Raw genomic sequence first — 288,358 nt, 5'->3', positions numbered from 1 at the left:
ACTCACCCTTTCTAACTGGCCTGACACGGGGACAAGTTTCGGAGGTCCGTCTTTATCATTCCTGTCCATTATCAAGTCTTCATGTGAATACGAGCGAGAACCGAAACCCTTTCCTCTGCCAACGATAGCCCTCCTCTTACTGGACGGGGTCCGACTTCCAAGCAGAAAATCCTGCGAGGTCTCGGGCAGCAGCCATCCTGAGTCTGGCGTGCCCTTATGAAACTTTGTGCTGACCTCGAGGTGTCCTCGGTCACGATGGGCGAGATGTTTGGGAATCAAGTTACTGACCTGACCCATCGCTCTCCTTGATGGAGGAGAGGTCGGGGAGCGGCGGTGGATACGAGCGTCCAGGCCTGGTGTCGGATGATCGACGGACACAGGGAGGGACTGGACCAGCGCCATGATTTTCAGATACTGATTTCACAAAACCTGCATATAGAGAAGACATTACATTACAAAAGGATCCACATACACATCGTTAACTCTTTATAGTGATGAACTCAACAGTGTTGCGATCTCTAGTGATGTTAATCCTTTAATACAGCAAAACAAATATCTCCGGTTTAACACTCGTGCGTACACAATCATTGTGAAGCCATTTTAAAGAAGTCAAGTTTCCCCTTCACAACGTTATTCATCATATTCATCATATGTTGTGCTTCCTCTTAGTGTTCATGAAGGTTAATAACACATCCAGACACTTCTCTTCTGGGTTTAATCCAGACAGATTACAGAAATTAATCCATGATAGCTCAAATGTAAACAATATAAAGAAGATTAACACACATTAGGTTTATAATCTCTCTCTCTCTGTGTCCTCTGCTGATTCTCCTCTAAGTCACTTCTTTAGCTGTTATTATAACATTAACCCTCATTACATTTCTTCATCTGTGATCATCATTCATAAGAAGACAAGAAATTAAAAAAAAACCTGTTCAGTATTTTTTAAGCATCAGTTTATTGATGTCAGTGAATCTCGGTGTAAATGTGAGCTCATACTCGGTGTGCTGCCCAGATCACTTCAGTCAGTCTTTGATCAGCTGCTGCTGATGATTTTACTTCTAGAAGATTCTGTGCCACAGATCCATGTAACTTCAGGGACACATACACATCACTAACAGACCAACATGGAAAATCTCTGAATGTATCAGACAGGGTTCAGAGACCTCCACAACACCACATTCAATTCTAGTACTGAGGTACAAAACTATGAGACAAACTCCTTTGATCTGTTTACTGTTAGTGTGTTTACTGTTCAGGGCATTACACACAAATCTCTATGATATACACAACATGCTAATATATATTATTCTCACTTACACACACACACAGTAGTGGTGTATATATAGACTAGTGTAAGTAGGCTACAGTATGCTGGGTGTTTCTCTCAGGTCCTGCAAATGGGTCACACTGGCCAGAGTTAAATTGGTTCTACAGGCAGAGAGAAGATGTGAGCGGTCCAAGTACAAGAAAGAAAACATCACCTCAAAACACACACATATATAAAAGTGTCTATTATAATGTGTGTGTCTGTTCTCCTGCAGTGAGATCTTCATATACCTGCTGCACGTAATATATAAATGAGTTTAATGTCATTGTTTCCACTAGAGGTCACTACAACAGCTGCAGCTTGATGATGTCATTAAAGAGCGTGATGGGAATGATGGGAGTTGTAGTCTTCACCTTCACTGTCAATAGGATTCAATCTGAGATGATTCACAATTCAGGTTTATGAATGTTGGTTTAAAATAATGGGCCAGATTTACTTCAAAGGGCAAATTACTGTGAAAGCGCAAACTCAAAAAAATGCAGATGGGAGTGAACGTTTCTGCGGGTGACGCACGTTAAAGAACACAGATGCAAAATTCTCATTTCCATAATGACAACACAACCTAGAGCTGCGTGAATGAGTGTTTGGTTTAAGACGTGTGTTTTTTAGGAGTTAAATAATGCAAATATCAGAGAACAGACGAGTGTAAACCTTAGTAAACATGCTGCGTGATTCATTTAAATACTCTCCTCACATTCATTTTGCATCTGAAAAGGAAACTCCTACAAATGCATATGCAGTAAAATCAGTCTCAAAAACAACCGACTCCATATCTCTTCAGTGCTAATATTTCACTGCGTGTCTTTAGTAAATCCTGACAGTTGTTTTTTACAGCAAAGAGGCGTTTGCACTGCTGTTAGTAAATCTGACCTAAAGTTTTATAACAGTAACAGTGTGGCTTAACAGACGCAACAATAAAACTATGTGCGCTACTTGTTGTGAAATAATAATACTGCGCAGACCAATCGGCCTATTACACTATCACAAACGCAATTAAAAGCAATACTCTTAATGATAGTTTGATGTCACTCCCAACATAAAGTCAAACACAAGCAAAAACTGAGGATAATCCAACATAACAACATTGACAACCAATCATAACTGCAAATGTTCTTGCTTCAAACACTGTTGAAAACATTTAAGACAATGCAAGTACACATGTGAACAAAATCTATAACACCGTGATAGTAGTGTTTGGATATTTCAACGCAAACATCTTACATATTGTGCCTTTAATGCTTTACCGATAAATGCTCTAAATGAAAACCAACATGTCATCCTTCATCTTCTTTAGGGAATTCTGGGATATGATGAGCTCAGATAGAGGATTTAGGAACCAACACAGGTAATCTTTCTCTTAAACATTAATGTCAGATTTATATTCACAAACTAACAGTTCATGTTGAGATTAAAGACGTTTATATACCATAACTATCTGAAACTGATGAGTAAGAAAGATGTTGTTTTCCTGTCTAACAAAGCTTTGAGGAGCGAGCAGATTCACTACAATAGGGTTCATAATGACAAACTATGATATCACAACCAAATCACCAATTAAACATAACTGAACATTACTTTAAAACATTCATTTGTCATTTCATCATGAGAAATCCATCATCATAATATATCATGAATAATTAATTATCTCTAATGATTAATGAAGGTCGGTGTGTTGGGTTCTTTTATAATCACCGGCCAGATTGTGTGCTTGTGTTTCTGTGTGCTGAGACACGACGAGCTGCAGGGACAGACATACGCTCAGTTCTGGGTTGATCCCGGTGCCTGGCAGTACTGAGCTTTCATTGGACACACAAGCAACAACAGACCAACAACACATAACCACAAAACAACACATCACATAGACCAACACTCTGTTATAGTTTCCTGATGTACTCTATAGAACATTATGTGTGTGTGTGTCTGTATGCATGCATGCATGTGTGTGTGTGTGTGTGTGTGTGTGTGTGTGTGTGTGTGTGTCTGTATGCATGCATGCATGCGTGTGTTTGTGTGTGTGTGTGTGGGTGTGGGTGTGTGGGTGTGTGTGTGTGTGTGTGTGTGTGTGTGTGTGTGTGTGTGTGAATGATTTCTGATTGAAAACACACACAAACAACACACAATTCTTCCCTGAGAAACCTTGAACAAGATACACTCCCTGTAGACCAATCACAAAAACATCAACAAGCAGCTGAACAGGAAGTGATGTCATCAAACACCAGACTGAGCATGAGCATAAACACATACACAGTTTTAAACATTTTGCTCAGCCTGTCATCATTAGTTAACAGTTATTTTTTACTCAAAACCCTCTCAATGGTTGTTGTGGTTAATATGCTGGTTAGTGATCTGTTGCTTGAATGTTCTTGGTTTGTTACCTCTGGTCTCTCTTTTATGCTCTAAAGGGAAAGTTTTTGCTTGTTAATATTTAAAACTGAAATGTGTGTCTATCACACCGCTACACAATATAATACTGATTGTGTTTCCTGTAAACAGAGAGAGAGAGAGAGAGAGAGACATTAAACTCCTCTTACTGACTGAGATGATGTTGATATGTGGAGTTGGTGATGATGATGTTGCAGCTTTAAGGGTCACAGGTTTGTGATTTTGTGATTCATATGAGTGCATTAAGGGTTTAGAGAAAGACTTAAAGCTTAACAATAATGAAATGTTTTCAGAGCGTTACTGTAAAGGGAAGTTTCTGTTCTTTAAATGATGAGAACTGTTTTCAGTACAAACACAAGATCAACCGATAGAGACTGAATTCTGCCAATTCATCACAGGAGAGAGATTTTACTGTCAAACAAACACCTTCATGACCAAAATATATAATAGTAAAATACACACAAATCTAACAACTAAAGCTGTCCGTCATCTAAACTCTCTGTTTCAGCGGCTCCTAAATAAAGAACAGAAGGTCGTGGGTGATATGATAAACAGATTGTTCAGATTAAGAGAGAGAGAGAGATTACATTGCATTTCTACACAAGTGTTTTAGGAAAGCCCCTGATATCATCTCAATCCAGCAGCAGTACAGTAAACAAACAGAGATCTTTACTCCCTACTATCAATGAAGTTAATGAAAAGAAGACATTTATAACCAGATGACTTAATCTAGGCAAAGTGAGTTTATTAAAGTCAAAGATTGAACTCTGAGAACAGAAGATCACTGCAGGGACTCGTGGGATTTCTGTCCTATTTTAATCTCTGTTTGTTATTAAAGAGACTGTGGAGATGAATCTGGACTTTAAGTCAAATGACAGATAGCTGAATGTTGTTTATCTAAATGATTCATCTTTGACTCTCTCTCTCTCTCTTCTGATGGTTTCTGTGTAGTGACTCAGGTGTGATGTGAGATCTGCAGGTGTACATCATCATCAACACATTCATCCACATACAGTAGATCCACTAACAGACACGCACGCGTAGGTTTGTCTTCATTCCTAACATGCATCATTTCTGACAACTAGAAAAGTGAGTTTGTGCCTCAGTTACAGTAACACTACCCGCTGCGACATCTAGTTATCTAATAATATACAGACAGTGTTTGTGTTTAAATAAAGCGAAAGAATGTGAGAAACATCAGAAACCCACAAAGTTTTCACAAGATACTGAATCTGACTCTGGACTCAATCTGACTGACAGATGATGTTATGTCACGTGACTCAGGTGATTTGTGAAAACCTGACAGCAGTGTGTGTGTGTTTATCTCAATTAGTAAAGCATTCACTGCATTCATTTAAAGCAGAACAACAGTAATCGATCTCAATCATAACTTTATTGATCAACACACAGCTGGTTTAGACTCGGACCACTACACGATTTCAATAATAAACCTGTAAAGTTTGTGATGTTTAAAGTAAACAAAGCCTCTCGTGATGTGACAAACAGATGACAAATCTACCCCAAAAGTGTCAACTTCATCAGAATAATAAATATTAAAAGACAGACGTTTACAATAGTTGTAAATCGACAATAATAACAATGATGATGACGCCATAGTATCACACACTTCTCTGATCTGATCCGCACTGAATATAATCCTGACATTTACTCACCATATTGATGTACACACACAGCACTTTCTTTCTTTATTACTCTCCGGGCTTTAGTTTCACTCTTCAGGTTTTTATTTTTACTCCTCGAGCTTCATCTCTTCAGTCCGACGACTTTCTGCGTGTCTGAACTTCCCCGTGCGCGTCCGCCGATCGCGTCCTCGACACTCAAGCCCCTCCCCCTTCAGCCACTAACGCTCTACTGTCCGACAAGCCACCAATCAGACTGTGATGACAGCTTGTCTCATGAATATTAATTACGTAATATGACTCTCGCAAGTGTGAGCAGACGTCGGTAGACGGGCCAGCCAATTATATTCTGACTTGCATGATTTATTAATATTAAGTAGATCACGTACCAGGCGCTCTCGGACGACTACCAAATGTTTCTAATTAATATGTATGAGCAAACCTCGACAAGTATTACTGTATTTAGACTAGGATGGATTCTTTTTATATATAAATCTGGTTTCAGTGTTTCATTCTGTCATAAAGCGATCACGTGTTTGTTTGTTAATGTTTGTCTTCGAGTTAATGATGCTGCAGGTTAGTTGGTTAGTCTCTGTCAGAGCCCTGCTGAAAAAAAAAACAATAAAACCGTTACAGAAAATTCTAATGGTTTCCATTAAAATATCAATAGGAACCATTAGCTTTTACCGATTAAAACCACTACACTATTGTGTGTTTTGGGCCATATTCCATTAGAACCAATACAATTGGCAAAAAAAACATTAGAATTTTCTGTAATGGTTTTATTGTTTTTTTCAGCAGGGAGGAGATCACTGAACATTTAAAATCAAACCAAATATAATGACATAGATGTGATTTACTTTAGTGACCACCACTCTTAATGTAGTACATATGTTTAATAACATTTCATAGAGACTCAAATGTCTGGACCTGATGATGGATTATATTCGTCTATAAACTCACTGATTCTTTATGAACGTGGGAGCACATTTGTGTTTAAGGCATTTATTAGATTCTCTAGACAAGAAGAGCTTTATTTTCTTATGTGAAACTGCGATGAACACTTAATCCTGGTATGATTAGTTGAAGTATTGTTGAATCATACCTGAAGAAAGAGAAAAGTACAGGTGCAGCCCAGCATTCAAAACCTTTATTCAAGATCTCCTTAATCAAACTGCTGTTGTGTTGTAACTGATCTCAGTCCAGTCCATCCCTGCGCACACACAGCCAATGAGTTTCGCTGTTATTTATGACCTAAGATCTTCATTTGCTTTAAACACTAGAAAAACTGGTCTGACAAGAACCTGAAACCTCACAAGAATCCGATGAGCTGGTCAGGAGCCTCCAGTCGTGCTTAACCTCATGAAAACACACTGTAAAGACTTCCTGAAGCTGAAAGATCTCACACACATTTACATACTCCAGTCGTGACAACACTGTCTGAAGATAAAGACAATAACATTCAAAGAAAACCTCTTTCTGAGGCAGACCAGCAAGATATTTAGCCTTTAAATGACGTCTGATAACCGTCCAAACACAGCCCAGACGTCCACCGACTAAAACAAGGAGAAATATGTGCTGAAACATCTCACCATAGTCCAAAATTAAATCGAATCAAATCAATCAATGAAAGCAGACATATAAATGTAATCACTGTTAACTTTGCTTACGTGATGAGATTTCATAAACGTCTCGCATGTTATTTTGACAAACACGGCATGTTTATTTTGTCTAGAAGTGTGTTACTCATAGCTGGACTGTATATAGTTAACCTAGACAGTGAGCTGATACACAGGATTCATTCGCTGTCTTAGAAAATATTAAACAATGCAGCTTACTAGGTTATAGACAGAAAATCAAACAGCAGGAACAGAAGTTAGTCTTTATATTGTCTGATTTAAACTCTTATAGTTGTGTCTTGTGCCTGTTGAGCAGTGGGAGGAAAGCGACAGTGAGGGAATGTTCTGGAATGTCCTGTCGTGGGTATTTAGCACTTTTGTTCATTGTTGTTTCTCGTGGTTCAACAGACATCAGGCACCAGAAGCGTCTGACTGAGACATATTAGAAAGATCCTGAAATGGCACAGTTTTCTTTTAAAACAACTTCTAGTACACAAGCATGTACACTAGATGACTTCATTTATAGGGAACAGCTAAACACCACAGAACACACATTCAGAAATTAAACCATATGATAGATGATTGTGACATATCATAAGAAACCAGCTTTAAGTTTAGTCTGTGTGATGTGTGTCATTCATTCAAATACTTCATTTACTCGATTCATACACATTTAGGGGCGGTTTATATGACAGGGCTTATTATAGTCCCAAACTAAAATGCATGTTTGTGCTGCCTTCATTTATAAACTTGTACTCACATATCTTACATATTTCAGTGCCATTGCTTTAAAGTTATATTTTTGCCTTTATTTTTAACAGTGAGTGAGAAAAGGACTGAAAGTACAGGGTTGAGAAAGGGGGTCGGCAAATGACCACGAGTTGAAAATCAAACTTGGGTCACAAAAAGTGCAAAAGTGCGCTACCCACTACACCATCGGCTCCGACCAGTGGTTTTATTTTATGCATACTGGTAAGGTATGTTTGTAAAAACTACTTAAGTGTCCTGATATAACTAAGGTTTAGTCCTAGATTAATCTTACTAAACAAAGGGCACTGATGTAACTTCAAATATGTCAGTACAAGTTTTTTTCAGTTTGGACAGCTCTTACATTTATTTTAGTCTAGGACTAGTCGAATCCCTTTTCGGGGGAAACCACCCCATAATGTAGTCTGACAGATAAATGCACATTTAAACCTGCAGCTAAACCTGCCACTGCCACTGTACTGTATGAAACGCTTTTATACCCAATAATCTATCAATTAAATTCTGTTGTTAAAGGCTTTGACTGAGACCTGACAAATACACCTATACAGACATTATACGTGTGAAAAACATCAAGATATGTGTGATGTCAGTTTGTCAAGGCAACATTGATGTGTTTTCTTACCTGTGTGCATGTTGCCCTCATGGTTAAAATAAATGTATTTGAATTGCTTTTCTAAACATCTCAAGTATCTTTAAAACTTTATTTAAGAAATAAGCATCATTTAAGCAGAAATAAGCTCATTTGATAGATTATGTCCCATTCTTTACATATAATCTTTCATTTAGATTTGATTTATTTTATAAATATGATCAAGTACTGGACTATATTTAGTCATTTTGATGTTATTATCCTGAGGTCTTTCCTAGAGCAAACATCTCAGAAATCTTCCCTCACATTCCTCACACATCAGATTTCACTTGATTGCAGTGATATTTACAGCACTGAATTGCCTCCAGATTTGACCACAAACCTCTTAGTCGTGAATTTCTGCTTGGAAACTATGAGCACAATGTCAGATTGTAGGAAATGACTCTTGATTGTTTGAGGCCTGAGCGGGGCGAGGGTCTCTTTCTCATTTTTAAGCAGGACCAGTTTGTGAAGACAGATGCAGTGCACGTGATGTCAGGCTACAGAGAGGTCTTCAATTTAAACAGAAAATGAACGTAAACTATAGGATTAAATGTTTATTAGGGAAGGGTGCGTCTAAATAAAAGAGGATGTTCTGTCCTAGGCTCAGGCTGGGAAGAATTCAGTACGGGTGAGGTAACGATGAATGAGTTTGGTCCAGGTAACGGGCGGAGTCTAGAGAAGAGGAACATAAAGTACTGTACTGTATAAAGAAGGTACAGTGGTGTGAAAAAGTGTTGGCCCCTTGCTGATTTATTTATGTTTTTGCATCTGTTCATGACCTCAAGCTGAAGATAACTTTGGTTCTTCAGCAGGACAATGATCCAAAACACAGCAGCAAGTCCACCTCTGAATGGCTGAAGAAAAACTAAATGAAGAGTTTGGAGTGGCCTAGTCAAATCCTCACCTCAGTCCTCTGGCATGACCTTAAACAGGCAAAAAAAAAACTCCAATGTGGCTGAATTACAACAATTCTGCAAAGATAAGCGACCACAATTCCTCCACAGCGCTGTAAGAGACTCATTCCAAGTTATCGCAAACACTTGATTGCAGTTTTTGCTGCTAAGAGGGCCTAACCAGTTAGGAGGCAAACACATTTGGGTTTGGATTTTGTTTTTCCTCCATAATAAAAACCTTTGTTTAAAAACTGCATGTTATGTTTAGTGTTGTTATCTTTGACTAATTTCTTAATTTCATTTTTTTAATATTGTTCCCCTTCTGAAGCACCCATAGTTATGTTAGTGAGTACCAGATGTGCCCTCGAGGGATATTTTTGTCTCTATCATAATATTTCAATTTGTTTGATGATCTAAAACATTAAAGTGTGACAAACATGCAAAAACAGAAGGAAGGCCAACACTTTTTCACATCACTGTATATAAACTTCAACACAAACACTTACAGGAGTCATGTCTCTACAGCAGATCAAGATGCTACATAACATAAATTAAGTCACAAATGACACAAGAACATCAATAAACTGACACTAAATCAGCAATAAATGAACTTATTTTTGGAGATATGTCGAGATACAATGTAAATGTTCAGTCATTTTTATGACAGTATTTATTTATTTCATATTTTTAAAGAACAAATTCAAAACAAATATACCAAGGGTCTACAATATACGTACTATATAATAATTAAAAATATAAAATAAATTAAAAGCACTAGTAAAGAAAACATCCTTAAATGTATGAAATAAAAGTCCAGCTTTGATTTATTTGTAGTTTTCTCCATAATATTCAATATAAGTTTTCACTTCCCTAAGTAGGCTACAGAAAAAAGAGGTCCCTGTTTATCCCCATATAGTGTTTATATGCTGTTTTATAAACTGTGCTGTCATCTAGTGGTCGTCATTAAAACTTCATCCGTTCATATTTATTAAACGTGTAGTTCTGTGAAGCTTTAGTGTTGTCATCGATGTGTTTGTGACAATATTGTATTTTTGTGCCAGTATATTTGTGATTATTATCGCTATGAACGCGCGGTGGAGAAATTACGTGGATTTGTAGAGTTGTGTCGTCACGCATGTGCGCGCATTATATTTGTGTACGCGCAGCGCAGTGATGGATGAGATTAGCGCCGTTGGAGTCGCTTATAATCAGGATTTAACACATAAGGTAAAGGATGATGTTGACCTGGTTTAACACGACTGTAATAACATCTGACTACTAGATAAGAGTATGAGTCTTAGAGGAGTTAGATTGTCCTGTAATGCTGCGAACTGTTTCTGTGATGATGATGATGATGACGATGATAAAGATGATGAATGCTCTTTGTTTTAATTCGTCTATCATATAAACAACAGTCGTTTTAATTTAAATCAATATGACGTATTTGACTAAGTTTGAATTAATATCTAATGTGATGGAAGTGTTTCTGTTATCTGATGGTTATAGTTTAATGATAGTGTGTGTTGTAATCTAATCGGTTGTTTGGACTGCACACACAATCGTTACATCAAGAGTGTGGTCTGTGGTTGTGGCGATTTGATTCACTTCATGTAAAACATTAAAACACACACAGACTCACTCATGTTTGCACATCTGACTGCAGATAAACAGATTTTTAAAATGAAATTGGTTGGTTAAGTTTCTGGTCATTGATGAATTCCAGAGCATCTGTGTTTTATCCGCCTAATGACTTCCTGTTGGAGGGAGCCGTGTCACAGACTGATGTTGTTATGGCAACAGGACCTCCATCAGCACCAGACTGAAGTGTGAAGTGTGTTAGAGAGAATCTGTCATTGATTTAATGTGATGATACCTCTGTGAACGTCTCTCGTCTTGGATGTTTGATGGCATCGTGATTATTTAGAGAAGTAACATTAAACATCTTACACTAATACTCTCTTTTCTCTTCTCCTCTTATAGACCATCCTGGTGGGAGACAGCGGTGTGGGGAAAACATCTCTGCTTGTTCAGTTTGATCAGGGGAAATTTATCCCTGGATCGTTTTCTGCCACAGTTGGGATCGGATTTACGGTATTTTCACTTGTTTATTCAGCTCTCATGAGATGCATACAGAGACAGTTGTGATGGACGGTTAATGCAGCTTTAGAAATATTGTTTTCAGGAGGTTATAATGAGACTGAAGGATTGTAAATGTTTCTGCTTCTCTCATCAGAATAAAGTTCTGACAGTAGATGAGCTGAAGGTGAGATTACAGGTAAGTTATAGTGACACACTTTATTTTGTTGTTAAATGTTTTAAGTAAAGCGGGTGAAAGTAAGGTTTAAAGAGCGAGTGATGTCTCTGTCTTAGATCTGGGACACCGCGGGGCAGGAGAGATTTCGCAGTGTCACACATGCATACTACAGAGATGCTCAAGGTGAAAAGATTTGACTGTACTGTACTGTATGTGTCTCTTTTAAGAGTGTTGAATCTGATTTCATGTAACATCACAGTTCAAATGATTCAGTCTGACTCAGATTAAAGTGTAAAAACAGCCTGTCAACATTTGGGTATGAAAATGTGGGAGACTTAAATCTGGATGGTTGTGTGTGTGGGTCAGGGGGTCATGTGAATGAATTAAAACAGTGCCATACAGGTTTATTATTTATTAATTAAATATAAATGAATACTTATTAAGAAAGCAAATCTACTAACACTAGTGCAAGGTTTATTTGGGGTGCTGTCGCTCTAAGACCTAATGCAACTAGTCATGTCAACTAGTAGCCTTATCAGTGTTCATGCTGACCCTGGGCTGTGGGTTGCCAGGATAAAGTCACAAATGAGTTGAAATATGTATGATGTGTTGACTGTGTGAGTTGGGTGCGTTTCCTTAAAGTAACTGGACAACATTGTAATAATAGATTGATATGAAGTTTGGTCATACAAATTATGTGAGTTTCTCTGGAGAAATAACCAAACAGAATGGGGGGGGGGGGAGTGGTTCTGTCCTTGAATCAACAACAGTTATCTTGATATGATGTAATTGATGATGATGTTGTTGTTTATTCTCACAGCGCTGCTCTTGCTGTACGACATCACCAGCAGATCTTCATTTGATAACACACGGGTACAAATTTACTTTTCTTCATCTTTCATCAGGTCTTTATTTCAGTCTGTGTGCTCTTTTTCTTTACACATACAACATATCAATGTCACAGATATGTTTGGCACTGACACATTTACTTCAGGTTCATTCAAACTCTACATTTGTTCTCATCTGTATGTGAGTTTCCTGGAGACCAATTAATGTTTAATATAATTTTCTGAGCTTATTTCTTATTGGTTGGTTTTGTTTTAAAGGCGTGGCTAACAGAGATTCACGAGTATGCTCAAGATGATGTGGTGATTATGTTGATTGGTAACAAGGTAAGATGATGTCAAACTAAAAGCATTTGATATAGATGAGCAAATCTGACTGCGACCATTTCTGCTGTTATCAGACGGACATGTCCAATACAAGAGTGATCAGACGGGAAGATGGAGAGAAACTGGCCAGAGTAAGTCTGATAATACTCATAAACATCAGATCAGACAGTCTGAGAGTCACAGAAAACTTGAAATAATTACATTGTGGGAAATTTGTGTGATATTGTGAAGTTTCTCGCTCACTCAGAAGCTCTTTTCACAGGAGTTTGGTGTGATTTTTCTGGAGACCAGCGCTAAGACCGGACTCAATGTGGATCAGGCTTTTATAACTGTAGCGAAGTGAGTTGAGTGCAATCATCATCACCATCATCTTCATCACTGTTATTAATATGAGATGCAGCATCAACACTGAATCAGTTTAGATTTTTCCGAGTTCAATTCAAGTCAATCTGCCAAAACTGTATCAAAACTGTCACGTCTCACAAATACTGTAAGCATCTGGTGTTTATAATTCATGAGGACAACCAGAACCCAGATCATTCCTTTAACTCCATTCAGAAGTCATTTCTACCCAGAGATCATCTGTGAAAGGATATATTTAAAGTGTAATGCTGTGTTTTTGTCATCTACAGGGAGTTGGTGAGACGATCTGTACAGATGCCCGTCCAGCCCAGATTTTACCTCCATGACCTGATGGAGCCGGAGAAAGAGACGTCAGGCTGCTGTGGGTTTAACTAGAACAAATGTGATGAGATGAAGGTATTTTAACAGCAGAAGTTCAACATTCAAAGTGATCTCACACTTACTAACACGAGATTTGTGTTTAAAATTATGCCAAATGCAAAGACAACCAGCAGATGGTGCTGTAGTGCACAGTAATGTTTACTGGAGACTTTATGCAGTATTATAAAACTCTGATTCATATTGAGTGACAGAAGAGCCAAACCTCTCTTTTATTCCTTACTTATATTGAAATCAAATGTCATGATGTCACAGGAACCACTAAAGAGTCAAACATACCCAAGCCAGAATAAAGCACCTGCTGTAAGTGGATCTGGTGGTTATAAAGGTGCACATTATGAGCATCAGATGGCAGTAAAGCTTTATTTCTCTATTGAAGCCTCATGTTTACAGCTGCATGTCTATAATGATCATATAATGATTCCTTTAGTGAACAAACGCTGACAGTGCGTGTAAATGTTAATTCTCCTTTAGTTTATTTTAGGGCTCAGTTAACTTAACTTAACTATAACTTCACCTCAGATGGATATCCACACATTTTCCTGCTGTAAACTCTTTATATTATGATGCAGAATAGCAGGTGTGTTAACAGATCAATGAATTTTTATGTGCTGCGTTTGAATCTCAGGATCTTTACTGGGAATATTTGAAGAGCTCAGATGCAAAACCCACTTAGTGCGTCTGTGATGATTTCTTGTTCATTGTTTAATCAGACTCTTAATAAATTCAGCCTAAACCCAGTATTTCTGAATGACCTGAGGCCTGGATTAAGTGGATTTGAAGGGAAAGTATTTATGTACCAAGAGTATTCATTGGCTTAATATCATCATCTCATTTGAGCTCTTCATTTATACACCAATAGAAGCTCTAAAATACTGCAAATATATAAAAGGAAATATGCATTTTTCTCCTTAGCTAGATTATTAAAATTGAATTATACAGATTTACTGTTTGCATTTGGATTAATAATATTAGCTGATGTTTTATGATAATGTATATTGAGAAAGGTTGTGATTATTCTGCCTGTGTGTTTTATTTCAACAGATATATTAAGATGATATCAGATTTTATTATCAAAGTATTTTGTGTTTGTTTCTCCCTCTAATCAAACTCCAGTATCTGTTTTCCTGAAATGAAAACACTTTGCACAATTTTGTGTGGATGTCCTCAGGTCTTTTCCTGTTTGACTTTGTAAAATGCTTAGAAAAAGTTATAAAAAAATAAGTTGTGTCAGTTTTGAGATGTGTGTTTATTCCTCATAGCTGAATCTAATATTCAATTCAATTTTATTTATATAGCGCTTTTCACAATTGTTAATCGTTTCAAAGCAGCTTTACATGAGTAGATGTAGAGGAGAACACAGAATAATCGATAGATAATATAAGAAGTAGAATACAGCGGCTAAGAATAAACCGTACAAGCGAGCGTAGTAATAATGTAACGTATACAGTAAAGTGCTAAGTTAAGCCAATGTTGGCTGAAAAAAAACCCTAAGAGAAAAACCCTGTGGGAAAACTCCTAGAAGGACAAAAAACCCTTGGGAGAGATTCATATATATAAACACGGTAGGGATATGAAGCGGATAAGCAGATTAAACTATCATTTCATTTTTAGATTTCATTTACTTTGTTGATCCAAACAGATTTGTTCATGTTAAACAAGGTACAGACTAACTAGATGCTTGACTAAGTGTTATGAGTATGATTTGAGTGAGATATAAAAAGTTATTTGAAGATATTTGACAGATCAGGTGTGCGGTTATAGAAAAATAATCAACACCTGTGGAACATTTCTCAACCAATCAGAATAAAGCATTTAACAGATCCTTTGTGTCATTGAAAATAATGCACACCTGCGGTGCAATGGCATTACCACGTTGGGTGTGCATTATTTTCAAATAATTCAACGGCCCGTCATCAGTTATTCCATATGTGATATATGAATGTGAGTGAGTTATATGAGTGTTATATGGGTGTGTTGAGTGTGTTAATAGTTGCAGAGACGCGTGCATTGTGTTGTGTTTTCCTGCTCATCTGAAGCTCTTCATCAGGAACAATAGTGTTTCCTGGCAGTTGTGGGTCATGATGTCTCACATCTGTAACGGATATGTGTGTGAAGGACAGGAACAGCAGTATTGTGTCTTTCTGCTGAATTTCATTTGTGAGGTCAATGATCAGACTGACACACACACACACACACACACACACACACACACACACACACACACACACACACACATAATAAACTGTGGTGGCACTATAGTAATGCTGCATGCATATAGTTATAGTGGGCAGTACTATACTTAATGATGATCATTTATTATAATTTTCCAGATGTGCTCCACGACACCCAAGAGAATTCCAGATTATATCTGCAAAAAACATGGTGATATCATGGTAAGAGATGGTATACCATTATAAATAACATTATTGTGATATGTTGTTCTTATATAAAATGCCAGTAACACATTATTTCCATTAACAAATTATTTCAAACAATCCCTTTATATTATGTGTTTTCTGATGTGTAACATGAACACACACACACAGAAAGTGCTGTCATAAGGAGCGCACTAACACAGTCACACTTCCTGTCTGACTTGAACTGTTTCCTCTGTCTGGTCATTAAACTCTCGCTGTCTTGCTCCGCCTTCTGAATAATTGACCAGTGACACTTCATCATCATTCATGAATCATGAATATTAATCAAATGTTCTGCCTTTCAGCCAATCGGGTGGGTGTAATGTAATGTTAGGTGATTAATATTCATGGCTGTAGTGTTGCTCATATAAGGTGTGTGGTGAGGAGAATGACAGGCGCTGGTGAGGTATGAAGTCTGTGATTACACAGCGTTTATTCTGAAGTTAACTGTGTTCTCTGTCAATCCTCTGATTAGATTACTCCACACGATCAATAGTTCACCTTTGAAACTCTGCAGACGTGAAAGAGTCGCTTATCGTGTTAGAAACCTTCCCATTTGTTTCGCTAAAATCATTGCACATCTCGACCTTCACACGTGACACTGAGTCTGAATTCAAGCTCTGTGTGTGTGTGTGTGTGTGTACACCACTAAACACACTCGTACACAAACACACCTTGTGTATTATAAAGTGTACCATATAAAATTACATTTTTCTAGATGTCTTGTGATAAGTTACTATTAATATCTGCAAGAATATAGAGGACTGTCAGATCTAGATAATGTAATATATACTGAATACTTTAAAGGTCTAATGTAATAATTTATTAATAAGTGAAAGGTTGTTTAGATGTTTCATTAGGTGATTGTTTTCGTTTCACTTTCCTGGCATTAATGACAGTACAAGAAGATAAATGTTTGTGAGACATCAGTAGCTCAGGTTTCCATCCAAACGTGAAGTGAATCTTTTCAAAATTCGCAAAAAAAGAAAACCAAACGAATGTGAATTAAGCTTGTTTCCATCAAGTTGTTTAAAGAAATGATGGATGGTATTGGTAATCTAGTAACCAACAGTAAACAAAACAAGGCACACTTAGAAAATGGAGACAGGACTGCATCAAGTTATTCATTTATTAGCAGTGCAGCTTTATATTGTCAAACTGTGCACAGAAGAAGGAATGCAGAGTTTTGATACAGAAAGGGCATTAAAGGGGACATTTCACTTGGTGTCCCCAGAGTACATGTGTGAAGTTTTATCTCAAAATACCCCACAGATCATTTATTATAAGATGTTCAAATTGACACTTTGTAGGTGTGAGCAAAGATGTGCCATTCTTGGGTGTGTTCTTTAACATGCAAATGAGCTGATCTCTACACTAAATGTCACTGCCGTGGTTGGATAGTGCAGATTAAGGGGTGGTGGTGGTATTATTATAACAAGACCCCCTTATGACATCACAAGGGGAGAGACATTTCAATGAGCTTTTTTTACATGCTTGCAGAGAATGGTTTATCAAAACTAAGTTACTGTGTTGTTGTTGTTCACACTCTCCAGCTTGATAAGAAGCACTGGGGACTCAATTATAGCACTTAAACATGGAGAAAAGTCAGATTTTCATGATATGTCACCTTTAAGATGAGGTTGAGCCCTGCGGAAACAGCTAGACGGCCAATCCTGTGGGTTTAATGTTCGCAACGTCAAAATGTATACAGCAAATACATTTCCATTTCCCATTATTCAAAAACCACTTAAAAACATTTTTGCATTCAAAGGAATAGTGCTCTCTAGCGCCTCGCTTTTCCAAATGCGTGTTGCAACTACAGTAGCCGTTATGAACTCACTGATCTCCTTGTCCGTTGCAGCTGGTTAACATGTTCTGAATGAAAAAGCGTTGCGGCAGGCTAGTGCTTTTTGTCCGTCTCTGCTATTATAGTTTATCAATACGGCGGAACGACATGGATGCCTCCTTGGACTTACCCGTTCAATGTAAATAAAGAGGAGAAAATCTAAGCTTACAAAGAAAAGTCAGATCACTGACAGAGATCATTTGACACCAACGAGGACATATTCATGAATAAAGACATTGATTTTGACTAATAAAATACCCACAAACCTACACATCATCCCTATAAAGTGATTTTTCAAAATATGCATAAAATCATGGTGATGGAAACATGGCTAGAACACACACAGACACACACACACACACACAGACACACACAGACACACACAGACAGAGAGAGTTTGTGTTAAGAGTGCAGTGGTGTAAGTTTCCTTCGCATGGCTGCTGTTTTGAAATGACCGAGTGTCTTGGCTGAGCGCTCAGGGTTCATTTAGAAAGCAGAAGTGAAACATCCCCTCTTTCCAAATCCCACACACTACACAAAAAGCACAACTTCACCAAGACCAACAGACAAATGTGTTGTCTTCTGATAGAGCGGTTTATATACACACACAGACATATGCAGCAAATGATAATGTGTTCTGCTCTAATGCATAGTCTCTCTCTCTCTCTCTCTGTGTAATCTGATCACATGTTAAAGCCCTAAACAAACGATGACTGACAGGAAGTGATAAACAGAGTTTCCTGTAGAACATTACCCATGATAACACATCTCATGGACGCCTGTATGAGTCAAGGTTCTTCAAATGAAAGAGGTTTTTTTTTCTTTGGCACAACAATAGTGTAGATCTGCTCCTGTGAGGTCAGAGGTCACACTGGAGACAATAACACACCCTTCACATTCCTAAAGTGCTGCAGAGGAACCGTTCTTCGTTCATTTACATGCTTTCTGCCTTAAAAACAATTAACACGCTTCAGCAGGTCATCAGTCCCATCAGACGTTACAGTCACACGAGTGATTCGGTGAAAAACTTAAGACGACGCGTGGTCTCGTAAGCTAATGAGTGAGACGTTGTAGTGATGGACTCGCAGGGTTTTTCCTTCTGTCATTACAACATGAGCGGTAAAACCTGATCTTGGTGTTATCATGCAGTTCACACCTCTAAAGTTTCTCCTGTGAACACACATTTGTTATCTTTTGTGCAACAAGCTGTTTGTGTGCTTAAATGACTTAAATATATGGCAGTACCGTGGTAAATTCATGGTATCATAAAGTCATCCTTTGGTACTGAATGGAGACCACGTTCATGTTCTCTACGCCAGTGGTTCTCAAACTTTTTCAGCGTGCGGCCCCCTTTGTGTACGATGCATTCCTTCACGGCACCCCCACAGAAAAACAGTTCTAAAACTTCACATTTTAATTAAACTAAACATTAAATTACACAAAGTAGTGTTGCCTTATTTTTTTAGGTTTAATTTCACAGAATTCATGATAAATAATGTATTTTTATAAAATGTCATAAAACTGGGGCCCCCCTGGCACCATCTCGCGGCCCCCGTGGGGTCCCCGAACCCCAGTTTGAGAACCACTGCTCTACGCTATATAGATTAGCCAAAAACAACGCTCAGGGTTGTTAGTTACACACTTTATATGCATAGTGCACACATCAGGACGAATGATTGACGGTTTCTGGAGTATTCTCATGTATTATTGGCTGTCTTTCTGGAGGTTTATATGAGCTTTAGTAACTAACACTTAAGTACTGATGTGTTTAGTTTTGCAGTAAAGTGATCTGTGTATAATTTTAGAGACATAATTCACGTGAGATGAGTTTGTTTTATGAGAGGAGCCTTCAGAAAAACTTCATCAAGTATCCTGTTCCTAACGTTTTCTCTTTTGCATTTATTGTTGTACTAAAAACACAAAGATTTCCACCTGACTTGACCTCTGATCTCCAGCGACTCGCCCGCCGTCCGTCAGTCTGTCGTCTTTAAGAGTCACAGTTCTGCTCGTTCATTGCATAAGAAACAGAAGAGAAATAACCTGAGGTCAGCAGACAGTGTCGGAGCAGACGGCTGATCTCAGTTAACTCAACATTACCCAGTCTGGAGTACTAGAGAGGATTCACTCTTAGTTCTGCATCATAACATTCAACTAAATTAATCAATCTACACATTTACAACAGAGTCTTAAGAGTCAGTACAAATACTAACACAAGTGTGAGGGTGTTTGTGTATGTTTGTAGTTATGATAATATAGAGATTGTGAAAGGAGAGTGTGATGATAGCAGTGAGATGGTGCTGTAATCATGCTGAACATTAGATCAGAAAATAACACACACAGACACACACAGACACACACCTTTTCCTCTTGTGCTGTCACTTTGTCCATCTCTTACACAAACACAGACATATAAAGTGTGACACTTGTTTTCTCAGCTCCTGAGATTAGGATCTCTTCTGAGCAGTCAGCGCTGTCCTTTACAAACATTTCATCTTCACACAGTCACAACATACTAAAAGAACACTCAGTATCTCTCTCTCTCTCTCTCAGCTGATGTCATGTTTCAGTAAAGTAAAGATCTGACTGCAGACTCAGTTCATTTCAATTTCAGATGGATGAAATCGTTTCACTCAGTGTTATGTGACAATACAGAAGTGATGTTGTTTCATTTTGACTTTGAAGCTTGAACTTACTGTTACAAAGTTTCAAACACTCCTTATCTTTGATTGGTCGGACAAACAAATAGTTCTGCCCCGAATTCAAGCCATCGGTTGAGCAACAATTCACTCGATCGCTCACAAAGAAATATTTGCTGCCTAGTTTACATTTGACTCTCTTATAGTTAAAGCGGCTTTCCTTTGATTGAGTTAAAGAGAGGTTTACTGTAGTGGAGATTTTGAATTCTCCATTGAGATGAATGTGGTGGCGAGCGGACGGACGGCCGGCGTTCCTCGGCCCTAATTTAAGAGCGTTTCCTCGCATTCTCATCTGTGTTTTCACAGTCTGCCGTGGGCCAAAGGGGAAGCAAAACAAATTAGGCGCCATTGTTCATAGCCCTGCGCTCTTCCAATAACAGTATTTGTGGAAACATACATGCAGGAATAACTTCCTGAGACATACAGATTAATTGTCTTTGGAGTTCAGAAATCAAGCTCTTACCAGCAGCAGCATTAGAAGGGCATTGAGATCCTGAGTCTCTGCTTCTGTCATCAGCGCTCTTCTGTCCTAATCTCATCTCTTCAGAGGAAAGAGAGAGAGAGTGGAGAATGATAAAAACAGGATATATGTGTGCTGTCTGTCAGTTTAGGAAAGAAACATGACTGACATTTCATCTGGATCTTACTGTCAACGGCCTTAATCTAATGCAGTATGTGATGGCTAATCAGACAGAAAAGATGACCGATCACTCTTACACCCGCTTTTGCATTCATTTCTCTTTATAGGGATTTGATGAATCAGAGCAACAAACTCTAAGATAAAAAGTCTTTATCTTTATAAAATAAAATTATGCAAATAAATCCTCATGCAAAGCATTTTGGGAAACAGAAATCCTCATGAACTTTTTTCTGTTTTGGTTCCCGTGTACATATATATTGAATTCTGACTGAAAACATTTCACATGTATGCTTGTTAATAATCTGTTTCTTTGTGTAGAAAATGAATGTTTAGTCCTGACATTCAGTGTGAGTGTTGACTGAGTTCATCATAACATTAAAGTGTCATAAAACTTCAGGTGATCAATAAAACATACTGTACACACAACAGAGATAACAGAGATTTCATTTCTTACTGGGATCCTGATTGAGACATTCCATCTGTGTGTGTGTGTGTGTGTGTGTGTGTGTGTGTGTGTGTGAGACTTACTGTTGACCTTGAATAGATGGACACTAATTATCTGTGTGATAAATGAATGAGAAGGTTTGTGTTTGCTATGTTTGCAAATTCATCCTCAAACTTTAGCTAAACACACACTCACCCACATGCACAGACACACACACACACACACACACACACACACACACACACACACACACAATTGATGATATATTATATAAATGTGCAATAAATATGAACATGATTGTTGTATTTCAGTTGGGTGCTGAGCTGTTGCTATGGTTACCACCTCCTCTCTTTGGCACTAGGTGATAAAACTAACTTAAAACTATTTAAGCAGTGTTAAAACCCCAACAGATTTAAATGTTCAAACTTTAGTTTGTTTTGGGAGTCTCAGAGTTTGACAGTAATCATTACATCTGAACTGACAGGCCAGTGTGTGTGTGATTAAAGAAAACCCCTGAACATTTCCCTGTAGTTAACACCCACTGTTGTGTCTGTAGATACTTAGATACCTAAAGATTATTATTAGGGTTAGCGAGAGGGACTAATTGCTTTGGAAAGGGCTAATCACTGGTCCATAATCTTTAATGGAAACCTTGTTATCACATCTGACTAACATCCTTTAGTTAGGAGACAAATAAATCAAGGCAGTGTCTCTCCCCCCCTCCGTTCATGAGCGCACATTAAAGCAGTGTGAAGGTTCTGCCGAGCACTTTCATCGCTTCACCAAAAAGGAACAAACAACCATTAAGTGCCCAGAAGTCTGTGCCATCATAGACAAGACTGATTGGAGATTTAAAGCATGAGGACGGACACACACACACACACACACGCTGGTTTTACTCATCTTAACTAATTGATGAGATGAAGTAAGATCTGTTGTCAATTAAACTATCAGCGAGTGATTTCAGCTTGAATGTTCTTTGGCTGATGTGTCAATATTTGAGCAGTTGTTGTCAAACCTTCAGTGACGAGCGGCACTTTTGGCCTTTAGTGAGCGTGTCTCTCTCTCTCTCTGTGTCTGGTGACATGACGGGTGAACCGCTCAGATTCCTCTGTTAACCCAGGAAAATATCACTCAGAGTTTATTGTTCACTCAAGTGTGTTATTTGCTTTTCAATTAGGCCTAATTCATGTGGAGATGGAGCCTTTATATCACCGTCAGGCACATTTTCTGCCTCACCGGCCGGGCCGTAAAATAATGACTTATCTAAACACAGGCAGACAGAATAAGATCATAAATAGTTTTTCTCCAGATGTCACAGTAGGGTTGTGTGAGGAAAAACCACTTTAGACCGCAGAACTGGTTTATATATATGACCAATATTCAGCTGACTGACTGACTGATGGGGATATATTACAGTGTTTGTGTGATAAAGTCACAGATGAGAGAGACATTTCTTCTGATATGATTTCAGTATAGCCGTACGGTATGAATTAAGTGTTGATCTCAGATCATTTGGTATGTTTAAGAGATTGTTGAGATCCACTGTAAGACTCTTGAAGAGATGTAAATGCAAACGGTCGAGACATTGAGATCTCAATCAGCACTTTTCTTTCTTTCGAGCAGGACTATCTTTGATCTTTCTCTGAATAAGAACAAGTCAACAGTTAGCAGTTATAAAGATTGATAGCTAGTGTACAAATAAAAGTTAGTGTTTATATGTACATTATGTGAAGCTGATAAAAGCTGAAGATTTGTCCCTTGTGAACTGCGTTCGTTCGCTGTGCTGTGCTTTCACATGATGTTTTTTTCCACTAAGGATTTGTGAAGCATTTCTCAATTCAGCTGAAATCGATACTCATGGTGTTGGTTTTGGAAACTCTCACGAGCTGTAAGGCTGTTGAACTCGCATATGAACAGAAGCCAGTCATTCATCTCCACCTTCCTCTCTGTTTTTACAATCATTAACTTCATGATGAGCTCAAACGTTCAGGCTGTTTGTCTTGTTTTAAGAGATAACCCATTTGAAGTTTAAACTACAGTCAGTGTAAGGGGAGAGTTAAAGTTTGTGCTGTGAATCTTTGTACAGATGATTGTTTCATTCGGGAAGTGATAGAGTTTCATTGATTTTAATGACTAACAGATAATCGGCTTTAAGATGATTGTCAAAAGAATTCTTTCACGTAAATGAAAGATAAAGAAGTATGAATCACTAAGAAATGATCATCACAGATAATCAGAATCTGTTGACACACGCTTGTCATCATGTTGATTATTTACTTGACATTTTCTGTATGAAATATTAAGTTTTGTATGCAAAATCCAGAAATGTGTATGCTCATCTGATATCCTCAAAATATTGTTTATTGAATAAAAATATTTACACAGCACGAAAAGACACTAAACACACTAGATATACATTTATCATCACAGTTTGACAGTGATAGTTTAAGGATAATCTTCTACATTTTCACACGTCCATTAATTTATTTTTTTGCTACAGTCTCGGCAAATGTACAATATACTACATTATTTACAGCGCTGGTGATGAATGTCATCGTTATGGGTTTATTGAGAAATCTGTGTCTTCTTCAATATCGAGCTCCTGATCCGAATCATCAGACACGTCTGAATCGATCTCACTGCGCTTGCGCGTGGCGTCTGGACTCGATCTGTCAGAGTTTCTCTCAGCTCCTCGGTCCTGTAGATCTCTCTTGACGCTCGCTGGATTCTCCTGTTTCAATACAAAACATTAAAGCTTTAGTTTCTTTTTTTACTGATCTCAACATCAACGCTTAACAACATCAGTCTTTTGTCTTGCGTTCATTACCCGAGCTCTTTTTAATGATTCATAGTTCAGCCTATTATATAAATATATATTACTTTTTCCCCAGAAAATAAAATAATTCGTTTAATTCGCAAAAGCCACGGCTATTTATAACTCTTGTTACAACAATAAAACTTTATTTCGTTTACATTGCAGATAATTTACTCTAAACATTCTGGGTTGTTTCATGTCATGGTTGAGTAAAGATCTGACGAACCTGACCGTTGGATTAAATTAATCTCGAAAATTTCCTTATCTGAGCCAACCATGGGTTAAAGCAACACAGCATTTTTAGCTCCCGTATTTTAAAAGATGCCTAAAATTCTTTATAATACTTGAACATTTCAGTTAGTTATATTTTAATTAAAGTTTAATTTATTTCTATAGCGCTTTTTACAATACTGCATTGTTGCAACGCAACTCTACAGAAATTACATTGTTTATTGTTTTTTTCCCCACTATGATTAGCTTTTATTAAGGTAGAACCCACAGAAAATGTCAGCAATTACAGTTATAGTAATAATATATTAATATGCAATAACAACAACAAATAATAATAAAATATTTTTTTTAATTATTTTTATATTATTACTATTATTATTAGGCTTTGGTTATTATTATTGTTGTTATTTTTATATTATTACTATTATTATTAGGCTATGGTTATTATTATTGTTATTATTTCATAAAATGTTAGTTTTTAACCATTAACCATTTTTACATTTCTTTTTAAATATATTTTATTGTTAGTTCGTGTTAGTGTAGTGAAGACTTCTCACCTGTTTTAGTCGCCTCCACTTCGCCCGGCGGTTCTGAAACCATGTTTTCACCTGCAGACCGTTTGAATACAAATGAATTAAGATTTAATAACAAAACTTTGACAAACAAATTTGACGAACTAATGATTTAGCTTTATGAATAAATATATCTAACATATTATTATTATTATGTATTATTGCTATTATGAATAAATGCATGCAGAATATTCTAGAAATGCGCACCTGTCTCTCGCTGAGTTGTAGGATTTTTGCGAGTCTTTTTCTCTCTGGAGGTGACAGATATTTCTGCGTCTCAAACTTCTTTTCCAGCTCAATGGTTTGATCATTAGAGAATCGAACCTGACCACCTTTACGCTTATGAAGGGGTCGCTGAATAAACGGCGTCCACATCAGAGGTTTACCTAAAAAACAAAAAACAATCATTACTGTACAATACAATATGCAGTTGAGAAAACATGGATTAATTCTCTATATTATTTAAAAAATGAAATAAATGACTCCTATGCATAGGGAATGTATAGTGATCTATAGAAAAGTCAATGTGTGTATAAATGAGGAATGGTTGACATTGAATCAGTGATCATTTAGTGTTGCGTGTTGGATATGCACTGTATCTCTTTCCAAGCGCGTCTGTCAGCATTCACATCCGCTGAAAGTTTGACTTTATGAGCAGAAGGACTATGGCAAAATTTCCGTCAATGTGTTTCCTGTTGGTTAATCTGGTGAATGGGTCGAACATCCGTCCAATCCACTCACTAAACACATAGGAAACTGCGATTTATCCTCTTTTAGAAAACAATCTTATTAAAAGCTTTCAGAGGTCAGTCTGTCAGCGCTCGAGCTGATCAAAGTTTATCTCCTGTACAAGAAAAAAATCATTTTGGATTGATCTAGTTGTGTTGTTTAATTATAATTGTATATAGATGTTATTTTTTCAACCAAAAACTTATAACCTAACACTAGTTTCTATGTTGTTCTTCTTTTCTAGAGATGTTCAGAGTTATTTCATTTGTAGGCTTAACTCGCTGCTAAATAAATAAATGTAAATGTGAATTTATTTGTTTTAAAAAATATCAAATTTAAAAAGTGTGTGCACTGTTAAAAGTTAGATCAACTTCAATACTAATTTACTTCAATTGGTAACACCCCCTAAAAATATTTTTTCAACTTAAAATTTCACTTTAGTTTCACTTAAGGTACGAAATGTCAGTTAAATAAACTTAAATATTGTAGGTGTTACCAATTGAAGTAACTTACTTTTTAAGTTGAACCAACCTGTGTGTGTGTGTGTGTGTGTGTGTGTGTGTGTGTGTGTGTGTGTGTGTGTGTGTGTAATGAGCTAAAAGCTGTGCAGAACATTTGTTTTGGTTATATAAAACCATAGCTGAATTATCAAATGGTTTTATTCAGTTTAGAAACATTTTCTTTTTTAGATGAAGGTGCACGAGGTGTTTCATATGTTATAGGGTTCAGCCCATTGAAGGGAAACGAACAATCTGTAAAAAACGGATCCCGGCTATCAGAAGTCGAGTGTTTCCTGAATATGTGTGTATTGAGGATGTGGATAAAATAATCAGCAGTGTGCACGAGTCCTGCTCCAGGAAAACATCTCACAGCTTCTGAAAGCACATTTACTCCTATCGAGAGCTCAAGATTTCCGGAATGAACGGAAAGGGTCAGGGCTTGCTGAACACAGGCAGTTTGAACCTCAGACCAACACTTCTGTTAACACAACACATATGAAACAGAGCTTTTAACCTCCAACTCACCAATATCTGTGTTTGTGTGTGTGTGTGTGTGTGTGTTAAAGACGTTTCCTGGAATGTTGTCTTCTCTCAATTAATTGTTGCTTTCTTCTCATTTTAATATGTAGTATCAGAGCCACAGTAATGCGCTTTGAACTGCAGTTTCGAAATATAGAAGAGCTTCCTCTTCAGGTCAGTCTGGTTGATATTATTAACCACATGAGCTGTTGGTAAACAGACCTCATATAGCTCTGCTTTTTTTGTCAAATCATTTCGACATCGTTTTACAAATCGTTTCACCACACACTGAGTGAACAAAATGTAAAAAATATGTCTGTTAAATAAACAACTATTTAAATCCTCATAAAGGGCTACACTGCAAAATAAATCTTAAAAACTTGTGTCCATTTTTACAGTTTTATTAATGGAAAGTCATTTCAATTTTCTATATTAAATCTTGATTAGTACTGAATTCCTAAAAAAGTGGGCCTTAATGCTTACATTTTGACCAGTTAAATTGATGTAAAACATGACGTGTTGATCAGATCATTTGGGTCATTTTTGTGCCTCACTCCAGTCATACCTGAACTTGTTCACCGGTCAAATCCACGGCGGCGATGACAGAATGTGTTAATGTTACAACAGTTTTTTAACAAGTTTACATGAGAAAAGTAAATAAAAGTCTCACCTAGTGGGTCGTGTCGGATCAGCGCGTGGGTAAAGTCGCCCACTGAGCGCTGGAACGGGTAGATGGACGCGTACGTAGCCGTCAGAGCGTGCGGCGACAACACCGGGTGGATCGGCGTGGGCTCGTAGATTGGAGTCCGATAAGAGGGTATCAGACTTGTGAAAGATGAGTTTGGAGATGGTAGTGTCGGTGTCGGCACGACCGGGCTGGACGCGGACCCGTTTCTGCCCAGAATGTCCTCGATGTAGAAAGGCGTCGGGTGGACCGACGGCGCGGGCGTCGGTGCGTAAAGAGGCGCGTTCGCGTGATGGAACTGCATGTCGGATGAATTTCAGCTCAATAAACTGATGTCAGTAGTGATAAAGTTTCTCTGCAGACCTCGCCGGTACTTCTGCTTCCATGTAGTTTGTCAGGTTGCGCGATGAGGTTGCTGGTGAGGGAGGTTGTGTCCTGTGAGGGAGGGAAATAACGGGTCAAACTTCCTGCAGGTACACGAGCTCTGATTGGTTCTCTGTGAAGAATGAGATGAAGATGATAACGAAACCTGGAGAAAGTCTGGATGCACCTGGACGTGAAGACGCGCGCGCTGTACATTGTTTCAGTGTCAGGATACGAAAGCGCATCATAATTCTTATGCTGTTATTTATTCATTTATTTTCATTTTATCACACAAAGGGTTGAAATGTTGTGGCCAAGATTAAATGGCTCGTTTTATCGAATTGTTAATAATTGACCGTTAAATTCTGTCGGGTTTTTAGTCTTTGCTGTTAGCACATTTAAAATGAAATAAATGTTAGCCTAATGTTAATTATTTCATTTAAAAAAAACACAATTCAGTCATGTGCAACCGGTGTCCACAAGTCTTTTTTACAGTATAGTCTACAGAACACTGAAGAGGCCTCCATCAATAGATGATTAAAATAATGTCTTATGTCGACAGAACAACAATGGTTGGCGTTATATCCGCACAATTGGTCTAATAATTTGTGCACATTGTGAAATGTTGTGACATTATGAGTTGTTGTTTTATATTGATGCCAAATCATTCATGTCAACATGTTCGTATTTATTTCATTGAATAACCTTTAATTGTGTTGGATTGTTGGTCTGGGTCACCATGAACTGATCTACTCATGTGACCGATTCAAGTGGGTCGTAGATCTTACACAGATAAGTCTAATATCACTTTGCATTTATCAGAGGGGGAGATGAAACCATTTTATACATGAAAGACTGATCTAGGATCGGCTAATATTTGAGCTTTGACAATCATTGCCGTTAATTGATCCGCTGTCACTGTTGGCGCCGCACATCCAGCGCGCGCACAGAAACAAACGATTCCTGACGAGAAAAAAATTCACATTTAACAACTATGAGAGAAAAAAAACCTCTCATTTAACAATAAGAGAAAAAAACTCACATTTAACAACAATGAGAGAAAAAAGCTCACATTTAACAACAATAAGAGAAAAAAACTCACATTTAACAACAATGAGAGAAAAAAATTCACATTTAACAACTATGAGAGAAAAACACTCTCATTTAACAATAAGAGAAAAAAAACGTACATTTAACAACAATAAGAGAAAAAACTCACATTTAACAACAATGAGAGAAAAAAGCTCACATTTAACAACAATAAGAGAAAAAAACTCACATTTAACAACAATGAGAGAAAAAAGCTCACATTTAACAACAATAAGAGAAAAAAACTCACATTTAACAACAATAAGAGAAAAAAACTCACATTTAACAACAATAAGAGAAAAAAGCTCACATTTAACAACAATAAGAGAAAAAAACTCACATTTAACAACAATAAGAGAAAAAAACTCACATTTAACAACAATGAGAGAGAAAAAATCACATTTAACAACAATAACAGAAAAAAAACCTCACATTTAACAACAATAAGAGAAAAAAGCTCACATTTAACAACAATAAGAGGAAAAAAACTCAAATTAAAGAGAAAAACCTCACATTTAACACCAGTGAGAGAGAAAAAGAAAAGAAAAGAGAGTAACACCCGCTTTATGACAAGAATCGATGTTTTAATCTTGCTGTAACAGAGACTCACTGAAGTTTTTTATCACGGAATTATTTGGCTATTTGATAAATGACATCAATAATCACGAACTTTACTCTTTACCAACAATGATATTCACCTTAAACGTATTTTCCTATTTAAAAATCAGTAGCAATTTAAATGTAAGATAGTGTTTTTGCATAATGTCGTCATTTGATACTCAGTCCTTTGATAAGAAAGTATAATCAATAAGTCAGAAAAAGACTGATAACTCTTATCAGAGTCGTTAGGCGCTATTGATCACAGGCAGGTTTCAATTAGCAGGTGATAAACATTCAAATACACAATTCATTTCCAACGAGGAAAGACTAACTTAATACTAACTAATCACTCAAACACGAATAGGAAACGTTAGGTGAACAGATATAATCTTCTTTCTCTAATGTGGTGACAGCTGATGTTTGACATGAATCGCTGTCTTTTCTCAATGACTGTTTCTAGCTACAGTTTCTTTGTTGTCAACTTCAATCATTCATTTCAAGTCGAATAAATACTTTGTCTTTAAAAAAACAGTTTAGACTTTATTTTTAAGAACATTAATGTATATAAAAAATAACGATATCACAATATTTTTCACAGCATTATTTTTACATTATGTAATGATTTTATTCAGAAAACAGGAAATCACAAAAAAATAAAAGCAATTAAGATGCAGGCAGGCATTACATTTATTCTTCTAGCAGACTCTTTTATTCAAAGTGAATTACAAATAAAGGACCATTTAACACTTTGTTTTAGGAGCCATTAATAATAAAATAATAATAATAATAATTTTATTGCAAGAATAATTTTTCATTGTTTTGACTTTACTATGCCTATTGTTGTTTTTCAAATACTGTGCTGTCTTACAGGCATCGTCACCATTTATAGACTAAATTTATTAGATCAGTATGTACCATAATATGTATTTGTTGTAGCTCTATTTAATTTATTTGCCACATATTTGGTCATGTTGGACCCCCAGGTGCCACCAATTGTTATAGTATTAAAAAAAAAAAGATAAACTGAAAGGTCAATACAGTATTTTTCAGGCCTGTAGTGGTAAATGTAAACACTTTCTGGCATTAGAGCCACAACGGATGCTGAGCTCAGTGTTCTGAATCTAGAATTTTTATGTATGATGTTGTCGTCATCTAGTGGTTATAGTTTGTAAAACATGATATTTGGTTTAAACAGCAGACAGGTCTTTGTTAGCACATAACCAACCCAAATCGTTGAATATGGAATTTACAGAAATAAGTGTTTTAAGTCTTTGTTAAGGCTCTAAATTACATGTGGCAGATTTACAACAGCTTTTAATACAATAATACATATAAGTAGATACAAACAAAAACAATATTATAACAGACCAATGAAACGACAACAGAGCCATTAAAGAGCGCAAACTCGTTTAATTTCTAAAGGTGTCACTGGTAATTGTGTCCCTGTAACAACAGACCCAGCCGGTGGCCTCGGGCTCTTCTCTCGCGTGTTGTGTTTCACTCATATGTGTCCGCCCCCTGATTCTCGGCTCTGGTTGGTGAACATCAGTTCCGCCCCCGGTCGCCATGTATCGCTCCTCACGAAACCTGCAGCGCTTCAGCGCGAGTCTGTCGAACTTCCGAGCCGTGCAGAGATCCATCACCGTCCGGAACATCAGCCCGGTGCCAGGCGTGCTGCTGAACCCACTCAGAATGGTATAAAATCTGACTGTTATTGTAGTGTTCAGTCAATGTAGCCTGGAGGCCGACGCATGACCTTCATGTTTACAGCTGTCAGATATTAAATATCTTCTACAGTATAATCATGCACGTGCTTCATAGCTGTTTAAACACACACGTGCATCGTCTGACGCTAATTCTGAGTCGTTAGGGTTAAATACTTAACGGTGTGATTGAGAAACATCACCGATAGTAGTTTTTATATTTTCTGGTGATTTGGCTTGAAATCTTTGCGATTATTTGTCGGATAAAAGTAAAGAAAAACTGTAATCATGTGTATCAGATAGTAATTGTGATGATTGTGTGTTTTTCAGGCGAGTTCACAGTCATACAGGATTGAGAGAGACACATTCGGAGAGCTCAAAGTTCCTTCTGATAAATATTATGGAGCTCAAACCGTCAGATCAACGATGAACTTCAAGATTGGAGGAGCAACAGAAAGAATGCCAGTGAGTTTTAGATCACATCATCACGTGCTGTTATGTCAGTGAGTTCTAGATCACATCATCACGCGCTGTAATGTCAGTGAGTTCTAGATCACATCATCACGTGCTGTAATGTCAGTGAGTTCTAGATCACATCATCACGTGATGTAATGTCAGTGAGTTCTAGATCACATCATCACGCGCTGTAATGTCAGTGAGTTCTAGATCACATCATCACGTGATGTAATGTCAGTGAGTTCTAGATCACATCATCACGTGTTGTAATGTCAGTGAGTTCTAGATCACATCATCACGCGCTGTAATGTCAGTGAGTTCTAGATCACATCATCACGTGTTGTAATGTCAGTGAGTTCTAGATCACATCATCACGTGATGTAATGTCAGTTAGTTCTAGATCACATCATCACGTGTTGTAATGTCAGTGAGTTCTAGATCACATCATCACGCGCTGTAATGTCAGTGAGTTCTAGATCACATCATCACGTGTTGTAATGTCAGTGAGTTCTAGATCACATCATCACGTGTTGTAATGTCAGTGAGTTCTAGATCACATCATCACGTGTTGTAATGTCAGTGAGTTCTAGATCACATCATCACGCGCTGTAATGTCAGTGAGATCTAGATCACATCATCACGTGTTGTAATGTCAGTGAGTTCTAGATCACATCATCACGCGCTGTAATGTCAGTGAGATCTAGATCACATCATCACGCGCTGTAATGTCAGTGAGTTCTAGATCACATCATCACGTGTTGTAATGTCAGTGAGTTCTAGATCACATCATCACGTGTTGTAATGTCAGTGAGTTCTAGATCACATCATCACGTGTTGTAATGTCAGTGAGTTCTAGATCACATCATCACGTGTTGTAATGTCAGTGAGTTCTAGATCACATCATCACGTGTTGTAATGTCAGTGAGTTCTAGATCACATCATCACGTGTTGTAATGTCAGTGAGTTCTAGATCACATCATCACGCGCTGTAATGTCAGTGAGATCTAGATCACATCATCACGTGTTGTAATGTCAGTGAGATCTAGATCACATCATCACGCGCTGTAATGTCAGTGAGATCTAGATCACATCATCACGTGTTGTAATGTCAGTGAGATCTAGATCACATCATCACGTGTTGTAATGTCAGTGAGTTCTAGATCACATCATCACGTGTTGTAATGTCAGTGAGTTCTAGATCACATCATCACGTGTTGTAATGTCAGTGAGTTCTAGATCACATCATCACGTGTTGTAATGTCAGTGAGTTCTAGATCACATCATCACGTGTTGTAATGTCAGTTAGTTCTAGATCACATCATCACGCGCTGTAATGTCAGTGAGATCTAGATCACATCATCACGCGCTGTAATGTCAGTGAGATCTAGATCACATCATCACGTGTTGTAATGTCAGTGAGTTCTAGATCACATCATCACGTGTTGTAATGTCAGTGAGTTCTAGATCACATCATCACGCGCTGTAATGTCAGTGAGATCTAGATCACATCATCACGTGATGTAATGTCAGTTAGTTCTAGATCACATCATCACGTGATGTAATGTCAGTGAGTTCTAGATCACTGAATAGATTGTATGAATTATTAATGATTTCTTCTCTCTGTAGGTTCAGGTGATCAAAGCATTTGGGATTTTAAAGAAAGCTGCAGCAGAAGTAAATAAAGATTATGGTTTGGACCCAAAGATTGCAGAAGCCATCATGACAGCTGCTGATGAGGTGATTTCTCAAATGTTTGACTTTTACTGCAGCTAGTTTGTCTGTTAGTTTATTATCCGTTGAATACATTAGAACAGAGCTGTTGTGTGTTGGTTGCAGTGTTTTCATGACAGTTAAAGGGATAGTTTACTTTGAGATGAAGGTTCTGCCGTCGTGTACTTGTCCTCGTGTTGGTCTGGGCCTGGGTGGGTTTCTTTTTTCTGATGAACACAAAATATATTTTGAGAAATGTAGCAGATAGTGACCATTGACTTTCATGGTAGGAATAAAAAAAAATGATGGAATTTAATGTGCACTGTTAACTGTGTGGTTACCATCATTTATCAAAATATTTTCTTCATCATTTATCACAATACTTCCAAAATATATTTTTTCCTACTATGGAAGCCAATGGTCACTATCTGCTGTGTGTTTACCATCATTTCTCAAAATATAATTTTTTGTGTTCATCAGAAAAAGAATTTCATACATGTTTAGAACAACATGAGGATGAGTAAATGATGACAGAATGTTCATTTTAAAGTGAACTATCCCTTTAAGGTAATTGTCATTACTGTGATGCTGACTACATTAAAGCCAGATTCAGTTCATGTGTAATGTGGGCTCCAGTGTTGCTCAAGTGTTCTGTTTGGGTTCCAGGTGGCTGCTGGGAAGCTGGATGATCATTTCCCACTGGTGGTCTGGCAAACAGGATCTGGAACTCAGACCAACATGAACGTTAATGAGGTGATCAGCAACAGAGCCATTGAGATACTTGGAGGAAAACTGGGTAGCAAAGACCCTGTTCATCCAAATGATCACGTCAACAAGAGCCAGGTCACTGCACGCACGCAACACTAACATTGAAGTCTATACTTGTGGACATACTTAGTCATATTGCCCTATCCTAAAATAACTCCTGTGGTTAAGTGTGTGTGTGATGTTGCTGATTGTTTTGTTTATTTCAGAGCTCTAATGATACGTTCCCCACTGCCATGCACATCGCTGCAGCTAAAGAAGTCCACGAGGTTCTTCTGCCGGGTCTTCAGGTTCTGCACGACGCGCTTGCTGCCAAAGCCCAGCAGTTTAATGACATCATTAAAATCGGCCGCACACACACGCAGGACGCTGTGCCGCTCACTCTCGGACAGGTAAAAGAGTTTCTTTACGGTTTCTTAATGCTGAGTGAGTCATTAGAGTCAATACTGAAACCGCATCATTGTTGCACTTACACTTTACTATTGAAAAAATGTTGTGCTTTTTATTTAATAAAGAAACCAAATCAACCATTTCTGTTATATTTGTGTGAGCAGGAGTTTGGAGGTTATGTCCAGCAGGTGAAGTACAGTATTGAACGAGTGAAAGCCTCTATGCCCCGTGTTTATGAGCTGGCAGCGGGAGGCACCGCCGTCGGCACCGGACTCAACACGCGCATCGGATTTGCGGAGAAAGTGGCAGATAAAGTGTCCGCACTGACAGGTCAGCATTAAATGATATGCCAGTTTGAGTGCAGAATACAAGACATTCAGTAGCCGCTCATCGCTGCCCTCATGTGGTCTTTTATAGGTCTGCCTTTTGTGACTGCGGCCAATAAATTCGAAGCTCTGGCAGCCCATGATGCTTTAGTGGAGCTGAGTGGCTCTCTCAACACCGTCGCCGTGAGCATGATGAAGATTGCCAATGACATTCGCTTTTTAGGCTCTGGACCTCGCTCGGGTCTCGGCGAGTTGATCCTGCCTGAGAATGAACCTGGATCCAGTATAATGCCAGGTGAGTGACATCACTGCCAGCCAATCAGACACTTAGGTTTGTTTTAGATTATACTAATGACAGGTTTGATGATGTCATGGTAAGTAGATCTGTGTGTCTGTGTATTTCTGTGGCCACTGATCTCCTTTGACCCCTAACACAGACACATAATATACATCTCTCACTCTCTTTCGTCATCTTACTGCACTCTTGTCTTTGTCAGGTATGGAAACTGATGGTTGTGTGTTGTACAGGTAAAGTGAACCCCACCCAGTGTGAGGCCATGACTATGGTAGCCGCTCAGGTGATGGGAAATCATGTGGCCGTTACTATCGGAGGAAGCAATGGACACTTTGAACTCAACGTTTTCAAACCAATGATAGTGAGTACAAAATGTTTGTGTTCGTTTAGCTATGAGATTCATGTTATGCACTGGTCACATGACTCTTTGGGCAGTGATGCAAACGATTCTTTGATGAGATGTTATCTGGATGTGAACATTGTTTATCTTTTTCTTCCTCTCTGGCAGATTAAAAATGTGCTGAACTCTGCCAGGCTGTTGGGCGACGCCTGTGTTTCATTCACTAATAACTGTGTCGTTGGAATCGAGGCCAATACTGAACGAATCAACAAACTCATGAATGAATCACTGATGCTGGTCACCGCTCTGAATCCTCATATAGGTAACAGACAGCAGAGGGCACTGTGTGCAAAAAATACACATCTTAAAATACATCTTTATCATTTAGTCTGCCTCATGGTTTTCTTCTATGAACAAGCGCAGAAATCCATCAGATAGATGTGACTGTATTGTTGTGTTTTGTATTGTTGGTGAATGTTTTGACTTTGTTTATGACACACACAGTGATGTTTCGTACAGTCACATGTTGTTTTTTACTGTATGTGGCTTCTCTTTTTGCAGGTTATGATAAAGCTGCCGCTATCGCAAAGACGGCACATAAAGACGGTTCAACACTGAAGGCTACAGCCATTAAATTGGGCTTCCTGACAGAAGAGCAGTTTGATCAGTGGGTTCGGCCCCAGGACATGCTGGGACCAAAATAAACTCTAACCACATGACGGCTCAATGTTACAGGAAATGTGTCTTTGTATAATAAAACCAAGTTTCTTTAAGATTCATCGCCTCATTGGGCACTGATGTATTTTAAGATATTTTAGTGTAAACTGTTTCAGTTTGGACAGCTCTTATATTTATTTTAGTCTAGGACTAGTCTAACCACCCCTTTGTGTAACCAGTGATCTTAACCCATCTGAGCTCATCTGCTGAATTGATCATCAAACACCTTTAATAAATCTGTCTAAAAGTCTTCAGATGAAAACAACTTGAACAGAATGAATCTGCTTTAATGTCATATCTAAGGTTTATGAAGCGATGGTGTCTGATAATAATACTCACAGGGTAAAGGTCACCAGCTGATGTTCCTCAAGTCAAACTCTGGCATTTCTCCCGCTCACTCGGATGTTGTTATTCAAAGCAGTGTGAGGAGATTTCCAGTGGCTCTGTGTAAGTTATAAAGATTGATCCTGGACCAGAGGGACTGATGGAGACCAGCGTGAGGTCAAAGTGCCATATGGTTCACAATAGGAGTAATGCTTCTTCATAAGACAGCTAAGGTGAGGTGTGATGGTTACCTAGAGACACACTTGTGTGACATGTGGCAGCTCTGCAGGGTCGAGCTTTGTGTTTGTGCATAATAATTATTGTCTTTATTAGAAATAAAAACCTCTGTGACCTTCATCATCAGATTCTCTAGAGCTGGAGAATGCATGGGGCTAGTTGTCACTGATTTTTAATCAATGATAAAACAAAAATATAAACAAGTGAAATTAAAAGATTTTGAGTAGACTATATCAAAAAAGTAACCCTCCAGATTGTTTTATCCATTGTGGTAGCTCTTGCTCACAAAAAAACTTCTTTTATTTTCAAAAGAGCCAAGTCTTCTCTCTCCATATATATATTTAATAATAACTATCATGAATCACTCATTGATCTGATGATAATGGATAATTGATGTTGTATCTTAATACTTAAACACCACAGACAGATATTGACTGACTTCAGTCTTTAGCTAATGAGATCCTAACATAAAATGATTGAATGTTATTGAGATGTGAGTCTGTATGATATGATACAGCAGATAAGTAAAGCTGAATGCTGACTATGTGTATCTACATATATATATATATATATATACTATATGTATGTATAATACTATGTATTTACAGCTCATGGAAATCCTATAAACTTTAAAAGCTTGTCATTATACTTGAGATTAATTAACACTTATACTGTATAGTTCATTTGTATCTCACTCAGGCAGTCAGGCCACTAGCTGACAGATGACATAGCTAATGTATGTAAAAAATGTATTTTATTTAGTATAAAAATATTTTTAAAAAATTAGAATAAATTTAATCTAATCTTTTAAACTGTGTGATTTTATTCAGATCAAATGACGCTTTTTATATTAGGGTTACATTAATTATTTATAAATACACTTTAAATGCAAGGTTTAAAGTGCAGAAAAATGAAGAAAAAAAACCGGTCATATTGTGACCCAATAGACTTTTTCTTGATGCTAGATTTTAAGTGAATTATTAAACATAGCCCACTGTGTGTATGGTGACAAAAACTGCGGCGGGTCTTGACAGCATGAGCGCGCCTGTGATTGGCCGCGGACCGCTGCGCGTTCACGCTCTAGTTGTGAGATGTGCGCGCAGCCGCTCACTGGAGGAAAGCACATCACTAGTTGTCATACCGAGGGGTAAATACTCATTCTTACCAATGAATAATCACCAATTTACCTCGACTCCCAGCTGACAAACTGCCCTGCGCGACTAAACGCGGAGAGAGGAGCGTCGCGCGCGACATTGTGTGAGGTAAATTACGCTTTTATTCGACGCCTGATACGGGATGAAATCGCTGAACACCTTCATTTCATCCTCATCAGTCCGAGAGGTTCACATCCAAAGATCTTCATCAGAAATCACCTCAGATTCATCACGAATATCGAGGTGTTTTGTGTCTTGTGAAGGACTCCGTGTCAGTATGTTGTATTGTAAGAGATTGAGTGTTGCAGTGATGTTTTAAAGGTATTTTTGTTCAAATGTTATTATCACTAATGTATGACAGCTTCTCATCTCTTTCTCTCTCAATGTCAATTTAAGTGTGCTTTATTTAGTATGAAATTAGTATTGTACAAATAAAAGTAAATAAAAAGTACAAATAAAACAAAGTATATATAGTGTAAAAGTTTTCTGGAAAAAAATCCATATTATTCCCTGTGTAGTGTAGGATAATATCATAAAAATTCTTAAGCACACATGCTAAACTGTTCGCTTTAAATGTTTATATCTTCTGTATGTGAATGTTGATTCATAACAAAATGCTTTTTTGCATAGTTGTGTTTGATACATGAAAACGTCTCGGGTTACGTATGTAACTGTTGTTCCCTGAGAAGGGAACGAGACGCTGCGTCTCCCTTCCCTGGAGGCGTCCCCAAAGTGTCTTCGCAGTGTTGCAGTGCAAGTTCCCTCAAAAGAGAACTGTAACAATGTATCTTAAAAGATAACACAATGTAACCTTGCTCTTACTTGAAATGTGTCCTCACATTTAGTCCTTGAAGTTGAGGGTATTGGACCTGGAAAGTCCTTAAAAGGTCCTTGAATTTAAAGTTAAATAATGTGTGGGAACCCTGAATAAATGTATAACCAATTATTGCCCTCGGACCAAATAAAATAATAACTTGTTTTTGCATACTACTGCGCACCCTGTTAATGCAGACATCATACGTCCTCCGCTCTGTAAACAGAGGGAGAATGGCAGGCAAAACGTTCCTGCTGAATTGACAAGTGGCACCTGTTGTTTCAAATAAAAATGTTTGAAACAACAGCGACAAAAAACGCCTGGATCAGCAAAGAGCAAAAACCTAAATTAACATCGGTAACTTTATTGCTTTTTCACGAGATGGGAAGCAATGGGTCTGAAAGGGTTGCAGTGTTTCTTTTGGAAAGGCAGCTAATGTTTCAGCTGTTTGACTCTATGACTCTCTATCAGAACATTGTGTTGCTTATGTAGTTTGTGTACCTTTACGAATTAGTGTAATGATATTTACGTTTTCAAAATTACAAGCAAACTACTACGTCGTGTACACAACAGATATGGAGGTTGGGATTGTGATTTCAGTGCTAGTAGGCTAAAGTTAGCATTTTTAAAAATTGCGCACACTACAGTACCTTTAAGTCAAGTCAGATTGGTTTTCTCTTATATTATGATATGTAGACACTGTAATGTATTGTGCTGTTATCTCTCTCTCTGTCTGTTTGTACTTTAGGAGTTTCCTGCCGGAGGTCTTGCTCTTCTGGTTTAGTGATGGCACAGCCGAGCACATGCGGTCCGAGCAGCAATGGTGTTACTGATGAGGCTCCTAACATGCTGGTCTACAGGAAAGTAAGTGCAGTGATTGTCATGTATTATTCTTGAGTACCTGTAAACAGCAGCAGGTCTGCCACTAATACACAGTCCTGCATAGATGATGGGCTTGAAATGGAAATCAGGCGCGAAATTGACTGCAGACTGATTTAATTTCTGCAGCTTTTATTTCCGCTGGCTGTCATTAGGGATTCGTGTGAGGTGTTTCTAGGCTGTTTTATGAGTGAGAGACTTCTCTTATCTTGTCACAGGAGATCAGGTCATCTAGTTACTTGTATTTATGGTCTTAGAATTTACATTCAGGAACATTTTAGTTCAATAATAAACTTATATGTGTCTTGTAGAGTTGATGATTTTTCAGATACCTGTAGGAGTCTCACAATGGGTTTTTTTAGTCTCTCTGACAGCTGATGTGTATTAAAGGCTGGAAAAAAAGATGTTTTTCAACAAAAATGAATGTTGGTGATTTATTATATGACCATTCAATGTGCATCAGGACAGGTTTAGGTCTTTTAAACTCCGAGCTTGAGCCGCGGCTCGTGTTCCCTCCTCGGACGGCAAGCCATTGTCGTTTTACTATTTGTTCATTTAAGATTGAATGGACAGGTGAACTTGTGAATTACAATGTGCAATATAACATGTGTTCATATTTCACGTTTTAAAAAACGCATTATTTTTCACACAATTTATCACAACTTATCTGTATAGCGCTGTTATCACTCTCCTCAAAACAGGCTGATGTCTTGCTTGTTCTATGAAGTCCCTCCTTCAGAAATACGTCACGAGTTCTGATTCTGTAGTTTGTTTACTGTGTTGTGATTCGACAACAGCTAAGCTTAGCAGAGCCGTTTGAGCTTAGCTGACGACTGACTTATTCCTGTGGGCGGAGTTTAGTCAAAAAACTGTTCTAGTGACGTCATTAAAGCAGGAAGTAGAGAGCTGTAGTCCAAACCGGCCGTTCTTGTAGGCTTTGAAAGGGGAAGGTTAAAGAAAATATATCGCCTGGCAGTGAACTTTGAGCTTTACAGGTATTATTTATGGTGTAACAGCAACAGTACACACTAACTGAATTTTGAAAAATGGGTTCAGGAAGAATGTTTTGAATTTCACAACAACTGCATCAGTTGGATCACTGGATATTTGAGGTCATTTTATGTTATAGACCTAAACAATGAGCTTCTTTACTGTGTCTTTTCAAATGCATGTGCACTTAAAGTTCAAATAGATTTGATTGGCAGTCAATGGTTTATCGTTCATCAGTTGGGAAAATAAATTGCCTAGAAAGTGATCGCAACGTTACCGTTCATTGTATCCTTACCGTTGTGGTGAAAACTCCGCTATTCTCTTTAAAATAAAACAATTTTTAAAACTATACTTTTTGTAGTTATAATGTGAACATTCCTTTATTCCCCCTCATCTTCTACCACCTGATGAGATAAACTCTGTGTTTGGTACACAGGGCAGAACTGTAGGTCACTAACCGGTTGAGTGATTTGACTCTAGTTGTGTTAAGTGTCTCCTACAGGATGATGTTTGTGCTCTAATGGCTCATCATCACTGATGCTGTGTGTGTAGGTGAGCGCCTTCATCCACTTTTGGACTATTGTGTCAGCATGTTTGTAGGTGGTTTTGTAAGTAAGTTGCTCTGTGTAGCTCTTTTGGGTTGACTGACTTCTTTCCCATGCAGAAAAGTTAAAGCATTTGTGGATTTGAACTCTTAACTCATCAGTGCAACACTCTCTACTTTTAGTTTAAGTCCTGCAACCTGTTGGCCGGTCACATTATTAGTAAGAAATATTGTTGATTGATAATTTGTGAGCAGAAAGTAACTTCTCATATTAAGACAGATCACTCTTGTATTATCTTCACAAGGATTGTAAATATGGCTACAAGAACAGAAATGAGCAAAAGCTCTGAATAATTGATGGGCTTCATGAGCAGTTAACCTGCTGTATGTTTCTGTCTGGAGGACATTAATAGTGTTAGATGAGTGACAGGTGGATTATTTATGTTATAAAGCTGATGTGTCTCATTTCTTTAAACACACTTTCTCTGGTGTCACACAAGATTTGTGTTTGCTCTTGTGATTTGTCTCTGTGGTTAATGATTGATAAAGCAGAACCAAAGCTCCTTTAATTCATGTTTCACCAGACAATTGTGAAAAGTCGTGTTTGAATAATTAGTAAAACAAGACCACTACCAGTACTATCAGAAGTATTTAATGTATGATATCAGGTAATATTTTTACCCTGAAATCTTTTAAAAGTTGTCCAATTTAAATGTGAGGATTTTGTGTTTTTGTATGGATATAATTGTGTACTTGTGTGCATATGTGTGTATTTATGTAAAAATTGTAGATTGGGTGTAGAATATGGGTGTTAAATGACAACCATGGACACCTTTTGCCTCCATCGGAATGAAATCATTTTGATTGATAAATCCTGTACTAGTGTTTACATGAACCTTAATAATGTATGTGATGAGATTGATGTGTGTGTTTTATATGGCACAAGTTTCAAATCAGATTTGAACATTTGACATGCGCACATTGCACAAATATAGTTTCACGCTGTTTCAAGATATGCATACAAGCCACCCTTTTAAAATCGCCTCATAAAATATTTTTCAGATCATAATTAGTAAACGACGAGCACACAAAGCTTTGTGCTGCACTCATTATCGAGCAGCAGCAAAAATACACATTCACGTGTGCCCAAAAAAGTGTGTTTGACTTCACGCTGGGCTGCAGAGACCGACCGCGAGAGTCCACAGTTTCCTTTGTACTGTATCGCTCCAGCAGTCCTGTGTGAAGTCCAACACACGTGTTTGTGTATCAGATTATAAATCATGGACTGGCTGGACAACGCTGTCTCATTTCACTTTACAGAGGATTAGAAGGAGATGAGGAAAATTTAAAAATGACAAGAAAGACAGTCACTTCATATGACTTCCTAACACAACACAAGCAAATTATGTCATTTATGCCATCACACAATGAAATGTCCTTAAAACCGATGGGCAAAAGAGAGAACAATGTCAAATTTACTCTGCCTTCCATAGACGCTGTATAAGAAAACACCCTCGCATTAGCATTAACTATAGTATTTTTTGTGTGAAGAAGCATCAGAAACATTGGCGTAAGGTGCGTGTCGAAATGAGGACACACGTGTTATGGTTCAGCTGTTTGACACAGAGATTTAAACACAGATCAACATTCATGATGAGAAATGTCTGAAGCAGAGATCAGGGAGCTCATCGCTATCAGAGATCATTCACCAGCGTGACAGAACAGAAAGAAGAGCAGTGGCCGGTTCGGTTTGTCTGGGAAGCTCAGCAGGACTTTATGGGAAACAGAATTGATTTTTTCCTCCCAATCGTTTTGAAAAAGATTGAATCATTAATACTCTCAGCTGGAGGAATCATACATCAAACACACTCCAGTACAAAGACAGTCATGCATATTCAATCAGAAAGCCAATTAAATACTGTATTATGTGGGACTAATCTGGTTTAATGAAGCAGGTACATGTTGTCTTAAGTGTTTACTCGTGTTGAGCTGCAGACAGACGTATTAAACTGAAGGAATGGGTCAGACTTGAGCGTTTATTTATCTCAATGACACAAGCAACATTCATTAACTATCATTAGTGATTATCTTCATCTGTGACAATCAAATTAACCTTGATATCTAATAAGTGTTGATATTAAAGTGCTGACTATATACTACACACTGATAAAGTGTGTCAGCCTGATTAAAATCTGTGCAATATTGAGTTCAAACCGAGGGGCAACCTTCTGATCTGTCTGATGAAGCCAATGCAGAAGTGATTTAAACTGCAATTCATCGACTGACCGCTTGAGGCTCCAAAAGGGAGTCAATTCCCATAGACCCCCATGTTAAAAATGGCCAACTTTACAGTAGAAAATATTATGTTTACAGCCTGGTACAAAAAGTGTTTTTGGTCTATATTGCTAAATTTGCCCATCATCTCAACTGTGAGGGGATGAATTGTTTTGTTACTCATCCGTTTAAATAATATTAAGCCTTAAAGTTCTGCATAATTAAGGGTGTGGCCACTTTAGTGACGGGTGAACTGCCACTGCTGTCACTACAGTCAAGCTAGGTGGGTGTGGTTTCAGCAACCAGCCATTTCAGCTTCACACACATTCCACCTCTTTACCCATTTTTGGTTATCCACGAGAGATGCGCGGTGAAGTCCCGCCAACTATTGGCTTCAAAAACCTCTTCATAAACCTAAGGGTGACGTCAAGGACATTAAGGACACGTCAAGAACATTTTTTTACAGTCTACGGTTCAATCAAACTCTTTGTCTTTTTGTGTGTTTGTGTACAGGTTGTGCTAAGTTTGGTATCTGTTAAAGCTTAAGATCAAGGTTATGGGAAGAAACACACACACACACACACACACACACACACAGTCAGTATTAAAATGTATTGTTATTTTTGTTAAAATTTGAATTATACTCTTAAAGTGACTCCGTACAATGTAAGACAAATCATATTTACAAAAACAATGCTTTACAATTATATTTGATAATAATTATGAGACAGAGACGAGTTATCACTCTATCACTCATAGTACATCGCCAACTTGTGATACAATAAAGCAATAAGCCCCTCGAAGCAGTGGGATACCAGTGCATTTTATAACAGCTAAGGGGCGTTGTTAGTCACGACACCACTGCTTCATGGGACTTATTGCTTTTATAAAACGGTTACCTCATATGCATAGCAGGATTTTTAAAAAAAGTTGCCACTCAGTTTTAGTTTAACGTTAATGCCTTCCAGAAAAATGTTCTTTAAATAAACATATATCAAATGAAAGAACAGACCCTCCGCTTTAAAATAAAAACTTTCATCCTACCTTCATTTGTTCTCTAAACACCTATCAAAATTTTAGCAAAATGCTGAGATAATTCAATTTTTGTGAAGAACTTTTGTTAGAGATCAGATTCAGAACTTTTAGAGTTTTTAGTGTTGAGTGAATGTGTCAGTGTTTAAGTTGTGTAAGATCAACACTAGTGGATAATAGCAGAAATATGAATTAGGGGGAAAAAATTCTCAGGGAAGCGTTTTCTCTTAATTGACGAGATAACTCAACAATGTTTATTGACATTTATCTGGATATCGCCAGTAATTGTGCAATTGATAAAAAATTAAAATATGATTAAAGCATGTGGTGTTTAATTTCATAAATCAGTACGCAGCAACAGTGGCGCAGTGATACTAATGTAATGTGGTCTGAACCGTGGGGTTACTGGGGTATTTTATCACAGCTTAGAACGTGTTTCAACCAATCAGAATGAAGAACCAGAACTGCCTGTTTTATAATGTAGATTTTAAACCCAGAATATGAAATGACCCAGTTTTCTCCATCTCTTAAAATGAACGGATGCTAACACTGTTTTCTGTCTATGATGTGCACCACAACCTCCTCTATTAACATCTAGTATTTCATGATCCTTTAACCGAGTTTTCTTTTTCACTTAGACAAGCCGACCTTTACTGTTTCATTACATTACAGAAGAAAATGCTTGGACTCTTTATGTTGTTTAACACTGCTGAGTTTGACTCATGTGGAAGAGAATACATCTACACTATCTCCAACAATCAGTGCATGACTGAATCATAGTGTCGTTCCAAAACTTCATGACCTTCAGTCCTCTGTGGATCACAAATGGAGAAGACTATTGTTCCCATATATCATATGAAACTGTCAAGCTCTTAAATACAAAAAAAGGCCACACAAAAGTCTCTGTGACTTTATTCCAGATCTACATTTAAGCCCTCATTCACAATAAATTAAGCTTTTATTATAAGGTGACAACACTAGAAAGAACAACTGTACCACAATAACAGTCTGTGAAGAAACAGAGAAATAGCCTTTACTATTATACCATTAACTACACTTAACACAAAGTGAACTGATTATGTGGACATTATAGAGAAACAGCAGGGACCTTTTCCATATAAAACCTTTCATTATCATATTACATTAACACTGCAGACCCATTAGAAGAAATACTCACACTCAGAACCCACAACGTACCGCCTAGCAATGTGACAAAAACATACATGATATACACGTTATATATAAAAATATCAAATTCTCTCGGTCTCTATTCTGTTTGGATGTTTGAATGAGATGAAATGTAAATAGCACTAACAGGCTCACAGCAGTAATGAAAGACACAATTGTGTATGTGTGTGTGTGTGTGTTTATTTCCCCATGTCTTGAGCTTTATGTTTAGTTTGTTTCAGGGTTCACATTGATATCTAGTTTTCTCTATATTGTGTTTTTTGGATTCTTGTAGCTCGGGGTGTACAGTCTCTGCACAGATGTTTGTCTGAAGTCAACCGCATCAGCAGTCATTATAGATATCCACAGAAAGCGAGGTCATACATTTTCTCTCATATGTGTCCTGTTGTGCTCTTCTTCAGTATTTATTTTCACATCAGCCTGGTTTTCAATGATTCAGCTGACATGAGAGTGAATTAGCACAAGCTGTCTCTATGGAGGAAGAGTCAATGTCATGTGGGAAGGGTTTTTAAATCTAGTCATCTCGAGGTTTGTTAAGTGATGATGAGGTTGAATGAGAACATCTGGTTCTGTCTGAGCTATTTGTCTGTTTGCTCTAGTTTTCTCTTTTCACACAATGACAGCGGTGTTACAGTAGATATTGGTGGATGTTTCTATGCTGGACGCTGTATCGTCATCGACAGTAGTTGCAAACAGATGCTTTTAGCGTTTGTAACTTGATAAAAGACCCATTTAATGTGTAATATAACACATGAGTTCCCACGTGGGATGGATAGTAATGGAGATGGACAGTAGTTGGTTGAACCTGAGATCATGAACAACCTTTCCTCCTTATATCTACAGTACTTCTCTTCTCTTGTAAGCTTCTGGGTTGGTTCGGTTCTGATGAAAAACTACATTATAATAAAAAACAACAAGAAGACTTTTAATAGAGGTTCACTTGCAACAAGAGAAGATAGATTTTGTGTTTGTTTCTGTGAATTATTATCTGGTTTGATGAATATTTTTTATAATGAAATGATGTTTGCCTAATTTTGTTGGTCTGGTTAGTTTAGTTTTGAGAGGTAAACAGATTTTGTGAATGACTGGGAGGTGTCAGAGCTTTTAGAAACTATGAATCCCATGTTTGCAGTTCAGTAAGACTTCATTCATGAAACAAGAATTGAAATGTCCCCAAAAACAAAAGAAATCAAAATACGGATGCCAATATAACAATTTGCTAAAATCTATTTTGAAATATGATTTCAAAAATGTATTTTTCACCAATATATATTTGGCCATTTTGTTTTATATTTTAAATTATATTTTAAAGCATTTATATTCACGTCGCATTGGAAAAAACTCTGTATGTTACAAACCTGTAAATATAACAGCTTTGAAAATATTAAAATTAAATATATTTTCAACTGCAAAAATATACTTAAAACTGTATATTTTATACATACTTTTACGATTTATGCTTTTATATTTTGTGTAAAATGTATTTTTTGCCGTATGGGTTGTAAAATAAGAAATGTATTTGTTACCACTGAAAAACATTTTGAAATATATGTTAATATATAAATGTTAAAACTAAATATATTTTCAAATGTAAAATATGTTTAATTAAGCTTTACTCTTTACAAAATGTATTTAGCATATATTTAAAACATATTTTTGGCCGTATGGGTTAAAAACTGTTTAAAGAGCAGTAGGAGTGTATGCTGGTAAACAGCAGGTTAATGCCTTGTTCAGACCGCCAGCGACTAGCAGTAGCAGAGCAACATGATCTCATTCATTTCAATGGAAGCTTGGGACTTCCTGCGTTATGAGCGAAAGTGATCGTTGGCGTCAGGAAGTGGGCATGTGCAGCAACGCCACAAAGTTACAAGTACCAATGAAAGCGAAGCAGTGGAGTTCACGTTATCCGTCTCTCGTCAGCTACTGTAGTGGACGCTACTCATTTATTTATGACAACCAGATTTAGAGAAAGTCGCTGGTGGTCTGAAAGGGGTGTAAGAGGGAGTTTAAGCTGTCAAGTGTGAGGAGTAAATGTGAGTATGACCGTATGTTTGATCACACAGAAATTAAGTTTTAATTACACAGAATAAGATGTTAATTATAAAGCATGTAATTATTCCAGACATGAAGCTGATCTCTTGTGTGTTTTTAAGATGGAAGACATCATCGCTCGCATGCAGGATGAGAAGAGCGGGATTCCCATCCGTACAGTCAAGAGTTTTCTGTCCAAGATTCCCAGCGTGTTTTCAGGTATGAGTGAAACTAAAAAATACTTATTTTATATGGTTTAAAGAAATTATGCCTCATATTTCAATTTAGAAAGAAATCAAAACTAATGTTTTAAATAAAGTATAGGATTTTTCATTGTGACATTTTCATGACAATTAAACCTGCTTAATTTCTTTACTACAAAGCCAATACAAATCCCATACTCATTACTGTAAAATCATCCTGTCTGGACATTTTTAATAAAAATAATGGAGGGTTAATACGCTAACCATTATGAAAACAATGTCACAACGCAACACATCATTTCCAGACATTTATGTAAAAGAGATTAAGACACAAGATTTTTCAATCATTTGTTATAAATAGTCTGACTTGTGTAATGAAATGAAATGAAGTGAAGTGTATTTCTTAAAAGGATGTTGTTTGATATGAATATTAATAATCAATATTTCTTGCACACAGAGTTTCCATCAAAAATATCTGTATTGTGATATTCACTCGAGCTGTATTATAAATGTACTCATATTGTGATGTGAGATACTGCCCACCTCTTGAGAAAGCCCATCAGAATCAGAAGCCTTTTAATAGTCCTGTTACTGATGATGGAGACACACGGTTAGACACTGATAACAGAGATGAGCTGAACGCTCCACAGAGAAAGAGTCCTGATGTGCACACTAATGAGGGAACCATCAGACAGAAAGCACACCAGTGAATGAAGACAAACAAAGATGAGATCGAGTCTTTGAAGAGAGGTCACCGCATTGAATAAACACACACTGATATCTCCTTTTGTAAATACAGCTTCTGGTGTTTCATATGAGCATTAAACTAACATCTACATTTCATTTCATTTTCTTTTTTTCATTCATTTTGGTCCATAGACAAAGTAACAGCATTTGGATCAACATGGGGGAGAAGAAATGATGACAGAGTTGTAATGTTTGTATGAATATGTTTATGATAAGACTAGTCGGTTCTCGGGTCACTTCACAAAGAGAAAATCAGCAAATTTAAAGATTCATAACATCTGAGTGGATAAGAAAGAGTTAAATCCTCTTCAGATGATCTCTGCCTGATGCTCTGGTTATATAATCAAGTATCTTACATAATCATCTTCATTAAAACACTGAGAAACTTTTACCACCGCACTACCAACATATGTCTATACAATACACAAATTCAATAGTGTGCATGTGTTGTGTATGTTTGTGTGTGTGTGTGAAGTGAGAGAGATCCATATGGACCTGCTGCTCTCAATGTGATAGTAATACTTTATTGCACAGATAGATAAACAAAAACAATGCATTAAACAAGAAACACAGACGAACCCATTAGGAGGATTGACAAAAATAAATAAATAATAAAACAAATTTATAATCATAATAATCTCAGTGTGATCATTAAAAGATAAAAAACACATTCCAGATACTGATGCAAATACTTGTCCAGTGCGTTGCAAGCACATTGTGTCATTGTGTTGTTGTGTTATGATCAGCTGACAGTTGTGTTGTCACTGTATTTGACATTTGTTCATCACATGTAAATTATATGTCATGTGAGTGTTTAGATGTGATAATCTTTGATCTGATTTGTGATGTTTTGATCTTTGAAGTCGTAGCTAATGTATTGGCTTGTATATTACATCTGTTTTATTTCCAGCTGTGTTTTGGCTATGTTGTGTTATGACTGTTTGGAATTTGCGAGAGTAGATAACATACAAATTCAATGCAAAGACGTGAATAGATGTGAACTTGCGTAGGGCGACGTGAATGATGCGAATTGGGCGGCATGATTGATGCGAAAACAAGCGCTATTCCCCTCAAATGTCTGTTCGCACAAGTTGAAAATATTCATGACACAAAGTTAAATCCCGCGAGTAATCTAGAGTCAGGGACTTTGCGTTTGTTGTGTAAACCCCATTAACATTCCTGCTGGAAAAACCAGCATGGACCAGCATAATTCCCATGCTGGTCTATCCTGGTCCATGCCTGTTTGGTGCTGGTTTAGCTGGTGGTACCCAGCACCAAAACACAGCAAATGCTGGTCTTGCTGGGCTGGTGCTAGTATGCTGGTTTTTCCAGCAGGGATGGTGTTACATTTATAAGTAATGTGTGTTGTTATCTTCCATCCTCATGTGCAACATATAAACACACACAGTGATCTGTTAACATCTCAAAAACCATGTTTGTGTTAAATGAGCCTTTAAATTATTTTTGTCACATTCTGTTATTGGTTTCAGAGCTTTCTCCAGCTGAGAGACACTAAAGCTGAGATGTGTTGTGTTATTGTTGAGATTGTCCTTCACTGGTCTTATCAGGACTCTGAGGTGTCTGATCTCTAAATTAAAACCAGCACGCTCTTATTTTGACTTCATCCCTGCAGACGCTCTGTGTGCGCAGATGCAGTCGTCTCTCGCAGCCTCTGGGGTTTTTCCTCTCACGTAACAATCTCAAACACCAGGTGTCCCAAAAACCCACTTTACAAGCAGTCATCCGGCTGTATTTGCTGTAGTAGTAATGAGGCATCATCATCCAGATGAGCTGTGTATGAATGCTGAGCTTTAGACACTAAACCTGTCATGCTTGATTTGAGCTCATACGGTCCAAAATCTTTTGTCTGCCCCTTATGCACTGAACAACATTTTTACACCTGCTCATCATAACTGTAAATGCAGAAGATTCAGGTGATAAACAGTGATCTGATTTGTGATTTGATCAACCATGAGCACTGTGATGTTAATGACAGCTGTAAACAATATGCTGAATATTCACTGTTGTGTGTGCAGACTTAAGTGTTTTGTGTATCATTTAGTAAGTTTGTGTCTTTTGTGTTTCTCAGGATCTGATATTGTACAGTGGATGCAGAAAAATCTGAACATTGAAGATCAAGGTAAATATCTCAATACTTGTTTGATAAATGATCATTTTCTCATCAGGGGTGTCAAACTCAATTTGATCCTGGACCACATTAGTATTACGTTTGCTCTCAAAGGGCCAGTTGTATTTGTAAGACTATATGAAGGTATCTCTTTTATAACATGGAATATTTACCTTTGCAATTGACTACATATGGTTTAGTAATAACTCAAATAATACTTAACCTGTGAAAGTGTATGCAATTGTGCAACAGATTATTTTAATAATAAAATAAATTATACATTAAAATCTGTGTATAATTTAATTATTATTTTTTTGATGGCCACAAAAATGAAATGCATAAAACCCTGCAAAAATAATACTTATGATAACAAGAAAATAATATGTAAGCTGTTGTGGGCCACATAAAATAAAGGGGTGGGTCGGATTTGGCCCGCGGGCCTTGAGTTTTAAGGAACTCCCAACTTTCATGCAGTAAAGACATCATTAAAAAAGTCTGTGACTACATGGATTCAACCTTTATTTCATGAAAATGTCAGTCTCTTATGCGTATTCTCAAAAGCAGCACATGTATGCGGTAAACATTGGCGTCGTGTGTCAGCCATAGGTTTATACTGTATATACATGGAGTCCTTATTCGACCAATCCAAAGACATGAGCCGTTAATGGGGCATCAGTGTGTGGCTGTCATTTAAAACAGATGTATGTGCGGCTTTCATGAATAGTAGGGGTGTAAATTATATAAGCGACACAGACTTATATACCTGTCCAATATCGATTCTGAATTGCAATGCCGTATTATGCACAGCTCTTTTATGAAACATGGCTCTTTGATCAGCAGAAAGTCCTTATAATCACTGTAAGTTTGAGTTGTTTATAACATGCATTTGAAAAAGCAACACTCAACAAATCTCATCAACTAAAGCAGTCTTACCTGAGTAGTCTAGAGTTTGTGTGCATGTGTGCATGTTTGTGTGAGCACGCGTGTGTGTGTGTGTTTGTGTGTGTGTTTGTGTGTGTGTGTGTGTGTGTGTGTGTGTGCACATGCGTAGGATGAAGAACATGCAGAAGTATTTTGTGTTTGTGTGTGTTACAGTGGAGGCTCTTCATCTAGGGACTCTGATGGCAGCACACGGTTATTTCTTCCCAATATCAGATCACGTTCTTACACTCAAGGATGATGGAACCTTCTACCGTTTTCAGGTCAGCAGTGGCGGATGCAGAACGTGACATATGGGTGGGCATGGATTAAGTCCGGGTGGGCCTGAATCTATGGGTGTCACTTTTGAATAAGAAACTATAACAAGTCTATAAAATTCGTCAAAACTTCAGAACACTAATTTAAACAGCATACACACACACACCCGAACTGCACGTCACATTTTTGACATTATTGATACTTTAAATTGTAATGCAACGTGACATTTATTAAGCCTTTTTGGTAAAAAAAAATTGGGCTCTCATAGCCTACAAAAAAGAACAGGCACACAGTGACAGGAAATATAAATGAACCCCAAAAAACCTTATACTTTTTTAAATAACCTGTTAAAGTGTTTAAATAAATACGGCTACTAAATGCTTAAAATGAAGCTTCTAACATCATATTCTCTTCATGCAAATCACTAAAAATATATTTTCGTTCTCACATATTTAAGTTAACTTACTAAATAAAGAAAGAAAAAGGGAATTGCTAGAATAATGTTAGACTCTGGGGTTAAACGAAATGACAAATAAATAAACATTTAATATATATGAGAAATAGCAGAGCGTGCTACACTGGTCTTCTTTGTAACAAACACTGGTGCTCTTTGGACGTTAAGAGGCAATAATATACTAAATATACACAAATCCAAGGCACTCGAGTGAGAAAAATATTAAAAAGCCTTTAATACACTGGGCTACATACAAAATTAAAAGGTAGATCTACGCGTTTCGGCTTACGCCGTGTATCCTGATGAAGGCGTAAGCCGAAACGCGTAGATCTACCTTTTAATTTTGTATGTAGCCCAGTGTATTAAAGGCTTTTTAATATTTTTCTCACTCGAGTGCCTTGGATTTGAGTATATTTAAAACATTTAATATACTTTTTGATGAGCACAAGAGCAAGCCTACTCGTGAAGAGCGGAGCCGAGGAGCGCGCATATCAGACGTGAACGAAAGGAATAATGGATTTAATGCTTTCACTTCATTTTCTGACAGTTTCACTTGTTAGTGATGATAGTAATGGCTAACAAGATGACGCCGAATTACATACAACATAATTACCTAACTAAATCTGAGAGAATGCAAACACATTACAATATTTTTTCCTCCGCCCGACGGCCAAGGCGCATCATTTTTTTTAGCCCGACAGGAATTCGCCATAGCCCGTAATGGACGTCGGGCAAGCGATTTTGCGAGGTTTGTTTTGTAGAAAGACTTTCTTTAAAGTGAATTTCGTTTTGTATAAATTGTATCTTAATATTAATCAATGTTTGATCAAACAATTGCCTCGATTTAATAAATAAGAAGCAAACCAAGAACGTTTGTGGTGTGGATTGAAGTGAACCCACTATATTTCCGCAGCCTACGTCTTTCTGCTTTAATGCATTTCTTAAATTAATGTCTCAATTACACAGTAGGCTTATAGGTTGTTATGATAGGCTATTTGTTGTTTTAAAAGCAATAGGCTATATTGTATAAAGTGTAGCAATAAACGTGGCGTGACTTATAGTGCTGCTATATCGCTATATCAAACAACATCACTATGATCAGATGTTTTCTTTCTATTTTTTACCCGGCTGTCATATGTGTTGTGTGTTTATGTTATTGAGAGGAAAGCGCGCAGCACATATTTATAACGTGTTGTTATTCAAAATACTATTCAACTGCTTTAATAGTTTTTAAATAGTTATCAGGCTTACTTATAATTTTACTGTTTTTAACATAACATGCAATAGATAAATTACACCACATAAAGTAGTATACATGTCTAACTATACAGAGTAGTATTTTTTACATTTCTGATTGGGCGGGCCAGCTGTCAATCTGGGCGGGCCCAGGCCCGCCCAGGCCCGCCCATAGCTCCGCGCCTGCAGGTCAGGCTGAACTTTAGAACTTAAAAAATGTGTTTTGTTTCATCTGTTTAAATGATTTAATTATAATATCTGATATTACATCTCTCATCACCAAATCACTGTGAGGTGGCACAAGTAACATTCACCTGAACCTTAAAACACAGATTTACCCATCATTCACTGTTCCTCTTCTCTGTTTGTGTCAGACTCCATACTTCTGGCCATCAAACTGCTGGGAACCAGAGAACACAGATTATGGTAAACATCAAACTCATAGACACACAGACACGCACGCACACACACACACACACACACACACACACACGCACACGCACACACAGTCAGGCATACATGGTTTACAGGGACATTTCCATGTACGCAATGCATTTTCTACTGTACAAACTGTTATATTCTATTCCCCTAACCTACCCCAATCCCTAACCCCCAATGTCACAAGAGTCTTTAATCTATGAAAAACTACCATTTAATATGTTTTTTTTAGCATTTCAGTTTATGGGGACACTTCCTGTGTCCTTGTAAACCATGGTTATAGCATAGTTAACATTGTCATTATACACTATTCATGTCTCCATAAACCACATTTACACCCCCCCCACACACACACATGTAGTTTATGCACACAGAGTCAATATTTGCAGTGTTGGCCCTTCTTCTTTTTCAAGACCTCTGCAGTTCGCCCTGGCATGCAGTCAATCAACTTCTTACTTATGTCAGCCCATTCTTGCATAATCAATGCTTGGACTGGAGGATTCACCACAAGTTCTCAATGGGATTAAGGTCTGAGGAGTTTCCTGCCATGCACTTTAAATTTTGAGTTCTCTGAGCCGCTAAGTTATCACTTACTATAGTTTTCACTTATGACAAGGTGCTCCATCATACTGGAAAATGCATTGTTCGTCATCAAACTGTTCTTGGATGTTTGGGAGAAGTTAATCTTTGAGGATGCTTTTGTATTTGGAGTAAATCCATGCAAAGGGTGCCTGATCACCACCCCTTTTACCCATGGATGACCAAAGTGCCCTTTTTATACTTTTGAGCACCTGCCCCTCCAATGATCTCTGCACGGTCCTGCTTCTTAACTTTGAGAGACTCTCTCCGCACTGCTCTCGAAACTAAAAATCATGGATTTGATCAACTGGTCTCTCAACGCAATTGACACCATCTTCTTGACGAGAAGCTTGGGTTCAGGGGAACCTGTCTGCCCTGCCGGAACATTCGCAGCTGGCTACACGATGGACGCATGGGAGAGGTGGTGGGTCGTGTGTCTGGCGGCTCTTTCCGTGGAGGACATTGAAGATATCTACCTATTCGGAACCATGATAACATGGGGCTTGCTGACTGGATTAGGCTTTGACCTGGTTTATCGAGAAATTAAGACGACAGTGACAGCTGCCCAAAGCCCAAAAAAGCGGCCCGTTACGATTGAAGCAGTGGGCAAAGCGGTCAGCACTCAGGCTGGGACTATTAACCGCATTTTGGATAACAACTTGGAAATGACCCGCAATATGGATAACATCAAGGAGATGCTCACGGATTTGAAAAAGCTGATGGACCAGAATGGACTTAGAGAGTAGTTGTGTAAAGGAATGCGGCTACTTGCCCCAAGACCAAATAATTTCAATCTAATTTGCTTTTGGCCCACCTTATCAAGGCCGCTGCTGGAACAACAACTCCCCCGGAAGAGCACTGCAGTGAGACGCTCTTGCATTCCCTTACCCCTCTCTCACATACACCTGATGATTGTTGACTCTGTTTGGACCTGATCAAGGTTGTCTCCATGGCAATTTGCTATGTGTACGCTTTAACATCCTGCGGACTGAGGCACCGAGATTTGGATGCTGGGCGAAGCGACTCTCTCAAGGCCTACACACACACACAAACTATATATATATATATATATATATATGCACTCACCACCCAGTACCCGAATCCTTTGCCTTCGCCACTTTGTACCCCCCAGCCTGACAGACGGGTCTGTGACCAGCGCCGAATATGGCTGCAGGACCGGATGGCTCCTTGCCTTGCTGGGCTATCTCCAACCCCCATTCCCCCCCTAACATGTTGCAAGTTTGTGTGTTGTTCATGTTGTAAGGTGTACTATGTGCTTATGTTGCTGAGGTGTTTTTTCCCTGTTCCCAGACTGTACTCCCTTTGGAGCATAGTCTGGGGGTTTGTTTTTTTTCTCCTCCCCTCCCTCATGTAATGCTGTATTTCTTCCTAATGCCCTGTCGACCTGTTCTGTCTACCCCCTTGTAAGTTTATGTATTGTATGTATGGACAGGTTGATGGATAATTTCACTGGTACTTGTACCATGTGACAATAAAGTGATTGATTGATTGATTGATTCTTATGGCGCTTTTCCATTGCATAGTACCCCACAGTTTGGGTCGGGTAAGCTTACTTTTGGGAGCTGTTCCACTAAGTGCAGTACCTAGTACCCAATCTTTTATTTAGTACCACTTTGGTCGGGGTTCCAAGTGACCCGAGCTGAAACATGATGTGAAAACACTGTAGATCACAGATTGGTCTGAGAGAATGGTCACTACAGCGTCATTGCTATTAGCTTTACCTTTAGTGCTAGCTTACTGTCTCGGGTAAACATGTTGTCATCTGTGCTTTGCTGTAAGTTCCCAAACTCCCTTTTAGCGATGAAAAACATTCACAGGTTGAGAATCAGGAACACCATGACAGTTTTTTCATGACTTGCAGTTTGTGGCAGCACATTCACGATGCGCAAGTTCGCAAATATGCTTAAATGCAACTTAAATGAGGCTCAGTGGAGCTCGTCGACTGACACCAATGGTGTTTGAACAAAAACTGTCATGTGAGACAAACGTAGTGATAAGCGCGATGTGCAAACATCTATTTGTGGTGGTCAATTTTAATTTTGTGGCAAACTGAGAAATATATGAATGTATGGGGATATACAACAATGCTCTCACTTGTATGATGTCACAGCAGTAGGCAGCGCAAATATAAGGACACGATGAGCTGACCCGACCTGACCCAAACCAAACCATGGGGTAATATGCAATGGAGAAACGCTATTACTGTGAAGAGACTGTGCCACTGTGCCATCCTATTTATCAGATGAATATGAAAACATTATACTTGCATCATAATGCATTAAGAATGCCCTCATAATAAATATGTCAGTTCAAACTGTGTGTGTCTTATATTTGTCTTGCTGACACACATCTCTCTCTTTCTTTCTCTCTCTCTCTCCAGCTGTGTATCTGTGTAAACGAACAATGCAAAATAAGGCTCGTCTGGAATTGGCTGATTATGAAGCGGTAAGCGTCTCTTTTCTGAGATGAATAAGATCTCATTGTCAGTGTTTGAATAAACAGAATGTATGAACTAAAGTCACATGTAGGGCTAAATGTGTTGCAGGAGAGTTTGGCACGATTACAGAGAGCTTTTGCACGAAAATGGGAGTTTATATTTATGCAAGCAGAAGCACAAGCAAAGTAAGAAAACACATCTCAGATCAGCTGATGTCATATTGGCTGGCACACACTGTACACACTATAAAGTTTTAGAGGTGACAAACATTTAAATGGAGGAGTGAATCCTCTAAATGACTCACTCCTGAAACTCTGATGATTGACACGCAGAGGTTACTATAGCAACGTTCGCTCGTCACACATGGTTAGCATTCATTTGCCGTGTCTGAAATAGCGCCTTATACCCTCATTCACTATTCCCTACATTAGTCTACTAATATAATGCACTCGAATGAGTGAATGAAAACGAGTGAGGGAATTCAGACACCGGAAGCGCTGCAGTTCAGACGTCATCATCTGCCAAGACGTGAGAATTCAACCTCGGTGGACGAGTAGCAGCTAGTTGTGAGTGTACATCACTTGTACCCTCATTGTTGTGCATTGTGGAGTTGAATGAGTGCACTCAGTAATGTCCACTATGATTTTGGACACCACTAAAAATGGATTTTGCCTCAAATAGTGCACTATTATAGGGAGCTATTTCAGACACAGCCACAATTTTAACCTAAGTAATATTACAACATTTCCCTGATTCAACATCAACAACTAGTTGTTCAGTTCTATACACACAACGCAGAGTTGACTGAACTGTGCGAGAAATTGTTGAACCGATATAAAGAGACACAAATGTAAACCTAACCCTAACCTCTCTCTCTCTCTCTCTCTCTCTCTCTCTCTCTCCTGTAGAGTGGACAAGAAACGAGACAAAATCGAGCGGAAGATTCTGGACAGTCAAGAAAGAGCGTTCTGGGATGTTCACAGACCCGTGGTGAGTTTGAATAACATGATCAGGATTGGGCAGTATTGAAGATAAATGTATTTAAATGCAAATTTTAACTTCTGGAGAAAGGTTTAATCTAACCCGTATAAAAATTCCTTTGTGCCTAGCGCTGTAAAATTTTAAATAGAGAGTTTAACTGAGATTTTGTAGTTCATTTTTGAGAAAGTGTTGTATTTATTAATTGGATGTGGTATCATGTTGAGTGATGTCCAAAACTAATTTCCCAGTAATGGAAGAATAAAGTATATTCTATATACCTGCATATATCTGTGCAGATGACAGGATGGGAAGACCGGGACGTGCTTGATTCATATTAAAGTGCAGTATACTGTAAAAGAGAACTCAAATTAAGTACCCGCATACTAACAAGCAGATTTCTGTGCTCGTGCTCTCAGATGAAGTTGAAAAGTTCAGACAAATTTCAGTCTAATGGTGATATTTCACTGAATGGCTCAGTTTCAATCCCTGATCAAGTGTCGAGGTGTCCTTGATTCAGACATCTAACTCCAGCTGCTCCCGACGAGCTGGATGATGCCTTGCATGGATGACACCGCCGTCTGTGTGTGAATGTGCGAGTGAATGTGCGAGTGAATGTGCGAGTGAATGTGTGAGTGAATGTGCGAGAGAATGTGCGAGTGAATGGGTGAATCTGAGGCAACCTTTTAAAGCGCTTTAGATGGCCACTGGTCTATGAAAGCGCTATATAAATGCAGTCCATTTACCATTTCACATGTATTTAGAAAATAAAATACTGTATTTGTGTTGAAATAAAATATTTAAACTCAGCATTAGGTATTATATTATGATGTATTTTTGTTTTAATTACATTAATTTGAATGTAATCTTTGATCATTGTGTCATTCTGAGCATCTACAGCTCTCTGACTTCATCTGATGTAAAAGGTTTTCTTCTGCACATGAAGATATTAATGGACAAATGCATGAAACTGTACAGAACAACAACATACAGGAGCCATTATATCTATCTCTCTCTCTCTTTCTTTCTTTCTTTCTTTCTTTCTTTCTTTCTTTCTTTCTGTGTGTGTGTGTCTGTGTGTGTATGTGTGCATTTTAGCCTGGTTGTGTAAATACAACAGAAGCAGACATAAAGAAATCTTCCCGCATGAAACAACCTCACAAAACACGGAAGGTAGACATGCACAAAAAACAAACTAAAAAAACCAAATATTAAACAAATAGGGAGAATTTCAGGATTGAGAGGTCTGATCATGTGAATTCTCTCTCTCTGCAGTCAGTATATGGTCTTCAGAATGACATTCGCAGTCACAGCCCAACTCACACTGCAGCACCTGAAATTAAAGAACCCACAGAAGAAGAACTGCGCAACCAGGTACACACACACACACACACACACACACACACACACACACACACACACACACTTATGATAAGATATGACACAGAGAAGAGCTGCTTACTTATTTATGAGAACACATTTTTTAGTTAACACTTTACTATCATATGAAATCTTGATGAGTGTTTTAATGGGCTGATAAACACTACACAGATTAACACTACTACACAATCACAGCTTTATTCTCAGATTTTATTTAGATCTGATCTCGCGCTCGCTCTTTCTCTTTCAGATACAGTATTGGCAGGTGCAGTTAGACAGACATCGGTTAAAAATGTCCAAAGTTGCAGAAAGGTGAGTAAAATACACAGTTAACTTTCTCCATATTTTTACACCTAAATATTTAAAGACCCCCCCCTCACTCTCTCTCTCTCTTTCTCTCTGTCTGTCTGTTTGTCTGTGTGTAGTTTGTTAAGTTTTTCAGAACAGTATATTGAATATGACCCGATTTTCACATCACCAGAACCTTCAAACCCCTGGATCTCTGATGACACCACATTGTGGGAACTTGAGGCTAGGTGTGTGTGTGTGTGTGTGTGTGTGTGTGTGTGTGTGTGTGTGTGTGTGTGTGTGTGTGTATATATGGGGTTTACCGGGATTAATAGTGTAGTGTATAATGACATGTTTATTATGATATAAACACAGAAAGTGTAACTGTGAACTGAACGGCTTAATAAACAAACTAAATAGGTGTTTCATAGATTAAATACAATTGTGAAAGATACAATATATTGTGTCTATGGAGTTGTCCCTGTAAACCACATATGCCAACATTTCTGTGTGTGTTTGGAAACATTGTGTATCAGTTTCCATTAGTTTCATTTACATTTAGTCATTTAGCAGATGCTTTTTCATGCTTTTATCCAAAGTGACTTGCAAATGAGGTAAGAATAGAAGCAATTAAAGCAACGCATAAGTGCACTAGAACTAATCTCATCAAGTCTAACACAGTATACATAGACAAGGGTTAGTTAGTCATTTTTTTTGCAGTGTCAATTTGTGCAATATAACGGGTAATGGAAATGCAGCTTGTGTTTCTGTTTTTAATCTCTGAATGAGAATCAATCGATGTCAGTAGAGTAAATGATGTGACAGTGCTGTTATAGTTGACATTGAATTAATTAAACATCATCAAACATGACAGGACACTTTATACATCATCATCATCCTCCTCAGAAACTGATGATTGTCTTCTGTGTGTTTCAGTAAAGAACCCGGACAGCAGAGGGTAAAGCGCTGGGCTTTTGGGTTTGATGAAGTATTGAACGATCCGCTCGGGAGGGAACAGTTCTTGAAGTTTCTTGAATCTGAGTTCAGTTCAGAGAATCTGAGGTAATCTCATCACATGTGTTTGTTTGTCATGTGTGAGATAATGTAAGATGTTTTATAGACTCGACAGCTCCCTCTGTTGACTGTTATATAGATCAACATTACAGACGTACGGTACATCTTCACCTTCATTTTATCTCTCCTTTAGTGTTGTGTACTCTTTTCTGTTCTGGGGTTTGTGTGTCTGTATTACTGGATGTATTTTTGTATTTTCTCTACAGGTTTTGGTTGGCTGTTCAGGAACTAAAGAAGCGGGCGAATCGTGAGGTGCCCACGAGGGTGCAGGAGATTTGGGATGAGTTTCTTGCGACCGGAGCTCCGAGCGCGATCAACGTGGACTCCAAGAGTTATGAAAAAACCACACAGAATGTTAAAGATCCTGGTCGCTACGCTTTTGAAGACGCTCAGGTCTGCTTGTACAGTACAACAGTTTATATTTGATTGATGGTTTCATGCTGTCTGAGGAGTTTCTACGCTTTGATTCTTCATCAGGAGCACATCTATAAACTCATGAAGAGTGATTCATACAGTCGATTCATCAGATCTAATGTTTATCAAGAACTTCTGCAAGCTAAGAAAAAGGTAAAAACTCTTAAACGCCTGGAAACTCACATCTAACCTGCAGCACAACACAACACACAATCACATCATGTCATCTTACAGTTTTCTCATTCTTCACGCTGTTATTTTGTTTTATATCATGTGTCTGTGTTTGTGTGTGTGTGTGTGTGTGTGTGTGTGTGTGTGTGTGTGTGTGTGTGTGTGTGTGTGTGTGTGTATACAGACAGTGAACTATATATCATGTTGGTTTTTGTATTCATCTCTTCTGTCCTGCACTTGTTGCTCTGTGTTTTTTTTATTCTTTGCTGTCAATTTTGTTTTGAAGTTGTGTAACAGGAATCACTGAAGCTGATTTACTGTGGTAAGTTTTGTTTTACTGTGAATAAGTTGTGTTGTATTGTCGGGTCAGTTGCAAGTGATTGGCCTTCATCCAGACAAAGATTTCATTCTGTATCCATTCAAGTGGAGCGACACATTTTACTCCGTCTCTTATAGACTTTGACAGACGTGCTCAATATGAGTTTAGTTTTTTACATGACAGTGTTTCATATGAATAAACTAATACAGCATCATTCTTTGTATGTATTCTTTGCGTGTATGTGTGTATTGTAGTTTAAGTAATCCTTTAATCTTTTTATACTGTAGTTGTGTTTTTGTACTGAACATCTTTCTCTTTGTTTTTTACAGAAAAGCAAGAATCTTTTCTAGAGTCTGAATGTCAGGTGAGATTTTCCTCTTGTTTAATTCTTATCGGGAAATGAATGAAAATCCAGGAACAGTTTTATTCTGGAGATATCTTGAGTTTCTTTCTGTATTTCTTTTGTTTTATGGTTTTAACTACACATCATTCTCATAGGAAATATTTCTTCACATATATACAGTATAATGTATTTATAGTTTTATTAAGTGACTTTAATATTTCTTATTTTCTTTTATATTTACTGCTATATCTAAATCAATGATTGTTATTTATGTCCTTGGGCTCTGAAATGATAAATGACCAAATAACAGCAGAAACAGAGCTTTGTGTTTTCCTAGTAATATAATATAATGTGATGTGTTATTGATTTGTGTTTGTTTCTCTCTCAGATGCTGTTAGGATTCGTCATTAATGGAGGTGATTCATATCATCATATTTACATTACTTTACACTTTTACTTGAGTCTATTCATTAATCTGCTGTCTGTTGTTGTTATTAACATCAGAATATGTCATTGCATATCACACAACATTTTTTTTTAATTTACATACATTTAAAGGACAAGTTCTGTATTTTGCACTTGATGCCCTGTTTTCAGATTGTTTGTGATGAGGTGGAACGGTTTTGACTGGAGTTTTGACATGTGGTGCTGGCCTGAGAGTTTTCGGGTGTTTGTTCTGTGGCCTCCCACCTCTGGAATGTGTGTGTGGGTGCACGGGAGCGGTCCTTCCTGAAATGCATTAAACTTTCATTTACAAAGACGTGAAACTCAGCGAGTGGTCAGGAGTGTTCACTGGTGTGCTCACACGGAAATCGCTGCAAAAGATGCTTTCCAACAGGTTTTATCGTAGTTTTTGCCAACTCCATTGACATGTATTAGTTGTGTTGTGAGGTACGGTATTACTTCGCGCCAGGAACCTTGTTTGTATTCTTGCAATTGGCAAAGGTGGATTAGCGCCACCAACTGGGCTGGAGTGTCTATTATTCAAGCTCTCAATAGAAGAATGTACGGGTGTGAGGCGTTTGGAAAAATAGGTCCACAAGTTAACAACGAATGGTAAAACAGCTGTTGGAGGTCATCTTTTGCTGTGATTTTTGTGTGGGCGTATCAGTGGGCGCCCCTGGCCACTCGCTGGGTTTCACGTCTTTGTGGACGAGGGTTTGATGCATTTTGGGAGGGATTGTTTTAGTGCACCTGTGGACCCATTATAGAGGTGTTAGGTGATGGAACAAACACCCGAAAATTCTCTGGCCAGCGTCGTGTGTACAGATTTCGGTCGGGACCGTTTCGTTTCATCGTGAGCAGTCTGAAAACAGGGCTTTAAGTGTAAAATACAGAACTTGTCCTTTAATGTAGATTTGTTTTGTGCATCATTGCATTGTGTAATGCTGATGTTGTCTGGAGGTTCTTTACAGATTTGAGATCTTTGCACACTAAGTCAGAAATTCTCATCAAAGGTTTTCACACCTCGCGTTGTGTTAATTATGTTTACACGCTGCCTCTGAAATGTTTGTCTGTCATGAAATAATTTCTTTAATGTTCTGCATTTTTTTGCATCCGTAGCAAGCATTTTCAGTGATTTTGACATTGGACATTTAAGTGGATAAGACACATGCCTTTGGTGTGAGAGACCCGGGTTCGAATCCACTGCAAGAAACTTAACCCCTAGTTGCTCCAGAGACGTGCGACCTCTGACATATATAGCATTTGTATATTGTACATTGCAACCTGCCAGCCATGAGACTCAAACCGGCGACCTTTAGGTACCAAAGATTTTAGAGTTTTATGCTAAACAAAAATAAACCAGTAAGTTAGTTAAACAATAGCTTGTTGCCAGTGTCATTCATCCATTCGTACTGAATAGTGTTAATGTTATCAAGACTCCATGTAGTGTTGTGTTTATGGATTAATTATTACACATCAACAAGGTTTTTATGCGTAATAAATTTGTTGGATGAAGAATAAAATAACACATACAAATATTTTAGACTAGAGTGTGCAAAGATCAATTTTTATCAGATTTTTTCCATGCTGAGTTTCACTTGAAAATAACAGCAAATATTTGAATAGTTTCCTAAATCATTTTTTTTAAACACATACCGTTTAATTGTATAAAATAAATCTAAACATGTGATAGTTGATTTGCTCTTTTGCACTACAGATATACAGTAATAGAGTCAAATGAGTGCTTGATGCAGAAGTTGTTTCTCACCTCTTATATTTATTTTTTTACTATATTTAAGAATGTTAGTTTTTCTGTATATGTTTTTTTTATATATATACATTTGTGCATAAATTCCTGGAAAATCTGCATGTTGGACATGAAAATAGCATTTGATATACAATAAGAAATGAATCTATCACAATGTTTCTTCTCCTCGTCTATATGAAAACACAATGTTAGGATCTATAGACAGTCACTGCTGACAGTAGTATGATGAATAACTTCATATATGGATTAGTACTGTATGCTGTACATGTATGATTACTAATGATAATGGATGGTCATGTATACAGTGTCTGGTAATGTATGGACTTCTTTACAGATGGTTAAATATGGACAGTCATGTATTTTGGTAAGATTTATATGATAATGATGATAATTGTTGACATTGTGTGGATGTTAATGGAGAGTCTGTAAAGGAATGAATGAGAAATATTTGTCAGTATGGATGATAATACTGTATATAAAACCTTTACTGATGATGATGTTTAACTATCAGTGAGAATGTTATTGAATGATAGTAATGATGATGATGAGGATGATGATGATGATGATGTATGAATGGTTATGTTTGATGATCATGTAATGTCATTGAATGTCAACTTTGGCTGTAACTTCACAAACTAAGAGATTTGTTCTGTAATGAGATCAAAAGATGAACTGAGGTGAGACAATTGTCTGTCTGTCTGTCTGATCATTAACATTATAGATTTAATGATTGTGTAAATATCAAAATCAAATGAAGGGACTGAAGAGAATATAAACAGGTTTACTCGTGGTTAAACGGCTGCTGAACTCTTTAATAACAAACATCTTTCACTAGATAATATTTAAACTTTTAGGATGAATTATTTGTTTCTTTATTATGTCTGTATTGTTTAGAGACTGAAGAGTTGGGTGGGTAAAGTTTAGCATGACCAACAGAGGGCAGAAGACTCAAACTGATAAACACAAAACCCTTTTAGTGCCTACGTCACGATTACGTCACAGCACTAGATGAGGGCGCGACGACAATTTCAAATCGGCATAAAGTCGACTTCACAAAGTAATGTCAATTTCATCTTATTTAGTAAGTACAAGCTCCAGTTTGGATTGTATCTCATACCTGCTCTCACTGCCATGCAAATAACCCGACGATAGCTGTGTTTAAACGACCAGACCAGACAGAAACGATCATTAAAAATCCTCGCGTTTGCAGCACACACTTCATATGCACGTGCCCGTTCAACTCATACTGCAGACATCTAATGGTTTATACTAAGTTACCTTCATTTCTTTTTACTATACACGCTCGATTACTTTATCTATGATATAGTGTAAGTTAGATGTCAGACCACTAAACTGGAGATAATCCTGTCACGTCATCCATTGAGTGAGCGTCAGTCTGAGATCAAATCAGATTTTTTCCTGTAACTTAATTGTTTGAAAACGGTAACACTTCACAATAAGGTTGTATTTGTTAACATTAGTTAACGCTTTTGTAGTTAGCATAGACTAATACTTCTACACTACAGCATGTATTAATCTTAGTTCATTTTCATTTACATTATTAAAATCAAAAGTAAAACATTAATTACGAAGTAATCATAAACTAACATGAATAACTGCACTGACATTAACAAAGATTAATAAATGATGAAAACTGTTGCTTGTTGTTACTTAATAATATAGCTAATGCATTTACTAAAGTTAATAAATACAATCTTATTGTGAAGCGTTACCTAACAATCTAACACAATTTATTTAGTAAGTTACTAGTAAAACGGTCTTTCTGCCTCCATTTAAACTCCGCCCACAAAAACACGTCACAATGTTAAGACTGCGAGCCTCGTAATGAATTACTGCGCATGCACAGATGGTGGTAGCCCAAACCAATACTTTTAGGGCGGTTTCCCGGACAGGGATTAGACTAGTCCTAAACTAAAACATATTTAAGAGCTGTCCAAACTGAAAACAACTTGCACTTACATATCTGTTTTAGTAAGGCATGTTTGTTAAAACTAGTTATATTTCCTATTTAAACTAAGGCCTAGTCCTGGATTAAGCTGATTCCTGTCCAGGAAACCGCCCCATAAAGCAAGAAACATACAATAACAACAAACAATAAGGTGATTTGAATTCACTCGTGAACTACATTAATGAAGTAATGTAAGTAGTGGTGTATGAGGGAATTGACTCATACAGATCCACTAGTATAGCTTTAGCTGCTATAGCTGTAGTATAGGTGCTATAGCTTTTACAACACTTGCATTTAAACACTTTGGGGCAGTTTCACGGACAGGATTTAGATTAATCCAGGACTACGCTTTGGGACACAATACACGTGTGCATCTTAAGACAAAACAATACCACTGGTATATGTTAAGATATGTCAGGGCAAGATGATTTTAATTAAGGCGACTCAAACATGCTTTTTAGTCTGGAACTAAGATAAGCCCTGTCTGTGGAAACTGCCCTTAAAGATTAAACAGAGTTTTTGTCATTTCAAGAGATGTCCAGCGAGCGGCGCTATAACTCACACATAAGATTACAGACAGAGCTAAAATCACTCAGTTTATGATGATTATTACATATGCTCAGAGACTTATCTGATAAAATAAAACATATTTCTCTATTAGATATATCTGAAACCATTTATTAATATTAAGTTCTGCAAAAATATGTGTTATAAATGTTATAAAAGTTTGATCTAACTGATTTAACTTGCCCACAGAGACTGTAAAGTGATAGCAAAACCTGTCAATCCAAAGTTAAAGCTTGTGCTCGTGTTTTTAAATCTACAGTGTGGACAATAAATATATATATATATTAAATAGGTGTCCAAACATCTAAACAGCAAGTATGTAAGAGAGTTCAAAATTGAAAGTGTGTAGAGGAGGAGTGTCTGGAGAGAGAGAGAGAGAGAGAGAGAGAGAGAGACAGAGAGAGAGAGAGAGAGAGAGAGAGAGAGAGAGAGAGAGAGAGAGAGAGAGAGAGAGAGAGAGAGAGAGAGAGAGAGAGAGAGAGAGAGAGAGAGAGAGAGAGATGAGTTGGCATGAGTTGTTTGGTGATCAGAGCCAATAGAAATCTTGCAGGGTGATAAGATCCACATGCGAGTGGAGGAGAGGAGCCAGAAACGAGAGTTCAAACAAACAGAGAGAGAGAGAGAGAGAGATATTTATAAAGTCACCTAAAGAAATCTGCATCAAAGTCTTTGTGGATCAGTCCCAGAATCCCTCAAACGTCTCTTAGACCAGAAACTAAGATTTGAACACAAACTCATGATAGAGAAGCAGTGAAGTTCAGCAGACGACTCTTGAGGGACCTCCGCTGATGGGCATCATCAGATCTTTCTGTCCACATCTCCTCCATCTCTGACTACAGCTGGAATACAAACTAACAGTGAGGTGAGTGATGAGCGCAACATCTCTGTGTCACGTTCAGACTCTGAAGATGAGTTAACATCAAGAGTTTTCCTTCTCTGTGATATTACTGCTCATATTTAACACAGATCAGCTTTTCTTTACTTAGACATGAATGACAGTTTAACATCACGCCAGCATCAAATATCAAACGATGATCTTGTACAGTGTGTTACTGTATGATTGTGTGAGACATCTGCTCTGTGGTTGTGTTGTGTGTTTATTTTGTCAAGTCTGTGCTTGTGTTTTGTGAGAGTGTGTGATCGGATTATTGGTGTGGTTTGGTGATTTCTCGCCCTTGTACTGTTGTGTAAAGAGGATTTGTGTGAGCGCTCTATAATCAGCAGTTTTCATTTAGTTTTTTCATCAAATGTTAGTCACATCATCACACGCACACAGTTTTACAAAGCATTGTTACACTGTAAAACATGCAGCTTTTTTCTCAAATCAACATATTTAAATGCAAAGTGATATAAATTAATTTTTAAATGATGTCAACAGGTCAAAACTTAGTAGATTAAATTGACTTGCAAAACCAAGTTGTTTCAACTTCATGCTGCATTTATTTTACAGTGATAGGATTCAGTTAAATGTTTTATGTTAAACAGTTCAGTTTAAAGCTTCAGGGAAACGATAGCTTGATCATTTTGGTCTGTAAACGCAGAGCGATGAAACTGAAACTGACCAAGTTCTTAATAAAAGTTTTGGTTGGGTCTCGCATGAAAACAGTGATAGTTCATTACAGTCATATTTTAGTTTGATTGACCGACATGTAAACGTTGGAGAGATATTCATCCAAATGATCATCATTATTAATTCACTGCTCTCTGTCTTTCCATGAACTATATCAACATACAGGATTATCATCTGGAATAATTCAATCTTCTTAAAAACATTTATAATGCTAATAAAACATCTTATATCTAACAGAACAGACAAAGAAATCAATGTCATTCATTAAGGTGAAAGTAAACTCAACGCAGCATTCAATCCATGTGTGTCAGATCCTCACAAAAACTAACTGAATGTCAATGTTTGTTTGTTTGTTTGAGTCACTGATGTGAGATCAGGTGGATCTGTGAAGATAAAAACAATCTCACAATCTCATCTCGGAGTAAATGAAATATTGACTGTCAGATACACGTCTCATATTGAGCATGAGGGGTTTGTATTTGTAAATCTTTATATATTTTAAAGTGGGTTTGTGAGGTTTCTGAGAGCGTTGAGATGTTGTGTATCTTTGTGTTGATGTTAAATCTGAATCTCTCTGAACTTCATCCTTCTCTCTCTCGGAGGAGAAACGCTTTTCATTTTAACACCAATAACACGTATCATGCACCTCATCTTTCTTTGCTATTATATTAAAATGAAGAAATGTAATAAACTATGAAATAACCCAAGAAGATATGTGGCAATTATTTAACAAATGATATGTTTGCACTTTATAGCCATAGCTGTCTCTCGCTCCCTTAAAAAGATTCATTATTCACTACTTGCATTTGTCTACAAAATTAAAATGAAGTTAAAACCGAAACATAAATTCAGTCAGTTGTGTCCAAACTTCTGACTGCTGGTGACCCTTAAAATAAATGAGAGTAGTAAAGAGATGTTTAATGTCTGTGGATTGATGAAATGAGACGGCAGAAGATGAAAGTTTAGCTTTAGTTTTGCACAGAAAGAGCTGAAGATGTTTCTTGACTCTCACAAACAGAACTTTGATAAAAAATGTCGTATTTAAAACAGTGCTGTAAGAAATCCTAATACTGTATCTTTTGTGTCGTTTAATCTGCTTTCATTCAGGTTTGACTGTCTTATATCCTATCAGCTCTTCAGTTGGACATCATAACCTTTTATTAAATGAGAGTTGATTTAATGTGTGAATGAATCATCTGAGTGAATACAGTGAGAAAATGATTCATATAAAATATCCAGATTGAAGTGATTTCTTCCTGAACTCAACACAAACACACAACTATAATGTAACTGATTAACACAAATCATACAGTATAGTTGATGAAATGACCCTGAGTGTGTTGTGTTGTGATGTTTGAAGGTCATCATGGGTTTGAGTTTGGATGTACACACGTATACTCTTCACCAGGGGTGGGTAACATCGGTCCTGATGTGTCGATGTCCTGCAGAGTTTAACTTCGGCTCTAATCAAACACACCTGAACAACTAATCAAGATCTAAAGAGTCACCTGACAACTACAGCTCAGCTTTATCAGGGTTGGAGTTCAAATGTGCAGGACATCGAGACTCCAGGACCGACACCTGCTCTATACTACACTGATCAGATGTGTGCACTATAAACATGAGATGATGTTAACATCAATGTTGTGTGTGTGCTTTGAGTTGAAACCGTTACAAATGTAAAAGATTTAAAAGCAGCAGATGATGATGACGATGATGAAGATTGACTGTTTGATAACATGCTGTTCATTTTCTCTCTATGCTTTGTGTCGTGTGCTTCAGTAAGACTGACATGTTGGCTTTCAAAAGCATATTATTATATCTGAATGGAAATATTTAAGTCTCTTTTAATAGCTCATCATTAACAACACACAACCAGAAAAATGAATAACGTCTTATATTTTTCAGCTCGTTTTGGGATTCTTTTCTGAGACTCGTTGTTTCCTGCACAACATGATGCGTCATATTCTCAAGAGTTTGCTGTAGTTATGCAGCTGTTTACCAGTAACTCACTGTAAATGTATGTTATTTACTGGTAACAGTTTCTTCAAAGTTAAATGAACATTAAACATTAAGAAGTCTTTATCTTTACAGAATAAAACTATAAAATGACAGCCTCATGCAAAGCATTCTGGGAACCAAGAATCCTCATCAACCTTTTTCATTTTTTTTCTTCAGATTTTGTTTCCCAGAATGCTTTGCATAAGGCTGTCATTTTAAAGTTTTATTCTGTAAAGATAAAGACTTCTTAATGTTTAATGTAACTTTGAACAAACTGTAAATACATTCATTATATCTACAGTAAGTTACTGGTGAACAGCCGTCAGTAATGCTGTCATTTCTACAGACATGTTTAACCGTGTAGAGATGAGATGAAAAGCTTATGAAGTCTTAAACAGAAACAAACTCTTCAATTCTGATCTTACAAACAGATTTCCTGAGATCCTGTCTGTGAAAAGCATGCAGACTAAAGTCTCAAAGTCAATTTCTCAGATAATGAGCGTCAAAGATTGATTTTCAGACTGGAGATCAGGTGTAAAGTATTTCAGTATTTTTACTTGAGTAAAAGTAATTAAGCAGTTTATTTTTTATGCAACTAATTAAGAATTCAACTATATTTAATGTGAATTAAAAGTATGATATTATTCTTTAAAATATATTGAAGTTAAAGAAAAACACCCTGATAAAGTACAGATACTCATCCTTTAATAAAGTATTCAGTTCTTAACACCTCTGAATGATTTTAGATGTCATGTTTTCACAGAATGATCTTTATATTATTGGATGATTTTATGCAGAAATCAGTAAACCTAAAAACAAAAAGAAAACTTCCCAAAATAAAGTCCAGGAGACAGTCAGGGACGAATCTTCAAACTTTCCCTGATCCCGTGTGTCTTGTTTAACATAAAGCAGAGAAATATGAAGGAGTGTCAGATGAAGTTCAGAAGAGTTTGAGGGAGATTTATGAGCACCATATCAAACTCCAGCGACTCCTGAACCCAAAACAATTCACATTTATCATCTTTGTGAAAACCGCTGCACTTGGCCTGATGGTGAACAACACGACTCACATGGGATTCATAAAAGACTGCCATTACTGGAGATTTGAATCAATAAGAGTCAAACTAAAGTTAAACCTTTGGGATTTCATGGAGAAGCGTCGTTTCATGATAAAAGAGGCACTTTGTAAATATTTCATAAGAATGAATCGATCTCATTTGTTTTGAGTATGTGAAGCATCTGCTGTAAAGATGTGTGGATGATTGACAGGTGATCTCTTGCGTGGATGATGCTGTAATTTGTGTGTGACTTGTGTCTTTATATGAACACACACTTCAGGATTAAAGGATCAGAGATCGGCTGTTTGACAGAAATCCGCTACAGATGCTTGTAAAAGTGAGAAACTAAAGCTGAACTATCATCACAATACAGCTGGAGTCAATATTCACGATGTTTCAGTCATTTTGTTTCTAATATAACATAACAACATTGAATAAAAACTGTTACGATGATGAGTTTTTATCTTAGGCAGTTAAGTTCCCTAAAGCATTAGCTGTAATTTTGATGTGTTAACCTTTTAGCAGAATGTGAATGTTTATAAATGTTTTTCCACAAGAGTTTAACTCATTTCCAGCACATGAATGTGGCGTTTAAACAGACTGAAATGTGAAATAGCTCAGTTATTTTTATATCTGCGTCATGAACACAAACACACACAACAGGAGGAGCTTCACACAGAAGATTCGTGATCATTTTGTGGAAATAAAGATGAAACACTGATCCATTTATTTTTCCATTGTAACAAAACTCAAATGAAAATATAAACTTTTCCTAAAATGTTAAATAAGCACCTTGATCCTTTCAAATCCTTTTAGTTTAAAGACATCATGTGTTCCTATAGGTATAACTTATGCTCCGATCAATTACATTTCTTTGGAATTTGTTTTATTCATGAACAAAGATTCTCTAACTTGCAGCCAACTTTCCACATTTCCCCTAACTTTAACTTTTCCACATTGATGCATTTCTCAAATCTCTAGGTTAGTAAAAAACAAGAACAGATTTTTTGAGAGGATGTTTTTTGGTGCATAAAGTTCCTCTGTATGCATTTATCATTGTATTTATTTATTTGTCTTTGCTCTTCCACGTCATTTTATTCCTGAAGATGTTTTATCTGTTTTGTCAGCTTTAGACAGAAGACGATCAGAATGTTATTTTAACGGTAGCTTTCATTGCCTTTTGCTTGTTTTTGAAAATCAAATAATCACGTTCTGGGACATTGTCAGCTGGGAATTGTAGTGACTTTTTAAATATAATCATTTATATTAGACTAAAAATCAATTAGATGAGGGCATCTGTCTGGATACGATGTCTCTGGCTCTTAGCAGAGGCTTTAATGTTGACTCCCATGTTAACGTTCCCCTAATGATAGTTTTCAGTTTCCAGAATGTTATTTTCCAAGGTTTGATTTTGGTTAGCCAGGAAAGTTTGCTTTAGGGAAAAGAACTTAGTTTTAGGTCAGTTTAACGTTAACCTAACTTTCCTGGCTAACGTTACTAAAAATAGCCTTCTATAGTCGTAAAGAAAACTTTCCTGGCTAACCAAAAACAATCCTTGGAAACTAACGTTACAGGACTGGAAGCTGTGAGGGCTTGAATCTCAAGGCTCTCGTGTGTTTTTCTGTTTAGGCTTTAACAGCCTAAAGAATTTTAACTCCACCTGAAGGCCTGACCTGTTTAATTATTGGTGTCATTAAAACATGGAAAAAGTCAGATTTTCATCATATGTCCCCTTTAATGTTATAATTGGGTCCCCAGTGCTCTATGAACCTAAAAATGTAGATCAACCCAGTAACTTAGTTTTGGTAAACCATTCTCTGCAAACATGTGAAAAAAAAATCGCTCATTGAAATTTGGCTCCCCTTGTGATGTCAGAAGGGGATCTTATAATAATCTGCACTATCCAATCACGGCACTGACATTTGTGCAGAGATCAGCTCATTTGCATTTAAAAGGACACAGCCATAAACAGCAAATATTTGCTCACACCTACAAAGTGGAAATGAAATGTCCTCTTTAAATCTCTTTCAGACTGATTGTTTGTTTTCTTAAATGTTAATTCTGATGATTTTCTGTCTCTTTTAGGATGAGCCGCAAGGTCGCGCTGTGGCTGCTGTTCACCGCCGCTCTGTGTGGCGTCTCCACCGCTCGCAAGAATCGACCGCCGAGCTCCATCCCGTCACCTTTCAAAAACACCGGCAACACCTCGGACCGTCGCGGCCGTAAGCAGGAGGTCCTCGCCTCGAGCCAGGAAGCTCTGGTGGTGACGGAGAGAAAGTACCTGAAGAGCGACTGGTGTAAAACTCAACCCCTGCGGCAGACGGTCAGTCAGGAGGGCTGCAAGAGCCGAACGGTCATCAACCGCTTCTGTTACGGTCAATGTAACTCCTTCTACATCCCGCGACACGTGAAGAAAGAGCAGGAGTCGTTTCAGTCGTGCGCGTTCTGCAGACCGCATCGCTTCACAACACTGACGGTCGAGCTGGACTGTCCGGACCTACAGCCGCCGCTCCGTTACCGCAGGATTCAACGCGTTAAACAGTGTCGATGTATGTCGGTGAGCGTGACGGAGTCTGGGAAACAATGAGCGAGTTACTGTATAAACACTATAGGCTGCTATCTGAGGCTGTAGGACTGCACGCGTTCAGCACAGCGAATCAAGAGGAACCGAATCACCGGCATCCATTAGATGAATCACTCGTACAGTTCATTTACCCGCTTTCATTAGAAGCGAACAGAAGTTCAATAAAGGCCCACGTGGTTGCGCTCGAGTCTTACGGACCGAACTGAGAAAGAATCTGACAGAGACTGGAACCCGCCGGTGCCGCTGAGGTTACTTTAGAGTTAACATCATGATGACGTTTAGACTATAGAGCGACTATACAGAGATTCTATAGATCAGTAAATCTCTATTTATCTAAAGAAAACTGAAGTTTATATTAAAACTATTTGAAATAGCCATCTGCTTTTTTCTTTTGTTTAGACATCAAGTTAAAGCTGGAGAAAACTTTCATCAGCCCAAACTTAAATGTACAAAATAAAAGCTGTTAGTAGTTTGATTACACACTTTACATTCACGTGTAGTATTAGTAAAAGTTAAACTTGATGGATTTGAATGTTAAAGATGAAAGTGGAATCAGTGAATGTTTGCGTGATGTTGATCATCACAGATAGACATGTAAAGTAAACACTGAGTGCATACGTGAGGAATAATTGGAGACGGGCTGTTGAATTATTCAAAAATTATGCACACCCAACGTGGTAATGTGGCTCAATGCAAAGCGGAGTTACACCACGAGTGTGCATTATTTTCAGTATATCACGGGTCTGTTGAATGCTTTTTTCTGATTGGTTGAGAAATGTTCAACAGCACACCTGACCTGTCAAATGTCCTAGAGTGGCCACCAGATCAATGTCTGTGGTAACCGTGTATAAGAGGAATAATTGATTACAGTCCTTTAAATGATTTGAAAGTGTATCTCTGCTTCGCATTGTGTGTGCATTATTTTGTAATAATTCAACATCATCAATTATTATTATCCTTACATAATTAAAAAAAGGACTGGAGTCAATTATTCCTCTTATATCACAGACATTGCTCTGGTGGTTGTTTGGGGATATTTGACAGATCAGGTGTGCAGTTATAGAAAAATAATCAACACCTGTGGAACATTTCTCAACCAATCAGAATAAAGGATTCAACAGAGCCGTGGTATAATCTCAATAATACACATGTATTCACTATACGGTTTCATGAAATCAAACCTGTATCATATCTTTTCTCAAACTGTGTCATTTTGTAACGATCGAATGAATGGATGCTGCCGACCCTGAAAATGGCCAAATATCAGATGACCAGATCTGCATCCATCTGACGATTAAAAACAGAAACTGTGATTCAAAAGTTGTGTATCTTGAGTGTAAATCTCAAATCACATGAAACGGAAATGTTTGAATTTAATAATCCCTTTATTTTACATAAATTACAGTGTTCTCAAAACCATCAAACATACAAACAGTTATTGCACATAGAGAGCAGACATCAGTCCTTCATCCAGACGTCCAACACAGACATGCTAAAAACAAACAAGAATGCTACATAAAGATGTTAATATCATTTACATGAATTAAAATTAAATTTAAATACATTTTGAGAAAGTGTGTGTCAATGCAGCGAGATAAGAAAAACACTTGATGATGAATGAAATGAGCGAGAGACTCCAGAGCTCAGAGACACGATCACCAGACGTTTGTTCTTCCTCATATTCAACATGCTGAAGTGTCTCTTTCAGGTCCTGTAGTGTGCTTTAAAGATGCTGAGGTCAAGGCTACAGGACTCAATTCAATGCTTGTGTATCATTCAGTGAAAAGCATCTGCTGATGTTTAAAAACTCATCGTGAAGCAGACGGATGAACTTTATATCGCACGCAGAGTTTCTCTTCTTCCTTTTATCCTCATCTATTAAAAAATAAAGTTGAAACTTTTTTTGATGATATTGCTTCAAGACCTCCAGTACGTCCAGTGAACTTTAATGTCAATGTTGTGTGAGGTCGTCACACAGGATATGACATCACAGTCAGAGGGGTAAACCGTAGATGACTAAAGCAACACTGAAGTGATTTCTGCTGTGTTTGTGTTTGTGTGAGTCTTTAAAAGTCAGCGAGGGTTTTTGAGATCATCCACAAGTCTTATATCTTCATACCCAACTTTGCTTTCTGAGAGAGAAACACAAATAAAACTAAATCTCTAGAGTCATCTGATCAATGTTATTAATGCAGAGAGAAATAAATGAGGAGTCTTACGATTCCAGATGCGTGTTTGGGTTTGATGCTGTATGTCGCTTTCTCCTTCACCTGTCTGAAACTTTCTTCTGCGGCTTTTAGTCTGAGAACACACAAACGCACTCACAAAGTTATTCTTCAAAAAAATCACAATCAAAGTAAAATTAATCTGTAGCTGCTTTTTCTTTGCTTATATATTCAATTTGCAATTTAAAGTGTAATGGAAACGCGTCAATTTTGCCAAAACTGGGGGTGATTTTTCAGGCAATTCAAAAAAAGGTGTATTTTGTAAAACTGCAATGGAAACACTTCATGCACATTTCAGGTCACCTGATGCAAGTAAGTTCCATAATTGTTATTTAAAGATGAAGCGATACATACAAAACCTCCCAGAAACACCTCAATACATGTCTGCTCATATAAAAGGCTTTCCTTGGCATTCATGTTTGGATAAAACTCCTACATCTCTTTTGATTTAAAATAATGCCCAGTGCAGAGGATGTGATATTCGTAAACTTACCAACATCAGTCGATGTGATGTTTAAAATTACTTTTCACAAGAGAAAAAACTACATTTCAGTCACATTTCATCGATTAAAGGAAAGGACGTCATTTCATAATAGTTTTTTGTCAACAAACTAGTCAACTAATTGAGATCTGTTATGCGCAAGCAAAAACAAAACATCTGGACACACACACACACACGAGTCAAATATAAAAAGTACTTGAATATTAACTGTTTGGTTTATAACACTGAATTATCAGACACAAACCGGCTAAAAATGTAATGCGACTGCAGATTACCATGTTGTAAACCCATTTAAATGTTTGTTTACATGCACATAATGTATAATCTGCACAAACACAAACAACTAATGATAGAAATCCTCTCAGCTTTGATGAACTTCAACAGAAATACTTTACAATTAACCTGATTCTGATCACAATGATCTTTCTACATGTATCTAGACATGAAGCACGTGCAGCGTTATAAAGTTAAAGTAAGGTTGGAGAAAGTTGTGCTTGAGGTGTTTTCAGATGTGCAATGAAAACTGACATTTTTTTTAAATGGCACAAAAATGATTTTATTACATAAAGACGACATGAACCCTTCAGAATGTACCGCCGGTGTTAACCTTCCATGCATGTGTTTGTGATGAGTATGGACGGTGTGATGCATATAAGAGTATTTTTGTGATTCACACGTTACATGCTTGCTTGTCTCTTTCGATGGGATGAATTGAGGTGTTTACATGAAGACTTTTCAGTCTGACGGAGACATCCATCTGATTATAAACCCATTATTTAGTTGCATGTAGCTACTGATGTTAAAGATCCCAGAAACTCTTTAGTCTGGTGATGTGACCGGTGGAAGAGCAGCAGCCCGCTAACACATAAACATGTTAACTTTAACTAGTCCTGACAGATGTGTGGAGGACAGCAGGTTAATCTCGACACGTTCACATCCTCTGTGTTCAAACAGCATAAAGAGAGACAGACCATTAAGAAGAGTTTACCCACAATCCTCTGGCTCTTCAATGAGGGTTTGTGTGTAAAGTGGATGAACGCCAGACGCTTCTGATCAGTCAATGAAACCAAAGCACCATAATTGGCCATGTTTTGAGTCACAGGAGAGACGTTCACATCCTGATACTTTCATCTGAGAACTCTTTACTGAATTAATAAATACCAAATCCTGAAAGATATCAAACCAAAACTAATTCCTAACCATAAAACAGAACAATTGTTGACTAAATACTTGATTCGTGCTCAGCTAATATAAAGATTATGATTTAAAACATCATTATGATTTACATCAACTCACTTCATCAGTGAAGAAAAAACACAAAACAAACAAAAAGAGTTGAAATTATCATCAGATGACACAGAAGAAAAAACAACCCATCGGGTAAAATATGAAAGATAAACTGCATTCATGACCTTGACGAGCTGAAGCTCATAAAACAAGACAGATTTGAAGTTTAGTTTGGTTAAAGCACAATAACTCAATCACTGCGGTGTCACCGCACAGACCTCAGACCTGAAGTGTAAAGCAAACATCATCTGCTCGGATCTATTCAACTGCTAAGAGCACTGTGTGTACCGACCTTCTGACGCTTTCAAATGTTTACAGGAGAGAGAGAGAGAGAGAGAGAGAGAGAATTATAGACAGCAAGTAAAGACTAAAGAGAGCGAGAGCGAGCGAGATTCTTCAGTAGCAGCAGAAGTAAAAACATCCTTCTGTTGTACAGTAAAGAGAATCAGACAGACCGGATGAGATCAGATGGACTCTGTCTTTAGCTCTAAATATGGTGGTGTTTGAGTTTAAGGTCATGATCCGCGTCAGAAGTGTCTCTTTCATGATGAAGTGAGCGACACGCGGCTGTTAACAACACTACAGCTGATCTGAGATCTGCTACTAAACTCTTAAACAAGAATAGAAAAATTCAAGTCCATGCAGCCTTAATGCAGTAATGATGTTTAATTAAAGGGGTTAGCTTCAGTTCTTCATTCTGATTGGTCAATAGCTGTGGTTTATTTATGATAACACACATCTACAGGGCTCCAGACTGACACCAAATGGGGGCATTTTGCCACCAAAATTTGAGAGTGTGCCACTGAATTTTAAATCCAGTCGCACATGTGCGACCAGTAAATTTTACATTTTTTTGTGATGTGACACTGAATTGGAAAACAGCACATTGTACTTTCTGCAGCTATCATTAAAGTATTTATTAGTAATACAGTGGAAATTAGTAGAAATGTGAATATTTGGAGAGCATGTTGAATTACAGTGTGTGCCCCTAAATTTTCTGGTTACGCCCCTAAAATGTTCAGTTGGGGGCTACTGTGTTCCTAGTGAACAAAGTTAGTCTGGAGCCCTGATCTATGAACGCTGTACTCAATGATTCTGTGTATCACTGCACAATGTAAACATGTGTGAAACATTCTCGCTTATGGACAATTTTATCCAGCGGAGTGATTTTACTTTATGAAAGATATTATATTTGTATATTTATATTGCATGTTAAGTGTTTTATAAAAGCATTTGAGGTGGTGCTGTATGGTGAATAAAACACAACTGAAGGGGTTGCAACTATCAAATAAATTAAAGATCATTTACTAGAAAGAAGTATTGATTCAATTACAGCACATTTAAAATGAAATCAATCAGTAATAAAAGAGATAGACAGCAGACACACAAGCTCATGATTAAAAGCTTTTGGACACGTCTCTCATTCTAATGAAAGTGGTAAGATCTTTACAGTCTGATATCAGTCTTTTATTGTTTTAAAGGTGCAGTGTGTACATTTTAGAGGCATCTAGTGGTGAGGTTAAGAATTGCAACCAATGGCTCCATTAACTGCTCACCCATCGCATGTAGAGAAGCTACAGTAGCAACCACCAGACAAACATGTCATCTTCGGAGACAGCTTTGTAAAAAAAGTTTGTCCATTAAGGGCTTCTGTAGAAACATGGCGGCACAAAATGGCGACTTCCATGTTAGGGGATGCTCGGTATGTAGATAAAAATGTCTCATTCTAGGGTAAACAACACATAACGGTTCAATATTTAAGGTCTTTATACACCCCTGATAATATAGTTTTATATATAATCTGCATTTCTGTCAAGAGATCCTTCTAAAAATTACACACTGCACCTTTAAGTCAATCATATAAAACTATTGACAGTGTGAAAAAGATTTTATATCAATCACAAGCTTACAGCTAAAAATACCTGAATGATCATTAAATGTCTTCATATGATTTTTTTTGTAATTTTAATGTTTGTATGAAATAAATCACATTTACAATCATGCTCACAGTATAAAGCGTTCTTGCTGTTGTAATATTTCCATTTCATCAAATGTAATAATATAAAAACCCTAACCATCTCAAACAAATCACTTTTGTGAACTTTATCAATGATGTTAATCATTGAATTTGAGGCAGGACGTTTTATATTCACCAACATCAATGATGTTAACAAATGATTCAGACACTGCACCTGCAATTCACAAAAAAATACAATCTTGAAGCTTTTGGTGTCAGACCAAGACCAAGTACAGACGCAACTGAGATCGAGATCTTTAAACCATGGTCTTGAGTACTACAACACTATTAAATACATTACTAAAGCCAAGCGATTGATCTCAAGCTCAGATGTGCCACATCCAGATCGGACCGCTCAGAGTCCGAGACGGACTTTAAGAAACAAACAGACGTTGGAGTCTCTTCTGAAAGCGGCACCATCTGCATCATCTACGGGGCAAATACAGCGAGACAAGACCGAGACAAAGAGTCCGACAGAGCGACACCGCTCTCACTTGAGAGCTTTCTGTGTCAGACAGATCCGTCTCCGCTGGCTCCAGATGGACAGAGACCCGCAAACAGCCCCCCGTCTGTTCCAGCGTATAAACCACGAGCATTCATGACAAATTAGGCCTGAGTGACAGAGAGAGAAAATTCTTTGGGGTTTTAGGTGCCATTGAAGGAGAAAGGCAAACACTTTAGCAGCAGATCGTCTGATTACGGGGCAGCATATGTCAAAGGAAACGCAAGACTTTAGCGTCTGTCTCTGGGAACTCATCTATCAGATGCCACCGTGTTCAGAGGCCACAGAGAGAGAAAGAGACACAAGAGCCCGAGGAGTCAAAAGTGGAGTTTCACCGCTCAGATAAAGACGCTCTGTGCTGAATAAAGCAGCGTCTTATCGTCCCACTGTTGTGAAAGAGGTCGTCTCACCGGGGGCGCTAATGGAGTAAAAAACCAAACCAATTAAGAAACATGTTTTTAAATGATGTACTGTTTTACATCTGGACAGGCAGAAGCGCTCGACTCAATCCGGGCATCCATTATGTTTCGAATTATACAGCGCATATCGAATGTCATGCCCTGGCAGACGAATGCTCGGCGCTAACCTCACCGGTCCAGAGTTTCAGAGAGACCAGACGCTCCACGGATCGGAATTGCCTAAAATTGCTTACAAATTGGGAAGCATTCGTACCCGTTCCCACGTGCCCCGACGTTACAGGAACCGGGAGGGTCGGAGGGAAGAAAAGGAAATATAATTTGCCATCGTTTCCCTCGGCGCTCTCGAGTGCCCGACAGGTCAGACCCACAAAACTAAAAGCCCCTAATCTGCATCTGAGAGCAGAGCGACGCTTCAAAAAAAGAGCCAAACGAGCCGTCCGTTTCGGGAGAGATGTAGAGATACGGCCGCCCGTTCAGCGCCTCTTCTTCATGAATAATGTAAGAGAGACAAAAGCTCGCCGTTGTTTTCGCCATTCGGCCGAAGGGGCTAATTTGTATTTGTTTACTTTTGCCGTTATCGTCAAGTCCGATCGAACCACCGAAAGCCCACGATACGGCTCTCCAGTATTCTTTTCATTACTGAGGTTAAAAAAATAGATGAGGTTCATTTCACAAGCGCTCTCCTTTTGAGTGAATCTTAATGTGGCAGATATAATCTAATATTAAACACATGGCACAAGTTATGGGAAAGTTGTGCTTTAAAGAGAGGACTGCTTTCAGAAAGCCCACCGCGGGTTTAGAAGCCCAACCAATCGTCACGTAATGCACGACTCTTATTAATATACAGCGACTCTGTCAATAAAAACAAGATTTCACTATTAATAATGTACAGATGCACACTTTATATCAGGGGTCTTCAACACTCTTCTTCTTTCAGGGACAGATTTAAAAATATAAATGTGATGAGAGAACTTTTACCCCTATTTTTACCTTTTATATATTTTTTACTTTTCTCAATTATATAAACACACACACACACATAATTAGTATGTGTTATAACTTATGTTGTTTTTGTTACAGGTCATATATTAAAAAAACATGCATTTTCAAAAAGGTGCACATATCTTGTATTCAGAATTTTGCCTTGACTGAAAACTCTATTTTAAAAACAAATGCCATATTTAACATTGCAGGAGCTGAATGTTAATAGTTGATTTATGAACACTGCACAATAAAAGTCCAAGTGTAAATAATGTAAACATGTATAGCAGTAACTGTAATGCAGAGCTCTTAAACTTCTTTTGTTTATAACTGTTTAACTTTCACAAATTGTTACATTTCAAGTTTTCATAATATAAAGTCAGTCTTCTCCTAATGACTAAAATTACACCTCATGTTTTCTTTATTAATATTTTAAAGATATATTAGCTAAACCGCCTTTCAATTGTACACTACATTCAGATACGACTGTCAGAGTTCGCCCCCTAGTGGCAGTCGCAAAGAATTTTTAGTTTAATCGTAAATCCATGTCAAGAGAAGCTCATTCAAGCGCAAGAGCCTTTAATCTACGAATGTATTCATGCTTAATAATTTACTTACCAGTAATCAATGTTTTTTAAAGGATTCAAATGTTACTGATAAAGTTAAACAAAAAATGATTCATAATTTTCACCTTTTACGCAGTGTTTTGATTGGAACACACTGAAAAAAATCACTTCTGGTCAGTGTGTCACATGCAGTGTAATCGCACAAGTTTATTTTTTAAATGCATCTAAAGCTTAAATTGGAGATTATTAAGCACTCGCAGAGGGTTTGTGCCCCATGCAGCCCCTTTCCAAGACTCTTTCCGTCATTTGAAAAAGTAAAAGTAATCACGCTGATTTTAAATCAGACAAAGATGAGCGGCAGGCCGGATAAAGATGATTGGAGAGCCACATTTTCTGCTTTAAAATGTCATTTCAAAAGGCTTAATGTGAAACAGTTTGAGACATCACATCAAAACCGTGAGATATGAAACGAATACAAAGCACAGATCAGGACACTTTACAGGGGATCTGTTTGGTGGGGTCGTGACACAAGCGGTTGAAATCCACAGCTTTGATCTTCACACAGGAGATTACAATTATCAAAGAGACGCATTTAGTGTAGAACAAACACACGGCGGCGCTCAGACAGCCGGACGACACGTTTAGCCGAAAGATTCATTCGCGTGGAGGAACGGTTAATTCGAGGAATGCGCTTCGCTCCACTTTCCGGCGTCAGAACAAAGCTCGACTCATCACTCAGACGCGAGCTGTAACAAATCTGACCCCAGTATTTTCCCCGACTCTCCGACAGATAGTTTGGCAGGCACGGAAGCATATTTCAGGCTGGCAGAGGAGAACGTAACTTTCCCATCATGCACCTGTGCACGGCAGGCTCACCTCACCTTAAATCACCGAGCTGCCAAAAACTCACACGGACGGCAGGCGTTTCTAAAACACGCTTCACCTCACCCCTCACCTCACCTCCTGTCGGCGAGTCTTCTCCTGTTAAGAAAACAGTCAAGCGCTGTTTCCAAAACATTTAAAGAGCAACTTCTGACAGGAAGCTTTTAATTGAAGTACTTAATAAATCAGTGCCTACAAACAGAATGAAAAAGGCCTCGGGCAAAGATTCGGGGTTTTCAGAATCGGTCGTGAGAGTTTTTTTGGGTGGACGTCCTGCATTCCTGAGAGATTACGGCGTCGAGCCGGTCGTGATCCTGGACTAAACAACCACGCGTTTTATAGAGAAAGAAGGTAAAATGTGTTTGTTGACACAGTTCTTTTGTTTGATCCAAATACATTTAACTACTCGGAGAAAACCCACACATACCTCTCCTGTAAAATAACCTTGTTCTCCTTTTTCCAAGCGTCTTTGAAATCGGTGGAGAACTCGTGCCAGATAGAGAAGAAGGTGTTTGGTGAAACTTCTTTCTCACCGCTCTTGGCCTTCACAGAGAAGAACGAACACAACTCCAGAAACCTGCAGAAAAAAACACAAGCAAAATCTACAGACGCAGAAATAAATCATTTCAATTCAGTCTTTCTACATTTACTATTTATACGCATGGGGTTAAGTTAAATTATTATTATTATTAATAAATTATTATTTTTGTTTCATTCTGTCAACTACCAACAACAAAAAGATGAAGTGTTTTCTGATCTTCTGAAGTTTAAATTCATTTCTCAACAAAATAAAGTTTTTAAATGTAAACTGATTTTGTCTCACATCTTTCATGGGTCTGGTCATGGTTTCAGTCTTTAATGTTTGCTTTTACAGAAAAGATGATGATTAAAGTTAAAACTGGAGTGGTCTCTTAATTTTCTCTAATAAACTCAAAAAAAAAAAAAAGTTGCTGCAATTTCTATGTTTCTATGTTTTGAACACATTCTCCTCACAAATATCAAAATAAAAAGGCTTTGAATGCTTACACTTTGTGAGTGTCACTGAGTTTCTTCTCTTCAGTTTCCAGCTCGGTTTTTGCTGTAAAGAATAAAAAAATCAGCTGTTCTACAACTTCTGAAAACATGTGCATTACAATTTAACATTCATTAAACACACACACACACGCAGGCACAGAGAGAGCGAGAGAGAGAGCGAGCGAGACACTTCCTCAAAAGTGTAAAGGTCATCAGGGGTCATTGCTCAAGGTGATCTTTGACAAATTGAGGCCGGTAGTGGTTAAGGGTTCAACACCATGAAGGACCTGAATCACGTCACCCCAGCCGACCTGTCTGTCAAAATAACTGGTGTGTGTGTGTGTGTGTGTGTGTGAAAATCTGTGAATGAAATAAAATCCAATGCATAGTTTGATCAAATGATGCAGATTTCCCACAAATGAAAAGTATAAATACTGTGTGTTTTCATTCTGATAGGTCAGGTCAGAAGATCAATGCGTGTGACTCAAAGTTAGTCAATCTCATGCTTTACATGAGGATGCATTAAGAAAACCTGCCCCCCTCTTGCCCATACTAATGGCAGTCAGGCCTATAATTTCCACCCACAGCAGAAGAAACAGCTCTGACTTCAGTGGACTCTCAGGAGACAGCGAGGAATTCGTTTCCACCACAGATGTGAAGAATTTTAGGAATTCCCAGTTTAATTGACACCAGTCAACCCTTAATGATCCCAATATAACCCTGATATACACACACACACACAAGCTTACAAAGGAAAAAAGCTCAAATTAAGCAGAAATTAGTGATGGGAAAAAGTTGTAAGGATTTTTATTCCCAGCATGATTGACTTCAAACATTCCTGCAGATGTATGAGATGTTAACATTGACTCACCTTCACTCACAAAACTCTCCATTTTATCTTTGAAGGGTTGCAGGTGTTCATCTGTTGTACTCGAACAAACTTTCTGTACTTCTGAAGTACAAACTGAGAAAGAAAAACACAACCACAAACCCATTCAAGTTTTTGTATTTCTTTCTTACATGAACATGAAGTCGTAATCCATTTAATGTCTAACAGCTGAAACAATGAAAGCTCTCAGATAGCATTGATGGAGATATTTAAAGTGCATGAATGCATCAAAGGTGAAGCGAGCAGGATTAAGGAGGATGAGAAATGTGATGTTGTTAACCTCAGAGATTAAAGAGGCACACACACACACACACTTCCTTTAGACAACACAAACCTTTCATTCACAACTCAAACATTCAGCAATTACTGCAATTACATGGAAATCAGTCTGTGTAGAAGTCAAGAGCTTTAGTTTCCTCAAACACTTTCATTACAATAAACTCACGTCTGAGATTCCTGTCATTTCATCTTCATGTTATTTGTAACTGAATGAATGATCAGATTTAACACAATGATTCATTTATCAGCTTTCTGACTTTTTACAAAAGTTTTTCAACTCTTTTTTAACACAAACTTCATTCAGCACACTTGAAAATATCCTTCAGGACCTCTTTCACCACCTCATACAATTAAACTCACTACAGCAAAGCTTTCACAGCATCTCCATGAAAACTAGATTTCGGTAACACTTTACAATAAGGTTCATTAGTTAACATGTATTAACTATCATTAACAAACCATGAGCAATACATTTGTTACAGTATTTATTAATCTTTGTTAATGCTAGTTAATAGAAATAAAGCTTTTAATTGTTTGTTCATGTTAGTTCACAGTGCATTAACTAACCTTAACAAGATTTTAATCAAGTATTAGTAATTGTTGAAATTAACATGAACAAAGATTAATAAATGCAAGTGCAGTTCATAATTAATTTATGTTAACTAATGTAACTCTAACTGTAAAGTGCTAACTAGATTTCTCTTATTTTTTCAGATTGATGTTTGCTTGCGTCTTTAGTGTAAAGTTTATTGTATGCAGTTTATTTGTTGAGATGATTTCTGTGAAGTTCTTGGTGGTTTCTGATGTCTATGTGTTGATGTTTTAATGAAAGGTTTGTTTAAGAGTAACAGTACATCAATAATAAACACATTTGGGTGATTCTCACGAAATTCAGACTTAGGTGTCCAGCATCAGATTATTATTATGTTTTTGCACATATAAGATTAAGGTCTGAACTTACTATAATCATTATTTTTAGAGGATTTAAATAATACTTCCTATAGAATTATTTACATTTTTTAGATATTATCATCATCAAAAATGATCATTACCGCAACACGATATTACATTAAATATATGCATTTAAAAACTCATGTTTTGGTAATGAGAACTAAAAAGTTGTCTAGGTACTTTGACAAACAAGATGTAAACTTTTATCTGGAGAGAAAAAAATAATAACTTTTTTTTTAAATGTTAGTTCATTAAGGGCTTAAACAATGATTGAAAATTGTTGCGGAGGATGAGAAAATTGGTCTTGGACACATTTATATTCCTTTTTATTGTCACTTCATTTACCAATGATCCCCAAATCCCACATGTTTCTTTACTTTAAATGTTTATAATGTAACATGCACTAAAGCTTTTTATTTTTTTGATTTTTTATATTATAAATTTTCCATGTCAAAGAACCCAAATCCAGTCATGGACACGTTGCGGTAATGAAAATTTTCCCCTTAAATGTGGAAAAAACAACAAAATTGGTTTGAATGATGTCATTTGAAATCGTGCAAAATAGTACGTGAAGAGATGTTTGTAACTAAATGCTTCTTATTTTGATACTCTTACTTTGCATTTACATTTTTATCAAAATGTTTCACAAACCTCATAAGTCTAGTTTCGCGATAATCACCCCTTTACAACACGCAGTCTATCTAAAATCTGCAAATAAAACTAATGAGGTCAAATATGTAAGATTTGAAAAAGAGACTATGTAAATGATATTAACGCATTTACAGCCGATCACAGAAAATAACGGTGTGCCGTTTCATTCTTTCTTAACGCCATACCAGCTTCAAAGGCTATATTTATGGCGAGAATAAAGTATAATTAAATCAAAGGAAGATTAAAAAAGATGTTTCAAATGTATTTCCTCTAAAAATCTTAAAACCATGCTTGGGCTCACTTGATTAAAACCCTTTTCAAAACTATCAACAGAGTAAAAACGGTTTCTCACAGGCGTAAATGTCTAAAAGGATATGTTTTAATGGCCAATGGATTTTGACAAGATGAACATTTTAGATGGTTTTCTCCTGATAGTAAAAATTGGTGTGTCATTTTTGAATGTCCTATTCTACATCTTGTATATATCGGTGTGCCGTTTAATATCTTAAAAATGAAAAGCACATCATTTGGTTGCTTAAGTTTTTCTCTGAAATTCTCATCAATATATACAAAATATCCTGGAGTTAAAATGTCCTGGAGTGTAACGTTTACCTCGCAGATCTTTCTTGAGCTTCAGTAAATCTTTATTGAGGTCCTCAAACTTGATCTGAGACGCCTGAAACAGGTCATGAGGTTCTGGCAGAGGAAACACACACGTCTCCCTGCCAGCGTCCTAAAATACACACACACACCATAGTTATTTAATGTAGATTTTTTCTTGACTTTAGGTGTGATAAAATGTATTTTGTGGGGCACAAAAGATGAACTTGAAGTCAGTTAGTCGTATGGGTTGAGAAAAGTACAAGTAAAATAACATTTCTTTTTGGATGATATTTTGTTTCTGAATGAATCTCACCTCATCAAAGTGTCTCAGGTAATAAGACACAATATAAATCAGCAAGCTTTTACTGTTGTCCTGAAAACAGCAAGAGAAATGTTTAATAGATCTCAAATAAGTGTGATGTATGTATGATATGTTTGGTGTGTGTGTGTGTGTCTTACGCTGCTCTTAACGTCCTTCAGTTTGGGCAGAATGTCCAGCGTGAATCCGTCTGCTTGACCTCTGGTCCGGTTTCCTCCATTCATGAAATTCCCAAAAGCCAAAACTAAACCAAGCAGCTGCTGAACACCAGAGGAATCCTGAAGAGTCTTGAGAGAGAATCCTGAGATTCAGAAGACGTTTGTATGTTTCTGTAAGGTTACGCAGGTGTTTTTGGTGAGCAGGTACCTTGCAAATCCTCTGAAGAATCTGAAGTTTTCGCTGAACAGATGAGATGCATTCAGTAAAGGTGGACTGAAAGAGAATACAGAAGACTCGACCGGAGAAATCAGGAATCTGATGGAGCTGATGGAGGAATCTGTGAAACATCATAGAGAGTATATATATAACAGCTTATATACTGAGAGAAATCTAAATGTTTCACTGTCAGATCCTCTGATGTGTTGTGTGTGTTTCTTACTGTTCAGGTTTGTCCAGAGGTTTGCTGCCATCTTTATCTTTTGAGGATTTAATGTGTTTGTCTATTTTGTCCAGTTCATCTTGCTGAGCTCTCTATAAACACAAGACGGCACAAGTGTATTTATAAAACAGCTGACGGATGAGCTGCTGGGTGCTGATTGGTTAATTCAGTGACACATTAAATAAGTGTGATGTTATCTCTGACAGGACAAAGCTTCAGTGACTGCTGTTGATCTGAATGAATGAGCTCTTTGTCACAGACTGCTCTATTATTGTGCTATTTCACATTTATTCGCTCTTTAACGGCGTCCTCTTGTCGCTGTTACTTTGATTCGTCGCTGTACTTCCTCCAAACACCGCTAATAATAATGCGGCTAAACGCAAACAATAACAGCCTGCATATTTGTGCAAAAGACTCTGGATTATGAGCGGATTCAATTGGCGGTAAACTCGCAATAATCAAAGTCATTAAGAAAGCCAGAGTCCAATAAAAGCGGCGTATAACCTCACAGTCTCCACAATTTCCTTCTCTGTACTCTTTAAGAATAACACAAACTGTGTTTGAGGCCAAAATGTGGTCTTGTCAAACTGTTAAGACTCCAGTAACATTAGACAGACAGACAGACAGACATCGATATGAAATAAGGGAGAAGTGAGGAAAGCTTATGAAAGACAATGACGCAATGACTTTTTAAATTGATGTTTAAGTTCAATCTCACTAAAGTCACTCAGTAAAAGAAGTTTAGAAAAACACAAGCATTAGAAAATGACATGAACTTTTGCAAGTATAAATCTCATCCTTCAGGTTTTGTGCTATAGATATGAATGAACCTTAAATCTTAAGAGATGTGATTTCAGGTGAAAGTAAAACTCTTTCCCCGCCATTGACGAGTTACCTCATCAATAAAGAGAAAACGTTTCCCTGCCAATGATGAGCATTTCCGGCAATCCGTGTTTCCACTATTATCCGCCGGGTGGCGTCTTACACAACTTATAAAACCTGGAAGTATTCCCTTACAGCAAACAGTTTAAACTCTGTTGTATTTTTTATCATTGCTCCAAATCTGATCTCTAACAAAATTCCTTCACAAAAATGCAATTATCTCAGCTTTTTGCTCAAAAATTGGGTGTTTTTGAGGAAACCTACCCATATTTGAGAGGTTATAAAAAGAGAACAAATAAAGGTAGAACAAAACTTTTTGTCGTTTGAAAGCAGTGGGTCTGTTCTTTCATTTCATATATTGTTTGTTTATATATATATTTATAGAAGAACTTTTTCTGGAAGGCATTAAACTTTTTTAAAAAGCATAAAAAATGCTGGCGGGCAACTTTTTTTTTTAAACGCTGGCGGGGAAAGAGTAAAAAAAAAATAGGGGGCTCAAAATATAAAATAACAACTATTCAAAAGTTTAACACTGCAAGTTTTTATTTTTTATTTCTACACTACAAAAAAAAAATAGTATTTTTGTCTTGTTTTCAGTAAATTATCAGGATTTTTATTATGAAAGCGAAGTAATCCTTTAAAGATTTGTTCTACTTAAAGCTGCAAAACTGTCCATCTTTATATCGCTACACTGCTAAAAATGATTTTTTTAGTATTTTTGTCTTGTTTTCAGTAAAAATATCACCACATAACAAAGTTAAATTAAGATGCATTTTCTTGATGAGCAAAATGACCTAAGAAAAGAAATATAGTTTTTAGACAAAAAAATAATATTTAAGTGAATTTGTGCTTAAAACAAGCAAAACAAATCTGCCAATGGGTTAAGATTTTTTTAATTAACTGTTTAAGAAAAAAATAAGAAAAAAATAATTTTTTCCCTAAGACTCCAGATTTTCTTTCTAAGTTTATTAATTAAATAGTTTTTATTTATCATGTTTTTCTGTTTTGCTTTGGAACTGAAATTGGTACAGAGAACCGTATTTTTTTTACTGGTATCAGTACCAACTACTGAAATTTTGGTACGGTGACAACACTACTTATGCCTCGTTTGCGATCGTTTACAGACATTTGAAGCTGCAATTAAACTGTAAACTGTTGAGGTCCACTAAAGTCCAATGTATGGAGAAAAATCCTGGAATGATTCCTCCAAAAACTTATTTTCTTCTCCATTTAACAAAGAAAGACGTAAACGTCTTGGATGACATGGAGGTGAGTAAATTATCTGAATAGAGTAAATCTTTAACAAAGACAAAGATTCCCGTCTGATCCTCATCCAGTAGGTGTGCAAAAGAATCAAACAGACGGCCGAGTTTCCCTCCGAGCAAAATAAATATCTTCATAAACATTCAGCCGACATCAAACAGCACAGAAACGCACATCTGAGTGCTTTAAGACCATCAGGAGAAGAAAGTGATCAAAGGGACAAAACAGCTTTCTCTTTGACAAAAGAGAGAAACAAACAGTTTGGTTTAGAGGAACGGCGTGAGCGGCGACAGACGTGTACAGTTCAGGCGTGAATATAAACTCTGGAAAACTTCTCGGCTCCATTAAGCATCATCACGAGATCAATCACAGACGTCCGTTCTCTTCACGTACGCGCGGCCGACTTCAAACGCGGTGATTAACCGACCGCTGCGCTCTGCATCCCATTTACTGCGTTTTTTTAAGTGTAAATACTTTTAATATGAAGCAGCTTTCGGCGCGCTGGAACGTTCGGCTGTGAGCTCCTTTAAACACAAACTGGAAGGCAGATATCAAAAGACAATATACAGACGGGAGGGAGAGCGAGCGGCCTGCCGCACTCAGACAAAAAAAAAACGTTCTCGTAAAACATTTACTACATTACAGGAGGAGGAACTCGCTAATCTCTGTATGCTTGATTTATTATCAGCCTCTGAATTCAATAATTAAAGAGAAAAAGTCAGAAAGAATCAGATGAAGTTTTTGAGGACTGTCTGTCTTTGCACTAAAGTTCAGTTTAGACAAGCAGAAAGAAATAAAAACCACTAACATCAAAGTTTAAAAAAAGTTTAAGAAGGTCCTGATGTCCATCAATGTAAATCTATAGAACGGTTTGGTTTTTTATTTTCTACCAAGGAAAAAACTATTGTGTCTTAAATCAACAATAACATCATCTCAACATCTCATTCATGTCTGTAGCACAAACACTGAACTTTTACAGTCATTATAAATCAAATGCATAACTGATGTTGATTCAAGCAGATATTTACAATAAAGAAATTAAGATATTTGTGATGTTATGAGTTCCTGCTTACGTTCTCATAGAGCGCCTGTAATGTCTCCAGATCCACCACGGTGTTGTCCAGATTCAGGATCGCTGGAGAAACCGAGAAAGATCAGAAACATCAGACAGATCATCATCATCGCATCAGACCCCAGCATCATCCATCTCCATTAAGCACATCCATCCATCCATCCATTACACAGCGCTTTAAAATGCTTCATTCTGATTGGACAATCGCAACATTACAAAGTTTGTTCTGTTCAGATAACTACACCTCAAAACTAATAAGACACGATAACCCGGATGCTAAAAATCATTTTGACAGGTACAGTTTAATATTACACAAAATTTTGTCTTTTAATAACATATAAGTACAAATGATTAAACCCAAATAGTGTGTGTGACATTTGAACATCTTAAAACTGTAAGTAAATGTGTTTTCCTCATGGAAGGTGTGCATTTCTTAAAAATGAACAAATTAAATATTTTGTTTTCTGAAGTGAAACTACACGTATATAACTTATTTAGCAAACCAATGAGCTTCAAAGTTATGTGCCATCATATACAGTATGAATTCAGTGTGTTGATCTGCATTTGTTGTGGTTTCACTAAAGCTCAAAAGAAGAAGTTTGCTCATGCACAGTTTCAAATAAACACAGCACACAATGTGAAGTTTATAGTTTGAGATGTCTACACAAGCTGAATGTGATTTTTATGTATACTGTATGATGAGTTTTATATAATGATATTACAGGTCTGTGTTAGATTACAGAAGACACTCGATGCTTTATAACCTCATGAGATTACAGGATAGACTCATACTGTACTGAATCTCCTCCTGACACGTGTACCAGACTTTCAAACACAAACACATTCATTCTCTCATATACTGACATTCAACTAAAACTCCTGCAACAGTTTGTGCTGCTCAATATCACATTATAAACATCCTAAATAACAGCTCGTTCCGTTTCAGCTCATCTCACATTACACAAAACAAGGACGCGATGTGAAAAAAATTAGGAGGGGGTTGTTTTTCAAATATCTTTATTCATGAAAATAAATGACGAAACACAGGCTTATATTGATTATTCAGGGCACATGTGTCAAAAACAAGGCCCGCTGCACATTTGCACCCGGCCTGCGCAATGATGAGATCTCCGTGTCTCACACGAGACCAGACAAGACGAGACCGCTCTATAGTTCGGCGCACTCTCAGGATTCAAGCATAAGTGACAAACATCACTTCATCACTGATCTTATTAAACAAAAACATGGCCAAAAAATCTAAAAGGCAGGGCGTTTTTGTCAGGTGCCAGTTTGTATGAGTTACTTAAATCTGACTGTAAAAAAACAAAGAAAAGATTTAATATTTTTTCATTATAGCTTATTCAATCTTGAACGTGTTGAAAAAATAAAAATTTGAACAGGCGGACTTTGATAATTTTTTTTCTGTAAAGTCAGCACATGAGTGGTATGTTTATCATTAATACGGACTACCGGCATATCGGGGAACTTGACTGTAAATTTCGTCACCGCCCCTTTCTGGGGGATAAAACCAGACCTTCCATTGACTTCCACTCAAAACAGCGGAACAAAGCAACGCTCCCACACAGCCGGCAGGCGTAAACAACTTCAGATTAAACATGTTGAGCAATTATCTGTCCACCCCGCCCGCCACAGAGCGCGAAAGACACATCAACACATCCAACTTGGTCAATACAAAAACATGTCCCTTTCATTCTCACAGCGTCAAACCTGTGCAACAACGCCATCCAGTGATTGCTGGAAATATCGCTAAGCCAGTTAGTTGTATGACTCGACGGAAAAGTGCACTCATTACTCTAAATATAAAGACATAATATATAAATACGAAGTAACTTTCAAATACGAAGTAAAATCATTCACTTGCTTCCCTGTTGACTCGATGAGGTACGAGTAAATGTCCGGGTAAGACACCTCTGGCCAATAGGGAGCGTTGTTACACAAATATGACGCTGTGAGAATGAAAGAGACATGTTTTTGTGTTGGCCAGGTTGAATGTGTTGATGTGTCTTTCGCGCTCTGTGGCGGGCAGGGTGGACAGATGGTTACTCAACATGTTTAATCTGAGTGATTTCATAAGTTATTTACGCCTGCCGGCTGTGTACGAACTTTGCTTTGTTCCGCTATTTTGAATGGAAGTCAATGGAAGGTCTAGTCTGTTTTCCCCCAAAAATGGGCGTCAACCTGTTCAGGGACATTCTATGACGTTGTGCCGGTTGTGCGTATCATCACAATGAGACGCACGCGGGTATAAATAGCCTACTATAAATAGTTTAACCAAAGGAGAAAAGACAGACGAATCAGTAAAGTCCAGATATTTAAATAACAATGCATAAAAGCCATTTTGAATAGAAAACGTAAGGTAGGGAAGCTAACACTGAATGTCAAACAATTTATTTTTATTGATATATAACAACTTCTGTCATCTGTTTCTCATGTTTTTTACTTATTACTCATTTTATTTAACATGAATTTCAAGAATCACTAAATGAGATTAAAACTTTTACAATTGCGTTCTGTTAAAATAGCACTACACAAATGGTTAACAGATCTTGTCATCTGCAATGAGTCCGGCCTCCATATATAACATTGCTATTGGGTGATTCTCACGAAATTAGACTAATGAGGTGTCATGAAACATTTTGATAAAAAAAGTAAATGCAAAGTAAGAGTATCAAAATAAGAAGCATACAGTTATAAACATCTCTTTGTGTACTATTTTGCACATGACTTCAGTTCAAATGACATCATATAAACTAATTTTGTTGTTTTTTCCACATTTAAGGGGGAAATTATCATTACCGCAATGTGTCCATGACAGGATTTTGATTTTTTGACATGGAAAATTTACAATAAAAAAAAAATCAAAAAAAGAAAAAGCTTCAGTGCATGTTATACTATAAACATTAACAGTAAAGAAACATGCGGTATTTGGTGATCATTGGTAAATGTAGAGACAATAATAAGGAATTTAAAAGTGTTCAAGAAAAATGTTCTCATCCTCAGCAACACTTTAATCATTGTTTAAGCCCTCAATAAACTAACACTTAAAAAAAAATAGTTTAAAAGGACATAATTGACAGTGACACTCAAGATGCCTACCAGGTTAGCAGTTCTTATTTTTTCTCTCCAGATAAAAGTTTAAATTTTGTTTGTCATAGTACCTAGAGAACTAAAAAGTTGTCATTACCGAAAGATGAGTTTGTAAATGCATATATTTCATGTAATTTCATGTTGCGTTAATGATAATTTTTTATAATGATAATCTAAAAAATGTAAATAATTCTATAGGAAATATGTTTTAAATCCTCTAAAAATAATGGTTATAATAAGTTCAGACCTTAATCTTATATGTGCAAAAAAATTGGCTTCAAGGGCTTCTGATGCTAAACACCTAAATCTGGATTTCGTGAGAATCACCCTAATTGGCTTTGATTTTCTTGAGTCCCACCCCCATAACCTACGTCGCTTTATGATTGGTTTTGTCTTCACTCGCTAAACATGTGATGCAGGTGTGATAGGCTGTATTCGCTTGTGAGAAAGCAAAGTAAGCAGTCCTACTCGCACCTGGCCCCGAGTGAGATTCAAACCGCTCCGGTCCGGCATAAGAGTCACACGCTCCAACAAGGATGGAGCATTTTCATTTATTATCTGGCCGTTTTCACGCTGAAATAGACTATTAGTGCTTGGCGACATTTGGAAACTCCGGGCATGGATTAAAAAGGAACCCTAACCCTAACATGAGACAAACAGACCCAGTTCCGGTAAATGTGAAAGTGGGCACACCTCTGATCTACTGGCCGTCCTTCAACGTGATGCCCAGCTGATGCCTGACCAACGATCACCGGCAGAACCCGCGTAATCTTCGCTTAATCTCCTTATCCGTTTATATGTTTGTATATATATATATCTCCCAAGGGTTTTTCCCTCCTAGGACTTTTTTATTTCCTCAGCTAAAAAGCCCGGGTTTTTTCTCGTAGGGGGTTTTTTAACCCGGGGAGGCAGCCTTCTTGGGCTTAACTTAGCACCCTCTTCTGTACGTTACATTAGTAATACTCTCGCTTATAATGTTGAGTCATAGCCACAGCAAATTTAGCCGCTTATGCTATTGTGCATTATTTTGTGCCATCTGTCGTTTTTCTGTGCTTTTCACTGCTTCTATTAATGTAAAGCTCCTTTGAAACAATTAACTATTGTGAAAAGCGCTATATAAATAAAATTGAATTGAAAATCATTAATCATGGGGGGATATGTTTTATATAAAAAATAATTCATCAGAGGCAGGGATATAAAGACCAGAGGAGGGATAATCACACCTTACACTTTCATGTTAAGAGCACCTGAAACTGACAGAAGTTACTTTGGGATTGAGATTTTTTATAGGTGAAGACTCTTAGTGTAACATTATACTGCTTATAATAAATCACATCCTTCTGTCATCTTACAGACTCTGATTCGGTCTGAATGCAATACACGCACACATCCGAAAATTTTCACATTTGTTTGTTTAGAGAGTCTGCTCATGTTGAAATCATCTGATATGGATCTGATGGTTTTCTCCAGAGCTGCCTGTGACCTTCAGGCTATCAGAAGATCAGAAAACAGAATCACTGCCACCCAGAGAAAACCAGACAAGTTCATGACTCCCAGACGACGTCAATGCCCAGACCAGCATTTAAACCAGAGAGAAAAATTTGCCAATCAAGAAAACAAAACAGGAAACATGAGAGCGAGAACAAAAACTTTAGTTTTCACGACGTCCATCTTAACATCCTCTGAAGACAAACAAACAAACAAACAAACACCTGAGCGGAGATCTCAATCACTTTCCCATGTTTTCTGCTGGAAACATCTCATCTGAGAGATATACAACCTCATGAGTTTCATATCCAGACACACAACTTGAGTGGCCATCTGCACCTTTATAAAGCTTTATTAACAACGTTAACGTGAGGAAATTAAACACGATAATAAAGGAAGGCTCACCGTGCTGAATGTCTTTCATGTCGAGATGTAAACTGGACATAAGAATCCCCACAGCCTGAGAACGCTTGGTGTTGAGCAGCTTTACCACCTGAAACACAAACACAGATGAGCATTTAATGAGCGAGACGTAAAGCAGAGGTTTAAATACAGGTCAGTGTGAATGACTCAAACAAAGTAAACTTCTCTTAAATCAATCATATATAGACGTTTCACTGGATGCACGGGCATTGTTGCCGTTATGCCCCTAAACCGAAGTGAACATCCGGTCTGAACTCATTTATGGGTCTGGCTAGTGGATAAACTGACCTCTGAAACAAATACCTTGTGGAAAATAAACTCTTTTGGTTTGCTAAAGACGATGGGAAACGACGAGCATGGATCACAATGTGCTGCGAGGTTTGGCCACATGACTTTCTCCCATGATTCCTCTGGATCATCCAAATTGTCATTGGCAAACTTAAGACGGGCCTGGACATGTGCTGATTTAAGCAGGGGAACCTTCCGTGCAATGTGTGATTTTAATGATTTAGTGTATTACCAACAGTAAACTTGGAAACGGTGGTCCCAGCTCTTTTCAGGTCATTGACAAGCTCCTCCCGTGTAGTTCTGGGCTGATTTCTCACCTTTCTTAGGATCACTGAGACCCCACGAGGTGAGATCTTGCATGGAGCCACAGTCCGAGAGAGATTGACAGTTATGTTTAGCTTCTTCCATTTTCTAATGATTGCTTCAACAGTGGACCTTTTTTCATCAAGCTGCTCAGCAATTTACCCATACCCCTTTCCAGCCTTGTGGAGGTGTACAATTTTGTCTTCGTGTCTTTGGACAGCTCTTTGGTCTTGGCCATGTTAGTAATTGGATTCTTACTAATTGTATGGGGTGAACAGGTGTCTTTATGCAGCTAACAGGTGCATCTAATTTAGGATAATAAATGGAGTGGAGGTGGACATTTTAAAGGCAGACTAACAGGTCAGAATTCTAGCTGATATACAGGTGTTCAAATACTGATTTGCAGTTGTATCATACAAATAAATAGTTTAAAAAATCATACATTGTGATTTCTGTGATTGTGATTTTTTTTAAATAAAGTCTTTCACAGTGGACATGTAGCTACGATGACAATTTCAGACCCCTCCATGATTTCTAAGTGGGAGAACTTGCAAAATAGCAGCAAAATGTTCAAATACTTATTTTCCTCACTGTAGGTGACTGACAGACATTGTCTAACGTCAGAAGAATCAAAACACAAAACAAATGACAGCGGCCAGAGCTCAAAACAGAGATACCGCAGAGATCTGATGCTCAAACTACAACAGAAATGTAAAAGAAAAAAAGTGAAGCAAACAACAGGAAGCGATTCCAGATCAGAAAGACTCCTGAAAACAGAAAAAGGGCAAAAACACAGACGTTCCTCAAGCTGTGACTAAATGAGAAATGCTTTATTTAATTAAACAGGAAACTCTGGCAAACAAATGAGCTTTAAAGCCGGTTGATCTTTCTTCTGTTGTTGATTTCTGCGTTCTGTCGTCTTACTGCCAAAAACACAACCGCAAACATTATAGCCATAAACTGGACAGGAGCGGAGCTGTGCAGCATCTCTCTCTCTCTCTCTCTAATCAACCTTTAAACCTTTTATTTAGCAAAACATGCAAGCAATGCGCAATCTTTGCTCAAAGTATTTCAGCGCAGGAACTCGGAACAGGTCACTGACGCCATTACAGGGTGAAACACAACTATTTCCTGGCACGGCGACTGCTGTGGCAATTATTCTAAACAAAACGCATGACTTTATCAAAGGAATAGATGTTGCCAAGCGACTCCTGACAGTTGGAGAAAAACGCGCGCAATTATTTCAATCATTATTCTGTCGGAGTTAATGTTTAAAACATGAGACCAAACAAAAAGAAAAAAAAAGTTATTCTGTGTCAAACAGGAGATGCTCCCAACGGCCCCTCAGTGAGACAAATTACCTCCAGACCCTTCATACATGATGAGAGGAGTCATCTGAGGTCTCAGAAATTACCATTTCAATCACATTTAAACAAGAAAAATACTATTCCTTTGGGATCAAAAGATCCAGACTTCTCACCCCTTTTCAATAAAACTAAAAACCTTTGGTGCACCGAACAAAAAGAGAGAAAAGGACCGTGTGTGGACGCTTAAAGCAGACGCGTCGAAGACGAGAGTCACATAAAAACACACACAATCTCCATCGGCTCGCAGACAAACACCTTAAAACACCACAACACACAATTCTGTCCCAGAAGCCCCTCTGAAGTTATAAACCCTCATCTATACAAACCTCACAAATACTGAAGGTCACACATCTACACAAAACACTGCTGATAAAAAAACATCCATGTTATGTTAATGGAGTCATGAATATTGAGCTGGATGAGCATTAATGTGGTTAACCTGACGAGTGTGAAACTGAACAATCACAAACACAAGAAACACACGCACACACACACACACACACACACACACACGCCCCATATCATTTATCCAAATATCTTTTTTGTGTGGTTAGAATAAAGAAACTCATACAGGTTTCAGAACAACATACTGTAAGGTCGAATAAATGACATGATTTTTATTTTTGGGTGAACTAACCCTTCAAGAGTTGGTTGTGGGATTTAATCCCAACCCTCTTCTTTGACTAGATCAGTGTTTTAAGCAAATTATTCTTAAAAAACTGATAACATGTGGGGTCACGTGAACAAATAAAACGGTTTTCTTTTATCGGTAAAGCTCATAAAATGTGTAAGGAAAAACCAATCGACACATGTAGTTTTTTTGCTCATTACCACAATTCCGCGTGGCATGTGAACACCTTAAACGTCTTTCTCACGGTTTTGTTCACGTGCGCATGTCTCAGGGTATGAAAATAAACGTTACAGCACAAAGTAGCGCATAAAATCTCCACTGGACTCCAGCAGATGGCAGTGAAACTGTGAAAATAAAAGCTGATGTTACGGTACAGCTTAAAACAGATTAACCGTTGCCTTTTTCAACAACTATATGTACTATAGGCGGTGATGTCACTGCTGTGAGAAACCTGACAATTCTCCAAATCCATTTAAATGCAGTTTTCTGCATAGCTGGTTTATTGATTTGCATGTAAATGCATGAAAACTGGTTTCTATAAGCAGATTTTTGATAGTTATCTGTTTATTCTGTGCATGTAAACGCACTGTTAGTTTAACTGGAGTCTGTATTATTTCATAGTTAAGTTGTGTCTCTTGACTTCATTGTTTTAACAGACAACAAAGATGTTTCCTTCTGGATGAGACGGTAATTCAGCACAAATGTGGTTTGGTTTGTGGGCCTGCAGGCTCGGTCCGGTCAGGCTTTGATCAGGAGGCAGAACCGAGCAGAAGAAGTCAAACAAACAGCCACACGCACCGCTGCTGTTAATCTAGATAAGAGCGTCTCTGGATCGCTCCGGCTCGGCAGGACCGCAGATGGAGGAGACGCTGAAGAAAACCCAACATTTACATCTGACAGAAAACACATCAGCCCGAGGAGAAAACATCAGCATACAAACTGAAGCTCTGTCAGGTGATGATTTACATTCACAAACACTGATGAAACTAAACAACGTTGATACGGTTGTCAATTCATACACATCTTAAATCATTATTCACAAATCATATTGTGTAATGATCAACTGATTAACAGTGCTGATAGATTTTCATAGTTTATGATTCAAAGGAAATGCAAGCAATACTTTTGAAGGTTTAAGGCATCTGAATAGTAAAATAAATGTTCAAAGGTGCCATGGAATGTAAAACTGTATGTACGTAGGCAGGTTGTGTACATGGTAATGACATATCACTAGCCTCAAACACGATTGTTTCTTCCTTCTTATGTAAATATCGTGTATGCAAAAGAGCGCTGGAAAACAGACCAATCTCAATATAACACCAACTGTGAAGATACAGTCCAGATGTACACCCACAACATTAAATTAATTACAATGTTGTTACAATGATAAAAACAAAGTTGTGACTGCTGAGTTAATGCTATATGCTAGTTAACGCTATATGCTAGCGTTTAGGGTGAAGTTCTACTATTGACGTTAGAGTTACATTTTGCAGGTCCATACAAAAAAAAAACACATCTTAGCACTCAGAAACGTCCATTAACTATCTCCAAACAATTGATTATTCCTCAAAATCTGATCCAGACTCAAACAAAAGATCTGTTTACACACACACAGAGCTACTGAAGGACAAACAGCCAATCAGAGCAGAGCTCAACATTATTATTCATGACCCTTTCAAATAAGGTAATAATAGATCATTTCATTATAAAGACAAATCCTAGGGTTATAAATGGACATGAAAAACTGACTCTGAGTCATTTTTGCACTTAGACACAAACCTTCTGTGTAGATATCAGAGAACAGTTAAACATTATTTCATTGCATTCTTTGGCACCTTTAACAAGAAAAAACTATAATGTAACAACAACCACAAATAAAAACACCACTGAAATCTGCAGAGATATTAAAGTGCCTATAGCTGAAAAACTCCCGAGACATTATAGAAAGATCTCGAGCTGAAATATTTAAAGCTCAGAATGTTTCAACATAAACTCTGTGAATGAGTCACCGTCATGACTTCAGTACACAGATCTTGTTTTGGGCAGTATTTACGATCTAAAACAACTCAAGGTTCTGCGTTTCATTGATCTTTTGGTCATATTTTCAATTAGCAGAATTCCTCAGAGAGAGCACAAGCTGGAATTCATCATTTGTGAAGATCGATGCCAAGCAGTTGGGCATTGATTCAAAGCTGTCTGCGGACGAGCCCGATGTCTGTACACAAATGTCAGAAATAAGTCATGAAAACACTTTCCTGAAATCAAACACACGTCGACGTATAAAACTGTACTGAACCTTCATCACGTCCCCCTGCATCTCAAACTCATGACAGCCCAATGAGATGCATTTTGTTATTCTTTAGAGAAAGTTCTGCTGTAGATGTTTTCATGCATGCAGTCAATGAGATGGCAGAATGTTCAGGTCTTGTGTTTGTGTTTGGTATCTCTGCTCACCTGTTTGGTCTTTGACCGGCTGATTGTGTCTGAAAGAGGTTTCTTCTTTTCCTTCACTGCTGTTTTGGAGAACATATTAACAAATTCCTCAAAATCCACAGATGGCTCATCGATCTTCTCCCAAACAAGAGAAGCAGAATCTCTGCAAAGAAAAAGACACAAGAGGACTGCAATTTACTAAATTAAAAACAGAAAACGAAAGATAATTCTCATATAATAAACGGTAGCGGTTTTTCACTTTAATTTAGATTTATTATTCAATTTTATTTGTGGCTTCTTAAAGCTAAGAGCTGCAGCTTGCAACCAATTACTGATGGAAACAAGCACACAGCTCCTTCACTGGAGACAGAAATCATTTCATGAAAACTGAGGAACTGACTGCTGTACTTTTTGGTGTGAAGCTGTATCCGGGTCCAGTAGAGCGGTTTCATGGGTCTCGGAGGTTCTACCACATTTTTGCGAGGCGGTTTCTCGTGTGGTGCTCCCAGTGCGTACAACCCCAGAGGCAGAGGAGGCGGCAAAGAGCCCAAGCCAAAGGACAGAGGAGGACCACAGGCCCCAGACGACGGACCAGAATGACCTGGAGGGGGTGGTGGTGGAGGAGGAGGTGGAGGCGGTGCTGACACTGCGGCAGGGTGAGAGGGGGGTGCAGACAGACCAGGTAGAGGAGGTGGAGGAGGCGGCAACGAACTTCCTGGGAGCGGAGGAGGTGGAGGAGGAACAGTCATTGAAGGGAGGGGAGGTGGCGGTGGGGGCAATGAATCACCGGGGAGCGGAGGAGGTGGAGGAGGCGCAAGCATTGAAGGGAGAGGAGGTGGCGGTGGGGGCAATGGACCGCCTGGGAGCGGAGGAGGTGGAGGAGGCACAGTCAATAAAGGAAGAGGAGGTGGGGGTGGTGGCAATGAATCGCCTGGGAGCGGAGGAGGTGGAGGAGGCGCAAGCATTGAAGGGAGAGGAGGAGGTGGAGGAACGGTCTCTCCTGGAAGAGGCAAAAAACTGCTTGGCAGTGGAGGTGGAGGCAATAAACTGCCCTGCTGCTTTTGGCACACACACACAAAAGCAGGTACGGCCCGATCGGGGTCCGATGTTGTTTCTGAGGCCAGTAAAGGCTCGCTCCGCCTGGGCAGCGGGAGCTCCGCAGGGCTCTGCTCCAGAGAAGGCACTTTAAACCTGAAGCTCTCCTCCATAGGAGACGTCTGCACTGATTTGGCCTCCAGCGCCAGGAGTGCCAGGGTTTCGGTCTGTAAGTCCACATGGCAGACGTCTGGAACGAGATCTTCCTCAACGCCGCACTCCTGATCTTGTGTGATGATCTCTCGCTCCAGCAAGGGCTGCTGTTTCTCCAGCTCAGCGATTTTACAGCGCAAGTCTTCAATGGTTTGCTCCAACTGCTCGATCACACAGACATGTTCATGTTTCAAACGCACCGTCTTCAGCACAGACTCCTCCTGAGGAGACAAAGATCCATGTAAATCGGTTGTTTGTTTGTTAATGAATTCCACTCATGTAAATTCACGTCTGATTTGTCACCTGAACAGATGTGTTTCTTTCTGTAAGAATGTATGGACACACTATGAATCAAAAGACCCTACAGGACCTAACAGAGAGCACAGATTTCTAATGCACACATAGAATTAAGCCGTTTCAAAGTTGTAACCAACATGTTTACAGAAGATCAAAGTTAGAAGATCCTCTGAGGAACGTTCTCCAGTAAAGTGTGCATGTTTTGCTGGTGCTTTGTGAGTTTTTAGCACAGTGATGGTTCTTCCATATAAATAAATAAATAAACATCTTCATCGACTCTGTCCTCTTTCTTTCTGTGATCTTGTGTTCATTTCTGTCAATCTTACAGCTCTGCTGCCCCCTGCTGGTCGAACACAATGATGTACAGGACTGCTGCTTATTTACTCCTCATGAAATCACACAAACTCTGGGAACTATTAATCTTTCATTCACTAGATGTCAAAAATAAAACAACAGGACAAGAATTATCCAAATAATCTGCATCAGAGGCACGCATATGGAAATGAGAATCTGGTAGAAGACATCTGAACCAGTCATCCAGTGAATTAATCAAGATCAAATATTCTTACAAATCAAATCAATAATCAGTTTGTTTATAACACCAGACACGAAAACGCTTTAAAGAAATATTTAAAGAGAAAACATTAGATGTTAGTGAATGTAATCTCAAACACATTGCAACAGATCTTTCTTATGACGATGCCACATACACTTAAAAGTACTGTGTTACGATTTTCTTCGTAAGGACACGTGGAGCTTCTAAAGTTAAAGTGAAATAAAATGTCATATGAATGTATTTAGCCCATCAAGTGTGTGACTCGTCATGTCAAAATATGAGCCTGGTGCAGACGCTTCGTAAGGGTTTATGATCTGAAGAGACATTCGTGTTTGCCAGATACTCGGTTAATCTTATTTGTAATCAGAGTTTAATGTTAAGTGAGTGTCTTGCAAGTATTTTGTGAACATGAGCGTCTCTTATCAAACCCTTTCCACCGTGTGCATTTTATATTTTAACATGATACATGATGCACATACGTTCACATGATGCACTGAACACAATGTGTTTTGAATTTACGGCCCTTTGGAAGAGAAGTCACCAAATGGCACATTATGAATGTTACTCAGATCAGAAGAGACGTACCTCAATTTGCCGGATTTCTTCATCTTGTTGTTTTTTTAAGTCTAAAACGATGGCCTGATGCTCTGAAACACACACACAAAATCATCCGTCTGTTGTTTGTTATAAATCATATCTCATCCATGAACGAAACTATATGAGTCGCATTTTATTACAAATACACATGTGTCTTATAGAAAAACAACAAAGTTATCAAAAAATGCATGTAGACAGACAGACAGACAGACAGAGACACACAGAGTTGATGGTTAAACTGTTGTGAGAAAACTATCCAATCATTCTGCACTTCAATATCCAATCAAGTCTCATTTTCTTATGACATGATGATGACATGATGAGAACATGCTGATGTCAATGAATCTGTCAATCATCACTTGTTGCTAAGCAACATCTATATATAAATATTCAGTGAATGAAAGTTAAGTCTAAAATGTTTGTGTGAATGAAGATGAGAGATTAAATGAGATGAATGACAGAGACATCAGTGATGGGAGTTACTTACCTTCTTCTTCATCTATTGTCAATGCAGAAAGCACAGAAAATAATCGAGTTTAGACACCGAGAGCCCTGAACACAAACAAAACCCTCACACAACCTGAGACCTGACAAACACCCTAAACATGCCCTGAATGTTAAAGACTCTTTACGAAACTTCAGAGGGCCTGAATATATTAACTCGCTCGCTCTATAAATCTGGGTACTACAAAAGCAGCATTCTTTCTAGAAAAAAGTGAAGACATAAATGATTTGTATTATAATGACTGCAGGTCTCTCTGATCTTAAGAGTATCATACAGTATAGTTTGTGCTCATACCAGCCTCTGTGTATTTGGCTTCAGGTTTGTCTTTCTCGTCCGGTCTGGCTGGGTGCCACAGGCTCGAGAGGTGATCGGGTAAATGGACCTCCAAACGCTCCAATGACTGAGGCGGCTGACTCACTGCTGCCCATGTGTATAACTGATCATGCTAAAAACAGAGCAAGAGAACAGATTTTAGCAAAATGGGTGAAATGTAAACCCAGCTCAATAAATGATGACATGACAAACTTCTTTATTACTGTAAGATTAGGAAGTTTATTTTGATGGGTCATAATTACAACTTTTATTTTGGTCTTCTGCAGCTTAGTTTGGTGACAAGACTGAACTACACAAATGATATATTAATCATGTGTCTTTTTTTACTTTTATTGTGATTTTAAATGTTATTTCTGCAGTTTTTTTCACACATTGTTTTCCTACTTTTATGTTAATCATGTGAATCTTCTATGTGGACCACAAAACCAGGCATGGGGTACATTTGCTTTATACATCACGTGAAATCTGAATAAATAAGCTGGATTGTTTGGATAGGACAATATTTGGTACAACTATTTAAAAATATGGAATATGAGGTTGCAAAAACATAAAATATTGAGAAAATCGCCTTTAAAGTTGTTAAAATGAAGTCCTAAGCACTGCATTAACACACAAATAATAGTTTTGAAATTTACAAAATAACTGAACAGAACAAGATCTTTACTTAAGATTTTTTTGCATAAAAATTGATCATTTTGACCCATACAATGTATTATTGGCTACTGCTGCAAATATAGCCGTATGACTTATGACCAGTAGTCCAGCGTCACAAATATCAGTGCAGTACATTCAGTAATGTAATGAGGATAATAATGGATTACAGTTTAGTGAAATATAATTAGATATTATTATAGCAGCATCCACGGACAGTTCAAAATAAAACTTTATGATCACTTAACTAAACATTTACAGGTTATTATTGTATAGAAAAATAAACCAGGGGCTGTGAAACAGATCAACTTTGCAAACACAATCCAATACTATAGAGGTCTGATGTGAAGTCAAACATGAATGATCTCATACTAAACTTCACACGCAAATCAAACCACAAACACAGATTCCACTCATACTCATGTGTGGGACAGAGCAAAGTTTCCCTGATGCTTTACAACATGTTAACATTCAACAACAGATGATCTGACTGTGAGTAATCATGCATTTATTCAGCACAGTCAGATCAGACGTGTAATGTGAAGTAAAGAAATCAGTCAGATCTGATCAAGAGTCTGTTACATCATCATACAAACATTCCTGATCTGAATTCACTAAACCGTGTTCACATATAAACATCATAAACTCTTTAAATATTGATTCTGATTAAACAATCACCACACAAACATCTGGCATTCACACGAGGGCTCCTGTAGCTCTATTGCATAACATCATATGTTCAGTTTCCAGACTGATCAAACACAAATCACTTTGAAAAAAATCATCTGTCAAATGCCCACAATATTTCATTTCCATCGTGAAGACAGAAACATGTGATTGATCTGATAAAGGTGAGAGCCAAGTCCCGTTTAGTGACTCTTACCTCTCCGGTAACAAACTCCCAGATCTCTAGAGACCCAGCAGCATCCATCATCTCATCCTGCACATCTGCTCATCGCCATAGCAACAAGCACACGTGCAGCACACATCACTGCAGTAAACAAACACACGCGCAAACGGATCGCAGTATTGTCCATAAGGTCATCACCACATCAAACGACGTCATATCAGTGAGTCAGCACAGAGCAGACACTGTATCCTCCACAGCTGCGCAGTCGCAGTCACAAACCATAAACTTCAGATCACAGCTGATGCGACTGAAACCTGAACCTTCACATTAATACTGAAGATCCCGCAGTGAGATCACACACACACACACACACACACACACACACACACACACACACACACACACACACACGTGCTCTCTCTCTCTCTCTCTCTGGATAAAGCCAGCTTCAGGTGTTGTGTTACAGAATAACAGCAATATTTGCAAGGTAACGTCCTAAAATGTTCTATGGTGGTTGATGGGCCAATGGGAAGGCTCAGATTTACCCAAGAGCCAATCACATGTGCTGAGGCTGTAAATAATGAAAATGCTGAACACACAATTTGGTAACACACACGCACACACACACACACACACAATGTTGCAGAAAACATAGACTCTATAATAAACACAATGTCCTGCCCCTTCTGACATCACAACCTCTTAAAAGGCACAGTTCAGACAAAGCCTGTGTTTTTCTTTTATCCATTTCGTATATGAACACCAGCAGAACAAAACTAAACAAAATATCTGCCCACATTGTGTGCGAAACATTCATTTAATAATAAAACCTTACTACCACACTCACACAATCATGCCGAGTACCTCACACCTGTCAGCCAATCACAGCCATGATAATATTCAGCACTAAGGTGAGGGGCACACCAAAGCTTTTACTCTGGCGGCCAGCATGTTTTCAATTGTTTCCAAGAGAGAGTTGAAAAATATTCAACTTTGGGTGAAACGCTCAGCTTGTCAATGTCAGTTCTCACACCGCCGTCCAATCACAGTCGAGGAGGGACAAATAACACATCCAACCGCTGCATCGCAGAAGTATCACAGCAACCAAAGCGCTCAGCTGAAAAAAAGCTGGCAGTCGACGTCTGCCTGGCGTTTCAACCGCGTTTAAAAGCTTAAAAGCTTTGGTGAGCATGACTGCAAAAGTTCTGAATTTAAACGGCAAATCTTGATGCCCAATTCCGATTTGTTGCCTGCATCTGATTTTCTTTGACGACCCGCTTACATTATATTTTAAAAGCGACTCGTATCAACATTTACACTATAGACATACTGACTCGGGACAGCCTAAACAACAGAGGAAGTAAAATGTCATGATATGCAATGGACACAAACAAAATGATTATTATAGAGCTTTATTTCTGTAACAACACATAAAACTTCAACATTACTTCACTAAGAGGAGCCGTCGTCCTCCATTATGTCATGTGATCACGGGTGGTGTCCACCTCAGTTGACGTCATTGACCAACATCACTTTATCAATGACGCACGACATGTCTTGAGTTAAGAATAACCGATCTGTTTGCTTACATTGCAGAAGCAAATGCATGTATCTGATTCATATCTGATTTATTTCCACATAAATGAGGCCTGAAACTGATTGGAGAATATCAGAATCTGTCTGCTTTATTCCTGCTTTCATGGGTCATATCCCATCTGTGCCACGAGAAAACAAATGGAATTGAGTCACTTCAAACATGCGGTGTAAATGCGGCCTAAGTTAAGAAACACGAGGGCAAATCTATTTTGACAAAAATTATTTTGGTAACGGTTACGGAGTACGCTTTCTTTAAGACTTTCTGTTGTGTAAAAATACTGCAGCATCAGAATCCTGTTTGTCAGCAGATGGCACCCTGACTCTCTCTCACTGTATGTGTGTGTGTGTGTGTGTGTGTGGGGGGGGGGTTGAGAATAAAAGGATGACTCAGAGCAATACACAGTTCCATTAAGGACCAATCACAAGAGGCATCTCTCATAATGATAGCATCAGCCAATAAGAGGAGATCAGTTTGATTCAGAACTGAATGAGTTTACAGATATTTCTTCCGAAACAAATATTTAACAACTTATTCAGCTGAAAACATTTTAAAAAGACTCAAAGTTTTGCTGTAGATTTTAGTCTCAGATGTGCAATTTGAGGTTTACTATGAAAGGATCTAAGTGGACATCATATCAAAGAGGTTTCATTTATCCAGATCAGATTGATGTTATCTAACTGAAGACAGTGAATGTAAACTGAAAGATGCTCACATCAAACTTAGGAGCGAGATGTCCGCTGCTGTCGTACGGCTCTCTGAAACAATCACTGAACGGAAGCAACAAACCCATCGCCAGAATCCTGGAGCAAAGTTTCTCCGCTTCCTCAGGTTCACTGGAATCCTGCTGCTGGAAAAACTTCTCCAATAACGTCCGACCTAAAGAGAAAAACACACACGGATCAGAACAGAAACACACAGCTCACAGGATTCAGACAGAGTTCGGGTCTTTAGTTTACACAGATTTGATCCTTCATTAACTTTATAATCTGTGATGATTCAGTGTTTCAACAACTAAAGAAGAGCTGAAGCCCTTAAACAGACACAAGACTTTACATCATTTCTAAATGACAACAATCAAGCAGACAGAGAGATCTGACAACAGTGTGTATGAGATCAGACCAGGGCAGATATCAGAAGATTGGAACGGAGAAGTGGATCTTTATACAATCTGATAAATAACACAGACAGAAAGTCACATGATGGTCTCTAATGTTTATCGGTTGTTGTCTCCTATTGATCAGTGAATAATGCAGGATCTCACAGGTCAATACTGTTATAAGAGCTTATAAACACAGACACCATCCTCACAGAGACTCAGGCATTCATCCGATTGGCCGAGAGTGAGAGTGATGTCACTAATGGATCAGAGTCCTCGGGGCCTGATGTCATATGCACTAAACTGTGTATGAGAGACTCGTAATAATAATAATAATGTTTAGTTTGTGTAACATTGAAGGAAGAACCAAAGTGATATAGAGACCTGAAGATGGATCTTTTAAGCTGGACCAGCAGAAACTACCAGAACATTGAGCACGTTTACATGCAGCCTCATAATGCGATTATAATGTACCTCATGTAAACACAATACTTCAATTAAATAATGCGATAATAATGGCAGCAAGTATAATCATATTAACACCGGTGACGTACACCATTTATGTGTCCATGTAAACACTTTAATCGTATCTATACCCTCACTAACTGAAGTGCACGTGTGTTTTTGTCATGAACCTTAAGCAGGAATTCATTTTAAACTTGACATAAGGAAGTTTGTCAACACGACTCAGTCCAGTCATCCAGAAACACCTCAAATAACACAACAGCAATGCATCTTACTGCCATTAAGACCTTACTCTGATTCATGTAAATAATGACATTATTGGTGTACATGCAAACTTAGTCAATGATGTAAACGTCACTGCACTTCACCGTGAATGTCACTAAACTTATGGACCAGATGATCTTACTGAGATTCACCATCAACACAAACCGTAATAATAATCATGACCTTCATCAGATAGTCAGCTCAGAAGAAAAGAATCAGAGGAATCAAACAATGAACAGAAGAGAGTCAGTCTGAATGATTCATTCATCACATCATGAACTAACACAGAGAGCTCTATCATCATCATCACAACAGACTGAATGAGTCTACACAATATATTCAAACCAAATGAACAGAAAGAGAGAGAACATTAAAAGAAATCTCTCTACATATTTCACTAAAAGCAAAATCTAAAGGTTCACATTTACATTTAGCAGACGCTTTTGTCCAAAGCCACTTACAAAGATTATAAAAACAATACCTGTTTGAGAGAAAAGATTTAGTTTAGGTATTCACTAAACCCAGGTGAAAATGTAGTGCACTTCCATAATGTACTTAAAGTGCTCTATTTTCATGCACTAATTTTGTATTTAATATAGTGAAATTCTAGACACCATGTCTGTATTAGAAAAATGCATTTAGTTATCACTTGTAGTAAACTTGAACTTGAATTTCAAGCACATTTTAGTTCATATCCATGGCGCTTCAAAATAGCACAGATAAGTACACTTAGACAATCTTAAGAACATCTTAAAAAGATGCATGAAAATAAAGCACTTTAAGCACATATTAAGTGTACTTTTCTCACATGGGAAGTTTTATCTCATTGACATTTTTGAAATTCTGAGGAAATGTAAAATACAATTATTCAGTTTAGTGCCTCAAAAAACATCAGCTATAAGAACTCACCTGTAAAGACCTCGTGAAAGCCGCAGGTGGAAGCTTGAGCTCCTGCTGTCTTTTGTGTCGTGCTGCCCGTCCTGAGCGCCCCATCGGATCCACCGTACTCCAGGTAATCAGCTGAACCCGCTGTTTTGGGAGGGAGCGTACGAAGCTCCTCCGTCCAGTCCGCCGATCGGCTGATGGGCCCGGTGATGCTGTACGATCGCTGTCGCTTTACCCGTCTCCTCTCCGCCCTGGCGACCGTCGCCGAGGAGTCTCCGTGGCCCCTCCGTGCGAACAGCGGGCTGTGAGAGGGAGACGGTCCTGGCGAGCAGGAGGGCGAGCTGAGTTGACGGGTGGTGGTTTTGATGTAAGACGTGCTGATGGGTGGGTACGGCTTGACCGAATTACAGGCGGTGGCGCAGGACGTCAGCGCGGACTTCAGGAGCCGCGTGGCCAGCGGACTCTCCGGCTGCGCCCACTGCGAGAACGTGACGCTGCTTTTGCGTCTCTGGGTGTCCGGGGCGTCCTCCTCGGGCGGTTCTGATGCAAGTTCAATGGCAGTGACGCACTCCAGAGAGCCTGCCGATCCGAGATCATTACCGCCGGATAACGTGTCAGTGCTAGGAGCGTCTCTGGGAGAAACGTCAACATTTTCCTCTTCGATGGCCTCCGTAGCACTTTCAAAGGAAGCTGTCAGATCCGGGAAGCTGGTAGTGCTGGTTGTCTTGGTAACGGGGCTCGTGGCCACGGGCAGAGGGGCGGGGGGCTCGCTCACCGCCTCCGGCTCTTTTGTCACAGTCACCACGGCGATCGAGGCACAAAGGGCCTCATCCGAGGGGAGAGGTTCTCCACAAGCGTCTGTCTCCTCTTTGACAGCGGGCTGCTGAGGGGGGTGCGGGCTGCTGATGTGACCGTTCTCTCGTTTGGGAATCGCCTCCAGCACGGTGAAGGGCTCAGAGTCGGGGGTAGGAGTGCTTTTAACATCACCGCAGCCGGTTTGTTTACAATCCTTTTCCTCTGGGAGGTCAATGGCACTGGTCAGAATCACACCTTGCTTGAGACGGATGGCTTGCTGAATATCGGCCAGCAAATCTTCCTGCTCTGTAGCGGAGTGGAAACTGTACATATCCGTATCTGATCCGGAGCTCACCACCTTTCTCTCCTCTTCCTCGGGGCCGTCGGCAGCATCCAGCGTGGTCTGCCTGCTGTCTGCCAACAAACGAGGCCTCTCTGCCTCCGCGTCCGACTGGCCGAGCTCATCTCCCGAGAGATCCGGCGTTTTGTTGCATAGAGAAGGAACGCTGTCAAGTTCATCGTGCTGGGAATCTAATGCATCCTCTTTTGAGCCTCCCAAAAACCCCTTTACCTTTCCCTGGTTCTTACGCTTCCGTATGTGAGGAAAAACAGATTTGGAGTCCGATTTGTTTTTCTTTTTCCCTCCCTCGCCGTGTTTGTTGTGGGATTTCTTCCCGTGGAATTTCTTTGTGCCATTATTCTCACGGAGAGCTCCGCACTCCTCGGCCGCGCCTCCCGCATCCCCCCCGGCCGAGCGCTTGAGCTTTCCGTCTTGATTTCCCATGATCAGGAGCTCGTTCAAGGCATGGCCGCTCCAGTGCTTGCGTTTACGTCTGCGCGAACGGCCGGTCGCCCCCGACGACGTGCTCTCGCCGTCAGATGACGAGGAGACGCAAGGAACAGATGATGACGCTGTGATGAAAGAGAGATAGAGCAGGTCGCTCTCACACTCGCTGCATCCTTCCCCCTGCTCATCCTCCACTCTGCGGATGGAGCCGGTGCGGGAGGGGGAGCGGCCCCAGGGGACGCCGGCGTTCGGCTCCTCCTTCTGCTCGTGATGAAGGTGGGGGAGATGATACTGCTGCCGTCTGCCCAGACTTAAAGCCTCCAGCAGCCTCTGTCTGAATCCTGGGACCTCCAGCATCTGTACGGGCTGCATTATCACACACAGTAATACACACTGACTGGAAAAAAAGACAGAGAGAGTCAAACAAATCATGACAGATATCAAAGATATTTACACTGAAAAACAAAACGTCTTAATCACTGACTGATTTATAAACAAAGAGATATTCTGTAAAACAAGCAGTTTAATAACAGAAGACTTTAAAGCTAAAGATCAGCCAAAAATGTCATCATTTTCTCATCCTCGTGTTGTCCTAAACCTGTATGAATGTATTTTTTCTGAAAAAGCAAAAACAAATATTATGGAAGTATTGTGATAAATGATGGTAAGCACACAGTTGACTGTAACCATTGAATTACATTGTACTTGTTTTTCCTACTATGGAAGTCAATGGTTACAATCAGCTGTGTGCTTACCATCATTTACTAAAATATCTTCATTATCAGAAAGAAATTCATACAGGTTTAGAACAACACGAGAATGAGAAAATGAAGACAGAATGTTTATTTTTGGGTTAACTATAACTTTAAGGTTGATTAAAGGATATTTGTCTGAAAATTAGAAAGAAAGATTTGTTCACTAAACTGATTTCAGAACTAAACTATCATAAAATGCCCATCCCTAGTGAAAATCTGACTTTTTCCATGTTTAAGTGCTATAATTAGGTCCCCAGTGCTTCTATCAACCTAGAAAACATGAAAATGATGAACCCCTTTATCTGCAATATCCAACCACAGCACTGCCATTTAGTGCAGAGAGAAAGAAAAAATACTTTCAATTCAAGTTTCAATTACAACAAACCACCATCATTGTGATCAGTGTTTGCACTTCATCCACTCATTTGCATTTTAAATGCCACACCCAAAATGAAACACATTTTGCTCAGGCCTACAAAGTGGCAATTTAAACATCTTATAATAAATTATCTTTGGGGTATTTTGAGCTAAAACTTCACTTACGCACTCTGGGAACACCAAATATTTATTTTACACCTTAACAAAAATCTCATAATATGACCCCTTTAAGCTCTAACTCTATGATGTCTCATTAAAGGCTGAAATCTCTAATGCAGTTTGTCACTGTAAATATCACTTCCTTTATATTCTATCATACTAAATATAGTGATATATTTTAATAAACTCATTCTTATTTTTGTGTTAAAGACAGAGACGCTTTACTTTAGTCAGCTCCTGTAACCATGAGAGAATCTTGATTTTCATAAAATATATAAAAAGGTATATAAGGTGAAATTATGTTTTCAAACTTACATTTTGACATGAAACTCATATTATTAATAAATATTAGATTTCTAAGAATGTTTCCAATGTCTTAAACGAGTTTTCAATGATTTCTCGCGTTAATGATCTCAGTCATTGTGTAACTTTTATCAGCAGACCAGAAGAAAACATTACAAAGACTTAAAATCTGAATAACTGTATGAAGTAAATCATCTGAACAGACACAAGTGTGAAGAGAATATACAATATATACTTACTGTGATGATGTACAAATAATGAAGCTTCTTTATACGTCATCTACTGAATCTTTAATTATCCCAACAGAATCACCACAGCGTGTGTAACTATTAACTACAACATCAGTATTTCTACCTGTTACCCTTAACTTACAACAAGATTAAACACACACTGTGTGTGTGTGTGTGTCTGTGTGTTATACTCACTCATGAATGACGCTTCATGACCCTGATTGTGTGCGTGTGTGTTACTGTGTGTGTAATGCGCGCGCGCGTGTGTGTGTTGACTTTTCCCGCCGGCAGGTTTTAATATCACACCTGAAACTCCTCAGCACGTGATTTGTGCTGCACTCCTGCCATCTCCTGGTCATCTAAAGCCATTACGTCACAAAAGAGGCAGAGTCGCATTGGCTACTGAATTATGCGTCAAAGGCGCCGCCATATTGGACCGGGCTGTCATATGACGGAGGAGCTGCGGCAAACATTGATTTGACATCACTAATGTAAATTAAATCATACATGAAACATACATGCACAGAACACATCTACTTAATAAAACAATCTTTTGGCATTATCACTTTTTTAATAATAATATTACAGAATTTGAATACATTAAGATACAAATACACAGACTTTTCATTCTGTCCCGATATAAATTTCTTCAAATCTTAGTAATCTTAGTATATTTATTTATAAGTACCTCACTCACAATAAGACAACAAAACCACAGCTTATTTTATTCATCAAACATTTCTGTATAGACATAACTCATAAAATGTACAACCGTTACGTATATAATTATATATATATAAAACAGAGATAAAATGTATTACTCCCAGTACTATAGTAAACAATATAAAGCTTAACAATCAGCTGAGTAAAAACAGATGTGTATTAATTTAAACAGAGCAAAATATAAAACCCTTGCATAAACACACGCTGAAGATCAGTGATGATTTTATTCTTTTCAGTCAATCTTCAGGATCAAAATGTTTAATTTAACCACTAGATGGGAGTGTTTGTTCACATTTCACGTGAGGTCTCAAAAACCTTTCAACCAGAGTAAGAGCTGAAGATACAATAATAATAATATTACAACAAACCAAACCAAACCACAGTTCCCATAGACAACTTTAAACAGTAAAACTATTTTACAGGACAATTATGGACTAAAAAAATGAGACAACGTCTTTTATGTCCATTGTCCTGTTTCAGTTATAGATCTCATCAAGAAAATTGATCAGATGCTCTTGAGAGAAATCCAGCTAATATTTCTTGTGTTTTATTTGTATTTACAGGATTATGTGTTTGACTGGCCATGACTGCACTCAAGAAAGCATACTGTACTGTATGTACAACGTCAATACTGTCAGGTGAGAAGATGAAAAGCGTCTAGACTTGAGTTTTCTTTCTGTAGGCCACTGCTGCTTCTCTCCGCTGGGGCTTCTGGTTGTGGTTCTTCTGTTCCCACTCACACAGCAGGATGGATTTAAAGGTGCTGCGGAAAGTTTTGTTACACAGAGCGTAACACATGGGATTTACTGTGCTGTTGACATAACACAGCCAATAACCCAGAGCCCACAGAGCCTGCGGGATGCAGTCGGTACAGAACGTGTTCACCAGGACCATGATGTTATACGGCGTCCACGTGATGATGAAGGCCAGGAGAATGGCGCTTAACGTCTGAGCCGCTTTCTTCTCCTTCACCAGAGAGATCTTCTTGCGTTTGTTGACTCGTGTCTTGTGTTTGGTGTCTTTGATGGACGTGTCGGGTTGATCTTTTGAGCTCCCGGAGTCCAGGATGAAATGGTCAGAAAATCCCTTTCTGAAAGATCTCACTTCAGCGTCTGGTGGTCGTTGGTGGTGAAGCTGCTCAGATTCTCCGCTCCCTTCGATCTCGGGCACGCTCAGAACAGTGGAGAAGATGGGTTTTTGTTCTTCTCCATCCTCTTCATCATCTTCATCTGACTGTTCGATGGAAATCGTCATCTCGTTGTTATTCCAGCTGTCGCTTCTACTGCAGTCCACGTCTCCGTCGCGTCTCCGTCCTCCTCCGCGGCACGGCGGCCAGAACCGGAAGCGCCCTGGTTTCATCTTCCCAGAGTTCCTCCGTCTGGACAGGTTGTTCTCGCGGCCCGTCTGAGGCATCACAGCCGCTTTGGATTCTTCGTGACCTCCGTAATTCCCTTGGTTTCCTGAACCCTTCAGTCCGGCGAGCTCTTTGGAGCGGTTCTCCGTCTCTTTATAGATGCGCCAGTACAGGACGGTCATGATGGTGACAGGCAAATAAAAAGCTGCGATGGCAGTGCAGAAGGTGAGGATCGGCTCGAAGAGGAACTGTATGTAACATTCACCGGCCGGGACCGTTCGTTTCCCGACAAAGTACTGCCAAAACAGAATGGCGGGAGCCCACAGAACGAAGGAGATGGACCAGGCGAGTCCAATCATCATCATTGCTCGTTTCGTGGTCCGTTTGGCTCTGTAGGTGAGCGGACGCGTGACGGAAAAGTACCTGTCGAAACTGATGACCAACAAGTTCATGACAGAAGCGTTACTGGCCACGTAATCGACGGCCAACCACAGGTCGCAGGCCCAGTTCCCCAGAGCCCACGTGTCCATGATGATGTATGTGGTGTAGAGGTTCATGGACAGAACCCCAATAATGAGGTCAGCAAACGCCAAACTGAGCAGATAGTAGTTACTGACCGTCTTTAACTGTTTGTTCACTTTAAACGACAGCAGGACCAGTATGTTTCCGATGATGGTGACCAAAGACAGCGACCCACACAAGAACATGATTATCACCACTTGCCAGATGGTTCGGCCGCCCAGCGGGTCGTAAGTCACGGTGGGTGGGAGAGTTGCGTTATGGCTGCCGGTCAAATTGGCTCCCTGCGCGAGGAGAGAATCGTTGGCCGGCCAACCGTCAGTCTCCATCCGGACGTTATGCGGCACAAATGCGGTAACGGGAAAGGCCCGCATTCCCGGAGAGCTGTTGGTCAGGAATATTCCGGGTTCACCCATCACCATCAGATTCATGATATTTCAATCTGTAGAGAAATGTCACAGATAGAAGAGAGTTAATATGAAGAAATCTTCAACATTCAGACATAAAACACAAACACACACACTGTTGTGTAGTCTGTAACTCAACTTTTTAAAAGACTTTATTTGTACATATACACAATGTTCAGTGTAATCCTGGATATCAGTTCACCTGAGGTCAGCTGAGGGTCAGAGGTCGCACAGAGCCCATTTTGTATTAACCAAAAACACTGTGTGTTTTCTTTGTGTGTGTTGTATGTGTATCGCTTGGTTATAAGACCATCTGTTGCTTTCACAGCCACACTCAAAACTGAAAATTACACACAATGTAGAGCTCACACACACACTCACAGATATATAGAAAAAGACACACATGTGCTCAGACACACACACACACGCACGCACGCACGCACGCACGCACGCACGCACACACACACACACACACACACACACACACACACACACACACACACACACAAACTTGTAATGTAGCCAATGAGACACAGAGACAGAAGTATACACCAACCATCTGCCCAAACTATCCAGAAATTCTGAAAATAATTTCATCTCAACTTTGAAAGGAAATTGTCGTGACCGTAAAGTTGCTGAATAATAAACAAACTTTAGTATTTCTTAGATGAGAAAGAGATGACAAGATAAATACAAACTCACACAATATACACAACAGACTCACACATAGTTTTGCCACACAGTGTGTGTGTGTGTGTGTGTGTGTGTGTGTGTGTGTGTGTGTGTGTGTGTGTGTGTGTGTGTGTGTGTGTGTGTGTGTGTGTGTGTGTGTGTGTGACAGATCATTTGTGTTAGTATTAAAGCTCTGGAGAAATCTCAATCAAATGTTTCCATTAAATTATTCAGTGGCTTTATGAAGAAAACATGAACGCTTCTCTCAACAGCACAGGGATTACACAACAAGACAAGAGCCAAATGACATTAACATTTACAAATGCCACAAAAATAGATTAAAACTTAATATAAAATGTTAAAATGTGTGTGTGTGTGTGCGTGTGCAGGTGCGTGCGTGTACAATTTCTGGACTTCAAGATAAATGATATGAACCCAGTTAAAACAATCAGAAAATGATAAAGCTGATGAAATATTTATCAATAAAGATAAAAAAATCATTATTCATTATTTAAATATAACCGGGCGCAATTACAAAATCTAATAAACAATAAGTGAATACATTTAACATCAATAACATTATTCACAATCATTTATAATGCTCAATGTAAAGACACTGATCTTTATTTTTGGTGTAATCTTTTTCAGAAGTGTTTCTTGATGAGGATACACACACATTAAATCAAAAACATTTCATTAAATCACTGTTAACACTACATTACTACTCACTTCAGTTTTATAAACATTTCTGAATTATGTTTAAAGTGAAATCTGTCTGATAGATGTGTTTACTGAGATGTTTTTATTTATCAGACTTTATTATGATAAAGATCACAACATAAACACATCAGCTCAACTCAAGAGTCAGAAATTAATCATGGATCAGATTTTTCTACTTTGATGCATTTTTTCCTACATTATGGTTTTCTGCACCAACAAGCGTGAAGATTATCATACTTTAAGATTATTTTCAGTTTTTTGAAAATGTACTAGTTATAGGTAACTATGTGTTGGGGGGGGGTAATGCTTTTTCATGCATTCTGCCTTAGTAACACTTAGTTTAAAGAATTGTTATCCTCCTGCTAAACAAATGCAAAAAGCAGTTGGGCATGTGACAAAGTATTTCTGGGCCAAACTTATGCCCAGCCCTTTAAGAAAGTTTTTTCAAACATGGGTACCCATTACATATCAGTGACCCCATATTCCTTTTATGGTCACTTCCCCACCCACCCGTCAGAGTGAGGACACTCATTAGCATTGATCCTTTGAGTAAAAGTCACAGACATCACTGCACACCACAGCTTTGTTTTATATCAAGACATGAAAGAAGAAGTGTGTTTTTGGATGTAAGAAGAAGAAAGCCATGAGCTTTAAGTAAAATTATTATTTTTACTTCATTCTGTCAACATTTTTGCAACATTTCTGCCAATTATTATTGGCAAAATGGTCAAAAAACAAAAAAGATGAGATGCAATGCTTTCAGATCTTGAATACTGCAAAGAAAACAAGTTTACATGTTAGGAACAGTTTAGAAGTAAACATTTGATGAATCTTTGATGGGTCTTGCTGTTGGGTGACTTTATATCACTCCTTAGGTTTGATTTTGTTGAAATTCAACAAAGACTGAAGCGATCACAACATGACTTGAACACTCTTCATTTTTTCCATGGCTGTATAATATTCATCTTAAGAGCTATTCAAGGGGATTTTGTAAATGCTATAATCCAAATCATCATTCTTCAATAGTACAACATCTTCATAAAATTATCTTAAAAATACTCAAAATGTTGGCAGTGGTCCTAGAAACAGACATATTTTCAATGTATACATAACTGTAAATTTGTCCCTCATTTAGACTTCATTTATCCTTCTACTGAAAACACATTTATCAGTGAACAGAGAAATATGACATGAGCCTAAATGTGAAGAAGGTTGTGTTTCAAGTGAAAGAAGAAGGGTTCAGTGAAGGTGTGGAAGTGATGGATGGGTTTCGGCTCAGGTTAGGGGCGGAGTCTTGATGGCCACACATGTTCTACATCTGGGCTGTGAGGTAAAATGGGCGTGGCTTCATTTAGTAGCTCAGATTTACCTAAAATCTACTTAGAGTAAAGAAACAAAGCCGTTTAAACACAAGAATTCACAAAAAATACACAAACTGAATAAAATGTAAAAATAGTATGCAGTATACACTTATTTTCTAATCTGAACACCGATATTACAGCCTCCACCTATCACATACAGAACTAAGCATGGGTTTAAAGAATGAATAATAAAATCTGATGTCATTCTGTTATACAGTATGTGTGTTTCTCGTTCAGAGATTTTCTGAATGAGTCAGGAGCATGTACAGTATTATGCAGAAGTGACTTCAATGCTGGAGGTTAGAGAGAAACAGTACAGTATAATCTGTCACGCACAACTCTCATCACTCGTTTTCCTGCATTGCCAGATGAAAATCCAAATAAACAACGATCCAATTACAGCTAAATAAATCATCAAACTAAAGGCATTCAGTTATAATTCAGCACTGAAGGAGGTTTTGTTGCAGGTGAGAAGAGTTTCATGAAGAATCAGACACTGATATTCACAACAGGGATCATGTAAATCAGGTAACAGTGCAAACACCGGCATTTGCCCACCAGGTTTTCTGTCTCTTAAAAAATCCAGTGAATCAGTTTTCAAAGAAAGTAATAGCACAACATTAACTGTATCAGTGCTAACTTTTGTGAGTAAGACATTTTAATTATAAACCTACTTTAAACGAAACAATTCATAAAAATACACCTGCTACCGAGATACTGTATAACATCTGACAGAATGAAAATCTGAAGTGTGATTTTACACACACACACACACACACACACACACACACACACACACACACACACACACACACACACACACACACACACACACACACACACACAGTTCTTGAGTGAAGGAGCCATTGAAGGATTTCATGCAATGACATTTATTCATTTTTAGCAGATATAGTAAATACAAATAATATTTCAGGTGGATAATCACTTCATGTTCATAATGTTCTTCAAGTAGAAATTATTTCACCTGTTGTGCTAAAATAACTCAAAGCAAAGATGTTCTGCTGTTGTGTTTGTGATGTAAAGATGATTTTGACATAGATTAGCACGGCCTGTAAAGAACTCTATAGACATCACTAATACAGGCTGTACTAATTAATGCCACAATCATCAAATACATCTTCAGAAAACTCATCAACATCATCACATTTATATTGACAACACTCACCTGATGAAAAAAAACTGTTAACAAACATCTCAAGAGAAAACAAAATAACACACACACACACACACACACACACACACACACACACACACACACACACACACACACACACACACACACACACTCACACACAGTTTTCTCTCTGTAAACACATCAATATTCACCCTTTCAATTCAATCACAAAGACATTACAGTGATGATCATTAAGATCCATTACAGTAACATAAGACAACTACTTCATTCAATCAAATCTTACTAATAATACATCTATCAATAAAGACAACACATCATTCATCTTAAAGCACAAATGCTATTATGTTTAGGACAATGTCAGTCAATAGTACAACCACATAATCAATAACAAACCAGTGAATGAATGAATGAATGAATAACAGTTGTAATACACAAACCCATCTGAGCACTACAGTGAATGTCATGTCAACAGATGATTTACTGCTTCATGTGTGACGCTCATAAAAACATCTTTCATCCAGATCAGACTCATGTGTGATGATAGATGTAGATGTCCTCACAGTGACCTACACATTGATTTACTTCACAGCGGACCAGAAAAATACTGCTGACGTGATACAAAACACACAGAGAGTCTGAATGTTTCCTTCTTGACTATCAGTTTAACCCCTTCAGACCCCGTGTCCACTGGAATGGACATCACATGTTTTGTGGTTCAAACCAACAAAAATGCTGATCAAATGAAGACCTGAAAATCAGGAGCTTTAAAGGGTTAAATTCTGCACATTATGCTGATCAAATCCTTCCCACATACACAAGACACGGTTTGACTGACACGAGAAACAACCAATCACATTTCATTTGAAACTTCTGAACAAAAGATGTTTCTACTTTTTATACAAATTGATAAATTCCTCTTTGACACATGCAGATATTGATTGATTGACAGCTTGGTTGATTAATCGATTGACTGAGAAATTAAATCAATAACTCATCATTTATTCCACTGCAATAATATCTGAGATCTGGTGACAGAATGACACAAATTGTATGATCACACTACAGCAACATCAACATCATCTCAAGCTTCATCAAAATCCTTTCAAACACATGTGAGATGTTTTCATAAAGCTCGTGGCCATCTTCAGTTTCAACATATTTGATGGCTCTGGCTTTTCATGCAGGATTCATTTTGAATAAATAAACCTCAAACTTTAATGCAGTAAACAACAATAAAACAAACAAATAAAACTGAATAAAGACTGTAAGGTTTAACTAAAGGTTTTGCACTTTAAGGAAATATTGGTAACACTGAAGGGGTTTTCATAATCATGACATAACACGTGTCGTGAACATGCTAATTTTATGGATGTTTATGACAACTGTCATTAAGTGTCATTTGTTCAATTATGTCATTTTTAATGCAAAGACGACATTGTTTGAGATCTTTGTTATGACAACTTGACATAAACCAATACATCATCGCTTGTCATGAAAACTTGACATTACCAAAACAACATAACTGATCACTTTTTACCAGTGAGACAAATATAATTTGTCATTAAGTGTTAATAGTTTTATAACAACATCACGAACATTCTTCAGTTCATAATGTTTTTTTTATTTCTCCAGGTGTTTAAGAAATAAAATCCAATAATCCAATAATAATAATTAAAATTTGATAAAATTATATTTTATTGCATTATCGCATAAAGTTAAGTATAATCTTTTGAGATGTCTTTTGCATTTAGTTAAGGAATTTATATATTGACATTTTAATTACAAGTTCGATTTGTACCACTGTAGTTGAGGTCAAGAAAAATATTCATGAAGCTGTTATAAAACTCTTTGACAGAGTATTAACACTTAATGACATTTAAATGACAGTTTAATGTTATGTTAAGCTAGGTAGTTTCTTTAGTTTGATAATTATTCTGCTATGTCATGTTTATGACAGATTTATGACAAGTTATGATGTATTGGTTGATGTCAAGTTGTCATAACAAAATTCAAACAATGTCGTCTTTGCATTAAAAATGACATAATTGAACAAATGACACTTAATGACAGTTGTCATAAATGTACATAAAATCTCCTTCATGTTCATGACACGTGGCATGTCATGATTATGAAGGTGTCATGTCAGTCATATGCACACCCCTAAAGTGTTACAGAAATATTTTGATAAGAAGTACCTGGTCAGTGAGTTCATGAACCGTTTGCTTCATCTCCTCATAGATCCTCACTGTGTGACCGCAGATGTTCAGCCAATCAGACGAGCTGTATATGCCATGTGACTTATCACTCAGGATCTACAGGAAATGACATCATTAGAACAATAATGTAATTTGAACACACTGCTAGTTTTGGTGTAGTAGTTACAGTACAAACCAGCAGGGCAGGACTTGATCATGCTAACCAGCCAAACCTTAGGCCATGATGACTCAATTACTCTAATGTTTGTTTACATTTTTGTTTGTTTGTTTGTTGTTTTATATCATATGTACTGTATATACATAACTCTGTGTTATATATGCTAATACAGATGTCCACAAATGCACATACATTATTTAATTAATACAATTGAAAATACTTGCATTACTTCATGTAGAAAACTTTAACCACTATACAGTAAATATAAGAACTGTCCAATGAGAAGCAATATAAGATTGTGTCAAAAATAAACAAAGTTTAAAAAACTGATTAATACGATTGAAGTTATACAGTACTTTTATAGGCTACTACAGATCAATTAAAGAGTTTGTACTGTAAAAAGAAATAATAATCAGTGTCTGTTTCTCTACATGAGTGCAAAACTTTAGTGTCAACCGAAACTATCTCAGAATTCAAAGCAGTCGATCAATCAGATCAATCTATAATAGAATATAAACAGCCTGTCATTCAACATCTTCTGTAAATGTAAGTTTGGTGATGAAATATTTCTGTATGTAGATGTTTGGGAATCAGTAGAGAATAAAGTCAGATTGACTGTGGGTCTGATTATCATCATGTCATCTTATTCTGTCCTGACTCCAAGAGACATTAAAATAACAGATGTTGTGGATGTGACTTCATTAAATATCCATCAGAAAAGCTTTTAGATTTAGCCGTGAGTGTGTTTAGAGGAAAACTCTTCACCACCCAAATGACTGTCTGAGGTACACATGAGGTGTAAATGAGGTACATTTGAGTGACAGATTGACTGTGAGGTGTCAGATCTCCAGTACATACACATACAGTAGGGCTAGTAAATCATTTTCAAGTACCAAAAAAGAGTATGTTATAAATATTATGCATAACAGCTTATTTAGTATCAAGGCTCCTCTAACAGAATCTTTACTGTAATGACATCTCTGAACATCATGAAACCTGAGATGACTTTTCTAACTTTGTGTTGCTCAGACTTTAGATTTCTTTAATCAGTTTTAAAACACAGAAACCAGATAAACACAGCTCCTGAATAATTCTGCTACAACACAAATGCTCTTAAGTTTGACAAACAGTACACTTTCAGATGAAGATTCTGTTATGATTTCCATAAAAATGCTTTTAATCACATTCTGTTAGTCAAAGTTCATTATGAAAGACATCTGTTGTGTTCTATAAAAGAACAAATAGACTAAACTAAATCATAATAACCGTGCAACTGTAAACTACTGTACAGTACTGAAGTCACAACAATAAAGCTTTGTGTCAGCAATAGACATTAATAACTAATAATATCTAACAATCCAAGAACTTTAAATATTCCATACTAATATTTAGGGTTTGAGTAACACAATCAAGATGACATCATCATTTCATAAAGCGTAACAATGTCACATTATTTGTTCATGCACTGTAACACATTACCCATCCTCATAACAAATACAATCTTCTAGTATCTCAGAATTTTTCTTTGGAAAACTTTTACTTCACTAAATTCTTAATCATTTTATCACAACTTTTATATTCCACTAGTAATTTTATTTAATACATAGTTACATTAAAATCTAGCATTTTTATTTTACTCAAGTAAAAGGAAGTAGAAGTTTGGCTTAAGTACTAGATTTCTAAGTAAGTATTAAAGAGGACATTTCACAAGACATTTTTAAGATGTAAAATTAATCTTTGGTGTCCTCAGTGTGTGTGTGTGTGTGTGTGTGTGTGTGTGTGTGTGTGTGTGTGTGTGTGTGTGTGTGTGTGTGTGTGTGTGTGTGTGTGTGTGTGTGTGTGTGTGTGTGTGTGTGAATGTTTTGCTCAAAATACCATATAGATTATTATAACATTTCCAAATTGACACTTTGAAGGTGTGAGAAGAAAGCTGTTTTAAGGTGTGTCCTTTAAAATGTAAATGTGTTGATGAAATGCAAACACTGATCACCATAATGGTAGTTTGATGAAATTGAAACTCAATTGTGCTGTCACTTATTCTCTCTCTCTCTCTCTCTCTCTCTCTCTCTCTCTGCACTAAATGTCAGTGTCGTGGTTGGATAGTGCAGTTTAAGGGGCGGTATTATTATAGTAAGATCCCCTTCTGACATCACAAGGGGAGCAAAATTTCAAAAAGCTATTTTTACATGCTTGAAGAGTTGTAAAAAAGTTACTGGAAACTTAAACACGGAAAAGTCATTTTCATAATATGTCTGTTTTAAATGTAAAACAAAAACTTGTGTTTATGAAATATAGTGTAGTAAAAAGTATAATATTATGCTTTTAAATGTAGCAAAGTGTTTTTTACATATAATGTCACTACTGCATATATCCTTCACTACTGTCCACCTAATGAGTGAATATAAATAGAGAGATACAAACACATGGACTGTGTGCTTTACACTTTCAGACTGATGATGGATAAACATTTGATTTATCAGCTGGACCTGAAGCCATTGAATCTGAGCTTTTTATAGCATTACATTAAACAAGAGCTTTCAGAAATGTACTCCATGTTTACATCAGCTGTCTCACAGATATACACACAACAAATACTTCAAATAAAGCACTGATCGCCTCTTAATAAACTGAATTTATATCTGTAAAAACAATGAGTTAAATGATTTCTGCTGAGCAACAGCAACAACAAAAAAAACCCCACACAAACCGAACACAACACAGCACACAGATAAAGAGAACAGAGATAACAGAACAGCATCTAAACACAGATATTAGAATTTAATAAATGAAAATAAACAAGAAATAACCGAATGATTTTACATCAGATGTGACGTCACAGCAGAAATACACAAAACAACTCTTTTGTGTGCTTTTGTTTGTTTATATTTTCTAATAAATAAACATTCAGAGAATGACACGTTTAATAAAATGCTCTGAGGAATGAGACTATTCTTTGATATTCTTCACTAACACTATTTATTATAATAACTGAGGCAAGACTGCTATAGACATCACACAGCATCACATACAGTACAATACAATAAAATAAAGCAGAAAAATAAAATCATCTGCCTTCAAACATCACCACCTACACAAACTCATAGATGTTTGAATTACTGTGACAATCATTCATTATCATCGTGATCTCTATCTTGTTATTGTGCTGATAGACAAAGAAAATAATAGGCGACAACTAAAACCACCAACGACCACACAAAATCAACAACAACCACACAAACATTTCTTTTATTAACATTTGGATTTAATTAGTTACTCTAAGAATAATAATTACACAATAAATGCGAAATGAATAAATGAATAATGATGAATTATTATTAATGATGAATTATGTAGGCTAATTCAGGTTTGATGATGAAACACAATTAAAGATTATTGTGAGAGTTTAACCTCAGTCACAATAGATACAGAAATAAGCATCCGGATTATTTAACAACAATATAATAATAATAAGTCTATAGAAACACAGAGCGCATCTGTCCTCAGATCTGTCATTCATCTAAATGTATTGATATTTTATCAATTTATCAAAACTCGTATAAGAAATTCAAAACTTTATAAAAGCCTCACGTCAGATCAATGTTTTCAAGTCTAAAACAGTTTATATTATAAATCATGTAAATCACGCACCTGTACCGATGAGTCTGTAAAACTGCAGAATGTCAATCAAACTGTCATCAGATCTCCTCCTCACATACATCACTGAACATCATCATCATCATCTTCATCTTCTGTGTTTCTTTAGTGATGTGCTGCTGCATCTGTGTGGACAGACTGACTCGCAGCTCGCGGCAGGAGTCGTTGTACGTGACGTCACCAGGCGCCTTATCCCCGATAAACGTGTGAACGCGTGCGCGCGCGCTCTGTCTGGTCGCGACGCTCATAAGAGATGATTGATGATGAATATCTGAGCGCCGTGATTAATGACAGAAAACACAGCAGTTAAGCAATAAACAACCGAGAGTGAAGTAGATCAATGTTAAAACTCTAAAGAAAAGCTTCTTTTAAGAATCTTTTGACTGAAAGCTTCACTGAAGAACCAAAAATGGTTCTTTTGTGGCATCACTTCGAAGACAAACACCTTCAGACAAACACAGACAAAATAGATAAAAACAAACCATTCTTCAAATATTTCACTGAAACACATGAATGTTGTTGAACTCACAACGATAGATGCAACCCAATATCACGCAAATACGTGACTATTTCACGTATTGACCAACGTGAAAATGTCACGTTTTGCCGGGTTTGAACGTGAGCATGTCACGTTTTCTGTTTGTGTCACTTTCTAGATGACAGGTTAAAGCAGGGGTTAAAGACATCAGTGTGTGCGCGTGGTGCGTCCTCATGGTGACTGCAGTCTCCTCAGTTGTCATAGTGACAGGTCGGAAGTAATAATTTTAACATTTAACATTTAAACATAAATACAGCAATGTTGATTATCTATGTAAATATATTCTAAATATGGACACCTAAAATCAATATTAATACTCCATTTATTATATTTATAGATGGTTTCAGCAGTAACAACATAAATAAACAGCTTTAGTGGAACAAACGTAACTTCCTGTAAACTTCCACAAAGATTCAATAATATCACAGTCTTTTTAGAGTAGTTTATTTCTGATAACAAGCAAAATAAATAACAAGTAGATTACTTTAGTTCAAATCATAGCTAAAGCATAAAAAAAATAACACTGAGCTAACATTACTGTGTAAAATATAATCTATACAATGCTAAGTGTTAACTACAGATGGGCTGCCAAACCTCACTTCACATAGTGTGATCCATTTTCGCCGTTTCCCCTCGACTTTACAAAACCCAAACATTTAGGTGCACGAGCGCAAGGCGTGTGGGCCAACTCTGCTTCACCTCTGTAACCGTCCCGGCTTTGCTGCTTTCCGCACATCTCTTATTGATAAAGAATGAAACACTCAACAACATACAGCATAGCTGCTGCAACAACACACATGCGTCCGATGAAACCATCTATAGGCCTAATATGCATATAAATATAACATCTACTTCTCAGATCAATTGAACATTTTAACAAATAGAAGTGTAAAGCAAATCACACAGATCTCTGTTACAGTCTTTGATCTTTATGCTTGAATGGAAGTTGGTGGCATATTTATTCTGTATGTTCTATCGAGGCTTAAAATCCATCACTGATGAAGAGCACAATATAAATCTGACTGCTCATTGGACACTGGATTAATATCAGTGTTATTCATACAGTGTTATAGATGTTTAGCTCATCTTTCTTTATATAACACTGAGATCTCAGATGGGTTTGGCTTAGGACCAATTAACTGATAATTAAACGGATGTGCTGGGTATGATTGCGTTATCTACATACTGCAGCTTTAAATATTATTGGTCACTGTTGGCCAGTGGTTGTTAACCCAATATATCCCACACAGAATATAACTTCATGTGAAGGGAAATCAATACATCTATACTGTAGTTGTCATCATCATGTGTGTTACAATCTAACTGAATCACAGACCAATACTTGAGATCAGATGAATAGAAGTTTCAGTTTCGTCTTTAGGAGCTTTATGTGTTAATATAAAGAGATCATAATGTCAGACTGCATGATGGAACAAGAGACTTAAATATAGGACTGAATTTTCATCAGAGAATAATTCTGGTTAATTGTTGCTTTTGTGTCTCATAATTACAGAAAGGCTTTGTGTCGGTCTGACATCAGTGAGGTGCATGATGGGAATGTTGTGATACCTGCTGGAATTCAGAACACATTTACATCAGCTGTCATACATTTAATACAGAAATCATATCTAAAATATGAATGTTTAATGTAGATTTTTCAGTGTTTTCTTTATTCATGTAAAGCTGCTTTAAATATGGTTTGAATTGTATTTGAAATGTTACGTTTATTGTGATGAGGTGAAAAGGTATTTTCATCCTGATATTGTAATCGTTCAGCTGGAGGAGTAAACTGACTCGTGTTGATCTGCAGCTACTGTTAAACAGCGATTATTTACTGAATACTCTTTCTCATAACAAACTATAAAATAAAGGTCATTTATCAGCCCGTCACAGTACCGAATACATCTGCTTATATGGAGGAGAAATTCATTCAAACAAACTTTGAAATGGCAGACTGCACATTGACTGACATTTTAGAGTTTATTCAGTCCTGTGTTATCAAATGCATCTGTAGTGGAAAGAGATTCAGTAATCCATTAATCATTAATCATGTCATTATGTGGAATGTCCAAACATAACAAAACATTATTTTCTAAAATTAATTCCTGGCCTTGTGTTCACAGCACATCACACTACAGTATATATATATATATACTACTGTACAGCTTCTTAAACCTCAGTCTTTCTGTAAAGATAATAATCTTAATATTGCTCATTTAGAAATAAAAACTAACAGTTATGTGAAATGTTTCTATTCAAGAGCCTTTTGTGAGATGTGTCAATCAAACGTATCCAGATAAATCAGATGTAATGAGTTTAGAGATGTTATCTCATGTGATGAGCATCAGTAATATACTGAGAGCACACACATCAGCTCTTGTGGCATGATTTACATTTCTATATGCCTTTTGTTGTCATAAAGTATTGTATTTTTGCACTATAGGGATGTTTTAAACAAAAGTAAACATGCATGAGAAATGAACCATTGGCCAACATATCCAAAACAAATATTACAATGCGCTATTATAATCTCAAATAAAGTCATATGTCCCTTCTCATTTTAACAATCCATGACTTCTGAGGTTCTTTGTCCGGTGGAAATTTGTACATTGAGTCATTTTCTGTGTTTTGAAGACTGAATGAGCAGCATCCTGATATAAAACACTAAGCGCACGCTGTTGAGATCAACATGGTGGCAGACTGAATAAGGCGAAACCAACTTCTGTATTTGAATGAAGTCATGTTGACGATTATTGTGGAGCAGCACTGCATTTCATAGTTTACCTGTAAGAATATATGATATATTTCTTGATTTATAATGAATATAATGACACTCGCTCGTGCAGTGCACCGCTTCTATTGTTTCTGTCGTTTCACTCGACCTTATTCAGACTCATCAAGAGTTGAGTTTAATCTGCTGAAGCTCAAGAGGACTGAACAACAGTGAGAAAACAGCCAAATATGGACAAAAGGATTTATTTTGTCATGTGCTGAGACTGTGCTAATATTAAAGTCTCTGTGACTTGTGTTATGGTTCACAGCCAAACTGAAATCTGTTGATTACATAGAAATGTCTTCAGATGTTCATGTGTGTAGGATGGGAAAGTATTTTACATCAACTCTTTTTTCAAGCACATTTTTACTGTATTTATCAATTAGATTTTTGAGATGAATGTTGTTGAAGAAATATATCATTAACATTTACTTTCTAAACACACGCTGCTGTGCATACTCTGTGTGACAACTTGCCCCGTCTCCTGTAGGCTATTTCCCATGCAGCTCATGTCAGAAATAAAGATCCCTAGCTGTCACTGCGGGAACTCTTTTAAGAAGTAAACCTTAAGAGTTGAGTCATTATTAGTACCTCAGAGGGACATATTGATACCAAATGTGCATATCTGTATACCTAAATGGTACGCATTAAGACCTTTTTTAAAGGGTACTGCTTCAGTGACGGTTCGGAAAAAATTTCTGACAGTGTATGAATGACAGCTGATCTTTATGTGTCCGGAAAGAGGAACAAAACAAGGTGCATTTGAGATTCATGAGAATTTACTGGACTATTCAAAAAACACACAATGATCCTCTTTAGATGTTAAGTGTGTGGTTTAAAAACATGCATTCAGAGAGAAGACGCTCTTTAGATCTCACAGGATCAATCATTTAGACATTAAACAAAATAGATTTTTCTGAAATATGTGACATTATAAATATAGAAGTGTGCTGGAGTTAAACTTCAGGAGTATGAAGAGCTGTCAGCAGGGTCATGATAAGAGATGATGATCTATCAGCACAAAGATGAACATCATACACACGCGTGTTCTATAAAACTGTAAATGATTTTCACATGAACATTAAATCAGAAGAGATGAGCTCTGTCAGTCATCACACACTTATTGACACTATACAGTCACAATAATCTGATTAAGTTCTTCAAACACTTTGAATACTGAAGACGTTTAACTCAGGAACACATAAAGACTCTCTGATATCAGCAAAAGATTATTTATTACTGCACTTAATAAATAACATTTAAATATTAACAAATTTCTATAAAATCTGTGCAGTATTTACTCTACTGTGTGGGTGTGTGTGTGTTTGTGTGTGTGTGTGTGTGTGTGTGTGTGTGTGTGTGTGTGTGTGTGTGTGCATGCACAGTAACCATGTTTTTTTAACTGTGGTTCATTTTCATAAGGGTGTGTGTGCATCTATTTTGTACAGTCTATGTTGTGTATGTGTGTGCGAGTGTGTGTCCTTGAGGAACAGGTCAGAGATCAGTGATGCTGTGTCAGTAATTAAAGAACCTGTCACTCTCTCTCTCTCTTACTGTCTCACACTACAGATGAAGTGAAAGAAGAGTCAGCGGGTCAGAGATTTTTCTGTCAGACAGACATCAGTGCTGTGTGTCCTTCAATCTAAAAAGAAATGGTGCTAAACGGCACTAAAAGTGGTTCAGTGGCTGGTAATCATAGGGGAAGCACTTTAAGTGTTAGTCTCTATAGCACATATAGATTATGGAGTGGTGTTATAAGTGATGTTATAGTATGACTAGTATCACCCATGATTACAAGACAGTGAACCACTTCTTTATTGTGTTCAGTAGATCTCAACAGTCTGATGTTCATCTCTTTCTGTCTCATTGTGTGTCCATGATAATATCAGAAACGAATCTATACAAAACTCTAATAATGATGTGAAAAACATTTCTACTAAATCATCTAAAGCTTTAAAGGTGCCAAAGAATTCATGTTAATAATCTGTTAAATTGTTCTCTGATATCTACACAGAAGATTTGTGACTTTATTAAATGATCCAGGGTCAGTTTTTCATGTCCATTTATAACCCTAGGATTGGTCTTTATAATGAAATGGTCTATTATTATCTTATTTGAAAGGGTCATGAATAATAATGTTGAGCTCTGCTCTAATTGGCTGTTTCTCCTTCAGTAGCTCTGTGTGTATGTAAACAGATCTTATGTTTGAGTCTGTATCAAATTATGAGGAATAATTAATTGTTTGGAGATTGTTAATGGATGTTTCTGAGTGCTAAGTTTGTTTTTTTCAGTATGAACCTGCAAAACATAACTGTAACTATAACTTGGAAATCACATATGAATGAAAACTATCAAGATCAATTGCGGTATTAAACGGAGTAAAGCAGGTTTTGGATCTTAAATCACTCCACATGTTGTTCTGTTCACTAGTTTTACCATATACTAATTACTGTGCTGAGATTTGGGGTCACAATTATAAAAAGTTCACTACATTCAATAGTTGTTCTTCAAAAAAGAGCCAATAAGAATTATTCACAAAGCTGGGTATAGGGATCATACTCATTCATTATAATAGATAATAGATATTGTGAAGTATCAAACAGCCCAATTAATGTTTAAAGCTAAAAATAATCTATTGCAGAGAAATATTCAAATATTATTCAGGGCAAGAGAGGGAGATTATAATTTAAAGGGGACACATCATTTAAAAATTAACAGAATTTGGACAATGAGGAAATTTTTTGTATCTCAAGCTCTGGAGTAAGGATATGAAACAGTCTCAACGAGGAACTAAAACATAAATCAGTTTAAATTCATGTATAAAGATATGGTCTTAATTCGAGAGAAATACACTGTAAAAAAAATTCTGTAATTATGCAGCTGGTTGACAGTAACTTACTGTAGAACTGAAAATGTTTCATGTTCATTTAACTTTGAACAAACTGTTGCCAGTAAATAACATAAATGTAAAATCTACAGTAAGTAATAACCAGCAATACTGTAATTTCTACAGAAATGTGTTGCAGTGTAGGGATGTAGAGAGGGGTGAATAATCAACTAGAAGTTTTGGGGCTAATAATTGTCTTTAGTTTTATTGTGTTATAATTATCACTTCATTAATTCTATTATTTATTTGTTTATTTTTTCTTTCTTTTTATTGTTTTCTTAAGTTGCAGAAATGTATAAATGAATAATTTAATCTTTTATAGGACATTTTTCTTCCTTGTTTACATAATTGATGTACTTTTTTATTGTTTTGAGGTATAACTAAGTAAGATGTATGAATATCTGGTGTGTGGGTCGATTATTGTAAGCTCTGACTTGTGGATAAAGGGTTAGATTAAATACGTTTTTTTCCTCCTTCTCACCTCTTTTTGTATAAGGACATTGACTACAGTTATGTAAAAAAAATACTTTGGGGGTAATTATTGTTACTTCTTCTTATTTTACGTTTTGTGTGATTTGTATACTTGATTTCATTTTCTTGTTTAATGTTCTTTTTTTGCATACATTTGAAATAAACTCTATTCTAATTCAACTCTACTTAACATCAATAGTAGAACTTCAGCCTAAACATAATATATCATTAACTAGCATTATGGTGCATACTCAGCAGTCACAACTTTGTTATTATCATTGTAACATCATTGTAATTAATTTAATGTTTGGGGTGTACATCTGGACTGTAACATCACAGTTGGTGATATGTTGAGATTGGTCTGTTTCCAGTACTCTTTTGCGTGCATGAGGTTTAAGGAGGAAACAATCATGTTACATTATATGGCACTTTTAAGACCAGATGAGATCAGTTTAAAAATCAGAATTTAATGTTTCTCAGATAATCAAAGTGGTTTGAGAGCTTGTGAAGATGAACAATAGTGAAGGAGAAAAATGAATGAACATCACAGTTGAACGCATGTTGATTTAATCAATTATCCCAGCAAGACATTTCTCTCGAAACTCTCAGCGTTCACCTGACTGCCACTGAATTATCATAAAAAAACTAAACTTTACTGTAATGCTTTCAGGTCTATAACACTTGTGATCACTTGCCTCAATTTCACATGAGATCACATCTAAATATCATGTGGATGTGAGTTATATTACTTACTTTTACATAAGGTTAATAACATTAAATTGGCCTCTAAGCTCAAAACACACATAGATTTACACGGAGTGCAACAAGAGGTGATTGTATTGTTCCATTGAGGAAGAGTGCATTTGGCCAAACAGCCTTTTCAGTTAGGGCAGCTCGTGAATGGAATCTCATTCCAATACACATTAGGAATTTTAAAACTTACGCTTCTTTTAAATTTCACTTAAAGAAATGGCTAATAGATAATCAAGACTGTCAGCACTACACATAGACACCACATCTTTCCCGTCCTGTCAGTTTGCTTGAGCCACTTGTGTTATCGTCACTCATGTGTAAAGTGCTGAGTCAAAATTTTTATATTGACTTTATATTTGTTTTTATTTTTTTTGTATACTTGTACTTATATTTTGCCTTTTTATTGTATTAAAATTGTATGGTCATAATATTTTTATCTTTTTAGGTGGGACATCATGCGATCTGTCCAGGGACAACAGATGTAAAATAGCCTTTTGGCTAATTCTGGCACATTGTACATTACTTAAATGTATTATTGATGTGCATTGTCCCTGTTAAATAAACCTGAAATGAAATGAAATGAAATGCTCTGAAAAGCTCATGACTGCAAACAAGCAGGTTTAGTTTTAGATTAAATAGTGATGTTTGAAAAATGAATGTCATTTACTGAATGTTTCTTCTGATAAAGCAACAACATTGAGCATGTTAAATATATGAAAGTCATTGAACACATGATACAGACAATGATACAGTTTATACTTCAGCAGATGTCTCTCTCTCTCTCTCTCTCTCTTTACACTTACAGTAGTTCAAATAAAGCAAACGCCTCTTAAGGATCAAATATAAATCTTCTTTCTTATGCCGGTCTCATTATTTGGGGGTAAAAGGTTTTTGAAGGAACGTAAGAGAAAGAGATCTCTATAATGAAAGTGGTTTCTCTGTGGACTGAAGTCGGTTGTCTGTTGTTTTTATATTGGAGTGAAACTATATGTTAATGAAAGCAATATTTCAGCTCAGTGTGTTTGTACAGAAATCACCTGCACAACATCTGTTAACAAAACTACACATGAGAGAGAGAAAATCAGTACAGGAGAAAATGACTTTTTACTATTTAAATCATCTCTCTTTCATTTTCACCCATATACCTGAAAGAAAATGCTATCAGATGAAATTACATTGACACTAAATGAAGAACAGTTTCATATGAATGTGTTTCACCTCAGAGAATATCAGCTGTACCATATCAAATATATGGGAACATGTTTGTTGGTGGTAAAATTGCAACACTATAAGAAATGTTTCATAAGTGTACAGTTTGATATTTTGATCAGGATCACACATACTGTAAAGTGAGATGTTGATATTTGAGGAGCTCGGATGTAAAAGTCTCTAAACGGCACATCCACAAAAATGAGATAATGATGTAACCGAACGCTCTCAATGTGTATTACATGTTCATCAAATACTTTTAGCCTACTTAAAATCTGATTAACCCAGATCTCAGGTCATTCAAAGCTACAGCTTTGTTTGCAGAATCTATAATAAATGCTCATTTATAAGAAAAGTGTCAGACACACTTAGAGGAGTTTGCATCTGAGCTCTTCAGTCCCATCATCATCATCATCATCATCATCATCTTCCTTCAGTCTCATCAACACTTGCAGACATTAATGCTGCTGTAAAAAAATAATGGTGTGTTGATTGTTTTCAGTTCAATCTAGATTTGATGGCAGTAATATCTGTACTGAGAATTATTATTGTGACACTGGTGAGCAATTAGCAATTACTATAATAACTAATCAGAAACAAAAGAGAGAGACAGACAGACAGAGAGAGAGAAAGACAAATAGAGAGAGAGAGAGAGTAATATGTGTAATAGCAGAATTTGAGCATCACATTGACATTTACAGGACGGTGGTGAAGGTCAGAGAAAGACGTCAGTGTTACAGACTGTAAACTTCAGCACATCACTGCTCAAACCTAACACCTGCGGCATCTGCGGGCACCTAAGCGTTGTTGTAGAACTCGTGACGTTGCCTCTTGCTGCAAGCAGATCACTCCCGTCCCGTGTGTGTAAACGATGGCGGGATCGCGCGAATTAAGCAGCCAGTACAACAGCGCGATGGGCTTATGTCTCGCGGTGCACTGTCCGTGCAAAGATTAGGCTCATTTCATGTGATTAATGAGTGATGATGATTTTTGTTTGCGTGACAGAGAGAGCAGAGCCGCGCGCACATGCTTTCTGTCTCCCTGCTTTTATTACTCAAAACAAAACTGACTCGATGGCGAAAGGTTGAAAGGCATATCCACCGAGGAAATGTTTTTCGTGTTGTTACAGTTCAAGTCAATTCAATTTTATTTATATAGCGCTTTTCACAATTTGGTAATTGTATCAAAGCAGCTTTACATTAATAGATGCAGTGAAAAGCACAGAAAATCGACAGATAGCACAACATAATAAACGATAGCACAAGCAGCTAAATTTGCTGCGGCTATAAATCAACATTAAAGCGAATGTATTACTAATGTAACGTATAGAAGTTAAGCCCAAGACGGCTGCCTCCCCAGGTTGAAAAACCCCCTAGGAGAAAAAAACCCTGGATTTTTTAGCCGGGGAAGTAAAAAAAAGTCCTAGGAGGAAAAAACCCTAGGGATATATATATATATATATATATATATATATATATATATATATATACATTGAAACGGATATGGAGATTAAGCGGATATTAAGTGGGTTCTGCCGGTGGTCATTGGTCAGGCATCAGCTGGGCATCCCGTTGAAGAACAGCCAGTAGATCAGAGGTGTGCCGACTTTCACATTTACCGGAACTGGATCTGTTTGTCTCATTGTCCTTGGGATCGAGGACGAGACAGGGAGAGAGAAACAAAATCTTATTAGCGTAGGGGCCATTCACATGTAAAGCAAGTGTCACACAGTGATGTGGTTTAAGTCAGCTCGGTTCCGGACAGGCTAACTATTGCTGGTTAAGTGTATTACACATAGTTGATGATTTTAGAAAATTTGTGGGCCCAGGGTGAGTCTATGTATGGGGCCCCCCATATGATCTTTCAAACAGAAACTCGTTTGACTAACTAAGGCCAGAGGCCCCACAGTAACACTTTGTTTACAGTTTTGCGCTGCTCAGCCTGGATTAGAACACAGCGCTTCCGATTCGCGAACTGACTCTTTTGAATGGATTCATTTGAATGAACGGTTGAAACAACAGATCTGTCCCAAAACTAAACTCATAAGACGTCACTGTCAGCACAATCAGTCACTTATAGCGCCTCAGAAATGAGAATGTAAATGTGTTTAGAAAGATTTGCCCTGAATAACAGTCTCAACTGAAAAACATAGACATTTACTATGTTAACTTTGTGATGAATAAATAATTCATCAGGTCTACCAAATAAGGATTTTATGCTACAAAGCAATAAAAGCCATGGGAAAAAACTGATCAAAGATGATGACAGCAGAGTGTCAGGTAATATCTGTGTCTGATAAATGCATGCTGCAGAGGAGGTTGTAAAACTCTTCAGAAAGACCAGTCATCAGTTTTTTAAATACTTTGACTTAAAGGCAGGGTAGGCAGGAATTATCTAAAAAACTTTTTTACAAATTTGTTTAAACTGTCTTTATATACAAATACATGATTAAAATGTAAGTACTCTGAAAAAGAGAGTATAAAACTCAAGTGTCTGTAGACCTCTCACGACTGTTTTAAACACAGCTAATTTTTCCATTCGGGACGAAACAAATGATTAGCTTGCTCGAATATCACTCTCTCTCGCTACCATGGCACCACCCGTTGCTATGGGATCTGCCCAGACATGTGCACACCCGATTGATTTGAACGTGCACGAGGCACTCTAGGAAGAGCAAAAGTATGGCACAGAAAGTGCATTCACAGCTCACAGAAAGTGCATAGCCTATCCAGTCAGCGAAGGCAAACAAGGCAAATAAGGTTGTGTTATGTTTGTTTCATGGTTGGTTATTGTGTTGTTTCCTTTTTATAAATTGTATGTTTGTGAGGTCTGTTGCTGCATAAATTTCCCTGTAAAGGGACAAATAAATATTTTACTAGTAAATACAGGAATAAACGAAGAAATCAAACGAGAGTAAATATCACGTGGCTTTTCCTCGAGTCAGGCTTGTGCAGAATTCAGAATTGAATTGAGAATGACTCCTAAATTCCAATTCAATTCTTGAATTAGAATTGAATTTGAATTTATGTCAAAAGCAGGATGTGGAATAACAATTCTAGTTTGAATTAAAGGAAGCAGAATTGCAATTCAATAGAAATTCAAAGAAATTCTTATACATATTATACAGTAAGTGAAGTGTTAAAAATGAAGCTTTCAGTATATGTCATATATGTTTGCCTTACATATTCTATAAATATATTCGTTTGTACAGATTATATTAACAGGAAATGTTAATATAAAAACTCTAGTCACATAACAAATAATTAAGTTTGATTTTTTTTGCAATTGTAATTTTATGGAACACGATGTAACATGACTTCATTTCTCAGAATGCTTTAATTTTACCAAGTATTTAAAATGGTTGCCAAACAATTTTCCAAAGTAACTTTCCTAACACTGAATGGGAGATTCTTTCTGTTGTGTCACTGTGGAATTTCTTTGAATTGCCATGAATTTAATTCCACTTCCTGTCATTCCAATTCCAATTCGAATTCAACTTCCTGTAGGGCGGAGTCAATTCAATTCAAATTCCAATTCATGAATTGAATGGAGGCCAATTCTGAAATTCTGAATTGTGCACAAGCCTGCCTCCAGTCGATGATGCGGTAGAGGTATTGTCTCCGGAGTGTAGTCCTCATCAGAGTCCACAATGCTTTCATCACGGAAACTCTTCCATGCAAAACACTGGCTTAATAGTGAGTACTAGAAGGCATCCTATCTGTTTATATTCCTACTGATAAAGTTAGGTGTATTATTACATGTGATTGTGACATGATGTTATTACATGCACCGCGCTCCTTCCTCTCCGCTTGTCTGAGGTAAATCCTTCTCCCAGCAAAGCTGTTGCGCGTTCATGTGTTTTGGGGGCGTGGCTTTAGAAGAAACCCAGAAGAAAGGGGTGGAGTGAATGGAAAAAATGAGCTATGTTTAAAACAGTGGTGAGAGGTCTACAGACACTCGATTTTTATACTCTCTTTTTCAGAGTACTTACATTTTACTTATGTATTTATATATAAAGACATTTTAAACATATTTGTAAAAAAGTTTTTTTAGATAATTTGATTATTAGGTACATATAGAAAATCAGCCAAACATTTCGGCCATCGGCTGCCCTGATTTCTAAATATCGGCATCGGCCAGAGAAAAAGCCATATCGGTCGACCTCTAGTTAAGCAACCAGCTGATCGTAACCGATTAACTTCCATATACAATGAAATTCAATGGGTATCATCAACTGTGTGGTTACCATCATTTATCACAATATCTTCTTTTGTGTTTATCAGAAAATAGAAACTCATACAGGTTTACAATAATATTAGAATGAGCAAACGATGACAGAATTTTCATTTTTTGGTGAACTATCCCTCGAATGAAGAATAAAAGCTGCCGATGACAGCAGAAACCAGCTCACATTCAATGATTTCGGTTTTTTGTGAGGTTTCTCATGGACTGAGTTTTTTTAGACGGCGAGAGAAACATTTGTGCTTTGTGACAGAAAAAGATGAACACAGACCACAGGAGGAAAGATGAACGTGATGAGTCTCATTATTAAAAACAATACAGACACAGTCGAATCCCAACGTGCTTGACAGATCATATTAACCTGATATTAAATATCATCTATAGACACACTGTTGCAGTTTATTTTACTGATGGAAATGATTCTCCGCTTCTGTTTAATATTTCCACATCTTAACTTTTAAATGGGTTTCATTATCTGAAGTTTTTCGTTAGACCTTTCAGTTCAGATAAAGCCTACAAATCTCTTCACTTTTTACAACACTTCACAGTACAGGTATGAATATTCAGCAGCCTTTTTCCTGAACATGAAACGATGATGTTGTGGTGATGATTAAGATCTTTCATTAATAATAAACAGAAGATATGAATACTGATGAATCTGAGATCTTTACTCCCTCATACTGACAATGTTTAAACATTTGAGCAGATCAACAAGTTTCTGTTGACATTAAAACATCCCCATCTACAAGCATGAATAAATAATCCTTTTATTTGTCAAAATCATGCATGTCTTTGAGTTCCCTTTATAGATGACACACAGTTATATGCTCACAACTTTACACAGTACACTACAGTCTGACAGATTATTTTCCTATGAGGTTTTTTGTTATCAAAATTCTTTACATGAGTAAAATTTCTCTCACATATTTGCGGCTGGTTTTTTTAGCCCATTTGTTGTTATTGCAATGACTTCACATTGTTTGTATAAGAAAGAAGAAAAGCATCTTGTCTTTGTCATGGCTATGAAAGAAAGTGCAGTGATTTTCTGAAGGATGGAGATGCTCGAGTCCTTTAGTATTTCATGTGCTCTCATGTTGAAGTTTTGCAGTTGTAAAGCCTTGTAAACTGTGTGAATGTCTCTCTCTCTCTCTCTCTATGATGAAGGCTGGACTTTCTGAGATACTGATATTGCTTCTGCATTTAACTAATACTACGATGAAGAGGTTTGTCTCCGATTGCTGCGTCTCCGTCTGGTTTTTGGCGTATGACAGAGGAAAAGCCCACAATATACTTCAACAGTACAATGTTATCTTAAATGTTCTTTAACCTATAAAATTGCAGGTGTGATATAGATCAGCTTGCGTACGTTTTCAAATGTTTTCCTTAAACTTGCATAATAAACATGCAATGAAACGTTTTTAGAGAATATTTTTCTACAGCTTGAATATAAAGAGTAACTCGACCGTCACTCGGGTGCATTACCAAAATAAACCAAAACAAATAAAGAGAATAGCAGAGGAGAATATGTAGCCAACATTAGTCCTGAGGGGTACAAGCTCGCTCTCTCTCTCTCTCTCTCGCTCGTCCAGGGTGTCTTTATCGTCTTGCATAGCTCCTCTTTCTCATGGTAAGGCACTGTATCCCCATCACAAGAAACTTTCAGTATTTGGCCCTAACACAGGTCATCATCATCATCATCATCATCATGTGTGTCCTTCATCAGTTCCCCTCCTCTTCATATAGTCTTTGTTAATTAAATAAATGAAATGAAGAAGCGTTGGATAGTCCTGCCCACCTTCACTGTGACTCAAAACACAGCCGTACAGGACAGTGTGTGTGTGTTTGTGTGTGTGCGTCTGTGTGCGTTTTAATTCAGCTGGTCCTCGTATTGTTTCCGAAAACAGTCGCCAGCAGGAAAGAATTCCCAGCAGCGTTCCTGGTACATTTTCCAAACGTATGACTCCTGAAAGAACAGCCAGAACTGAATATTACAAAACACATCTTTGTGCTTCGGTAATGCTTATGTACAGTTTTTGTCATGAGTGATTATTACCTGGCCTGTGTGCTCTGTTTCATCTTTGTTAATAAGATACATAAAGAAAAATCTGGAAACAGACACAAAGCCACAACACACATCTGTTAGCTGCTCATATACGGGTTCTGACATCATCTTACATTTGGTCTTTTTTCAGTTGCTTCAAAACATAATAAATGGCAAAAGTCTCATAACACTGTGTTCACCACAAACTGGGCAAAAATATTATATGAGCTACATTTTTGAGAAAAAAATGTTTATGCATGTTTTTTTGAAGGTCACTAATATAAGTCCACAAAACCCATACTAACATACTACATGTTTAACAAGACTTTTCTAAACGGAATCTAGTAGCCTAGTAGTCATCCACATAAAGCAATATGTTGATTTAGAAATTGTAAGACACTTTTTGTTTAGAGGGGCCATATGCGAGAAGGAATGATTGACAGCTGAGGAAACAAAAGACTTGCATAATGAGCCTTTAGGCAGGACTTTTATCACTGCAACACTGATGTGAGTGAAATGAGAAAATGTACACATCATCATCATCATCATCATTAATATCAGTCAAACCTTTATTCTTTATGATTTACTATTGTCTACATTATTAAAATAATAATACATTTAAATAACAAAAAGTAACACAATTAATGACATGACTAAACAAATCAAAACGCTGTAATATTTGTCTGTAGATCTCTGTTCACTTTCTCAAACTTTATGGTGTGAAATGATTTAAAACTCTACTGAAAGAAATCAAGATGCTTTTCTTTCTTGATTTAGTCCTTTTTTAAAGAAATTCATACATTTGTCTTTTTTAAGTCATTGAAGAATTAAACTTACATTTTTTTAAGATTGAGAGAAATAAAAATATAGTTTATTTTTGTTTTGGAGGATTACATCTATATAGATACTCAATAGATTTGATCTTTTATATAATTCACATCATCGTTGAGGGTCACATGACTCTGATCTTATATTGACATGTAACTGATGTGTTGGTGCACTTCTTCAGAAAAATCACCAAATATTTGTCAATTTCACTTGCATTAATATGAATATTCATATTGAATCCTGTTAACATAGAGATGTGTTTGCTGTACTTTGTGTGTTTTTTCTTGATCTAATGCTTTAGGAAAGAATAATGAAGTCTTGAATGAAATGAAAACAGGACTTACAGGTAGTTGGCCAGGTTGTGTTCTTGTAATGTGTGCGTTTCAAAGCCGTGTGGAACCGTGTCAAAATAATCATTTCCAATTCCACAGATGAAACATTTCGTCTGCGAGGAGAGAGACAGATTTCATTAAACACTGATATTTATCTCAATAAAAAGTCATGCTTATATTTTACTTTAAAATCTCATTCAAAGTAAAAGAAATCATGTCATCATATATAAAATCAAGCCATGTTTTAGAAACTACTGAGTTTATTTTCAATTTCATTACAGTGATTAGCATCAGTGAAATATAATATTATAAAAATACAATAATGCCACAACTGAATGTGCACTTCTGACAGATAAAACATTTCAGCTCATACTCGACTGTAGAAGAGAAAACGACGAGAGAAGATCTAAATAGATATAACAATCACAATCAGAGTATTATAAAATAAATCACTAATAATTCAGCTCAAGTCCCTGAGATCACATTACTCTTAATGCTCTCATATAACACCTCAATGGCTTTAAATCTCACAAGTCCAAAATAATTCAGTCTCACATTTCTGCTCATTTATTGATTAAACCAAACAGGATTAACACACACACACACACACACACGCACACATCCCTCAAGTCAAATACACAAAACTCTCCTCAGATTCATTATGTACAGTAACAATCACATCAAGCGTCTTCTTTTTGTCTTCAATCATCTCCATGAATCATCTTTATATTATCAGCACAGCAGATCGCTGATGTCATACATGTGTACTGATACACGTATGCTCAATATCAACACATCTGCTGTTCTCAGTTCACCAGACAGGTCTGATCAAAGCTCATACAGATTATACACTGAAACATTGCCTTAAAAGTGAGTAACTTGTGGATCATGGCTGTCTCAAGTCACACATTGTTTAAAACAAACATTTGGTGTACTGGTACAACCTGTTGACTAAAATAATCAGGTCAAATAAATGATGAATTCATAAACATCACTGGACATCACTAGTAGAGTCTCACCTCCATGTCTTCTTTCACCTGCTCCTGTTGGTCTCTCAACTCACCAAATGCATCAATAATTAGACCTGATAAACACACACACACACACACATCAAACACAAGATACTTCAGAAAACTACAAACAAAACATCACACAAATACGCACACACATGCATACACATACCTTGAATGATGGCCAGGAGGATGACTATGACGAAGAAAAAGAAGGTGATGTCAAAGATGATCCGATAGATCTCATACTCATCACCTGCCGGATCCTCGATCTGATCACCGATCCCACCGCCAGCCCGAACTCCAACGTACATGTGGAACATATAGCACTACACAAACACACAACACGAGGGTTTCTTTTTTGTGTACCTGTTTTTAATTTAACACAAGCAAAATGTTCATTATAAAACGGATGAAACTATAATATCTGATTGTAGAAGCTGTTGGACAAGTATCGACACACATCTGATTTTATCAACAAAACTTTCATTCTGAAGAGAGATAAACTAAATAATGTGACTGTTTAGTAAACTTTATTAGAAACAACTCAAATAAAATGTCTCATTTGAAGAGCACAAAAAATGTTTGGAATTCAGCTGTAAACTGTAATAATAAACACGAATGAGCCGTGCATTACAGTGAGTTTACTACAGTAAGGGAGGTTTATGATACACTGCTTTGTGTAAGACAAGAATGTAGTTGTAAACTTTGGACTGTACATAATCTTTGTCTTGGCAGTGTAGATCTGCTGCTGGCATGAGTGAAGTCTTTAAGGGTGAATCATTAGAGAGGATACTGTATGAACACATACTGCTGCTGTAGCAGATCTACTGTAGACAGGTGGTGCTGGGGAGGAGCTGGGATAGGAAATATCACATGTAGAGATGAACCAGGACACAACAGAATAAAAATGGGTCATGTTGATATGAATGAAAGATGGATTGGCTGCGCTGCCAGCTTTATGAGAACCATAAACCATAACCAGCTGCGTGAAAGAGTTTCATGACTGAACTGGGCATTCATTCATGATAAAATCCATATAAAGCACGCTGTCTCGTGGATTACTTGAACCTGTTCATGTCTGCAAACACTCCTAACACCAACACAGAAAATAAATCCACTGGAGTTTTGTGGATTAAAGGCATCTGTCACTCACTCATGACAAAAGTTTCTCTGCACTCCAACTGTCTTCCCTTATTAGAAGAGGAGAATGAGAGAAAAGACAAAGAGAAAGAAAACAGCTAGAAATGGTTTTCTACGGATGACTGCTTCAGAGCGGATTAAAGCTCACACACACGCACACACACACACACACACACACACACACACACACACACACACACACACACACACACACACCCTCAGCACTAATGTGAAACACCTCACTGACCGACAAAAGAACAGAAGACAATCACTATAATTCTAAACCTAGCGAGCTACCTACATAGACAGCATCTTTAGGCAGCTTTAAGCATACAGTATGCTGCATTTTAAGAAAACTTATTATTTGGATCAAAGTCCAAGACTGCAAATAAATATCTTTTAAGAAGTATCAATCTATCAATATTTTGTATCATGTATTTATGCTCATTAATATCATTGGATTAACTTTCCCTTATGTGAATTATGTGATGTATGCAGTTATTACATATTCACCACCTGTAGCAACACCCCTATGTGTAACCACACCCACACAGGTGACCCCGCCCCTATCTCCACCTATGCTACCTGTGTGTGTCTGCTTTTAGGTAACTCATATCCCATCATTCTAATATACAGACAGAGTAAGAATAACCAACATTTCTAGAACTTTCTTTTATGAGCCTAAATAACATGATTTGATTGGACACTCAATGTTTAAAGAGGACATTTCACAAGACTTTTTAAGATGTCAAATAAATCTTTGGTGGCCCAGAATGTGTATGTGACGTTTTAGCTTAAAATACCCCGCAGATCATTTATTATAAGATGTTAAAATTGACACTTTGTAGATGTGAGCAGAAATTTGCCGTTTTTGGGTGTGTCCTTGATCACCATAATGGTGGTTTGTTGAAATTGAAACTCAATTGTGCTGTCAATTATTTTCTTTCTCTCTGCACTAAATGTTAGTGCTTTGGTTGGATAGTGCAGATTAAGGGGTGGTATTATTATAATAAGATCCCCTTCTGACATAACAAGGGGAGACAAATTTCAATAAGCTTTTTTTACATGTTTGCATTGAATGGTTTACTAAAACTAAGTTACTGGGTTGATCTTTTTCACATTGTCTAGGTTGGTAAAAGCACTGGGGACTCAATTATAGCACTTAAACATGGAAAAGTTCGATATGTCCAATATTTTATGAGATGTCCAATTTAACATCACCAACAGAAGATGAGAAGAGTGACAAAGTTGTTTATTTTATTGTGATTTCATGTTCACTTGCTCTTATCACTTAAAGTGAATCAATGCCCCCCTCTCTCTCTCTCTCTGTTGTGGAGTTAATGATTGTGTTATTCTAGTTGTTAATGCAGTCCTCATCTAATGATCGTCCGGTCATTTGTGCTTAGCAACAATAAATAAGGATCATGAGAGCAATGACGATCTCATCTCATCTCAACACATTAAATCTCATGGCACCAATTAAAAGTGAAACCCCACCATCGAGCGCTGCAGAAAATCACACGACTGACATTCACATTTCATATATCTGTGACATAAGATTTAATGAAGCCTTTGGTTTGTCCTATGTAAATGCTATGTCCATATCAAATTAAATGTCATTCATTCACGTTGTAGGTGTAAGCAAAAATGTGCTGTTTTTTGGTGTGTCCTTTAAAATGCAAATGAGCTGATGAAAGGAAATCACATGACTGACATTCACATTTAATATATCTGTGACATAAGATTTAATGAAGCCTGACTGGATGACTTTAAGGGTGTGTGAACCAATGATGTGTGAGTTCCTCAGGTGATCTACTGGCATCAATGTGTGTTAAAACATCTACATGAACTACAACATATAGTACTGTAGTATCTCCCAGAAAGACCTGTCAGATAGTATGATATTAACACTATTCATGCCTCATATACTGCAAATAATACCACAGAATTACCACAGTACTGTACTGTATATGTCCAAAACAACATAGTATTACCACGGTGCACAGTCACCTGTTAACTGTTATCTTACCGTCAGCATGTCGTCACACTTCATGTCTGGAGATTCTCCATCTTCACTCTTATTGTAGAACTTACGGAAGAAGTTGAAAGCCACCACAGTGTAGAGATAAACCACAACCGCCAGCAGACCTACAGTCAGGACCAACTACACACACGCACACACACGCGCACGCACGCACGCACACAGAGTTTGTGTGATTAAGAGTCAGTGCTCACAGTTTATTTCAAGATTGTGATTCTGAAATCTTTGTATGGCTAAACCTCAATACTGTAGGTGTCAAAACAAAGTTATAGTCTGTTATTAATGTGAAGAGTCTTTAATAAGATTTTATAATGATTTATGTAAATGAGATCAGTTTAATTCGTACCTGTTTGCCGTTGTGTGTTACAGATGACAGGATGGTCCTCAGGGTCTTAAAGCCCATGGCGATGTCCAACAGATGAGCAGCAAAGAAGAAATTATTGTAGTGTCCGAGTATAGACATGCTCATATACCAGGCCAGATACAAGAAAGACTGCAGCATACAAACATACAAACCAAATAAAAATCTGAAATCAGGCTCAAGTTGAAACATAAAGACAAATATAAGGAGGATTTATTTACGTTGTCTGTGAAGACGACACCTAATTTCCAAATCTGATACTTCACATCGATTGAGTTCAGACTGAAAAGAGAAAAATTCATCAGTGTTACAAAAAAAATTTCTGAGCTGAATCGCTGTAGTTGTCATGAAGGAAAGTGACAGACTCATTACTGCCCTCTGCAGGGATCTGAGAGATGAAATACACAAACACACAAAGTACACAAACACACACTCACACTGCTGCTAGTGAACCGTCTCTCTTTGGTTTCCTCTTCTCGTGAGCGTCACTGAAATCCAGAGCAGCTTTATCCATCCCGAGCAGTTCACTGATCCGATCATTTCCATAAAACTCTCCGTATTTATCCATCACCTACAACACACAGTCATCATTCACGTATTCAACATTATCAAAATATTTCATCACTTCATTATTCAGTGTATGCGTGTAAGATTTCATTTACCTTCCTCTTCACAAATTTATCCCAGTAATTGTTTGGGAATGACCTGTAAGATAAAATCATCTTTACTACAGTAACAGATTTAAATATGAAATGAGAATTATTATAATATATACATTTAAAAGACATATTATTACTGCAATCTGTCTTACTTCAAAACAAAGACCTTTTATCATAATATAAACCATCTTTAATTCATTCTGCTTGAAATAAATGTATTTTATATTGTGTGCATTTCTAACTACTACAAATGTGTTTCTGCCCTCAAAGATTTATTTTTCTGTTTTTCATTCATCTGTACTTTCTTGTTCTAATTTAGAATAATGTAATAAAACACCAGTATTTTTACACATAGGGTTAAAAACAAACCGGTGTAGACGGTGGTGTTGTTGAGGGTGTAAATTGATGGCCAATATTATTCTCATCCTTCATTAGTTCACCTGATTGGCATCATGTTTTCATTAACATCAAGTCATGGGGTCACTCACTGTGTGTTTATGACCAATCTGTCCCATTGGCCTTTAATATCATCTTCTGATGGCTGTTCGGTGATATACAGACCATCAAACTCCAGCTTTCTGGCCACCTCCTTCTCACGCTTAAATATCACCAGAGGAACCTGCGGGGGGAATAAAAACACATCACTTCATGTGAAGACTAATACATCTGCTAAACCACAGCCGCATTGACCATTAAATATAAATGTAGCGTTTATTAAAACCTCTTTAGACCGATACTGCAAGGCATGTTATATTTGACAGGTTTATTGTTTCTGTATTATATCACCATTTCATTATTATGAAGTCAGAACCAGGTCACATAATAATATTGTGAAGAACATAAACAAGTTGTGACATTTTAGGATAACATACACATGCTCAGTTTCTGGTAGAAAAACACAATGCTAACTAAATAGTTTATTTAGAGATGATGTCATACCTTTAAGCAGTAGTAGCCAATGATACAGAAGAAGGAGATGACCGTGTGCAGAATGGCCAGAATCCGTAGCGTGGGCTCCATGTAACCGCTGCTCTCCTCCAGTACAAAGTGTACGGTGACCGGTCGATTACTGGATCTGCTCAGAGGATCCCACTGCACGCTGGTGTCTGATGATCCACTGAACAACACATCCTTCCCTTCAGTGACCGCTGAAGACGTGGACACCTTCACAGAACAATAAACAAACAAAAGAATCTGTACACATCTCATGAGGAAAAAACTCAAACTCGACTCAAGCATCGCCTTATGATCATAACAGCTCAACGTGTGACAGCTTAAATCATCACTGATTGAAAAAACTACAAGAGACTAATTGACTTATAAAGACCTACAGACTGTTTAACTTAAACTATATAAAGATTTAAGATTATAGACAGTTTAATATTCAGAAATACATCATTTCATGTTTACCCAGACAAAGCTAAATTTACACAAAAACTCGTTCCTGAAAAACAGCAGAAACATTAATACATGTTAGTTTAAAGGTGCCAAAGAATGCATGTTAATAATCTGTTAAATTTTTACTGATATCTACACAGAAGATTTGTGGCTTTATTAAGTGTAAAAATGATCCAGAGACAGTTTTTCATGTCCATTTACAAACTCTGATCTATTATTATCTTATTTGAAAGGGTCATGAATAATAATGTTGATCTCTGCTCTGATTGGCTGTTTCTCCTTCAGTAGCTCTGTGTGTGTGTAAACAGATCTTATGTTTGAGTCTGAATCAGATTTTGAGGAATAATCAATTGTTTGGAGATTGTTAATGGATGTTTCTGAGTGATAAGTTTGGGTTTTTTCAGTATGGACCTGCAAAACGTAACTCTATCGTTAATAGTAGAACTTCAGCCTAAACGCTAACATATAGCATTAACTAGCAAACAGAAGTATATGAAGTTTTAGCTCAAAATATCATAAAGATAATTTATTATAAGATGTTAAAATTGCCACTGTAGGTGTAAGCAAAAATTTGCTGTTTTTGAGTGTTTCTTTTAAAATGCAAATGAGTTGATGTTTGGGGACTCAATTATATCACTTAAACGTGAAAAAAGTCAAATTTTCATGATATGTCCCCTTTAATGTGTAATTTAATGTTTGGGGTGTACATCTGGACTGTATCGTCACAGTTGGTGTTATGTTGTGATTGGTCTGTTTTCCAGCGCTCTTTTGCATGCATGAGGTTTATGTAAGAAGGAGAAAACAATCGTGTTTGAGGATCATGAAATCTCATTACCATGAAGTCTTATTATTCATCTATGGTTACATAAATCCAGTTTACATTCTACGGCACCTTTAAAGACAAACTAGTCAGAATTACCTTGTAAAACAGCAGAATAAAGTTGATAGCAAATGCCACAAACAGCGCCAACATTCTCATGTTGTAGAAATTTCGTGCAAAATAGTTCTGCAGAAGAGAAGACAAATACTGGATAAGTGTGATGATAACATACACGAGATACAGTACAGTTTATTTAGTTAAATCTTCATTCATGACTGCTGTAGTCTATGATCCATCAGATATATTATTTGATTTTGTGAGGATCTTGGACCAGAAGTTTGCGTTGGTAGGCGATGATCTTTTTCCAGAAAGCCGACTCTTGAAGGTCAGGTTCATCCGCTCGACGATAATGCAGTCGTACTTTACGCTTGACTTCATCTTCTTTCTTCTTTTTCTGGCTTTTCTCTCCATTTTCCCCTCTGAGTAACACAATGAGAAATTTCATGTGATTAATTTCAAAAGGATTACAACCTCTGGTCACAGCAAACTTGGGGAAAGAGTTGGCAATAACTTTGGATATTTTATAATAAAATAATACAATTATAACCACAGATATCTAATCTAAGACTTACTCAGATTTCTCAGGGATTGATTTGGTCTCCTCTGTAACCTCGCTGTTATCCACTGAGGATGAAGATCCTTTCGTCTGAGAGACCCAGAAGAAATGAGCACTGTTTTTATTATACATAAATATATTAAAGTCTGTCTAATGTTTGAAGTTAAACGTCATTCTCTTACCTGGTGTCGTCTGCGGACTTCAGGCGACGGTGTTGGAGGAGGTGGGACGGGTGTGTTGAGCAGATCGGCGAGGTTGGCGTTGGGATTGTGAGGCATGAGTTTATACTGCCCCCCTTCTCTTTTCAGATCCAAACCAAATATATCAGACAGGAGATCGGTGTCATCCGTGGCCACGTTCAGATCAGCCAGGTCTTCCTCGGGTGAGGTTTTGTCCAAGAGTTTCTTCTCGCCCTCCTCGATTTCTCCTCTCACTTCATCTTGAGTCGGATCAGGCATGTTGGCAAGGAGCTCCGACACCTTCATGGTCTTGGCGCCCTCCACCAGACTCCCTCCCAGAAAGCTGTTGTATATGATGCGGAAGAAACCTCGTGCGACGCTGAATGTGAAGTGCAGGAGGCCCAGCAGGACGCTCCAGTAAAAAGACACCAGCGTCATCACCATGTCTTTCACCGTCATCTTCTTTGCTTTCTTCACCTGCTTCTTGATGCTCTTCATGGAAAGCACCTTCATCAGGAGCATCACATTGTATCGTAGAGCCAACAGAGCCGTCTTCACGGTGGCGATGGAGAAAAATCCCATCTCAGGGCTCTCCTCCTCGGGTTTCTCCCTCTCGCTGTCCTCTTTGCTGGCCGAGCGTTCGCCGGCATCGGACATCTGCGCGGCCAGCTGCATCTCGAAGATGGTGTCCTCACAGAAGTTCACGAAGAGCTCCATTTTCTCCTTCTCGCCCCCCTCGTTGACAACATCAAAGATGAACTGCCGTTTGGACTCTTTGACCTGCGGCTTCTCCCACTGCGTGCGGCTGGACTCGCTGATCTCGAAATACACACGCTCGATACGCTTGGCGCTGCCCATGATTTCAATGCGGCCCAGGTACGGCTGGAAATAGTTCAGCACGCTCTCTGCGAGCTCCAAGAAGGTCTGGAGACGAGAGTCGTGAGGCATATGTTCAGAAAGGTTGGTAAGAAGGACGGCGACGTTGAAACCAATGTCCTTTGCCGGTTCGTGGAAACGTTCGACAAACTCTTCGTAGTCTAAGAGTTCGTTTTCGTCCGGTTCTGCACACGAGAGGAGGAACTCCGTCTCGGATTGGGTGTAATGTTTATGGCTTTCCATAGCTTTATGGAAATCTCTCTTGGATATGACACCTTTGCCATCCGGGTCGTACTCTTTGAAGGCGTCCGATGATGTCAGATCTTTCAGTTTGAGGAACATGTCAAAGAACTTCAGAATCATCTCGACGTTGTTGGACGACTCCACTAACATGTCCACCATCTGCTTTCCGATGGTCCCATTCACAACGTTTCCTAAATAGCCAGAAAGATTATAATGGCAAATGTCTTCCTGGTGATAAGCGTACGTTCAGCTAACTTCAATAAATGAAACAATCTCACCTTCTAACATGGACAACAGCATCACTACCATATCCTTTTGAAGATCCATTAGCTCTTTTAACAGCTCGATTTGGCTTGAATCCTACAGTGTAAGAACAACACAATTACTCATTGAACTGTGGCCCCCACCAGCTCCTTAACTAAATAAATCAAAATGTCCTTCTTCTACTCTCATCATTTAAATAAGAACCAACGTCTCAGTTTCACAGGATCTTTTTACAACACAGATAGTCCACATATATCTTCATTTGACATGGTTTTCTTTTCTTGTCAATAAATAAATAATTCATCATAGATCTACCTGAGACAGCTTCATCTGCATGTGTGCGAAAACATGCAGGAATCCGACGACTGCGTCCCAAAGTCGACTGTGAGCCAGACTCTGTTGATTCCCTGTGCAGGGACCCTACAGAAAATAAACACATTCAACTCAGAAGATTAAAGATGCTCACACAAGGTGCGTTTCTATTACCATTAAAATTATGCATATTGAAATAGCAAATTGAAAATGCGCCCAATGGAAAATTTTGCACAAATCTCCTACTATCGGTGTAAGTGCAGATGAGAGGATCTACCTGAATGTACTCGGTCAGAGTATTGAAGACTTGTTTGGCTACATTGATGGCTTTGGAGAAATTCCTCTGGCCTTGTTCATCGATCACATCTTTACCAGAATAATACCAGTAAAAGTCACTAATGGACTCCTGAGGACACAAACACATACATGAAGAAGTGTCTGATCATGTGTGTTATAAGAAGGTGACCCTCATGAAGAAACTTCTCACCTGGACTCTGAGCAGATAATCCACGGTGGAGATGATGATGTTGACCGTCGTGTTGTTTCCTGTCTGTGTTCTAAGATAGTTCTGAAAATCTTGATGTAAAGACAGACCACACACACACTTTCATTACTGAACACAACACAACACACCGGCCTTCACACTGTAAACTCTTGTAGATGTACCATTTGCTTTACAAGACTTTACGACTAACTGCTGTGTCCATCTTCAATGCACAGTAAATCATTTCATATTTGCTTAAAGTTTGACTTTGCTGAATGGCTTTGTTCGTAACACCTCAAGTCACAAAATCTAAAAATGAACAATTTACAGTTTTGTCATAAATTGTTGTCAGTGTGAACGCTCCACAACACTTCACGTTCTTACACTACAACTGAAGCCTCTGGTCTGTACACTACGCCTTGCATCACACTGTAGAAAGTGAAAGTTTGATCTACTTAAAAATTGCTTTATGGTTCTTGTATTCATGTTATGGTTTTGACCCCTTGCCTGCATTTTGGATTACGCTTTTGGATGTGTTTGCTTGCCCTTTTGAGATTTTACTAATAAAACCTCCTTGCATTTGGATTCTTGCTCATAATGTGTGTTTACAAATTACTTCAATGGGTAACTTAAAGTGAAAAAAATTAATTCGAAAAAAAATCTAATTTTCAATTGAAGTAATCTTCTAAATTAATCCAGCTTTCACTTTTTACGGCTACTCACTAAATCTTTTTTACTTATCTCATTTAGTGCACTACAAAGGGAGGTGGAGGTGCTGATCTCTCTCAGATTACACGTGTGCATGTAAAGACACTGTGGAGCACACTGAAAAAGGACAGGTGACACTTACCTGAGTTGTGTCCTTCACAAAGCAGCTGCAGGAAGCGGAAGAGGTCACAGGTGAATTCATCATCCTGCATGACCTTTTCACCTGTGTGACATCACAGCGAGGTATTAGACGTGACATCATCACGAGCCTGAGCAGGTGTGATGGTCCAGAACTCCGCTCATGACACACAAGCTCACAAACAGATGAACATATAACTGACTGTACAGTACATTGTACATGAAGGGTGGGGAATCAGCAGCAGGCCTCCAAATCTAACATCACTTACCAACATACAGTAAATCAGATCACAATCAAACTTTATTATTAATGTCTAATGACTGATTTAAGATCAGTACAGAAACCAACCATTTGTTATGGAGTCTAAATGATTTGAGATATCTGACATGTGTAATTTAATACGTGAGCCATTTGGAGACTGCTGGAGTGCTGCTTTGGTCATACGGGAGGAATATGATGGTTCATAATGTCACAATATTTGTCTAAACAGTCCGGAGTCACAGCGACAACCACAAACCTAAAAACAAATCACAACATGAAAGTGCTTACAGTATAACTACTTATAGTTTTAGAAATGTACAATGATATATACTGTACTTCTTTACTTCACTATTGTTAATAGCTCTGTTTGAAACCTACTGTAGTGAGCTGTCTACATAGGGAGTATTCTAAGGCATCATAGGAAGCCCTACAATACCTTGTTTTGACCAAAATCCAAGGCAGGTGACATGCAGCCTTCAGTGAGAAAACAATCCTAGAACTCATTCCGATATGACAGACAAAGTATATATAAATTATATCAGAATTCATTCAGTGTTGTAATGCAATGAAATAATTAATTTTTTTCATTAGCTGTACTTCATTTATGAGAAGAGATGTCACAGAAAACAGCTTACAGTGGTTTGAAACAGAGCCTGAATGAAAGCAACAATGAAATAATTCATCAACATTTCTGAACAAATCAGATAAATGCACTTTCAGGTGTGAATCCATATAAATGATCAACCAGAACAGAAGCCAGTCAACTTCTACACAATGATATTAGCAAACTACAGTATTCACTTTAAATCTAGCGTGCAAAACACAACATTATACAACTGCTATACATCTTCAGGATTTAAAGACATTTTATAATAACCACACGACTCTTCAACCTACAGTATGAACTCTATGCATTATGGGTTATAGTAAGACTTCATCTGGTCCATCAAACTCTGATTTATGTCAAATGATGACATCATCGAACAGAAACGCAGATGAATGATACAATAAAAAAACACAACACTGATCTTCAGAAAAACACTCAAAGAACAAAACCATAACCTGACAATAAATCAAAACAGAGAAGAAAAGCAGGTACAACAGAGATGACAGCACACGACATCAACTGAACAGCTCAACCAATCAGAGAGGAGGAGGAAGTTGGGCACTGAGAGACTGCTGCTGAGGGATCATCATCATCATCATCATCCTCTCAGAGCAGAAGAAACACAAACACGCACACTCCTAACCAAACACCCAGCCGCTGCACCAGAGCCAAGACAAAACCAATGAGAGTCACACATACAACTACAGATCAATATCATCTTTAATCACCACTGTTTTATCAACAATACTTTGAATTATGTGAATTATGATTATTTCAGATTTTTGCACGTAGTAATAAATAAATGAACAAAAGGTGTTTCTTCACTTTATTTCTCAGATTTTTATTAAAGCTATAATTTAACATGTGGTTGAAATGACAACTGTGTGATTGGCTAAAGTTCTGTTGTGGGGCGGGACAGAGGTAAGGTGTCGGGCTCACACACAAACGCGCGCACACACACACTCACTCACACACACACACACACACACACATCAGTAAATGATTGCAGAAGTCATAATTACCACGCTCATGAGTGAGGACTGATAAAGGAGGAAGACGGTAAGTTAACCGATAAAAAAAGAAGAAAAAGAAAGAAAGAAAGAAAGAAAGATGTGAGAAGTCAAACAGGTCAAAAGATCTGAAAAACAGACTTGAATTCAATCAGCACCATTCAATGAGACACCACAGAAGAAGAAAATCTCTGATTTATCATCAAACTGATGAGCTTTAGATCTTTAATGATGTTTCAATAGATGTCACTTAAAGTATATAACACTTGTGTATACAACTATACTTCAAATAATATAGACAATAAACAAAAACATGTACATATACAGTACTGAGACATACAAAAATTACTAATAATTGATGTAAATAGATCTGGGATGTGAGAGTCACACTACTGTATATAAAATGTATAGCTCAAGCTTTTATCATTTGACTTTACTTTGACTTGAGTTGAAATGATGCTGTTTGAATCCAAACCTGAATAAATCTGATGCAGAAGCCTTTAGAAAAGGGTATTATGACAAAAAAAGTGAAAAACTGTTATCAGAAAAAGAAAAACAACCGTACAGGTTTCATAATTCATCATTCACTTGCACTCATGTCGCTCTAAACCTGTTTGACTTTCTTCTGTCAAACACAGAAACATTCAAAATGATTTTCACATAATGAAAGCGTATCCTCATATTCTACAAAATGTTCATGAAAATCAAAGCAAACAGGTCTGAGATGTAATGCTTAGTAAATGATGACAAGTTTCTCAGTTTAAAGTCATGTTAAAGCACAGCAAACACAAAGAAACCTAAAAAATAAAAACGTAAAAGAAAGTTAAAATTCATGCTTCATAATTCAGACTTAAGAATGAAATGAGGACTGAATCTGATCTAAACAACAGGTTCATGTTTTATAAACACCTCATTCAAAGTTTCTCTCATATTCATTTGATCAAACATTCATCTCACTTCACTAACACACAGAAAATAAGAAAAAAAAAGGAAATTTCACAGAGACTTCTTTGAAACGGAGATGAGCACAAAACACAAAAAACAATAATGCGTTTATAAATGAATAAATGTACAAATGGCATAATAAAACAAGAGTAATGAGATATAATGATTTCATTTTTATTTAATTCCCAATACAGATTTACCAGGAAATAATTACACAGATGAATAAAGATGTGATCATAAATCCTACCTGAACCCTCTTCAGTCACCATGCCAAGACCTTCAGCTTTATTCTGTCGCTCAAAAGCGTTCAGATCTAAAACACTGCAGACGACACCAAACATTCATAAACACTTAAACACTAATACAATGATTTACATCAAAAAACAAAGATATACATGCTTGGGGTCCAAACAGACAGATTAATACACTGAGTTTTATTCTACAGAAGAATTCACAGATGAAATAAAAACTACAACAATTTATATTCACTTAAAGGATTTATAACATCTGGGAGTTATGACGTAAAATGTATTCCCTGATATATTCCCAGTATAATGATGATGTTTTTAAAGGACATACCTGCAGTACTGCATCAGTCCGGCCAAACTCTGGAAAAACCCCACATCACGCTTGTCTTTCAGATAGTCCAAAAATTTCTAGACAAAACAAAGTAATAGTAGGTGAAAAACTCTGATTTACCACAACTATACCAGAGTAAAACTACAGTACTTCTGTAATGGGTCTTTCACATAGGAAGCGGTGTGCGCTGCGCTATGAAACCCATTCATTTCAATGGCTTGCGCCGCGCGAGGGCGGTTTTTTGTTGCGCCGAGCAAAGTGCGAGCGCAGCGGAGCGCAGCTTGCGCTCACGCCGCGGTCAAAGTTCAAAATAGTTTAACTTTTGCGCTGCGCTCTGTGACGATTACTCGCACGGCCAATAGAAACGGGGCATCCAAACAAGCAAAATGGACGAAAAGCTTATACTCGGGATTCTCAGAGCTTTATAATACAAGTTTATGCTCCTACAGAGACATCGGAAGGAAAGTCGTCTCATGGAAACAAGTAGCAATTCAAGTTGGCATGTCAGGTGTGTTTTAAGTCAAGCAGCTTGTTGTAGGTATCCTTAAAGTTACGTGAAACGGAGACGAGCAACATCAGTCTCTGTATTCCTCGTCGACAATTTAACCCAAATATAAACGCTATTAATTTATTGAAAACCCCGCCTACTTTGGTCTGGCCATCAGAGCACAAATCGCTTGGCTGCGTCGAACCCAGCGGCGAGCGCAGCGCACACCGCATCCTATGTGAAAGCCGCATAAGGCATTAAGAGTCCAGTCTGCTCATGAACACAGCTGATGATGATCTCTGTCTCTAATGATACCTGTTGTACAGTTGAATTTCCTCCATTGAGTATAGCGATACCCAGCTTTAGTGTAGAAGCCACCATCGGTCCCATCTCACCTGTACAGGACATTCATCAGATAAACACATCATATCCAGCAGCTCTGAAGGTTGTATGATGTGATTGATAGTAAAGTCTGACCTTTGCTAGCGCTGATGGTTTGTAGGACCATCTCTGCAGCTCCTCGATCATGAAGTCTGGCCTGTTGATACAACAGCTTCTGTTTCTCCATCTCTTTCTCCTGCAGAAGTCAAAGGTCATCATCAGGACATCTCTCACTAATGTCTGCAGGTCCATCTCACACAATATCTCTTCTGAGACGTCTGCAAGTGTTGACTCTCAGCTAATCTGAGAGTGCTTACTTAACACAGAAAGACATCATTGTTCCCAAATATAAGCTTAAACTGCATGAGATGACAGTGTTAATAACTTTAACTGTTAAACTATAGCGGCTCACCACAGTCTAATTTGTCGTTATGTATCTTTCAAAACAAACCAAAATTATTTTTAACCCTTTGTCACACACATGTATGAGTAAACCAGAGTTGCCAACTTGGTCATTTTTCAGACCACCTTTCTGAAGGTGTCCTTATCTTTCACAAAATGTGCACAGCCACAAATCTTGTGAATTTTGGATAAACTTTAGCTTTCATTTGGTCAAAAAGATGTGGCAGGTACTGCCCAGCGAACCTCTCTCGATGTCTATCTGTCTGTATATCTTTTGCTTTCTATTTGTTTACAATTTAAACTATTTAATTTGACTATTTAAACATGTAAGCATAAACACATCATTCATCTGTAAATATACACAGTTTGTTACCCAGAAGTCTAAGCGCTTTGTGATAGAAAAATACATAAAATCTCAGCATTCTTCTTCTATTTAATGTCATTGGGTATTCAGCTGCATTAAAATACAGTTTCAGACAGTACAAAGAGTAATATGATGTCATGATCTGTCACAAATATGCTAATGAGCAAATGACATCATGCAATGGTCTATTATTATCTTATTTGAAAGGGTCATGAATAATAATGTTGAGCTCTGCTCTGATTGGCTGTTTCTCCTTCAGTAGCTCTGTGTGTGTGTAAACAGATCTTATGTTTGAGTCTGTATCAGATTTTGAGGAATAATTAATTGTTTGGAGATTGTTAATGGACGTTTCTGAGTGGTAAGTTTGGGGTTTTTTCAGTATGGACCTGCAAAACGTAACTGTAACGTTAATAGTAGAACTTCAGACTAAAAGTTAGCATATAGCATTAACTAGCATATAGCGCTAACTCAGCAGTCACAACTTTGTAACAATTGTAACAACATTGTAATTAATTTAATGTGTAATTTAATATTGGTGTGTTCATCTGGACTGTAACGTCACAGTTTGTTGTTATGTTGAGATTGGTCTGTTTTCCAGCGCTCTTTTAAGGTTTACATAAGAAGGAGGAAACAATTGTGTTTGAGGCTCATGATATGTCATTACCATCTGCACAACTCTTAGTATTCATCTGTATTCACGTACCTCAAAACTCTTCACCTCCTCTTCTTCATCTTCTTCCTCATCATGACAGCTCTGTAGACGACAAGCAAACCAATAAGTCAATTTATACCAGAATTCATATTTAGATTTATTTTATAGAAATAATAATAAAAAATAATATAAACTCATACTATAATATTAATTTAAGTGGTGTTTTTTGAATAATTTGCCATATTTCAATTAAAAATATAATTTGTTACACTAAACTTTAAAATTGATATGTAATTTTTCCTGTGATTTTAGTGATAAAATAACTCTGGGACAGTTCCCCAGACAAATTAATCTAAGGCATTATATTAGGACATTTATAAATAAACCTTAAAACAAAAAACATTAATGGTGTGCATCTTGGTGTGCAGTTGAATGCTGTATTCTGATTGGCTGAGAAATGTTCTGTGGGTATGCATTAATTTCTGATAACCACACACCCAACTTGTCAAATGTCTTAAAAATAGGCACCAGAGCAATGCTTGTGCTAACCGTGGTATAAGAGGAATAATTGACTCCGGTCCTTTGAATTATTTGAAAATAATGCACACCCGCGGTGTAACCTTGGGTGTGCATTATATTCTTATAATTCAATGGCCCGTCGTCAATTATTCCTTGCATAAACTTCAGTGTTATTGTATGAGAGCCATTCTTACTGTATGTCATCTGTCTTACCTTGGCCATTATATCTGCATAAGCCATGTAGAGATGATCTTCCTCTAGTTTACTACAACAAACAAACAAACACACAAGACTATCTATCAAATTGACATGTTTCCTACAATAAAAGAAAGAGATGTGTTTTGACTGTAATCCGCACCATTTCTCCGTCAGTGCGGTTCTGCTGAAGAGTTGGATGAGTTGATGTAACGGATCGATGCGTTTGATGGTCTCGTCTTCCTCTGAAGGTTCTTCTACACCTGGTTTCTACAACACACAACCACAAACATCTCATCTCATTGACCTACAAGTGGAGTTGAGTTTTATTAAGAGGATCTTTCATGAGAAACAGCTAAAGATGAGTTCTATTCTACTTAACTATTACACTACAAGAATCAACAAAAATACTTACAGCCAAATCCTCAATCAGCTTGTCTTCAAAATAATGCTCCTCCGTCTCAATCCAGGACTTCTCATAACCCTGAAGGAAGAGGTTGACAGCTCTGTGCCTGTATATAACACAACAATGAAAAGATGACGTCAGAGATGATGGAGTGATGGTCAGCAGTAGATCAGCGTGAGTCTGTTCTTCACCTGGGCAGATTATACAGAGGAGCCATCCTGAAACAAGCCACCACAGCTCTCTTCCTCTGCTTCGACAGAAGTTTATGCCAAACAGCTTTCTTACTTCTCTGAGGATGTTCAACCTAAACAAACAAACACTCATCAGCCTTTACATACACACAAACTGTCATATAATGGATTTGACATGACCAGGGGTGCACATAACTGGTACGCAGGTGCCCATGTGTGATTAAAATAAAAAATGCAAAAAAGTATTACTGACCATTTATTTGTCTTTAAAGGGCACATATCAGAAAACTTTTTCTATGTTTAGGTGTTATAATTGGGTCCCCAGTGCTTCTATCAACCTAAAAAATGGGTTACACGGGTTAAAACCAATAACCAGGCATATTTGATTTTATGTACATTATCGTCTACCATGTTTAAACCAAAGAAACATGGTGAAGAGAGTAGTCAGGAGATTAGTGATGATGACAACATGTATGATGTCTGTGCTATGAATAGTGTGAGGACCAAGAAACATCTCCAGGTGCTGCTTTAAGAACCAGGCCAAAAAAGGTTATGTGCACCCCTTGACCTGATATACAGTACTGTAAGCCTCAGAACGCAAGCAAAACAACATTCAGTTTTCAACAACTGTGGTGATAAATGAAGATATTTACCTGATCCAAGTGAAAGAGCACGTGAGCGATATTCAGCACTCTCTCCACCGTCTTCTCAGGATGAGATGTGTCCTCGCTGCGATTCGGCATGTCTTTATACAGCGCCATCTGCCAGCGGATAGCAGGGTCCTCCAACTGCACATACAATACACACACACACACACACACACACACACACACACACACACACACACACACACACACACACACACACACACACACGCACGCACGTGTTTGTGGAACAATCAACACTTGTATTTAACTATGAGTCCAACAAGACACCATCTTTTTCCAGATTGTGACGGGTCTCTTGTCATGTACAGTACTGAAGGACAGACGAATGGCTCACCTTTCCCTGCAGGTGCAGATTGTTCCTGATGATCTCTCTAACTTCATCTTCAGTGTCTTTCTGTGGAAATGAAAACATCTATGATATAACATCTCATCTCTTTCAGTTTGATTCTTGATGTTCGTGTCTGCTGGACTGACCTGTGTAAAGCGGTTCTTGGCGAGTCCGATGAGCTCCTGGTCTCCTGGCACACAGATGTTCAGCCCAACAGGAAGTAATCTCTTCAGAGCGGCCACAATCAGTGAGGTCTGCAGTGAGTATCGATCACCGCGCTTCTTCATCTTCTTCCTCTCCTGGTCTGATACAGCGCCCTGTGTACATCATCATCAACAAATAAAATAAACATGACACCCCTGGTTTATACGTTCATTTTAAAATCACATACGCTATTGATAGATTTACTGTACCATGGTAATTGTAATTACAGTAGTTTTCTTTGTGAACTTTGACTTTAAATGCTTCATTGTGAATATATGATTAAAAGGTGTATGTATGTATTTGTGTTGCGAGATCTCGTACCTTGGACATTTTGGATTTGGTGTCTGTTATGAGGAAGGACATGTTGTTGATTTCATTCTGAACCACAAAGTTCTGCTCCTCCCTCTTAAAGTTCTGTGGAAACATTAACATCACATATTACACGACTCTTTAAAATAAACTACCACTCAAAACTAATAACACGTGGCTGCAAATCATTTTGACAGGTACTGTTTAATATTAAACATAATATAAATATGTCTATTACAGTTTTTTCCAGAAGCTAGGACACATTTCTCAATACTTAGGTCACTTTTGCAAAACTCTTCACACAGTTCTCCTAACAAACTTTCAGCTTGGCAAAGCAGTTCATTTCACATTCAAAATGCACTACAACTACTAAAACACTTTATTCAGGTCTCAAATCAACTCATTCTTCCAGAACACTAGCAAAGGTTGACAGACGACCAACACACTTTGTCACCCACAAAACAATGACCTAAAAAACACTAATAACATGAAGCATTATACAAAGTTTTCTCTGTTTATAATTCACTGGAATATATGTTACTGGAATGAATCAGAAATGATGCAGAATTCTTCAATATTTTATGTAGTTTATTTATTATTTTTTTTTTTTTTGCAGTAATTCCAAAATACAAGAATTTGTATACACACCATCCACAGATACAGACACAATAGTAATTCTAATCTACTCGGTCTTCTCCATTTGGCCAATTGTTTTTATAGCATTTATTTGATTAAAAATGTATTTCATTCAAATATTACTGTAGAAATGTAGCAAATTGCTGTCTTATTCAGTTGTGTATTATGTTATTGTTTTGAACATATGTTTAACAGTTTTGAAAACAGTATGTAAGCATGTGCAAATTGTCCTGTATGTATAAAGAGTTTTGGCAGTTGTTGTGTCTGAGTGAGAAAAAAATTCATGAAATTTGAGAGATGTAGTCATTGAATGCATTTTGTGCCAAAGCAATGATAATTGATCCTCAGTTTAGCCCACATAGACTTCTGTTCTGCTCACTGTGTAAAGAGTCTTGCAAAAGTGACCCAAGTATTGAGAAATGTGTCCTAGCGTCTGTAAAAACCGGTAATAACATATATGACATAATATTTACAAATGACTAAACCAAATAGTGCGTTTGTGACATTTGAACAACTTTTCTCATCTTAAAACCGAAGTAAACGTGTTTTCCTCGCGGAGGGTCTGCATTCATTGAAAATGAGCAAATAAAATATTTCACATCAATATTTAATGTTCCTTACCTTAATTATAAGGTAAATAGTTGTGTAATAAGCGGGATAATGTACATGTAGCAGGTTGTTATCGTGAAATAAGACCCTTCAGTGTGATTCAAGACCCTCTGCTGTGTGTCCTGATCACACTGTCGGGGTTTATTTCTGCCATAACAACCGTCTGCCTGTACATTACTCCTCACATAATCACTCAACTCTCATTTAAAAAATAATAAAACTATTCAATAAAGATTTGATGCTCTTAATATCAACTCAGGAAGAGTAAAAGATGTCTGTGTGTGTGTGTGTGTGTGTGTGTGTGTGTGTGTGTGTGTGTGTGTGTGTGTGCATGTGTGTCTGTCTGTGTGCGTGTCTGTGTGTTTGTCTCACATGTGATTTTGCCCAGAATATAAAGACTTCTGCCACCATACGGAATAATTCTTCTGCCTCTGGATTTGGTTCTTTCAGCCATTTGGCTCTGAAAAACAAACCCAGCAGGTCATTACTGATGAGTAACAGCAAGCGTCCAATCACAGCTCATATGAGTGCCAGTCCGCTGTACCTGTTGTAGTCAACGAATCGTATGAGCAGAGGGTAGAAAGCGTACAGATCTCGCACGAGGACGGTGAACTCATCCAGGATGAGCAGCTCGGATTCGGACATCTCCCCTCGACCTTCGGCTTTCATGTGATCTTCATCTTGAAGGACCATCGCTGCCTTCTTCTTCAGCTTCTCCATCAGAGGTAGGAAATGAGACTTCAGCAGCTCAGATTTGGCTTTACCAATGATGGGCTGAGAAAACACTGAGACAGATCACAACCACAGTGTGACGAGCTGATGTCTAAGATCATATGAACTCATTGATATGTTGAGGAAGGTTTGTTTTCTACCTGCGAGTCTCTTCATCCAGGCTCCTTCATCGATGCCCAAGTTGTTGTAAATGATCTTCAGGATGTTTCCCAGCAGGGTGTTCATGTGCTCGGAGGTCAGAGAGGTACAACAGCTGTCGGAATGTTCCGGATCGCTCTCGGGACCGCTCTCCCACCAGTGAGACATGTAGCTGCAGAGCATGGGCAGAAGCACCTCCATCACGTGAGGCATCTGTGTGTAGCGCATACCAGACTCCGCCAGCTCCATGATCTCCTCTAGAGCTCGCTCCAGAGACGGCACCTGAGCACAAGCCTCCTCTACCTGAGCTGGAAGACCAAGAGCTGAGAGAGAGAGAGAGAGAGAGAGAGAGAGAGAGAGAGAGAGAGAGAGAGAGAGAGAGAGAGAGAGAGAGAGAGAGAGAGAGAGAGAGAGAGAGAGAGATACAGTCAGTTAAATCTGTATGTAACACACTACAGAAGCTACTGAAATTGTGCAAAATGTAAATCTTGCAAAACCAATCAAGAGAAAGTGATGACTCTCATAACTGTCCTGGGAAAATGTTTGTGTAAAATTAAACCTGTATAGGTTTAAATGATTACTCCACCTTTATAAAAATCCAGATAATGTATTCACCCCTATGTCATTCAAGATGTTTATAACAGTTTACAGTTTCAATGCAGCTTCAAAGATCTCTAAACATTCCCAACCGAGACATAAGAGTCTTATCTATTGTGTAATATGTAAGATCATGCTGGCACTTCACACAGCTAGTGCAAGATGAGAAGTTTTTGTTTATTTTTTGGTGAAAATGAGGATGCTTTGACTCGATAAGTCTCTTATGCCTCAGTTGGGATCGTCTTTGAAGCTGCATTGAAACTGTAAACTGTTGAGGACCACTAAAGTTCACTATATGGAGAAAAATCCTCATAGAACTGAACAAAGAAAGACATAAACATCTTGGATGACATGGAGGTGAGTAAATTATCAGGATTTTTTTATAAAAGTGGAGTATTTCTTTAAGTGATGTACCTGCTCGTTCTCTGGATCCTTTACTGTTGTAAATCGAGTATGTGTTGTGTCTATTCAGACCGGGTTCGAGGAAAGCCACAGGAAAAGCACTAGAGAACGCAGCCAGACATTCACCCAGAGCCGGACGCTGTCTGCATGCGACACAACAACATCAATTCAACAACACACAACAACACAAACATGAGTAACATTCTGTCCTGTCACACAATAAAGAAAAAACTAGGGCTGACTTCTTATAGTCGAGGATTCGAGGATTCGATTCGGAGAGGTCTGATTCGACTATGAACCTCATAGTCAAATAGTAGGGAAGTGTTATGTAACCAATGAGCAGCAGCACTGAGCAGCTTAACCGCAGGGATGACAAGTAAACACAACAACTGCGCTTTTCAAATTAAATTCATATATAGCTATGCCCTTACTGTTTTTCACATCACATGTATAATAAAGGCAAAATAGAAAGAGTTAAGAGAGTAACTGGTTTTTCGTACATTTCTATTCAAAATTTAATATTATGCAAAAGTGAAACTAAGATGACAGAATAACTGTAGCGTAAATTAAATTACTTTAACTGATCAACACAAATACAAAGCGCCATAATATAACTCATAGCTTACCAGCATTAAAACCACTTCAAATAAAAACCTTTATAGTTTTTTTCTTTGTATACAGCGTCCGCTCCGTGAATAAGGGAGCAGCAGCCAAAAACGCCGGATGGCTTTATTATTAACTGACTGAACACTTGACTCTTACCTGGACATTAAGATATGAACGTTTTTCATCAACAGTATCTGCGTGAAACATTATAAACATTGAAAATCACCTGTGCCTCGACTGTTTCACCCTTACGAAAATTAACCATGGTTTTACTACAGTTAAAACAAAAAAACATGGTTTCTGTAGTAAAACTATGGTAAACACAAAATAACCATGGTTTTGACAACAAAAACCATATTAAAACATGATTAGTGTAGTAAACCCATGGTTACTACACTTTTACCACAATAAAACCATGGTTCATTTTTGTAAGGGCAGCAGGTCCACTATGTTGCAGAGAGTCCACTTAATTAACGGCTTTTCGTTCGGTCCGCGTGAGCTAAACATTTTTGTTCTGTAATTTTTTACTCGCATAGGCTATATTTCTACATATTTTTGACCAAGTAACACTCAGATATAATGTAAGTTGTTTTGTTATGCAAGTTAATTTCAACTTCTGAAATGATGACAAATCTTTCTGACTAAAAATGATCTATCCAGCTTAACTGAGCCAAAATAATGATTTATTCGTTTTCATACTTTAGAGATACACATTAATTTATCTACTAATATACTATTGAAAATGCCATAAATAAGTAATTAATTGCCTTCTGTACAGGTGCATAAATACTGTCTTTAAGACACTGCTTTGTTCTGTATTTAAATTCCTTCATCGTGACAGCCCTAGCTGCTATCTAAAAAAAAATATGTTCGACTATCAGTCGACTATGGCAAAATCTAACGAATCAGATTCGACTATGAAAATCCTTAGTCGAAAAAAGTCCAAGAAAAAAACATTTCAAATATAATAAAGAAAAACAGAGATTTACCTCTCAACATAAATACTTTTACTGGTTCCAAGTGAGTACAAATTGTTTAAAATCCGATAGCAGGACACCTGGACGTCATCCACTAAAGAGAAGTGATTATAACACAAGTACAGCGGTTAACCATCGATCCACTGACAATACAAACATTGATCTTTTTATCAATCAATTAAATGATAATATACCAGTACAATTAATTCAAGATAGCAAATAAAAATGACCAATTTGTAACGTACCCAATACATATTTAAAACCATTACGAAGTGTTTATAAATGAAGAAAATCTGTTATTACACACGTATTATCTGATGAAAGTGATGAAGAGTAAACTCACGTATGAGGTCTTCTCCAAACATGTTCTGTCCGATGTGTTCAAAGAGTGAAGAGAGGACGGGCAGCAGGGCTACAGTTGTGTAGTTGATGATCTGTGTGACGCCCTTGGGTTGTGAGCGTGTATGTGTGAACTGACCCTGTCGTAGGTTCTCCATCGTCTTCTCCAGATCTTCTGCTGCGTTATCAAAAAACGCCCGCAGAGCAGCTTTGACCGAATCCTGGCCTGTTTTCATCACAGTCCTGTAGATTCAACATTAAACAATAAGACAGATTGATGCTTGATCACGTACTGTACATCTTACTCGCTGACAGAGGACACAATACTGATTGCTCATTGGTCAATAATAAAAACACTCCAGATCCAAGAACAGACTACAGTATATACACAATATAGCAGAATCATCTTGTCAGTGTTGCAAGATGTTATAATGTGAAGTTGTTTGACTGACCTGGCGTCCAGCGTCTGTCCCAGTATGTGCAGGCAGTTCACTATTGAAGCCGCATCATTACCTGAAACAGAACAACACCAGACTACATTTACACCACTGATACTGTCTGGTCTCTACGAGGGTCTCTGGGGGTTTTTTAGCACACTGATATGAAGTGTCCCAAATGCTTAAAAACTACCAAAAACTGTGGTCTAGATCATGTTTGTATGTTTTTCATTTGAGATTCAGATTTGAGTTGAAATAACTCAAGATTTATGATTGATATCTAATTTTAGTAGTTTCTCTAAGTGGATGTTAGATATTATTAATGTTTCTAAAAGCAGAATTTGTTGATGATAATCATGCATTCAAAGTTTCTAACGCTTTAAAATCATTTCTTATCACAAGGTGGCATACTGTGAATGTTAGATATCATGACACACATTCAGAGCTCAGAGATTTAAGCTTTGACGTTTATCATCTGAGGCTGAACATGAAAACAGAAAACATCAAACACAGAGAAGAGGGTCGAGATAAAGTTACACAAGTGGATGCATAAACAGTCACACAACCACAACAACATGCTGAAACACACACACACACACACACACACGCAAACTCACAGGCCTTACCAAACAGAGAAATCCTGTGCCTGACCAGAACTCCCAGTTTGCAGAAAAGGCTAAGAGAGCGTTTGTGTTTGAGAGATTAGAGAGAAGAAGAAAATGTTAAAAAGAAAGAGGAAGAAAGCAGAAACAAATCACATTTGTACAAGAAGAGAAACTGGAGAAAAAGAAGTCATCAAAGTTATACTTTCATAAACTGTGTCATGAATATTCATTTAAATTCCAGGAGACATAAAGTGCTTAAGGTGGTTTGAGATAAACACATCACCTGGTCACCATCTCTTTCTCTTTATTGGAGGCGTGACCGCCGCTGCTGATTGGACGAACGGCAGTGGACAGAAAGTACAGACGATGGTTTTTAAAATACTGATCCACGAGGGGCAGGACAACCTAAACATTACACAAAATAACTGCCTGATGAATCTCCAAACCAGCTGGATGAAAAGTGTGACATCAAATCTGTCAGGAGAAACAAACCTTGCCAAAAAACTTGAGCTGCTGTTCATGAGGAATTTTATCTCCCTTAGATCTCATAGCAGCATCTGAAACACAAACATACATCTCATCTAATTACTCCATCAGGCACCATTTTCTCATTTATAAAGTATTTGTGATGAAATATGACCTGGATGTGATTATATTTGTACTCTTACCAAACTCCAGCATGTGTTCATGAGCTTCATCCACATATGTGATCAACTGCTGAAGAAATGTGTACGCAAAGCGTTTCTCTATAGATGGTGTGTCTAGATCCTGTTCTTTCATAGCCCTGCACAATAAACACACAAACGCACACACACACGTCACATCTACACCTCCAGCAGGAGAGATTCATCTCCCACATCAACAAACAGTTCTAATGCTGTTATGTAGAAATGTAATGTTTGTGTCACCTTGACACGGTGTATCCATTGATCTGAAAGAACTTAAGGATGTCTTGTGCTTTTTCTCTGTCTTTGCATTTCTCTTTGGCAGTTAAAGTGTCGTAAGGAACCAATAATGGATGACTGCCTCCACCTGATAAACACACACAAACACATCACTTACAAACTACACAACATCTGACAAACACACACACACACATTATAACAAACCACACAAAACACAATCCTGCAGTGCCATCTAAAGGCCTTTACAATAATAACAGTTTGTACAGATCTGTGTGCAGTTTCCAACACAATGCATTGTGCTTCATTTAACATGTGTGTGTGTCAGTAATGATATTCTGCTTTATTTATAGTTTCTGTTGGATTAATATTACTGTAAATTAGGGATGCACCGATAGGATTTTTTGGGCCGATACCGATTTAAACAGACAACTTCTGGCCGATACCGATTGCTACTTCAAAAAAAGTTGGACTTCTTTCCCCCCACTAAAGTGCAGTCTGTTTCTTTTATTGTTCAAGACATTTGAGACAGCTCAACAAAGGTTTTCTATCGGTGCTTAAGTATAGTGCACAACAGAACATTAAATAATTTTAATTGAACAACAGACATGCAATTCATTTTTGTTGAGAAGAGTTGAGAATTAGCAATAGCTATAAACTCTTTATGCTGCGCATCAGTTACAGGCTTTGAACTATAACTATGTTTGCTTGTATGGTCCCTGTCAAATAAATAAGTAAATAAATAAATAAAAATTGCCTTTATGCAGTTAATTAATAAACAATCGGTATCGGCCTTTCTCGTGCTATTGCCGATATGCCGATGGTTTCAAATTCATCTAAAATCGGCCGATAAATATCGGCGGCCGATACATGGGTGCATCACTACTGTAAATCTATTGTGCTTACAGTATATCAGAGCGTACAGTTCATTAAAGGTGCCAAAGAATGCATGTTAATAATCTGTTTTAAATTGTTCTCTGATATCTACACAGAAGGTTTGTGGCTTTATTACATAACAAAATTATCCAGAAAAGTCTTTACATGTCCATATACTACCCTAGGATTTGTCTTTAGAATGAAATGGTCTATTATTACCTCATTTGAAAGGGTCATGAATAATAATGTTGAGCTCTGCTCTGATTGGCTGTTTCTCCTTCAGTAGCTCTGTGTGTGTGTGTAAACAGATCTTATGTTTGAGTCTGTATCAGATTTTGGGGAATAATTAATTGTTTGGAGATTGTTAATGGACGTTTCTGAGTGATAAGTTTGGGTTTTCTTCAGTATGGACCTGCAAAACATAACTGTAACGTCAATAGTAGAACTTCAGCCTAAACACTAGCATATAGCATTAACTAGCATATAGCATTAACTAGCATGAAACGCTAACTCAGCAGTAACAACTTTGTTTTTATCATTGCAACAACATTGTAATTAACTTAATGTTGGTGTGTACATCTGGACTGTAACATCACAGTTGGTGTTATGTTGAGATTGGTCTGTTTTACAGCGATCTTTTGAGGTTTACATAAGAAGGAGGAAACAATCGTGTTTGAGGCTCATGATATGTCATTACCAACTACACAACTCTTAGTATTCATCTAGGCTTATAAATGCAGTTTTACATTCTATAGCACCTTTAAAGATACACTAGAAAACAACACATTGATTTACCTTCAACAACAACTTCATTTCTGACTCATTATACAAGAAACATTTACATAAATCTATATTTCTGAACTTGAACCATGAACAGCCAACCTTGTCATTTACATTTACATTGATTTTTTTTAGCATTTATTTATAAGAGACTTACAAATGAGGGAGCATTCAATGTTTTCTCTTAAACCAGCAATCATATCATTTACATTTTTTCATTACTCTGCCACATCACCCAGGACCAATCTGTGCCGAGACCCATCAGTACCGTGTGTTTGTATATGGGGTTCATTCATTATGAGATTTGGAACGGGTCAAATGGAGGGTTAAAGACAAATCTGATCTACCTTTGGATTCTAGCTCCAGTTTTTTCTTCTGAGCCCAAATGTTGTGGTAGTTTTCAGCCAGCAGTTCTGCCATTGACTAAAAAAAGACAAACACTGAATTACTGTAATGTTTCAGGGCACACATTAGCATTAAAGCTGTGAAGTCGTGACACTCACATGAAGGTCTCTGGACAGGGTCACGTTACTCATGTCTACAGGTCGTGGGCAGAAACCATGAGCGCCCTCTATAGACCGCTGCAGGTGACAGCAGTCAACAATCACATTATTAATGTTTCAATGAGATACGCATTTCATATTTTAAACAATAAGTACTGTTTCTAACCTGACTGGACAGAGATATCCTGCGCGTGCGGTTGTGCAATGTAGTCGCATCGCTCTCTTTCGTCCGCTCGATGCTCCATCCCCACGACAACATCGTCTTCAGGCTCTCTCTGATTGGCCAGCGATAAACTTCCTTATCCTATTTAGTTTCAATTCAAAGATTTATGATTTACAGATTGACAGATTCAATGTATGAGAGATTACGCAGGCGTGATGTTTTAATACCTTCTCAGAGAGACATTTATAGGGCTTTAGTAAAGGATGAACTTTAGTTGATTCACAGAACTGCTCTCCATGAACCCAACCCATCGCAAACTACAGAAAGACAGAAAAAAACACAGGCAAGAATCAACTACAAGAACTTTACACTAAAACAAATCAACTGCAATGTAAATATGAGAGAGTAAAGAATAAACATTTTCAATCAAGTTGATTTCAGATTTTCTGTGATGTGGTGATTGTGTGTGCTATCCCTGCTGAAAAATAATAGAAACCATCACAGAAATTCTATTGGTTTTCATTAAAATACCATTAGGAACTATTAGCTTGTACCATTAAAACCATTACAAAAGTCCTTTCTGTAGTGTGTTTTGGGACCATTAAATCCTTATGGAATAATACCCCCACCAATAGAGCCCAACACATAGCAGTAGAGACCCACAGAGACCATTATAGTTTCCATTACAACCAATACAATTCACATTAAAGGGGGGGGGGGGGTAATGCTATTTCATGCATTCTGATTTATTAACACAGTTTAAGAGTTGTAATCCTCATGCTAAACAAATGCAAAGTGTCAAAAAAGCAGTTCAGCGTGTTTCTGGGCCAAACTCATGCTTTCTCTTTCCTACAAATTTCAGAATGGTTTTTCAGACATGGGTACCAGTTACGCATCAGTGACCCCAAATTCCTTTTATGGGCACTTCCCCTGGAAAAGCACGCCCACACGTCAACCAGAGTTAGAGTGAGGACACTCATTATCATTGTTCCTCCAAGTAAAAATCACAGACATCACTGCACGCCACAGCTTTCTTTAATATCAAGACTCAACAATGGCACAAAAGAATTGCGTTTTTGGATGTAAGAAGAAGAATGCCTAAAGCATCAAATGACTACCTAAAATCAAACTTCATTACAAAAATGAACAATTGAACATATATATAGCTTGATAACAACTACCTTAAAGGACCAAAACCATCTTTCGGAAAATTTTATTGGAAGTGTAGTGTATTTTTTTATTTAGAGCCGAGTCCTGTTCGTTTGCATGAAGAGGGCGGGGTTTATGACTTGTACTGCAGTAAAGATCCAGCTGCTTCACTTTTTAGGCTGTACGAGGCACACTCGGTTGTAATATGCACACAGCCATTTGACACATTTCTTACCTTCTCCATTGACCATTTCTCATGTGAATATTCAGCATATTTATTGATGAAATGGTCGAGCTTCTCTGGAATAACAACACTGCAAAAGAACAAACCCACAGAATCATTATTAGGACTCATCTCAGTCTGACACCAATGTTAAAAAAAAACTTCATGAAATCTAAAATCAAACATTTTAATGTCAACAAGGTTTTAAAAGAACGTGATTAGCTGACTAACAGAGAAGAAAAGCAGGATATTTTGATGAGATATTATGCCTAAACAGATTATCAGTGCTGACTGACCTGCTGGTTTCAGCAGGTTGTGGGTTGAAGTTTCCTTCAGCATCCATTGATGACTGTTTCTCCATCATGGCCACATAGTTTGACTCCATGTAATCTGGAGGTAAAGCTCCACCCACCGCGCTCAGACACGGCAGAGCTAACTTGAACAGCTCCACGTCATATTTCTAAAAAAAAAACTTAAATATATAAGAAATGTATACATCATTTCACATCACAATGAAACGCATGATAAAACTGCACTACATAATAAATCTTTCTGTTCACTGCTGTACCTTTCTGGCAAGAGCATCAAAGATCCCCCAGAAGAGTTTTCTAGACAGATGCAGCTCCTCATCCGACGCCGCGCCGAAACTTCCCCATCCTCCCGACAGACAGTAATACTTCCAGCAACGCTCGTAGTGATTGGTCAAGAGCTGAGAGACGACACACCAATCAGAAGCGAGATTATTACACATGTTCAAATCTCTTAAAGAAGACATATTATAAAAATGTGAAAAAGATCAACCCAGTAACTTAGTTTTGGTAAATCATTCTCTGCAAACATGTAAAAAAAAGAACTCAATGAAATTTAGCTCCCCTTGTGATGTCAGAAGGGGATCTTATTATAGTAATACCGCCCATTAATCTGCAGTGTCCAACCACGGCACTGACATTTAGTGTAGAGATCAGCTCATTTGCATGTTAATAAATTATCTGCGGGGTATTTTGAGCTAAAACTTCACATATGTACTGTGTGGGGACACTAAAGATTTATTAAACATCTTAAAAAAGTCTTGTGAAATGTCCCCTTTAAAAGCCCAGACTCATGTAAATCAGCATGCAGACAGCGTCTGACCTTCAGAGGCATCTTAGTGTGTTCATTCAGCACAGGAACATCAAACACCAGACGTCTCAATAGATGCTGCATCATGGACGGCCGCAGTTTACCGCAAACACACACACAAAACACACAAAACACACAAAACACACAAAACACACAACAACAAGACTGAATAAGAGAAAAGCAAACTTGCGTGCTGTTGTTTTGAATGATTTTATTGTTTAAATGCACGTCCTCACCCGCACACGGACAGCAGACACTCCTCTATAGCGTCTCTCTGAGCTTTGGTAAGACAGCAGCCTTTAGAGAGTCTGTAGACGGTGTGCAGCAGAGAATCAATGAGAGACGCGAACGGCTCCGTGCCCGCAAACAGAGGAGCGCATTTAGTGAGCAGAGGCAGAACGGCCGTGCACAGGTACCGGTTCAGTGCCAGCGCCATATCTGTAGCGCTCAGAGCGACCTAACGGGTCAAAAGTCAGCGTTATAACACACACAAACACACTTAATGATGCTGAAGATGTGAACAGAGACATCACGTGACTCACCGTGTCCAATGAGGCGGCAGCTCTGAGGTCAGGTAAGAATCCGACCTCTAGCAGGTGCAGGAGAAAGTTCTGGTCCTCGATGCCGTAAACACGGTCCAGGAACAAAACCATGGCCGCTTTGTGATCAGGACAAAACCCCGCGGACATATCCGGCTCGACCACAGAACCGTCTGAAGACACGAAAATACACAACAGTGTTACAACCAATGACACTGTTACATCCACTGGGTTTGATTAAACAGAACACGTGTGAAGTGTGAAATATTGACTGTCATGAAACCAAAATATCTCAATAAAGATGATGACTAGATTTCAGACGGACCTTTAGCCAGCGTGGGCATCAGAAACGGAATACTGATCACACCAACCAGATCCTCTATAGGGATAAGAGATCTCAGGATGGCTCGGATACGGATGGCCTCACCCTTCCCTGCGTGGATCAGCTAATGGGACACATACAAATAATCTGTGGACTTCATCATCAGACCTCATGAAACCATGAGCTTAATGTGATGATGAAGAGCACAAAATCTTTATTAAGTGTTTCAGTACATTTACACACACACACACACACACACACACACAAACTCACATGCATCTCTGGAGCACAGCGACCCAACAGATCAATTAGAGCAGCGTAGAAGGTCATGATGGCATTTCCCATGTGAATGGTCTCATCTTCCTCTTCCTCTATCACATCATTACTGAGAGAGACATTATATACAAACATTCAGACTACAAACTCTCAAGTTTTTCAGATCAGTATTAATTCATTATAATCATCTTTCCCTCCCTGTAGCTCAAAGTTTTTTTCAATGTTTTTTGGTCATTTTAGGGCAACAGCTGAGAGTCCATATCTCACTTCACTATAAGGACGGTTTCTCTCCATCAGTCCTTCAATAATGTCTCTCTGTGTTAATACATACAGTGTCCTGCTCTCCTCTGTGGTAGGTGATGGTCCATCTCTACAGGGATCTTCTGAGATCTTTATAGCTTCCTCCATCGCTGCCAGCAGCCCATGCCCACCTTCTCCACGCAGAGCGGGTCCGAAACACTCCGGCCGGCGAATCAAAAGCCGTACGACCACGTTAGCGTTCTCCTCGACGCTCTCTCCTGAAGACGTCACCCGTGCAAACATGTTTAATCTTCACAAACATCATTTAGACCTGGGTTTAGTTATCGTATGTTAAATACAAACCATTACAGAAGACTGCAAATCTGAGAAAGTCCAGGTATCGTTCACCCTCGACCGGATTCCAGCCGATGTCGGGATATCCTTTAGACATCAACATGACACAACTCTGCAAACCACAACCGGCCAGATACTGAACAACCTGTAACACAAATACACACAACACAGAGGTCACGGTGACATACAGAATTAATCAGTTAAGGCCCGTGTAAAGTCATTTCAGAGATGTGCTTGTAAACACATTTGAAATGTATTGCTGAAACATTTTACAAAGACCATGAACTACTGTATGTTGTACTTAATTGTGGCGTTACACCGTTAAAGAGTTTTTTTCACATTTCTGTGCTCAGGATTATTTGGGTGGGGCAAAAACGGTGGCTCGATGATGCACTGGAGCCTCTGAGAATGGCCCCGCCCCTAACACAATCATGAGCATCCATTTAGGTTGTAGCGGTAAGTTAAAAAAAGACAACAGCTTTCCTGCGAGTGAGAAAGTTTCACAACAACACATGAACACACATCCAGACAGACTAAACGTAATAATGCCATTTTTAAATTGAATCTACTGTGAGAACATTGAGTATCCTGCTCTGATTTCTGTCAGTATGAATACATTTTTGTTCTGTTTTGAGTGTTTTAGCGTTATTTTCTACATGTTGACAAAAAACAATTGCGAAATGACGGTGTTTACATTAACCAATGATTTGCGACTGAAACTTAGTTTTTTCTCTCGCGATAAGTCGTTGACTGATGTTGGTAGGTTTACTAATATCACATCCACTGCACTAGACTTTATTTTGAACTGAATGAGACGTAAGAGTAGTAACCAAACATTAATGCCAAGGAAAGCCCCTTATACTTTGGAGCGGCAATGTATAGGTATGTAAGGGTTTGGTCTTGTCATGTTTACGTCTTTTATTTTAAAGTCCTTGTTTTATGCTCATGTCTTTTATTTTGAAAGATGTCTTGACATGTTGTCACTAGTTTCCCTATTCCCTGATGTGTCATGTTTTGATTGGTTCCCTGTCCCTATATAAGCCCTCATGTTATCATTAGTGATGGGAGAAACTAAGCTTTTCGAAGCTTCGAAACAATTGAACCAATTGCTTCGAAAATTGATTCAGTTTTTCAAAGCAATTCAAAACCCCACACACGCTGGCGACCCCTGCTGGTCAAAATAGTGTAAAAGCAGATATGTCAAAACATTTTACACTTTTTTTACAAAATAATAGCAAGATTTGTATTAAAATGTGTTTAAAAAATTATTTAACTTAATTAAGACAGTTAAAAGTGTAGTATGTGTTTTTAGTTTTATTTAGGGCAAACAAATCATTAAAACAAACTACCCTTTTAATTATGCACATTTTTGTCATTAAATCTGTCTATAAACAAAAAGTAGACAAAATGGCAGTGTTAGGGCCCAGTCACACCAAAAGCGTTTATGGCAGTTGCAGGCGCCTTTTTTGAATGATATTCTATGGGCAGGGCGCGTTTGCGCGCTGTTTATGCGCGCCGAGCGCCTTGCGGTTTTCTGCCGCGCACGCGTTTTTGAATGAGCGCTGAGAGCGGAGAAGCGCCTGACGTCATTTGCGTCTTCCATTGTCCAATCGAATGAGGGGAGAGGCGGGCCTTACGTTGTGGTGAGGGAAGTTTACAGTTGCTTTGAAGAACCGGACTCCACTCGCTCACTCTCTCCTGTGTGTTTGTGCATCTCTCACCCTCAAACAAGGTCAGAGCAAGCGTCCTCTTTTTAAAGTTTCTGCTAATATGACAGTTAACAGCAAAAGAGCGCTCCCGCTTCAATATTTGATTGACAAGACAGCTGACTCGGTGGTTGCTTAGCAATATGAAAAGCCGCGCCGCACTGCGTTTGCAAGCGTTTAAAGCGCTTTTGGTGTGACTGCGCCCTTATTAGTCAGAAGGATAAATGTTTTATGAACTTGCATAATAATACTGACCCGAGTTCACCTAAACATATTAGACACTGGTCATGTGATCAACTCCCCCTAGTGGTGAACCATCGGATTTTCCAAACGTTTCAAAACAGTTATGATGTAATGAAGCCTCGTTTGCTAAAATCACGTGACTTGGGCCAGTTTGAAACAAGCTCCAAACCACTGATTCAAAACAAAAGATTCGTAAATGTTTCGAAGCCTCATGAAGCAGTGCTTCGAAAATGACCATCACTAGTTATCATTGTCTCTGGCCGGTTATTGTTAATGTAAAGTGTATTTACCATGTCTGTTTTCTTGTATTGTCTCGCCATGTCATGTCACGGATTCTTGTTTATACTTTGTTTCTTTAAAGTCACTTTCTGCGATTAGATCCTGCCTCTTTTCATGTCTTGGATTGCACGCGTTACAAGGTTTTTCTTGGAGGTAATAGTAGATTATTTTAAATCAAATGAGATTTAGGAGTGTTACCCAAACATTATTGGCAAGGAAAGCCTCTTATACAGTAGTTGGAAGCAGACACGTATTGAAGTGTTTCTGGGAGGTTTTAGTAAATACTACTTCATCTTTGAATAATAATTATGTTTCCATTGGAATTTTGCGAATTGCCTGAAAAACCACCTCATGTCAGCGGCAAAACTTTTAAACTTTTGTAGCCTCTTACTTTCTCGAGGTCTGGTTCCCTCAGAGCCAAAGCAAGTTCATTATTATCCATCACTGATGCTGCAGCCACGTCAAGAGGAGTCGAACCTCGCATTGATGGAGACGCTGAGGAACACAAACACAAACTGAGCTTATTATGAGATATTATGACAACTATTGTTTCCTTGTATAATCCTTCAGCAGAGTCTTCCCCTTACGAAAATTAACCATGGTTTTACTACAGTTAAAACCAAAAAACTATGGTTACTGTAGTAAAACCATAGTAACTACAAAATAACCATGGTTTTGACAATCATGGTTTTCAAAAACCATAGTTAAACCATAGTTAGTGTAGTAAAACCGTGGTTTTGCTGATAGTAATCAATACACCAAAAAAAAACATGGTTACTACACTTTTACCACAATATAACCATGGTTAATTTTTCGTAAGGGTTCAGTCATCACAAGATGAAGGTCTTACCGAGTCCCACACTGCTGTTCTCCAGCAGGTAACTCAGATGGTCAAACATGGCCTTCTGATTCTGACGGCTGATTCGACAAAAATAGCAGAGGAATCGACAACAGTTTGCCACCATCTTTGGAAATGTAATTTCCTAAAGAGAAAATCTCACATCATCAGTCGGAGAAAACATCAGGACAACTGCACGTGACTATAATAACTTTATCAGATATTATTATGTTCAGTCAGTCGAGTACTCTCATAAAATAAACCTACAGAAAAGCAATATTATAGGGACCCATAAGGCAAAGCAAAGATATCAGCATTACACTGTTTACAAGATAAAGTCTTTCATGAACTTCAACAATATCTAACCACAGAATGCAGCGACTGACCAATCAGAATCAAGAGACGCTGTGTGTCATATTGCTCATATTTCAATATTAATTGTGGTGTGTATCACTCACTTTAGACTCTCCTCCTCCCAAAACATTCACCATCACCTCCATCACAGTCTCATGCATCCCGAGAGCTCGCATCAGGTTGGGATGCTGATAAAACACTTTATTATTCATGATGTCACTGCGGATGAGACAGACAGATCAGAGATCAGACTGGAATCTAATTAACACACAGTCACTTTTTAACATGTCTCAGTTCAGGGTTACAGTCAGTAATTCTGACATCATTCATTGATTATTGTCTGAGCGTCACCTGAGGCCGTGGATCATGAGTTTCTCTTCCTCACGACCCATGCGGACACTGAGCAGAGATCGGATCTGACCCAGAGACGCCAGCAGGTTTATGGTGTCCTCCACAGAGACGGCGTTTATGGTGTAGGTTTTGGGCAGCGCTCTGACCTGCCCGCCGATACCATCATACTGCCGGTGGAGTAACACAAACATGGCCCTGACCAGCTCCGGATCCTCGATGACGGACTCCTGAGCCCACCGCACCATCGTCTCGGAGATCAACTGCTGTAAAGTGCCTACAAGACAACATTAACATCACATCCCAGGGTGTTTATCTCATAAATGTTTCTTTGTAAGCATGAGGTTTGTATGTTTGCTGTAAATAATTTCCCTTCTGATTCTGCTTGAAAACAGATGTGACCAAAAAAGTTTTAAAATACTTCATTCCACAAAAAGTTGATTTTTTTATAGAAGACATTTAAAAAAGAAAAAGTGTTGTACAAAGATGAATACGAAAAAATAATCTACAGCCGCAGGAAAAATTAACACATTTTTTTTTTTTGATTCTGTCAACTACCGACAACATTTCTGTCAAATTCTTAATAATTTTTTTTTATTTGTAGTTATTAACTAAAAATTTGAATTGGGAAAACATGGTTAGAGATGCAGTTTTTTCTGATCTTTAGTACTACAGAGAAAACAAGTTCAAATGTATTTCTCAACAACAAAATACTTATGTTTTTACATGTATTTTAGGAAAAATTATTTTACATTTGCTGTTGGGTGACTTTATATCCCTACTGAGGTTTGCTTTTGTTAAAATTCAACAGACACTGGACTGAATTGCTCACAATACATCTAGAAATGAAGATTAAAGTCAAAACTGGAGTGCTCTCTTCATTTTTTATATATAACAAATAATACAAAATAAATATAGATATAGGTAACAGTATAAATAAGGTGAAATGTATTAACACTTATAATACTGATTTAATCATTTTACAATGAGCATTAATAATGTCAACAGGCAACAATTCACTTGAAAAACAGACTGTGTTTGGCCCAAACCATCTTTTATCTTCATTGAAAGTAAACACACATTTTTTTACAGTCCACTATCACTGTAGGGTTCGAGTTCAAGTGTTTCTTCTCCTTTTTTGAATTGTAATATGTAGTAGATTAGAGTACAGTAGTAGTTTCTACTCACTTGGCTTCTTTGATTTCTTTTTCTTTGGTAATTCGGTCAGTTTTCTCTTTAGGTAGGTCACCTTCTCCACTAGAGACATCAGACGACCTCTGATAGTGAAATCACTGTCTCCATCTCCTGATTTATCATCATCCATCTCAATGCCTGAACACACACACACATGTGGACACACACACAAACAAACACAAATAAATGTGTCTTTATCTGCCAATACATACAGTAACAAACATCTTTCATAGCTTGTTCACTGCAAAAAAATGACTCTTTTACTTAGTATTTTTTTCTTGTTTTCAGTACAAATACATGTATTTTCTTGATGTGCAAAATGACCTATTTTTTTTTTTTTGTACTTTTGTTATTCATTTTTTCTTGAATTACATGTTTAATAAAAAAGTTCAAGTTCAGTTTTACCCCATTGGCACATTTGTTTTGAGCACAAATCCACCTAAATTTAATGTTTTTTTGTCTAAAAACTGACTTATTCTCTTAGATCTTTTTGCTCATCAAGAAAATCCATCTTGATTTAAGAATTTTTGATATTTGTACTGAAAACAAGACAAAATAGTAAGTAAGTCATTTTTTGCAGTGTTCACATTCCAGACTAAAGCATTAAAGTCATTGATAAATCAAGAGCAGTGACAGAGAGTTGATGTTTACCGCAGTGCGTCATCAAATCCTCGTGGAATTCCAGCAGCTGTTCCCGGATGGTTACCGGACACGGACAATCCTGCTTCTCATCTTTAAAATTCAGCAGCATGTTGATCTGAGGACCACACACAAACACACACACACACGTATCATATGAAGACACAGAGTTTGAAGCGTGAGCTCTGCAGCAAGTGTTTGGTGACATCACACCTGTTCCTGCGGAGGTGAGCGGAACTCTTTGGTTTTGCGTGCGGTCAGAGCAGCAGACATGTTCAGCGCCTGCATCACTTCATTATAGCGGAAACGCTGGTTTTCCTGAAGATTTGCTACAAAGTCATCAGAGAAGGCGACCACGGCCTCGATACGATGTCGAACCTGACAGTCACATAGATACTGCAGCAGATGACACATCTAAAGACACAGAAAATATAAAACAATGCAGTAAACATCAGTATCACTAATACAACATCACAATATATAATCAAGTAAATTAAACCGTTTGCATTGATTTATCTTCTATCAACACAAACCAATAGATCAAAATATTTATTTACACCGCCTGAGATCTTTCACCTGGAGTTTGACAGGTTCAGGAAGTTTCATCTGTAAAAGTCCTTCTTTGGGCATCTTTCCTCTCAGACTTTGCTCCTCGGCTCCGCCTCCCTCCAGGTGGCCCCACCCACTGCTCTCCTCTTCCTCTGGGGAAGAGGAGCCGCTCTTCGCATCAGAATCCTGTGAAAACACGCTGGGTTCGATCAGCTGCAGGATGGTCTTCAGGTCTCCGTTATGAAAGACGCCCATTATCAGAAGAGTGTAGAAGAGTTTGATGAGAGGAACGAACAGAAATTCGGTACTGCCCCCTACGGGGTCTCGCACGTGTAAACTGCCCTCTCGCACCGCCTCCGTCAGCATCTCCATCGTCCGACACTTGAGCGTCTCCAACGGAAACTCCGGGCTATGCTGGAAACAGTCACCCCCGGCGACCGCGCCGTTACCGTGGTAACAACCGACGGACCCCACGAAATTAGGCGAGGAGAACCGCATGCGCGGCTGCAGCGACGTGCTCAGTCCGATGCCGGGGAGCCCGTGTTTTTTCTTCTCGTTGGGGAAGAGCGTGATGCTCTTGGTCTCGGGCGTCATGGGAACGATATACTCGGAGTTCATCATTAGCCGTGCGGTGGCGTAGCTTCTCAGGTGGATGTCTATGAGCAGGTCGTAGTATCCGGTACGCAGAAGGCCCGGCACGTATTTGTTCTGAATGGCGTAGAGGAGTTGGGCTTCGTCCACGTGACTGCAGAGCGCGTGAGCCACACGGTTGTTCCCCAGAGCGCAGATGGCCGAATATAAACGCAGCGTGTGATAGTGAAACTTCAGCAGGTCTCTCTGTTCTGTGAGCTCAAGAATATCCAACGACCTGAGAGACACAAACACAGACCTGAGCTTGCTGTTTGCTAAGTGTGTAAGTGCATGTTTGTATGTGCGTGTCATGTACCTGTTCTCCTCAGGTATATGGAGAGTCATGAATTGCAGCGGTTCTGAACTCTGAACCATCCAGCCCAATCTCTCATTGACCCTGGTGACCTCTGCCCTCAGGAACTGATTGGGAACACGACTCCATGACACCGGTGTGAGGTACTGCACGTGTAACCGCGGTGGACACTGAGGTACAGCGTTCTTTCGTTCACTTTTAAACAGGCCGGCAGAGAGCGGCATCACATTCTACACAAACACACACACACACACACGTGATGATGATGCATGAACTAAACTTATACGTGTGTCCTGTTTGTGCTAACACCGCAAAATAAAAATAGTCAATGTCCCATGTGTGTGAGTTCACCTTGACACGTCCCAGTTCAAACTGGAAGACATTTGGACTGGTTGCCTGCGCAAACACTGCAGGGAAGAGTTTGGTTCTCGGCTCCACCTGCGCAGATGGTTGAGATGAATGAGTTTATCAGATCACAGCATAAATGATTCTGAGTAATAAAAACTCAAACCTGGTAAAAGGTGCTGAGCTCTTTGCCATTGGATGTGAATGTGAGGAAGCCATTGGCTGTGTCCACCAAACATCCGATCTCCAGGCCGTTATTATTGCGACCCTGACTGGGGTTGCTGCATTCGCCGCCCCAAACCATGAAGCAGTTACTGCGCTTAATACTGAAAAACAACACAAACACTGAGCTTAACACCGCGAAACAACACGGACACTGTGGTTAATACTGCAGAACAAAACGAACACTGCGCTTAACACCTCAAAACAACACGAAAACACTGTGCTTAATACCGCAAAACAACATACGTAACACTGTGTTTAATATTTTGCAAAACAACACAAACACTGCACTTAATACCGCAAAACAACGCAAACAGTGTTGCGCTTAATATGGCAAAACAACGTAAACACTGCACTTAATACCGCAAAACAACGCAAACAGTGTTGCACTTAATATGGCAAAACAACGTAAATGCTGTGCTTAATACCGCAAAACAATGCAAACACTGCACTTAATACCGCAAAACAACGCAAACACTGCACTTAAAACATCAAAACAACGCAAAAAGTGTTGCGCTTAATATTGCAAAACAACGTAAATGCTGTGCTTAATACCGCAAAACACCGCAAACACTGCACTTAATACCGCAAAACAACGCAAACAGTGTTGCACTTAATACTGCAAAACAATGTAAATGCTGTGCTTAATACCGCAAAACAACGCAAACATTGCACTTAATACCGCAAAACAACGCAAACAGTGTTGCGCTTAATACTGCAAAACAACGTAAATGCTGTGCTTAATACCGCAAAACAACGCAAACATTGCACTTAATACCGCAAAACAACGCAAACAGTGTTGCACTTAATACTGCAAAACAACGCAAACAGTGTTGCGCTTAATACTGCAAAACAACGCAAAACAGTGTTGCACTTAATACTGCAAAACAACGTAAATGCTGTGCTTAATACCGCAAAACAACGCAAACACTGCACTTAATACCGCAAAACAACGCAAACAGTGTTGCGCTTAATATGGCAAAACAACGTAAATGCTGTGCTTAATACCGCAAAACAACGTAAACACTGCACTTAATACCACAAAACAACGCAACCAGTGTTGCACTTAATACTGCAAAACAAAGCAAACAGTTTTGCGCTTAATACCACAAAACAACGCAAACACTGCACTTAATACCGCAAAACAACGCAAACACTGCACTTAATACCACAAAACAACGCAAACAGTGTTGCACTTAATACTGCAAAAGAACACAAACAGTGTTGTGCTTAATACAGCAAAACAACGCAAACAATGTGCTTAATACCGCAAAAACAACACAAACACTGTGCATAATACCGCAAACAACGCAAACACTGCGCTAAATACTGCAAATCAATGTTCAATGTACAGCAGGAGTTTATGTTGATCTTCTCAGCACTTCACACTCACCTCTCATGAACTTTACCCTTCTCATCTCCCAGTGTAACAGTGACTGTTCGAACCGTGTTGAGCTCAAAGGCCGGATCATACTGATGAAAATCAGACGTCACCCAGCCGACCCAAACACTGGACGGCTCCTGCCCGGGGAAGATCCTCACCGAGTAGAAATACTGATACACACACACAGAGATTTGGCATTTAGCAGGTCATGTGATCAGTGGGTGTGGTCATGTGATTTTAGAGGTGTGACTCTCACCGTTGACGTTTGTATGAGATTCTCGCTGTCATCTCTCTCATCAGCCAAAACTTCTTCTGACAGACGAGTGCTTGAATTACTGCTGTTCACATCCGGCTTCGATTTTTTCAACAAAAACCTAAAACACAAACACACACACACACACACACAAATGTACAGATGAATACAGAGGCCTAAAAGAAACCTTACACAAACATGTGAACATAGATGTGAAGTGAACATCAACAAGACGAGAGCGCAAAAACTCTCTCTCTCCACAACCAGGTTATGACGACGCAACAGTTGAAAGAAAATGACATTGATGACGTGTTTATATCTGTACTTGACTGTATAATAACACGTTGTGGATAAAATCAGCCATCCTACAGTGTGATGAAGTTTGTTATGTTAGGTTCAGTTAACTAGACTAACCTAACTGGTGTTTTATTATTTTTGGAGCTGGACAAACAAGCTCAATATTAACTCTTGTGGTATGAAAAAGCTAAAAAATACTTGCAAATAAATACAAAAGCTAGGGGGAGAGTAAAGTACATCTGTGTGGTGTCCACCTAACATTCACCTCTGTTTGATTTTGGAGGGTTTCTCTTGATTGTGATCTTTATGGTTGTTGAATTCATCTCGTTCTCTGTCCGGGCCGTTGGAGCTGACGTGACTGTGTGAGGTCTTCATCAGAACTTCAAAGTCAGAAACCGTCTCGAAATCATCAAGATCTCTCTTTAGAGAGGAGAAGCTGCCGTTGGCCACAAGTATCCCACCGGATGACCTAGAAAACGTCTCCGAACACTCGATGGGCATGCTCAGACGATAAAACATAATGTCTGTGTTACTATTCTGTGACCCGAACGACCTCTGTGTGACCTTTAGGCACGGTGAGCTCTCTACTGTCCCATCAATCCTGGTAACCTGCAAAACACACACACACACACCTGACCTCAGTCCTGTACAGTAACACTCGTCTCGAAGAGCACGTGTCATTTGACCTCTGACCTCTATGTGCTCATGGACAGGCGGGACGGGGATGAATTGAGGCAGTCGCTTGCTGATCCACATGGTCATATCTCGGTTCATGTTGACGGCGAACGGTTCGTAGCCCTCCTGCAGGCCGCAGATGGTGAAGTACTTCAGCGTGCTCACATCCTTCCCGAAGTTCATCCGGCCGACTTGAGAGACGCCCAGACTGCAGACGGGAATAAGGCCTGAAAACCAACAGAAGCTTCAGGACCGGCTCTGGACCGCTGCACTCCTGTGCTTGCTTATATTGTGTATCAGTATATCACATAATATATGTGTAATGTCATGACCTAGAATCCACATTAGCAGCAATACAAATAAATGCATATTGGAGAAATGTCAGTCTGTAGTTCATCTGTCACAGTGGCCAACAGGTGGCGCTCAATTTCACTGCAGAATCTGCTGGGTTTGCACATTTACATGCTGTTTACAGACACTGTCGCCTTTATTAGAGACATAAATGATGCACAACAGCTGCTGTGTGTGTGTGTGTGTGTTGTGGTATATGTGGTTTACGGGGACATGATGAATAGTGTATAATAATATGTTTATAATGCTATAAACATGGTTTACGGAACAGAACAGCTTAAACACATACTAAATGGTAATTTTCCTTGATTAAAGACGGCCAATTGGAGGAAAGGGACTGATGATGTCAGCTGAAGTTATTATATTCTGATGAAAGACTGATGAGTATGGAAGCCCATTTCCACCACAAAAGAAAACCATGCTCTGGTATATCAGAATTATGACATAAAAATTTAAAATATTACTTTAAAAGTCATAATAATAAAATAAAATAAATATTACTTTAAAAATCATAATATGAGATAAAACATTTAAAATCTTACTTTAAACGTCATAATTATAAGACAAAAAATAAAAAAACATTACTTTAAAAATCAAAATATGAGATAAAAAATTTAAAATATTACTTTAGACGTCATAATTATAAGATAAAAAAAAAACATTACTTTAAAAATCAAAATATGAGATAAAAAATTTAAAATATTACTTTAGACGTCATAATTATAAGATAAAAAATAAAAAAAACATTACTTTAAAAATCAAAATATGGGATAAAAAAATGTAAAATATTACTTTAGACGTCATAATTATGAGAAAAAAGCAAAAATATTCCTTTAAAAAATCATAATTATGAGATAAACAATTTTAAAATATTACTTTAAATGTCATAATTATGAGGAAAAAAAGCAAAAATATTACTTTAAAAGTCATAATTATGAAATTAAAAAATCTTAAATATTACTTTAAAAGTCATAATTCTGAGATAAAAAAATAAAAAATATTACTTTAAAAGTCTTAATTATGAAATTAAAAAATCTAAAATATTACTTTAAAAGTCATATTTCTGAGATAAAAAATAAAAAATATTACTTTAAACGTCATAATTATGAGATAAAAAATAAAAAATATTACTTTAAAAGTCTTAATTATGAAATTAAAAAATCTAAAATATTACTTTAAAAGTCATATTTCTGAGATAACTTTTATCTCAGAATTATGACTTTAAATGTCATCATTTTGACTTTTTTCCTCTTGATTTTTTTCTTATGTGATGAAATTGGCTTCCTTAGATGAGTGCATAGTTGAAATTAAGAGTTCATATTGATTTCATGGTAAGTTTTCAGAGGTATAGAGGTACGTCACACGTCACTCACCTTCACAAACCTCAAAGTCTTTAAAGGCGAGTTCAGAGCCGGAGTCATCGAGCAGAACCTCACCATTAAGCGTAAACATCATTGTGCCTTCATTCATATCCACCATACAGCCGACAACATCACCCGACTGCCACGTACGGCCAAAGTGCTCATTACCCTGATGCCAACGCTGAGCCTACACACACATACACAAACCCTAAATGAAACAATATAGTTCTCTAATTCATGACATCATTTTGCTTGTGATGTATGTGCAGTCATGTTTTACCTTGAGTCCATCAAACACAAAGGCCTGATCATCTGATCCCAGCTCCTGGTCCGGCAGACAGCCGGGTCGAGCCCAGCCCACTCTCATCTCACCCGCCGTCACCACGTCAAATTCAAAATACCACTTCCCCGCATTCACACTGTACGTCTTCTCCGCTCGGAATATCCGGAAGCGCTCGGCAGACAGATTATTGATGTCCGATCGCGCTGCTGGAGAAAACATAACACATCATACGTCATAGCTTCTGAGTTTAGCCCACTGTACTCAAACCAGTAAAGTATCAAACATGCTGCTTGTGGAGAAGAGCTGTAAAGTGTGTCACATGGTTTTTTAAAGTTAGCTCGGATGACAGCTCCAGCAATGCATTATGGGTAAGTCAATTTAATTCACACCGTGATCTTGGTCCGGAGCCTCCAGATTAAAGCCGTAACCCAATAACGTCCGCACGGCTTCTCTGAGACTGTCCTTGTTTGATTTCTTGGTTCTTTCATCAAGAAGAACGTAAGGAACAAGACGGGGATTTCTTCTGTTCTTAATGTCCTACAGAAAACCGCCCATAAATAAGACATTATCTGTATATGATTGTTTTATCAGACAGTCGTATATTTTATCGGCAAGTCCCTCAATTAATTTCACACAAACACACACACACAGACCTGCTGGATACCATAGGTCCATCCCTGGCGTATTCGATCTCTGGCCCAAACGTTGTGTGCGTTCTCTGCCAGTTTGTCCACCATGGCTTCCTGGGCGGAGGCCAGTTTGATGTGGCTCAGGTCCATTGGAGCGGGTTTATAACCGCTGGAGAGCTCATATCTGAGGAGAGAACAAACATTTATCAACCAGACATAACGTAACACAACATCAACAACTAATACTCTCAAAATAAACACAGTAAAAGACAAACATGACCCCCATATGCGAACCTGATGGAAAAAGACACGCATTGTATCTATATAATAACAGTAAAGTGTACAAACACAAAACTATATTTGTCTACCATCATGTGAAGATGAACACACTTACTTGGCTGACAGTTTAAGATTGTTGACTTTCTCTGCCGCCCGCTCGTCGGCCACACCAACGTGACACCCCAACGCCAGAAGAGTCCTAAATACACAGAAATCTGTCTCATCTTCACCTCAGTGTGCTGCTCTTATATATACATGACATTCATTCACCCACACAATTAAAAACATACACTACACTACACTACACACCTTTACTACAGTGATGATGTACAATGATGACACAATCTCCCATCAGAGACACACAATTAAAACAATGTCATTCATTAAAAACAGCTCATCAAAAATACAAATGTGCTTTTAAATCAGACTTAGCAACCTCCTAGAAACCCCAACAACCCTTCAGACTTACAAACTGCAACCATTTTATCTTAATAAACATTCATGACTTGAAAGAAGACTGCAAACACACACACACACACACACACACACACACACACACACACACACACACACACACACACACACACACACACACACACAGGTGTATGACGGGTGCGTCACTCACTTGAGCGTCTCCTGAGACATCTGAAGGTTGTAGGTCCGCTCCTGCTCAGGTAATCGGCTGAATTCCACCAGACAGGGATGCTGGCGTTTATTATCATCTCGCACCTGCACAATAAACACAGAAGTCAGAAAATGATGCTTTACATACAGTAGAGAAAAGTGTGAGAAGATGGAGAAATACAATCAAACATTGTGTTAGTGAAGCCGTTTGAAAAAAACAATAATGCAAATGAAGAAAGAGACTTGAACAAATGATGTAAAGTAAAATACCGCTCCATAGGTCCATCCCAGCTCAATCTTGTTCATCACCCACAGCTCATGAATGTTTTCTGCCAGTTTCTCTCGGATTCGTTCAAGATGTGGCGGCAACACAATCTGACAGCAGAAAACACAATTCTCTCGCAAAATACACAAGCAAATATTTTAAACATATTTATAAAACTGTGTGTATGTACCTGACAGGCATTTATTTACAGCTGTGTGTGTGTGTGTGTGTGTGTGTGTGTGTGTGTGTGTGTGTGTGTGTGTGTGTGTGTGTGTGTGTGTGTGTGTGTGTGTGTGTGCATGTGTGTGTTTACCTGACTGGTGTCTACAGGTGTTGGTGTAAAGGCAGCTTGTGACAGTGTGACGGTGGGTCCCAGGAGGTCCCGTTTGCTCCCGTGATCCTGTTTATATTCCTGACTGTGTTCCACTCTCAGTTTATCTCGTGGTAAAACGGCCTCGAAACACGGAGCGTAACCAGACGGAGGCAGGAACTTGAATTCTCCATGACGACCACCCAACAGGAAACGCACTCTGAGGAAGACATTCAATCAATAATGTGATTTTGTACTGCTGCTTTACAACAACTGTAGCCTGGGTGCCAGCCGATCTTAGCCCCGCCCACAAGAATTTGAAAACGGGAAGATCGGTCTGGTGTTTCTCCGTTGAGGAGCTACTATGCAAAGACAAATGCTGGTCGAACCAATCAAATTGTCAGGGCGGGCTTTATACAATGATGGACAGATGATCAACAGTAACGTAATGAACCACGTCACCAAAGAGCGCGTGTGTTGAATGGCTGCCGCTGTAGAGTTCAGATGTGTGGATTCTGACATTGAGTCTGTTCTAAAAGATATCGACAGAGCATTGATTTTAAAAGAGGAACAGAGAAACGCGAGCAGGGCATTTGTTGATGTTTTTGCCGTCCTTCCTATTCGGCAAAAGTTGGTCGCAACTGAAATGGCTAACGTTATCACGGCGATGCAACTCAGCGTGCACGACGAGATGGATATAATTAGCGGTCGTTGCCAGATTCTTTTCGGAAGCCCGGAATCGTGGTTGCTGAATAAGTGGAGGGACATGCTAGGCTCCGATAATTTCAAGCCAACGTAATGGGTATCGTCGTGGATGAAGTTCACCTAACGTATAAATGGTAAGAGATAGTCTTACTGTATGACTTAGTAAATACTTCATGTTGTGATATAAACGAAATGTTGTAAACATAATAGGTGTTGATGTACATTCGCTAACTCAGTATAATCACAATGTTAGTGTCATTGTAGCGAAATAACTAGCAGTTCGGTCAGGCTGCAAAGACGTAATTTCAACATACGTCACACACTCCGTTGCTCTGATTGGTCGTAGGTCTATCCAATTAAGTGCAGAGGCATTTTTCGGTTGAGACCCCTCATAATTATAGCTCAATGGAGCGGTATCAGACTCAAATTCTGACTAGAATTGAGTATGACAACGTCAGGCTACAACAACTGTGAACAAATTGTGAAACACGCTATAGACGATTTCATTGGTTTCCTAAAGATGAGGGGAGACGGGGATCATTGATCAGCGCTATGTGAAGGGAAGTTTGACATTCTATACACATTTTACAAAGTTATATTAGCTCAGTGTGGTTTAAGATATGCTTTAGCTATGATTTACTAAGGTCATCTACTTGTTGTTTATTTAGCTTGTTATACTCTAAAAGGACTCTGATGTTACGTTTGTTCCACGAAAGCCGTTTGTTTATGTTGTTACTGCAGAAACCATCTAAATAAACTTATTTAAACTTATTTAAACTTCAACTTCAGGTAAAAGTGAAAATATTCTCCAAGATTACAGAAAACACTTGAATTGTAAAAACATCCTTAAAACAGACATGGCGATGTGTTCTGACAGTGATTCAGAAGCGTGAGACATGATCAGTTATAATCAGCAATAGCGCCCTGTTTTTATTCAGTTAGTTTGACACCGCTGTATTTATCCAATCATGATCGGTGACAACGCAGATATGCAAATAAGAACATTAAGCCATGCAGGGTTTAGTAATACACAGCAGTGGTTCTCAAACTGTGCCAGAGGGGCTCCAGTTTTATGACTTTTTATAAAATAAATTAATTTCTGTGTAATTAAATCTCAGAAAATTAAGGCTACTAACCAACATCACTACATTTTGTTTAATTCAAATATAAAGTTTTGCAATGTTTTATGTCATACATTTTCTTTGGGGGACCACACAGGGATGCACGCCGAAATAGTTTGAGAAGCACTGATGTACCGTGTAAAATATCAGATTATGAATAACCAGGATACTCTCTTAACCCCCGGTACAGTATGAGCAGTGTGAAATTCATCCATCATAAAAGTAAGACTCCAGTGAGTTAAAAAAACTGTATGTCTTATGAAGTGATACGATAGACTTCACATTCAGCTTATTAAGCAATCAAAACTAAGTTTTAATGGTGCAGGTACTTTTAAATGACCATAATTTGCTTAATTTTTTACCGATTTTCAAATGGTTTGGTTTGTTATAAACATCAAAGATGTACCTATGACACTGCATACTTATTCTAAAAAAAAAATCATGAAACATGTTAAAGCATCCAGCATTATAGCCACGTTAATAACGTTTGTAAGAAACCAAACCTTTTGAAAATTGAGCAAGTACCTATATCATTAAAACTCAATGCTACGAGTGAGCGAGCGCCCTGTGGTAAGATGGACACTAGGTGATGATGTTAGAGACTCTGCCATAACACATCTAGCCTTTATACATATCTATGATCAAAACATTGCAGCATGTTGAATATCACTGGTGCTCGTGTCACATGATGAAACAACCATTATTGTAGTTCTTTGGGTTCTTAGGATGCGCTTCAAAGCTGGGAGGATTTAGGATATTATTTAATATAACTCTGACTGAGTTCAGTAAGTCATGCCAAACTCACTTGACTCCTGCAGAGAAGGACACCACAGGAAAAAAGAGTCCGTCTGAGTTAAAGTTCTCAAACATTCCCTGTACAGGCTGTCCATTGATCCGGAATGAGATGCTGGGAGCGCTGAGATCCAGACAGCAGCTGACCACATCCTCCGCCCGTAACAGGTGCTGATTGGGTGAACTCACAGACCGGGCAACACAACCTATCAATCAAAGCTCATGTTATGTTTAAAACTATCACATTGTGCTATTATGAATAATGTCATTTTAATACCATCAGCAAGTTTTCCACACAGAGATAATGTGAAGAGACAGAGGTGATCATCTATACTGCACACTTCACTCATTGTAATGCTATTATTATATTTATTGATATTTTCTGAAAGACTGAATGTTTCTAACAGCAGTGTGCCATAATATTATCACATCATCAAGTGATACACTGCATCTTTATTTCTGCAAATCATTTCCAATAATCATATATTCTGCTCATATATAAATTTAGGGTTAGGTTTATTCAAAAAGAATGATTCAAATAAAATGATGATTAGACATACTACTCAGATGTGTGTCACGCACACTGTATGCTGACCCTTACGTGTTTAAAGCAAAGCATACCAAGGCATTTATTCATACATACAAACAAACGACAAATTTCAGTCCCTCTCACCTGCCCACAGGTGCAGCCCATCAAAGCTATACGAGTACAGATCATCTCCAACACCGTTCCCACCCCAGCCCTCTCCACCGCCCGGATATGGACAGTAACCCTGTGTGGAAGCCCAGCCAACCCTCAGGTGTGTGGCTTCGGCCGTCACAAACGGGTCCACGTGGTCCACGATGAGCTCATAATACCACTTCTTGTACTGGGCCGAACCTTCGCTCACACCCAGGAAGATGTTGGGTCTCATGCTGAGGTAAAGACAGAGATGAGAGGATGAGACGAAAGCACGAGGTCCAGGTGCAAAGAACGACGCGTTGACCTCCGTTTACCTGCTGACGTGATTGACGAGTCGAGTCTGCAGCAGGAGATCTCTGCCGGGTAGGAGGTTATCACAGATCAGATGCTGATTCGAGCGGACCGCCACGCCGTGACAAACACACAGTGAACATAACACATCCAGAACCTGCAGATACACAAGATACAAACTAATCTACAGTAGAATAAATCTTTGATAAATTAGTTAACTGCATTACAAACTACTAACTAATAATTCATCTTACACACAATTGATGTGCTATTTAAAAGACCAAATCTTATTCAAATGGTTTGCTTCAATTAAAAAAGGAAAAATATAATTTCACTGGAATAATCTAAGACGTACTATAAAAGTGTGTTTCCTTATTGTTTGATGGACGTCTCTAAAATGAGCAACGATTGAACTTTTCAATATTAAGAAAGCTTCATAAATAACAGAGCTGCTGTCACATTACTAAAAAATGACTGAAACACACAAACATAGACACACAGAAAGAGAAAAAGATGAGTCGCTGTAAAACCCTCACTTCACCTTATGGTTGCGTCCGTGTTTGTCCAGGAGAGAGATGATGGATTTGATGTGTCCTTCTTTAATGATGTTCAGAGCTTCTGGACTCTCCACCAAAACACAGTGCAACACCTCCAGAATCCCTGAAGACACACAACACACAATAATAAACAAAAACACAATGGCTTATGTGTGATTTAGACATATTCATTAATACACACAGAGAGACATCACACAATATGTGTGCTCCAGCATACTGCACATATCCCAGATGAGACACAAATATACATCACAAACTTAACATCTAACAGCAGAAAACATCAGCAGTATGTGAGAGCCTTAAAAATGCTTGACTGACTCAAGATCAGTCTGAGAGATTTACCGCGGTGAACATGAATCACACAGAGTGACACCTCCTTTATTCTGGGTGTGTCATATAGACAACTAATCTCTCTCTCTCTCTCTCTCTCTCTCTCTCTCTCTCTCTCTCTCTCTCTCTCTCTCTCTCTCTCTCTCTCTCTCTCTCTCTCTCTCTCTCTCTCTCTCTCTCTCTCTCTCTCTCTCTCTCTCTCTCTCTCTTTTCATCTGTACATAAACATTAATCATTGCATTGCAATCCTTCACAGCTGAAGCTCTGTCAGTTCATCATATCTGACCTAAAGTCACACGGCTCTGTCTGTGAGCTCTGTTACTGCTCTTATTCAAGATTATCAATCTAAAACAAACACTATGGGACAGATTTACAACATAAGGGATATTACTGAGAGGGGTCATTTCAGAAAAGCACTGTGATTTACTGACACATGCAGGTTAAAGAACACAGGCGCAAAAATCTTATTTCCATAATAACCAACACAATTTAACAAGAGCAGCGTGAATGAGTGTTTGGTTTAAGACGTGTGTTTTTTAGGAGTTAAAGGCGGGGTCCATGATCTCTGAAAGCTAATGTTGACATTTGAACATAGACCCGTCCCACACACTGATCTATATAAATGACTGGATTGAACATAGAACGCTTAACGTAACAGCGTGAGGTGAAGCCAGCGCAGAGTTCGAGCGGACATCTTGGTATACCCAACCGGCAGACGGCGTCATTGACTTACATTCAAAATCATGTTTAAAATTCACCCGCTTTACAGCGTATCAGTCACGCAAGATTATTTTTAGGATATGTGTATGTAAATTAACTGTTAATTCTGGTGTTATTTGCAATGTTTATGTTTAAATCGGGCAGGATAATGGATTTATAAAAAACGTTAAGGTGAGTGTGTCTGCTGTGTTCTGTTAATGACACGCGTATAAATAAAGTTTTTTTGACATTCAGCTACACGGTCAGCATTATTTGTCTAAATAAGTTTAGGTAACTTGTAAGTTTAGATAACATAAAACCAGCAAATTATTGCATGCACATACGGTACGAAGTATGATTATTTATTTAGATTTCAGAATGAGCACGTTTGTCATTAATAGTAAATATGCTGCGGTCTGTGCGCTGATCTGATACTGTAATAAAGATGAATGTATAATAACTGATTAAAAACTAATATGTACAACTTTCAGTAAATAACTATGTACATGCTTAGGACGTTTGTGTTGTAATAATGTACAGGGTAACTTTAGATATAAAAACAGAGACTAGTAAAGTGATGTTTTATCATTAAAATCTGACAACGTCCATTGATTTAATAGAATGTTTGGGTATACCAACATGGCAGCGCGGTGGCTTCACAGTTGTGACGTCATGCGCAATCCAGTCATTTATATAGATCAGTGGTCCCACACATATGCAAGCCAGGCAACAATGTCGGTTGGTAGACACGCCCCTTACTGCTGATTGGCTGCAAGTGTGTTTTGGTACTCGGCCCGACCTATTTTCCAAAGTGTTTTTCAAAAATCATGCACCCCACCTTTAAATAATGGTGCAAATACCAGTGAGTGGACGAGTGCAAACCTTAGTAAACATGTTGTGTGATTCATTTAAATAATCTTCTCACATTAATTTCATGTTTGAAAGGGAAACTCCTAAAAATGCATACGCAGTAAAATCAGACGCAATAACAACTTCAAGTCCACGTCTTTCTCTGGCTGTTTCTCAATATGCGTTCTTCAGTGATTTTGCGTCCTTGTGTCCTCGCTCTACGTCATCATTAACTGTCGAAGTTCAATTCCAATTCTCAAGAACACAAGTACAGAGGACGCATGAAAATACCCTGAATGTGTTCTTAATTTCGAGGATGCATCGAGAGCAGACTTGCGTGCTGAAACTGGGGAGGTCACGTGACCAACAGGAAGATCGCACACATCTCAATTATCACAAGTGCATTCTGTGTTCTCGTGACCTTTTGAGTTCGTTCTTCCAAGGTCGCCTAGCAAGACCAATCTCCACAAGAATGCAAGTCCATTATTTGCGTTCTTGAAATTGAGAAACAGCCACTGTGTGTCTTTAGTACACCTGACAGTCAGTAAAGTCAGTGAGTAAATCTGGCAGTACAAGTTTCTTCTTCTGTGGTGTCCAAATAAAGATTTATCAAAATTGTTAAAGAAAAACTCTGTCAGAGAGGAAGATTAATACATGTATACACTAATATTATTAAAATATACAATTATTTATTAATAACTCTAGTAGCTTTAAGTCGATAAGCTTGAATACAGCACACGTGGATCAATGGCCTACAGTACATTAATAAGAGTTGAAGTAATGAGCTCTCAATTATTTGTGTTCCACAGAAGAAATCTTTCATAGATGTTATTGAAGTTCATACCAGATGAGGCTTCCAATCTCTCCAGACGACTGATCAGCCAATCCAAAGAGCTGGAAAACTGTGCACAATTCTTCCTGTTTCCTCTGATAAGAGCAGCTATATGGATAGAGAGAGATAGAAAGAGAGAAAGAGAGAGAGGTCTTGTGTTTTCCGAACATATTGATGTGTAAAGTGCTGATCAGAGGAATAGATGGAATTATGGCTCATACCCAAGAGCTCATAGAGAGAGTTCAGGATGGATTTCCAGGATTCTCCTGCTTCCCTTCCTGCCACGTCTGCAAAATGAGCCGCACTGCTGTAGACATGTAAGCGATCGATACACTCCAGCACCAGGTTTATCATTCCCTAGAGAGAGAGAGAGAGAGATCATCTAACACAAAACCATCAGGAACAGATGCATGCAAACACATTCACACACCTGCAGGAAACTCTATTAAACTTTTAATTGTGTTTCATCCAAGCATTCACTTTGCATTAAGACTTCAATCACAATTAAACAAAAGATTTGAGCTATAAAATGAATGTGGATAGCAGCGCTCAGATCGTTTGATGGTAATTGTAATTGTATTAAACTCTTCTTAATGAATCCGAGTATGATAGTTGTGATTCCCACCTCCTCCTGAAACAGATTCTGTCTGCTCTTGAGCGCTCGGAGTCGATTCTGTTTGTCCTCGTGCTCCAGATGATCATCGGGTGGCTGGAAGTAACCAATCAGATCCTGCAGACTCAGACTGACCGATTCGATTGGGAGATCGAGCGTTGACGTCTTTCCTTTCTTACTCAGAGTATCAAGACCTCTGCGCTCATGAAGAAAATGTAGGACTGTTACCAAAAAAACTGTGTGTGTGAAGCTGTATGTTGTATTGGCACAGGCACTGCTGATGAGTCTGTTATAATCATTACAAGCATTTTCATCTGAAAATTAAAACTAGAATCCCTAACGATGATGTTTCTTCATACACACAAAACAAAAAGTCCTTCTGTAGATGTGTGTGTTACCTGATGAAGCGATTGAAGAGGAAGACTGTGCTGCGTATGACACGAGCTGTGCGGGACTCTTCATGTTGTGACCGTGACAGTGTCAAACCATCATCCATGTGACCCTCATGATGCATGATAGCCTAAAACACACAAACACTGAGTTATACTGTACACACACACACCTTTTCAAGTTCATACACACACATAATGACTCATACAAACACACACACACACTTAAAGTGAGTCCATCTGTGCATCTTTGCATGTTGTCTGCCCATCTGCCCTCATAATAGTGCAAATGTTTTATACTGTACGTCTCTGCTTAGAAATGTTTCATAAATACATCCCGAATCCAGCACACACTCCTTCATTTAGCATAAACTGACTTTATTGTCTTCACATCATTAATTCTTTCATTTTGAGTGTTTTTATCAATAAATTAAAGTCGTACTTTTACACTAAATCAAATCTTGAAATGAAAACCCTACATATAGTTGCTTCAGTAAATCATTGCACCTTTCTCTGCACTCCGCCCATGCGAGCACATTTGGCATCCACCGATTGGTAGGTGAGCCAGAGGGCGGAGTCCACATGTTGGATATAACAGACAGAGTCGCCGTATTTAATATCCGGAACGCCCATCCCATCCACCTCCTTCCTCAGACCAAAGTCCAGCTTCTCCTGCAGATGGATGAGAGGGAATCATGGGTAAACACTGATGATGTCATCAAAGAGCGTGCACATCTTTATGTAAATGAAGTAATCGAGTTGTTGGGCAGAAGAACTTCGTCTCACTTTTGAGGAACGGAAGCAGAAGGCCGTCGACTTGACGTCTGCTTTCTCTTTGTCCATCAGCAAAAGCCCTTGATCGTCCATCATGCTGAGATACTTGCCGGTGGTCACGTGACGTAACCGAAACGGCTGACCCCAGCGAATATGACTACCGCTCCACCTGCAAACAGCGAGAGGAGATGGTGTTTTAACAAAAATCCTGCGTGCAGGATCCTGTGAGCGCATTCGACAACATACTGCTGTACACACCAAACCATTCAACCAGCAGCTGTCAGAACATAAGAGTTTCATACTGTATGTGCTGCATATCAAATCCTCTAAACGAGTTCTCTCCAGCGGGTCAATTTGTGATTCAAAAGAGAAAAGTCACACTAAGTAAAACTGTGTTAGTTTTGGGTCTGTGCTTTGGCCCCAACCCCAAAATGTCACTTTGATGAAATGGTTCCAGTTACAGCGATGTGAGATTATTTTTAGACACTAAAGATCAGAACTCGGCGTTTCTTGCTGGAGTGATAAAGTAAAGAAATCTGTGTGTGTGTTATTTCTGAACTGATGACCTGCAGTGTGTAATTAAAAGCTCGATGGGTATGCAAACGCTCCTGGTGTCAGCAGGGTCAAACATGACATCATTCTGCAGAGGTCACCTGAGATTACAGTAGCACGTATTAGTATGACATCATTTCTCTGATACAGTGTTTTACAAGGTTAAGAGGGAATGAATACTATTGAGATAAAAAAAATCAAACTTCTAAAACATAAAAATGTATTTATTTTATGTCTTTGAAATGATTATTAACATTAAAATTGATATTCTAGTAGACTCCTAAAAGATCACAAAAGTCTCTTAAGTCAGTGGCGGCTGGTGACTTCTCTTCTAAATAAGTGTTCAGAGTGTTATGTGTGTTGCTTGTCATTTTAAAATGTCTTTGTTGCATCATGTGAACCTATGTGCATCATGCATCATTTCAAAATAAGTGCCTGTTGCAAACAGTTTATGATAAAAGAGACGCTCACGTTCACAAAAGACACTTAACACTAAACTCTGATTACACATGAGATCTGGCAAACGTGAGCGTCTCTTTTATCATAAACCCTTTTGACGTGTGTGCAGCAGGTACATATTTTGCAAGACGCATGATGGTTTACATGACTTGCCGAACACATATTTTCATATGACAAACCACACACATGATGGGCTACATACATGTTGTGATAAGCTTCACATGCACTCGAAAAAGAAGTCCCCGGCCGCCACACTGACTAAAGTATTCGCAAAGATAAACTCATTAATTTTGTCCAATCAAATCCTTTCTAGAATGTTCATCTCCCGCCATAATCATTAACTAGCTGTACTGTTAAAAGGCTGTGACTTTGTGAAGATAGTAAAGTGAAGTCATATTTGGAGCACTGATTCTGGATCAGTTATAGCTGTAATTCAGTGCAGGACATGAGGGCGTTACTGCAGAGAAACTTCTAGAAGTCATCAGACGCTGCTTGCATCCCAGTTTACCTGCTCGTCGTCCTACATACGCTTGTGTTTAAGATCAGGGTCAGTGTGGTCTATATCAGAACATGAAGAAACTTTAAAAGGTTGGTGCATTTTGTGTTCAGTAAAAAAACTATCTTTATCTAAAGTCCCTTTAACTTTTTCCTCACCATTAATGAGTTATCTCGTCAATTAAGAAAAACGCTTTCCTTTTTTTTTACGTCAGTTCAGTTCAGCAATGCATATTTCAACTATTATCCACTAAGTGGCGCTCTCATACAACTTATAAAACACTAAATCATCCACTGATCCAAAAACAGTAAAAACTCTGTGTATGTTTTAATCATCACTTTGAATCTGATCTCTAACAACAGTCTGTTACAAAACTACTAAAAATTTGTTTAGCTTTTTACTCAAAATTTTTTATTTTTGAAGAAACTTACCCATATTTGAGAGGTGATATAAAGAGAACAAATGAAAGCAGAGGGTCTGTTCTTTCATTTCAAATATTGTATGTTTATATATTTAAAGAAGAACATTTTTTGGAAGGCATTACATTTTTGTAAAAATAAAAATGTTGGTGCTGGCTGGCAACTTTAAAAAAAACACACTGGCGGGGAAAGAGTTAAGACGAGTTTTCCGAGTTGACATCTCTGTGCAGCATTTTCAGTCAAATGACACCACGTGCTATCTACTACAATCATTTGATCGTAATAAATCAACAATTATGTCTGATTATCAAGTGAACAGAGTCTGATTTAATGCTGAACTGTATGTATATGTATATGAGTAAATAGTAAGAAGTGACTTACGCCACTCGCAGTGTCTCCAATCTCCACAGAGATCTGGCGTGAATCGACACGGCCCCGCCCTCATAATGTACTGTCCTGAAAAACAACACAAAGTCAATTCAATAAAAGTGTCTTTACATTAATCTGGGTTATTCATCTACTGGATAATGTAGGGGCCGTGTTCTGGCTTGGACCCAGAAATTGTATTCTTCTTCCTTTATTTCTTTACGCCATTCCAGCATTTAATCCATACACAAGTTGGGGGAGGGACAATTTGGCATCTCAAATTTGCCTAACTTGCATGTTTTTGGCCTGTGGGAGGAAACGGAGTAAATTCATGCTGACACAGAGATAACATGCAAACTCCACACAGAAAGGCCACCTGACCTAGCCGGGGCTTGAACCGAGGACCTGTGAGGCAACAGTGCTACCCACTAAGCCAAGAAATTGTATTCATTATGTCACAAGTTAACAAGCAACTTGCATTTTGATAAATGGAAACTATAAATTAAAGCAACTAACAAAAATTCCTGAAATTCCCTGACTTTAATGTCTGGAAAAGACCTTTAAAAATTCCATGATATTCCAGAAATCATGGGAACCCTGCAGAATACAGAAATACTGAAAAACATTCATTTATTTCTGTAATAATTTCTGTGTAGGTGTCAGCGGGCATCTCTGAAACCTGACCTGCGCTGTTCTTCTCCGTGTTCTCCTGACGGAACCGTCAAACATTCGTCCATGTGACCGTGAAGCAGCCGGAGAACATCTCCACCAATCAGAAAGCCTGAAACACATCATCATCATCATCAGGTCATCTGATGTGTAAATGCCCTGCCCTAGTTTCAGTTTATTGGGTTACCTGCATGGATTCTTCAAAGGTCAGATTCTTAAATAAATGTGTTTGATCTCACTCAGTCTTAAGTATGTGGTTTTGGTCAAGAATGTTTATGTGTTTGTGGTAGTGACTACTGACCACACGTTTACTGTAAAAACCACTACAGCTTTCACTTAAAGAGTTCAGTGGTTATTACACACACAATCAAACACACACATCACACTGACCCTGAGCCACTTCACTCCCCGAGCAGATTGGTGCTACACTCCACAGGGTTTGCTGGAAAGCTGCATCCACATGCAAACTTCCATTACCATACGACAAATGCTGAAACACAGAGAGAAAAGAGAAGAGATAAACCTTAACCCTTTAAAGACTGATTGTCTTCATCACTCCAGCAGAACATCACTGAATGTCTCTCTGTCTGCACACATATCCAAAAATCCTGAAGATTTCTGATTTAATTTGAGTAAAAGAACTCACCAGATAGCGTTCAGATGAGACACTGACCAGAATGAGATCATCACCGACTCTCACTTTCTCTCCTTCTGATCTCTGTTTGGATGCTGGATGTATGGTCCACCAACAGGCCTCACCTGCACAAAGAAACACACACATTAGATGAAAACCGCCTTCATTTTCTTTATTTCTCTGAGTCACACATAAATAACTTAATGAAGTGGAAACAGGTTGAGAGTTCATCACCTGTGGTGTCTTCCTGAAGCCCCACATCAAACGCCAATTTATCTGTAGAAGAGCGAGCCGTCGATAGACAGCACAGATACTGAAGAGAAAAACACAACACATCAATCACACACACACACACACACAGATGAGATACACAACTAAATACACACTCACCATCCCACTGTAAGAGTGTCGCAGTAAAACAGCATGACCATACAACAGTGTGCGATGACCTCCACCCTGAGCCGTCTGAAACACAACACACAACACAACAAAAAAGAGCATTCAACACACACAACTTCAACAGTGAGGTCAGCGAGGTGCGTGCGTGTGTGTGTGTGTGTGTGTGTGTGTGTGTGTGTGTGTGTGTGTGTGTGTGTGTGATCATGTTATTATGAGGCTTTGAAATATTTAACCTGACTAAAATGACACATTCAATATAAAAAATGACTTTTACTTAGTACTTTTGTCTTATTTTCAGTACAAATATCTTCTTAAATTAAGATATATATTCTTGATGAGCAAAATGACCTAAGATATTTTTTAGACAAGAATATAACATTTTTGTGAATTTGTATTTAAAACAAGCAAATAAATCTGCCAATGCCTTATGAACATTCTTCTTGAATTAAGTGTTTTTATTTCAAGGTTTTTTTCTTACTCTATTGGCAGATTTATTTGTTTGTTTGCACAAATTTAACTTAAATGCGATGTTTTTGCCTAAAAACTTGATTTTTTTCTTAGGTCATTTTCACCAGAGTCACACAACTACTTTAAACACACACTTTGAACAGCCTAACAAAACACACACTGTTATATAAGCCTATAACTCAACAACATTATATAAACATAAACATAAACATAAACATAAACAAGTGTGCACATCAGATTTAAAATCAGTCCTGATTCACACACTTTACAGACACCTGGGGTCTTTCACAGTATGTTTGTGTAACTATAACTCAAGTTCTGATGGAATGTGATCTAACAAAACTGCATAAAAAACTGAACGTTTCACATTAAGAGCTCATCTCATCTCATCTCATGCTTGTGAATCAGATTATAGGTGCAGTTCTGCTGTAGGACGAGAACACACACACACACGATATACACACATACAGCATCATCCCCTACCTTCATCATGAATTTCTGTGGCCCATGAGAGGAAAAAACACACTGTTAATATCACAACAAGACATCCAGTTAAACTCCCTGATTCACATCAAATCAAACATCTGCAGCTCATTCATACTGAACTGAACAAAACTCTTCACCGGATGCAGTGTTTATTCTTCTGTACACCACCTGATCTTAATGTGAGGAGGTCATTTTACCTCAACATACTACATGCATATCTTGTGTTGTGTATGTGTTCTGTTGAATAACTGACGGAGACAGATGCAGCTGACACGCGCACACACACACACACACACACACACACACACGCACGCACGCACGCACACACACACACACACACACGCACGCATGCACGCACGCACACACACGCGTCAGGTGAATAAGCAATAACCAGTGATTGATCAACACACATCTCAACACATAATCAGACTGCTTCACATAACAGTTTGTGGGTTTCTCTCAATCATACAGTAAGTATTTGTGAATTCATTATTTGTTAAGTGCTGAAATATTGACATTATCTCAGAGGAGATCCATGAATGTCTTTATAGTTTTTATATTCAAAGCAGAAGAGTTGAATCCTGTAATACATGAATGAACAGCTGATCTTTATCTAACTGCAAAACCTTTTAAATAAAAATAAATCAAATATATCAATGCCCATTTTATGACTTAAACATTTGACTGTATAGCAAACTGTTTTACAATCATATGTATTATTATTCTGTGTACACTATGCTGAATACAGATCAGTTCATATACAAAGTTTATATCACAGACGTGATATTGTCATCTTAAAACCACAATTACACATCTTCATCTTTCAACTAAATTTAGAGGGAGAAGAGATCCTGAATAAACACACATGACAACATCAACACAACAGAGGATTCATGGCAATCATGTAAGTTACAGTAGTAATCGTTTAGACTGATATGCTGATCTCAGATCAGATGATATTGAAAGCATGGGATGCACAAATTATAAAATCAGATGGACAGTGTATGTGTGTGTGTGTGTGTGTGTGTGCATGCTTGTGTGTGTGTGTGTGTGCGCGTGTGTGTGTACACGTACCCATCTCTCCATGTCTATATGCTGTTGTAATGGAGGCAGAAAGGAAAGAACAGCAGAATGACAGAATGAAACATCATGATTGTTGTAATCAGACATCAACATCAGACTCCTTCAGTCCGAGCAGATGGAGACGCTACAATCTTTTACTTTACAGTTTCTCTTACATGTAGATGTCTCATAAAGACGTTTTAACTGTACTGTGTGAAAATGTATTTAAAACAGGAAGGTTTCTTGTATTACTGTAATCAGAATTCATGGGAGGCTAAACTTTTGTGATAAATAACACATTTGGGATTTTAAGTGAAATAATATATTTTTGGTCACAATTTAGTTTATGGTCCAGTTCTCACTATTAACTACTAATTAGTGCTTTATAAGGTAGTTGTTAAGTTTATTGGGTAAAGATTAGGGGATGCAGAATAAACATCCACATGTGCTTTGTAAGTTTCTAATATCTGTTACAGTTTTTTACGATTGCTTACACACAAAATCTTTTCGTGTCACACGATTTTTGAAAGCTCTCACTCAAAGTGCAAAACTACATGCCAAATCTTCAAAAGCATAAGCTATTTAACTCAGTTTTCAATTGCATAAAACACTTTTTTCAAAACACTACACACAATTCTCTACCTAAAACACAAAGATCACTTGCTTTCCTTTTCCAAACACAACCAATCAAAATGCTACACTTATTCACCAGGTCACACAGACACATTCCTCACATGTGCAAACAATAAATGCTTAACTGATCACTAACCAATCACTGCTTTACTTTACAGTAGTATAGATAGGCCTATAAATAGGTCAAAGGTCAGATAACCTGTTTTGGCAATCTGCACCCCACCCCCCTGCCAATTCCTGGACCGTAAAGAATATACTTTTGGTTTACATGTTTATATGCTAATGTATACTACAGTAATGTTTGGACTAATAAATATGTTCTGTTTCTACATTGTATTGGTGTTTCCGGTGTACTTGTTACCCCTCTCGGCAGATTACTTTCACTGTAGAACATTGTATTGAAATGTAGATATAAGCACATGAAAGACTAAAGAGCTTTAGATTTGAACAGCACTGTTTACATGATATATCCAAAAATGTGTAATTATGAAAGAAGTGTTTTGATGCAAATGCTTGATTCTGACATGTGTTTGTGCTATTTTGAATGCAGTGTTGCATTTTGAAGGAGATGTGAGCTACTTTGCATTTTGTGTGTGCAGTTTTGAGAATTGTGTGTCGAGTTTTGAAAAAAGAAGACTTCGTTTTGAAAACGTGTGTAAGCAATTAGTAAAAACTGTAATATCCCAGTAATTGACATGCTAATAAACAATTAGTTATTAATAGTGAAAATTGGCCCTATTTTCATAACTACTTTTACTTTTGAGATGAAATATGACATGTTTTTATAAAGTATTTGTAATATAGCTGTGTTGATGTTCACACACACACACATTTTCAGAGGTCAAAGTTCACCTTCTGCTCGTGAATGAATAAAACGTTGATGTTTAATTCTTCAAATACTGAGATCATAAAACATGAAACATTTGTTTCCATTATGTGATCAAAGTATTTCAAATGAATTATTAAAGCATTAAAACATGAAGCTAAAATGACCAAACATCTACATCAGACCTTAAATCACAGACATCTCATTCATCTCATTAATATTGACACAGGTGATGTACTTTACAATAACAATCCATTTGTTAATATTAGTTATCAACACTTACTAAAACATTAGTTAATGGACAATAAACTAACATGAATAAATTAAGAATAGTTGTATTAGTATGTAGATAGTTAGCTCATGTTAGCTGTGTTAATGAATGAACTCAACAGTATGTACAGTAGTTTAAATCAGACTGAAAGTCTCTCCACGATCTCTGCTGAAGATTTACTGAACATCATCTTCATCTGTGATCTTCAGCGCAAAACAACATGAGAATGTGTGAATGATGACTTTGAATGAAGTTTTGCTGTTCAAATATTCTTATAACACTTGTGATGTAACATGGATAAATAGAGCCGCTCATCTCTTATATAACAGAGAACTACAACATACTGAGTGTGTGTGTGTGTGTGTGTGTGTGTCACTGTGTGTGTGTCACTGTGTGATGTGGGTGTTTTGGTGCAGTTTGCCCAACCCTGCTGAACAAAGGGGAATCTCTCTCTCTCTCTCTCTCTCTCTCTCTCTCTCTCTCTCTCTATTAATTGAGTTCTATTAATGTCATTTCCATCACATCCTCCATACACCTGTAAATGTGTAAATGTGATTATGCCAACTGGACCTGATAGAGAACAGGCATCGTAAAGTGTGACTGGGAGACAATTAAAACCAACGAGTCTTTCTGATCTTCCATTTTCATCCTGCACATGGGACGACTATTCACACACAGACAGACACGTCTACATCAGCAGGATCTCTCTCTCTTTCACACACACATACACACACAAACACACACACGCATGCACACACACACACACACAATTCATAGTACTTATAATTCAGGGTTTTGTATGAATCTATTCCTGTGAATTAAACATGAATTCTAGAATTGATCCAGAAAACAGAGAAGTTTCCAGATGAAACCATCAGACACACTAAAATCCCTTTTTTTTCTTTCTTAAAAAAATCACCAGCAGATTTAATTTTACTTTTATTTTCAATGAGATTTGCCATTTTTGCAACAAATATTTAATTACTGTACAGTCAAAAACCCAGATTTGTTTGAGTTTATTTTGTTACATAACATTAAATTAAAACATAATGTAGAAATTGAACAGAACTGAATGAAGTTTTGCGCCTCTAATGCATATAAAGTTGTGGGACAGTAAAGTACCATACTCATGTAAAGTCCCTCATGTAGACATAAGTTTGATCAAATCTTTGTTTCGATGATAACTGAGGGAAATAAACCATAATGACAACAGATTCTGACGGCAAACCTTTTATTTTACTGTCAGATTTATGATGTGTTTTAATGTCAGCACACTTCAGAGGGTACCTACCCAGTGTTCACTATCTGAATCTAACACTGATATTGTCTGCAGGTACAATCGCAGGTGAATTAATTACATAATCGCCAAAAGCCTCAATGACAGCTGTGGATTTGTGCTCTTTTCTGTGTGTTTTAGCAGTATGTTTAGGTACCAAATGCAGCGGTGAATCAGTGATTTTAAATTGATAAGTTGACATGTTCGTTTCGTTGACATGTTTGGTTCATTTCGCTGTTCGTTTTGACACAGAAATTAAACTCTTTTTCATTTTCCAATGAGAAACATATTCACACTTTGACCCTTACAAGAGTTTATAAGACTCACACCCAGCTTTTTCTTCTACCCCAATATTGAAATATATTTTAGATGAATGTTGTGAAGATGTTTTTGTAAATGGCGTAGACTCACCCCTTCAGCTCGTTCCTCTGTGTTGGCCAGCATCTCCTGTAGCGCTCGTACAGACAGCGACTGCTCCAACACAAAGGTACATATAGAGAGATCCGGAGGAACATTCTGGAAAAACACAACAAACATTTAAAGATCTGCACTGATAATTAAAAGATGGAAATTCAAACACAAATAAATAAAACATATCAAATCTCATATGTGCCTACAGTAGAGTACATGTACAATAATCAGGAATAATGTCCAAGAGAAATATTATCAGTCTGATAAAAGAGGTGTACCATTAGAAAACAGAGAGAAAGAGAGATCATTCATCAGTTTAGGCCTGAGCAGTCAGACACAATTACATTCTCTCTCTCTCACAGACATTATTAAGTGTCTTACTGAGAATCATCATTAAATTATTCTCACCCACAACAGTCTTTATATTGAAGAATCAATCAAATCTCTCACTTGCTAAATTGAGACGCATGTGAGGTTTCATGTGCAGATTTAAACTCACTCAGTGTCTCACTTGTTGTCCAACATTGTATTAATTTCTATCCATATTGATCATATGTATGTGGAACTGTTATTGAATGTTTATTTGGATCATTCATTTATCTAAAACTAACATTCATCATCTTGTGTGTGAGTGTCATTTGTGTAATAAAATAAACGCTCTTAAGGATTCAGTTTCATTTCATCACAGAACTCACTTTATTACAGCTACACCAGCAGAGAACAGACTGTTGATGTGAGACAGATTATGTGAGACGGATGTTGTGAAACAGATCATGTGAGACAGATTATGTGAGACAGATTATGTGAGACAGGTGATGTGAGACAGGTGTTGTGAGACTGTTGATGTGAGACAGGTGTTGTGAGACTGTTGATGTGAGACAGGTGTTGTGAGACTGTTGATGTGAGAGGTGTTGTGAGACTGTTGATGTGAGACAGGTGTTGTGAGACTGTTGATGCGAGAGGTGTTGTGAGACTGTTGATGTGAGACAAGTGTTGTGAGACTGTTGATGTGAGACAGGTGTTGTGAGACTGTTGATGTGAGAGGTGTTGTGAGACTGTTGATGTGAGACAGGTGTTGTGAGACTGTTGATGCGAGAGGTGTTGTGAGACTGTTGATGTGAGACAAGTGTTGTGAGACTGTTGATGTGAGACAGGTGTTGTGAGACTGTTGATGTGAGAGGTGTTGTGAGACTGTTGATGTGAGACAGGTGTTGTGAGACTGTTGATGCGAGAGGTGTTGTGAGACTGTTGATGTGAGACAAGTGTTGTGAGACTGTTGATGTGAGACAGGTGTTGTGAGACTGTTGATGTGAGACAGGTGTTGTGAGACTGTTGATGTGAGACAGATGTTGTGAGACTGTTGATGTGAGAGGTGTTGTGAGACTGTTGATGCGAGAGGTGTTGTGAGACTGTTGATGTGAGACAAGTGTTGTGAGACTGTTGATGTGAGACAGGTGTTGTGAGACTGTTGATGTGAGACAGGTGTTGTGAGACTGTTGATGCGAGAGGTGTTGTGAGACTGTTGATGTGAGACAAGTGTTGTGAGACTGTTGATGTGAGACAGGTGTTGTGAGACTGTTGATGTGAGAGGTGTTGTGAGACTGTTGATGTGAGACAGGTGTTGTGAGACTGTTGATGCGAGAGGTGTTGTGAGACTGTTGATGTGAGACAAGTGTTGTGAGACTGTTGATGTGAGACAGGTGTTGTGAGACTGTTGATGTGAGACAGGTGTTGTGAGACTGTTGATGCGAGAGGTGTTGTGAGACTGTTGATGTGAGACAAGTGTTGTGAGACTGTTGATGTGAGAGGTGTTGTGAGACTGTTGATGTGAGACAGGTGTTGTGAGACTGTTGATGCGAGAGGTGTTGTGAGACTGTTGATGTGAGAGGTGTTGTGAGACTGTTGATGTGAGACAGGTGTTGTGAGACTGTTGATGCGAGAGGTGTTGTGAGACTGTTGATGTGAGACAAGTGTTGTGAGACTGTTGATGTGAGACAGGTGTTGTGAGACTGTTGATGTGAGAGGTGTTGTGAGACTGTTGATGTGAGACAGGTGTTGTGAGACTGTTGATGCGAGAGGTGTTGTGAGACTGTTGATGTGAGACAAGTGTTGTGAGACTGTTGATGTGAGACAGGTGTTGTGAGACTGTTGATGTGAGACAGGTGTTGTGAGACTGTTGATGTGAGACAGATGTTGTGAGACTGTTGATGTGAGAGGTGTTGTGAGACTGTTGATGTGAGACAGGTGTTGTGAGACTGTTGATGCGAGAGGTGTTGTGAGACTGTTGATGTGAGACAAGTGTTGTGAGACTGTTGATGTGAGACAGGTGTTGTGAGACTGTTGATGTGAGACAGGTGTTGTGAGACTGTTGATGCGAGAGGTGTTGTGAGACTGTTGATGTGAGACAAGTGTTGTGAGACTGTTGATGTGAGACAGGTGTTGTGAGACTGTTGATGTGAGAGGTGTTGTGAGACTGTTGATGTGAGACAGGTGTTGTGAGACTGTTGATGCGAGAGGTGTTGTGAGACTGTTGATGTGAGACAAGTGTTGTGAGACTGTTGATGTGAGACAGGTGTTGTGAGACTGTTGATGTGAGACAGGTGTTGTGAGACTGTTGATGCGAGAGGTGTTGTGAGACTGTTGATGTGAGACAAGTGTTGTGAGACTGTTGATGTGAGACAGGTGTTGTGAGACTGTTGATGTGAGACAGGTGTTGTGAGACTGTTGATGTGAGACAGGTGTTGTGAGACTGTTGATGCGAGAGGTGTTGTGAGACTGTTGATGTGAGACAAGTGTTGTGAGACTGTTGATGTGAGACAGGTGTTGTGAGACTGTTGATGTGAGACAGGTGTTGTGAGACTGTTGATGTGAGACAGGTGTTGTGAGACTGTTGATGTGAGACAGGTGTTGTGAGACTGTTGATGTGAGACAGGTGTTGTGAGACTGTTGATGTGAGACAGGTGATGTGAAACTGTTGATGTGAGACAAGTGTTGTGAGACTGTTGATGTGAGACAGGTGTTGTGAGACTGTTGATGTGAGAGGTGTTGTGAGACTGTTGATGTGAGACAGGTGTTGTGAGACTGTTGATGTGAGACAGGTGATGTGAAACTGTTGATGTGAGACAAGTGTTGTGAGACTGTTGATGTGAGACAGGTGTTGTGAGACTGTTGATGTGAGACAGGTGTTGTGAGACTGTTGATGTGAGACAGGTGTTGTGAGACTGTTGATGTGAGACAAGTGTTGTGAGACTGTTGATGTGAGACAGGTGTTGTGAGACTGTTGATGTGAGACAGGTGATGTGAAACTGTTGATGTGAGACAAGTGTTGTGAGACTGTTGATGTGAGACAGGTGTTGTGAGACTGTTGATGTGAGACAGGTGATGTGAAACTGTTGATGTGAGACAAGTGTTGTGAGACTGTTGATGTGAGACAGGTGTTGTGAGACTGTTGATGTGAGACAGGTGATGTGAAACTGTTGATGTGAGACAAGTGTTGTGAGACTGTTGATGTGAGACAGGTGTTGTGAGACTGTTGATGTGAGACAGGTGATGTGAAACTGTTGATGTGAGACAAGTGTTGTGAGACTGTTGATGTGAGACAGGTGTTGTGAGACTGTTGATGTGAGACAGGTGATGTGAAACTGTTGATGTGAGACAAGTGTTGTGAGACTGTTGATGTGAGACAGGTGTTGTGAGACTGTTGATGTGAGACAGGTGTTGTGAGACTGTTGATGTGAGACAGATGTTGTGAAACTGATGATGTGAGAGGTGTTGTGAGACTGTTGATGTGAGACAGGTGTTGTGAAACAGGTGATGTGAAACTGTTGATGTGAGACAAGTGTTGTGAGACTGTTGATGTGAGACAGGTGTTGTGAGACTGTTGATGTGAGACAGGTGTTGTGAGACTGTTGATGTGAGACAGGTGTTGTGAGACTGTTGATGTGAGACAAGTGTTGTGAGACTGTTGATGTGAGACAGGTGTTGTGAGACTGTTGATGTGAGACAGGTGATGTGAAACTGTTGATGTGAGACAAGTGTTGTGAGACTGTTGATGTGAGACAGGTGTTGTGAGACTGTTGATGTGAGACAGGTGATGTGAAACTGTTGATGTGAGACAAGTGTTGTGAGACTGTTGATGTGAGACAGGTGTTGTGAGACTGTTGATGTGAGACAGGTGATGTGAAACTGTTGATGTGAGACAAGTGTTGTGAGACTGTTGATGTGAGACAGGTGTTGTGAGACTGTTGATGTGAGACAGGTGATGTGAAACTGTTGATGTGAGACAAGTGTTGTGAGACTGTTGATGTGAGACAGGTGTTGTGAGACTGTTGATGTGAGACAGGTGATGTGAAACTGTTGATGTGAGACAAGTGTTGTGAGACTGTTGATGTGAGACAGGTGTTGTGAGACTGTTGATGTGAGACAGGTGTTGTGAGACTGTTGATGTGAGACAGATGTTGTGAAACTGATGATGTGAGAGGTGTTGTGAGACTGTTGATGTGAGACAGGTGTTGTGAAACAGGTGATGTGAAACTGTTGATGAGTACCTTTGAGTTGGAGGTGGACTCAAGGAAACAGAGTCGGTTTCCAAATCCTTCAGCAGCCAGACAGAGCTTCTGCTGCTCTTTGTGGACCATCGCTGAACACTGCAGCACCACCTCATCATCCTAAACACACAAACAACATCACTTATATAGATGAGTACAACACACACACACACACACACACACACAAGCACACACACGCACGCACAAACACACATCACTTATATAGAGGAGTACACACACACACACACACACACACACACACACACAATATAACACACACGCACACACACGCACGCACAAACACACAATATAACACACACACACACACACACAATATAACACACACGCACACACACGCACGCACACATAAGTTACCAAGGACAGTCATGATCGACAAGAAAATAATTTCACACTGTGTGAATATTACAGTAGAAGAAGTTGAGCAAAGGATGGCAGAGATTTTAGATTTTCTTGCTGGATCATTCTAGAAAATCAAACATTGATGAAAGCACACTGTTGATGATCAGATATAATGCTACATTTATGACAAAAGGATTCAGTGTTTCTAAATCTTTCCTCCTACACACGATGATGAATGTGAAGCGTGCGCGTGTGTATGAGAGAGAGATTGCGGGGGTATCACTTCTGGCAGTGCTCCACTCCTCCTCTGTTAGGAAACCCCTCTGCATTTCCCCCGTCTGATTTAAGACAGAATGAAGCAGCGCTGATATAGATTATAGGTGTGACGCATTCAACATCGCAACATCTCATGCACCTAACATCTCCAAATGACAACATCACAGATATCAGATAAATACATTTACTGAGAAACATCATGCCACTGCAGATACATGCAGCGCTCCATGACACCAATCCAGAAAGAGAGAGAAACAAAGAGAGAACCAGAGAGAGTCTTTACTGCAGACGGTCTGAGTAACACAAGCAGGTGTCATTTGAAAACTGACTGACTGAATCTGTAACTGAACAAAATATATGAAGATCATTCATTATATCTGTGATGTATGTCTCATCATTCACATCTAACTTCATCATCATCATCTTCATTCTTCTGTAGATGTGAAACTGATCACAACCAGTTAACAAACAGACACAATGCTAAACACATTTATCTGAAACAATGATTGATGAAGACACAAAAAAACATCTCTCAACATCACAGCAAGCAGATGAAGTATTCCTGCATCAGCAAACATCACTTTAGCCCTGAATCAACTTACAGAAGATATAAAATCTTGAGAGTATTAAGGGCCGTTGAGATTATGAACGATAACTATAAAAATATATATTAAAAAATTGTTTTATGTTATAAAGAATAGAGGAGTTTACACCATAACTACACTCTCAGAGTCATTGAGACAGTACCTTTTAAAAAGATCCTACAATTTTGGTAGAGATATGTACCTTTCAGTTACCAGTATGTAACTTTTGAGTACAAAAGTGTACTTCTGTACCTTCTTGCACCTTTTTTTATTCTACTACAAAGACTACGCCAAAAGATAAGATATTAGATTACACAAACTAGAATCACTGTTGATGTTTACTGTTGTGAGATTACTGTATATCATCTTTAGCCCATTTGTCTGTATCACTGCGTCAGTCAATAGCAATGCCATGTTGTAAAACTCATGATCTATTACACATAATGTGATATATTATTCATGTAATAAAGCACTTATAATGTATTATGTGACCCTGACTGTGAAATCCAGACAAAAGTCTGAAAATCTGTTGATGAGTTTAGGAGCAGTAAAGTTTCACATAACCACGTTCACTTAGGCTATTTATTCATATTTTTCCACATATTACTATAAAAACAAATTGATTAAAACTGTGAAAGTCAATACTGTGAGTGAATAAAGTTTTTATCACAAGCATTTGACCGATGTTTAGGTGTACCTTATTAATATTACAGGCCTTATAGTCTTATGTTTATTTATATTGTTTTATAGGAGGAGGATTAATAGACTTGGCAAGTTCATTTGTTCAGATGTTCTAAACAAACTCATTCGTTCTGGGCATTGTTTGCAGCTTATCTCAAGGCTTTTTTAACATTCATGCTGGTATCGGATTTATATCAAAGTATATTATTATAAAGTCAAAAGTATATCATCAGCGATAGAAATTTTGGCCATATCGTGCAGATCCCAGTGTTATATCACTATAAAGTAAACAGAGAAAAAGCAAAGCTCAGTGCAATGGTCCCACCTTCAAGAGCCAATCATTAAAGCGATCAGTTCAAGATGGCACTGTTACAAGAAGATAGTTATTACAGTTTATAAAAATTGAAATGTGGATATTTTTCTTACAAAATCACATTGATTTCCCCCAGAAGACCCATTATTAACCCATTGGTGCCGTGTGGATTACCTCTGTGAAGGATGAATGCATTTTGGTAGTCAGAAGAGGACAGGAAAGACATTTACTAAAATAACTCATCTGAAGATGGCCATACAGTCTGTATCTTAGATTGCTTAAGGGTGAGTAAATCATCATGGGTAAATAAAGTGTTTGATTGCAATTTAATTTATGATGATATAGTTGTTGTCAGGTGGAATTACTTATTACATTCTGTGCAGTTATTACATTGTGAGTTGTTACAACGAACGCATAATGAATGATTTCTTTAAGACATTACACTAAATGCTACTAAGGGTTCCCACGCCTTAGTTAACTTTAAATTCAAGGACTTTTCAAGGACTTTCCAGGTCTAATATCCTCAAATTCAAGGACTTAATGTGGGGAGTAATTTTAAGTTAGAGGATTTTAAGTAGTGGATTTTTTTCCCAGATTCAAAAACTTTCAAGGATTTCAAGGACCCGTGGGAACCCTGGCTACTGTAAGTACTGAGATGTGTCGGCATTTACTTTTTATTTAAGTGTGTTGTGTGTGTGGATCAGTCAGGCCAGGTTTATTGTGTTACTACTGTATGTGTGCTAATGAATAACACACAGACAAAAATCCTGTAAACACAGATGTGTGGGTGTTATGACAACACAAAAACCAGCACAACCAGTGAGAACCATAACTCGCATCACCCTCCAAAACAATATTATTAATACAACCTAATACAACCTTAAAAATTTCTACACAGACAACAACTTTGGGCTGAAATGAGGGATCTCATAAGACTACACAATGGTGCTCACTACACTTTAAAAGGTTAACTCTTATATGAAGTATGAATGAGTCTCTAGACAGAGCTCAACATCTTAAACTGAGTGTACAGAATGATGAAAAGAAACACATTTTCATCTGTCAGGGTTCTCTGTCCATGTCAAACCCAAACACACACACACACAATAACAGTATAATGCAGCTGATCTCTGTGAATAAAACACATCTTTAAAAGATTGTGTCGTCAGGGGCAACCATGTTCATGACATCATCATAATGGAGGCCTTCTAATGGAATGACTGCAGCACTCCTCATACATTCACATCCTTTAATGGTTTACATCACACAGACACAGAAACACACACACACACACACACACACACACACAGTGTCATGTTTCACAAATACATATTTCTATACATAACTCTGGGGTCAAGCACTTTAAACCGCTCACAGTACATCAAATATAACACCGCCTGCATAATAACAGAAATCTCGCAGAAAATTTTTTATACACAACATTTCTACTCATTACATCACACATCTGATATTCACATTTAAAAATGACATCACATTTATTAATTTTATATGCATAATAATATTTGCCCTAATAGTCTCCCCTAGTGCTCAAATCTCACTTACATTTACACTTGTGTATCTGCTGTGTGTATCTGCTGTTTGTGTCTGATGCATGTTGTGTGTATCTGATGTGTGTATCTGCTGTGTGTATCTGATGCATGTTGTGTGTATCTGCTGTGTGTATCTGCTGTGTGTATCTGCTGTTTGTGTCTGATGCATGTTGTGTGTATCTGATGTGTGTATCTGATGTATTAATCAAGTTATGTAATCAAACAGAAATGAAACAAAATTGAGATGAAGCAGAAGAAACACAACACATGCAACAGCACAGCTCCATTACCTCACTGACAGACCAAACCCATACTCAACACACAACACACACACACACACACACCCACACACACACACACACACAAACACAAACACAAACAAAAACACACACATTAACACACAGGCAGACAAACACTTCTGATGGCATTTTTGACAGCAAATATGACAGCCATCAGAGACAGAGAACAACACACAAATATAATCTCTCTATATGAGCATATATATGATGCCCAGGACAACCTACAGACAACACACACACACACACACACACACACACAACACGAATCACACACACATAGTGATTGAGGTCTTCATTAATATTCTATGTAGCTCCATCTGCCTGTTGTCATATTGTAGAAGACAAATGCCCATTGCCTCCAGCAGCATCAGCAGACACACAAACACACACACAAACACACACATACACCAGCAGCGTTCTCTAATACATTTTTAATAAATTGGTTAAGATTATTACTGAAACTCTCTGGGGTTTGTGTTTGCTGATGTCACTTCCTTACTAAAGCACCATCACATCCATCATATTTCATAGCTCGCATCTCATTGGCTGGATGTCACAATCACTAATGCATCTCTCACCAACACAACAGGTGTGGTCGAACTTCATGCGGTGCTGCAAAAACTGTCAGGCAGATGAAATCAAAGTACCACGAGAGCAATTCAAGAAATCGTTAAGAGGAGACTGCTATTGAATCGTTCTTGCAGTACTTTGATGTCATCCACCTGCCGATTCAAACACACCTAACCTGAACACCAATCAGAGAACAGAGCTTTATCTATCTGATCATGATGAGAACCAATCAAAAGAGTCTGATCTATATGATCATAATGAGACCCAATCAGAGAACAGAGCTTTATCTATCTGATCATGATGAGAACCAATCAAAAGAGTCTGATCTATATGATCATAATGAGACCCAATCAGAGAACAGAGCCTGATCCACCTGATCACAACAAGAACCAATCAGAGAACAGAGCCTGATCTACCAAACAAATCAAGCAGCAAGTGTCTGACTGGACAGCAATGTGAGTAAATGTCTGAATGATTCACTGTACTGCAGATTCATGACAACAACACAATCTGCCGAAGCCAATGAGGATGAAGAATGTTTGTGTTTCTCAGATATAGACCTCACTAAATGAATGCATTATAGGTATCTGTGTACAGGGTTTCCCGCAGAAAATTTGTTAGGTGGTAGGGGTGGGCAGGCCAGGAGGGCATGCAATCAAGGGGGGGGGGGGGGGGTTCTACGCGTCATGATGAAAATGAAAATATTTTTAAAAACCCTCAAATAAAACTTAATTCTCCGACGCGCTATTCTCCGAGATGTTTTATCAACTGGCTAGTTATCCCCCAGACAGTGACAGACCACCCCTTTCATTTCGGCCGCTCATGTTGTGAAGTGTGTCCACGCTATTCTCTGTGATGCACTTGACGGCCTTTTGCGCCGCGATTTTATTTTATTTTATTTTTTTGGACGCTCTAGTTAAGGTGGTAGGGTTTCCCAGCTTAGGTGGGCCGCCCAAACTGCAAAGTGCTGTGGGAAACCCTGGTATAGGAGTGTCTGTGAATTAATATGCACTGTTTGTGTTTGTGTGTGTGTCAGTGGCTAAAGCAACAAAACTGTACAGATGGCAAACCTCCCCGTACAGTCACAGCAAAGAGCAAACACACTGACCTACACACACACAACTCCTGTTTTATTATCTCTGTTTGGGTCAGCGTTCACATTTATAAACGCTAGTATACACAGAGAAGGAAAATAAACATCACACACTAATACACAAACACACGTCTACACACAACACTATCAATCATGTGTGATTGTGATCACTCAGTGAAGACAGACAGATAGTGTGTGTTTGTGTGTGCGTGTGTGTATGTGTGTGTTTTGTGTGTTAGGTCTAGTAATGCTTGTAAATAAATACCCATCACAGTGTCAGCATGTATTTAAAGACAGAGCTGCAGTGTTAACACATGTATATTACCTTACACCTCCCTCACCTTACAGAAACACTGACCAGAGTTCAGTTTCTCAGAGTTTGTATGTGCCCAAAACTTGCAGTTTGTATTAAGATCTTTTGTTGAGAGGTGATAGAAATATCCACAGCTTGAAAATAAAAAAAAATGTCTCGGCGTCTCTACTGCATCTGTACAAAGAGCCCAACGTAAGCCCTCCAGCTCACTTCACTGATCACATGACTGAAAACAATTTTAAAAAATGTGCATATCTAATCACTTCAGCCAATACAATCAACTCATATTGATGAGTGAAGACACAAACAAACATCATCTGACCATCAGGTCTGGAGAACTAAAGATGTTCACACAGATGGTAACACAACACAGACAGACAGCTACTGTAAAACACATGAAGATTTATACTGAACGGATAGTGATTTGTTTATTGGTGACAGAACAAGAGCTTATAAAAGAGAAGACAGAAGATATTCAGTACATAAACTCTAGAGAAAGACTTCATTTAAACAGAAAAGCCTCACGAACATGAACTGAAACCAATGTGGTATTACTGTGGTCCAGAGGTAAACCCTAACAAAAAAAAGGGTAAAAGAAAAGTAAGAAAAAGCTGAAAATATCAAAATGACTGGTCACTCGTAACTATATACCATAATAGCTTGAGAGTGATATTCACTATAGTTAGTTAGTTAGTTGTGTTCAGGAGGTGAAGGCAGCAGCAGTGTTGAGAGTCTAACAGGATATTTTAGGATTATACAGCACGTAAGAGTCTGACACTCTCTCAACACATGTAGGAGTAAAATCATTATACCACACTCTTACACAACACACACACACACACACACACACACACACACACACACACACACACACACACACACACATAGTTTAGATGCGTAAACACATTTAGTTTACGTGGACAGTTTGGTAAAAGAACTGCTCGAGGGGTTCACAAGCAGCACTATACCGTATAAACATGCTGATGCTTCTGCTGGACAGTTTATCAAATTAAATCACATTTATTTTACAATCTTACACTGTTTTAACTCATTATATCATTTAAAACATGACTGAGAGAAGCGTGTGAGAAAAGAAATGAAGTCTGAAGCTTTACACTCTCTGTTCTTAGTTTAGTTTTTTATAAACAGTATTTCTAAAATCTGCACTGCATACTTTTATTTTCTGCATATGTTGTACCAATAAACCACATTCACACTGAATTAAAATTGAGAGAGAAGCAGTGCGTGTGTGTGAAGTTGTTGTCATGGTAACCTAATACATTCATCACTGATTGGCTGTAAGAAATAAACTACACTAGTCAACATTTGAAATGGATCAAAACCTTTCTTAAAAGTTGTCTTAAAACCAATACCCAATACCCGTTCTTGTCTTAGGACAACTTTCATGAACGTTTTTGATCCACTTCAAATGTTGACTAGTATAGTTTACCTCCTCTACTTACTGAATAGAGATGTGAACTACACAAACCTTTCTGCACTTTACTTTTAATAGTTTTAAAACTTGGAAGAGTTACAGTACATGTATGATCATTTTGTGTGTGTGTGTGTGTGTGTGTGTGTGTGTGTGTGTAGGGTTAGACAAACACGTGTTAGTGCTGCTGTCTGCATTAGCAGCTGATGCTCAGCAAGTTTAAAATAATTCATCCTGAAATCCAACAATGAGAGGGTTTTACCTCAGTAAAGTTCAACTACTGTATGTCACCTTATCCTGTTTGACTTTATTAATCCATGTAAATAACAGAACAAAACACAGATAAAGATAGACAGATGAAAAGAGTCTGATCAGATGAATAACACAAACATTGATCAATAGCAGTAGTGAAATCTGATGTTGAGGATATCAATCAATCATATTTCTGTAAACTGAGGAAATTCTCCACTATTACGTTCATTTAGCGTACTAGAACATTCTCATACAAATCAATGAGATTACATAAGAGCACTGCAGAGAGAGAGAGAGAGAGAGAGAGAGAGAGAGCAATGGAAATAAAGACATCAAAAATGACAATAAAATAAAACAAGATATAGAGACTTATATATTTCTGAATATGATTAACAAACTGTCTTAATGTGATAATGACACTTGCTTTGCTTTGCTTTAATATTTTGTTCCCTAAGGGTTTCTCTGATGAGGAGAAATGTAAGAAAGATTGAGAGAAACAAATAATAATAATAATCATATATGTATTTTAGTTTAAGTGAAATTAAACCTTTGATAATAGACCTTTTTCACAGTAACCGGAAATACGTAATCGTCGTGAAAGCGGAGTTCCTGTCAAGCGTCAACACATTAGAAAAACATAAACCCGGGCAAGTTTAAAATGGATCAAAGAGTCTACACAACTTCGTCAACGGATTTGCCAAATATTACATTTGCTGATGTGACACGACTAATGGAGGAATACTTTTTCCATGAAGAATTTGTCCATAAATATCTAGGTAAGTAGAAAGTGAGTCTAACTGTTACTGAACTGTTAACTAAAACGACACATTATTAGCGTGTCCACTTACACATAATGTATGTATAGTAGATGATATAGACTACCTTACTAAAACATTATAGTCTGCTTCGAATGAAGCCAATTACCTTCAATTACTGCCTATAGTTGTCCAAGTGTACGTCTTGCGTGTAGCAATGCTATCATTATCAGTTAACATATTTGTCTGGTAATGTCTGTGATCGTATGTTTGTGTGTCGGGATGAACTCGTTCCAAGAAAAATGGGTAGAGACAGCATTTGGTTGCAAGCGGCGACCAGTGAGTCGTCTTTAGTGAAGTGTCTGCTGCATACATAAGTGCTCCCCTTTCTTACGGTGAAGTTACAGTAGGTCCTTAATCTCGCCGGATAGCCTGAATCCACTTCTGTCTAACTTCACCATCAACAGGGAATTAATGGAACAGATACAACTTTTTACATTGCCTTGACTGCGGAGGAAGTAGATTTCCGCGACGATTGCGTATTTCCGGTCATAAATACGGAAGTTCGGAGAAAGGTCTATATAAAGCCTTGGTCCAACAGTGCACAATGCAAACCCTAAATAAATTACATCAATCCTAAAGTTACAATGTCACATTAGTTGAAAAACTTGAAACAACAGCTGACATAGACTGCGTCTCAATTATCTCTGGAGGTGTTGAATCATCATTATGGTGTATTCAGGTTCAGGCACTGGTAAGGACTTCACGTTGGGACAATGTTCACTTATTTTCCTCTGATGCGGCTGCTTAAGAGCGTTGTGATCATTCACAGCTGTTATTCATCAACAATCGACAAAACCAGCATCTCTCTATATTTTTAAATACATTTTAAGGTGTATTATGAAAAACACTTTCATTACTCTCTTACATATTGGTGGATACATTTAGGGATGTTACATTAAAATATTAAGTTGATTATGGTCTCTTCCTGTCTAGCGATGTGCATTAATATTAAAACTAAAACAAAAGTTTGTCTTTATAAAAGTTCTGTCTTTCATGAAGTTTATTGAGTTGGCTCGCAAGATTATCGGTTGGAGAGCCTTAAAAAAGCTCACGTGATTTCAGGATAACCACAAATGGGTATAGAGGTGGGACGTGAGTGAAGCTGAGGTCGGCTGGTAGCTGAAACCACACCCACCTAGTGACAACAGTGGCAGTTCACCCATCAGTGGCCACACCCTTAATTATGCAAAACTTTAAGGGCCAGATTTTCTAAATGGGGCAAATTAGCGTAGCGCAATTCCAAAAAAGCGCAGATGGGAGTGGTTAAATTTGTGGGTTATATACTAAAAAGACACAAATAAAATAACACAGGCACAACAGCTGATTTCTGTAATGACTGACACAATCTACTAAGAGCAGCACACATTAGTTCAGGGCCGCAAATAAACAGAGCTGATGAGGTGCAGTGATCTACTAACACCTGATGAGCTTGAGTTCAGCACCACACACATCACAGCTAATGAAGCTATACGACACTGAAAAGAACTGGAGGACAAAAAGATGAAGATTTACAAGAAGTTTTGAAGTTTGGTTTTGTGTGACTTTGGCAAACAATATTTTTGAATAAAATGTTTCTCTGGCATTTCAAGTAACTGTTACATGTTAAAACAATCCTCTGCTATGTACCACACACTCTCTGATGTCTCTTTTATCAGCAACAATTGCAGTCATTTCAAGTGCAAAATGGTTTAAAAGATGCTTTTTATTAGCGTTAAATAATGGTTCACATACCATTAATATCACAGCTGCAAACATTAGTGAATCGTTTTGCGTGAATCATTTAAATAATCTTCTCCCATACATTTTGCATCTGAACGGGAAAATTCTAGAAATGTATAGGCAATAAGGTCAGTGGCAAAAATAACTAGACCAAAACTTTACAGCGCTAATTATTACCCACTGTGTGTCTTTAGTAAATCCTGACACTCCTTATTTAACGACAAAATGATGGCTTGCACTGATGGTAGCTGATAGTAAATCTGGCCTAAGGTTTAATATAATTTAAACAGATGACTTAAGAAGGGCAAATTTAGCTATATAGACCAAAAACATTTTTTGTACCAGGTTGTAAACATATTATTTTTATGGGAAGTGACTCCCTTTTGGAGCCTTTAGTGGCCAGTCGATAAATTGCAGTTTAAGTCACTTCTGTATTGACTTTATCTGAGAGATCAGAAGGTTGGCCCTCGATTGAGACACGGTCATAATCTTTCAGCTGACATCATCAAGCCCCTCCCCTTAAAAACACCTGTCATACAGAGACACTTCTCATCATCTAGTCAAAATAATGATTTGTTTTATTTGTTAGGAAGTCACATTACACAAACATTAGCTGTGTAATGTGAAAAATGAGCTGCCAATCATTACTTGTGTCTTTATAAACATAAACATAAATATTAATGTCTGACCACAGAGATTTGTGTATGTGTGTGTGTGTGTGTGTGTGTGTGTGTGTGTTTGACCTCATATCTCCACCAATCAATGCTGAATTGATTTGTTTAACTTCTGATGTCACACAATCTTGAAAACATCTTAAAAGTCATTCAGTCTGAATAAGCAAACTGTCAGATTAATAATGTCACTGAAAGACTTTGTGAATGTGAGTGATTTATGAGCCATTCCACTAAATCGGTGCCATTTCTGTCGCCAGCCAAGACATTATATGTGTAAAAAAACAAGAAAACGAACCCTAAAAGACATTTGTTTATTATCCTCTTAGACGTCACCCCACCCTTTTGAGTGTGGGGGGTTGAAGTACATTTTCAAATTAATATAACTATAGGCATTTTTTGGTCTAGAAGCTTAATCTTGGTCTTGTTTTAAAGAAGACAATTTACGGTTTTTCACAGAAGTGAAAAGTACGTGAAAACTACTTGAAAATATTAACCAGAAAAATTATTATTGCAGTTTACATTTATTTTAATAAATAAAATAATCCAATAAAATATTAATTTTATAGAAAAATGATAAAAAGGTAGATATCTCAAAAAAGTAATAATGTAAACATGAAGCCATATGTCTTAGGCAGTTGTGATCCAAATGTTAAGTTTATATATAAAAAAAGAGGTTTGTGTCACACTTTTAGTGGTTTTAACAACAACAGCCACTAGGTGTCAACGGTTTGCTGCATACTCTTGTCACAAATTAATCAATTACTGTCACTGCATTATTATTACTGCTAAAATGTTTTAATGGAAAAAAATGCATTCTTTGAGTTTTCCAATGATATATAGTTTGCCAACATTTTTGTAGATTTATAGTAGGATATAGTGTTATGAATATAGAAAATGAATATGCATTCCTATGAGGGGGGGGGGGGGGCATGTAACAAAAAACAGTCACTACATTATTTCTATCATCAGATGACCTTGACATATGAAAACTACATTCTGAGAGCTTTCCAGTGATTTATAGTTTATCAATATTTTTGGGGTTTAGAGCGTTTAGTGTTAAGGGGATCGCACACCGGCCGCGCAGCTCAGCGCCGCGTCGTGCCTAGGAGAACTCGGAGGTATTGAAAACCTGAAATGCACATTAAATAGCACGAGCTTCGTCAGATAGCGTCTACTTCAAAATGTAAAATATACGTTAGTAGCCAATGTTAATTATTAATGATGTGCGACAAATATGATGTTATTTAATGTTAAACTATGTGACTGGCGCTGTGTGGCGCGACAGGGATTTGAACAACTTCCTGAGTCACAGCTGGGCGGCGCGGACAGGCGCCACCTGGCGGCGCCGGTGTGCATAATACTCATAGAAAGCAATGTGTTTGATTTTTTTTAGAACGGCCAGTGCTGCGCGGCCGGTGTGTGATCCCCTTTAGAAATATGTATTAACAAATTGGGCCTACATGTGGGTCCGTGACCTTTTTGGAACTGTCTCTCACTGTGTCATTTATTTCTCAAAATGGTGATGATATATGACAACTACACTCTCAGAGCTTTCCAATGATTTATAGTTTGTTAAGATATTTTAGGTTTAGATAGGGTATTCCTGTTACAAATATATAATAACAACATGGGCCAACCTTAGAAAATGGCTCTCACTATGTCATTTCTTTCCTAAAATCCTGACGATAAATGAAAACTAAACCCTTGGAGCTTTCAAACGATATATAGTTTGTCATGATTGGATAAGAAGTAAATGTAGGTGTCCTGCTGACGGGACAGTGACATTTAGCAGGATAAAAATGTTTTGAGGCACACTCTCTTCATAAATGAATCAATTACTCTTCCTGCATCATTTATATACTGTTGAAATGTCTATTCTAGAGGCTTAGACCTTTACAACAATATATAGTTTGCTTAACAGCAAAGTGTTCTGCATGTTAATCTAACGACAAATGTAAACGATATAATTTACAAAATTAATAAAATATACATCAACACTAGAAAACTGCTCTCTGCTCTCTATCTGTATACTTAACCTTTAAATATGAAGCATAAAATTCTTCAGATATCCTTATTTTTTTGCATTTTTGTGTAGGTCCATATCCTATCTTTGTTTTAAATATTTCTACTATTGAAAAAGTCATAATATTTTAAATAAAATTAACAATTATTCTTTCTTTGATGTTATCGGTTTATTTTTAAATAAACATTTTGGTAAATGACTAGAAATTGCTTAATGTCTTCACACATATTTAATTCAGCTGTATTTCATGAATTTCTTACATTTACTTTCAGTCCTGTTACCAATATGCCTCCATTAAGAAACCATGTTAAAAAAATAAACTTACCTGAGATTGACCAATACTCATTTTAAAAAGTTAAATATGTGCATTATTAAGTTTAGTGTTTAAAAAAGATTTACATTTTGACAAATTTTACAACATGCAAATGGCACCAATCGATGGAATGGCCTTTATACAGTGTGATAAAAATAAAAACATTACTATATATAATGATCTGCTTGACCAGAGAAAACAGCTCTGACTTTGAGGTTTCAGTGTGAATTCTGCTCATCTTGATGTAGTAATAAAGGTCTGAACGCCTTCTGAAGGACTTCAAGATGGTGCTGGATTTCAAGTATTTTCTCTCATAAATGCAGATCAATTTCATCTTATAACAGATGTGTTTTATTAGATGAGCACATGACAGCATCAATAATGAGTTGTGACGTTTAAACATGACCTGTTCACTTAAATGATGCTGTGCTCCAACAGTTCTGAATGCTAGGTAGTGCTATAAGCTAGTTAATGCTATATGCTAGCGTTTAGTCTGAAGTGCTACTATTGACGTTACAATTACATTTTGCAGATCCACACTGAAAAAAACACAAACTTACCACTCGGAAACGTCCATTAACAATCTCCAAACAATTGATTATTCCTCAAAATCTGATCCAGACTCAAACATAAGATCTGTTTACACACACACACAGAGCTACTGAATGAGAAACAGCCAATCAGAGCAGAGCTCAACATTATTATTCATGACTTATAGACCATTTCATTCTAAAGACAAATCCTAGGGTTGTAAATGAACATGCAAAACTGACTCTGGATCATTTTTGCTCTCAATAAAGCCACAAACCTTCTGTGTAGATATCAGAGAACAATTTAACAGATTATTAACATGCATTCTTTGGCACCTTTAAAATACACAGATCATTTCATCAAGATGTACATTTACACTCAGATTAAAGTTGTGTTAGAGATTCAGCAGATATCATCAGGTGTTCAACATTGAGGGTCATTGTGTGTAAAGGTCACACAGACTTTATATCACACTCCATTCAGAGCGAAAAGGTCACATTCAAAGACACAATATCACTTCAAAGTCCAAAACTCACACATACAAACACACACATGTGTGCACACACACACATAGATAACATTCAGTCCAGCACATCATGATATCATTGAGAATAAAGCAGAATTATTAGTCAGGAAAAGAAGAGAGAGAGAGAGAGAGAGAGAGAGAGAGAGAGAGAGAGAGAGACTCTGCAGTGCTGCATTGGTATGCATGTGAATATAAATGTGTCTGTAATGCTGCTGGATCATAAACTCTCTGTACAGATTACAGAACCGCTGTTAGTCCTGTTGTCTGCTGCTCACTGTGGATGGACTCATCATAATACAGATGGAGTTTACCCAGAATGCAATGCTTTTGCACAAACGCCACCCCGCTGCTGAAAGAGGCAGATGGACCCGATATCATCACTCTCTTACACGCGCACGCATACTCACACATTCACACACACAGACACACACACATACTCACATACACACTCACACACTCACACACACACAAACACACACAATTATCAGCAACCTGCCTAGATTTAAGTTCAAATCCACTTCCCACATTACTAACAACAAATATGTTTTCAACTAAATGTCAATGAATTCTCATTAATTTGCCATTACTTATCAACTAACTCTTATTAAACTATTAGCAGACTGTTAGGGTTAAATGTTTGTTGAGGGATCATCAGAATAAAGTGTTAGTAGATATTAAGCAGACAGCCTACTAATGCTCTAATGACAGACAGACAAAGCTGTTACAAAGTTACTTATAGTTAATAAAATGTTTAAAGGATACAGGCCTGAGATCAGTGTCAGACAGATTCACACTGCACCCAGAAAGCAATTTCGGTTAAAACAAGGCAACATTTGGGCTGTCAGTGAAAGTCTAGACATCTAAGCCCATGAATAGATGATGTGTAGACCTTTAGAAGATGAAAGCAAACACTGCAAAAATGGCATGTTACATATTCAAGGTTATTTAGCATAGAAGTTGGTAACTCATAGCCGGACTAGTTAGTTAGCCGTCATTTTATTGTCTCGGTTATTGCTTGCTGGGCAGATGCTGCATGAGGTTCAGTGTGTGAAAGAACTCTTAGTTAATGAACTAAAGTCACACCGTCTTACATTTACATCTGTGCTGTAAAAACTCACAACAGAGGCTCGGTTATCAAATTCAATACAAACGTCTGAAAAGATTTAAACTTATATAAACTTAGATAATACTATGACATGTGCAGAAGGTAAGCTGTTATAAGACAATAAACTCATGCTCAGTGTGTGTGAATGTTTCATGTGTTTGATCATGTATAGTGTGGACGAGGATTGTGTATAGATGAGAATGCTTTTCAGTTTAAAACGCTGTTTCAAAGCCAAACTGCTAGCGTTGGTAAACGGGATCGGTCCCTGGATTTTTCAGACTTCACCGATCTGTTCTGGTTTGCACCACTTAAAAACTAGATACCGCTGAACAGAAGTTTATTCCCATCTTTAGACTCTATACAGATGGTGAGGAATCTACCTGTCAAACTCACGCATTCAATACGGACAAATAATGTCATACTGCATTCAAATCATAGTAGGGGGTTCCTGTAAGGGGCATTCCTGAGAGAGAGAGAGAGAGAGAGACAGAGAGACAGAGAGAAAAAGAGAGAGAGAGAGAGAGAGAGAGAGAGCTGCTGTGCTCTCACAACAGCAATACATCACAGTAACACCAAAGCGAAATCTCTCTCTCTCTCTCTCTCTCTCTCTCTCTCTCTCTCTCTCTCTCTCTCTCTCTCTTAATTACATAGTAAATCAGACTGAGTCTGCAGTGTGACTCTATTAAAGAAACCCAGCTCAGCTTGCACACCCAACCAGCCAAACAACACACAAATAGCACAACATACACACACTTAAAGTAGAAATCCTCTAAATCAAAATGGCTCTGAGATTTCTTTTATATCCATCAGATGTTATTCTTCACACCGAAGAAAACCCAAACAATGAAACGAAACATTCATGTCGTGTTTCTCTAAATCAATGCTTTGAGCTGATAGTTAACATAACAACAATGAATCTCTATCATTCTCTTACACATCTAAACACACAGAAAAACCTAAACACATCAAATGTCTGTTTATATTTTATAATGATCAAAATATCTGAGGTACTAATATGAACTCTTTAGGTCCAAAGCTGTATTTTATTAAAGGGTCAGTGACAGCTGGGATAAATATTTTGACCATTTTATCTGACAGTGTAAGAAAGGTCAGTTTATATTGAAGCGTAAATAAAATGAACATTTTCTTAATCATTCATTTAGCTAATTAGCAGATCTGTCCCCAAAACAAACGACACCACCCCTCATACACCTGGACACTGATACTGTATACATATGAATGCTTAATAGCACAGAATTACTGTAGTACTTGTCCAAAAAGCATGGTATTAACATGATATACTGTAAATGTCCAGGCAAACCTTTTGATACCTACCTACCCATGAGTACGTACAAAATCTCTGTTATCTACAACAACACAGGCTGAAATAATCAATAATATGTTAATTAGCTGATTTACATATTGGCTAATTCGATCACTGTTTTATGGCTGTAAGGATGTGTTTACAAGATTTCTTCCAAATAAATAGAAAATGACATTATTGATGTTAAACATTATTTACATACATACGCATGAGTTTAGTGTCTGTTATTGGCAAACATCCCATCAGAATGTTCAGAGTCAATGTGGCCGCAGACATTAAAGTCATCTGTTAGTGACACGTCTGCTTGTTTTCAGGTCACACAGAAAAGAGAGAGAGAGAGAGAGACACCTGCACACTCATCTCTCTTTCCTCTCGATTACGTAACAGAAAATCTTATCAAGTATTAATATTGGAGAGCGAGAGAGAGAGAAAATCACAAGGCTGTTTGACTGACAGTTTCAGAATCTCTCTCCCAGTTTACACTGCAAGATTTTTGGCATCCTAGCATTGATTTAAAGCTTATAAAATACATGCAACTAAATTTCACCCTAAAATAAGAAAATACAAGTTGCATAAAGAAATGAAATCTTATTTGTTGAGTCCAGTAAGATGTATTAATATTGTGACCGTTTCATGATAATTAAATCAATATGCATTGACCTTTGCATATAACACAATAATTAAATTAGATAATACACTAAATGCAGTAAAACAAATACTGCACAATAAATTTATTCATTTTTCACATTACAGTGTTAAGAATGAAAATGATTTATGCATAACAACACTCCAGACTTTGAGAGGTTAATTGTCATGAAAATGAGATTCCACATATCTCTATTAAAAGTCTTCCTATATGATGAATAATATGATGTACAATTAATAGCAGTGTGTCATGTCACATTAAATCATGGAATCAACTACACATTTATACTGTAATGTAACACGGTATCCATATCATCTGAGAAGGTATGACTTATTTAACGCACAATAACACCTTAAGAAAAAAGACACATACGAGTCTCATTGAACTGTTGAGGGGACCACAAATCAATGTCATTTTAAACATGTGCTGCTTGCTAATGATTTTCTCTTGAAGTGTTTATAGAAAGCTTCACTGCCACACATTTCTCTCTATTCATCGGGGGGATTCAGTTTTTATGCTGATAGCAGAACAATCAACAGATCAATTCCAGTCAGAATCCAAGCAAAAGGTTTGAACTAAAGCTTCATACACAACTATAGATACTGCACAACATCTGCACTTATGAATGTAAAGAAGCCACAGGCAATATGACCTCACATCAGTATTATTTTTGATCAGAAGCAATCCTATATCTGTGGTTGCAATCCTACATAAAACCGCACACTTAATGTGACAAAAGATTTCATGAAAGATCAACAAGACGCAACCGTTTACTCCATCATCTTTAATCGATACAAACAAAAATCAAACGTTTTTATCACTGGCCGTATTGTGAGAATATGTTTGCCTTTAAAATTCAGTGTATTTACTGTCATCTGTAGCGTATGCGTTTCTAATGGCCTGTAGATGCTGCACTACATGCTGTTTTGCATTGCATTACTGTCTGGCTGCTGAAGAATGTTCCAATAGTATTTTTATTATTTCAATAATGTGCAGATCTATTTCAGCCATATTTATGTAGAATTACATCACAGTAAACAGACGGATTGCTGATGCGGTCTGTCTGTCTGTAGTGGAGCTTCATATTCACTTTCATAAGAATCCAATCGAGACCCAAACCTGAACGTGTTCATCATACACCTGACATAATAGCGCAACATTACAGAGTCATGCAGTGCTCATCTCTCTCTCTGACACCCACATTCAACAGTTTCACGGCAGTGCAGAGGATGCAGGATGCCGGTGACTGGCCGCAGCATCAGGACCACTGCAGTGCCGCACGCGCGCACACACACTTACACGCGCCCGCCCGCCCGCGCGCGCACACACAGACAGACACATATACACACACACAGGAGCGCGTGTACTCACGGTCCGTAAGAATTGGATCTCATCTTCGGCTTCTCCGCCGTCCGTCATGGTTCGGCGCGGGTTCGGAGAGTCTGGCCGGACAGATGAAGCTCTGATGCTGGAGCGGGGGTAACGGGTGTATCCTGTCGCCAGCTGATTGGTCGGCTGACATACACAGAGGGCGGAGTTGACGAGCAGAAGAGCGCGTGGCGTCATGACGCCCTCTAGTGGATCAAAGCTGATGCTGCTGGACCGGTAATGGAGATTATATTAGCGGAGGGTCAAGTGACAAATGTTTTGTGACATTTTAGCGCTGGACATTTATTCTATAGATATAAAAAAAAACAAGTTTAAGTAAACAGAGGCGTTATGCCCATTCAAACTAAAGGGGGGGAGTATGACCGCGGGAAGTAAGGGTGCTGAGGCTGAGGGTGCTGCATATAGATATCACGTGATTATATGTTTGAGTCTTTAAGGACAGTAATATCATGTAATATAAGATTTACTTTAATGTCTTCTGGTGCACTCACTTCTGTGAGCTGTGCACATTGTGTCCTCTTAAAAGTAGACAAAGTTGAAGACACTGCATGGGCTCAGTCCAATAAATTGCATCCCTAAAAATGAGGTACTAGAGATGAAAATATTTTGAGGTTTCTTATGGTGTATGAAGAGGCTAAAGCGTTGAAGGGCAGATGAGATTATCTTAACTTAAACTTAAAACTTATATCTTAAAACATGACTTTCTTACTTAGTATTTGTGTCTTGTTTTCAGTACAAATATAAAAAAAAATCTTAAATCAATATGTATTTTCTTGATAAGTAAAATGACATAAGAAAATAAGTTTAGTTTTTAGACAAAAACAATTTAAGTGAATTTGTGCTTAAAGGGGACATTTCACAAGACTTTTAAGATGTCAAATAAATCTTTGGAGTCCCCAGAGTGCATATATGAAGTTTTAGCTCAAAATACCCCACAGATCATTTATTATAAGATGTTAAAAATTTCACTTTGTAGTTGTGAGGAAAAATGTGCCGTTTTTGGAAATGAGTTGATCTCTGCACTAAATGTCAGTGATGTGGTTGGATAGTGCAGATTAAGGGGCGGTATTATTATAATAAGATCCCCTTCTGACATCACAATTGAGCCAAATTTCAAAGAGTTATTTTTTCACATGCTTGCAGAGAATGGTTTACCAAAACTAAGTTACTGGGTTGATCTTTTTCACATTTTCTAGGTTGATAGAAGCACTGGGGACCCAGTTATAGCACTTAAACATTATGTCCCATTTAAAACAAGCTAAAAAAACTGCCAATGTGGTAAGACACAAATCTTAAAACTTTTTTTCTTAAACACTCAATTCAAGAAAAATTGTCTTATCCCATTAGCAGATTTTCCCCTTGATTTTAACACAAACATTTTACTTAAATTGTATATTTTTGTCTAAAAACTAGATTATTTATTTTCATCTTGCTCATCAAGAAAATACATTTTGATTTATGAATTTTTAGATATCTGTACTAAAAACAAGACAAAAATACTAAGTAAGAATTTTTTGCAGTTTATGAGCTCTTCTAACTTTTCATAGACAATATGACTTTTATACTGCATAAATTATATCCCCTTCCCCAAACCCCATTTAACCTCAAAGAAAACTTAATTAATTAATTAATAAAGTGACCATTTAGTATGTTTTTAGCTATTTGGTTTACAGGGACACATGATGACTTTATGTTGTTGAACACTTGTCATTTTACACAATAAATGTAAATCAAACATACGCACAGGTTTGTTTCACTATATTAGTGAGGACATCTCAAAGACTTCTTATAAATGATATTTATCCGATTTCAGTCCATTTTACCATTCAGAACAACCTAACATCTTCTGCAAGATTTTTTTTACTATGGGTTACTTAAAGTAATTGACCCTCAGAAATATAGTCAAACCTGTACAATGATAAAGATGAAGAAGAGGTTAAAGAATCCAGTACGTGTCCATCAGTGTCTGATCATCTCAGGATGAAGATTAATAAATGTGATTCACATCTAGACCTTAATTCCCACACCGTCATTTCTGTGATGTCAAATAACCACAAACACCATCACCATGTACTGTAACATCAATCTTACTGTATGATATCAAATCTCCTACATGTAAACAGATGAATAACAGATAATAAAACAGTTTTCATGTAATAATACTGACGACTCATCTTAACAGACAGTAAAACAGCACACAATCAGTTTCTTTAAAATATTATTTTATCCACAGCTAAAAGAAACTATTAAAACTGTGCGTAAGAGTCTGAAATGAATATTAAAGCTTATTTTTGCCATGATGTGGACCTCACAAACTTTGTCATACAAACAGAAAGATCGACTGCTGATTGTGATCTTATTGTAAAATTATTTCTGATTCTTTAAAAGTAACAACAATTAAATGTGCAAGACTTACAGAATTAAAATAATACTGAAACTTACAAATGACATAAGCCTGTAAAAGATATAATCACATTTGGTTTTCCCTTAAATAATTAACTTGATCTAAAATCCATTTTAAAATGTGCTTATTACTGTAATGATTTTAACAGGCATGTCTGTAGTGTAAAGGTAATGTGGATTGTTTGGACCCTTTGAGCCAAATATCCCAAATCTGAACCAAACCATCAAAACAACACAAGAAGTCCATAATGAGTCACATTTCTCTAAAGTCTCATCTGAATGTTAAACTGAGAGACTTTAGAGAAACGCTAAACAGATTTAACAGGTTTTGAGTCGCAGTGATTTAATCGGCATCATAACCCAGGATCGGACCCAACCACTTCTCCACCTCTGACACGTCCATCTGTTTCCTGCGTGCGTAGTCCTCCACCTGTCAATCAGAAAGACATCAAACTGAGCTTAAACACCTGAAGTATACACACGTGATGTTCACAGGAATTAATGCAAACTCAATCAATCCAATGACAGACGTCTCTTATAGATCATGCGTTCTGCGTCCGCTGTGTAAATCATGTCAAACGTGAGACTCGTACCTGTTCTTTAGTAATTTTGCCCACAGCGAAATAAGATGATCTGGGGTTGGAGAAATACAGGCCTGACACAGCAGCAGCAGGAGTCATAGCCAGAGACTCGGTCAAACCAATTCCTGAAACAACAACACAATTCCTGCTGTACACAATTCATTCACTACAAAATACACAACACAGCAGTTACTGTATGATGAGACGTGAGCTATTAGCACACACAGTTTGTAATCTGAGGTTATATGTCGGGATTAGGGCTGCAAACATTTATTTTCATAATCGATTAATTGGCTAATTGAATAAAAACGTAAAAGATTTTTGACTTATTATAGCTAAATAAGGCACTAAAAGAGGGTATTCACATGTAGAAGTGTACTTTTAAAAGTGTAAAATCCACACATTACTACAGAGATTTAATGTTTTTAATATTTTAAGCTTTAAATAAAAAAAACTTTGTGTCGCTTTTAAATAGTAAAACATCTTTAAATGTCAAAACATAAACAAACAAAATGAATTGAGTCTTCAGGGATGTGCTAGTGAGAAAATTTTGCCAGAGAATAATAAACTTATTTTAATCTTTAACGTTAGACCTTGATGAGAATTAACATTATTCATTATTAACAACATAAATACTTGTTAGAGTAATAAAAACCTGAATTTAAAACAGAGTCTTAGTTTGTGGTTCATAACAACATTTCAACAAATAGTAACTTTTATTTATATTAAAGGAATATTGTAAAAAATATATACTAAAAATGGAATCTTTATTAACCAGCATTCTTTTGTGCTTTTGCTTCTAACATTGTCCTGTCAAGGTTCCAGATCCACATAACAAAACCAGCCCAATGGCCATTTAAAATTAGTCCAGAAGCATCCCAATGCGCATTCATAACCCAAATACCAACAACTAACGAACCAAATCTCTAACTCGCCGGAAAACATCAACCTGCAGAAACAGTTTAAAAGAAGCCCAATTCAGAACTCTGTCGAAAGGCTGAGGACCTGGCAACCCTGATAAACGAGCAGCTTGCGTTATGTAAAATAACAGGACTTTAGATAGGAGCACACAACTCACATTGTATAGTATGAAGCAGACACATATCTGTGCTGTCTGATGGTGGTGCAGGAGCATGTGACGTCACAGACCGACTAATCGATAATCAAATACATTGACAACAAATACCGTTATTGATTATTTGTTGCAGCCGTAGTCAGGATTTACATCTACTGACCCATTAAACACACAGATCTCTCTATATTATCAGCTCACACCTGTTTTCTCCTGTATGTCTGCGAGTTTCCACACGGTTAGTTTCTCCGTGTGATCCGGTTGGCTGGGGTAACCTGCAGCCGGACGAATGCCCTCGTACTGGAGTCTGTGCAGGTCAGCAGTGGGCAGATCTTCCTCAACGCTATAACCCCACAGATCCCTGCGCACGCGAACGTGCAGCTCCTCTGCAAACGCCTGCGGCAAATACACAATACACACACACATGTTTGTCTTCTGTTAGCTCTTAAACACAGACAGGGACTGCGCGTCTTCTCATCTCACCTCTGCCAATCGGTCAGCCAAAGCTTTGACCATGATGCTGCTGTAATCGTCTCCCTGCCGCTCGAACGTTTGACTGAGCTCTTCTGCTCCGAACACGGCCACGGCGAACAGACCAACGTAATCCTGCACACCGCTGCCCTGAGGAGCGACAAAATCTGACAGACACAGATACGGCTCTGAGCTCGCCGAGTCCTTCTCCACCTGCAGGAAGAGATGAGTGCTTTAGTCATCTGTGATTGGTTAAAATTCCCAACCCCGGATTACAGCCCTTACCTGCTGTCTGAGGCCGTACAATGTGGCGACAGGGTGTGTGACATCATCAGAGTACAGATGGATGTCATCACCGACACTCTGTGCAGGCCAGAACCCCACCAGCCCGCGGGCCTGAAAACCCCCGCTGTCAATCAACCGGTTCAACAGCTTCAAAGCATCATCATACACACGTCGAGCTTCTTCTCCTGAACACATAATAGAGATGGTTCACACATTAATGAGGTCTTGACATCAAAATCCAACATTGATCTGACTTCAAGCCCCAATGTTTGGCAAACGTCAAGGTGAATGAAGGCTTTTTAAGACCTGCAGAAACCCTGTAGGTTGTAAACTAATTTCATAATCTCTAGGCACACGTACCCACGGTCTTGTCTTTGAATATTTTGGGGTATCCACGGTTGGGGTATTTGCCCCTCAGCTGCCACACGTCAAAGAATGGCTTCCAGTCAATGAAGTCCATCAGCTTCCGCAGGTCGTACGTTTCAAACACGCGTGTGCCCAGGAACTGTGGTCGGACTGCAGACGGTACAAACATAACCTCAATCTTTCTTCTGATTGACTTCACTATAAATTTGACTGTTTTTATAGATAAGAGTACCTGGTGTTGGTTGAGAAGACCAGTCGATATGAAGGCGTTTCTCTCTGGCCTGATTCAGAGACAAGAAGCGTCTGTCCTGGAGGAAACAGAAGAACTCACAATCATCATCACTTCTGTACAATCAGATGTTTTATAAGTTTATTAATGCAGGTCATGTGACCATCAGACCTTCAGAGAGTCATAGTGATCCTGTCTGACATCATCATACTCCTCTTTAATCTCCTCAAAGTACTCCTCCTGAAGATCTTTATCCAACAGCTGAGAGCACTGAGAGACAGGCAGACCAAAATTCATCTCAAACCATTTTAGGTGGTGTTAACATTATTTTTTGCAATGTAAACAGATTATTCAGTTTATAAGTCACATTATTATTCATTTATTTATTTATTGAACAAAAAAGGCATTTTAAAAAAATGTAACAATTCTCTATTTTACTGGCATTTCAGAAACCATCTTCATCCACACTATACACGACCATAAACACGTGAAACATGATTATTCACACACACTTGGCTTGATCTGTAGCCTTTGGGTGTGCGATATTGGCAAACATTTAAATCTAAATAATTTGATTGATTTTATTCAGTGATTTTGATGATAAACATAACCGACAATATTTTTGACAATACTTCAAAAATGTGTTTGCAAAAGTCTTCAACTGTAGCTCCCCTCATACAACATATTTATACGATAATTATTTATAAATTTCTTATTTATCTATTTATTTATATTCACAAAACGCATCAACAGAACATGAATTAAAACTAAAAGTAACAAATTATTTGAAATGAAATTTGTTTTAAAGAAGCAACCAAAACTTATGAAAATGATGTCAAACCAAAAATTATGTCTGACCCAGACCGTTTCTCCTGTCACATTGGCCTTCAATCCATTACAACACCCTATATATAACGTTAAAAATTACAGTCTGTCTGTTGTAATAAGCTGATTAAAATTGAAACAACATTCAAACACAACAATACTCAAACATAAATATAAAACAGACATGTTATCTATTATGATCCATGTTAAAAACAATCTGCTACAGCGTTTATAATAGTTGGTTGCACTAAGTTTACTATTTTGTGCAAAACCTTTGTTTAAATAAATAAGATCACTTTCACTTTGAAAATGTCACATTAAAACCAGCTGTTAGCTTACATAAGACCCCGGGGGTACATTTCACTTGCAGCACAACCCTGAGTTCTCACACTAAAAAAAAATCTGCAGCGTTTACGACCGACTCCGTTTATGAGGGTCAAAAACGCTGAAGAAGTCTAAATGAAAGGCGTAAACGTGGCAAAAGTAATGCGTTTTAAAACGTAAACACAATATAATATAATCAAAAATTTTACATATACTTAATTTGCACTACTTGTACAGAGCCCAGCTGCAAATGCTTTGCCATAACAAATGTGCAGTTTCGGTCATGCCAAAAGCAAAGGGTCTGTTCTTTCATTTGAAATATTGTGTGTTTATATATTTAAAGGAGAAAATTAAACTTTTAAAAAATTGTAAAAAACGCTGCCGCTGGCTGGCAACTTTTTAAAAACACTGGCGGGGAAATGGTTAAAAGAGAGAGAGAGGAACAGAGAGAGAGAGACAGCTGTCTTACCACTACAACACTACGGGACGCATCAAGAACATGAATAGCAGGTGCACTGTAGCGAGGAGCGATTTTTACAGCAGTGTGAGTCCTGTCAACACAAACACACACAAATATGTTACACTAAATACACAAGTGTTAACATTAACAAGCATTAGTTTCCATCGTGTGCATCAGCTGAGGGTCGTGTCGTACTTTGATGTTGTAGCTCCACCAATCAGCAGAGGAATCTTTAAACCCAGCCGCTCCATTTCCTTGGCGACATGAATCATTTCATCCAGAGAAGGAGTGATGAGACCAGACAGACCAATTATATCTACACACACATACACACAGAGAGATGAATGACACTCGTGTAAAGAGTAGAAATCAATATAAATGTGAAAAGACAAACCTGCTTTATTCTGAATGGCTTCCCGCAGGATTCTGTCACATGGAATCATGACTCCTAAATCAATGACCCTGAGGATACAAACACACACAGACAGACAGACAGCTGATGTCATCCATGATAAATGACAGCGTTTACTCTGATAAAACTCAACAAACCTGCGGCTATCAGCATCTGAACCGCCACTTACGCTGAATTTACACTGTAAGTCTTGATGCTCAAATCAAATTTGTTGCCTGATTTTTTTGACAACCTGCTAACATCATCTTTTAAATGCGACTCATATCTGATATCAACATTTACACTTTAAGGTAAACATACTGACCGGGGCGGACCAAATGATTATTCAAGATTATAGAGCTTTATTTCTGTAACAAGACATAAAACTTTAACATTACTTCACTAAGAGGAGCCGTCGTCCTCCATTATGTCATGTGATCACAGATGGTGTCCACCTCATTAGACGTCATTGACCAACATCACTTTATCAATGACGCATGACACGTCTTCACATAGGAATAACTGATCCGTCTGCTTACATTGCAGATGTGAATGCATGTATCTGATTCTTATCAGATTTATTTTTATATATAAATGAGGCCTGAAACCAATCTGAGAATCTCATAATCTATGTGCTTTTATCCTGCTTACACATTTCCAGGTTATATCCCATCTGTGCCACATAAGGGGAAAAATTGGAACACTCACCTGAAGTTATTGCATCCCAAAACAACACCAACAATGTTTTTGCCAATATCATGAACGTCTCCCTTCACTGTGGCTAACAGTATTGTGCCCTGATAAGGGTCCTGAAATAAACATACAAACAGACAACATCAGGATTTCTGCATTTATTTATTTCATACAGACAACAGAATCCCATCACACCACTACATACAGACCAATAAGATGTGTGCATTTAGGTCATGTGACGATATAAACACTTACCACATCTTCACTTGATTCACCGTTGGACCTCATCTCCTCTCTCTCTTTCTCCATGAAGGGAATCAGATAGCCAACAGCCTTCTTCATGACACGAGCTGATTTTATCACCTGAACCCACACACACATACAGATGACATCATCAAGACTTCCCACGCCAACAACCAATCAAAGCCCTTGAATAAAACTCTGTTTTCTGTGCGACAGGATAGCAGATCTCACCTGAGGTAAAAACATCTTCCCAGCTCCGAACAGATCTCCCACCATCTTCATGCCGTTCATGAGCGGACCCTCGATCACGTGCAGCGGTCGGGGATAACGTTCGGTCTGAGCTCGAGCCTCTTCTGTGTCCTCCACCACATACTTCTCTATACCCTGATAACACACACACATACAGTTTATGATTGTAATATTATCATTATTTCCAAGTTAATCTAAGAGTTACACTATGTTTTGATGTTAAAACACATTAAGAGATTGTACAAACCCGACTGACCTTAATAAGTGCATACTCCAGTCTCTCCTCCACACTCCTCTCTCTCCACTCATCTGTTTGAATCACTTTCTTCCCACCTTTAGCATTATTCTACAATAAACCACACAACTTTAGACAAGAACACCAGGAGACACACATCAATGTCACACATTAAAGTCGTCATGACAACAGCATCAGAATCAACTAGCGCTGTCACAATTATGAAATTTGGCTGACGGTTAATTGACTAATAAATTGTGACGATGATGACGATTAATTGCATGCCTTACTTGTAGGGCGATTACTTGTCTGTTTTAATTCTCATAAATTTTTTTGTTTGTTCATAAAATAATTTTCACACATTGTTGTGATTATTTAAATTAAATATTTTGCAAGGTTTTCCTGGCAGTAAATATTAATACACATAACACATATTTAAAAGCAATTATTTAATGAAAATTCTGAAAATGAAATAAACAAAATAAAGTGTCTGAAAACGAACTGAAAATTAAGAATAGTATCCTTTACTTCCCTACATTCGGAATTGCTGTTTTGGAAATGTATGTTTTACCTGTCAGTTCATACTGCTTATAAAAGTTTTGCAGCATTTCTTTAAATGCTGTTTACAGGCGCTGCAGCTCCCCCTTGTGTTTTTAAAGAGATGTGCAATCATTGCGGTGATCTGAAATCATCACGACGAGGTCAAACAATCGCGATGAGACGATTATTTAACCATTGTGACAGCCCTAGCATCAACATCAGCTGGACTGTTGAAGTGATCTGGTTGTGTTTAAAGTGGTTTTACTCCGCACCTGTGCATACAGCAGGAGTTTCTCAGTGGCGTCCGGGTCACGGTTCCAGATGAGGTTCTCGCACAGCAGCAGCAGATCTTTATCAATGTCATCATATACAGGCAGACTGCCAGCATTTACAATGCCCATGTCCATCCCGTCCTGTACGGACACACAGTGAGTCTTAATACAGCAAGAGAGATGAATGAAACATGAGACAGCATTGAACACTACAGTCAGTGATACCTTGATAGCGTGATACAGAAATACTCCATGCATCGCCTCTCTGATAGCCTCCATCCCTCTGAAGGAGAACGAGAGGTTAGAGAGACCTCCACTGACCCGAGCACCTGGCAAAGTCTCCTACACACAACACACACACACAATAACGGTAACACAATGTGTGAGGCGAGTAGGACCACGAAAAAAAACCTAGTGCTGACAAATGCTGTGTGCAAACCTTTATGATTCTGGTGGCTTTCATGAAATTGATGGCGTACATGTTGTGCTCGTCCATTCCCGTACCGATAGTCAGGATGTTGGCGTCAAATATGATGTCATTGGGATTAAAGCCCACCTTGTTGACCAGGAGGTGATACGCACGAGAACAGATCTTTACCTTCTGATCGATTTCTGTCGCCTGTGAAAATATTTTGAGACATTTCATGACAAGTGGGACTTTTGTTTTCCGGCCCCTGACGCTCATTTTGTCCTTTAGTCTGACCTAAATACTACAAATCTTTTATCTATAACCTCAAACATTATCAGAGAATCACTCTGGTCAAGAGTGAATTCAAACCATTTATTTGATTTGTTAATCTTTTTTTAATGAAATATATTTTATTAACATAAAGGCCGACACCCACCTGTCCCTCCTCATCAAACGCCATGACGACCACAGCAGCACCGTGACGACGCATCAGTTTGGCCCGCTGCAGGAAATCTTCCTCGCCCTCTTTGAGACTGATGCTGTTCACGATGCATTTCCCCTGGCAACACTTAAGCCCCGCCTCTATCACAGCAAAGTTTGATGAGTCGATACACAGGGGCACCTGGATGAAAGGTCAAAGGTCAGTGTCAATTCTTTAACTAAGCAATACTTTTTATGTCTTATAAAGGAGGGAGTCGAGTGACCTTAGCGATATCTGGTTCAGAGGCGATCAGGTTACAGAAGCGCGTCATGGCAGACGGTCCGTCCAGCATCCCATCGTCCATGTTAATGTCCAAAATCTGAGCGCCCATCTCAACCTGAGCTTTAGCGATACTCAGAGCTTCCTAACACACATATAACACACATTAAACATGATACACAACACAAATATGACAATAATATCACGTTTTACCTCATAATTTCCAGCCATGATAAGTTTAGCAAACTTGCGTGATCCAGCAACATTACAACGCTCGCCGATGTTTACAAAGTTTGTGTACGGCCCGATCCGGAAGGGCTCTAATCCTAAACACACATGAAACGCTCATTAAAAACCACATCATATTATAAACACATATATTACACATCAAGATCATGATGGACTGACCTGACAACAGCATAAACTCACTGTAGACGTCTTTAGGAGGAACTCTGGGTTGAATGTGACGCACACTTTCAGCAATGGCCCTGAAACACACATAGTTTAAACACACTGACACACAGATCTCACAATCTGACACTATAGGGACGGATGCGTTACCGGATGTGGTCAGGAGTCGTTCCACAACAGCCACCAACAATATTCACAAGACCATCAACAGCAAACTCCTGCAAAAAAACCCCACAGATATCAAGAGAAGATTGAGAGCTCAACTAGGGATGTTCATATTGACTGGTTAACTGTTCATTGACTGTAAGAATATATGAGTGATTCATATTATTACTTAAAAGAATAAAAAATGTGTGTGTCGACACGTGCCTACAGACTTTTCTATCCTCAATTTGTCCAGTAAATGCCTCAGATTATTGCCTCAGTCTCGCGTGTGTCCAGAAAGACCTTCGGCGATCGTGTCTGTCCTAGACCCTGACTATAAACATCTCTTTTTTTGCACAGAGAAAGACGACGCAAAAGCAAAACTTTTAAAATGTGTCCCGCTTGGTGAAAAAGACACAATCCTCTTTGGATATTAATCCTCTGGACTAATCGCGTGCTCTTTGATAGTGTATTTTTGCATGAACATTTGATAATGTATGAAATTAAATCCTGGTGCTGTTTGCACGTTCAAATTAAATAAAATGTTTTTATTATTTTTACCGCTTCACAGATAACCATTAACTGTAATGACAATTACAGTGACAATTTAATATTAAAATCTTGTAATGGTTAATGTTCAACTAACAAGCTGCGGTTGTCGTTCAGGAAAATGAACTGAAATGAACATCCTTTAGCTCAACAGATTCATGATGATGATGATTAAAATGACACTTTTACCTTTATATGAGAAGCTGTGACAGCAGGAGTCTCATCATAACCTCCAAATGTGTTGGGAAGTCCTAAACAGAACACACACACACACACACACACACACACACACACACACACACACACACACACACACACACACACACACACACACAGGTTATGATGGGAATGATATGAGTTTACTGCTCACTATGTGAAGTATACATTCAACACTGACTGCTATTTTTATTTATAAGCAGCCTGTAAACCAGTATGCAGTATGGAATGATGAACATTTCAAAAGGTAGCACACTACATTGTAGTCACATTGCCTCATTATGTTGAAAATTGAATTTGTTTTGTACAAAAAGTCTTAAAAGTGTTTCATGCAAATAGTGAAATAGTATTAATAGTGAGTTATTGTAGTTTTTAAACACAGCTGGTACCTGCGTTTGGGTAACAGATGACAAAAGCTCCAGTGCTCTTTCCTATCGCTTCAATGAAAGGACGCATCTCAGTCGCACCCAGAGCACAATTTAACCCAATACTGAGAGAGAGAGAGAGAGAGAGAGAGAGAGAGAGAGACAGACATACTCATTACAGAGACGATCATTAGTGACCCGTGCTGACAAAATGAGTCTGAATGCGCTCAGTCTAATTGTGAGCTAGAGGCAAAAAAAAGTATAAATGTTGATTTTGTTCAAAATTGAGGTTTTTCCAAAAATAAGCTACATTAAGCCCTTGTCTAGTGATCTCAATGCTTCATTAAACATCTTAAGCATTCTCACAGATGTGGGAGCCCTCGAGCCCGATATATACACACATACACAGAATAACAGTTTTAAAAATATCTGTTTTGAGAAGAATTCATGCAGATATAATCTGTTATAATGTTTGATTAACTGTTGAGGATCTGATGTGTAAGATTATATTAGATCATTACAGTAGATCATAGAGATGTCTGTCTCAATGTCAATCAAACAATAAAAAAAAGAAAAAAGTTGAACATAGATATTTTTCCTATAGATATTGTTTTTGACTTTGTGTGTGTTAAATCTGTTAGTTTTAACGTATGGATGCTGTGATTTCTTTTTTAAACCTTTAACTCAATTTTGTTTCAAAATTGATCAACTTCAAACAGGTGCAGCTCTGTTATTTTTGTCAGATTACAACAAATGTCAAAATATCAGTAACTCATTTTTGAAAATGTGCTCATTCCCACTCATTTTGCCAGCATGGGTCTCATTTATACTTCTATAAGTTTATAAATGTTTGAGATGTCTGGAGGTATAAATCTGTCTCACCACAGTGGTTGAGAGTGAGACACACTGATGATGAAAGCTTCACCCGTCTGTCCTGACAGCGTACGACCGCTTTTATCTACTATAGTCCCAGAGACCTGAACACAAACACATTCATACGTATAGATGATCAAATCTTAGGATTCCTGTATGTGACCACTAATAAAATGAATTAAACACTCACAAATATGGGTCGAGGTTCATACGAGCCTTCAAACAGCTGATCAATGGCAAATAAAGCCGCCTGTAAGAAACAATAAACCCTTCTTTACATTCAGAAGTTTCTGTTATATCTTAGAAAAGAGTGGATGTGAGTTTTACCTTCGCATTAGCTGTGTCAAAGATGGTCTCCACCAGAAGAATATCAACACCTCCATCCAACAAACCCCTCACCTGATCTGAGTACGACTCTACCAACTCATCAAACGCTACACAAACACACACAACATCAGCATCTCAGAAGCACATCATCTTTAATGTTTGATTATAAATCTGGATCAGGGTCTTACAGGTATTTCTGTAGTCTGGTCTTTCCACTGATGGTGAGACAGACAGTGTTTTATTGGTGGGACCGACAGCTCCTGCCACAAACCTCTTACAACCTATCAACAACAATAACATCATCATGAATAATGACATCACAAACTGCACTGAACTGATTCACGAATCACGAGCGATCAGATTCATGACCTGTTTGAGCCGTGACATCATCGGCCGCTTTCCTGGCGAGTTCAGCAGATGCTTTGTTTAACCGATACGCCTGAAACAAAAACAAACTAATAAATAAAAATATACATTTATGCATTCAGGTGACACTTTTAATAAAAGTTTATTTGTGACCTTGTCTGTAAAATCCTCATAATTTAAATGATGGGATTCGATTTCATTTCAATCTTTCATTTCCATTATATAGGATGAGTTCATGTAGACAACAGTATATTACTAAAAAATGACTTATAGATAAAAAAGACAGTCACCATGTCCTGCATCCCATAATCCCCCTGGGCGATGCTGGTGCTGCTGAAGGTGTTGGTCTCAATGATGTCAGCACCAGCCAGTAGATATTCCTACAGAGAGAGAGAGACTAACATCAGTTACATCATGTGTTTCATTGGTGTGACACCGATCATGTGACCTGATGTCCAGACGCAATACAATAAAAAACAAGTCAAATAAAACTAAATCAACAGTGCACCCACATGAAAAGAGTCATACTGACAGTTAAAATATCAATACAGTCTAGAGTAACTTAATAAAATATATCAAAATATATAATTGCACAATTTCCTGAACAGTTTTTAATATTTGTTAAATGATCAACGGCCAGATTTACTAACAGCTTGCACCAGTGCAAACCATCATTTTGTCATTTAATAACGATTTGCTAAAGACACACAGTAGATAATTAGCGCTGTAAAGGTGTGGTCAGGGTCTAGTTAATTTTGTGATTGATCTTAGTGGTTCTCAATCCTGGTCCTGGAGGCCCACTGCTCTGCACATTTTGTATGTCTCTCTTATCCGATGGACAATGAGATCTACAAATGAGCTGATGATTTGAATCAGCTGTGTTAAACAAGGGAGACACACAAAATGTGCAAAGCAGTGGGCCTCCAGGACCAGGATTAAGAAGCACTGACTGGTCTAGATCAGTGGTTTTCAAACTGGGGGCTGCGAGATGGTGCCAGGGGGGCCCTAGTTTTATGACATTTGATGAAATACATTAATTTATCGTGAATTCTGTGTAATTAAACCTAAAAAAAAATAAGGCTACTAACAAAAAGCACTACTTTTTTGTAAAATGTAATGTTTTTTTTATTAAAATGTTGAGTTTTAGAACAGTTTTTGTCACAAATTTTCTTTGTAATGCACCATACACAAGAGGGGCCGCATGCTGAGTTTAGGAACCACTGGTCTAGACCATTTCTAGGAGTTTCTCTTTCAGATGCAAAATTTATGGGATGAGATTATTTAAATGATTCATGCAACATGATTTTCTAATGTTTGCTTGTGTGAAATTGCACTCTCACTCTAATTTGCCCCATTTAGTACATCTGCCCCCAAATGTGTGCTTTATGTTTGTTTTATTAGAAAAGTTGTTTGTTTAGTGAGATGGGTCAAGATGAATTTGTCACTGTGTACAGATAGTCAGAGTTTATGTGCTGAAATAACACTCATTTTTGTTATGACTGAGCTAACAAAGTACATCTGTACAGGGTCATCGTGTTCAAGACAACTCACGCGCACATTTGCTGCTAATATATGAATATATCATGAGCGCATACGCACACACACACGCACACACACCTTGTGAATGCTGTAGATGACATCAGGCTGAGTGATGCTCAGAATGTCATTGTTGCCTTTCAGACTGTTGGGATGATCTTTGAACTCTTGACCTCTGAAATCTTCTTCCTGAAGGTTCCTCTGCTGGATCATGGTTCCCATTCCACCATCCAGAACCAGAATCCTCTGTTGTAGGAGGTTTTGGAGCTCATGATAAAGAGAGACTGATGCACCTGAACACAAACATACTCACAACACTTTCAGATCATTCACTGTCACTGATTATGTTCGGTTACATTCATACATATTCAACCATGCACCAGTTTCTATGCATGTTTTTTTTATATATTTGACAGCATGATTGTACAAACGATCTGATTTGCTTAAATAGTAAAAGCCACAGCAGTCGACAACTATAAATGGAAATACACATTGAGCAATGTGCTGACGTAACACACACACAGGTTACACAATGCACCTATCACAGGTTATGAAACAGAAAAGATTCAGATGTTTCACGCGCTGCAGAAGTCCGATTAATAAATCTTAATCAATCAATCAATCAATGCATTTCACTAACTCACTCTCACACACACACACACTTGTGCATCAGTTTTCATATAACACACATCCATCAAAACCCTTTTAATGTCATGCAGAATAATTCTAATTCAATTCGATGTTAATTTGCATAACATTTGCAATGACAGTTGATTGACAGGAGCCCTGGTGATGTCATTCTGATATTATTGACAGATATGCGTGAGTTCCGTTGTCGGTTCTGCACGACACGAGCGCAGCTGCCTGCACGTTTCGTTTGCGTTACCTGAACTCTGCTGTACGGTTGGAGGCATCCTGCTTAAAATATTCCTCACTCCGACCTACAACACCCCGAATAAAGACGTGTTTGAAGTCCAAGCCGGATCAGTTGGGTCCCTAAAACTGTCAAACTTTCCTTACGGTCATGACTGACTTCGAGTGCACGTGGAGCAGACACGCACATGCGCAGAACGAGTCACGCCACTACAGAGCCGCCAATGAGCATGCGCAGTTCGCTTTCATCAGAAACACATTTTACACACTTTTTTGTGTTTATTCTCAAAGTATAAAAGACAGAACACGTGCCTGCTGTTAAGTGGGGTTTATTTGTCACGTGGTTTACATTTCATCTGATACAACTTTAAAAAAAAATCATATTTATATTGAATCTTTCTGTCTTGTTCAGTAAACAACATCCATAAACAGGATACATTTAAATGAGAAGCCACATATAAAATTATAATTCATCATTTCTTTTCACTGTGTATCTTGAATGTAAGTTTACTTTGCATCAGATTTTTCAAAATATTAATATTCTTATGCAGTTGATCTTTTCATATAAACTGACCTTGTTTTATGTATGTGTAGATCATTTTATTTAAAAAAAATAATAATAAGACAAGGACACCTGATGAGAATATAATCTGTATTTTAAATTATTCAGTCCTGGAAAACTTTTGAAAGGGCATCGGGGCCATAAATATTACACAACACTTGTACACATGAAACTTTAAATGCCTAAAGCTGACAGAATCATCACGCTGAAGATAATCATCTATAAGAACATATAAAGTGTGTATAAGTGAATCTAATTAAACTTATTTCAACACAAAATCAAATGAAAGAAATAAGTGAAATTATTATTGAATTATTTCCTATTATTAGCATCCCATTAATAAGTCAATGGAGATAACATCCTATTCATTGATAATGCATTATCTTTATGCACATTTTTAGTTTTCATTCTCCCAGTTCTTATTACTATATAATAATATGTAAATATAATAATAATAATCATCAATTAGTATCTAAATAAGATTTTTTTAATTTTAATATTGATTTTAGGGTGGAATATGTTTTGTGAGAATGATGCAAATATAATTGAATAATCTGGCATGACAGATCAAATGAATATACTTTTTAAAATTATGTAGTTTCAGTAAATACTCTAGGGATAAAATGGCCATTTTTACTGGCACAATTTTATCAGATGGGGGTAAGAAATACCAATATCAAGGCAAACCAGCACTAAAAGTGTGTTCCAGTCATTTGGTGTTTTGTTTTTTTTGGTGTAGTGCTGCTCCAGACAGCTAGAGGTCACTCTCTCCATAGAGGGCAGTAGAGAAACCCGTGTAGTCCAAAGCCCCTGGAACTCCATCCGGTCCTGCGTAGGGTGGCATCCTGGAGATGCAGTATTCCGCTTGCTCCGGGGGTAATTCCCGACGGAGTTCATCCACCAGAATGTACGGCTACAATCACATTATAAAACTCTTACATATTTTTATAAGGGTATATAAGAAATGTACAGCTAATGTATCACAAACACACAAGTGTACAGTACGGCTTATCTGCAGCCAGTATCCTGAATGAGGCGATGACCTGTTCAGCGGTGTCAGTGTCTCCGGTCTCACGGGTCATGAAGTCCACAAAGGACTGAAAGTTCACCACACCAGAACCGTTTGGATCGACCAATGACATGATCCGTATAAACTCTGCTTCCCCCTGTAGACACAAAAGACACAGATGCTGTACTTTATGTGTGACATAACCTTGTATAACCATATGTCCAACTGGTCAACCCATCCGTAAAGTATTTATGGATTCCTAATCCCAGTTACAGAGATCAAGTGTTTGTTTTTACCAGGTCATAGCCCATGGAGATCAAACAGGCCCTGAAGTCATCAGTCTCCATTCCTCCCTTCTTCTTCTGGAAGAATAAAAGTAAACAGGAAGATAAACCAACGCATCAAAGTGAAGATGAAGGAGATATGTTGAAGTTTAACATGCACGTGTTCTGGTGACACATAAGATACAATTAATGGTTGTTAATGACGGTATTACCTGTATAAGTTCAATCAAACTTAGCAAAGTTTCTTCGGGTTATTCTATAAACACACATGTCAATTAGACACACAGTTAGTTAGCAGTGAGTCAATGTGTTGTTTGTGATGTAGTTTGTGTTACTCGATCAAAGTGTGTGAAGGAAGATCTGAAGTCGTTGAGCTGTTGTTGACTGATGCCTTTAGCGTCCCGTGTCAGAATCTGAGTCTCGATCTCATTGATGGTACGAGCGACCGTGGTCAGCAGTAACTCCCATCCCACACGGATGTGCTGCGTTACCATGGAGACAGACATCAGAAGTTAAACAGTGATAGTGTATCATGATCTGTCAGTGCGTGTATGTGTGCGTAAGTGTGTACCTCCATAGTGTAGTTGGTGTGTTTGTTGTCGAATATAAGTGACTCTTGGATGAGCTGGTGATCTCCCTCCAGTTTGTCGATGTTTGGTTTATAGTTAATGATGACGTGCTCGTATTGTTTAAGTTGAGTCATGTGATCTTCCAGCGCTCCGCCCAGATCCACTGTACTGTGAGCGATTTCCTCCATGACACCAAACACTTCATCATTTATACAGCTGTGACTGAACAAATCTGTGTGCACAGAATCCTGGAGTAACTACAGGTCATTGTGTCACATCTGATGTGTGTGTGCGCTTGTGAGACCTCCATGCGTGTCTGAATCCAGGGTCCAATGATGTTGGCCTGCGCTGCAAACTGACGTCTGAGTCTTTCATTCATGTGCTGTCTGGACAATTCCTCCTGTAGACCGCTGTCTCTCTGAGGAACCAGCTGCTTCACCTACATATTCAATAATCAATTCAATCTTATTTATATAGCAGTTTTCACAATTGTTTCAAAGCAGCTTAAAAATTAATAGATGCAGGGAAAAAAACACAGAAAAATCATAAAACATAAGCAGCAGAATACAGCGGTTAAGATTAACCATACTAGCAACCGTAGTAAAAATGTAACATATGTAAGAGGGTGCTAAGATAAGCCAATGTCAGCAGAGCAGACTCCGCAGGGGTTGAAATAAAACATACGAGAAAACCCCTGTGGGCGAAAAGTCCTAGGAGGGGAAAAACCCTTGGAAGAGAGCCAGACATAGCTGGTTCTATAGAGATATTATATAATAGGTACCATGTTTTACAATTTTATGGGAATTAAAACATACACACATAAACACATTAGACAAGAGATCTTCAATCTTTTTCAGGCCAAGGACCCCTTAATGTATAGAGAGGAGGAGCGAGGACCCCCAGTACATGAATCAAATTAAAACTGGATTTACATGTAATGCTGGCTATGTTACAATGATTAAAATTAGCATTTTTTTGTTTAAATAGATACATACTGTTACAGTTTTTTACAGATGCTAGGACACATTTCTCAATACTTGGGTCACTTTTGCAAAACTCTTCACACCGTGAGCACAACAGAAGTCTATGTGGGCTAAACTGAGGATCAATTATCATTGCTTTGGCACAAAATGTATTCAATGACTACATCTCTCAAATTTCAGGAATTCTTTTTTTCACTCAGACACAACAACTGCCAAAACTCTTTATACATACAGGACAATATGCACATGCTTACATACTGTTTTCAAAACTGTTAAACTTATGTTCAAAACAATAACACAGTACAAAACTGAATAAGACAGCAATTTACATTTCTACAGTAATATTTTAATGAAATATATTTTAAATCTTAAAAATAAATGCTATAAAAACAATTGGCCAAATGGAGAAGACCGAGTAGATTAGCGTTACTATTGTGTCTGTATCAGTGGATGGTGTGTATATAAATGATTGTATTTTGGAATTACTGCAAAAAATAAAAATAAATAAACTACATAAAATATTGAAGAATTCAATGTCTGATTCATTCCAGTAACATATATTGCAGTGAATTATAAACAGAGAAAACATTGTATAATGCTACGTGTTGTTAGTGTTTTTTAGCTCATTGGTTTGTGGGTGACAAAGTGTGTTTGTCGACTGTCAACCTTTGCTAGTGTTCTGGAAGAATGAGTTGATTTGAGACCTGAATAAAGTGTTTTGGTAGTTGTAGTGCATTTTGAATGTGAAATGAACTGCTTTGCCAAGCCGAAAGTTTGTTAGGAGAACTATGTGAAGAGTTTTGCAAAAGTGACCCAAGTATTGAGAAATGTGCCCTAGCATCTGGAAAAAACTGCAACATACTACATAACATTTTAAATTTACTGAATAGAATTTAACGGGGAACCTTAATTTCAGAAAAGTTTTATATATTTTAATATGGAAATCTTAACTACAATCAAGCGTTTTATCATTTCTATAATAAGCCTATTAATGCATTTTTATTTAATGCCTAATTTCATTTTTCCAAAGATTTTTTTTTTAATTCAAAGAAGGACCCACAGACCTCCAAGGGGCTCCGGACCCCCTGTTGAAGATCCAAGCATTAGACAACAAAACCAAATCTAAATAAACAAAACACTGGCACACACAAACCTTCTCCCACATCTGGTTGATGTGTGTAGGTGTGATGGTGCAGTAGATGTTCGTAAGGTTGCTGGAGATCCCATAGCTCTGAGCGATCTTCTGTACCTCATTAAAAATGCTCAGAATGGCCTGACGTTCACTGTCAGCCTCATGTAGTGTGCTTTTAAACTGATCATGAGCTGAGATCAGATTCTGAAAGATGAAAGTCATGTTTCAAGTAACTAAACTTCATGTTTCAGGAGTCTGACAGCACCTCAGCTGTTTTTAATACAGTCCAGTAATACATCAGACATTCAGTGTTGTGTTATCTTCAACATCACACATGAGTCTTTACCTGAACCTCATCCACTGAGTGAACCATGAAGATGTCCTGCAGGTCCTCCATGGCTCCTTCCATCCAGTTAATGAATGGAGAAGATCTCTTGGAGAACTCCAGAAAGAGTTGATCAATGGTTTCCAGAAGTTTCTCTGTCCTCTTATAAACAAACACACAACCTCATTCAATCTAAAAGCTTCCATGTAAATGTAATAATCAAATAACTTACATAAATATTTCTTGCTAGTTTATTTGTTTGTTAAGCATCTATGTGATAATATACATTAGTAATATATTCATGATGATGATCTGATGTTTCACCTCAAGAGCTTCTCTGCGCTTCTGTGTTAAAGTCCCCAGCTGATCCCATTGATCACAGATCGACTGACAGCGATCATTTATCAGACCTGCAGCATGATAATCCAGCTCACTGCACACACACACACACACACACACACACACACACACACACACACACACACACACACACACACACACACACACACACACACACACACACACACACACACACGATCAGACCTCATTATAGTAATGATATAATCATAGTCATTATTATTCATTTGGGTTATGACAACACAACTGTGTGCCTTTATTCTTCTCTCTTCTTTTCTTATGAATAATGATTTAATTCTTCTAACAGCAGGATGACAGCATTGATCTCTAAATCCTTCACAAAGCCGTGTTGATCTGGATCACAGATCCATGTGAGAGCTGACGGGCAGCTGTTTATCCACCACAGCAACAGAGACAAAACCACAGAAACCACTGAACACTCACAATCCATCATTCATGTCTCTCTGTCTGTTGTGTTCATGTAGCTAAACTGGTAGAGCGTTACCAATACACAGGTCAGGGTTCAGTTCAGATTAAATGTTCAGCAGTTAAAAGTGTCTGTCAAATACATCAATGTAACATTAGCTGTTGGTTTGCTCAGAGATGTATGTGAGTATTTAGATAATCGCTCAAACTGACCTTGACTGATGACCTCAGTGTCTACAAATAGAGATGTGAATATATAGAGCTGTTGTGTGTGTGTGTGTGTGTGTGTGTGTGTGTGTGTGTGTGAGACAGGTGTTACAACAATAGAAACTCAACCCTACTGTAACCTCTGCAACACTAAACTCATAAAGCCAGTCTTTAACTGAATTTCAAATCTCACAATTAAATAATGTGATTTATAAAATTATAATGACATTACTACATTCCTTCTTATATTTGCTCTAGTGAAATATGAGTTGCATGCAGTGATCTATATAAATGGCTGGATTGCACATGACGTCACAATATTGAAGCCATCACGCTGCCATATTGGTATGCCCAAACACTTGTGGTTTGGCACTGTAGTCATATTACACATAAAATAAATGAATTTATATTCAACATCAGCATCTGTCATATCATATGTATTATTTCTGATGTCAGGTGTAATTGCAGTGTGATTTCATGATGATGAAACAGGAAGTGGTTATACTTGAGTTCCTGTGCGATGGCTGCAATTTGTTCCACTCTGTCCTGATGTGCGGCCAGGTCGCTCTCAAAAGCCTCATGTTTCCGTAGCAACGCCCTCACTTCTGTCAGAGATGCTTTCTCATAATCCTTCAGAAGTAGCAGCGCATCTTTTCCTGCAGTATCACATAACACACACAAAAATCATTTTACTCTAAGTCAGGTTTTTTGTTTTTAAGTAGACAGAAGGAAGTGATGTCATCGCACCCTTAGCCCAGCTCTCATGAGTGGCGACTTTCTGCTGAAACTTCTCTGCCAAATGTTCCACACGTTCCAGACGTCTGATCTCACTGAGCAACCATTCTTCATAACCTTTCTCAGCATGATTCAGAGTCTGCCACGCCGCTGTGATGTCCTGCACACAATCACATCACATATACACACACACACAGATCACCTACTTCTGGCCCAAACAGCTGCTGATAAAGTACTGATGTCTATGTGTGCGCTTACAGACACCATCTTTCCTTCTGAGGGCATGAACGCCGGTCTGTTGCTGATGCGGAGTTTGGTCTGCAGTGTATTGAAGTTGATCTCCAGCTGACATTTCTCCTGAACTTTGGGCGGTTTGTGCATTCGGCGGTAATCTCTAAAATCCTCCAGCTTTTGTCTCATGACGGCCATGGTGCTCTCTGGAGATCTGTTCTCAAGCCAGGGCGTCGTCTGACGAATCCATGCCAACAACTGCAGGACAAAGAACAACACTGACACACTCGTGTACAGGTGTGCGTGTTTGTGTGTGTTTGTGCGTTTATACCTCACTGGCCAGTCGTTCATACTCCTCCATTAGTTTCTCATTCTCTTGATTGACACCAAGCACTTTACAGATCCGGTTTGCTGCTGTTTCTGCCTATAAACACACATTTACTGTCAACAATCTTTTCAATCGTATACTGTATTTGATGTTGTTTTCAATGAGAAGTACTGTATATTTAGTTAAAACTCTCTTTAAGAGATGGTGCACTGTAAACAGTAAAAAGATGAATTTACATGGAAAGTGATTGACTCAAAATTATCGAGCAAATATGTTGAAACTATTAAGCTTACTTCAACTTTGTACTTTGTACTTGTGTATTTGTAAAGGTAACAAAATAATCTTAAGTACTGATAACTCAGTTTGTTAAGTTAAATGTATACAAGTTAATTGTGCAATAGGGTCACCCAAAAACTTGAATACTTAAGTTTGTTTAATTCAGTGCTCATGTAGCCTATACTTAAACTTCTCAGTTGACTTATATAGTGTACTATGGGATATCATGTCATTAAACTTCATGACTAACTTTGTGTTAATCAATCATTGAATAAACATCTTCACAAAAATACACATCACACTATATAATTATTAAGCGCTAATGCACTGATGACATGCACATTATTATTGTGAAGACAAACAAGATGTGTTGATCTGGATCCACTGCAAAGAGTCATTACCTAAACAGTGAATTCACAAGTATATATAACTAGATAACTAACAATATTAAGAGATTAAACCTCCCTATTAAAATCTATTTAAGTGCCCCATCAGTTTCTATTCTTATGACCAAACATTAATAATCCAAATTTTCAGGCACAAGGCATTATGGGTATTCCACACAATACTTTGTACTCATACTTTTGTTACACTTGTATTTTTTAAGTTTATGGATTCATTATTTTGCATCATTGAAAGAAGTAAGTCCTATATCTTTATTGAGGGGTGAGACTACAAACACCCCTTTTCTCGGTCAAATAGGCAGACATTACATTTCGACTATAAATGATCCACTTTTAATATAGATGAATGTTTCCACGGGTGAAAGGCTCCTTTAAGTTTAAAGTTCACAAGTTTCACATGTTGAATATATTTTCTTAATGCCATCACATTAAAGTCAAAGTGGTTTTGTCTTGAGTTGAAAGGTTTGTTTGGAAACAGATGAACGTGTACCTGTTCTGCTCCAGCAAAAGCATGATAGAAACACGACACATAGGTCATGATGGCTCGCTCGTCGGGTTTCGGTGTGTTGATGATGTCTGAAACGAGAGATGGATAGAAACAGATAAATGTGAAATTATGGAAGTATAAATTGTAATTAATGTTTTATTTGAGTTTAATTTGTTCTTTATCTGTATGATAAAACTGACCCATGAAATATTTAAATCTACTCTATTCAATAAAACTTGCCAAAATCAATGCAAAAAAAACCCCCAAAGACTTGACATGGATCTGACAACAAGCGTGTATTATATGACATATCAATACTGTATGTGACTATGTGACAGAAATGTGAAGATAATCCACTTTTATTAAAACAACCAGTTGCAGTGATGCTGTATTTACCTTCTGGGTCCAACATTTTTGGGATGTCCAAGTGTTTTTCTGCGATTTCCAAAGCCAGATTCAGATTTCCAAGAGCATCATCCTACAAAAACACAGACTTGAACCTCACACATAATACAGAAGATTGCATTTAAAGTGACAGTACGCTAAAAAAAACTCTTTAATACAGCAGTAAACTGAATTGGACATGGTTGTACACAACAGCTATACATATAAAGTGAAGTGAATGAGTAAATCTTCAGTCAGTACATTCACGCAGCACACAGACCTTGTTGAGTTTGGTAAAGTCGATCAGGTCGGGTCTGTGTCTGTGTATGAGAGCGCAGAACGCAAGACCGTCCTTCCAACTGGACATGTGTGTGAATGAAGAGACGAAATCATTAAAACAAGAAAAACTGTGTGAGTCTGTCATGATCCACATGTCTGCTTATATTATAGCACAGACTGATGGGAAGCTTATCAACTATACACAACAAATGTACAAAATATTTTATATATTATTACAAATATTTAAAATCATTTCATTATATGCAGAATAAAAATACTGGCTCATCTTTACATATCTGTCATTAAACACAAAGAAACAAATATAAAATATATTTATATTCTATTTATCGTTTATTTACTTACCTACAATGGAAATTTTGTACATTGACATTCCTATAGGGAGCAGTTTTCCTCTGACACCACAGCAGGAGACCTTCCTTAGCCGAGGTTTCTGAGATACAATCCATAATATTAACCAAACAAGTGTGTGTGTGTTTGTGTGTGCGAGCGAGCGTGTGTTTTTGTGTGTGTTATACCCTCCACAGAGATGTCCTGAATGGCAAAGCGGAGGATGATGGTCCAGATCATTCCCAAAGTCATCTTGACATTCCCATCAACAATCTCTGTGAGGTTGAGCAGACACACTTCAGTTTAATAGATTTAAAGTGTCACACATCAATGTGAATTATTATTAAGAAGTGAATCTTACCCTCAGCACCGATAGACACCAGTTTGACACCTTTGCTGGTGATGTATTCCAGAGCTTTGTTCACATTGGCTATTTTGTGAAAGCGCATCTTTCCTCGGTCTGGTTTGGAAAGTCTTTCACCTGGAAAGGGAAAGTGTTTTAGAAGTAAAGATCTTTTCCAGCACGATTAATGGACTCTTTCTGAAGATCAGCTGTATGGTTTTAAGAGAGAAGATCATGTACCAGAAATAACCTCCAATAACAGCATCAGTTTCAATCCATTCCTGAAATCTTCTTCAATGTTCTCAATCTGAGTCCCTGCCTTACGCAGATGAGAGTTGCACCAGGCGGTGAACGTCTGATAGAGACACAAGAGAGATCAGAAATTCAATCTGTGACATCATAAGCTTAAATATGACATTTATGAGACTTTTTAAAGATGTAAAATAAATTTTTGGCATCCCCAGATTATGTATGTGAAGATCTAGCCCACAGATCATTATAACATGTTAAAATTGACACCTTAAAGGTGTGAGCAAAAATTTGCAGTTTTTTAGGTCTGTCCTTGTAAATAAGCTGATAAAATGCAAACACTGATCACAATAATGGTGGTTTGTTGAAATTAAAAACTCAATTGTGCTGTCAATTATTTTCTCTCTCTGTACTAAATGTCAGTGCTGTGGTTGGATAGTGCAGATTAAGAGGCGGTATTATTATAATAAGATCCCCTTCTGACATAACAAGGGGAAACACATTTCAATGAGCTATTTTTCACGTTTGCAGTGAATGGTTTACCAAAACTAATTTACTGGGTTGATCTTTGTCACATTTTCTAGGTTGATAGAAGCACTGGGGATCCAATTAAGCACTTAAACATGAAAAAAGTCAGATTTACATGATATGTCCCCTTTAAATTTATGAATTTTTCAAGAATAATTTTTTTGATACATTGAATGTCTATGTAGTATAATATTTATTTTTTAGACCAGTTCAAACCCTTTATGTTCACAGATGTTCATGAGAAGTTATTGACAAACTTCAGACAGCAAAATGAAGTCAATTCCGAACGTGTGTTTAAAGTGAATTGTGAAGGACTTACTGACCTCCTAACCCCACAAAACCTACATGTAATGATCTCATAAAGAGTCTAAAGAGATTTCGTTTTTGATCAAGACAATGAGTTTCTTAATCTGAGTATGAATTTCTGTTGCACAAAACAAAAGCACACAATGTTTGTCCTGTCAGGGCAAAAGGTCTCTGTACTGCCATGAATCACATGAGCTCTGATATATGAGTAAACTTTTAAAGCAAGCGCACCTGTTCATGAGGTGATGACAGTCAGTTCACAGAAAACAGAAGAGAGACGCTATTCACACTTACACAACACAACAACACAACCAGAAACACAGCTGATGGTGTCGAGGTCACAGTTTGCGCTATATCAAATGAAAGAACAAAACGTCCCCATTACACTCACTGGTGTGGAATTGGTATAAAATCATGTCTATACAAACAAACAATATACATTTAAATATCTTTTGAATAAATCAACTGGAAGTAAATATATCTCCAGTATGCTTCATTGGTTCATTATGCTACATTCAGCAATTACTCATACTGTATCTTTACAATGCTGTACGGCTGCATAACAATTAATCGCGACTAATCATTTGCAGAATAAAAGTTTTTGTTTACATCATATATGTGTGTCTACTGTAAATAATAATTCTGTATATGTATAAATACACACACATGCATGTACATATTTAAGAAATATTTACATATTTTTATATTTATATATTATTAATATTATATATAAATACTTAAAACTTAAAATTATATACAGTACACACACATATATGATAAACAAAAACTTTTATTCTGCAAACGATTAGTTGCGATTAATTATTACGCAACCCTATAATGCTCTCTCTAAACTCCACTCTCAGTGCTGGTGTTCAGTGTGCAGTTATTATTAAGTTATTAATCAAGTTTATTGAGTTATTAAGGACTTACATTGAGTTTCTGTGATTATATTTAACCAGACATCAGAACTCAAAGTGACTGTATGGATGAATGTGTTGGGCACACGGTCAGTCACATTTATGAAGACAGACAGACACAACAATAGAACACACGCGTGTCATATTTCACCACAGCTGATCCTTACAGACGCAACACAACTAAGAAAAAATTACTTGATCATTTAGTCTTTTGGCTTAACATGTTTCCAGTGTGGTGAGACAGACAGTTTTTATATACATGAGTACTATGAAAAACCCTGTAAGCACAAGGGTAAAAATACTGAGACACACAGATCTCAGATCAGAGAGAGTTTAAAATGTCGTTTTGATAGAGGTGACATTATTTAGAGAAGAGAAGAGCAAACTAATGTTTTATGTAAGGAATAATTTGACAATGGGCCATTGAATTATTTGAAAATAATGCACATCCAATGTGGTAATGCGGCGTGAAGCAGAGTTACACTGCTGGTGTGCATTAACTTAGATCATTCAAAGGACCGGAGTCAATTATTCCTCTTATACCACAGACATTGCCTTGGTGGTTATTTTAAGACATCAGGTGTGCGTTTATAGAATAATAAGAACACCCATGAAACATTTCTCAACCAATCAGAATAAAGCATTCAACAAACCCGTGGTGTAATCATTTACAGTATAGCAGTCAGTGTATGACTGTGAAGTTTGCATGATGTTCAGATTCATTTCCCTCTTAAGATTGTGATAAACAGTCAGGTGAAGGAGTTTTGACGAATGTCAGAGATGAATTCCACATCAAGGACAGAGGATTAGTGAAGCACACCGGACACAGTTACACAGATAAAATTAGAGGAGCATCCACCACCACCATCATGTGTTTCAAAGCATCTGTTCAGAAACCTCATACCACACATACACACCAAGAGCTACACACACACAATACATAAATATAGTGCATTTAACAGTGGCTCTCAAACTTTTTTGGCATGCACCCTCCATTGCTTCATGGCCCTCCAAAGAAAATTGATGACATAAAACATTCCAAACCTTAATGTTTGAATTTAACAAAACATATTGATTTATACAATGTAATGCTGTTGGTTAGTAGCCTTATTTTTCTGAGATTTAATTACACAAAATTTATAATTAATTCATTTATTTTATAAAATGTCATAAACTTGGTCCCCCCTGGCACCATGTCAGGGCCCCCAATTTGAGAACCACTGGCATATACCCCCCATACACACACACAGACCAAAATACACACCGTTTCTTATACCATACTCTATTATTAATTCACTTTATTTCTGCACTGCTTTATATTGTGAACAGAGATGTGTGTAATATGTCTCTCTTTCTCTGTGTGTGTGTCAAGTCTATGGAATGTTCCACATATAAACTTCATGTGTGTGTCTGACCTTCCTCTGCTGTTTTTCCCACGCAGGGTCCAGCAGCAGATCTCTGTCCCACTCTTCCTCCGGTAACATATACTCTTCCACACCATAACCATTATTATTATTATTATACTGCATCTCCATCATCATCACCCTCACAGATCCAGAACCAGTGTCTCTCTCAGATCCTGCTGTGTGTCTGATCCACTCACTCTCATCAGCCTCATAATAACTGGACCGGTGACGTCACCACCCACCTACTCCACACGTGATCAAACATGAGAAGGGACATGTGTTAAAAATATACCTTATCAGTAAATACAAAAATCTTACAAGCTGTCAAAACTAAATAGGTATATACAAAACTAATAACGAAGTATAGAACTGAAAGAATACAAATATAGTTATTAACTATTTCACTTCTTTAAAACTGACTACAACTGATCTACAGATCACAGATCAGTGACTGCAACCCAAGGTCAGTAATGTGTTATTTCCGCGGAGAGATTAGAAACACTGATGCATTTTGTTTGTTGTTTTAATCAAAGCAGTCTACAAAGCTTTCAACGAAACCCTCTGCTGGTTAAACACAGCAACTACAACTGGACTCGTTCTGATCTTCACAGAGAAAAAGATGTTTGTGTAAACTCACGCACTACAAATGTTACTGCATCATATCATTATTGGATTACATTAATATTAATTGTAATAACATTAATGTTTTAATTATTCCACTTATTCTATGCTGGTAAAGTGTAGGCTGCGATCTTGATCTTCTTTTTCTTTTCTTTTTAATGGCGGTTGGCAAGGAACATTTACGCCACCTACTGGACTGGAGTGTGGAGCGTGACTTGCTTTATTTGATGATATTATATTTAGAATATATATATATATATATATATTTATGACTCCATAATTAAATACTTATTTACTTTTTATGTGATCTTTAATTTATATTTGTAATTCCTATTGCTTTCAAATAATTACTAAGTGCATTATAAATTTTATACTGTGCTGGTGCATTCCCTAGTATTGTCTATTATTCCCTAGTATTTACATTTTCATTATTCATCATACTTAGTTCTTCTATTAATCGCATTCTTTCTCTTTCTTGTTTACAATTTAATAGGCTGTGTTCATGTGTCAATCATTTTTTCATGTCTTTTTTCATGTCTTTTTTATTGAACATAGTTGAATCATTACAACCAGAACATCAACAATTAGGAATAACATCATAAAGAAAGGGAAAAAAATAACAAAAATAACAAAAATCATGCGTCAATCTTGCGCAGCATTGACCAGGTAAACCCCGTTCATGCGGAGGTAGGCGGGACTTCCGGCGGTTGCTATGCAACGGGTTTATGGCAGTGATGCGCGCGGAGGAAAGTGTGAGGCGGTTTGAAAGAGGAAACAAAAACACATTTATTATATATAAATATATAAATCTGTGGCATAACCTCACTCTTACTGAACGCATTAAACAAAGAATTTGTCTTTTCACCGGTAAGTCATTAAAATCTTTATAAAGTAAGCGTTATTATTTTATTACATTTTATCGTGGGGCTTCAGTTGCTGTTAATAACATTTTTTAAATGATTTTCGACAGGTTTATTAATACGTTCATTTGTGTTTATTGATAGGTTTGTTGTGTTCGATTGAGAGAAATGGAGAGTTATGAAGAGTTCTGTAGCAGGACACTGAAGACATTTCTGATGTTTCCTGACTGCAGTACCGCACCACAGCAGCAGAGGGCGCACGTGTCCAACATTCACTTTCATGGCAGGAGACTGTTAGAGCCTCTGGAGACGAAACTGACATCATATGTGACCTCTGAGACAACAACAAACTCTTGTTTTGGTAATGATGTTGGTGTCTCAGAGGTCACAAAGACAGACAGGAAGACAGAGAGACGTACATAAACACACTACAGTAAATCTTTAATCTCACCGCACACGTGTGCATGTGTGTGTGTGTGTGTGTGTGCGTGTGTGTTTAAAGTGCATTGTTGTGTGTTGGACATCAGAGTGTCTAGTGGGTTTGTTGAATAACAGCACTGTTGCATAGAGACAGCTAATCCTGTAGTGAATCAGTAGTAATTGTTAGTCAACACAGTAGTAACTCTGATCAACGTGCTGAAATTCAGGCTCTCGTCAGTAAGACTGTGGGAGTCAGAATCTACAGTAGGTTAACTTTTCTCTCTCCTTTCTTTTTTTCTAGTAATTTACCTGGTAAAAATATTAAGAGTAAATACGACAACCTTCAGAGGGTGTGTGTGTGTGTGTGTCAGTGCTTTAACTATGAGAAACATTATTAATACAAGAATAAACTACAATAGGACTTTTGTAAACTTCTTAATTGAACGTTACTATCAGTTAATGCTAAATATCTCAGATTGGCCAGTAATGGTCAGATTTACTCTTATAGGACTTGTAAGTGTATCAGTGGTGAAGAGTTTAAATGATTGGTTTTGAATTTGCTTTGTATAGTTGAGTGAGGAGCTACGTGCTCAGATGGCAGAAGAGAGACAGACAGCTATACAGAGAGACCGAAAGAGACAGACACGACAAACAGACGCTCTGCTGGAGCGTGTGCAGGACATCATTAACAACATCCACGTGAGTTCACACACACACACACACACACACACGTCTTAGTATTTATATGTTTAGGATTATAAGCTCGATCAAATATCAATCTGTGTATGTGTCTCTCTTCTAAAGTTACGAAATGTTCAATACGAATCAGTCGGGGCAGTGCCACATACAGCTGAACTTTCTCCAACTCTCCAGTCCAAAATGAGTCCAGATGTCTACATCAGACCCAGTTCAACCCCGGTCCAGAACCAGACCTTAAGAACCAGCAGTTCACTGAAGAAAGAGACTCTCAGACTGCTCAACCAGCGGATGGAGAGAGAGAAGAACCACGATGATGAGTTCAGTGACCGCTTATACTCAGGATCACCAGATTCTGTCCTCAGTGGTCTCTCTCTTAATCTGACGGGCTCATACGTTCAGTTGCCCAGCCCTCAGCCCAGCCGCAGTCCTCTTACACAGAGAACGAGGAGACCGCACATTCTCATCTCCTGTCCCGTCAGTGAGTCTGAACTCGGTCCAAACGGATCTGAATATAAAAATCATCCATCAGGGAGAGCAGAGCAGTCGGTGTTTATTGAACCTGGTGCCCAATGGGACTACAGCTGTTCAGAGTCGAGTGATAGACAGCTGTCAATCACAACCTCCACCCCCAGCACTACCAGTAACCACAAAGAAATCCAGTCCAGTTTAACCCGGTCACAAGATAAACCAGCTCGTCGTTCACCTCCTGCTCCTCTGAATCAATCCTATGATGTGGAGAGCCCATCACCCTTTCTGATTAGGCCACAGGTGCGGTCCACACCCTCATCATGCTCAGGTGGGCACGGTTCAGTCCTGGATGGATTCTCACAATGCCCACTGGAGGATCGGATGAATATTAAACAGCCCTGTACAGCTGAAACTCAGCAAAGTAAGACTGAAGGTTAGTAAGACATACAATTAACAATCACTGTTTAGTGATTTAAATAAACCCCAAACCCTGCGTGTTAATCTTCAGCAGACGAGCAGGAGATTGAGGCGTTACATGAGCGTTTGAAGAAAGAAGACAGCCAGCAGATCTCTGATAACCTCACAGCACAGAAGAAAGAGACACTAAAGCACCAGCAGGTATCCACCAGCACCATACACATCACACCTGATGCTACACACACACACACACACACACACACACACACACACACACACACACACACACACACACACACACATACACACACACACACACACAATAATGTTATTTACACCTGAAACATCTGTCTGTCTGTGTGTGTGTGTTCAGGAGGTCCAGAGAAGATGTGATGTGACCTCATCAGTGCTCAGTGTCAGCTGGACTCAAACTGCAGAGTTAAAGACACAACACAACTTAAACACTCTGGTGAGTCAAACTCAAGTCTGTGTGTGTGTGTGTGTGTGTGTGTGTGTGTGTGTGTGTGTGTGTGTGTGTGTGTGTGAAGTCTTAGGCTGTGTCTGAAACCATATACTGTGACAGTAGACACTGAATTAGATGAAGTATCTACTCATCAATTGTTAAAACAGTAGGTAAAATATAGTATAAATATACCATGTTGAAATATCACATGACATAGAGTACGTCGTCATAACAACAGGTTACTCGTTAACTGGAATGACAATAAACTAGTGCACTTTAACCACAAGGGACAGCAGTTTAATTTATGTATTATTTGCATTTGAATAGAGCCACGTCACCCCTTTCAACTTTTTTGAATAAAATCTTCTTCTTCATTGGATAACTCCTTTCCCGGGAGCTCACAGGATAGTAAAGGGTCCACCCAAGGAACAATTCGGAATCTTACCGGAAGTAGTAGGACATCCGAGTACTTTTCGCCTACTGTTTTTGGAATACTATGAATTCGGACACACTACTTGCCAACTGATTTTCACCTACTATATATGAAAGTAGACGGTTTCTGGTGCAGCATTACGCCCCATTCAGACAGCCAGCAGTAGCAGAGCGACACAATGTCCTTCATTTAAATGGAAACCGGGCGACTTCCGGCGACACGAGTGAAAGTGACCATTGGTGACCGTATGGGCGTGTCCAGCGACGCGAGAAAGTTAAGAAAAGTTTAACTTTATGCAAATGTTAAGCGACTTGCCAGAGTGACTACCAATGAGAACGAAGCAATGGAGATCACGTCATCCTTCTCTCGTCAGTTACTGGAGTGAATGGTACTCATTTGTTTATGAGGAGCAGATTTAGAAACGCCTCATTGAAAGAGACGGGCGACACATAGTGAAAACATCGCTGGCTGTCTGAATGGGGCATTAAGGTACATTCACATAATAAGCAACTTTGTCACTGTGTGTCACTCGAAAGAGATGTTTCTATATCTTGTTGTCATGAGTAAAATTCACTCCAATAACTGATGAGAGATGGATGATGTGAACTCCACTGCTTTGTTCTCATTGGTAGACGCTCCCAAAAGCCGCTCAATTTGCATAAAGTTACACATTTCTCAACTTTAACCCATCCCATCCAGTCGCCAACGGTCAATGTCACTCGTGTCGCTGGAAGTCGCCAAGCTTCCATTAAAATCAATGAGATTGTGTCACTCTGCTACTGCTAGTCGCAGCTAATGTGAATACGGCTTTACAGTTCAACTATGTGTTATCTTGTAGTTTCTAATGAAGTTGACAGGATTTATTTACTTGTAAAAGTAAACGCTGGTAGTTTAGTGTGGGTTTGAGTTGTGATTCATGTGTGTGTCTGTCAGGTTTCTGAGGAGCACATGAAGGGTTTCTGTCGTTTTAACGCTCTGGCTCGAGGTTTCTTAACACGCAGACTCCTGCAAACGGACAAAATCAAACACCTCCGCAAAACTGTACAGGTACACACAGACACAAACACAAAAACACAACAAACACAAACGTTGCTTTACTAACTTATGAATGTGCTGCAGGATACCAGAGAGTTCATCCAGTCATTCCAGAATGATCCACAACTGAAGAGAGTCTCCATCTCTTATCAGGATCTGTCTCTACAACACAGAGTCACAGCACAGGTTAAACACACAAACGCACACACACAACAGTGCTGCATGTACAGTATACATCTGTGTTTTTACTCTTTTCTTTTGTGTGTCACAGCTGCGAGCTGCATTGCATGACATCCATCAGATCTTCTTTGTGTGGCCTATAAAACACAGACTTCATCTGCTGCAGAAAGACAGAGAGATTCACACAGAGAGAACAATCAGAGAAATGGTACACACACACACACACACACACACACACACACACACACACACACACACACACTCAACTTCATCAAGAGAGCTAAATGAATATGAATCTCCTGATATTAACATGACTATTTTCACTCTGTCAGGAGAAAGTCAAGGGTTCAGGAATCAGACAGATTCTCTCTTCAGCCACTCAGAAGAGCCTAGAAAGAAATAAACACAGGTGAGAATGATCATGTCATGATAAAAATGATAACACACCCATGTTTCTGATGACATAACAGACTGCTTTACTCTAGGCCCCGCCCACAAACATTCAGCAGCTTAATTAACAACATTTAGAGTAAATGAAATTCACACATGACAGAAATAAATCCTCATCCTTGATCCCATAATGCAGTTGAACTTCTGTAAGAGCCGTTATCTTCTCAGTGAAGGAGTCATGCTGTACTGTAGAGACCCATCTCACGTCTGGACTTTCTGATTGGACATCAGCAGTGTGGAGCTCATTTAATTGTTCCAGACTGAGTCTTTGAATAATGACAGACATCTTGATACATGATAATAATAATAATCATTTCATCTGTTATCAGGCAAACAAAAAGGACAAAGATGATGGCTAAGACTTCATCAGGATCCAGGTATGAAATGCAAGCTACTGTACGTACACACAATACGTCTGCTTTAGGATCCTCATTGTTCTCTATTTGTGGTTCTGTAGGGTTCTGCGGTCCAGTCTCGGTCAGAACAGCGTCAGACAGCCGTGAGTCTCTTTAATAGATCAAATCAAACATGAACCTTCAGATCAGTCATATATCAGACATCAGGGGGCAGTTTCCCAGACAGAGTTTAGATAAATCCAGGACTAGTCATTAGTTATATTTGGACATTTAAAGAGTTTTTACAAATATATCTTATAATGATGTGCATCTTAAGGCAAAACAACAGCACTGATATATGTTAGAAGGTATTTTTAAATGAAGGCAGCTCAAACTATAGACTTGTACACAAATGAACAGAAGCAATCATCAAGTTCAGAAACTCCTGATAGTCCTAATAATACATTTCATATTTGAGAGTTTTATTTGAGCGCATTATATGAGTGGATCTCTATGACTTCAGATTTATGATGATAACCTGTCTGTCTGTCTGTCTGTCTGCAGGAGTGTTGTGAAACAGAAAGAGGAGTGTATACAGCCGGTCGTCCACAGGAAGTGTCTGTCATTGAGATAACACAACACAAACACATTACAGATAACAGAGATCTTAAGTTATGTCATATTTCATTACTAGACAATTATCTACACAATAAACTTCTTACTGTTGTTCTTTCAGTTTTGTCTCAATGATCAAAAGGTCACACAGCTTGTGTGTGAACTGTTTTAAAAGAGCACTGAGTGTCAATCATGTTGTTTACGCAATGTGACCAATGAACCGCAGTTTACTTTGACTCATTATATGATTAGCTAAAATTAAACACAACTATATAACTGAGATAACTGGACATCACTTACTGAATTAAACATGCCAAGACCTCAATCATTTGATGTTCAGAAGGTCCATATTGCATATTGCATGAGATGTTTTCCCACATGGCAAAAAATATCATTCAAAATATAAAACAATGGCCAAAACAAAGGACTGAAGTATATTTTGAAACATGTTTACAAAAATGTATTTTTACCAATATATTTTTTGGCCATTTTTTGTATATTTTGAAATACGTTTTTGCTTTAATATATATTTATTATTAAAACATAGGTAAACAAAACAGGTTTGAAAAGTTTTATATTAAATATTTTTCAACGGCAAAAATATACTTATAATTTTATATTTTATACATCTATATACATTTTATATTTTGGCCAGGAAAAATATTTTTTTCCCATATGGGTCCTAAAATTAGGAAAAAAATTCCCCTGAAATACACTTTTTAATATATGTTAAGATATTAAGCTTTTCTAATTCAAAAATATATTTAATTAAGCTTTAACTTTCTGCTGAATGTATTAAGCATATATTTGAAACATATTTTTGGCCAAAGAAATTAAGTTTTAGGTCTGAAAGCATGATAAACATAAGCCTTCTTAAGTCATAAAAATGTAATAATATTAATTTTGTGTCTCTTGAACCTCATTGGTTAAAACGTACAGACCTGCAGCAGATTTGATTGAATCTGAACTAAAGACTTGAAGACATCATACGAGTCGTGTAAAGAGAAAACACAATGACAGAGTCTTTTAGAAACATAACACTGAGCTTTATTAACACTGAATGGTACTGAGTTCATTACTTACACACACAGACACAGACAGAGATGTGTAAGAGAACAAACACAAGTGCTTCATGTTACAGGTGCAATCATATTAGAATAGAATACTGTTTATACAACTAAACAAAATCAAAATACAAAATGTAAAACAGCTTGCATGTGGAGCTCATGGGCTCAGTTATGGCCTCGTATTCCATTCATGGCTTTTAGATTCAAATCACAGTTGAAATTATTTGTACCGCGCTCAGGTATAAAAGAAAGAGCTGCTTGTATCGACTGATCTCAGAACAGGTTAAGCAGCAAAGGCACAACGTATAAAAGCTATAAGTGCAATAAAAGCATGAACATTATCTTTGGTATATTCATAAAGACAGTACAGTATGAATGAATACATCTTACACTGTACATGTGTGTGTGTGTTGCAGGATTTAATCTGCTTCTACTAAAACAGCAAACAAATCAAATAAACATCATAAAGTGTGCAAATATACTCTAGTGAAGAATAACACTGAAATTCTGCAGAGAAAACAGACGTCTGGATTATAACATCTACATGATGTACTGATATGGTTTCAAAGGAATGCTCTGGTTTCAGTATAAGGTTAATGTGATGCATTTAAAAGTGCTGAAATACCAGCTTAAACTCAACCAAAACTAAACTATTGGTAAAATAAAAACACTGCTTTGTCTGAACCGCAGGTCCACCTTCAAACTGAGAAACACGCACATCTGATTTAAGATCAACAGCATGTTTCATTTAAACCCTGTATTTAACAAATTTAACTAGTCACAGTAATGCACTTACAATGAAGGACAACATGATGCACGTTAAAATACAGAGTCTGGCTGATAACTTATTTAAGTTAAAGGGATAGTTTGTTCTAAACCTGTATGAGTTTCTCTTTTCTTCTGGACACAAATGAAGAAATTCTGAAAAATATTAACCCCTTAGCATAAAAAGACACCTTTATGTACCTGCTGTGTTGTATCATAAAAGGGTTTACATCATTCAAATCTCAAGAATCTCAGCTTTCCAAAGATATGTGACATGTTGAGCTTTTTGTTTTTGAGTTTACTGTCAAAGAATGAAATGTTCTGCCCACAGTACAGATCAGGGGCACCATTCAGTTCCATAGTATCATTGTTTTCCTACTATGGAAGTCAATGGTGCCCCAGATCTGTTTGCTTACAAACATTCTTCAAAATATCTTCATTTGTATTCAGCCGAACAAAAACATTTATACAGATTCAGAAAAACTTGAGTAAATGATGACAGGATTTTCATTTTCAATAAGCTATCTGTTTAAATCCAATATTTCATGTTGTGGTATTATTTTGACCATTTAGACATCTGTACTGTTCAAATAAAGATTTAATTGCTTTAACGAAATTATACTTCATGAAGCATCTGTCCTCCATTCTCAATGCTTTAGTGTAACAGCGGTTTTTGTTTGGTTATTTTGTTAATAACTATTAAGCCAGAAATACTTTAGACTAGAACTGATATTAAAGCAGGAGCGTTTCTTCAACATCTCGTATGATCTCAGGGGAATGTAACTGAAACTCACATTAAACATTAAAAACACAAATCTAACACAAGAAAGGCAAGTTTTTCTTCAGAGTCCTTCACTATTGTAATGTTGTTGTCAGCGCCCTTAAGAAACTCTGGCCAGTGAATCGTGTTTAACAAAATGTCCTGCTGGAAACTTTGATGAAATCTTGGCCCAGACGCAGACGATTGGGCACAGAGACGCACAGCAGCCTTTCAGAATAAAAGTCGTACACAGAGATCAAATAAACTTAACACAAAACATAACATAACATAATAACATAGATCCTTCTGCCTCAGTTCAGACACACGTCTGTCTTTTCTGACATCAACCAACCTCATTCAAACACATTATGACAATAATAATAATAATCTACACACCTGTATCTCCCTTTCAACATAACACTGGATATAAGACTGAATATAGATCAGATACTGATAACTCTTGTGCTTTATAAAATAATACAGTAGCTGCTGTGAGGCGTTAGCAGCGCAAAAGGTCATGGGTTTGAACTCAGGGAACACACATACTGATTAAAAACATTTAGAACTTGTAAAGTCGCTCTGGATAAAAGCGTCTGCCAAATGCATGAACGTAAATGAGACATTTGAGCGTCTGTGATGCATCAGCTGAGTTTTTGGCATTAGAGGATGAGGAAGCAGTCACGCTTTCATAAACAGATCAACGAGAACAAACGGATGATACAGAACATGCAGGGTTCTCAAGAAACCCTTTTAAACTGTTTTTAACACTCGATATTTAAACTATGAGCGCAAAATTCTGGGAATTTTCAAGGCTGGAAACTTTCCATGGGAATTAACAGGAAAAAATTGAAGTTGCCTATAATAGGGAGCTTAAATGTGGTTTTGCAGCATAATTTTGTTAAAAACAAAAAATCATCCAGAAATTATTTATATTAGAATGATTTCTGAAGGATTTTTGATCAAATAAATCCAGGCTTGATGAGAGTAAGTATTAGGATTGTTTAAAATGTGTATTACATTGCATGCATGTCTGCTTATGACCAAACTAAATGTTTATTTATGTTTGTATATGACAGAGTTTATATAAATTTCCCCAAATAATTCCAGCTAAATTTCCAATTTGGAATATTTCCAAAATATTCCCCAGATTAAGTTCCCATGGAAAGTTTCCAAAAATGTTCCGCCCCTTTGCTTCCCTAGCGAGATGTGATGGATGATTTAAGATGTGGATAATTATTTGTCAACTCCTCAATCCTCAATGACATGTTTTGTTTTAAAGACAGATGTTGATCTGTTTGGCAAACTCTCTCTCCATATCTGAAATGAGATTATCAAAGTCTTTCAGACTCAGTCGACACGTGAAGGGGGCGTCAAAGTCATCGAGAGCGAAATCATCCACGTACAAACCGGCAGGTGATGCCCACACGTCTGTTTTCTTCTCTTCAATGTCATCATCGCTCTCGCTGCCCGCGACCTCGTCGTAATCCGCCTCGTCGTTAGACAGGAAGTCCCGCCCACATACGCTCCAGTCACCAGCGTAACGGTTACAGGGCGGACTCTCCAGTCGGCCACGCCCCCTGCGGGAAACCACCACCACATCCTGAGCTGACGGAAGCTCCACGCGAAGCGGCACACGCTGAGCCCGTCGCAGTGAGGAATTATGGGATGCGAGAGGAAAGCGGACTTCTGCGGTGAAGTGTGATTGGTCCAAATCCTCTGTCACTCTTCCTTTGGGTACTGTGAAGAGAAGCACACGAAACGATCTCACACACGTGACAGATGCATCGGGACACTAAACGTGCTGAACATCTTTTGGTTGCTGTGCCGTGCAAAACCACAACAGCTGTCACATGTTACTGTAATTCCTCTTGCATGTTGCACACGTGTGTCATGTCATTAAGATTACATGCACAGATTCTGGCAACTTCACAGCTTGAAGCTGGAGTCACATGATGCGTGTCAACATGCCCCAATGCACTTTGATGCGTGATGTCATTATGTGGGCGGTGCCAATCAATCAGAATGAATGACAGATTGAACGGTGTGTATTTTTGTGTAGTTAAGAGCATGTACACTCACCGGGCCAGAGCTTCAGAAGGTAATGCAGCGCCTCTATGTGTCGTTTGAAGTCCACGGCGCTGGCGATCTCTTCGCTGTGCGCAAAACTCCGTCCTCCTCGACCGGACCCCATCGCAGACCCCGGACTGGGTGCCTTTAGCCCGGCCTGCCAAGACTCCTGTGAGGGGGTCAGAAGAACCGGGCCGAAACAAACCGCCAGATTCTGACAGGTCATTCGGTTACAGTCGCTGTAGGACGCCACGAGACTCAGATGATCCAACAAGAAGGACAGAGTCGCCTTTACAGGACACACAAAACCACAAACATAAATCACAGGAACGCATATAATGATCAAATAAGTTTGTAATGATATGCAAGAAAATATCTGTCAAATAAATAAATGTAAAGATATAGAGAGAGCCTTGTCTTAAATGTGTGGTGCATTATTTTTGAAAAACACTTTGGAAAATGGAGTCGGCCCAAAACACACTTATAGCCAATCAGCAGTAAGGGGCGTGTCTACTAACCAACATCATTGCCTGGGTTGTGTATGTGTGGGGCGGTCCAGATTCTATTGGGGTAGGGGCGTGTTTATTAAGGTGATTTCAGATATCAACATTGGCTTTCAGAGATCATGCACCCCCCCTTTAATCTAAACCCTGTCCAGGAAACCATTTAAAAAAAGAGTCATTAAAATCAGTTCATTCTTGTTATTTTTTAGATTCATTGATGAATGTTTCTCAATAACATCAGGAGGATGTATGAAGTAAACAAACACTCAAACATACACAGTACAGTCAGATGTTTAAAGAGAGAGACTCATTTTTCTAAATGAAGAAGGAAAAGAAAAGAAAGAGTATAAATACATGAGAGCAAAAAGAACAGATGGTTCTCACTCTCTATTAGTTTGTTTTGGAACCGACTGGAAACCCTCAGGCTCCTGATACTGATCCTCACATCAGACAAACAACACCACACATACAACAACACACATGGACACACACATGGACACACACACACACTTCCTCTCACACAATTATTTTTAGTTCTTTCACATCCTCATCCTTTTGTAAATGTTGACATTCAGACTCATATTCATCCGTGTACTTTTTCTTTGTGTATTGATTACTATTAGTAAAACCATGGTTAATTTCCGTAAGGGACAGACTGCTGAATTATTTAAACTTCTACTTTAATGTTTTTCCCATAATTCAACTGTCCAGTTTATTCTTCTGCACATAACACCATCAGACCATACAGATATATCAGAGCTTTCATTCCTAAACTTGGTTAGACAGACAGACAGACAGGACAGAAAGATGTCAGAGAGAGACAGACCGAGAAACAAACAGACAGACAGACAGAAAGATGAGAGACAGAGAGACAAACAGGCAGACAGACAAGACACACACACACACACACACACACACACACACACACACACACGGACAGAGACATTCAGACAGACAGACAAACATACATACATACATATACAGACAGACAGATCAGACAGACAGAGACATTCAGACAGAAAGACAGACACACATACATAGACAGACAGACAGACAGACAGACAGACAGACACAGAGAGACATACAGACAGACATACATACATAGACATACATAAAAAGAAAGACAGACAGACACATTCAGACAGACAGACAGACAGACATAGACAGACAGACAGACATGCATAGACACACAGACAGACAGACATACATAGACAGACAGACACAGACAGACAGACATAGACAGACAGACAGACAGACAGACAGACAGACAGACAGACAGAGACATTCAGACAGACAGACACATTCATTCAGACAGACAGAAAGACAGACAGACAGACAGACAGACAGACAGACAGAGACATTCAGACAGACAGACATACATACATACATAGACAGACAGACACATTTAGACAGACAGACAGACAGACAGACAGACAGACAGACATACATAGACAGACAGACAGACAGACAGACAGACATAGACAGACATAGACAGACATACATAGACAGACATACATAGACAGACATACATAGACAGACATACAGACAGACAGACAGACATACATAGACAGACATACATACACAGACAGACAGACACATTCAGACAGACAGACAGACAGACAGACATACATAGACAGACACACATACATAGACAGACAGAGACATTCTGACAGACAGACAGAGACATTCAGACAGACAGAGAGAGACATTCAGACAGACAGACACACATACATAGACAGACAGACAGACAGACAGACACACATACATAGACAGACAGAGACATTCAGACAGACAGACAGAGACAATCAGACAGACAGACACATTCAGACAGACAGACATACATAGACAGACAGACAGACACATTCATTCAGACAGACAGACAAACAGACAGACAGACAGACAGACAGACAGACATAGACAGAGACATTCAGACAGACAGACAGACAAACATACATAGACAGACAGACAGACAGACAGAGACATTCAGACAGACAGACATACATAGACAGACAGACAGACATCCAGAGACAGACAGACAGACAGACAGACAGACAGACAGACAGACAGACACAGGCAGACAGACATACATACATACATAGACAGACAGAGACAGACAGACAGACATACATACATACATACATACACAGACAGAGACATTCAAACAGACAGACAGACAGACAGAGACATTCAGACAGACAGACATACATAGAGAGACAGACAGACACATTCATTCAGACAGACAGACAAACAGACAGACAGACAGACAGACATAGACAGACAGACACATTCAGACAGACAGACAGACAGACAGACAGACAGACAGACAGACAGAGACATTCAGACAGACAGACATACATAGACAGACAGACAGACACATTCATTCAGACAGACAGACAGACAGACAGACAGACAGACAGAGACATTCAGACAGACAGACATACATAGACAGACAGACAGAGACAGACAGACACATTCAGACAGACAGACAGACAGACAGACACATTCAGACAGACAGACAGACAGACAGACAGTCTTTACCCTCTCTGGTTCAGGCAGACAGTGTAGAAGTGTTGTGGTCTCTTGTGATTTGTGAGTGTCGCTCCTGTAGGCCGGTCGAATCATCATGGCATCCAGCACAACTTCATAAAGAGTCCTGGTGATGAGAGCTGATGGAAGTTCACGCAGATAATCCTTCAAAATACCTGAAGAGAACAAAACACAACACAACACAACATCTGAAACACAACTGACTGAATCTACAGACATTACTGTGACTACACTGACACATAAACTACTGTGGGATCATCTGGAGTACCACTGGGGATTATATCATATAAATATCAAAATACATGAATATGGCACTCATAGTTAACAATGATACCATCACTGTACGTAGTTACTGTTGTAGTTGTGTAGATATGTTGTGTGTTTAATGCGTGTTGTGTGTCAACTGACCGGTAATGACGTTGACGTCAGGATAGAGTTCATCATTTAATACGACCGCTGTGCTGTCCCTCTCAAATGCATCACGCAATTCCTTCTTCACTGCTGCTGAACCACAGAGACGATACAATCCCACAACCTTCACAAACACACAAACAATCTTTTAAAAACCACACATCTTTTAGTTTTAGATATTTAATGTCTAACAGCTGTCTCTCACCCTCAGTCCTCTGCGTTCAATCTCAGTCACACACTTCTGAATGATCAGAGGAACTTTAACTGCAGACGCCTCCTTCTCCACCAGATGGCGCAGCTCCACCCCAAACACAGTGGGGGGAGAAAGGTCACTGAGGCGGGGGAACGGGGTCACGAAATGCTCCAGCAGTGTCAACTTTACATACAGCAAACCACGAGGATCTAATCTCACACACAGCTGCTGAGAGCGAGAGGCTGAGAGAGAGATAAACAGATAGTTAGCACAACACTTTACATCATCTATCAGGTTTAATCATTTCCTCAGAATTCTCCAACCTTTGAATAATGAAGGTATGGCCACTTCACCCACACAACACACTCGATTACGAGCCGGAGTGCCGGACGCAGCGGATCCGTCGGTCGCGCTTGGTGTCAAGATGACCAGTTTAAGCAGTCGTGCTCTCTCTAGCTCCAGGTTAAAGGTGTGGTTCAGCGGGAGTCGCGGCCCTCGACAGGTCAACAAGGAGGTTCGAGCGCGGGTCACCCCGTCCACCTGAATGGCACAGAAAACTTCTTTAGTGGCATCGTTTCGCGGGGAACGCAGCAGCTCGTCGACGCCCAGCAGGTGAACCGTAAGCAGACCGGACAGACGCTGAGCGCAGCGCGGTTGATCCGCCAGTAAGTATAAGCGAAACGAATCTGCATCTATGAGAGCGGGTGACTCCTGAAGTCCACAGTGAGATGGGGATGTCGTAGGTGACCCTTTCGAAGCCTGACCCGAGCCCTGCTTCGGCAGTAGTTCAGGCGAGTCTCCGTCACTGAGGTATCCTCCTTTACTAGCAGAACGCGTTCTGGAGGATCGACGTCTCGGCCTGGCGGGAGCGCTGGAGTCCAGATGGTACTTGCTGATGACGTTAGACGATTCTTTACGTGCGTTCGGTGGCGACGCCTCATCCGGCGCTCCGCCGGCGTTCCCCTGCCCGTGCCGTTGATTACGGGACGAGCGCAGGCTAAGTTTTCGTCTTAGTTCAGGAAGTTTGCGCATCTTCATCGAGAGCCGTCGCACCGTTCCTGGAGACTTGATCTTGTCAATCACACTGCTGCCACTTCCACTTGGCCCTCCAGGACTATCGGAGCGAACGCATTCTGACTGTAACACAAGCAGATCTGCACCAAAACAAACCAAGATGTGTTAGATAATTGTATCTAAATATAAGCAGGATTTGTTCCTCACTCAAACCTCATAGGAAACCTCATGTCTAAAGTCAAATAGACTCCACATGTGAAGACAAATCCTTGCTTTGTACACAGTGTTTATTGTTGCTCTCAGGGCAAAATGTTAACTGCGCTCTATTTGTGCTTTTCCACGGGCTCAGAACGTCTCGCTTTACTTTGGCTCGGCTTGCTTTTCCACGGCAGTTTAAGGATTATTCCACTTTAATAAAAAATCCAGATAATTTACTCACCTCCATGTCAAAGATATTTGTTCAGTCAAGATGAAATTAAGTTTTATGAGGAAAACATCCCATGATTTTTCTCCATATAGTGTGGACTTTATTGAACCTCAATAGTTTGCAGTTTCAATGCAGCTTCAAAGAGCTCTAAAAGATCCCAACCAAGGCACAAGAGTCTTAACTAGAGAAATTATCATTATTTTTGCCCAAAAAATAATAAATATGTACTTTTTAACCACAACTTCCCATCTTGCACTAGCTGTGTGAAGCGCCAGCGCGACCTTACGTAATTATGTAATCACATGGAAAGGTCACACATTACATCTGTAAAACCATAGACTGTAAAAAAAGATGGACGACGCCCGTTTGCTCTCTTCCATTGGTGAAAAGTGAAGCCGTCAGGGTCCCGATATGACGCTGACATCTTGGGTCTTGAGTCTGCGCAGTAGCAATTTTGGGACCAGTCCTGTGCAGTAGTGAGCAGGAAGTAAAGCTGCGAAATCAAGGCCTCGCTCTCGCAGAATGCGCATATCACAGCTGTCAATCAAGACGTGACAGCATCGTTTTTATAGCATTAAATAACTAACTAAAAACAAACTTATTTTAAAAACAAACACTTGAATTTACATCAACATGATAAAAACTACAGTAAATGAAAGAAACCAGCTTGGGAAAAAAGATAATTGAAGTTTATAGATTATATTGCATTTCTGTCAAGAGATCCTCTTAAAATGTACACAATGCACCTTTAAGTACTGGTTGGGATTAAAGACTTATCGTTACAGTTGCAACGCATCTCCTGCCACGACATCATTGTAAACTCAATAGAAAAAGCGCTAGACACAAGAGGAATAGAGCATGTTGATGGAATGGTGTTCTTGATTTTTGGCATGTGGAGGTTTCTCACTGCAAAAAATAAATATACAAGAGTCTGGGACCTTTGGGAAGTGCAGATGGTGATATCACTTGGTTTATTCGATGGCGCATGAGGATAAGCTAATCTTTTAGTTAACACTTGCACATTTTAATTATCGGTTGGTACTAAACAAAAAAGTACCAGGAACTACCTACTTAACTTAAAATTTTGCGACCCTCTCTTAGAAGAGTAGAAAATATTCTGCAACCCACCAACATAATTGTAAATATGAAGAAAACAAATTTTTTTCTCTTAAAATTGAGTAATTTTTATTTTTGTCATTTTATAAATATAATTGCATCTGTAGCCAAGCAACCCACCTAACTCGACTGTGTGACCCACAAGTGGGTCCTGAACCCCCCAAAAATGAGCCGTACTATGAAGTGGAAAAGCACCATATGTAGCAACACATTTAAAGCTTAAAATGATGTGTGGTTTAGGGGATTTTGACTCTTCCCACCACAAAGAAGAATTTGTATTCAATTTTTTAAAGGGGACAGAGAATGAAAAACCATTTTTACCTTGTCTTTGTTGAATAATGGTAGTCTACCCACATTCACAAACATACAAAAAGTGCTAAACATGTAAACATCTCAGTCTCATAGAAATTCCTCTTTTAGAAATGTCAGCCAGAAAACAGCTCAATCTGAAAAACTGATGCTTATGACATCACAGGCATGTCACTGCCCCTCCACTTTAAAATAATTGGCTACATTTTTTGAGTGACAGCAAAGTCAGCCAATCAGTAATGAGATTGCAAGTTAAGCCAGTAGGGGGAGCCAAATAGGTGCAAAACCACTTGTTTAAAATCCCCCACCCTAATAGAGCTAGCTGAAAGAGGTTTTTAGGAAGCTTCTAAGGCATTACAGACCAAAAACTTTTTTGTCTACATGTCACATCACAGAACAAGGATAAATACTCCGTTCAATCATTCTATGTCACCTTTAAATTAAAGATCAATGACACCAGAAGCAGCATGACATTGTGCGTCTATATGAGAGATAAAGCAGCATTTCTTACTTTCACCTAGTTTGTGTCAAACTGGGAAACGTGATTATACCTGAGCTGTCCGTCCTGCTGCTGGTCTCTGTTTCAGCATCTCCAGTACGAACGAAACCGGCCGATCGTTTTTCCTTCATCGATCCTTCCGTTTCTCTCTTTCTCCATGGGTCTCCATATTTTTCCAGGTCTACTGCTCTACCGGCCCGCACGTCATCCTCTTCAGGAATGGGGTTGTACCAAATGTTACCATCTCCTTGCGATCCCTGATGCCGCGCTGTGATCCTGGTTGAAGTTTCGTCCGAAGCCTGAGTCTTTCCTGTGGACAACACCCAGGCTCTGCTGCTGCTGTCCAGATGCTGAAGGTAAGCACCCTGACCGGAGATCTTAGCTGCGCTGGGTGAGACGCACGCATCTGCGTAAGCTGTAGAGATAGAGGTCAACTCCGGTAAACCCGCATCAACCGACTCGTACGGTGTCCTGGAGGATCCAAACTCCAATTCGAGATCGTTCTGCTTTCTCTTCGAGCCGTCTTCAATCAAAGTCCTTTGGCTCCAGGCCTGTTTGGAAACCTGGATGTTCCTTGAGCACAAATCCCGGTCCTGCGGCCCGTAGGTTAGACCGGACCCGGCCGGCTCCCTGCACGTGGAGGATTGTTTGGCCCAGTTTTGTTTTTTGGAGACTGTGATCTGTGAGCGTCTGGTGCACTCGTCTGTCAGCTCGGTCTCTGTTGGAGCTGCTGTGGATGTTGATGATGAAGAACTTTGGGTGAGATCCACCTTCCCTGTCACTTCTAAGAAGAAAGGACACAGCAGTTAGTGCTGGAGTGGATCATTGGAAACTTTTAGCACCCAGTAGCAGCAAACGGCGTGAAGGAAAAATTGTCAATTAATCTTTACAGAGTTTGATTTGAGAGAATTCCTCCCTAAAACAACATTTCTGATATGACTTTCCAGTGACGTATACAGACAGAGAGCAGTGAAGGATTCTGGAAAGACCAAAAACAGTCATGACTGAAGATATTTACAATCTTCCTCTCATCTAAAACATCTGGAAGTTTCTCTAAACTCCCTCCTCCTCTCTTTAAATGATGAACGTGGCTCGTGACACACAGTTAGCCAAATATCTTCTCCAGTCTCAGAAGAAATAAAAATACGGGTCAGTCTTATATCTGTACGGCTCATGATGTGTCGTTCTTTTATAAAACCAAACCAATAATAATAAACAACCAAACATCTACAAACACATTACTGTTACAAACCTCAGAGCTCTTTTTAATGTGTGTGCCATTAAACCAGAGGTGATAGTATACTGTACTTATTAACATGTGGACAGCTTAACTAACTTTAACTAGCAAGATGAACTTTAAGCCTCACACAACACAACACAGAGGTCTGTTTTGCTTCAGGAAGTGTTACAGTATGATAAGTGGACCAAAAGACAACTTCCTGTTTGACTTAACCAGAGAGAGAGAGAGATGAAGATGTTACAGATACAGTTGATTATATATAACACACAGACTGAGATGATGCCAATATTTATCAATTTAAAGTTAAAGATGAAAAATAAGGAGAAAGAAAATCAGTCACGAGAAGCTGATGATGAAAATCAAGAGAAACACACAGCTGCTTTAGAGGATATCAATGACTACACTGTGTTCAGGGCTCTCCGTCACAGCTGGACACACACACACACACACACACTTAACCCATTCACTATTCATTACAGAACTCAAAAATACACACACACACACAAAAACAGTCTTGTGTAACACACTGGAATCACTCAGCCTTCACCTCTGACACAACATCAGTCTGTGTGCGTGTGTGTGTGTGTGTGTGTGTGTGTGTGTGTGTGTGTGTGTGTGTGTGTGTGTGTGTGTGTGTGTGTGTGTGTGTGTGTGTGTGTGTGTGTGTCCGTCTCTGTCCGTCCGTCTGTCTCTCTGTCCGTCCGTCTGTCTCTCTGTCTGTCTCTCTGTCTGTCTCTCTGTCTGTCTCTCTGTCTGTCTGTCACTGTGTGTGTGTGTGTGTGTGTGTTTTGACATCACATTGATAAATAGCTCTTACACTGTTTAGTTTATCAGCAGAGAAACTATAAACCCAACAGGACTAAAAATAGCTTCATGTTCTTGAGCTGCGACTCATAAATCCAGATTCAGTTTCTCGTTTAACTTTATGAAGGAAAACAGAGACTCAATAACAATGTGTTCATACATAACACACAAATACTACCGTCAATTTCTGACAGTAAACCCAGTTTAAGTATGTTTTTACATGGTTTTACATGGTATTTGTATGCAGTTATTTACTGCTGTAGAGAGTTTGATTCATTTCAGAGGAGAGAAGATTTATGACAGATTTACCCTCATTAAGACATTATTACTGCATTACATGAACGCAAATGTTTCTTAAAACTGAAATCTAAAAACTTGCATGCCTGACTGTGTGTGTGTGTGTGTGTGTTTATTTGTCTTTGTGTGTTTTCGGCATGGCTGACAGTGTGAGTGTGCACAAACGAGTGGAAAAGTTTTCTGAGTGTTTTCACAGTGTAACGGTTAAGAGTTTTTCCCAGAATGCATCTGTTAATTTGAGATTTCCTGTTTCTGTATGAACCTTCGTCTGCCTTTAAAAACAATCAAGCCAAACTATTAATAATCATGAAAGACTCAAAACATCTAAAAAATGCCGAGGATTGTCTGTTTAAGAACATTCATGTAAAAAAACTGCATTGAGTTATCTAACAGAGCTAAAGTAATACAGCCAAAATAAACATCATCACCAATACACACACACACACACACACACACAGAGAGAGAGAGAGAGACTGAGTACAGAGAGAAATCATCTCTCTCTCATTTTTCTCCTGATGAAGATCTTTCCTGTGAGATCTCTAACTGTTGAACATCACAGATCACTCACATCCTCAGATGAGAGGAAACTCACTCATAAACATCAAACTAAACTAAACTATAACTCATGATCACACTGATCAAAACCATCTGCTGAAAAAACATTAATCTGGTCAAAGTTATGACAAACTCATTCCCTACATTTCAATTATAATAGTTGAACTGACCACCCTATCAAAGTTATTTTCCATCATAAATTAAAACACTCACTTGAATATAGTTTGAACATTCAATTGTGTTGCATATTAGTAAACATTTAATGCACTTATTTTATTTGTAAATAAATCTTTAGTTCTGTATTGTAGTTAAATGAACAGATGTGCATTTGTTTAGCTCTGATTCTAGAACTGTCTTGTTTTTGTCAGATTGGCGAGTCTTCAGCGTGCAATGTTTTCTGTCTGCGCAGAAGATCATGCAGTTGGAAGAGCGTCTGCGCTGTCTGGCTGTAAATCTCTGAGTTTACTGCAGGATTAATAATGAATTAAACTTCCTCTCCAGACAGACGCTGGATTCACTTTATTTCTATCGCCACATCTGTTGACAACAGTAGATTTATTCTCACAAATGTTGGACTTTTAAAACGTTCCCTCACAATGTCTCTTGAAATGAAAAATTTAGATAAATATAAATATGGTTTAGCTAGCAATCATACATCATCATAATCTCAGCTCTCATTTTAAATCATTTTCAGTATTTGACTCTGTGTATCGTGGTATAATAACAGCACTGCAGCACCACACCTTTCTGTTTTTATATTGAAGGACTAAAAGTTGTTTGTCTGATTGAATCTGGCCGGTGATTCCTGACACTTCCGGGAAGAACCTCAGGAAGAGGAAGACATTAAAAAATGATTGCGGATATAAATATTCCTACTTAAAGAGTAAGAAAACAAAGCTGGATGAAGCTCGGACACTGCACAGAGTTATATCTACAAACCAGAATATCAGAAAGACCAGCAGAGTAATGGCAATGTTTGGCGCCTGTAATGATTATTATTAGCAATTAAATACAGATTATATCTGACCGCATGTTACTCAAAACTTTACATCTGACTCAAGTTTACAATTTAAATGTTTCAGAACCACCAAAACAGAGAGCACTACTATAAACTTATTTAACAAATAAAAACATCAGCGTCGGTCTGTTTATAATCGTAAATCTGTGGACACATTTTATCCCGAGCTTCAGAATCCTAAACAACAAGATAAAATTAAAATGGACTCCATGAACCCTTCAACCAACAATAGCCACATTGATTCTTCAATGTAAACATTGGACTGATTTACAGCAGATTCATTGAACTACAACAACAAACTGCAGAAGTAAAAGTGAATTAGACGAAGAATTTAATAAACAAACAGATAAACGGTGTGGGATACGTAGATGTTTTTGATCTGCTGATCTACACAGAGACGAGTCAAACAGATCGAGATGTTGAAGAGAATGAGTTTTCTGTTTTGGACTCTCATGTGGTCCACAGATGCACAGTAATAAAGAACTCTATTGACCCTGTGCATACAAACACACACATACATGCACACAAACACACACAACATGAGTTTGCTCGGAGGCTGAAGAGTTCCTCTGGGAAGCAGTGATATGAGTCTCAACAGCCGTGAAGTTGCAGCTGGCATCAGTATTCCCAGGCCGAGGGTTCACATTCCTGATCCGCAATTCTCATTTCTCTCTCTGACTTCTTACATACTTCCAGCTTCAGTTTTGCTCCATCATTCTCACTGGCTTTGTTCCCAAACCTATTGAGCTTCCTACATAGACAGCATTTAAAACAACATGGGTGGAAGCATCATGATGCCCTCAAAGAAACTTATTTTCACCAAAACCTGGAGAAGACAATCCCACAAGTCCATAAAATATCCAGCCAAGATAATGGACAAAGCAAAAGTGTAGAAGGTTTCACATGAATTCATAACAGATTACAATAATATCTGTTCTTATGTTTATTAGGATGTTATACAATTACTTTAAAACCATGTCAAACTCTTGACATTCTTGAGCTGTTCGTGTAAGGAGCACAGACGAGTCCATGTCTTTGTAGAGCACTGCAGATCAGTCACTAATAAGATTTCACCCTAGTTAGGGTGCTGTCTTAGATCGTCGTCCATGCAGACATCAAGGCAGCTCACTAAGTTTTTAAACAGAGCTCAGTGTTTAACATACAGTCTGTCATTGTCTGTCTCTTATTAAATCATTCTTGTGTCATTCTTTACATAGTCCTGTAATGAGTGTACATCAGCATTACAACACACTGCACTGCTTACACACACACACACACACACACAGCCAGCAAACTACTTTCCCTATTTTAGACATAGAGAGGAGAGAGAGAAACAGTTCAGTCTTTGCTGAACATCTCATAGCTCCAGAAGGTTTAAACCTGGATGACAGCTTTGATATGAATTTACAAATCATTCACAATCATGGCATATATAACTAAAGCACTATTTAACCATTTCATTCCCATGATAAAGAAAACAGGAGGAAAGCAGTAGATGAAAATAAATAAAAGCAACATTAACAACAGCATAGATAGACGAGAATTAACAAACAAAGAAAGTCTTTCTGCAAACTTTTCTCTCATCTGATGATCTATAAATCATGTGAGTATAAAGACAGCATTCAAGTCACGATCATAACAATCATAATCATTTATTCTGACAGAAAAACAGGCCTGTTTGCAAATTAAAACAGGAACTCTAATAAAATCAAACAAAGGACAGTGATATAAATGCCATATATTCATATAGTAAAGTATTTATACGGTACTCCAGGTGAACGACACACAACGAGCTGCACAGATGGAGTGACGTCACGGCTGCGGCTTACGTAACTAGAGCGCACAACTAGACACTATTTGCGCTCTTTACTAAATAAATAAATAAATAAAACGAGCACTAATCTTCTGTTACATTACATCAAAACATCTCACGATCTCTACAACAGATTTATTTCTGTGTAAGATGTAACATTAAATGTAAGTAAGTTATATATAAATATGTGAACGATTTAAACAAGCGTTGACTGAAGTGAAGTTTCTCATAATCATCAAACTCTTTTGATCTAAAGGCTCATATTGAAGGGTGTTATACACGTTAATTTTGACAAATATAAAAGAAAAAGATTAACAAACGACCAATAGCCTACACATGAGAAGAGTTAGAAATCATCCCAGCTCATGAAGTTTGAGAAAGTAAACCGAGCTGTGATCTAACTTACATACACTACAGAGCTTTTAATCACAGTTACACTTATTTATATTTATTTATTTTCATTTTGATGACTTTACTCAAAACAGTGATGATGTCCAAACTCCAGACTGCTGATGCTTAACTTACATCTTTAAATCCACAGAACGCATTTTTCTCATAAAAACTCTCAGTTTTCCAAGTTCAGATCCACTTCCACAGACGCACACTAACGTTACACTTTTTTTTAACCCCATATCTTCATCATCTCTTTCAAGATAACAGATGAGTGTTTTTGCTGCTCAATGATAAAGCACAGACATATAAAGACTTTACTCATATCAACTTCGGTGAGTTTTGGGTCGGTTTTGCGGCGGAATCGCTCTTTTCCTCGCAGTTTGGAAAACGTTCGTTTGAGCAGCGGCTCCGCCATCACGCGCGCGACGCGACGACAAATCAAGAGCAGAGCAGCGCGTCGACGCGTCCAGATCCTCGAGCCTCTACGCTCATGATGCCAAACACAGGAAACAAATTCCATACATTCCAGAGCTGAGTGTTTTTACACGCCATTACAGTCCAGAGGAATCATGGGAAATGTAGTAAGATTGTAATTAATATACTGTTATTTTGTCACGATAATAATTGTTAAAATATTTATTTGTAAGATTATAATCACTATCGATACTTTCTTAATAAAAACAGACTGCACGGAAAGCCTAATAAAAACATTAATTATAATGTTCATTTTAAATTATTCTGTATTATGCATTTGCAATAATACCGTAAATGTCAATTAAATTGGCGTTAACATTAATGATTACATCGAAAGAGATATTAACATAACATTAGGAAAAACCGTGAAAGTAATGTCAACTCTGTCTATAAGTGATCAAACGAAAGGCGGAGAAGCAAATAACGGGACGGCCAGTACCCCTCTGACAAACAGTTTAACCGATATATCATTCATTTGAAAGAATCATAAAAATAAAAAGAGAACAAAAAAAATTGGTGTTAGTTCAAAATTTAATATAAAATGAGATATTATATTATTAAATCCATTTATGTTACACCAGCGCCATCTACCTGTAAAACAATGAAGACTTAAAAACTTTTTACTATTTTTAGGTTTCATATATTTTTTATTTTGTCAGCACAATTTTTAATGAACATTTGAAAACATGTAAACAATTTAACTATCAGAAAAATTACTATGTAAA

The 288,358-nt window shown here is 38.1% G+C and overlaps 13 protein-coding genes across 39 annotated transcripts in view; 5 read left to right on the top strand and 8 right to left on the bottom strand.

Moving 5' to 3' along the window:
* The window catches only part of lzts2b (leucine zipper, putative tumor suppressor 2b), a 9,885-nt gene extending 4,331 nt beyond the window's left edge, over positions 1-5,554 (bottom strand). The window contains exons 1-2 of the mRNA XM_055176938.2: positions 5,386-5,554; positions 7-429 (exon numbers count right to left, since the gene is read on the bottom strand). Of these exons, the coding sequence (XP_055032913.2) occupies positions 7-402 (396 nt within the window). The 5' untranslated portion in view covers positions 403-429; positions 5,386-5,554. The remainder of the gene's footprint in view (positions 1-6; positions 430-5,385) is intronic.
* pdzd7b (PDZ domain containing 7b) overlaps positions 1-14,670 on the top strand; it is a 27,125-nt gene extending 12,455 nt beyond the window's left edge. For 2 of the 6 annotated variants that reach the window (XM_055176934.2, XM_055176931.2), the window contains exons 16-23: positions 11,244-11,354; positions 11,497-11,538; positions 11,634-11,700; positions 12,338-12,390; positions 12,624-12,689; positions 12,764-12,820; positions 12,952-13,028; positions 13,322-14,670. In XM_055176934.2, coding sequence (XP_055032909.2) covers positions 11,244-11,354; positions 11,497-11,538; positions 11,634-11,700; positions 12,338-12,390; positions 12,624-12,689; positions 12,764-12,820; positions 12,952-13,028; positions 13,322-13,427 — 579 coding nt within the window. In that variant the 3' untranslated portion in view covers positions 13,428-14,670. Of the gene's footprint in view, positions 1-1,608; positions 1,728-2,624; positions 2,676-10,223; positions 10,491-11,243; positions 11,355-11,496; positions 11,539-11,633; positions 11,701-12,337; positions 12,391-12,623; positions 12,690-12,763; positions 12,821-12,951; positions 13,029-13,321 lie in introns of those variants that run through there. The other 4 variants (XM_055176932.2, XM_055176936.2, XR_012369368.1 and 1 more) reach the window with 4 other exon arrangements.
* Positions 14,671-23,820: 9,150 nt separating this feature from the next.
* hhex (hematopoietically expressed homeobox) lies at positions 23,821-27,999 on the bottom strand. The gene is made up of 4 exons (XM_055176730.2): positions 27,517-27,999; positions 25,306-25,484; positions 25,084-25,134; positions 23,821-24,211 (listed from the first exon to the last, which is right to left on the bottom strand). Exons 1-4 carry the CDS (start codon positions 27,833-27,835, stop codon positions 24,038-24,040), a joined length of 723 nt encoding a protein of 240 aa, XP_055032705.1. The 5' UTR covers positions 27,836-27,999; the 3' UTR covers positions 23,821-24,037.
* A 3,067-nt stretch (positions 28,000-31,066) lies between these two features.
* On the top strand, positions 31,067-36,341 carry fh (fumarate hydratase). Its single transcript, XM_055176736.2, has 10 exons — positions 31,067-31,278; positions 31,617-31,751; positions 33,369-33,479; positions 34,119-34,295; positions 34,427-34,609; positions 34,772-34,937; positions 35,025-35,228; positions 35,462-35,589; positions 35,737-35,890; positions 36,130-36,341. The coding sequence occupies exons 1-10, from the start codon at positions 31,150-31,152 to the stop codon at positions 36,270-36,272; spliced, it is 1,530 nt and encodes a 509-aa protein (XP_055032711.2). The 5' UTR covers positions 31,067-31,149; the 3' UTR covers positions 36,273-36,341.
* Positions 36,342-37,866: 1,525 nt separating this feature from the next.
* rgs7b (regulator of G protein signaling 7b) lies at positions 37,867-65,058 on the top strand. Of its 9 annotated transcripts, none has more exons than XR_008636968.2 (20): positions 37,867-38,108; positions 38,180-38,321; positions 39,563-39,678; positions 47,875-47,971; positions 50,792-50,842; positions 51,926-52,032; positions 54,092-54,143; positions 57,136-57,200; positions 57,301-57,377; positions 58,101-58,182; positions 59,269-59,343; positions 59,446-59,544; positions 59,801-59,862; positions 59,976-60,086; positions 60,775-60,900; positions 61,119-61,305; positions 61,390-61,819; positions 62,146-62,180; positions 62,548-62,575; positions 63,723-65,058. XR_008636968.2 is itself a non-coding variant. In XM_055176353.2 (19 exons), the coding sequence occupies exons 2-17, from the start codon at positions 39,601-39,603 to the stop codon at positions 62,164-62,166; spliced, it is 1,380 nt and encodes a 459-aa protein (XP_055032328.2). In that variant the 5' UTR covers positions 37,869-38,108; positions 39,563-39,600; the 3' UTR covers positions 62,167-62,180; positions 62,548-62,575; positions 64,321-65,058. The 9 variants fall into 9 exon arrangements, 3 of the variants coding, with proteins under 3 accessions (XP_055032328.2, XP_055032327.2, XP_073723390.1); XR_008636970.2 differs by lacking the exon at positions 38,180-38,321 and having other exon boundaries at positions 37,869-38,108; positions 61,390-61,479; positions 61,784-61,819; positions 64,321-65,058; XR_008636969.2 differs by lacking the exon at positions 38,180-38,321 and having other exon boundaries at positions 37,869-38,108; positions 61,390-61,479; positions 61,784-61,819.
* A 2,374-nt stretch (positions 65,059-67,432) lies between these two features.
* Positions 67,433-74,495, top strand: grem2b (gremlin 2, DAN family BMP antagonist b). Its single transcript, XM_055175948.2, has 2 exons — positions 67,433-67,769; positions 73,622-74,495. The coding sequence occupies exon 2, from the start codon at positions 73,623-73,625 to the stop codon at positions 74,121-74,123; it is 501 nt and encodes a 166-aa protein (XP_055031923.1). The 5' UTR covers positions 67,433-67,769; position 73,622; the 3' UTR covers positions 74,124-74,495.
* Positions 74,496-75,486: 991 nt separating this feature from the next.
* fmn2b (formin 2b) lies at positions 75,487-115,130 on the bottom strand. Of its 2 annotated transcripts, none has more exons than XM_055175947.2 (19): positions 115,010-115,130; positions 111,432-113,386; positions 109,410-109,573; positions 105,561-105,711; positions 104,750-104,811; positions 102,472-103,532; positions 102,085-102,226; positions 97,024-97,111; positions 92,024-92,085; positions 88,806-88,897; positions 88,574-88,703; positions 88,348-88,494; positions 88,202-88,261; positions 87,898-88,018; positions 85,387-85,479; positions 84,528-84,579; positions 83,929-84,078; positions 76,340-76,421; positions 75,487-76,252 (listed from the first exon to the last, which is right to left on the bottom strand). In XM_055175947.2, the coding sequence occupies exons 2-19, from the start codon at positions 113,359-113,361 to the stop codon at positions 76,226-76,228; spliced, it is 4,614 nt and encodes a 1,537-aa protein (XP_055031922.2). In that variant the 5' UTR covers positions 113,362-113,386; positions 115,010-115,130; the 3' UTR covers positions 75,487-76,225. The 2 variants fall into 2 exon arrangements, with proteins under 2 accessions (XP_055031922.2, XP_055031921.2); XM_055175946.2 differs by lacking the exon at positions 115,010-115,130 and adding an exon at positions 114,824-115,001.
* Positions 115,131-116,113: 983 nt separating this feature from the next.
* Positions 116,114-128,106, bottom strand: chrm3b (cholinergic receptor, muscarinic 3b). Its single transcript, XM_055176915.2, has 3 exons — positions 127,748-128,106; positions 123,922-124,038; positions 116,114-117,852 (listed from the first exon to the last, which is right to left on the bottom strand). Exon 3 carries the CDS (start codon positions 117,839-117,841, stop codon positions 116,195-116,197), a length of 1,647 nt encoding a protein of 548 aa, XP_055032890.2. The 5' UTR covers positions 117,842-117,852; positions 123,922-124,038; positions 127,748-128,106; the 3' UTR covers positions 116,114-116,194.
* Positions 128,107-141,273: 13,167 nt separating this feature from the next.
* ryr2a (ryanodine receptor 2a (cardiac)) lies at positions 141,274-233,087 on the bottom strand. 10 transcript variants are annotated; one of them, XM_073867279.1, is made up of 105 exons: positions 232,865-233,087; positions 214,092-214,211; positions 209,545-209,649; positions 206,140-206,160; positions 205,063-205,077; positions 204,103-204,177; positions 203,947-204,025; positions 203,725-203,837; positions 203,469-203,568; positions 203,094-203,190; positions 202,425-202,499; positions 200,130-200,286; positions 199,851-200,015; positions 199,353-199,474; positions 198,967-199,150; positions 198,563-198,698; positions 198,354-198,449; positions 195,616-195,734; positions 195,098-195,231; positions 194,775-195,016; positions 194,115-194,307; positions 191,487-191,703; positions 191,179-191,283; positions 190,910-191,013; positions 190,400-190,483; positions 190,030-190,189; positions 189,766-189,913; positions 189,374-189,582; positions 189,106-189,280; positions 187,400-187,608; positions 186,972-187,315; positions 186,413-186,530; positions 186,166-186,326; positions 184,717-184,876; positions 184,557-184,643; positions 184,209-184,435; positions 183,290-184,130; positions 182,927-183,127; positions 182,726-182,831; positions 182,069-182,212; positions 180,884-181,157; positions 180,637-180,751; positions 180,191-180,323; positions 179,732-179,835; positions 177,122-177,257; positions 176,850-177,036; positions 176,516-176,627; positions 176,246-176,366; positions 175,924-176,093; positions 175,623-175,838; positions 175,394-175,489; positions 174,831-174,971; positions 174,559-174,722; positions 174,275-174,353; positions 173,118-173,207; positions 172,894-173,031; positions 172,728-172,805; positions 172,572-172,647; positions 170,575-170,698; positions 170,335-170,450; positions 170,159-170,223; positions 169,950-170,071; positions 169,688-169,737; positions 169,077-169,137; positions 168,629-168,867; positions 168,298-168,379; positions 166,715-166,845; positions 165,706-166,026; positions 165,378-165,618; positions 165,206-165,293; positions 163,601-163,693; positions 163,222-163,392; positions 163,082-163,141; positions 162,733-162,867; positions 162,080-162,192; positions 161,898-161,994; positions 161,646-161,752; positions 161,501-161,552; positions 160,820-160,870; positions 159,447-159,546; positions 159,285-159,364; positions 158,483-158,559; positions 158,151-158,224; positions 156,971-156,988; positions 155,084-155,164; positions 154,237-154,325; positions 154,027-154,155; positions 153,753-153,857; positions 153,452-153,533; positions 152,058-153,364; positions 151,892-151,965; positions 151,591-151,738; positions 151,359-151,445; positions 149,981-150,205; positions 149,530-149,660; positions 149,045-149,087; positions 148,820-148,953; positions 148,604-148,664; positions 148,368-148,514; positions 148,010-148,144; positions 145,010-145,166; positions 144,847-144,911; positions 143,840-143,940; positions 142,680-142,731; positions 141,274-142,589 (listed from the first exon to the last, which is right to left on the bottom strand). In XM_073867279.1, the coding sequence occupies exons 1-105, from the start codon at positions 233,057-233,059 to the stop codon at positions 142,494-142,496; spliced, it is 15,090 nt and encodes a 5,029-aa protein (XP_073723380.1). In that variant the 5' UTR covers positions 233,060-233,087; the 3' UTR covers positions 141,274-142,493. The 10 variants fall into 10 exon arrangements, with proteins under 10 accessions (XP_073723380.1, XP_073723381.1, XP_073723382.1 ...); XM_073867280.1 differs by having other exon boundaries at positions 189,374-189,579; XM_073867281.1 differs by lacking the exon at positions 156,971-156,988.
* Positions 233,088-235,362: 2,275 nt separating this feature from the next.
* mtr (5-methyltetrahydrofolate-homocysteine methyltransferase) lies at positions 235,363-249,505 on the bottom strand. The gene is made up of 33 exons (XM_055175736.2): positions 249,304-249,505; positions 248,499-248,710; positions 247,172-247,261; positions 246,885-246,954; positions 246,704-246,796; positions 246,516-246,622; positions 246,379-246,438; positions 246,198-246,292; positions 245,340-245,440; positions 244,924-244,985; positions 244,192-244,259; positions 244,039-244,118; positions 243,844-243,956; positions 243,635-243,775; positions 243,367-243,552; positions 242,961-243,140; positions 242,747-242,863; positions 242,522-242,662; positions 241,731-241,820; positions 241,457-241,609; positions 241,238-241,345; positions 240,998-241,098; positions 240,293-240,360; positions 240,094-240,214; positions 239,908-239,989; positions 238,461-238,559; positions 238,293-238,368; positions 238,055-238,210; positions 237,695-237,879; positions 237,422-237,622; positions 237,142-237,334; positions 235,879-235,991; positions 235,363-235,715 (listed from the first exon to the last, which is right to left on the bottom strand). Exons 1-33 carry the CDS (start codon positions 249,329-249,331, stop codon positions 235,629-235,631), a joined length of 3,777 nt encoding a protein of 1,258 aa, XP_055031711.2. The 5' UTR covers positions 249,332-249,505; the 3' UTR covers positions 235,363-235,628.
* A 1,441-nt stretch (positions 249,506-250,946) lies between these two features.
* Positions 250,947-262,594, bottom strand: LOC129420712 (alpha-actinin-2). The gene is made up of 21 exons (XM_073867275.1): positions 262,375-262,594; positions 259,200-259,314; positions 258,978-259,097; positions 258,805-258,891; positions 258,632-258,719; positions 258,270-258,348; positions 258,002-258,083; positions 257,609-257,694; positions 256,442-256,534; positions 256,138-256,368; positions 255,892-256,039; positions 255,650-255,800; positions 254,479-254,587; positions 254,176-254,316; positions 253,851-254,033; positions 252,019-252,153; positions 251,717-251,896; positions 251,481-251,627; positions 251,358-251,401; positions 251,158-251,223; positions 250,947-251,018 (listed from the first exon to the last, which is right to left on the bottom strand). Exons 1-19 carry the CDS (start codon positions 262,498-262,500, stop codon positions 251,378-251,380), a joined length of 2,325 nt encoding a protein of 774 aa, XP_073723376.1. The 5' UTR covers positions 262,501-262,594; the 3' UTR covers positions 250,947-251,018; positions 251,158-251,223; positions 251,358-251,377.
* A 2,046-nt stretch (positions 262,595-264,640) lies between these two features.
* LOC129420713 (uncharacterized) lies at positions 264,641-269,476 on the top strand. 4 transcript variants are annotated; one of them, XM_073867278.1, is made up of 11 exons: positions 264,641-264,965; positions 265,071-265,854; positions 265,945-266,051; positions 266,224-266,319; positions 267,680-267,793; positions 267,866-267,967; positions 268,053-268,169; positions 268,294-268,370; positions 268,741-268,788; positions 268,869-268,910; positions 269,311-269,476. In XM_073867278.1, the coding sequence occupies exons 1-11, from the start codon at positions 264,861-264,863 to the stop codon at positions 269,378-269,380; spliced, it is 1,662 nt and encodes a 553-aa protein (XP_073723379.1). In that variant the 5' UTR covers positions 264,641-264,860; the 3' UTR covers positions 269,381-269,476. The 4 variants fall into 4 exon arrangements, with proteins under 4 accessions (XP_073723379.1, XP_073723378.1, XP_073723377.1 ...); XM_073867277.1 differs by having other exon boundaries at positions 264,642-264,965; positions 265,942-266,051; XM_073867276.1 differs by having other exon boundaries at positions 264,642-264,965; positions 265,071-265,866.
* Positions 269,477-270,385: 909 nt separating this feature from the next.
* On the bottom strand, positions 270,386-287,724 carry LOC129420907 (rho GTPase-activating protein SYDE1). Its single transcript, XM_073867274.1, has 8 exons — positions 287,478-287,724; positions 281,092-281,820; positions 277,998-278,828; positions 277,687-277,916; positions 277,479-277,605; positions 277,062-277,225; positions 274,033-274,309; positions 270,386-273,690 (listed from the first exon to the last, which is right to left on the bottom strand). The coding sequence occupies exons 1-8, from the start codon at positions 287,677-287,679 to the stop codon at positions 273,227-273,229; spliced, it is 3,024 nt and encodes a 1,007-aa protein (XP_073723375.1). The 5' UTR covers positions 287,680-287,724; the 3' UTR covers positions 270,386-273,226.
* Positions 287,725-288,358: the final 634 nt, after the last annotated feature.

The sequence above is a fragment of the Misgurnus anguillicaudatus genome, chromosome 4 (genome assembly GCF_027580225.2).
Source record: "Misgurnus anguillicaudatus chromosome 4, ASM2758022v2, whole genome shotgun sequence".
Taxonomy (NCBI): domain Eukaryota; kingdom Metazoa; phylum Chordata; class Actinopteri; order Cypriniformes; family Cobitidae; genus Misgurnus; species Misgurnus anguillicaudatus.
This window is presented reverse-complemented; position numbering and strand designations above follow the sequence as displayed.

What these genes read in the sequence shown, in the direction of transcription:
- hhex (XM_055176730.2), bottom strand. Translation starts at nt 27,835, where the DNA reads ATGCAGTTCCATCACGCGAACGCGCCTCTTTACGCACCGACGCCCGCG. An exon ending in GATCCGACACGACCCACTAG is followed by an intron (nt 25,485 to 27,516) that starts GTGAGACTTTTA and finishes TTTGTTTTTTAG; the next exon opens with GTAAACCTCTGATGTGGACG. An exon ending in AGTGGAGGCGACTAAAACAG is followed by an intron (nt 24,212 to 25,083) that starts GTGAGAAGTCTT and finishes GTATTGAAACAG; the next exon opens with GAGAATCCAGCGAGCGTCAA.
- fh (XM_055176736.2), top strand. Translation starts at nt 31,150, where the DNA reads ATGTATCGCTCCTCACGAAACCTGCAGCGCTTCAGCGCGAGTCTGTCG. An exon ending in TCATGACAGCTGCTGATGAG is followed by an intron (nt 33,480 to 34,118) that starts GTGATTTCTCAA and finishes TTTGGGTTCCAG; the next exon opens with GTGGCTGCTGGGAAGCTGGA. An exon ending in TAAAGTGTCCGCACTGACAG is followed by an intron (nt 34,938 to 35,024) that starts GTCAGCATTAAA and finishes GGTCTTTTATAG; the next exon opens with GTCTGCCTTTTGTGACTGCG.
- rgs7b (XM_055176353.2), top strand. Translation starts at nt 39,601, where the DNA reads ATGGCACAGCCGAGCACATGCGGTCCGAGCAGCAATGGTGTTACTGAT. An exon ending in GGGATGTTCACAGACCCGTG is followed by an intron (nt 58,183 to 59,268) that starts GTGAGTTTGAAT and finishes TGTGCATTTTAG; the next exon opens with CCTGGTTGTGTAAATACAAC. An exon ending in TTCAGTTCAGAGAATCTGAG is followed by an intron (nt 60,901 to 61,118) that starts GTAATCTCATCA and finishes TTTTCTCTACAG; the next exon opens with GTTTTGGTTGGCTGTTCAGG.
- grem2b (XM_055175948.2), top strand. Translation starts at nt 73,623, where the DNA reads ATGAGCCGCAAGGTCGCGCTGTGGCTGCTGTTCACCGCCGCTCTGTGT.
- fmn2b (XM_055175947.2), bottom strand. Translation starts at nt 113,361, where the DNA reads ATGCAGCCCGTACAGATGCTGGAGGTCCCAGGATTCAGACAGAGGCTG. An exon ending in TTCTTCAGAGGATTTGCAAG is followed by an intron (nt 88,495 to 88,573) that starts GTACCTGCTCAC and finishes TTCTCTCTCAAG; the next exon opens with ACTCTTCAGGATTCCTCTGG. An exon ending in ACCTGAGACACTTTGATGAG is followed by an intron (nt 88,019 to 88,201) that starts GTGAGATTCATT and finishes TGTGTATTTTAG; the next exon opens with GACGCTGGCAGGGAGACGTG.
- chrm3b (XM_055176915.2), bottom strand. Translation starts at nt 117,841, where the DNA reads ATGAATCTGATGGTGATGGGTGAACCCGGAATATTCCTGACCAACAGC.
- ryr2a (XM_073867279.1), bottom strand. Translation starts at nt 233,059, where the DNA reads ATGACGCCACGCGCTCTTCTGCTCGTCAACTCCGCCCTCTGTGTATGT. An exon ending in TTGAACTGGGACGTGTCAAG is followed by an intron (nt 184,436 to 184,556) that starts GTGAACTCACAC and finishes GTGTTTGTGTAG; the next exon opens with AATGTGATGCCGCTCTCTGC. An exon ending in ATAAATGTCTCTCTGAGAAG is followed by an intron (nt 173,032 to 173,117) that starts GTATTAAAACAT and finishes GAAACTAAATAG; the next exon opens with GATAAGGAAGTTTATCGCTG.
- mtr (XM_055175736.2), bottom strand. Translation starts at nt 249,331, where the DNA reads ATGCCTCCAACCGTACAGCAGAGTTCAG. An exon ending in TGATGTCACGGCTCAAACAG is followed by an intron (nt 246,797 to 246,884) that starts GTCATGAATCTG and finishes TGTTGTTGATAG; the next exon opens with GTTGTAAGAGGTTTGTGGCA. An exon ending in GGTGGAGCTACAACATCAAA is followed by an intron (nt 239,990 to 240,093) that starts GTACGACACGAC and finishes TTGTGTTGACAG; the next exon opens with GACTCACACTGCTGTAAAAA.
- LOC129420712 (XM_073867275.1), bottom strand. Translation starts at nt 262,500, where the DNA reads ATGATGATGGAGATGCAGTATAATAATAATAATAATGGTTATGGTGTG. An exon ending in ATGAACGACTGGCCAGTGAG is followed by an intron (nt 256,369 to 256,441) that starts GTATAAACGCAC and finishes TTTGTCCTGCAG; the next exon opens with TTGTTGGCATGGATTCGTCA. An exon ending in AGCGCAGAGAAGCTCTTGAG is followed by an intron (nt 254,317 to 254,478) that starts GTGAAACATCAG and finishes TTTGTTTATAAG; the next exon opens with AGGACAGAGAAACTTCTGGA.
- LOC129420713 (XM_055175746.2), top strand. Translation starts at nt 264,861, where the DNA reads ATGGCAGAAGAGAGACAGACAGCTATACAGAGAGACCGAAAGAGACAG. An exon ending in AGACACTAAAGCACCAGCAG is followed by an intron (nt 266,052 to 266,223) that starts GTATCCACCAGC and finishes GTGTGTGTTCAG; the next exon opens with GAGGTCCAGAGAAGATGTGA. An exon ending in AACACAACTTAAACACTCTG is followed by an intron (nt 266,320 to 267,679) that starts GTGAGTCAAACT and finishes TGTGTCTGTCAG; the next exon opens with GTTTCTGAGGAGCACATGAA.
- LOC129420907 (XM_073867274.1), bottom strand. Translation starts at nt 287,679, where the DNA reads ATGGAATTTGTTTCCTGTGTTTGGCATCATGAGCGTAGAGGCTCGAGG. An exon ending in CAGCAGGACGGACAGCTCAG is followed by an intron (nt 278,829 to 281,091) that starts GTATAATCACGT and finishes GTTTTGGTGCAG; the next exon opens with ATCTGCTTGTGTTACAGTCA. An exon ending in TTGAACGCAGAGGACTGAGG is followed by an intron (nt 277,606 to 277,686) that starts GTGAGAGACAGC and finishes GTGTTTGTGAAG; the next exon opens with GTTGTGGGATTGTATCGTCT.